Raw genomic sequence first — 252,059 nt, 5'->3', positions numbered from 1 at the left:
CGCCGTGACAGAGTCGTGCCGAGGCCTTGGTTCCCAGTGCTGACACAGAGGGCCGATAGCATGGCAAGAATGCAGTGGAGAGGAATGTTCACACAAAGAGTAGTGAGGCTAAAGGGTTGGCACGGTCAGCTGGGAGCTTTTTTTTTTTTTTTTTTTTTGCAGAGGCAACTTGCTTGTTTACGTCTGTGAGACCCGACTGCCAGTCCAGTCGCGCTTTTTTTTTTTTTCCCCGGTCAGCGAGGTGCGAACCGGGGGAACGGCAAAACTGACCCGCGGGTGTGATCGGAAACAACGTCGCAACACCCGGCGGGCGTGAATCCGCGAGACATGCAGAGGTTGGTGTGAACTGGTCGAAGTCCAGCGCACTTGCAGGTTAAGCTGCAGAAAAAGAAAAAAAAAAAAGAGCCCCGAAGAAATGGACATCACGCGTTGTCAGCTTGTGGTGATTGTTGCATTATGGGTACTTTTACAAAATGAACACCATGAACTTGTTTGTGCATGTAAATATTTGGGATTGTACCGACTTTTTAATTTCGATTGATTGGACTGATTTGTGGTGACACACTGATGAGTTCAGGCAATTGAAAGAAATGATTTTAGTTTTTTTTTTTTTTTAACCATTACTCACTATTGCACAAGGATGACTTAACATATACATATTTTTAAAGAGCAATACATTTTTCTTGTAAAATAATCAACTTTAAAATGAGGTGTTTTGTATTTTTCATGCAGTGATACACTATATTTTACTTGAGTAGAAGTAGCAAAAGTATTGTATTCAAAATCATGCTTAGGTAAAGTATTATCATTACAATATATATATACAATAAATGGTAATAAACTGTAATATACTGATTCAGATTTTACTTAACTGCCTTTTGAACACTGAAGCTTCATTTTGGGTTTATTTTGCTGCCTGTGAAACACATCCTCAAAATGCAACCAACAACAAATAAATAAAAAAAAAAAAAGATCCCCAGAAAATGAAACTGTTTATAATTTTATTTGAAGTTTATTTTCTACAGGCTAAATATGACACTTTTTTGGGACGTTGTTTTTAAATGAGTTTAAAAAGTTCCTGGTCCGACCAGAACTCCCTTTTTCACGGACAGCTGCTGGTGACTACAGATTGGGGCAAATGGTGGTTGTTACAGAAAAATATGTATATATATATTTATTTTTTCTGATTGGGTCCTACAAGTTCCTGCCCGGCCCGAGCTCTCTATGAAGACGAGGAAAAACTCCCCTGAAACCAGATTGGAGATGGGAAGAAACCTCGGGAAAGGCAATTCAAAGAGAGATCCACCTTTCCATGGACGGCTGGGGGGGGGTTACAGGAACTGTAGGTGGGGCGTTGGGGTGTTACAGAATGGGCGGGGGGTGGGGGGTTAATTACAGGAACTGCAGTGGGTGGAGCTTGGAGTTGGCCTGTGGGGGGGGGGCTCTGTTCTTCCTGTATGAGAGAGAGCAAAGTTGGTTAGTTAGTCAGTTAGTTAAGTAGTGTGTCCTCACAACTGTGGAAAGACAAGTGTGTGTTTGGGGTGTGTTTATCTGATCCCTGGGTCCTCTTTCTATTTGGAGGGGGGGGGGGGTCTCCTCCGGTTCCTCAGGACTGGCCTAACTGTCAGTGCCACCCTGGTACTTTCTTCTGGAGATGGGAGGGCATTTATTATTATTTTTTTTTTTAATGTTTTTATCCGTTTCTTCTGTATAAGAGAGAGCACAGTTGGTTAGGTGGGTAGGTAGTTGGTTGGTTAGTTAAGACAACCAGATGACAACAATCTGTGTGTGTGTGTGTGTGTGTGTGTGTGTGTGTTTATCTGATCCACGGGTGTTGTTGGAGGTCCTCCAGCGATGGGCGATCCTTGGGGTTTTTTGCCAGGCAGGACGTCAAGAAATTGTGACAATCTAGAAGAAGAAAAATAAAGATGAGAACTTCAGCGAATCCGTCCGATCAATGAACAGATGAGTGTCTGCTGAAAAGTTGATCTTTTTCTCACTTCTGGTTATCCTCTTGGTAATTTTTATTTTGTTCGTGAGGAACATGCCGGTCTCGAACGTTTTTCCTCTGTTCAGCATTTCAAAGAGGACGATCCCCAGCTGCCACACCGTGCAGCTCCCGGAGCTGTAGGTGCCGCGTCGGCAAAACTCCGGAGTCACGTGATCGGGCGTACCTTGAAAACACGGACATGATAATAGTAATCAGAATATTGCATATTTATGGAAAGATGTTTCGGAACAGGGAAGCTCTTATTGTGAAGGCCAAAGAATTTAGTTTTTTTTGTTGGGACTACAATGTCTGTTTTCTATTTACACATTTTTGAATATATTGTGTTAGTTAACATACATTTGGACAGCCCTGTATGTGTGTGTGTATATATATATATATATATATATATGTATAGAATAGAAGGAAATGGACATTTGGCTAAAAATACAGTCAATATTTAAAACAAATGTCACAGATTAAATTAAAAAATTAAATTAAATTAAAAATGTAATAAATAAATTTTAAAAAAGCAGACATAAGCCCGATATCTTACCAAAACACCTCCGGAATTGCGTTTCCTTCCCGGTGAAGCAGCTGAGTCCGAAGTCGATGATGCGGACACGCGGGAAACTGGAGACGGTCTGGATGAGGATGTTTTCGGTTTTGATGTCCCGGTGAAAGATTTTTGTATCCTCCATCTCTTTCAACGCATTTAGGAGCTGTTGCACTATGACCTGGAAGACACAATGAAGAAACGGTTTGACATTTCTTTTTTTTACTGTCGTGATTCTGGTGACGTCCTTTCTACAGCAACTTCTCAAGCAGTATAAAATACCCCCCCAAAAAACTATTTCAGCTCAGAGTGACGGGAGTTTCTTTCTCTCTTGCAAATAAAATTGGCCCGACCTGAAGATGTGTTTACGAACTATCTGACTGCTTACGCAACTCGTGTCTTGACATATTTACCGCTGTTTTCCAACGTCTTGCTTTGCGGCAAAGAATTTCAAGAAAAACGGGAGTCCTCATGATCTTGACGTATTTTTGAAGACATTGGGAGCTTGTTTTCTCTTGAATTAAATTCCTCCGAGTTGGAGGAGCATTCAGAAACTCCTGCTGGCTAAACTGCACTAGAACACATTTAGGTATTACAACGGACTCTGAAAGAGTCACTATAAAAGGCCTGATAAAGACACAATAGCCTACCTTGGACTCCTCCTCCGGCAGCGCCCCCCCGCTGGCCTCTATGTAGTGGTACAGGTCCACGGAGGGAATCGGTCTCTCCATCACCAGGATGAGCTCCCTGCCCAGGTCGTACCAGTCCAGCAGGGCCACGGGCGCCCCCGACGTTCCAGCCTTTTCCTCGGCAAGCTTCTGCATAACGGCGATTTCCACCGAGATCTGCTTCCCATCTTCACCCTAAAATTCACGACAGTGAGGAGGACGAGTACCGAAAAGCTGCACACGTCACAATAACAAAATATTCCAGCCACAGCTGGCGTTGCGCACTTACCATTATTTTGCAGAAGACGTTTCTTTTCATAACGTGTTTGATAGCTACCTGCGAGACACAAAAAGAGCTGAGGTCAGCATTTTCACAACCGTCGCAAAACTGAAGGCAAAGAGCCACGCGAAGATATTTCAGCTGAAGTCTTCACCAGGTGCGTCTCAATTTGTTGAAGTCAGCACACAGACTGCACATGAACTTCATATTAGTTCACTTACTTTCTTATTATAACAGGGTAACGTTTTCTTTTATCACACTTACTACTGCGGTAAATTTACCGAAAATGACGACCGCCAAACTAACTGCTGCCAAAAAGTGACCAGCGTTTTTTTTTTCTTCGTTGGTTTTAAATAACAGCAGAACTTAACACATGCAATAGGTTACATATAGCACACTTTTTTTTTTAATATATATTTTTCGTCTGGCCATTATAATCTGAAATTTCAGTTGTCTTCTCCACATGCAAGAAGCCACGTGGACATTTTAGCTCGTAAACAACCACCGGTGACACTGAGCCATCAAGTACTTCTTCTCTTGATGTGTGATACTTACTGGCAAACTATCCGCCTTGCGGCAGCCGGCAAAGACAGATCCACAGCCTCCTTCGCCGAGGAGTTCCTCCTGGATGTATTTATTCCCCAGTTCAGCTTCAGCTGTAAGGGACATAAATGTTGTCTAAGTTTTGCCTGCAAAATGTATATTTCACCCCAACGTTGACCCAAAGATGAATCGCCTCCTACTTACCTCTGCGGTACTGGCTCCTCACCCTCTTCCTGCAAGGGGCTGTTCCACTGGACGTACTGCAGTCTTCTAGAGGTTTGCAACGCATCTCTGCAAAAACAATAAATGATCATCAGTTTGTCAGATCATTTTTAGTTAAAGGAGGAGTTTATACTGTGATGATTCATGGTTATTTTCTCATAGATAGGTAGAAATACGAATGCTGGCTTTGAAACGCTGCAGCACATTTGAGTTTTTGTTCGCTCCGCTGTTGTGTGCGCGTGTACAAACTTTAAGTGCATCCAAAGATTTGTTTCCTTTAGGGTCCACTTAATTTTACCCTCATTGATTAAGTCAGCTTACCATTGTCATCGAAAGGTAAAGTCTGAAGGTCTTCCTTCGTCGTCACCAGTCCGTTTTTATCTTTTCTGACTTTCCTCTTCTCTCTGACCCGCCTCCATTTGCTTTGGCAGATCTTCTCGGGGTTGGCCTTCCCGTCAGAGACGCTCACCCTGGCACCCTCTTTGGGGCTGGGAGAGGGTTCACCATCAGAGATCTTCCTCCTTTTTGTAAGGGGGGTGTCCTCCAGCACCTCAGGACAGGCCTTCCTTGCAAAGCCTCTCACCCTGGCACCCTTTGGAGATGCTGTACTGTGTACCACAGCACTGCCCCTGCGATCTACAAATGAGAATAACAGAGTGGTGAGAAACAGCGTTAAACAGCAGATCTCGGGGTACAAACTAAAATAGTACCCGCTTACTTCATATTTGGATTTTCAATAGGAGTTTGAGGTCCCTTACAGAAAAATAAAAACCACGAGTTTCCCATGTTTTCCACGTTTAACAAATGTTGCAATATATGATAACATGGGGAAAATATGTGGAAAAGTTTTCACAATAAAAGCTACATTCACAACGCCATGAAAACGTTTCCCAATGTTTCCCATGTGCAAAGCACATGTTTCACATGTGTACGTGGTCTCCTGTTAAGTTTTTACACGTGAAATTCGTGTTTTTTTTTCCCCCCCTGTAAGGAGTGTTCACTTGCATTTATCCATTACCTTGACTTGTCCTCAAGGCTGCAGAGTGAGGACGTCTAATCTCACTTGAAGGGTCTTCAGTGACGCCATCTGAAATTTTTAAAGCCTGAAAACATTTGATTAATGAGTCCATATCTGTCATACTCATATTGTTTGACTGTGTTCTGTGAAATGTTCACTGGGATACTGAATGTGGCCACTCTTCTCTCTGTAGTTTGTAACTCTGGATTGTGATGTCACAATCCAGTTCCAAAATATGCAAATGAGTTTGTTTTTAAATAATTTGAAAAATAAATAAATATGGATTATCCACTGAAAAGTGAGTTAGTCACATTTCAAATCATTTCCATTTCCTCTCAGTCACCTGGCTGATTTTCCTACCCTTTTAAAACTAGCAAAGACGACGAAACCACGTCAGGGCCGCATTTGAAGAGGCCATACTGGAACAAACTGAGATTATTGTACGGACAGAGATGGGGAAAGTTGCTGCGGAGTACGTGACTAAATCCCTGGCCTCCCCTGGCCACCGCCTTACAATGAAGCCAAGGAAAAAAAAATACTAATAAATACAAATGTCTGCTGGGAGGAAATCGCCTCTCTTTCTGACGTCCTTATCGAAAGTATTCCCAACAAAACTTCAAATAATAACAATGAAAAACATACGCGATACGAAACGATACAAAGGAGAATTTCATGGACTATTAACTTGAAATACAAAATAAAAACCTTTTTATTGTGCTGCTTTTTGATTCACTGTAACGTTCGTACACAAGACTGCCGTTCAAATCTGCCGGCTTTGTTTGGTTATTTTACCCAGAAATGAACGTGTTTTCATCATGTATGCAATAAACACGCCGGTGTCTTCTGTCCAAAGACAGCGTAGTGAAAAATAAACACTTGTGCAACTTGTATGCGTATAGTTGCACATTTCTAGGTCGCTGCACTTCGAAAATACGTCGCTTTCCGCTCTGCAACCACGAAGGGTTGAGGGTTGAAAGGTGTCCGGGATTTCGTATTCAATTTGTGGACCAGTTTGATATATGTACGTAAGCACGCAAGGACTTATGCACTCAAAATAGCAGGCGTAAATACGCAAGTTTTTGATTTGAGGCACAGCCTCTGACTCGTTTCTGTAAACGGCTCCATCCAAAAAAAAATGAGTGAACTTTTTTTTTTTTTCAGCTTCCGACTGAAATTCAGCACGCTGCAATCCATCAGCTCGCGTGTTAGTTGACCGTTGAGGCACACCTTGTGATACTGTTGAGTTTTCTGTAACTGCACTTACATCACTTCTTGTACAATAAGGCCAAACTGTACCCAATCACAGAGGACAGAGATTATCAGCGTTGACACTTAATATCCGACCCAGTTTCAAACACAATAGCAAGTCAAGTAAGATTTTAATGAAGGACACACAACAGGAACACACACACACACACACACACTCTAAGGCAGCTTCATAACAGCATATCATATGACAAAGTGAAAAGAAATGGCAGACGTTGCGGTACGTTCTCGCTCACTAAACAGTAACAAATCAAAATGTGCTACCACAAAGCAACAGAAGTATGTTTTATACGACTCGCATACGAGGTGTGATCAAAATGTTCCGAGACCGTTCCTGTTGTGCACAAACAAGTAAGCAGGAGGACGCTGTCATTTTGGCGAGTTGGTCATCAAAGTTATGTCGCTTGATCAGCACCTGTTGCACGCATGTTTTTATGACGGTGTGCATTTGCAATTTCAACGTGGACCCGAAACTAGAGCAGACAACAGATTTTGTGTTAAACTTGGGAAATCTGCTTGAAATGCTTTGAAAACTCCACAACGATGAAGTGATGGGCTCGGTAAGGTGTTTCGAGAGGCATTCGTTTTTCACTCTCCAAGGCCGAAGACACCGAAGTCAGGAGACACCAGGTGGGTTTTTCTTTGACATTCTCTGGGTTGCGTCACCGTGAATTCGTCCCCACAGGGTCGGACTGTCAACACCGAGTTCTGCTGCGAAGTTCTGAGGCGGCCGAGGGGGAAATATTTGATGCAAAAGATCTAAACTGCGGCGCAATTACGCTTCGGCTCTCCAAAAAGACAACGCTCCTGCTCGCACAGCGTTGAAAACACAAGAGTTTCTCGCCTCTCGACAACAAAATCGTCGCTCCCCACCACCGCTACCAAATTTGCCTCCCGGCAACTCCTTTGTTCCCCGAAAATGTTGACAGAATACGCGAGCCCTCCGCTCAGGTTTTAGGTCGATGGTGAAATCGCAAAATGCGCACTTACCAGAGGTCATAAAAACGCGCGTAACTCGGGTGGTTGCTGTTGATCAAGCGACATAACTTGGAATATTTTCTCACAAAGGTTATAGCTTCGCCCTCCTCCAAGCGCATTACCGGACTGCGCGCCATTCGTGCGCAACAGGAACAGTGTAAACAACAGTTTCTGTGCAAACAACAGCTTTGGCTGGTCACTCCAAACAATCTCCAAAGCGGCTGCCTGTTACTGTAACATCTTTTTGAGGAACTCCACCAGGAGGTGATGAGGGAAACCGAAATCCATCTGAATCACCACGAAGCCCTGCGAGCACGGAGAGACGGGAAGATTGTGACTGCGTGCAGACATGTAACACAAAAAAACAGCGGTAAAAAAACAAAAAAACAACGGAGGGCACTCACATCGTGAGGAAGCACTTCAGGGTTGGAGATGTCAAATAAATTTGTCCCCTGTTTGTCCAGCATCCTGGTTACCGCAACCTCAAGAACTGGAAAAACACCACAAAAGCATTTCTCAGAAGCTGTTAGAGGTTTGATTTCGTGAGGCAACTTCTTTTTTTTTTTTTTTACATGCTAAATGTTTCAACTTCTACTATTGCCAAAATAAAACAACCATAATTTGACCACTGAATTTGCCACAGCTAACGCTGAAGGTGAATGCTGGACGAATCATACGTAGGAGGAGATGTCAATATGCTGAAAACATCTGAAAGAAGCCACCAGCTTTACGGCAATCAATTGAGATAATTTGTACAAACAAAAAACAAATTCTACGTTAAAAAAATTAAGTGTTGATGCTTGTTGAACCTAAAAAAAACAAAAAACCTCTTACAATTATGGGTAAAGTTGATATCCCGTCAAAGACCTCGTTTACTACTAATAATAATAATAGTAATTTTTTGCAAGGCAGTCTGGGAGAATGCTAACGCTGGTGTCAAAGGGTTGAGGCTTCTTACTTGACAGGACTTTGGGAATGCCGAGTTTCTCCACCGCTTCTCTTACAAACTCACGTTGCGCCTCATCGAGCAGCTAGACACGAGGGGGGGGGGATTAAAAAAAAGACGAAACCAACATTAAAACATATCCCACCGCGTGTCTCCGTGGAGATCTGTGGCGTTTTACCAGACCAAGTCATCCAAACAGGATACATTTTCCCAATTTAATTTAACCTGGTGTATTTTCCGTTCACGTGTCTGTTGCAGCTCTTTGGGGTCATGGTAACGTCGCAATCTAATAATGCGATGACGCATTAATCAGGGGACGATTACGAGTTTGATTTATTCATTGGAACCGGTGAACACAGACGAGAAGCTTAATAAAATGGAAGAAAAACACTCCCCGTGTTTCGAGAGCGATCTACAGCCCGACACATCTAAACAAACCCGCATGCACGGCTGACCTACTGCCGGGTGATTAGATCAGCCAGATGGAAATCTCAAATTTGGTTTTTATTTTTTTATTTTACTCAGACTCAAACAATCTGTTCAAATGAATCATGTATAATATCATATTTTTTGGAAAGCAGGAGGGAGCTCAACTCCTCTTTTCTCTGAATTGAACTAGCGCTACAATTACACAGCAATTATCCTTTAACTATGGTATTTTTCACAGCAAGAAAACTTTTCATTGAGGTGAAGTGAGAATAACTTGCCGGTTGGTTCTGTACGGGAAGCTCAGCTCGCAGTACCGAGATCCTAGAAAGGAAACGGGATCCAAATCGCACACGAAGCATAAAACAGTAGCAATAGAAGCCAAACTGACCAAAAATTACTTTTGCAATTACATCAATTGATTGTTTAAAATAAAATAAAAATTAAAAAAATCAACAAGGAAGCTCTTACTCGTTCGGTTTACCCTGCAGGGAGACTTTCTTGTCGGCGTAGGAAGCCGTGACGTCTACGGACACGTTCTGCACATCAAAAACAAACAGAGACATCAGTCAGGTCACGCCTTCATATGGACTGTATGAGAATTACAATTTGTACCTTGTATTGCATCAGTTTTGACTATAAGATGTATTATAAGTTGTATTCAACAACAAAGCTGTCAACTGACTCAACATCGTGACTCGGCGTCATCGTGGCCTTCCATGCCGACGCAATATCAACGGTGCGTCCCAGCAAATGTCGACATTTTGGCCGCATCGAACGCTTTTAAACAATGAACTGACTAACTAACTAACCGCTTGAAAGACGAGCGTCGGCGTGCTTTGATTCCCGCAGTGAAGCTGTCCGGAGGCCCCCGCCGAGACAGTCGTGCCCGACGCGGAGGTGTTTACAAAGGGAGTGGATGAGCTCCACACTCTCAGCTCTGGAGAAGCCGGTTCCATCAGACACTGAACACACAAAATACACACAAAAGTTTTATACGTTTGTCTTTTAAAGGCGTGACGACGATCGACGCCTCCGTTCTTACCTTTCGAATAAACTCGGGCATGACGTTGGTGAGATTTGCCCCGAAAAGTGTCTGAAATCACATTTGTTATATCGCGTAAGACGGCAGTTTAAATTGAAACATCCGTCGTTTTTTTAAAATTTTTTATCAACAAGATATGTTTCGCGGGGCCACGTTGAAGGTGATGTACGTACAGCGAGCTCCTCTCCAGAGATGTTGAGTTGGAAGCGGCCATCCTGGTGAGCGGCACTAAGCATGGGGTTGAAGACCTGGTCTGGGGTTAAAAAAAAAAAAAGCTATTTCTATACCACAGAGAACTGCGTGTGCAAATTCCCCCATTTCCCCATCCCGCGACCTCCTGCACTGGCATTAAGTGTTTGTACTGGGTGTAAATCAGGTGCGTAACCCTCCAATATAAACATACCGTCTGGCATACTACACAATGTCATACCTGGAAGTCCTGTAACCAACATACAAGATCACACTTCTTCTAATGTACTTTTCTTTTATGCCATATAGCTGCACTTCTTAATTAAAAAAACAACAACAACAACAAAAAAACGCAACATCAAATGCTGACCTGAGATCCTAAAGTAGAGCATCCTGTTTTCAGTCAGCTGACTTGGATGGAAAACCGAGTCGCTGATCACGCTGGAGGTATTCTTGTAGTTGGTCAGTCCCTGAAAGGGGTTAAATAAAAAAAAGAAAAGAAAAAGTCAGAATAAAGTCTAAAAGTCTATAAAAGAGATTATTACTGTTAGGTTGTTATGGTTACAGCGCCATCTCCCATAAACTACGTTTGACGTTTTTTGTTTTTTTTTGTCGCCTTATCGCTCGTTTCATAAGACTTCTAAACTTCATTTGAAGAGAATACATCATCGTTGTGCATTTGACTGTACGTACAGGCATTATTTACCTTGTGATACGATTCGATGTAGTCAGCGGTGATGGCGGGAGCGGCAGTGACGCCGATGTCCACACGGATGTCTCCGTCGCTGAGGAACTGCTCTGTAAATACACGGAGGCGCTAATGTTCAGAGACACCCGAGATCAAATGAACGAAAAGTGGAAGTTATCGAATCATATTCAGAGGTCAAATACTGAGGGACGGGGACAGTGCTTTCTGGATTTAAAGCTGACTCGACGTTTCCGGCACGCACCTGCCGTGTCCTGGATGAAGTCCGCCAGTATGTTCGCCACTTTGTTGATCTCCTTGCAAATCTGCGTTTTGAGAGCAGACGTAGTTTGGACTCCGATCAGACACGGACACGCGTTTTTTTTTTCAACCGGCCTCGACCCTCACCTGTCCTTTGATGACCAGCTTGACGGTGAAGGTGATGAAGTCGGTGAAGAGCTTCTTCAGCCAGTTCGGCCTGACCGGGCGGCAAGAGAGACACGCGTTAGCAAGATCGTTACGCTGTGGTTTTATTTTATTGTGATTCAGTCGTTCGGGTCTCGAAGGGCAGTTGTTGTTGTTTTTGGGGAGGGACGGCGGGGGGGGGGGCAGCTTACTCTTTGTCTCCCTGCAGGTGTAGGCGCAGCTTGTAAAAATTCAGATAGCAGTCTGTTGTGTCTGCTGCTACCTTCCCTTCACCGCAATCTGACGGGGGACAAGGACGGAGGGACAACAGGGTCCGCCGCGGGACATGAGATGAGGTGAAAGATACAACAGTTCGTGGTTATCCGTTCATGGCATTCAGTGTTTATGCTGCAGCACAATTTTGGGGAAATCAGTCTCCAATCGAACTGCAACTTTAAATGGACCCCAACGAGACAGAGTTATGTCACATGTTAAAATGGTTTTTAATTAAATATTTAACAGTCTATTGCATTGTAAGTGTTTTATGTTAAATCTAAAATGTTGAAATCTTAATCTATACTGTATTATCTGAAAATGTCAAATACAGGTAGAGGAGTAACACGTCCCTCCGATATATTTATATATATATATATATATATTGAAGTTAAAAGTACAATTAACATAAAATGGAAATACTCCAGTAAAAACATGAGGTACTTACAAAGTTTGGGGTTGATTCCAAGATCGATCTGAGACTCAATCTCAAAGTCAATTGAATGCCCAACATTGACACTAGATGGAAAAGCAAAAAAAAACAAAGAATATAAATGACAATACAAATGAATCGTCAACTGTGCGCGCTGACTTTGAATCGGAATAAAGTGTCACCTGAATTAACTTCACAAAAATCCACCAACATTTTTTTTTTAATCGGCGAACGTAATGGCGAACCGATTTTAACGTTCTGTCGCGTCTACGTCGTCTAAATCTTTTATTACGAAGAGCAAAACAAAAGACAGTCGCAGTTTAATGATGAACATTAAAACTTTGTGTAACAATACCAGAAGTAGATAAGAAAAGAAAACTAATCGTATAACGACAGCTACTTTTCTTTGTTACAGTAAGGATGTGTTTGTAGCCAACTTTATTTTTTTTTTTTGGTAGTCTCACTTTATATTTTGAATAATATTTGAGCGTTTACAGAACTTCACATTCCATCAATCAAGATACGTTTTTCGTCACAAGAAGCCTGCTTTCTTTTAAGGTGTACAAATATCCTGTAAGATCGAGGCCCGTTGCGTATTGACTTCAGCTTTGTTTGAACTTTGATTCACCAATCGATGCCATTGACCAAAAAAACAACAACAACAACAACAACAACACTACCGACAAAAAAAACTTTAGAATAAACAAAACAAAACCGAGGACGGTGACACAGCTAACTATTCTGGTCGGCTTAAAATAAAACTCCCGGGTGAAATTCGTGGCGGTTGAAATGGGAAGTCGCGTGCTCTGCGTTCAAGCGGTTAAGTTGCGAGAACACGGCTGCTGGGCAACGTGAACGCCGTCTGGAAAAGATGGCGCCTCACTCTTTCAAAAGGAAAGTTTCTCGGCGACGCCACCACAAATGAAATTTGATTTTCATGTTGCCTTCAGGCGATTATTTGTTTTTTTTCCAACTCGTACTACATGCACTTTTTTAACGTTCTGGTTTTTTTTGGGGGGGGCCGAGAAATCCAATGACGACGTGATGTGATGGTGTTGCTGGTCGCGCTCGCGCACGCACACGCACACACACACACACACACACACACACACACACACACACACACACAGACTTACAGCCAGCTGCCGTATCCGTACTGGATGGTCCCTTTGAACACGGCGGACACGTTGCTTATCTCCATGGCGATGCCTTCACCGGGAAGCAGCTCAAAGGCGCTCCGACCGATCGACAGGTTGTGAATCTCCAAACTGGAGAGGACGAAACATGACATGATTTCATGACATGTGTGAGTCCGTGTGTGTGTGTGTGTGTGTGTGTGTGTGTGTGTGTGTGCGTCCACTCACTTGTCCAGGCCGTATTCCACTTTGCCGATGAAGAGCAGCGATTTCTCTCCCTTCATACTCGGGTATCGGGCGTGTTGAAACGCCGCCTCGATCACTTTGGTGGTTTTCTCGTTCACTGCAGCGACGAACGCAGAAATGGGAGTTAAAAAAAAAAAAAAAACAAAAAACACTTAAAAAGGACGCTTTGACTCGGCGGACGGGCGGAGCCCGGGGATGGAGATGCCGCGTTTTACCCGGACCGAGCCGCCCTCGGGTCTCCGAGCAGCGTCGTCGCCCAGCGGTCGATCAAATGAGCCGTTTTCGTGCTTTAAACTGCTTAAGTTGCAAAAGTAATGTGCGAGAAATGTTTATTATCACACAAGGACATTTCTCTGTTAACTGAGCGTACGTAATTAGTTTGCGGCGTCAGTTCATTTTTGGCGACTGGATAAATTTCTCAGCCTCTACATGTGTAACGGCAGCTGTGTCGGACAGCTGGCACTGTCATCATGCGTTTGTGGCTGTTAATGAATATTACAAAAGTTTATTCAGCTTAAAAATAAGTTTGATGCGTAGTTTTTTTTAATTCAAAATCCAGAAGAAAGGAAGGAAGAAAGAATTCACAAATACATGTGCAGAGTCTTTTTCATGACTTCTGGAGGCTCATAAATGATAATGATAATAATAATAATAATAATAAAAATAAAATCTGATTGTTTTATTCATATTTTTGCATGAATAAATTTCATTACCGGATGTGTTACGCCAAGTTTTTGGCAAGAAATTTGTTGAACTTTGACCTAATTTGGGCTGAGCTTTGTGGGTCAGTGAATCATTTCAAGTAGCTGTCAAATAAATGAAGGTGACGTAGAAGGTACAATATTTACTGTAAAATATCGTGGGACTATAAAGTAGCATCAAATGAAACTACTCGAGTACTTTGAAAATTGTACAATACTTGAGTACTTAACCCTCGTGTTGTCCTCGGGTCAAAATGACCCGCAGCTGTGTTCAACCGAGTTCTATTTTATTTCTATATTTTTATATTTTTTTGGGATCATCGGTCATCACTCTTTAAAGAAACCCTCACAGCCTCCTGGTCACCAATGATCCCCCAAAAAAACAGAAAATAAAACAGAACTTGGTTGAACACAGCTGCGGGTCATTTTGACCCGAGGACAACGGGAGGGTTAAAGAGTTTACTGTTAGAAAAAAAAAAACAACTGCCGAGTCATCTCTGAAAACTGACGGATTCGACTCGTGAACGAAAAACAAAAAACCATCCAGACTCACACACGACAGCGGCGGGGTAGGTGAGTCGGCACACGATTCCGGTGACTCCGTAGGCTGAAGCGGGGTCCTGCAGGCAGCCGCGGGACGTCCCGAACGCGGACAGGAACAGCAGCAGCGGGACAACGTGGCGAGGCATGATGGCGCACCGGGGGACGTTTCACCTCTCCGAGAGTCAGCCGCGGGGTTGTTTTTATTTTTTAATTTGAACCCTGCGGACTTGTTTGCGGTTCGGCAGGTATCTCTGTGTACGGTAGCTATCTGGTAAAAGAAACCCCCGTCCTTCATCCAATCACACACGGTCAAACAAGTGTGATTAACACTTGCTGGAAAGTAAACTGGTCAAAGTACAACCGCCTCCTCCGTGACGCGAGCGCGACAAAATCTTTAACGGTTCAGAAGTAAAGACAAAACAACAAACCCTTTTTTTTTTTTTTTTTTTTTTTTTTTTTAAACGGGTAAACGATTAAAAAAAAAAAAAAAAAAAAAAAAGCGCGATACTTTGTGGTATACGTACCCCACGAAGACTCCTTTAAAGTAATACACCCCCAACCCACCCCAAAAAAATCAACAATCGTGTCCAAAGCGTTTTACCAGCTGTTCCTCTGGACAGGTGAGGAACATTCGGGTGCAACGTTCTCCTGACGAAGACCGTTTCAACAAGTAAGACGCCGGCGGTGAAACGAGATACAGGAGCTGACTGTAACTATTCATCCCCCCCCCCCCCCATCCCCTCTCTCCCCCGATGCCAATGAGAGGATTTGTTCTGCTCCAGATCTCCCAGGTGAACGACTTCGGTTTGGCCTAAATTTCAGAAGGAAAGAGGGGAGTGGAGGGAAGGTACATTCGGACACAGAAAGAGAGACGGCAGATAACAACGAAAGGGGCCCACTGATTGAGTTAGGGCCTCTTTGTGTTGACTTTATTGATCACCTCTTCCTCTTGTGGTGAACCCACAGGGACGAATTCACAGGGCACGACGACATGTCAAAGAAAACCCACCCGACGCGCCTTTTTTTTTTTCGGGTTTTGGACGGCGACGTTTTCGCCCGCCGGAAACTCGAAACGTCACCTCAAAACAGTTTAACGCCTAAATTTGATGCGTGCCCTCAAGTTCACGTTCACGGAGAAATCTGGACCACTCCTCAACAAAACACGTGTAACTCCTTCAAATCCACCCTCGTATGTAGTGGAGGAAGGGAGGGTGGGGGGGGAGAAAGGGAAGGAGGGTGGGAGGGAGGAAGGAAGGAAGGGAGGAAGGAAGGGAGGGAGGAAGGGAGAAAGGGAAGGAGGGTGGGAGGGAGGAAGGAAGGAAGGGAGGGAGGAAGGAAGGAAGGGAGGGAGGGAAGAAGGAAGGGAGCAAGAAGGAAGGAAGGGAGGGAGGGAAGAAGGGAGGGAGAAAGAAAGAAAGAAAGAAAGAATTCATTAATATGTGTGCTGAGTCTTTTTCCATGACTTCTGTAACTCTTTCTAATCCACCCTCGCATGCAGTGAATCCTTTTGAAAGAATCCTTCTGTGTTCACGGCCACTCAAACGGATAAACGCTTCTGACGTGATGCCCGTCGACTACGGTACGAAACAGCCAAACTTCCGAATCGCCCCGAATCCGTCGAACACTTTGGATCACGACGTCACAATCGCGCCAGAATTTGCGATGAACTCGTACAAGTAGCGTAGTGCACGGCTGCAGAGTCACGGGTGAAACGGGATATTATCTCGTAAACAAACTCTGGTTGGACTCCTTGTACTAAAAAAAATATAAAATAAGCACAAACAGTTCTCACACACACACACACACACACACACACACACACACACACACACACACACACACACACACACACACACACACACACACAGGAAACCTTTTTTTTTAAATTTTTTTTTTTTTAGTTAAGAACGTTTATTGCATCCATTATTGCAAATTCTCCTCAACACGTCACTGTACAGCGTCCCTCGATGGGCCGTTCTCAAAAGAAGGACATTAAGAATTAAAATGTTCCCCCTCAAAGGGGGAATCAGGGGTTAATGCAGTATGTAAAATGGACCGGTGACCTTTCACCTCTTTACTAAAAAGGTGCCCATTTAACCCATTTTTCACATTTTAAAGATACTAAAACCCATTTATTCCCCGTTATTGATTTTTTTTTTTTTTTTAAAGAAAAGAAAAAGATCATGCCGTTAATAATCTCCAAACATCAGATCAGGAATCAAATAATCCAACGTCAGAATTCAAAAGTGACCAGATAACCAAAAGTTATTGTCATTTTTTTTTGTGTGCCTCCGAACGATGTTGCGTAGCTTCATTAAACCACACGTTGTTTTAAGACCTGGAATCAAACTGAATATAAAAACCAATAAAAATGAAAACAAAAGAAGCCAGCCGAGACGTAAGCTCGCCTTGATCGATTACATATTCTACAGATAGTTTCCGAGATGATAAATAATTCACTTCGATTTTAGACTTGACCTGAAATTTAAACTCCGTTCCGTCTCTGCAAAAACGACAAAAAAAACAACAAAACAAATAGTAATTTGGTACCTTCAAGGCATTATCTTAATAAAAATAATAATAATAAATCACAACTCCTCTATACGTTAAGAAGTTTGCATAAGATACATGTTGTAAAGTGCTTTGTGTACATACAATATATATTTACAAAACATGATTCATTTACTTTGGACTACTCTGTCACTATTTGACAGTTTGATTTGGCAGAGAAGTGTATTTGGTCACAATCGTTGCGCAATAATAATAAAAAAAATATTTAAAAAAATTTTTAAAAAAAAAGGAAAACTCACCTAAAACAGAAGAAAAGTCGATGTGTGATGTAAAGTTTTATTTTTAAATGTGTGAATTTGGATTTCTTTCTGCTTGTCCGGTTTTATTTATGAACTGAAGCTCCAATCAGTTTCTACTCCACTACTTCAAAATAAAAGGTCAAATGAATTAAAATAAAATCAGAACCACATCTTTTATTTTGTCGTCTTGTTTTGCCTGATAAATTTGAACCTCTTCATTTCTTTATTTAAATTTAATTATGTTTTTTTTTATTTATTTTTTTAATATTGTGAGCACTTTGTGATTCTTAAAATAACAACAAACAGAAATCAAAATAAAGTTTTTAAAAATCACCGACTGGAAACGGCAAAAGATTTTAAAACAAACCAAAAAAAAAAAAATGTTGGTGGTTGACTTTCAGATTTTTCACAATTAAGTTACTCAGCTGATCTCAAGAGTCAAATCCTTTTGTCCTTTCTTTGCTTCCACAGTCTGAAACCGACAACATCTGTAATCAAACGCAAATTACAGATTCAGGGAGCCGTAAGAAACCAGGTGTGAGAGAGAGAAAGAAAGTATAAAAACTGATTTTAAATCCAAAGGGAATCGGAGGGCGTTTGTACATGAACCTCCTCGCAGGAAGAGGAACACAAGCAACAGTCCAACAGTGTCAGATTACTTTTTTTTTTTTACCCTCAGCTGCCACCTGCTGTTGCTTCACGGATAAGAAAACCATCCACGTCTTACGACGCATTAAAAAAAAAAAAACATTAAGGGTGAAGTAAAAAAAACCCAAAAAACAGAAGGTAGTTGGTGTCTGGGATCCCGCTGGAGATTTAACGATTATTTTTTTTCAGTCCTTTGCGTCCTTTTGTTTCCGTCGTTTGGAAATCGAAGAGCTTCTTTAATTTTTTGCTGGTGTTTTTCAGTTTTCTCAAAAAAAAAAAAAAAAAAAAAAAAAAGAAAAGGTCGATGGCACGACGGGAGCTCGCGGCATCCGCGGGTCCGAGACTCTGTCGGGGGGGGGCGGGGAGGTCGTCGTTACGCAACGTCTCTGCCGTTCCAAGAGATCGCGGAAAAAAAATCGAAAATAAAAACAACAGTCCGTCCCGGGCGCTCAGTTGGCCATACCTTGAGGACCCTCGGGTATGAGGGAGGAGAAGAAGGTTTTGAAGAAGACCCAGGCCGTCCACATGGCCGACACCCTGTGAGGAGGCACTAAAACCGCCATCGGCGGCGGCGCCTCCGATCCTTCGGGTTCGTCCCTCGGTCGGTCGGCCAGCTCGTCGGCCTGAAAGGAGAGACGGATTTATAGAAGCGGTCGTCGGCGAAGTTCAACCCATATTCATTTGTATGTTCTGTAACAAGATTAGAGGTTTCCTGGTACATTTTAACATCCATGAGCCAGTTCCAGACTGAAGCCGAACACACGACATCATGTTAAAAAAAAAAAAAAAAAAAAAAGCCCAGTTCATAAAATCGAAACAACCCTCTGAACCCCACAAACCTGCTTCCAAAAAAAAATACAAAATAAATCTGTAATTGATCTATTATCTGTAATTTAACTGTAAAAGTAAAAAAAAAAAAAAAAAAAAAAACGATTGTCGGGAATTCAAATTTCCGACGGTCCCTGAAACTAACCCTCATGGTTGTGTCAGGTAAAAAAAAAACAACTAAAAACTCAACTTTATTGAAATCACTTTACTCTGCATGTCTCATTTATTAAAAAAAAAAAAAAACGTTTTCAATGATCCAGATTCTCAAAAAAACAAACTATTAAAACTAATTCTGAGCTCGTCGGTGTAACGGACCAAAATCCACAGAGAGGTTTTTAGAGATTGTAAAATTGTAAATAGTTCACCATAGACAGCACATGGAGCCTCACCTCCAACCCTTTCAATCATTTGGAAAAATGATGCATATACAGATTCCATAATTTTTTCAAATGTCTATAAAATAAAATGATCAAAGAAAATTCAATTTACTTTTCTTCTTCTATGATTAATGACATTATTACCGTGTCATACCGCACAAAAGCCACATTTTAAGTTCTCCCTACGTCAAGCCACGTTTCCACAGAGGAGCAGGACGTTTTAGCTGCAGTGAAAAAAACCCACAGAAACTATAAACTATACAGAAAAAACACTCACTGGATTCAAGTTTGGGTCCCTGTTCTCGTTCTGCTGGTTGTGCTGGACCTCAGGGGGCGGCTGGTGGTTGGGTCCTTGGACGGCCACTCGCCTTCTGAAGGGAAACCAGCCAACGGTGTGTCTGTGGACGAGGAAACCGAGAGAGGAAATACACGTTATAGAGTAAAAATAAAAATAATAAATAAAAAATAAAAGTCTCGTGAGCTCGTTCCAAGCTGTGTGCGAAGTTTTTAAAATGACCACAACGGATATAAACAAAAGCCCTCCCGAGGCAAATACTTACATTTGAAATATACGTCAAAGTAAAACGAGTCAAATCTAGATTTAGTCTTTTCAAACTCTGCAGTTTGCTGGTGCCGTTGTCACCTTAAAACATAAATAGCAGCCGGACACTAGGGGTCGCCAGAGGACCGAGTTGGTTCGTGCCAGCTTTCCAACAGGCAGTAATACGGCTCAACAGCATGACTTCATACAAAATATGACCAAATCATTCACGACCAGAACAAAAACAAAAGATCAGATTTGCGTTAAAGACGAGGCACGACGTCAACATATTACCACGTCAGAAAGCCGATCAGCATCCGTCATTTAGAGTCGATTTCTTTACATGATCCGTTTTTTTTTTTAAATTTTTTTTTATTATTGTTACGTTTCACAAACCAAAATTCGTCGGACGTGTTGAAGCGGTGATGAAATGTCCTGTTTACGTTCACGAGTCGGAGGGGAAGTAAGCAGAACTCGCGTCTAAACAGCAACCGTCCAAACTGCTGCTGCTCGGCAATCAGTCGTGTTTGCCTGTGAGTGTGTATACGTGTGTGTATACATGTGTGTATACGTGTGTGTATATGCGTGTGCGTATATGTGTGTGTTATGTAACGGCAAACAGAGGGTAAGACCGACACACGGAGAGTAAAGGAACAACCCGGCCCCGTAGCCGGTGACGCTGCAGAGCGACTCCCGGTCGAGTTATTAACGTGATCGTTTGAAGAGTTTGCAGAAACAAAAGTAATAAAAAAAAAAAAAAAAAGAGAGAGACGCCATGACACGTTAGCGAGTCGGTTTCTTACTGCTAATACGAGGTGATACCCTCAAATACCCGCGTCCAGCGGAGATATTAGTGGTATAACAACCTCTTGGTCGCCGAACTTCTCGTGGACCTCTAAACTTTTATAGTCGGTCGTAAAAGATGTTCGGTGTCCAGAGTTTCTTTCTTAAAAATCGAACAAAAACCTTAAAGCGACTGTTTTTCAAATGGAGTTTGGCATCGAGGTAAAATTAGCTGGATTTACTGAGGAGAGTCGCGCGTCTTTTCCATCAACCTCAACCATAGACAAAGATAAAACCTGTAACCGCGGTAACGCATGAAATAATCCTGACTGCTCTTTTTAGGTTTTAAATGAACGGCATAAAAAAAAAAAAAAGAAAGTTGCAGACAGATTTTAAAGGTTAATAAACGTACTCCGACGTAAACTCTCTGCGGTTCTTATTATTCTGTGAGGAAGTATCCGAGTTAAAGCCTCATGATTCCATAGATTTCCTTTCTATCCGTGTTAAATATCATATGTTTTGTCTACTGCATGGTGAAAATATCATTTGCTGTTTCGCGCCGCCTGCTTTTCATTTTTGCCTCGACACAACAAACCAGTCAGACATACGGCATCTTCTCCAACACCATAAATCCACGTTGCAGTTTCACTTCCTCTTCCTCTTTTCCACCTCTGACTTTACGATCGAACTGCACGGCCTCTCGTTTCTCACACACACACACACACACACACACACACACACACACACACACACACACACACACACACACACACACACACACACACACACACACACACACACACGCCACCAACACGTATGTTTCGGGGCTGCAGCTAATTCTTCTTCAGTTTTGTGAATATTATTCTTGATCAACCGACCAATTGTTTAGTCCGGGAAGAAAAGCCGTCGCGATTTTTCCATGAGCTCGAGGTGGCGCGTGACGGCTCAAAACCCGACACATTAAAATCGCCGACGTTAAAACGATCGTTCGGCAGTTTTGTGCCCGAAGCCGAAGAAAGAACGGCTTCTTCTGAAAAGCCACTTTCATTTTTTGGACGCAGTTCAGAGTCAGTCAAAATAGTATGGATTTGTTAAACTCCACACATTTGTTTGAAAATTTGCTGAATAAGTAAAACCCTTATTTATCTATTATTATTATTATATTTAACATTTATTTTGCCTTTTTTGTTTGTTTTGCCTTTTGTTTTGTTATATCTCGTAATTGTTGTCTTCGGTAGCAGTTGGTCACAGTTCAACTACGTCCAAAAAACAAAAAACAAACACGTGAATGAATGTTTCGTCGACGGTAGTTTTGTGTTTTTGGTTAAAAACTATTGGTAAAATAAATCAATAAAAATCAATAAAAAAGATTTTAGAAAAAGAAAACAACGATGTCAATGTTCACACAGATGTTTTGTCACTTCCCTCTAACGACTACGACGTAAAAGATCGCTCTTATTCTCAACCAAACACCAGATTTGATATATGAACATGTTAAAAATACAGCTGCTTTCCTTTATTTCTTCTATGAACTCTGCTCTAACAGGTTTTAAAAGGACACATTTCCATCGGCTATACCAGACGTGCAACTATTCCCGGTGATTTTATGATGACATTTCCACATGCTTCAGGAAACAGCAAAAAAAAAAAAAAAAAAAAAAAAAAAAAAAAAGGCCTCATTTCAGACCCAGGTGGGTTTTTTTGTTTTTTTGTGTGTGTGTTTTTTTTTTTTTTTTTTAATGATTAACGAGGCGAGTCGAGTGTTGCGGCTTCAAAGCGGGAAAAGAAAAACGGAGTGAACTCACAGGTACATGAGGAGGAGGGTGCTCATCACCAGCAGGAAGCGACTCAGGTTGGAGTTGAAGTACACGATCATGAGCAGCACGCCGAACCGGGCGGCGGAGTAGAGCCAGTCGAGCCAGTCGCGCTCCACGTCCTCCTCGTCCTCCATGACGGGCCCGCCCTGCGCGTTCATCCGCATGTTCTGGTTGGCCTCGCCGGGGTCGATGAAAGCGCCGTCCTGCGCCGGGTTCTGGTTGGCCGGCAGGTTGTCGATGGGGTTCTGATTGGCTAAGGGGGCCGGGACGGGCACCTGGTGGGCGGGGACGGGCGGGTACTGGCCGACGGTGGGAGCCGGCGTGGAGGCGACGGTGCCGGCCGCGGCCAGAGCTGCGTGGCTGTCGGTTGGGGAAAAACAAATTTAAAATAAAATCAAGCGAGTCAGGGAAAAAAATAAAAAAATAAATCGGAGGATCAATTATTTTAGCGGGTGATTTAAAACTCACTATTGCATATAATATTGTCTGGCGTAGACGTGCTGGAGCCACAGCAGCTGCTGAGGGCTGTACAGGGAGAAGGTGGGGAAGGCCGGAGGGGTGATCGGAGGAGCCTCGGTCCTGCAGGGAAGACATTATCAATCCATCTTTAACATTTTGAACCAAGCGGCCACCAACCGTGACCTCTTCCTGAAGTGACCATATTTGGACAAATCAAACATACACGGCCCGAAACCATAATGCTCTTCGAAGATTAATATCTAATTAACGATGGCAGTGTTTTCAGACGTTCTCTTTGGTCGATATACAATTAAATATGGGTTTATGCGATTTGCAAATCAACGCATTTTGTTTTTAATTTACATTTTACACAACTTGCGTCCCAACTTTTTCGCAAACGGAGTTGTACATTATTCTTCACTCGCTCTCGCAGCCTTTTGAAAAGGCGAATGTCGCTCAAACCCAGATAATTAATGCATTAAGTTTGACTGAAAAACGTGATGTGATTGGGTCGTCTACAGTTTGCATGTTAACCGTTTCAGAGCCTTGTTAATGAATATTTTTAATAGCTTTTAAAGAGTGTAAAATCGGGACACAGATACACGTTTTAAATCCGATTTGAAATATGCTTAAACATACAAGTACATTTTTATTTTTTTATTTTTTTATTATAGCTTACATTGCAGCAGCGGGCCATGTGGGAGTTTCTGATGGGGTCTGCGCGTGTGCCGGAGCGGCGGCTGAAGACGAAGAGGTCGGCCTCCTCTGCCTCAGCTCGGGGGCGTCGGGGGCCGGCGAGGCCCCCGAGCCGGAGGGACGCGTCTCTTCTGTCCTGTTAGTCTGCAGAAGCAAAACAAGAGAAGTGAGTCTCGGGACCGTTGCGAAACCGACGGCGAGTTATCTTCAGCTGCACTCCTGAGCACGAAACCGCAAAGCCGAGCTCTGGAGGACGACGGCCGAAGCGGAACGGTTCCCCTCCACGGAGCGCGGTGACGAGGGAGGAGGTGAAGCGAAGGAGACCACCTGCTGCCTGAGAGCCGATGGCCGTCTCACTCTTATCAAACAGGTAGTGTTTTCCTAAAACGTCTTTTGATTTTAGTTTTGAAAAAAAACAAAAAAAAACTCCTGTCGTTGAGTTTGCCGATTTTAATTTAAGGAGACAAAACCAGTTCATTCTGATTGAAAAGCTTAAGAAGGGCCATTAAATGTTTATAAAAGCAGATTATTTTTATATTTTTTATAAATATTATTTTATATTTACAGCCATTGAGGTTCCGTAAACAAGCGCTGCAAAAGGAAATTGGATATGTGAAACAAAACTGCATGCAAATCTAATATTTCCATGCAAATACTTAGCTGAGCCTGAAACCAGCAGATTTGCTTAAAAAATAAATAAATAAATAAAACCAGCAGGAGTTTCACTGTAGGTCACTTGGTTTTTATGTAGCCGGCAGCACTGAGGACACAAACGAAGAAAAATAAATGAGCCGGGTTTTAAAGAGCGACATTTAAATGGGATCTTTGGCCACTTTAAGATGAACAAAAGTATCTGAACTAGCCGGAAGGAAAAGCCGCTATAGTTGAAATAATCTGTCATGTGTTACTGCAGCTGGATGAAAATTTGACATGTTTGTTAGTGATGTCACCCCCCCCTCCCCCTTACTAAAGGTCACTTTGTTTTGGAGGTGCATTTTTTTCGGCAAAGAAAAATAAAAAAAACCTGAATTCTTAACAAAACTAAAATCACATCTTTTGTTCCATAAAACAGCCAAAATCCCCCACAGCATCTAAACCTTCCAGAAACCTGCAGGAAACCATGTAACATGCAATATATTTGATTTGAAAAAAAAAAAAAAAAAAAAAAAAGGAGCAAAATCAGAGCGCTGGAGAGGCTGAAACCAGAAAACGTTTGGACTCAACTCGGTTTTAAATTTTTTTTTTTTTCCAACTTCAGTGGAAGAATTTGAAAAAACAAAGTTACGTCATCCATTTTGCTTCATTTTTCTGGTGACTCTGTGGAGAAGATGTGTATAAAAACGTTCCCAGCAGAGTTCGTCACCTTGGGTCGGGCTCCCAGCGGTCCTCGAGGTGGATTCCTGAAGGAACACACCAGGTGCAGCGTGGGAACGATGTCGGTCTGAGGAAGTGGAGATAAACTTGTTAAAACACAGCGATAACCGTTACTAGAAGCAACAGAACCGTGACTTTAAAGCAACAGATGACAAACTTCACGTCGGGCTGACGCCCACGTTGTCTCAGTTTAAGTGAAAGCAGGGAGAAGTTGCCTCATATTTGACCTCTATAATGATAAATTGAATGATTTCACAACATCTATTTTCAAAGTAGACATTTTTTTTTTTTAAACAATTTGCTTTGAACCGTAAACAGAAAATCCCTTTGAAACTTGAAACTTTGATTTTAGCAAAAAAAAATTGATTTCTTTTTTTTTTTTTTTTTTTTTTACAGCAAAATCAGAATTTTAGTCTTCTACTGTCATAAATGTGAAACTGCACATGTCTGAAAGGAACATTTTTATTTCACATTCACTGGTTCAAATCATGTTAAAAATGTGGTTGCTAAATTAAGTAAAACTACAGGATCGTTTCACATCTATTGTTATTTCAGGAAATAAAAAAAATAAAAAACCCGATCGCCGATCTTTGCATTTCCTAATAAATGCGCTTCGCAAAGTGATACGTTTTTTTTTTTTTTTCACGTGAAGTAGCTTTTTCACTCACGGTCGTTACTTGTAAGGGTCCTTGTTTTCTTGTTTGTTGATCATTTGGGCTGGTTTGTGTTGGTTACATTCGTTAAATCTGCTAGCATGCATCAGTGCACATAAACAAACAAAAAAAAAAGATGCAAATACAACTGGGTTGACTGCGTTGAAGTTGAGCTACAGTCAGTTACATAGATGGTCTGCACCAGATTTAGCTACCAGCTAATTTCTATCTGCAGTCCTTAATAAGGTAAAGAAAAAAAACAACAACAAAAAAACTAATATACCGACACGAGATCCACTTAAAAAAAAACATCAGAATATTACAAATATATAAAACCAGATTGGGCAAATTTGAAATCAGTGGCTGACAAGTTGTTATGTTTTTTACTTCGCGGGAAGAAGATGGTAAAAGTCTGTGCAAGTTTTTAAGATTAAGAGGGAGTTTATTATATCTGTTAATAGATTTAAAAGTTAAGATTGCGCAAAGGCGGCGCTTCGTTTGGGGACGCTACGCGCTAGTTTTCTCTGAATATTTTATATTTAAGCGAGGATTAAAAAAAATAAATAAAAAAAAAGTCATTGATTATTGTATTTTTTTCAAAATGCCCGTCAGCGCTTTCTAAACGAAGTCGACCGGTTTACAAAACGTTCGCGGCCTCAAAACGCAGCAGCTGGACGTGCTTTCATCTCCTCTTTGTGGACTCTGGTTATCGGCGTTATCTCACAGCTGGTTAGCGTCTCATCTCCGGCAACACGAGCCTCCACCGGGATTCAAACACACACACACACAAAACAAAACAAAACAAAACCCACAAACCCAAACACGTGAAATATTACACCGCCTTGCTTTAGAAAAGCGCGAAAACCCTTTTCAGCTCCCTTTTGTTCGTTTTGTTACGGTGGTGAAAGAAAAGCAGGATAACGGTGATAATATCCGCTCGGGATCATCAGAGGTTTCGAGCTTCGCAAGTAATGAATGTGTTTAAACTTCACCTGTCTGAAGAGATCTTTGATGTAGAGATGATCGGGCAGCAGTTTGCCGGCGTAGATCAGCCGCTGGTCGCTCACGGCCTGCAGAAAACAAACAAAGCAAGTTAGTTCAAACTTTCCGGATTAAAAAAAAAAAAAAAAAAAAACTCTAAAAAAACAACAACTATGAAAAAAAAAAATTTTCTTAGCAGCTTAATTTGGGTGATTTTTCCGTTTTTATTTATATTAAACACAAAACAAACATCTCTTTATTTTATTTTTGCTCTTTTTGGTTCTCGTTTCTAAATTCCTTTTCTGTGTTTACTTCTTGTTTATTTCTGGTTAATTGGTCGCATCGAGCACGTCGTGTGCGTTAACGTGTTTCTGCATTCTCGTTGTTGTTGTTGTTGTTTTTAATCCAACTGCGTTTATAGTCTCTCGGCGGTTTACGTGGCTACTTATTCACATATATACAGACGTAGCTGTCGTTTTTTTTTAAATTTATTTTTATTTTGCTCCGCGTTGGATGTTTGTTGTTATCCTTTTCTGAAAAAAACAAAAACAAAAAAACCTTCATTTTTTTCATACTTTATTAAAAAGGTGCCACGTGTTATTGAAAACTGCTGACTCAGCGTTGTCGTCTCAGCAGGATGCGCATGCCATCATTTTTCCCAGAGAAGTGGCAGACCCGATCAGAAATCATTAACTTTACTGTGAAACTTGGCTTCGCACTCGAAACCGAGACGTTTTCCAGTCGACTGCCTTTTCATTTTTCTACCTGCAACCCCCACCACCCAACCCCACCCCGCCTCCCCTCCACCCACCTCCCCAAAGCACAGATCCTCCTCCGCTCATCTGCCTGCAGCCCGGAGGAACACTGCACCCTCTCGGGGAGGCTGAAGTCTGGCAGCCACATTTGCTTCAAATTTTTAATACTTGGCTGACTCTCTGAGTTTAGAGAAAGTCTGAATCATCAAATCGCTGCACTCCACTTGTGTTGGGAGTGTGAAGGCCTCAGATTATGAAGCAGGCTCACTGCTGGACTTAACAAAAGGAGTTAATAAACGCGATATAACCCGTACGTCACGTACTTCGTCTCCCGAGCAGGATGCGCCTTTAGATTTTAGAAACGGTTTAGATAACACGAGGCGCAACCGGTTTTCTGTTTGCGGAAGGATCAACACGCGGCTTTCGCGTCAAGAACGAAATAAGTTATTAAAAAGAGGAATCAGACATTTGTTTACGTCACATTTATTGGGGTTTCCCCCCTCCTCATTAGGTGCTTCTTCAAAACTCTTGTTTTTAATCAAAGTTATGTGATTGTCATTTGTTATGGCACACAACTAATTTATATATATTGTAATGATAATCATTCACAATTATGTGAAAATGTAAAGTCTTTAGTCCCGATAACTGGTCAAGGAGTAGTCGTGACTGTTTTGTATGTATTTCATTATTGAATATTATGGATTATGCTTGTATATTGTATGTTTGTATGTATATTATATATATAGATATATACTGTACCGTATGTATATATATATGTTGACTGTGTTTATTGGTTTGTTGTATATAATATATATAGATATTTAATGTACTGTATATATACTGTATGTACTGTGCATTTTATATTTATATTTTTTTATTTTATTGCTTTTCTATTATATTATTCTATTATTATTTTATTCTATTGTTTCTATTATTGCTCCTGTATGTATGCTGCTGTGGCGAAGAAAAATTCCCCTCGGGGATTAATAAAGTATATACCTACCTACCATACCTACCTACCTACCTACCATTATGAAGGACAACAACAACAACAACAACAACAACAAGATCCATAAATAAATAACCAAACAACAGATATCAGCAGTGTCTCTCACTACTTCCCTTTAAGTTTACGGCCCACCTGTTGGGACACCGTCACAACATCCTCTTTTCAATAGGACAATATATTTGGGGGAAGGAAATCATCGGGATCCATTTAGGACGTTTTTCCTCAAACAGTAAAACCCTGATCACGTTTTCTAACGTGAACACACACACACACAGAGAGAGAGAGAGAGACAATAACAGGGAAATGGCTGACAGCTGTCGTAACATTCCCCAACATGAGGGGCGAAGCTCGTTCCGCTAACGGCAGCCTCGTCGTTAATATCTCACCGGCTTGGTTGGGTAGACGGTCGATAAATGCGTTTTCAGGTCCTTCACGGTCCACCGCAGGCCGACGCCTTCGACGGTTTGGTCCTCCTCAGCCTGGTTGGGCGTTTTTAGGACCAGACTCATCGTCCTTTGTTGAGAATCTCCCACATCCATTTTTTTTGTTTGGTTGTTGTTGTTGTTTTGTTGTTGTTACTCCTCTTTTGTAGCTCGAAGCTGAGGATGATACTTCCTGCTCGTTAGAAAAAAAAAAAAAAAAAAACTCGTTAAGAAAAAACAAAATTATATATATATATATATAAAAAAAAAAAAATCCACAATTTTGTCAGCGGACACGTAAAAAAGAAAAAGAAAAAAGGAAGAGCAGCTCGGTGGAAGAGAAAGTTACCGACGGGAACCGAGAGGCGTCACACGGGACTTAAAGAGGAGGAATGTTGTTTCCAAACACACGGTGGCCGCTCCTGATTGGGTGACGTCCGCTCGCGCTCAGGACGTGGAGGCTCCCTCCCCCTCCCCCTCCTCCTCCTCCTCCTCCTCCTCAGTGAGCATGCGCAGTAATTAACACGTTACACAGTAAAGTAAATAAGTAACGTAAGTGAATAATATCAGCAGTTTTACTCGTCGTTAAGTTTAACTTGGACTGTTTCTGAAAAAATGGCCACAGAGTGAGAGGTCTTTTTTTTTTAAAATTTATTTATTTTTAAGGCTTTGACGAGAACAGACACTTATCAGGCAAATAAATTTGTTTATTCAGTGGAGTTGCATCAGTCATTTTATGACAGCTGGCAACTTGGGACTAATCTCACAGGAGTCACCCGGTAGCTATTAAAAACAACAAACATACTGCAAACACACTGCAGAAAAATTACAAATCATTTTCTTTACAATCAATAAAAAACTTTTAACTTTGTGATCCGTTTCCAAGAGTGATTAATTGTTGTTGTTGTTGTTGTTCTTTTAAAATGTGTTTAATATATATATTTAAAAAAAAACACAAAACATTGCATTATAAATCAGATAATGTATAATAGTCTGAAAAGGCATTGCGACGTCGGGATTATAGTTTGTTTTCTGCAACTCATGGAGACGTTTTTGTTTATTTTATTGGCAGTAGAAGGTGAGAACGTTTTCGTGGTTTCCTCTGACCAATAGGACGGGAGGTCTCAGATCACGGGACAAGAAGTCGAGCCACGCCAGGTAGAGAGCGCCGGGACACGCCCCTCTCCTCCCCACCGGCATGGTGCTGATAAAAGACACAGTGATGGAGATTCACCGGCGGAGCCGGTAACATTACGTTTATTCAAAGGCTGACATACTGTACTCACATAACAATCAGAGCGGCCTCTCTGGAGTAATCCTGCAGAACCTCGTGGAGACGGATGTGACGGAGAGACTGAGGAAAAAGTGGACGATTTTAAGAAAAAGGAAAATAGATTTTTTTGTTTTTGTTTTTGGGATCGTTTTCAAGCAGCGTGTGATCATCTCGCGTCAGACCTTGGCCTTGTTCCTCTCGAAATCCTGCTCTGTGATCATCCAGGGCTCCTCCCGCTGTTTCGGAGCCGCGGACTCGGAGTCCTGTTTAGGGTTCGTGTCCAGCCTGAAGCGGCCGACCATGTTCTCGAACTGATGGACGCTGGGATGCAATAGATGCAAGGCAGAGGTTGCTATTCTGATTACGTTAAGAAAAGTTTGGATTCATTTGTGCTATTTTTCTTTTCTTTTTTTCACATCCACAAAACCTTCTGCACAAACTTTGATTTTTGAGGATATCATAACGCAGTTACAAAGGAAATTCCCCCCAAAAAAGTCACAATATGTTATTTTTACGCTGATTAGATCTTTTTTTTTTTCTCATCAAAGACAAATGATGCATTCAGTTATGAGACTTGCTTTAAGGTAACTATTCTTGATTTGTCTCAGTGTTTCAGTGCGATAATTTAATTTCAGACGTCTTTAATTTGCATTCTGACAACACAAAAAGCAAAAAAAAAAAAAATTGAGCCTATATACTATTTTTAAGGTAAGATAAATTATTTTTGAAATGTTTTAAGAAAATATTTAACCCATTGGCAGATTTTGCTTGAAGTGAGCAAATTTCACAAGTTAACATAATATTTTGTGTTTGGGCCTCATTTCAGCAGGTAGCAGGTTTAAATCTGACACGGACTGAACAGAACTTTTTACTAGTTTCAACGCTGAAAAAAGGCATTGACAATTTTTTGGGAATAAATAGAGCTAATTTCACAAGTTAAGAGAATATTTCGTGGCGTTTCCAGTTGATGTTGAGATGTTGGGAAGCACCGATGTGGGCTTTAATCTGAGCTGCAGTTCAATTTTTGATTTCTGAAGCTGACTACTCCAGTGACTCATCCTCTTCAGCAGAGGGCGCTCCTGGACTTACAATAATGAGGGTCACCATGAATGCTGTGAATAATTAAACTTGGTTTAAAATGAGGGCAAACATATTTTGCCCCCTGACATAATCTAATATTTACATAAACTGTAAAGTAAAAATGTAAAAATTCTCTGTAGATATAATGTTAATATATAAGGCCGGTCTAACTCCCAGTGAACAGGACCTTTTGACCTTGACGGCAGCTCACTCTTTTTAGGTTAGGTTAGGTTAGGTAGTTACTTTATTAATCCCCAAGGGGACATTTTTTAATGTGACACAAAATCTGCGTATGAGTCATTTTCAAAAAAACACACTAACACGCAGTGCCAGGAATAAGCTCCGCCCCTTAAGACATTTTGAGTAATATGTGACCCCTGCTATAAAGTGTAATTAAAAATCATAAACTGTAAAACTCATGCATGACCTGTTTATTAACCTGTTACCGGGCAAAAATAAGCTATTAACCTCCCTTTTCTTTTCTTTTTTTTTTTTATTATCCCACATTGATTTGAGGAATATGCATTATAAAAGCCCAAAACTAAAATAATGAAGATTAAAACAAAGCCGTGCTACAGGGAGACTTTCCAAGATCATAAAAACAGAACCTTTATCCTGTCATCTGGTCGTTTGCTTCGGTGGTGGATATCCCGAATATACTTCAATCAGCATAAAACATCTGTGAGGTCAGTGAATTTGCCAGACAGATATTTTTCCGTCTGTTTTCCTTCTTCATTATCACTGACACAAGCTTCAGCAGTCTTACTTCTCAGATTTTGGATTCTGGTCGATGTCGGGAAGCACTTCAACGTCGTGGAAACCGAGACGAAACTTCTCGATCAGCGCCCGCACCCTGGAAAGACAACAGAGAGCTTTTGGTTTTCAACATTTTCAGACTCTCAAATTCAGAAACGACAGAAATAATATTTAAAAAAAATCACAAACAATGTTTAAAGGAAAGTTGCTCTTGCTGACCTACTGACATTTGCTTACTTAAAGGGCATAATACATATTTTTTTTTGTAATTACAAACCCACAGAGAAATACAACTCTACAGCTCTTTTCAGAGTTTTATAGCCTCTTTTAGCTCATTGTTTTGGTTTTAGGCCCCCGCTGCACTGGTTTGTCTCACTCTCGCAGCTCTCATCAGATTTGTTTCAGCAAAAAAATAAAAAAAAAAATAAACAACAACAACTCTAAAACCCCGACGACACGAGGAGCACGAAATGGATAACAGACACTGTTTTGTTGGGTTCAGACGTTTTGGCCGACAACCAAAGGAATGCGACTGATCCGATGAGACCCGCATCGCGGCGATCTAACGGCGATAAGCAAGTTATCCGGCCGCTTACTCCTCCCTCCGCTCCTCCTTTCTGTCCGCGTCTCCTCCCACGAACACTCGAACTTTACACTTGGCCCAGCGCTTCCTGCGGGTCAGCAGGTAGGGCAGCAGCAGGGTCAGACCTGGTGAACACACACACACACACACACACACACACACACACACACACACACACACACACACACACACACACACACACACACACACACACACACACACACACACACACACACACACACAATGAGGAAGAAACCTGCGGTGATATTCTGGAAATCAGAAATAAAAGAGGTGGAGATTTAATCGGACCTCCGTCGTCGTTCAGCCAGAACACGTCGATGGTTTTCTTCCCTTGTTTGTTCTGAAACACCGTGTCGGACTGAGGCTCCGGTTCAATGGAGACGGGAGCTGCAAAACAAATGAATACACAGAAAATAGTTGTTTTTTTTTTTTTTACAGTTGATTTACATCATAAATCTTGAGTATTAATGTCCAGAATCGACATAGATTTACATAAAAGAAATGAATGCCGGTGATATAATCATATTTATACGTACACGTAGCGCTTGTTCGAATGCGGGAGCGGGCGGAGACGGCGTTTATATCCTCCGGTCCTCCGTCAAAACCTGGATTAACTGAAGTAAAGACAGGAACACATTGGGTATTATGTACTTTGCTGACTGTCAGATGCTTCAACGGTGATGGATGGATGTGGACTTGCACTTCCCGCCGCGCCCGCCTCGTTACCGCCAAAACAAACCGACACCTTCGGAGCATCCGCGGCGGTTAAAGAGTTTATCGTTGGCGTGAAATTCGTTTGCTCTCCGCGCACTCTGCTCTAATGTGAATTTAAGTCCCTCACCGTGCGACGGAGACGGACGAGAGACGTCCAGTCCGCCTTTCATTCTCAGCACGCACACGCCGTACTGTAGGTCGAAGGCATCGCTGGGACACGCAAGAGAAATGAACGCACATACACAGAAACACACGTTGATTTAAAGTTGAATTTGAGGTTGTGTCAGCTTTATTGCAAACACAATATTTAAACGAAAGGAGCTTCCACTGCACTCACTGCAGTATTCCTATGTAGTTGTGTCCGGCCTGCAGCGTGTCACTGTGCCAGTCCTTCTTGAAGCCCATCAGCAGAACATTTGGCTTGATTCGGCCCAATCCTGCCCCCTGGTGGACAATCAGCAACGTGAGCAGAAGAACGTGAGAGGCCTTCCTGGAGGCACCGGGCTTCAACGAACTACATACCGAAAACATAACAGCATCAAACGGATCCAGTGAAGCATATTTAATTCAATAACAAAAATATAAATTCCCTGAGGTGATCATTGCAGCCGTAAAATAAAAAAACCAAAATTACATCAAAGTAAAAGTTAGAAAAATAAGCACAAGACAACAGGAAGACTGCTTGCTTGTAAACATGGATGTAAATGCTTAAAAACAGCTTTCCACGTCTTTATTTGGAAGAAAATGCACACTGTATATATGCACACTGTATATATGACTTGTTTGTCTAGAAGAAAATTACAATGGGCACCTTTTAAGTAGATATATATATATATATATATATATTGTTGAAATGGATTTAAAAATAGTAACACATAAGTTATGTCTTCCACCCACGGTAGCATCGGCTGTTTTTCCGCTTGTAAGCGATATTTTCTTTTTCTTTTTTCTTAACAGCTAATAGTCCTGAGTAAAACCTGCTCCTTGTTGGTTTTGAGCCACTGTGACTACATCACCAGAGCTTTCCTTCTGAGGCAGAAAACGAGGGTTCATTAGGAGTTTTCTAGCTGGACAAAACAGCTGTTTGGAACAGGACTCAGCTGGTGGGACTCTGACCTGGAGCAGCATGTTAACTCCCGATCGCAGCTCTGTAGCCTCCACTCCTCTGTAGAAGGACTTGACCTTCCTTTGGTTCAACCAGGTGACGTGACTCTCGCTGCTCGCCTTATCCTCCGCTGATGGAGAGGGACCAGCCTGACAGAACACGGCGACCAAAAGGAGTTTAGTCTTCGGCCGTAATATGGAAATTTGAAATATTCAAAACCGAGTTTGCTCCTGTTATTTTTTTTCACTGAATCAACATTGTAGCATTTATGTGTATTTATTTTGAACTGTACTCACAGGGATCACATTTCCACACATCATCAGACTGAGACTTTTTGTGAAACAGTTGGCGAGATCCACCAGAGGAGGTCGACTGCTGGGAGGACCCGTCAGCACCAAACACTGAGGCCTGGAAGAAGTTCAGTCATGGAGTACTTCAGTTCAGAGCTACTGTATTTACTCTTTTTTTTTTTTTTCTTGATAAGTCAGCTGATATGTATGTTTCTGAGAGTCCTTTATGTTCTAGATGTAATAATCTGGATCCTCCTGGTCACATGTTTTGGTCCTGTTCTTCACTGAAAAAAAAAAAAAAAACCCTACTAGAAACTAAACAAAATGTTCTGTTAGCTCAAACAAATCTACAAAAGGGGGTTAAGCAAAATGGAGTTGATTAGTTTCCTCGAAACAAACAAGGAAATATAGTCTAAAAATGAAATTTAAAAAAACAATACAGCCTCGAAATTAACTTTATATGTAAGCAGCATCAACCTTTAAATCTTGGTACAGTGCCGTTTCCAACTTCAAATAAGGCAAAATCTAAAATATTTGTTTTTTTTATTCTGCACACTTTAATATTTTTTGGTCTGCAAACAAGGACCTAAAAACCTTGAAAACACATTCAATTATAATATAACACTAAGAACAACACAAAATATTATGGTAATTTGTGGAATTTGCTCATTTCACACAAAAACGTCTGCCAGTGGAACAAAGATTTTCTTAAAACTAGTATTCAAATAACATTATATTGTGAGGGTCAATCAATTGTGAACAAAAAAAATTCTCCAGATAAAAAAAGTGAGGTGCAGAAATTTGGACATTTGACAAACCGCAGGCTGAATTTATTCTCATTAAAAGCGTTTAACTATTATGTAAACACTAAACTAAACATGTAATTCGACATCCAGCACGAGACAGCAGTATTTTTAGACCAAAGCAGATGAACCGCAGATCGTCACCGACCTGTAGTTCTTGACGTGGTCCTCCACGTGGTTGAGGCTGACGCACTGGTTCAGAGCCATGTTGTAGGAGCTCGCCTGCACCGACGACCCCCAGTTCACAGCTGGACACAGCAGAGTGGGAATGGAGCAGTTGGCGGCGCCACACTTTCTCGAGGCAGATTCAACTGTGTGTGTGTGTGTGTGTGTGTGTGTGTGTGTGTGTGTGTGTGTGTGTGTGTGTGTGTGTGTGTGTGTGTGTGTGTGTGTGTGTTAGTTCACCTGGCTTCTTGTAGAGCGTGTACCCCAAAAGGAGGAAGACAATACCGAAAGCGATGAGGGCCGCCCACCAAGTCAGCAGGAACATGATGACCACACAGCACACGGCGCCCAGCAGAGACAGCCACTTACTGTAGAACCTGAAGGACGGACGCCAACCTGCACACACACACACATGCACATGCACACGCACACACACACACACACACACACACACACACACACGAGGAGTCGACACTCGTTTTGTATCGGTCAGTTATTCTGTTGCATTATGAATCTTGTAAGTTGAATTCCTAAGTCTTTTGTCTGGCTCCAATTAGAAAAAAAAAAAAATTGGCATCGACCAGTTAGCGGTTCTTTAGGCTTCAGTTCGGCTTTACTGCAAATCATAATTTGTTACGTCCATATTTATATTCACTCTGTGGACATGAGCCAAACTAAAACAAATCAAAGTATGCCTCAAATATTCTGTCCCAACTATAGTTTATGTCATATTAAGTACTTTTTTTTCTTTCTGTCATGTGGATGTTTGTTCGTCTGAATCTATTTCATGATCAATTCATTTGCTGTTATAATCATGATAGACAACTGAACCTCTGTGATTTTTTTTCATTCGGATGTTGAAGGACTGGTCTCCTCATTAATTATGTGATTTATTCTTGTCTATTTTAAACCACAAAATGTGTCATTCAGCAATAAACTACACCGACTGATATTATGTTAAATTTGTTTTAAACCGCACAGACTCCTCCCACTTCCGTGATCTTTTTGGCTTTCACTTTTGTACAGTGGGAGGAAAGTGTCTTTTATTCTTATATGTTTTCTTGAGAGTCTCTGGTTTTCTCATATATTAGTGTTACAATATCTATCTGTCCGTTAAAAGCCACGCGCGTCACATCTGGATCCTTTACCTGGTGAGTTGGTGATGGAGGCGTGGAAGCAGCTGAAGTTGATCAAGGAGTAGGAGCAGAGGAAGAAGTTGGAGATGATGGGAGCGATGGTGTTCAACTCAGCTGGCGATGAGGTAATACAGAAGGTGAGCACTAAGAGGCTTAGAGACACGTCTTTGATAAGCAATCATGGGCAGCAATAACCTCTGTGACAAATGTTTTATGTTTCCTGGGACTGCTTTCCATGTGTTGCTAGTTGAAGGCTTTTTAATGAGAAGCAGCAGCAAGAGGAGCTCCATATAATGACCCTCGACCTTAATACAATTATATACAGCATTAGGAGAGTAAACAAGTAAACATTCAGGCTATTATTAATAACACAAGCGGGAAGGAAATTACAATTTCTGAATTTAAGTCTTTAAATTGATCTTACATGTAAATATATATAAGATAGATTTAAATGTAGCTTAATGAAATTAAATATATGAATTTCACTTCACTAAGGCAATGGCTGCAGTGTTGGCAGCTGTGATTCTGCTAAGATAGGCTATTTATCGCTTAACACTGGTGTTACTTTTTTACCTCCATTATGATTCATTTCAGCTGCTGCATTTGAAAAAACAATTTTTTTTGTGAAGATGTTAAGAGCTTAAAAATAGATTCTTAAAATGCATGAAAATCTCACCAGACAGCTGTAATATCAATCACTGCTATTTGGGTTTTTACTTGCTGTTATTTTATTTATTTATTTACATTTTGAAAATAAACACATTCTATTGCAACATAATGCTTTAAAGTAAAATGTGAAAAAAAAAAAAAAAAAATCCACGTCCCTACTTCGAAGCCTCACCGATGATGATGAAGCAGGCAGCGATGACGTACGTCAGTAGGTAGCCTCGGAGGGGTTCGTGGTTTTTACCGTAACCTTTGCCAAAGAAGCCGATGAGAGGGTAGAGCTGGTCCTTACAAAGACACTACCGAGAAGAAAAAAAATGAAACGACAGACGAAAATAATACACGTGGGAATGTTTTTTTTTAAACCGGCACAAGAAAATATCTAATGGGTGATAAGACACGACACGAACTCTTTTAATGAGTACCTGGAAGACTTTGGGAGCCGACACCAGGCAGGCCAACGCTGAGGACAGAGTAGCTCCAAATATACCAGCGGTGATGAGCGGGGCGAAGGCCGACACCATGCTCATCGACTGGAGACGCAAAATGTGTTTACTTTTTAACAGGGCAGAAAAACACTTTGTCAACCAGGCGACTTATAAAGAGAGACTGAATCATATATTCAGTGGTATTAGCACTTTTGATAATTATTCCTGCCACTGGCAGTGGAAGAACAGTCAAAGACAACTCTTTGAACAGACCAGCAGGCGAGGCAGACGTTACGCTTTGTCGCCCCCAAGTGGCAACAAGTCATAACTGAGCTTAAAGGTGTAATAGATTGTATGGTCTGCAACTCATGCGACAAGTTGTTTTCTCCTCTGGAAAGCGACATTGAAATAAAAAAAAAAAAGCAGATCCACTTCTGCCGGTAATTTCTCGTGCAACTTTTCGGCCAATAATATCTTCGAGCGTTAACAGTATTTGCGTGTCTCGCATCGTGGGAACATCTCTCTGAACAATTAATCAGATCAGGAAACAAAAGGTTTTGGGAATATGCACATGTTTTCTTCTCCAGTAAATTTACAGAAAACCAATGTCAAGCAAAAACGTACAGAAACAGAGAAATGTAAAGATAAAGGAGATTTTTTTTTTGGTCTGCATGCGTTTGTGTCGACCTGATAGTAGTTACTGATGCCGTAGGCGCACGTCTTATTGTCGATACACTCGGTGAAGTCCCATCCGTATTTGCAAGCTAATCCGACACAGTCCTCGCTGGACGAGGAGGAAGACAGGGTGTCGTTTAACAGGCCGGACGCATCGCGCACCACACAGGATCCTGGAAACAACACGAAGATTATTCAACCCCTGATCCTGAAGAAATCGATTTTTAAATTTGTATCAGTCATATTTTGTCTCATGATTACAGCAAATGTGGAAGAAGTGGAAGAAATCTAAATACGGGCTTTAATAAGGATGCAGTACCGATGGTAGCCGAGATGATGATGTAGGACACTGTGGTCCAGAATATGGCCAACAGCGTTCCTCGGGGGATGGCCACCGCTGGATTCTGGGAAGGAGACGTCATTAATGTAACATAAGGCTTTTTAAAGTGCACTACAATTTACTTCCAAATGAATGAAGATGTATGTGTATATACGTGCAGGAAGCAGGCAGGTTTTTTTTTTTTATAAATACACTGTTGTTTTATAGCATCACGATTTTGCTAGAAACAAATAAAATTAATAAAAAGAGCTGAGAATAAAAGATAGAAACCTTCAGGTCTCCGGAGATGTTAGCCCCTGCCAGGATGCCGGTGGCGGAGGGGAAGAAAATGGAGAACATGCCAAAGAAGCTGCCCTCCGGCCCCCGCCAGTCAGGCACAAAATTGGCAGCAAAGATGTCCGCTGTTGAAGGTGAAACGGTCAGCTTACTGGAGTTATGACGAGGACAGAATCATAAGCCTTCTGAATGTAGAAAAAGCATTGTTTTTCGATAAACGGTCGTGATACGCCGATGTAAATAATGCCAGACTTATTTATTTCGTTTGTTACAATTATTGATGATCACCTTTGTAGCTGAAGAAACCTTTGGCTTGTTTCTCCGGTGAAGCCGGTATGATTGTTCCAACAACGTAACTTACGAATGACACCAAGATGACCAGGAAGAACAGAATCTGAGCCTGTGGAAGGTTTAATATACCGTTATCATGCAGATTGCGGACACATGTCTGAATGCAAGAACAGCACTTGTGTATGTTGCTATAGTGATAAATAAAAACCTTCGACTCCCACGCCATGCCAGCCATCGAGATGCCGAAAAGAAACGTGACGGTGATGATGCCGATGATGCGGATGTCGTTGGTTCGGTCCACCATGACGGCTCCGTGTTCCTGAGGGAGAAAGTTTAGAGACATTTCGGGAGGTTTTTCAAAGAGAATTTAAAGATCGACTGTTTATTGTACGGTTTTGCGTGTCCGCGGAACAACGCTTGCCTACACTTCTCACCCGCATGAGGTCCGTAACGGTCTCTGCGAAGCCCACGGTGTGCATGGCCACGGCGACAGCGTTGGCGAAGGCGAAGATCAGACCGATGGAGCCGCCCAGCTCCGGACCGAGGCTGCGGCTGATCAGGAAGTACGTCCCGCCTGAGGACGAGACGGTGGAGTGAAAGTGGGCGTCGGGTGGCGCTACTCTTATGGGTTGTGTTACCGAGCGAACGAACCTCCTTTGACTTTGCCGTTGGTGGCGATGGCTGAAGTCGAGAGACCAGTGATCCCAGTTATACAAGAGGACAGAAGAATAATCACCCAAGTCAGACCTGACAGAGAGACGATGACGAAATACGTTTCATCAGCTGCCGTGGATGAAGTAGCGATAAAAGTACGTAAAAAGGTGTAAGGAGTTTTTTTTTTTGTTGGTCGTACCTATACCAGCTTGAGCGGTGATCCACGGGAGCCTCAGGAACAAAATGACTCCCCAGATGTTGAGCATGCAGCGGATCTAGAAGACAGATCAAAACATAAAGGCGACGAATGGTTGACCGATCAAATTCTCTTGGAAAATGGCGTCACCAATCATCGAAGATCTCGCGGAGGTTAAGAGGGTCTTTTGGAAACGCAAGAGGATTCAAAGAGCATCCAACAGCAGCAATCTTTGTGCATAAATTTGATCTTAACCTCTCCTAAAGTTCAATGATACCCCACAAAACCCACGCCGGTCCAAACCCTTCCTGCCTACCATGACTCCCTGCACCCAGCCAAAGCGAGTCGGTTCAGACGGCGGCTCCTTCTGCTCGTCCTCGTCCTCATTAGAGCTGTCTCCTGCTTCCATCTGTCCAGTTGTTGTCTCTTCATACATGGGAGGTCTGGAGTCATCCTAGGTCAAATCATATTCGGTCAATTTTACATCAATAGGCCAAAATCATAAATCACAACTTTGTTAAAAAAAAAAAAAAAGCTTTATAATCTGTACAGTAAACTACACTGTATGCACTCTACTACCGCCTCTTCCTTCCAGCAATATAAAACGGTGATGTATTTGTCATTTTTAGATGAATATAAGAGATAGTTCAAGAAAAGACAAGAATAAATCTCACGAAACTGGTCTAGCACAAAAATGTAGGCTTAAAACAACCGTTTGTCTCGTACAACTACCTTCATCGACAGCAGTAGCAGGTCTTTGCTTTTAGAAAATGTCGCAAATATTGTTCAGTCAAGACAAAAATAGATCAAGACATCAAACCTAAGAGACGTATCATGAACTCAAGTTGACCATTCAAAACATATTTAACACAAATTTAAGTCAAAAGAACGATTTTTGTATTTTTTTTAATTGGCCAACCAGCATTTTCGTTCCTTTTTCTTAATTTTGGTAATCGGGTATACGAGCTGATAAAACCGCAGAGATTTCCTCACCTCAGGTTTGACGTGCAGCTGGTACAGCGACGGCCTGGAGAGCCGCCGTCGGCCCCACACCTCCGTGTTGGCGTAGAAGTCGTAGTGCGGCGGGACGTCCAGGGTCTCGTGGCCCGTCGGGGCAGCGGACCCCCGGGACATTACGCTGTTCGCGTCGCCGCGAACTACACCGTCGTAGTAACCGGACTCATCGAACCCTCCAGACGTCACCTTCACATTAGATAGGGACAGAGAAGGTTTGGGTCTGTACACGCCATCGGTGGCTACCGGGAGCTCCATTCAAAAGGTCAGAATGAGGACCGGAACCACAAATAAAGTCAAGAAAGTCAGCTGATTGGCTTTTTTTTAAGAGATCTCTTCCTTCGACAGCTGTTTTATCCAACAACCAGTCAGTGAGTGAGTGAAGGTGATGGAGCCATGCTGTCGTTTCAGGTGAATGAGGGAGGCTTTATTGCGAGGGTTGGTTTTATATTTGACCTTAACCATGCAGAAAGAGCTGGAGGCTATGTAAGAAGGCTTGTTCAGTGAACAGTCAAACAAGACTCATTATAGGAACTATTAAGCCTGACATGGACAATTTCACATTGCAGGGTCAACTGAGAAATCATTTCAGACTGTGCTGCAACCAGGAAATAAGTTGTTCCATTTAACAAGGAATCTTACGTACAATGTCCTTCAAGAGACTCAAAAATGTTTTTCCCAGAAGCTCACAGTGGAGAATTACTAGAACTGAGATATTCAGGCAGTTGCATTGATTCATGATTATTTTATCATAGTTATTAATTATTAATATTCACTCCTATTTTTGGTCAGCATGCAAGTTGTAAACAGCATCATTACATGTACAGACTGACCTGTACAATAACCTTGACTGCCACAAGGTAGCCAACACAGCATGAAAGAGGTTTAAATGATACTCTTCTCCCTTTTAGTGGAATTTTAAACATCATTATAATATTGATGACTTTAGAAGCTTCCCTACGGCAGTATATTGCAGCCATAATGCCCCAAAATGATCCCTTTCTTGTTATAAAGGGAACAATATTATTTTCTAATGTGAAAAAATGAAAAACTTTTAATGATATAACCTGATTTAATAAAAGAGGATGAGATTTTCAATAGAAAAAAAATGACATAATTGGGTAACAGTAATAAGAAGAAACTGTCATAATAATGTGAAAAACACCTTGTTGTAGATGTTGTTAAAAGGAGATGGTTAAAAATCAGGAGGCTGAGATGTCTACACATTTGGTCTTTGGGAAAGGTAAAACCCTGAAAACTCCTCAAAATGTAATGACTATGAATATAGAATATGTTTATACCCTGAAAATGAATTTATCGAGCCCATTTTTCGATCTGATGTCCCATTCCATAGGTAAATATCATTCGTGTCTGCCTTTCAGATTCTGTTGAACAGGAGTAAGGCCCCCTTTGTACCTGGTGTTGTAATCTGGAGCTGTTATCCCAAACATAGCCGCTGACATTTTCTTTTAAACCAATGCCTTTATGTGTTATTTTATGTTTTATGCAAATCGAATGAATTGCTGTTTCCTATCATGTTCACTAAAACATAACCACGCCTCGCACTTCGCTGGAATCAGTAAGAACTACTTAATTGTCCGAGACCTTAGTTTAGTTATTTCCAGCAATAATTAATGAACATGAACACACACACACACACACACACACACACACGTTAACCAGAAGTCAAGGTCACTGCTATCCACGAGGTATCGTATTAGAAATGGACCATGTATAGTTTTAAACATAAGTGCTGACAATTAATGTATCAGAGCTTGCTTAACATGAAACACACACACGAGTATATCACACATGCCATATCGGTACCAAGTGTTCATTAGAGAAATTGAAATCAAGGATGATTGTTGCAAACTTAGTGGAGACGATGTGATAGAAAGTAAGAGATGTACTAAATCAAACGCATGATAACACATTAGGAATGTTATTCAAGGCCTGAACAAAACATCAAGGTGATTAATGAATATCATGCCAAACAAGAAACATTGTACATACTGTACCCAAGAGTTACAAATTAGTACAAAATATAAGAAAGTGAAGTTGTTGAAAGTGGCAACTTTGAAAAACTAAAGTGATTGTGTCTTTTGTAGAATACAGTCCTGACTTATTTTCAGGAACCATTACATAGAAAGGTCCGAAATAGAAAAAAACAGATGTCTTACTTTTTGGTGCAGCTCAAGTTTATTTCAAAAGTATTTATTTTGATTTATGGATTGGTTCATTACAAAGAGAGGAAATAAACAGACTAGCAAATACTGTACACAGTGAATTCTGTGATGGACTTCTGGTAAAGTGGTAAAACATTTCCCATTTTTCCCTTCCCCTGAGGATATATAGCATTTAGCCTTTTAGCTTAAAATACTTTGATGCCAGTTAACAGTAAGAGCACAGGCCTCCATTAAGCATCTCAAACGTACAGATTGAAAGCTATAGAAACCACAACAGCTGAGTTGGACTGTGGCATGATGATAAAACTTAGTTAAGGATGTCCGTACGGGGCCACCACACCCACTTCATGTTGCATCTCAGTATCTGTCTAACGGAAGCGCAGCCAAACCGTTATTGGAAAAAGTGGCCTTGAAGTTAACCTCTACAAAACAGGTAATGGCAGCAACCCAGCCGGTACGTAATCAAATCTTTTTAAGTGCTCGCACCTTCTCCCAGGAGACTGTCCACCAAACTGCAGGAACACCTTTGATCACTCAATCGGTTTGAACTGCATTTCTGAGATTCTGCCAGGTTACGTTGTACGCAGTGACATGACTGAAATCCCACATGTAGCACAAGCAAATTTTGACAGGTGCACAAGTTTATTTAGTTCAGCCGAAATAGATGTATTTCTTTTTGATACAAGGTTGCTGGTGAAGATCAAGACTTGAAAGGATTCTACCCAAGACTTGACTGAAGATTCAGAAACTAAAGATATTAGAGGAAAGTTAGTATTTAATAAGCCTTGAAAGAATAGTCTAACATTTGGAGGAGGGGAGGAAAACAATTTTCCCTTTCTTGCAAACATTTTAATAGGAAACTACAGCAAAAAACAAAACAACAACTTAGCAGTGGAAAATGCTAGTTTGAGTATGTGCCATCTCAACAAAAACTAAAGTGCAAAAAAAAAAAAATTGGTTTTGATTTTACTTGGCCAAGACTGCATTTTAGTCAAGTGTAATGACTTCCTGGAGACCTAGCACTGTGAAGCTGCTAGGCAACCATCAGAGACTCTAAAGTCACTGCACTTAGGCAATGACATAACACTCAACCCGCTGTGAAACAGTTTGAAAATACCCATCAGATTTTTGTACAAATGGAACAAGCATAATGGGAGCCAAAGAGTTGCTAGTAGGTGGGTTTTTGTAACCAAGAGACTCGGTATATTTTTCCTAAATGTTAAACCATTCCTTCAAACAACCTGACAGTTGAAAAGAATCAAATCACAGAATGGCGCTTGGACACTTTAATTAAGACAAATGCACAGTCGATCATCCTCTGCACTGCTTGGGTTCAGACTGCATCACCTGTAATGAAGGACATCATGTGAAAATGGCAATCACGAGTTGTCAAGAATGCATTAAAAGTTAATCTGACGAGTGTTAACGCCTGCCTGTGCAGTAGTTCCCCAGTGGCTGGTCTGCTTTCCCTTGAAAGCTGCTCTGCATGCAGACATCAGTTGATTTCTCCGATGAGATGGTAGATCCTCAGGAACTTTTTTTAAATGCACATCCTGGACCACAAGTTTTGTCTTGAGCAAGCAGCAGAATCAGTCTTCTTAGGAAAACAGGCTACCTGTGACTGGAGATTAGTAGGCTGGACAATGCACAATCCATTGGTGGTGAGCACACGAGTGTAAAAAATTAGGAGCAGGAGGATTGACAGGACTTAAAGATGGAACAGGTGTAAACAGGAGATGGTGTAAACAGCCAAGGGATCTGATGCTTTCAGTAAATAGGTATTCCCAGTAGGACAACACAGCTGTTAATGACAGGCTGTGTTAATTAGGATAAACAGTGAATGCTTGTGGTCTTGGAATTGCAACCTTTTCCATGGTTGTCACTGGTAATGGATGCTTTGAGCTGCCGAGTGATTTAGGGTAACAGAAAAGACTCATTTGGGTGCTGTAGCTGGATTTGGAAAAGTGCAGATGGAAAGTTGAACAACTTTCTAAATGATGAGCATGTTGCGTTTCCTGACCGGGATAGATACTGGATAGTTAGTATCTCGGCTGTAATGATTGAGGCCGTAAGTAGTCAACTGGTTGCCTGCAGGCAGCTGTTGTGCTGGGCCAAGAGGATTTTGTCCAGTGATGGGACTATAAACATTTGGCTTGGGGTGAAAGTGTGATTCAGCCAATAGCTGTTGCCCAAAGTTCGTTGGAAGAACGCCAGCAGTCAATCCTGCGTATAAAGAACTATGCTGTTGTGGAAAATTATAAGTCTGAATGTTTTCGGTTTCCATTTGTTTTTCAGGATTGTACACAGTGATGTAAGACTGAGGCTTTCTACTTTGGTAGTTGGAGTTAAGTGGCTTTGAGAGTTGATTTGGACTCACCGAAACCAGAGACGGAAGGTTCTCCGTGGATGGAACGGGAGTTTTAATGGGCGGTTCCATGTTCTGTCCAGTCCATGTGCCAGAGGCACCACCATAGTTTGTCGTCAGAGGCCAGGAGTTCTGCGGTCTATCAACTCCACCTGTTACAACTTCCATGTCAATATCAAATGTTGGGTCTTTGTTTTTACTGACCAGTCCGTGGGCGTCCTGTCCTGGGAGACCCATTTGATTGTCGGGTGTTGACGGAAGCCGGAAGTTTGTCAAAAAGTTAAAAGCGGTACGATGATCAGACGGGGAATTTTGCCCACTTGGACCGTCATTGTACTGGTAAGGAGATGAGGAAAAGTAATAATTTTGCCCAACATTTCCTGGTTCATGATTAGTGGTTGATGCCACTTCCCTGTTGCGAGACCCAATTGATGGAGGTTTATATTGGGGTGGAGTATTGGCAGGAGAAGGGTATAATGAAGGATATAATGGCTTTAGATGAGGTACAGGCCCAAAATTCGGTTTGAAATCCGTGGATGGTTTAAACTGGTTGTAGTTATACTGTCCTGATGCAAATATTGGTGGAGTCGCATCAGGTTGACCTGGGACGTAGCTGTTGTCACTGGGTTTGACCCGAGCTGTGTAAAGCCCACTTAGAACCCTTTCATTTTGCAACGTAGACAAAGAAAGCTGTAATTTAGTTGGGTCCGGTGAAACCGTTTGACCTTTATCATAGTCAGTCCTTGTAGGATTCATTTGGCCACTGTTATTGTATCCACTGTAAACATATGGTAGAGGATGTTTTGGACTAATCAGGGATGGAGATAGATGTTTTGATAATTCCGGGTTAGCAAACAATCTTGTCCATTTTGCAGGAACTTCATCGTTGCCGATTTGCTTAGGAAGAGTTGTATACTGGCTCGAGTACCCAGGGGTCAGTTTGCCATCAGTAGGTTTTGTGCGAGCGGTCTGATAAGTCTGCTGTTGTGTTTGTTGCTTCACAACACCGGTGGAAATTGACAAAGGCCATCCTGATCCGATCTGGGTTGAACTTGATTGCGGTTTTGCTGGCTCCATGTACTCGTTTTGAACAAAACCAATCCCTCCTGGTATTACTAGACTTGGCAAATGAGCAACTTTGCTGCTAGAAGGGTTTGGAGATGGAGTAGGAAGTGGGACAGGAATAGATAAGCTGAATTGAAAACTTGGCTTGGAAACTTCATGGGCATTTTTTATTCCCTTTGTGGAGCCTTTGCTTGAAAGATCAGAACCAGAAGGACTACTGGAACTGCTTTGGATCTGAACACTGCTCGGGCGGTATGGAGATGTTTCACCACCATCACCGTTCAAATCAGAGCCTTCAGTGGTTGAATTGGTTCCTTTGTTTTGGCCCAAGTTGAGAAAAGGAATGTTCAGGCTGAATTCAAATCCTCTGGGCCTGAATAATGGATAGTTTTGCTTTGGTGGGGACATTTTCTGAGGCCACCTGGTGGCAACGTCAGACAAGGGCTGATATGGTCTTAAGGTTTGGCGGTATGGACTGGGTATATTTTGTTGCCGAGCAGAGCTAGGAACCCTCATAAAACCTCCCGGGGCATTTTGCCAGGCGTTGGCCCCAAATCGATTACGGACAACATCAGGCGGCGCATTTCCAAGAGACTGCCTCAGAGTTTGGATGTATTGGAAAGGGCGACGATTTCCGTAGCCATATACTTGATTCTGTCTTCCACCCTGCCATGCTTTATGTGGCACAAAACTTCTGTCTATAAGAAAACATAGGAAGTTGTGTCAAAAATATAGATAACAGTGTACAAAATTACATCATATAAACAATGTTGGACAGAGTCAAAACCATTTCACTGAATTTACATCTGAATCAGTTTTGGTTGGATTTTAACACATTTTTTGGAGTTAATTGATGCTGCAAATTTTAGAACATGTGAAAACAAAAGCAACAGATTTTACTATTGGTTGCAATGACGCAAAGTTTGTTCACATGTTGCGAGAAGTCTAAGAAACAGATTGAAGCCCTCAGGTGCTTTTTAAAAAGCTCTCCGTGCAGCCCCCTTTGATCAATAGCTAAATGGGACATGACAAACACCAACTTTACATTAGTAAATTGAAATCATGTTTAGTCTTTAGCATGTAGCATACAAAGTGCTTTTGGAGCTCTTCAGTGGCACACAGCTGCCTGCTTAGTCTGGAAATAAGCATACAGGCTGAAAGACTAAAAACTTATGTATTTGTACATTTTGATTATAGCAGCTTTAAACAGTCCTCAAATCTGTTTAAAAAAATAGAAATGGAGGTTTGCTAATGGGGCCCCATTTTGACAATTGTTAAATTGCAGTGCTGTCACAAAGGCTGAAATTATTAATGAAGGTGGCAGTTATGTACCAGATATGTGCAAAGTTGACACACTTCAGTCTGAAATCATAATCCAGTGACATTCAAATATGCAAATCTGACTGTGCTGCATGTTCATAAATTATAATTTATTCCCAAAGCTGTTGTGCCCTTTATACCCATGTTACCCTACCAGAGGCCTGGTGCCAGCTAAAGCAGCAAGCTCTCAGCTTGATTGATTACAGCCTGGGTCACAGGCCTTATATTGATGTGGCAGGTTTGTTATACTGTTTTGTATCTGTGCTGTTTGTGTCACTGTGTGGACTGTGTTGACAGGTCATCATTGTAAATGAGAATTGGTTCTCAATTGATTTTACCTGGTTAAATAAAAGGTCAGAAGATTTCCAAATGTTTCATTAAACTTTGTTGTATAGCAGCAAAATATTTTAACTTGTGGTGCATTTCAACACATTTATTTTCACAAATCTACTGTAGATTCAAGAAAATAACATTCTTATTTCTCCAGACTAAAGCAAAAAATATAGTAAATTTCAAACTTACATCTTGGAAAAGCTGAGGAGAAGTTCACCACACTTAACAAGCAAAGCAGCAATATTCTGTGAAGCAAATACAAATGAAGGCCTTACTATCAGTATCAATTACAGGAGATGGAACCGTGCAACACAAAGATTTACATAAAAACAGCTCACGCGCCTCAGAAGCAAATTTAGTCTCACATTTAGATTTGTTACCTTGCAATCAAAGACCCAGCAGCCATGACTGCTGCAGCTGCACTCAACAGTTTGTCCTCAGCCTTCCAGTTACTGCTGCCGAGCACCACCGTGCATGCAGAGTCGCCCCGTCTGGTGTGGATCCAGAGAACTTCTACAAGTGAACCCACCAGTTCACTCTAACACACGTCCGCCTCAGAGTCCAGTGCAGGAATATGCTGCCGTCGCTGCGTGTCTTCCCCACCCGCAGACGCCTCTCAGGCGTTAGCAATTCTGCGTCTTAAATGGGCAGCTCAGAGGACAAAAAAACCCAACAACAACAGAAAAAAACACACACAAAAAGCCTCTCACAGGTGTGAGCACTTTGCTGTGATTGCCCTGGCAGAGATGTGCTGGTCTGCTCCCTGCGGAGGGGATGTGATCGATGAAGGTAAATGTGATTCTAACTGCAGTAATTGATTGTCTCAGTAAAGTGCTGCATTACAGCAGAACATTTTTTCTGGTCAGCTGCCCAAGTTCCTTTACTTATGCCCAGTGCTTCACTTGTAGTCGGTCGCTTTTTAAAAAAAAATTATTTTTTACTCAAAACAAAAACACTGTAGAGTTTTACTTTACATCTCTCCCATAATTGTATGTTTTTATTTTGAAGTCTGTCCCATATTTTCATCATAATCCTTTTTTTTTTTTTGGCACCGTAATGTTTCCTGCTGTTACAGAGACTTGCCCCTCTCCAAAAATCTTCCTACCTTGGCAGATTCACACTGAGGCTGCTCTACACAGTTATTATATAAGACACTGTAAGCTATATTCCATATTTGGACGAGCTTGGGAGGAGTGAGCGGTGGATTTGACTCGATCTGACTGAGGACTCAAAGACACAAAACCTGCCACCTATGCTGGAAACCTTGACTGCTCCCCGGGCATGTCAATCAAACCAGACCCCCACCCCCAAACATACCTCTCTTTCAGACATAATTATCCAATTAATGATGTTTTGTTTTTTTGACCACCAGAACACTAATCAAAAGGACTTAATACAGCGAACCACACCATAAGGACTTGTGGAAAAATAATTATTGACTTTTCTTGACAGAAGTTGACTTTTTTTTTTTTTTAACAGGAGTCCATTGGAGCCAGACATTTTTTTTAATTTTTTTAAAAAGAGCCAGCCCCTAGTGGCCCTCGGTGGTATTGCACTTTAAAGCACTTTCACATTGTCATTTTTTTTTTTTTTTTTTTTTTTAAACCTGCAAACTATATCCATGTTTATGTCGTCTGTGGACTCTCTCCTGGACACTACCTGCATTTAATAGTACAACGTGTTGACATTGATATTGGTCATTTTCCTCATGGAACACCAGGATTCCTTCATTTGAAAACGTGTGCGTAAAAGCTGATTGACACCATCTAAGAGTGTGAAAAAACACGATTCCCCCCCCGGTCGCGTCACTTCTTTTCACATCCCATTTAAAAGCGTCAGGTTTGCATTCTGAGCGACGCCTCCAGGCGTTTAAACACAAAGTCACGTCGAAGCATTCAGAAGCCACGCGGCGGCACATGTTATAAAGCTGCATTTGCACACACGCTGGTCTAACGGGTGGCGTTCGGTACACCGGTCACAACGAGGCGAGCCGGCGGAGCCATTAACATCGAACCCCCGGGCCTTCGGTCGTGCGACGAGCCGAGCCCCCGCGCCGTTCCGTCCTAACGATGATGGATCTTCACAAGGTGTTCGCTTGTTTATTTTCCACGTATTTATTTATTTATTTATCTGTCAGTTTATTTACTCCCGAAGGGCGCGGAGCTCGGTGGCAGCGCCGGCGGGCGTCTGCTCTCGACTTGATTTAACGAGATTTATTTTAACGGCCTCTTAGCCTTTTGTTTATGAACCAAAAATATCGAGACGAAGTCGTATGTTGATTAAACAATATTACATGAGAACGCATCGCTGACGTGCCGATGAACGAATTTAAAGCGCACCGTCTTGTCTAATATTGCGATTCTGCAACAAGTTACCAACTAAATAAAATATGTAATCAAAAATGTGTTTGTGTTGTCGAGCAAATCGCCCTCAAAACATAAAAACGCTTTTGTCAGTGCCATCTCTGTTTCCATGGCAACACACGGGGGGAGGGGGGTATGACTAACAACTGGAAAAACAATCAGTCGCGTCAGTAGACTCTTACTCTTGTAAAACATGCAATGTTTACCGCTCCGGGAAGAAGGCCGAGCCTTAGCGACTAGCCCAGCAACAGAGGCGATTTCTAGTATTTCTGGAGATCGTTTCTCAAACTGAATGAATATTAATTTCCAATCGTATATTCCCATCGAGAGGGCGCAGTGATATCTTCGAGTGATGACCACGGTGTGTTGTCATGGTGATTTGAGCACCTTCCACATTCTACCGTTGACCAATCAGATCGCTGGGTCGGAACTACTTGTTGGACAATCGAAGAGATCGCGCATTTATTTAGCACGTGTTAAGAGTCGCACTAAATAAGGCTTCATCGGCAACCGGTTTTTCTTTTCCGCGCCTTACTTTTTCTGCTTTTCTTCATTTTAATCTCGGCGTAATAACAGACATGCACATCTGAAACTACGAGTGGCATGCGGGCGTTCACTTCGAACCACGGCGGCGGAGACGAAGCCGAAGTGTGAATGAGCTGCAGCGTCACGTGAGGGAATGAAACGCAGCTGCGTCTAAAGCCTCCTTTTTTTTTGTAATTGTTCGCTTCATCTCACCGTCAGCGGTTGCTTTGTTTACCGACGCTCGCCAGTCATTTGTTTGGCCTTTGCTCTGCCTATATGTATTCCGCTCTCCTCCTCCTGATTGATTCCTTTTGTGCGCCGTGTCACCCCGCCGTGGATGAATGATGATGTTTGCCTCTCTGACAGCCAGTCAATACCTCATTTTGTTTCATTTTCATGTGCCTCACCCTACGTGTGTGTGTGTGTGTGTTTGCGCGCGCGCTTTTGTTTACCCTTGTTTACGTGTTTTTGTTTTGCCGAAGAAGGCGCCCGTCGACTCCCTCTGTAATCGCGCCGCTGATTAGGACCTCGTCGTCCCCGCCGCGTTCATTTAAAGCTCGTATGTGCTTTCCTGTGCGCTTGGGATGTTTTTGTATGTGCAGAGTTGATCTGAGCGGAGCCAAGTGGCTGTTACGCTGCAATAATAATGACAAAGAGCCACCTGTCAGAGCTTTGGCTCTTTCAAGAATGTCATTTCACACTGAATGGGTAATCGGGTCAGCGGCGTGCGAATTGGAAAAAAAAAAAAGAGGCTGCGCGGAACGAAGAGCTGCTCAAACTTTCTTTTAATGTCAAGTATCCTCTGGAAGAGGCGGGGAAGGTAGGACGACCCACACAGGCCGCACGGGTAACACGCTGCGCGACACCCGTCTGAGAGAGGGTCACTTACGGATTATAAAATGTAGTGCAGCACAAAGGAGGCGTGTGGTTGAATAATGAGGTGGAAACCAAGGGAGAAACCGGACGTCTATTCTTTGCAGATAAATTGTAGGGGTGCTTTCTGTGTAAGAGCTAATTGCGCATGAATTCTATACGAGGAAAGTAAACTTTTATTTTGCAGAGACGCCAGCAGGAGCTCGTTGGGAAGTGACTTTTAAAGGAATAGTTCAATATTTTTCAGCATGTCAGATCGATTTAATGACTTTTTTTCTTTTTGGCGGCAACGGTTTATTTATCAAAACATGTCAAAGTTTAGGGATCCAAACCAGTTAGATTTATGGTTTTGTGTCAGTCCAAGAGTACATATGAAATATAATGGTTTTAAAAAATATATATTACTGAAGATGTAGAAGAGATAAACGTGAAAAAAAACTAAACTGAGCAAACCCTTATCCTCCATCTCACACACACACCAACACTTTTGCATCCATCGGTTTAGATGAGCATTTTTGACACATTTTCACCTGAAAATGAAAGCTACTCCCCTGAATCTATTAAATGCTGCGATTGTCACGTATGTGCGAACAACGTTTCTTGATCTATCAGGTGATGTGAGCTGACAGCTAGACAATCGCAGAGGGAGAAGTCAGTCTGTCAATCAATCACAGAGACAGACAGCAGCCTCCACACCTACAGCGACGGCAGTACATCAAGCTGCAGGTGTTTGTAGATCTGTCGCGTGAAATAAAAAAACTAACATGCAGCAACTCCAGAAAAACACTCGGTGTGTGTGTGTGTGTGTGTGTGTGTGTGTGTGTCACTGTGTATTTACTTTTTTCTTCCTCTGTTGGCGGATCTGTGGGCTAAATTACGTACGTGGCTGAAATTCTTTCATTTCGGTGGTAACAAACAGCTCAATCCGAAGCTGCCCCGGAGGCTTCACGCTTTCCAAAAGGAGAATTCGTTTTTTTTGTTGTTGTTTTTTTGCTTTAATCCCCTCATTACATTTACACGCAGTTGCTTCATTTTGGCCGATACGCTGAAGTCGTGGCCCTGCATCCAAACGCTGTCACGAAGCTTTGTGGGAGTCGGATGACTCCAAGGATGCAGAAATGATTGGACACGAATAATAATAATAATAATAATAATAATAAAAATAATAATTGTCCCGAGTTCTGTTTAAAACAGTCTGATTTTACTTTATTTCTTGTGTCTTTTTTTGCCTTCATTGGCTGAGCTGCTGTTTCCCACCGCGGCCACCAGGAGGCAGAGGCTCCACACTGCTGAGCACCAGTTTGACGTGCAGGAGGGCCGCTGGTGCTCCTGCTTGATTTCAGCTCTTGCACTGCGTGTTTGCTGGAAGGTTTCACATTTCATTCCTCTACTGACACGTTTCGCACTTAGAGGCGGGAAAGGTAGGAGGACCCACAGAGGTGGGAAATAATAGGATGCCCGTCTGAGAGAGACACTTATGGATTATTAGATGTAGTGCAGCACAAAGGGTGTGGTTGAATAATGAGGTGGAAACAACAGAATCCCATTCTTTGCAGATAAAATATATGTGACTATCTGTGTAAAGCTGATTGTGCTTGAATTACATATGAGGAATGTCAACCTTTATTTTTGCAGAGAGACTGGGAGTGTTTAAAGTGCACAATCCTGACTAAATCCTGGCAACCGTCTAGCAGGGGCTCCTTGGAAAGTAACTTTAAAGGAATAGTTCAAAAACATTATCCTCCATTTCTTTCAGAGTTTCGGATAAAATCTGCCTTTTACTGTTAGTAAGAGGCTCTTGCATAAAACTTGTCCCTTAGAAATGACATACTTGACAACTGAATTGTGATATTGTGAAGGATGATTATTTCTGATAAGTACCAAATGTGTTGATCGTGACCTTAAAACGTACCTATTCAGCTTTACTTTTGATTACACAGGTTTACATTTCCCCTTCTCAATTTTTTTTTATTTTTATGAATTATTCTAACATTTTTTTATTTACTCTATCTAATCTTTTATTCTCGCTATTATTCGACTCTATTTTTATCATTTTTATTTCTAAATTTGCTTTCCATAATTTTTCATTGAAGCTCCTTGACTTCATTCTTCATTCATATTTTGTCTTTTTTTTTAATCTACTTTCTTTAGTTTTCTTTCTCCACTTTTACCGTCATTTTAGGTTTATGCCTTTTTCATCATATTTCTATCATCGCTCAACTTGTTGGTTTTTTTTTTACCGTTTTTCTGTGTTCGTGTTATTTTTAGAGTCGACACCTGTCTGTCTTATTATCGGCCTGTCAATCATCTGTGAAGTGCTTTGAACTGCACTAACCTGTATGAAAGGTGCCATATAAATAAAGTTTGACTGATTGATTGATGAAAAGCTGGCAGCAAACGAGGAAACGCATGTCTTTCAAAATCAAAGCATAACAGCAGAAGTTCTATAGTTTGGGACATAAACGTGTAACTTTTACTTTATCATACACTTTTGTGACCCACATTTGGGTCCCAGCCCACGAGTTGACAACCAGTGGTGTAAACAAACTTGGAAAAAAAAAATGAACGTACTTGTGATTTCTGTGCGACTTTAAACACACAAACAAATTCCACCTTTTCAGTCGATTCTCATTCAGAGCGTTTTATTAAGCGGCAACGAAATCTTTACATTCCACTTTTCAGTGATCATAAATCAAAAAGGTAGCCCGTTGGCCTGTGCGGGAATTCAAGCTCGTTTCCTCTGAATGCTCTGCCTCTTGTCACTGAGTGAAGTACGACCGGGGAGGGGGGGGGGTCAACATCTTCACTGCCTTTTCTCATTTAGCTCATCAACAATCACTTTGAGATGAAGGCAAGAACAAAAACGGTTTATTCACTCACTTTTAGCAACAGCTCAAACGCCCTTAGTGTTTTTATTCAACACCTCACCCTAATCCTCATCTTCTAAGTAGGGAGCCATTAAAGACTTGTGTCACGGCAATAACTGCATTGATAGCGGCGAAATCTCTTTAAAATCCACGTATGATTTGAAGCTAATGGTAATTATTGCTATTGTGTTTCAGGCCAATGTTTTTCTGCACAAGGGTGACGCTTGTCCCAAGAGCTGTTGTACTGAAGTGGCTCTTTTCTGAAAAGGGAAGAATATTATTGAAAGATTTGTTCAATTTAACAGTGTTTTACTCTTTGATAACGTTTTAAATTGATAGTAGTGATTGTATTGATTGTAGTGTTAGCCACAAATTTGCAGCATTTATAAAGGTTAAAAGTATTACTGTGAATTAATATTCTTTAGTTTGACAGTAAATAAATGTCTACAGCCTACAAATGACCAACCACCTGCTCGGCACCAAGCGTCAGACAAAGTTAGTAACCAGTAGCTTCGCCTTTTAAGTCAATGCAGCAAACTTAACTTCCTTTACACGTTCGCATTCATTTGAAGTTGTACTTCTGGCCACCTGGGAGATGCTAAGTCAAATATTTACTCTCCTTCAGCTATAACAACTCCTGAAGGAAATATCTGGCTCCCCAGGAGCTAAATGCTCCCGTATGTTCACCTGCTAGTTGCCTACTAGCCAGTTGCTTCTACTTTTGAAGCTGAAAAGGTTGTGCACAGTAGATTCTTAGGGCCTTTTTTTCCTCAGAAAACGGGAAACAAAACAGGAAATCTGCTGCTCAGACAGATAAACGACGAGCTAAAACTCAGTATAAAACCCGCGTGACGTTTTTGTAAAATTTTTTGCCGTAGCTTCACGAGCGACCCTTTTCAAATTGTAACATTTGCTGCGTCCAAATGGGGTCGTATTTAGCGTCCGTATGAACGCTGCCCTCTTGTGGTATTCCCGACATCAGAACTCAATCTTTTCTGTCAGAGTCTTTGCTGATGTTTACGGAAATGGCGGAGGCCACCGAAGTTCATTTTTCGTTGGATGTTAAACTCGTATATTGTAATTTTATCCATGTTGAGTTTTTCCCTCATAATTTAGATTAAAAAAAAGAAAAGAGCTTCATCGTTTCCTTTCGTGCCTTTCCATTCCCTGATTCACGTTACCCGCCTCTGAGGCTTCTAGATGCCGTCCACTTTGCTGTTGCCGAGCAACAGTGCCCTTACGACTTAACTTCTTGAACGCCAATCACGCCGTGCACACGCTTCCCATGTCGAATCACGAGTTCCATTTGAACATAGAAATTGTTTTCCGACTGTCGAAATTTATATGACCTGAACTGACAGATAGCATAAATTGAGAATTCAGTTTTTATTATGCCGGCAGACACAACGTTAGCCAGCGATGCAAACAACAAAAGATAACTCTGCATGTGCTTTTTCAGCTGAGACTCAAAATCATTTAAAAACTAAAACTTTTTCCTCCAACAAAATAACTTTGTACATAACTGACAGATAGTTTTGTCTGTGCCTTTACCCATCTCGAGTGTTGACACCATTGGCCTCACTTAGACAGTCTAAACAGCATCGCAAAGGAGTGAAATGAAATAAAAGAACAATAACCTTCTGTAAATACGCTGACAAAATATCCAGTGAAGAAAAACTGCAGAGCTTTTCCGCAAAAAAAAAAAAAAAAAAACCTCCTCCTGAGCCCTGACACGGCACGTAGTAGAAATCTGCTGCTGGTAAAAGTGCATTCAGCAGCTAAAAGTGGGGTCAAAGTGTGAAACTCCCAAAAAAACACGAGAAACTGTACATGTGGGAGATTAATGGTGGGGCAAAGCTTCGAGGTCTGGCTGAAAACAAAAAGTTATAATGCTGATTAAAGTAAGAAAACTGGAGTCACAGACAGACATAAAACCAACGGAAACCTCGTTGGAGGTTTGTGGAGTAAAAACTGTAAAGATCTAAGGAACCCTAGAAGTCCAGAAAGATTTGTTTTGTTTTTTGTTTTACAATTTGTGTACACAAGATTTGAAAAAACTAAGATTAGATAACACTTTGCTGTTCCTGAAGGGGAAATTAAAGTGTCCCAGCAGATTAAGTTTCAGATAAACAAGATAGATATACAGTAAAAAGTGAACAACGTCGGAAAATGAACTTTGATTAAGAAAAAAGATCAAGTAGACATGTATATGCAACAAAATGAAGTGTCAAATAAGACTGCATAAACAATAAAATAAGGTTAAAAGAGATATATATTTACATATTACAGACAGGCGCCCAAACATACCACTTTTTATGGCTAAATATCTAATTAATAATGGTATTATTTTCATAAGGACCAGAACACTGATCAGAAGGAGGACATTTTAACGAATTACATGATAATTAATTGTGGAAAAAAAAAAAGATTGACTTTGTATTTCATGAGAGAAGATAAATGGGAGCCTGAGGTTGTTTTTTTTGGAGCCAACCCCCTGGTGGCCATCAATGGTATTGCATTTAAAAGGCACTTTCACATTGATTCACTTTTCAGACCAGGAGACTGTGTCCAATTTTGTATTGTCTATATACAGTATATGGGTCTGAATTCTCTCTTTTTTTTCTCTACATCTTATTGATGACTCTTTTTCTTGACTGTCAAAAGCCAAGTGTTCAACAACTGTTAAATATTGTTTGTGGCGGTTTCCATCATCGGTCATCACACCTGCCGGCAGGACAATGTGGCTCCACGGTACCTTCTGGGAATCATCACTCTGGGATTTATCAGAGAAAGGTCAGTCCGGCTCTGGAGTTGCTTACCTTTTCGAACAACTTATGTAACTGCAGGTGACCAGATGATGGTGAGAAAAAACAAAAAACAAACTGAAGCCGTCAAACGATGATGACGAGAGACACTCGGCTGGGAGAGGAAGGTCAAGCTGAAAGGTTGACGAGTTCCGAGTTGACATCCGAAGGTCCTTGACAGCTGGATTGCTGAACGGGGGGAGGGGGGCTACGACATGCGGGACCGGGGCGGAGACGGAGGAACTGATGCATTTTCTACACGCGGGAGTTGAAACTGCTCTTGACGGGAGACGACGAAAAGTTTTGTCGACGGAGCGCTAAACGCAGAGAGAAAAATGTTTAGCGTGGAGCGTAGAGCGAAAGCTCCATCGAGTTAGAGCAGCGGGAGCGAGCTGTCGTCGCTGTCAGCGTTCGAGGCGTCGTCTGCCGAGTTCACACCCTCTAACCTGGAGGCGGAAGGAGGCCCCGAGGCGACGGGGAGACTGCGAGCGAGCGCGTCGGCACTTCTAAATGCGAGTTTATCTTTTGTTCTGAGCGCGTTTGCTCCAAAAGACTCCTCTGCTTCGTGTGTTTGCGGTACGACAGGCGGTCCCGGCCCAGCGGCGTCACCGGCGTACGGCACATTTGGAAACGCGCCCAAACCGCCGCGACAACACACCCTGCTCATCTCTCCGCGCCTTCTCAACGGGAATATATAATTGGAATTGAATTTCATTTAATATGCGGCATAATGTTAACGAATTCGTTTTAACACACGACACGGTGTTAAAATCTTTAAAAAAAAAATACACGACTCCATTCATATCTTTTTTCCGCTGGATATCTTTGTTACAACGAGATTGAGCCAGCCGAGCAGTTTAGCGTTTCTATGTGTTGCAGTTATTCAGTTTGAGAAACCGTCTCTGGAAAGCAATAAAACGGAGGAGATCAAATCATAAATCAGGTTGCACACGTCTCACTTCTTCCACGTGACTTTCTTTCTTTTTTTTTTCTTCGACCTTCGATAACAGACGCCGTTTCAAACGTGCTCTGACGTTTCCTTATTTCCAAAAATGTCCAGAAAAAGCCAACAATTTCCGTAATTACTTTTTTCACGCGACTTTATTATTGATCAGCAGGAAAGCACACGAGTTCACCGACGCCGCCAAGTCGTTATTGACGGACGGAGGCAAAGATCAAAGGAGAATCTGGATGCAACACGAGTTGCTGGGTTTGAAGCGGCAGATCGAAATGTACCAACATGAATACTGAGCTTATTTACGAGATGTATTTACTTTTCTCCTTAAGGCAGAACAGAATACATGATCTGAGTTCAATTGCCGCTTTGGGGATAGGAAGAAGAAGAAGACGACTACTCCCCCAGCAGAATATAAATTATGAGATCGTAAATGGCGCCGTCGTTGCAGTGACAACTAATTGTATACGCAGTTTTAAGCCGCACAAGTCAAAAATGGTAATCGCAACAATCACTCAAAGTGGGCGGAGCTAATGATCAATACGTGTTGGAAAGCGTACCTTTTGGAGGCAGTTACCTTTATAAGATTGGACAAAACTATCCCCGAGTTTCCTCTGATGAGAATTGCAAATTTAATTTGTTTTAAAAAAAAACCTGTTGATCACTCAAAAGTACTATCCATCCGTCATAAACATCTCTTTCTACCGAATGAAGTAAATATAGTCCGTGTGATGCAGCGGGACACTTTCCAACAGATTACATCCTCGTATCTGATATATTTGTAATTATCCGGTTGGATTATTCGAGTGGCTTTTGACCTCCGCGTTGTTCAAACAGATAATAACCCAATTGCAAATTTCTGTTGTGTATTTTTCCCTCCGCAGAGCAAACAAACACTACAACGTGAGTCAGGTTGTTGTTGTTGTTTTTTTCTTCCCTGTTTTAATCAGAGGTAATTACTGACAGCTGTTAATCAGAGAGGCGTCAGATGAATCAGGGCAGGAAAAGTCGTGCAGCGGAGGTTGAAAAATGAACGCGATCAATTAGCTCTGATGAATATGGCCTCGTGAAAACGCTGCGTGTGCGCTGCAAAGCAGGGACTGATGCAGCGTCCCCCCCCCCGAGGCAGCCTTCGGCGAGGCGGGATGGGTCGAAATAAATAGCGGTTACTGAACGTAACTTCAGTTCCATGAGGACGTCTGTTTTTTTTTTTTTTTTTGCGTCAAGATAATAATCGGGGGAAAAAAAGACCGCGATGGATGGCTGATGTATCGAGTGTGCATTCAGATGAGTGCGTGTCAGACTGGACGGCCTTAAATCCTGAAGATCCCCGCCGCCGAGCGACAGTCACGCTCGGCCGAGACGTCGCAGCTCATGAAACGCCAACTCTGTCCGGCCCACGAAGCGGAGGTTACCTTTTTTTTTTTTATTATTTTTTATTTTTTATTTCATCAGAAATATGTCCCTCTGTAATAAATCGCAGCGTCCCCGGTTTTAACGGGGATTTGAAGCTGCGGAGATTCGAGCACGGCGAGCGTTAAAGAGGCGGACGAGATCGGGAGGCACGAAGAACGGGAGCGAGAGAGAAAAAAAAAAAGAAAAAGATCTCGGCTCGGTAATTGAATGATTTCCGTCTCGAGCGCAGAGAAAAGGCCCGACGGGGAGAAAAGGTGAGGTGGAAGTGGAGTCGCACAGAAAGTTTTTTTTTTTTTTTTCTTCTTTCTTTTCTCCCTCTTCTCTCCGGAGCTTCACCTTCACCGACGAGCGCTTTCTTCTCGGGTGACATCTCGGAGGCGAGAATCACTCCTTTCCATCTCTTTTCCTGACTTCATTCACTTATTCCCTCTCGGTCCTGCTGCTACTTTTCAATCTCTTATCTGCAGCTTTTCGCCTCCTGCGCTTCAAACCTCGCTATTTATGGCCCATAAATGTATGTTTTTCTTTTTAATGAATAATATTATGTTATGTCTGAAATGCTAAATTCTATCAATTGCAGTAGCACTTGCCTGAGAAAAACGTCCCCATGAGGACGATAAAGATTTGGCAACCTATTGTCGCTCTGACAAAACCGCGTGCTCGCCGTCGTCCTCGCTTGCCGATGTGTTTTGCCAGAAACGGAAATGTTCGGTGACGTTAAGAGAGCAGGGGTTAATCATCTTTTCCTGTCGAGTTTATTCAGATTCGGCTAGTCTCGCTTTCATCTGTTTGTTTGTTTGTTTGTTTTTTAAACGGTACTCTCTTTACACTCTGTTACAAAGCGGAAAAACGGTGGCGGCAAAAATGAAAAGAGGTGACAAATTAAAGGAGCGAGCGTGCCGACGGGACACGAATGGAAAAAAAAAGCAAACAAACAAAGTGTTCTTCGTGCATCTCTGAGTTGTAAATGAGAGAAGTCTCGGTGTGACCTTGAAATTGTAAACAGTCGCAGAGAGAAAACACAGCTTTGATTGCCCGTTCAGAGCCTCGCATCACGCTTGCGTTCATTTATCTCCCCTGTGGATGCATCCCAATTTCCCGTCCCTGCTCCTTGCTTTAGCCCCAAAAATGATTTAAGTGCTCCACTTTATGATGGCTATCCCAAAGCAAAGAGGGATCCCCGAGGAGGTCGAGGAAAAAACACCCTTAATGGAAGTTTTTTTTTTTTTTTACTGGTCGGACAAACTCGTTTCATTAGAAAGTTTTGATTTGAACGGACGTTTTAAAACACAGTCACAACACCACTAGTTTTACACCAAAGTGGACAATTAACAGAACCAACAAGTGCGACTCGGGTGTTAACTTCACACATTTTCATATTCAACATTTCATATCTTCTGCTGCTCGTCTCGGTTTCGTTTGGAGCAGTAGGCTGTGAAAATTAATTATTGTAGTTGAATTAATCCTAATGTTGATTTACTTAGTAGCTGCCATTATAAACTGTAATATTTGTGGCTTCTCAGCCAACATCAACTGACGTATCCGAATCTTTGAGTTGTAGTTATTTATAACTACGTTTTAGTTTCGATGATGAAAGATAAAACTTAACGAGATTCGATGAGGGAACCAGAGGATTTCGATTATATGCTGCATTTTGATTTAATAAAATGGTTTTAAACCTCAATACTAGCAGGACCACAAGATTAAAATGCAGAGGTGTATATACATATATATATACAGAGAGAGAAAGATAAGTGCATGTCTTCTAAGAGCCCTATAATTTATCGGAGATCAGCTCATATGGGGGAAAAAAAAACAGTTTAATAGACGTGGAAGAAACACCATCACATACTCTTTTATATTTTCAATTTGCATTAATTCCAAATGTGAGTGGTGTCTTCTATGATACATATACGTATGATAGTTCCCAGTGAAGCTTGTATTGATGTGTATATATATTTCAGAGAATCACGTAATCCTATCCACACAAGGCTCGACACTGCTGCGTTCACTCGTTCATTGGTTAGATTTTGCTAAATTAAATCTAATGTTAATTTTTTTAAATTTTTTAAATTCTTATTTCTAATCACAATTATCTTCATTTCTATTGGCTGACACTACAGTTTTGGTCAGGCAGTTATGATATCAGTGAAGACTTGTTTCCAAATAACAAATCAATAAAAGGGTCCCTTCCCACAAATGTGATGCAGCTAATCTATCAGTTATAATGCTTTTAATGATGATAAGTTTATGAAAATGTGTAAAGACACTACAGCTAATGATTTGACTGGTCTTAATTAAAAAAAATTTGAAGGGAGGTGTCACTAGTGAACGCTGTGTTCAATGAGGCTTTGATTAATGACTCCTTTTTGGCAAAAAAAAAAAAAACCAACCGTCCGCAAAGCCTCATTGTTTCAAGAAGCCTCCAACGTACGAGCGAACGGAGAGTTAACGTGACGTTCGGACATTTAAAGCTTTATAAAACAAGGCGGCAGGATTCACTCCCTGAAAAATGATGAAACTGAAGTGAAACGGTACGAGAGGATTACTGTGAGAAGCGTCCCTCCCTCGCTGTGGTCACTGATTAAAGCTGCAAAAATAAGACGCTAACGGGGTGCAAAGTATCGCTCTCTGTTACACACAGAAACATTAATGGGGAAAAACTGCCATCCTCTAACAGAGAAAAGACTGGTTCATGTCTGAAAAGAGCTTAATTTGGGTCACTTTAGGAGTACAGGATGTGATAAATTAGTTCCATTTAAATGTCTGTTCTTGGGCTACTGTCCTCATTCTGATAAATATCACATTTTATGACATTTTAATGCATTAAAACTGTACCATTTTTCACTTGGTTCAGACCCATTGTGCATGAAGTAAACTGAAGCCACGGCTGAACCTGCGGGAAGGAAATATATGTCTGCATCTTATGAATATCAAAAAAGTGCCGAGTCATGGTTCGTCACGCTTGTTTTGACGCTGGTGCGCCCCAATAACTCGCAACGGTTTAGGTTGAGCGACCGCTCCCTCCGCTGTTAGCAGAAGACTCAAAGACATTAAACGAACATATTTAGTTGGAATATCTTTTTATTACAGTGTCTTTAATAAACGCCGATAGCTCTGCACAGTGCTTTGATAAGACCGCAGTGTTCCTCTCACTCTTCGGGGCTGGTGATGAAATGGTGCGATAGGCAAACTGAAAAAGAGAAGTTGAGAAGCTTTTTTTTTTTTTTTTTTTTTTTTTTGGAGCGTTGGTTTGACATTTTAATGCACACTTTCTTTTTGTTTAACATCCTCTTCCGCCGGCGGGAAAAGTCTGCCCTCCTATCGAGTTTAATTTCCTTCCCTTTGCTTAGAAGCCGCGCTAATCGTTATTCCTCTACTAACAATGAATTAAAATGATAATGAGGAATGTGAAAAATGTGTAGCAACGCTGGAGCTCCATGAAACATCACAGCAGTGCGATTCAACTTCAATAGCAAATGGGCTAAGTCGAAAAAAACAAAAACAAAAATCAATGGCGGCTCGTGGGCCGCGAAGAATACTTCTGAACTCTTCATAACTCTCACAGTGTGAATTTTAGAACGTCGCAATCCATTCGCTGCGATGTTAAAACACAGATTTGTTACTCGCTGCAACCGTCAAAGTAGATAAATAGCTGTCAGTCCGTTGGCTTCGGATATTTGCCTTCTTCACAGTCGACTTTCTGTCTCTTCATAGACACGTTTTAATGCTCGTTGTTAGCTTAGCTCACGTGAATTTCTCTGTTGGCCGAGTAGCCCGACGGGAGGCTTGACTGAGCTCACGGCAGGCGTTCAGCTGGTGTAATCTGTTGCAGCCGTTCACTGCACATACTGTCGCTAACGCACTTGGGGGTTTCCCCCCGATCCTCCCTGCCCTGTCGCCGAGGTTACCCACACGGATAGATAGTCTAAGACACGGGTTGCACAATCCTACATTTTTATGTGTCTCAAATTATAGCTCAGAGATATACTCCAGTTTTGCAGGCAGCTTATTGCAGGCCTTAGAAAAACTCCCCTTAACTATAGCGCTTTTTAGCTTCTTTCAGCTCATTGTTTTGTTTCTACAGACTGTGACTGAAATATGTTTTGATTGAGACTTGCTTCCAACTTGTTTTCATGTTATTATTGTTATTATTGGTTTTTAAATCAAAAGGTTGGATGTAAAGAGATTCTCTTCCCATCAAAAAAGACTAAATCTAATCCTGCTTTAACTACTGCAGAGGTGGTCGGTGAAGTGTATTTCAAGCAACATTGCAAATTTAAAGCATACATTAGTTTATAGTAAGGATGCAGAGTTAGTAGAAAGAATTTCACTGGTAGAAGTTTAAAAGCTTGTTGTGTTCTGGTGCAAAAGGACCTGTTGGGTTTCTCAGGAGAGCAGAAGTTGGAACAGACCGTGATCGGGGTGAGACGGGGGGTCGGTTTTAATTTTAACTGCCTTTTTATGATTATGGGTTTGCAAGGGTATAATTTCCGCTGAGGGGGATGGTTGAAAGACGGAGTCATATTTTCATCCTCCTTACTTTAGTTTCAGGTTGATTATTATTATTTTTTTCCCTCCGTCTCTGAACACTCTCGCTCTCTGCCCACCGCCGTCCAGATGAGAGAACGAGCGAGCTGAAAACATTCATGAGTCACCTTCGGTTATTTTCTGCACTCAATAATAAGCTTGGCTGAGAGTGCTCCGCAGAGGTATTTTGCGTTTTTTTTTTTGCCTCTCAGGAAATATACGTCACCTTATTGCCGAAGGTCATAGCGCTAAATAAGGTCGTGCAGCCTTTTTTTTTTCTTTTTTTTGGGGTAATCGTCTTATGTATTGATGATACTCCCTTCAACAGAAACTATAATTGAACATTCGTCAAAGGACAGGACGGCCAAAGGCCAGCGTTTCGTCGAAGAAAGAACCAGTCTTTGTTTGGCTTTTCTTATGATGAGGCCCAAATTAATATTCTGTATAAGTGTGCTCGGTCTACGTGAGCCAAGAAATCGAAACTCCTCCGAGTCTTTTTAATGCCAGTGACTTCATCCCAGACGTGTGCGGGAGTCCTGAGGTGGGACGCCGTGTCCAAGTCAATGATGTGGTTTTTTTCCCCCAGGGTTTCTGGACGCATCGATCCGGAGGCTGTTGTCTTTATCAATTTGGCTACTTTCCAGCAACTTCACTGATACCCGCGGTCGTGGTATCGGTAACGTCGGAACTATCCTGGGATGTTTTAAGTGCAGGGAGAGTGAGTTGAGGGTGATAAAATACAGTCTCAGGGAAGCTGGGGATGAGAAAAGAGGTTCCCCATCTAAACATCGTGTTGCTCTTACCATCGAAAACAGATTTAGTGTCTGTACATGTGAAGCGCATCACGATCTGAACTTTAAATGAAAACATAGCAGGATTTTACAACGACAAGATGTAAGAAGGCTGATTTGAGTCAAATTTCCGGTTTCATTTGTTCCCATATTTATTTCTTATGTTTGTGACTACCTGGATAAAGTTTATATTCTAATATTTTATTGAGATCTAGAGACTGGATTTCTGGGGCTGGAAAGGACGTAAATAAAAAAAATCTGTTATCGATATATTGGTCCTGATGTGGTTATCGAACAAAGATATGTAATAGAGGTAGGATATTTCACAGTAAACTTTATCGTCCAAAATAACATCAGTGAGCGGAAACATTGAACTTTATTGGGAATAACTAAATCTGGGTGCAGAATCTCCTCTTCAGGCCAACTGCCTTTTTGCGATGCTGAGAATTTTCTTCTTTTTTTTTTTTTTCTTCTTTTGTGAATAAAACAACATCACAACTGCAGAAAGAAGAAACTCCGTTGCATTCTTCACTTGCCGCCATCGTTATCTCTAATTATGACAAAACGATTGTGATAGTACCAGCGCTGTGCTACGAAAGAAACTTTTTCTTTTTCAACACATGAATGAGATTCAGACAATGAAGGAAACGCGGACGAGCATATATTCATTCTGCTCCCGTTTTCTTTTTGGTCAAATGATTTTCAGTCCGGTTATTCAAAAATGAAACCTCCATTTATTTAAAGCTGATACGGACTTCTGAAACTGTGAAGATGAATCATGAGGTTTTAACTTTATTTAACTTTAACACACACACACACACACACACACACACACACACACACACACACACACACACACACACACACACACACACACACACACAGATCAGAAATATGTAGAGCTTTGAATCGCTATGCTCTCAAAAACGGCAAAAAATGAAACAAATGCAGCCTTATAAGCGATCTCTGGGGTAGCAGATTTGTTTTTTGGGTGGGGGGGAACTTTTAAAAAAAAATTTATGATCCAAATCAATCGTCACGTACAATATAACAACGACAAAAAAAAACTTGAGCACAAACACTCATCTGCATCAACCACGGTCGAGCTAAAAAAAAAAACAAAAAAAAAAAAAAAACCTCAACCTCAGGTTTGGGGTGGAAAATGTTTTTTTTTTTTTTTTTGCCTTTGCCATCGTCGTTGCCATGGTTACCAGTGCTTCTAATGACCTGTCAGGTTGAATTTACACAAAGTAGTTTAGCGGGAGGAAGGTGTATTAGTCGCCTGGATGTAATTGTGTTTTTCGAGGTTTGGAGGGGGAAAGTGAAATGTCGGTCGGAACGGATTCGCCCGAGCGGCACGCCGACTGCACATCAGGATTGGGGGAAGCTCTGGTTGGCGACGAAGGGCGAGACGCGGGGCGGAGCGGCTGTTCCGCGGCGAACGCTCCGTGACCCACTTATGGCGGGATTGTTTTTTTGGTTTTTTTCATATCGCACTTGAAATGAAGAGATCAGGCAGGTATTTCTAGACTCTGAATCGTGTTATTGTAACTTTCAGAAGGATCAGAGGAAGAACTTTTTTTTTTTTTTTTTTTTATGGAGAAACGGCCTCAGGGAAACAATTAGGATTATTTAGATAGAAATATTACTTTCAAAGCTGCACTTTCTTTTTCTTTTCATTTTTGACACTGCTTGCGGCGTATTTTTGGGGTATCTTTCTTTAGGAAATGAAAGCATGTTTCACAATCACTTGCAGGTGCCATTTCATTTGTAAATAGAATCTCACTATAGTACACTTTTTTTAAATTTTATTTCAAAAAACGGACTTATTCGGGGAAATGAAATGTTCCTGCAGATAGCTTTTAGGAAAGGAAATATTCATATCTATTACAATAGAACAAAAAAATATGTATTTATTATGTTATTATTTATTATGTAATTGTGATTTGTGTGGCTACAAAAACAACCATAAAGTTTAGTATTCTTGTTGGCTTTGTTGCTCAGTTAGCTGCCGCTGTTAAGAATGGGTCCTGTGCTCTGGAGGCAATCAGCTTGGTTGAGCATAAAGACTGGAGGCAGGGTAAAAAAAACAAAAACTTGGCCAAACAAATCCACCTTCAAACACCTTTGAAGCTCACTAATTTGCTAATTTGTTCATTCTGTGCATAAAAATATTTTTTTTCCAACCATTTAAGGGGTCAATGGGTTCAGTACTGCTGCAACAAATAGTAAACCGTAGAACCACAAATTGTTGTTTGTCTTTTTGTGGACAAATATTTCAACTTTGGACAAAGCTAGGTCAGCTGTTTCCCACCGTTTTAAGCTTGTATGCTACGCTAATTTTCTCCTAACCGCATCTCCATACTTATGCAGTATATACGCGTGTGTGTGTGTATGTAAATATTTAAAAAAAACAACAACAACAAAAAAAAACTAGCCTATTAATTCCAGGTGCTTTCCTGGTCCTCATAGCTCAGCGCTATTCCTGGAGGCTCGAGCACGAGTTGTGTGTTTGGAACTCGATTTCTAAAAGCTTTGTTCACATTTCCAAAGAATATGGTTTCGTCATTATCTAACAACTTACATCAGCTCCTCGAATCAGCTGGCACAGCTGCTTTCTTTTTACAGACAAATCTATAGAACAGTCAAGTGTTATTTTTTTCTTGCTGTTCAAAGAGGGTCAGTGATGACGGTACCGCCTCGTCCTTGTTGCCATGTAACGTTGTTGAAGCACTTCAGGTTGAACTGTGTAGTCTTCTTATTCTTGTATAAGTGTCCTACTCAGTGAGGACACGGCCTCACGCCGCAGCAGCCTCAGTAATTCCGCCTGCGGTGTGCAGCGGCCGTGTTTTTCTAATGAATTAGCTCCTTTCAGGTAAATTAGGTTGTCAAAGTTAATATGAAGCTGGAGAATATAGAACAGCAGGGGAATCAAAAGGAAAGAGAGAGGGAGAGAGAGAAAGCTCCAGTAGACGCATGATTTCGGCCCTGAGCCCTTGAGACTGAGTGGCTCAGACGGCTCATAAACTAAGTGTAACTTTATTTTGGGAAAATCCGACACACACCGCTCAGCTCTCTGATCAGGGGAACCTCAGCCAGGGGGATCAGGGAGCAAGGAGAGCTCTGTAAAATCACTGAATCCTGCTTGTAACATTAATATTGATTCGTGGTTATATCAGAGGCGTTTATGCAATGGAAAGAAATGCTTTATGAAACCGAAAGAGCACTAAAACCTTTGTGACGGATACTAAGGACGGAGAGTCTCAGGCTTACAGATAGAATGATGAAGTGGGCTTTATTGAGGTTAACCGTGTGGAAGAAGTGGCTACAGCGAAGGAGTTGGTCCTGGTTATCTGTCCAGCTACAGTGTACGCAATCCTTGGGGTGAATTTCATTCTTCCTGATGCCAGAGTAAGGAATACATTCAGTTAGACACTGGAGACTGAGCTGTGATCAGAATGACATACACTGTGTTGTTTCGTAAGTACACTTGTTGAATGAGTGACCGAACCGCATATCGCTGGTTAGAATTGTTTTGGAGGAGTTTATGGAAGAACTTACTGAGTGACTATGAACCTAGTGGAAACCATTAACTGTATATAAAAGTGGTCTGGTCTGAAAAATAAGGGCCAATACAGAAGTGTTTTAAAGTGTAGTACCACTAAGTGGCCACTAGGCTCCAGCACCATAGACTTTATTGACTTTTGTATTTCGTGAGGGAAGTTGTTGCTTTTCTTCATGGGAGTCTATTGGAGCCAACGTTTTTTTTTTGGAACCAGCCCCTAGTGGCCGTCAGTGGCATTGCACTGTTAGGCAACTTCTAGATTAGCCTCGACCCAAAAACGACACCTGTCTGCATATAAAGTTTGTGTTAATAACACACAAGAGGGTTCAAGAGTCATGAGGGGTACAAAAAGACTGAGAGAATTTGAAAATCCACATTTTACCTTCCTTTTGTCAGACCACACAAAGCTGTTGCGGAGGGTGAGTGTGCGCTACATTAACTGGTCAAAATGTGCATATGGCCGGGGCTGCAGGATTCAAAAAGCTCATTATAAATTTCTGCTGTTCCCGGCAGTGTTAAAGATGCTATCTCGCAGCCTGTTGCCCTGTACCAGGTAATCCTCTCTATGCCTTGGTGAAATCTGTGGAGCATCGCCGTTAATCTCTCCGCTGCTGCATGGCTTTGTGTACCCAGGGCTTTTTCTTAAGCTTCCCACCGGAAGATAAATCCAGAGGAGAGAAAACTCGGTGGAATGAAAACCCATGCATGTTCTATTGTCGTATTATTTTTTTTTTTATATCACACCCTCCAGTTTTTAAATCCCAGCGCTGCTCGAGTCTTCGCTCACTGTGAAACTTCACAGCAACAGTTGGGAGGCGAGGAGGACGAGAGCTGAACTTGCTGATTAACATTGTCTCCGACAACCTGAAGCTGGTGCAGAGAGAGGCTATGAAAGTACTCGCCGTGGATTCCCTCTGCAGCAGCTGCAGCATAGCCCTGAATATATTACGACATGCCACCTACAGGTGTGCATGAAATATGTGAATGATTGCATAAGGGACAGAATAATGGGGAAATGCTCAGCCGCTGATAATCTGCCTTTTTCAGCCCGTGGAAAAGGTCGTGGTTTGGTTTAAGGTCAAACTTGAAGGTTAAATAAACAACAAACTTGAGGGGTCCCGGTCCATGCAGAAATTACGTTTCCACTCAAAACGTATTCGGTAAAACTTAACGCAACGTGTCGTCTGCTTTGCTTTTGTCACAAATTGGAGACACGGAGGGTTCAACTTCATGTAACTTGACCTGAGAATAATAAAAACAGTGAGTCACTTTGAACTGAATTAACCTGTCTGCTGTTTATTCCTCCATATTTTTTAATTTAAATTTTTTTTTTTTTTATCAGATAACACATCCCTGATTTTCCCTCTCCCAGGCCTTCTTAATACGACAGACACAACTGGTGATTAATTTCTTAAAGAGAAAGTAATTTTGAAAAAAATAGGGATTTTTTTTTCCCCTCACAAAAATGGCTAAATTGCATATAACAAAAAAATAAATAAAAAGAAATTGAGTGAATAAATAAAAAATCTTTTATGCATTTAAGTCCTTTTACACCCCAAATATGTCAGATGTGTTGTTCAGTAGTGTTGGGGTAATGGCATGATTATGGCAAAGCGGTGTATATATTGAAAAAAATTTGGGACTTTATGGATATCTTTGATTTGGGTAAGAATATTCAGTGAATTTTTGACAGCAAAAATATTACTTAAATTAACCTGAGTGGAGATCCGTATTTGTCGGTATGCCTTACCTGTATATTTCACTGAGCGTGGGTTCGTCACGTCGCGTGTGCGCCGCGATTTTCTTCAGTCCTCTTATTGATTCATTTTTAATTTGCCAAAATTGTCTGTTTTTCTTCGACCGACTTCCCGCCTGGGCCGATCTGCTCCGCTCAGCTTGCTTTGCAGTCTCCGAGCGGTTTCCGTCAAAAAATAGACTCGCGGCTTATCTTCAGTGGAGCGGCGCGTCTCAGAAGCCGGTACCAGAAGCGGGTTGCCGCGCCGCGAACGATGCAATATATGAAGCATCGACTTTAATGAGAGACCGAACTGGTGGAAAATAGCCTTGATTCGGTAAAACCGTTCAGTAGCGTGTATCAGTTATTCTTTAGAGACAGTTGGAAAGCCTCTCCCTTTTAAGGAAAGGAAGGGGAAAAAAAATCATTATAAAATTAGAAATGTGTGTGGCAACTGTAAATACTGATACTGAGAAATTTCTATAATTGATATCAACAACCCAAAGTAACAATTAAACTACATTTAACAATATTACTGATCCCACTGAGAATCAACAGGCAGCTCTTTGCATCTTTCAGTTCTCCAGTTTGAAGGCTATAAGAGTCTCACTGATGCCTCCCACACACACACACACACACACACACACACACACACACACACACACACACACACACACACACACACACACACACACACACCTTTTCAAAGAAATCCAAGAAGTTTTCAGGCACTGCAAGCTGAGATATTTCTGTGTTCTGGTCAATTTGTTCTTTGCTGTCAGGTTGACCTTAAAAACCTGGACTGAGTCTCTTTGTGTGGAGTATTTTGACATTTTGTGAACTTGTCAGTTGGACAGCCGTCATCTTCCAACCACTTATGTTTTTTTTTTTTCTGTATTCTGTATTAAAAATCCGACTGGACGCAGTCAGCGCTCGGGAAAGATCGATTGATCGATCGATCGGTAATAAAACTTGCCCTTGATAAAGTTATGAAAACCTTCACAGGAGCGTGACGTGTTCGCACGAAGCAATTTCATATGAAAGTGAGAAGTGACAGAATCATCACTTGTTATTTTACATTCCCAGCCTCAGCATGCAGTGTTATATTAAGCCTGGTGATGATTGCTTCCAATCTTAGCACCGCCAGTGACATTTTGTCAGTTCATTAATGAGGCAATGTGGTAACTGACAGCAGAATCGTCAGCGTTGACTGAACTCTGATAAAGACGAGTGTGTAAAAAAAAATAAAATAAAAAAAAAAAACAGCATCTCGGGCGACCGTACGAGTCGTCACGCTTACTCACCAGACCCCGGAGCCACATCAGCTCCGTGAGGTGTCAAACAACTTTCCAATCAACAGTCGTCAACTCGGAATAATTATCGCTGAATATCAACATGCATCAGCGTTGGAACATTGGCTGCGTGTGACATCTTATAAATATCTTCAAAATTGTAATTAAACGAGCAATGTCCTTAAAATGCTTCCTTTTCCTTTATACGAGAAGAAGGGCCGGGTTGTGGTCTCAGAACTAGTTTTGAGACAAAGTCAATATACAGTATATCTGTTGAATCTTTATCTTAATCTTTCAAAGTGACCTCACTGGAAGGCAGAGTGAACAGCTGGTGATTATTGGAGAGGACGGGCAGCACAATTTTGTTAAAAAATTAGGATAATTGCACACATTTTTGGTGCATTGCAGATTGAACTTTGGACATGAAAAGTGCCATAAAAATAGTTGAGTAACGCTTGAATAAAAAGAGAGTTGAAGAGAAGTAGGAGGTGCAGTCAAAACGCTCGGAGACGCTTCCTGTTGCACAGGATCAAATTAAAACAGTAAGTACCACTTCAAGTCATAAACTTTAGTGAGTAAATATTACTCACTTAATATTTTTATATTATAATAATGTAAGTTGCGTGGCTTGATCAACATCACTTGAGCTGCACACGTTTTTTGTGACCAGTAGTTCGGGTGCATTTGCAATTTCACCACTGAATTGAAACTCGAGCAGAAAGCACGCATCGAATTTTTTGCGGGGGAACGACTTCACGGTGACACAACGTACCGAATGTCAGAGAAAACCCCACCCGGTTGATCTTGACCGTTCTTGCCCTCTTTTAAAACGTGAACGCCATTCAGAACTTTTCCAGAATTTTTGGTTTGCGTCTCTTCTTTAAGAACTTTTGGCACCGTTACCCTGGAAGTCTTTCATACCTCATTTGTAGATGATATCCCCAAATTTGTGGACCTGTTCTTTGCATGGTGGTATTCTAGCCTCGGATTACCGACACTCACAGGTAACAGGAATGCACATAGAGCGGGAGGGAGATTTTTGCCTCTGGGCACCCCGCAGGGTTCATTTGGCCCTGTATAGGCTGTCAACAACCGAACCTGTCCAAAATCATAAAATGGAAAATAAGCTGAATTCTACATTGAAGAAAAACAAACACCTGTTTCCCGAAACAGACGTGACTGCAGATCGTACCGGACAGATGTTGAGGACCTTCGGCAGCATCAGGTTTTTCACTGGAGTCAGAAACGGCAAAGCTTTCAGAATGATCAAAACGGTTCCAAACTGAATTCTGCAGCTACCGGGTCACTGGGGTGGAGATACTAACACGGATGACGTGTTCTCTGCTTCATATCACCTCAAAAATCCCACGTTAGCAGCTGAATTTAGAAAAAACTGGAGGCGTTGGAGGCACCTTTGACTGAGGCGGAAAGAGAAAGCGGTGAGAAAATGAAATCCAGATGACCGCCGGATTAGCAAAAAAGGCTAGAAGTGTCTTAATTTTGAGATGTTTCCCGGCTAAAGGGAGGATAAGAAAGACGGATAAACCCGTTTGGCCCATCGGACAACACACCAAAAAACACTTTTGTTCCTCCTAAAACTCCCGACATCTTGTGTGGCTCAGTTTTTCAAACTTTCCGAATAACAGCATTTGTTTTTCCACTTGAATTCTTGAGAAAGTGACACCTCTTACCTCTCACCACTTCCCTCCCTGTCAGAGTAATTGAAGCATCTCTCCTGCAGTAAATGTCTGAAGCGGAGGATATATCCTGTGTGACTATGTAAATATATCCCTGTGTGCCTAAGAGGCCATTTATTAATTACAAAGCGGTCTGAAAGAGGAATTCCTGCCAAGTTCGAGATCCACAGGAGCTAATTATCAGCTCTGTCAGCCACAAAGTCAATTTCTGACCAAACAAAGGTGTCTTGTACGCCTCCTGTTGTTTTGCCAGTGTCCCATGGATTTTCTTTTTTCTCTCCACAAACTGCAATTGACAAAGGACTTCAGCACCGAAGGTTTCAGTTCTCCGTTATTGTTCCGTTTCTTCTGTTAAAAATGTCAATAGAGCTTTTCCTTCTTTGCTGCTCGGTGTTCTGCAGTGTTTTCCAAAATGCTCACACAGATTTCTATCCTCTAGCTTCTGTTTTGAGTTTGCTTTTGTAAAGTTGGCTTTAGGGAATAAGAAACTTGTTGTTCCGTGTTTTTTTTGTGACCACTGGTATGTGCACATTTGTGATTTCATCATTGGATTTGATCAAAATATATATCAAACTTGAAAGGTTTGACAAAGCCTACAACAACGAAGCAATGAGCTAGTTGAGGTATTCTGAGCGGCGTTCGAGTTGCAAGAACGGCAGAACATCACGGTCCAAGACAGAAGACGCAGTGCGTCAGGTTAGTGCGACCAATTGAATGTTTATGGTTTTCTTTGATATTTACTGGGTTGTGCACCATGAATTCATCCCCCTGCCTTTGCTCTCCCCGACTATTGCGCAATCTCAGTTTTTCTTTACTACGATCGTAGTCTGAAAACGCGGCTAGCATTAATATTCACCCTGTAGGGCGTACTAATCTGCGACCCGTGTCGGTGCATAAGATAAGCTAGAGAACACTTCATTATCCTACAACGGGGAGATTCATTTCTCACAGCAGCTTAAAGATACAGGTAAAAAATAAGTATAATTCAATTCAAAGAATTGTTTTTATATGATATGAAAATGGGAAAAAGAACTACGTACAAATAAATACACACACAAGCTTTACACATTGCATAGACCGAAGTACGATGACGTTGAAGTTAGCTGTAGACGGTGGTAGAAGCTCGGTTTACACCGATTGGTCAAAGCTGCTGCATTTAAGTCCCAGTAGGATGCAACATCTGGAAACGGCTGTCCATGCAGTGTCCCCAGACTCCAATATACACCCACACAGTGACTACGGAAACCCTCCCCCAGAGTTCAACTGGGACGTTCTGACATTTGGTGCAAATGACCTAAACTGTGGGAATTGGGTCCTCCGACATTACAACGTGTCTTTGCTACCTACCGAACCTCTTCGCTGGATTCGGCTCGCTGCAACTTCATTCTATTCCCAAACATTTTTTTATTTCATGTGCGCTCCCTGCTCAGGTTTTCGGTTCCATTTGATGACGCTTAATACAGATGTTGGAGAAAATTATGCCTTGACACGTATCTTAATGTCTGATACACCAGCTCTGCTTTTCCCCCCCTGAAACTTAATGTAATATAATCACGTCATATGACTTTAGTATTACTGAACCAGCTGATGCTATCAAATTAAAAGGACAAATCAGCACTTTGTACCTTTTCATTACTTAATTTGTGTGCATGAATTAGTAATGGGAGCTTTTTAAAGGACTACGCCAGGGCACACAATGTTGAAATCTTTCATTGCAGTGACTGCAGGCAGGAAAGGCTGCTATCGTATTGCAGTTACGGAGGCTTAAAGATATGAACTCAAAGTTAGGACTGGCACTCATATTACATTTATTAGAAATGGTCTCAAAGTGTATTTTATTCCTTGGATGTATGGTAGAGGTTTACTGCATGCGGTAGTATAACGTAGACAGGTTAAACCTTTATTGTTGAATCCTGGACGTTAGCTTTTAACTGTGGTCTTTTTTTGTGTGTGGTTTCAGTCCATTACGCTGATCATTGCAAGTGAAGTGGCCATTTCAGTGAGATAGTTGAGATCCATTATCTCTGCAGCAGGGAATGATAGATAAACACTCAACTGCAGCTCATGCTACAGCCTGTTCTCTTTCTGTACTGCTCATAGTCCTCTCTCAGTCATAAAATCATTGTTCACTCCACCATTAAGTTCTCATTGAGACAGACAGCAATGTTTTCCATTTATACATTTTTAAAATATAAATGATTATCAGGATTTATACTTAGTGACAGTTTTTTGTAGCAACCGCCAGTCTCTAAAGTAGGGAAGAGAAAAATATGATTTGAATTCAGAAGGAACTATTTGACTATTATTTTGAATATTCCACCTTCCATCACCGTCGCAAGCCCTCGCCTGTGCGTCTGATGACGAAGCATGTCCTTGACTTCATTTTTGAGATGAGGGACGTTGTTTGTGCTGCACTTCCAACATCAAACTTAATTTGTCTGGCCAGTGATTGTTGATCTGTGGATGGACGGTCTGCTCGATGCTTCACTCTGCACAGTTGCGGTAGACTTATTTGCGAGCTCCACCTGCAGAGTTTGCACCAAGCGACAACTGGCAGTGACGTCACCCGTCGGTTTGTGAACGGCCGTTATGAGCCCTCGAGTTCGGATATTGGCCGTCGCCTTCTTGTTTCTTCGGAACGGTTTGGAGCAGGAAGTGACCATATTTGGACGAGCTGGGGTGGGCGGGGGGGATTGTTTTGACTCAATCTGATTGGCAACCCGCCAACTACGTGCCATCCACCGATAGCTGTAACCTAACTGCACCACAGGCCTGTCAATCAAACAGACACGCCCCCAAAAACACTGCATTTTGAGGCTTATTTTCGAATTAGAAGATGGACCGTCAGAAAACTAATAAGAAGGGGCGACTTTAACTAGCAAAACCAGGATAACTTGTGGAAAAACTTTAATAGACTTACAATTTCTTGAGAGAAATTGAATGGGATTCTATGAAACCGGAGGCTTTTGGGAGCCAACCTCTAGTGGCTGTTAGTGGTACTGCAGTTAAAGGCACTTTCACACAGGCCTCACTTTTCAGAAGCTTTTCTGAACAGTCGACGGTTTACACTGCACCTCAGATTCATTTGTATTTTGAAGGCGTTCCACACGTAACTTTTTGACAGCTGGTTTGACGCCTGGTGTTCTTCTTCTCCTTGTGTTGTTTCAAGACTATTGGCAAACAGCTTTTAGGTGCGGTGACGGAAGAAATCCATTACTTAATCCTGTGGCGGTAAAATGGGGAATTTAAGGGGAAGTAAGGACAGACGATAGTCACATATACTATTCGACTTTTTATATCTTAATGACCATTCGAATATTTACAAAATCATGACCCATGCCTCCTTTCAAATATTCGTTATTTATTAAATTTCCCTTATGTGCACACAATGGCAGTAGAGTGGGGGACTGTTGTTTTGCTGCTGTCTCCTTAGGATCAACTTTTGAAGAAGGAAATATCAAAACTACCGACCTTTTGAACAGAAGACACGTTGACATGTCACAGAGGGAACAGCACAGGTGAAAATAATGAAATGAACGAGGGTCCTGTGCAAGTCTGGCTCACTGTCACACTGCTATGGCTGACAGGGACATCAAAATAGTATGGAGCTTTTGTTAATGTTAGAAGTAAGTATAAAAATAAGTATACACTCGTAACTAACTGTGTATGAATCAAGACACAAATATACATGCCTAGTTCAGTGTTGTAAATCTCAGTCGTTGTGAAACTGTGCCTTTTATCCTTCAGTTCACCAGTCATAGAAATAGAAATGCCCTTGAACATTTGTTTCAGATTTTCATCACTCATTAGAGCGGTCGGTGAGGAGAACGGTAATGAAGAAGTGATTCATTTGGAATTTATGATTCATTCATAGCGTTCATATTGATACAGACTTTCAAAATTCAACTACTTACTGCTGACAATGAAATCAAAAGATTGCAGGCAAACAATGGCTGTAATAAAAAAGAGTGAATGACTTCATCCCTTATAAATAGTACTTTAATTAAATTAAGCCTATAAAGCCCCTCGATCTTTTATTTAATTTCCTCCTTACCATTTCACTCATACTCACATGAATTCACCACTAACCAGAGTGTAAAGGAGAAAGGTGAACAGAGGAAGAGCAGCTTGACTCGTTTCTGGTAGCTCTACTTTGAATGTTAGTGAAGTGAGTTGAACTGCTTTTGAACCTGATGCTGTTGTCCAGTGAGACCGACTCTTCGACCGACACCACTTGACATGGGGTTGAGTGTGAGGCTTTTGAAAGTAGTCTAAATGGGAAGTGGCTATGAATAATACAAAGTATTTCTCATAAATTGTGCTAAAGAATAAAAACACCAATACTAATGTATTTACAGAAAACAACAAAAGGTAAAGAAAAACAACGTAAGCATGTGAAAAGTGAAATACAGAAGTCCAGAGTCTTAACCCAAACCAAAACCTAAAATGTTTTGAGAATAAACTGACGACATGGGGTCCTAGAAAGTTCTGATTTGGGTAAAGTTTAAGTGGCAACCCACCGTGACATCAACGATGGGTTTTTGAACTGACGCTTTGAAGCGTTAATGTCTGGCATTTTGTACCCAGAAGTGACCATATTTGGACGAGTTGGGGATGAGCTTGGGGTGGGATATGACTGAGAACCTGAGGACACTATGCCCCGCCCACTTACACTGAAAACCTGACTGCCCCTCAGGCTTGTCAATCAAACACCACCCAAACAACATCGATTAGATATTGGACCTCAAAAAGCGGTATGTTTGGGGGGGGCGTGTCTTTTTCGATGGGCGGGTCGTTGTGTCTGTGGGTTCCCAATCAGATCAGGTCGTCCACAGCTCGTCCAAATGTGGTCATTTCTGGCTCCAAAAAAATGAAACGCCCCCAAACACAACCTCTATTCAATGCCTAATATCTCATTAATTATGTGATTATTTTCAGAAGAACCACCAGAACACTGATCAGAAGGAGTGAATTTAGGAAAATGACTCCATAATGACTTGCGGAAATTTTTTTTTATGGCTGTGTATTTCATGAGAAGTTGATACTTTTCTTAATGGGAGTCTATTGGAGCCGGAGGTTTTCTGGCACTAGAAAAAGATCAGACCAAACAGTGGGTAAGAAAAAACTAAAAAAAGTCAACAACAACAACAACAAATCCTCTTGAAATCTATTCCCTGATAGTCCTACATTTGAAACATCATCCCACGCACTGTGCGAGTGGCAATCATAAGTCAGAAATCAAGTCAGTGGAGGTTATACTTGCCTCTCCTCTTAGGCTTGGTGTTTCCGTCGAGGGAGTTCAGTCAAGGTCAGATCAGAGTTGCCGAACAAAAGGCAGTGTATAACGTAGAGCGCTGATGCTCTGCACTCTACATTATACGCTGCCTTTTATAAAAACACTTTACAACAAAGGGAATTGACTTCTTCTTTCAAGTATAATTAACTTTTTTTTAAAAAGCAGTTTTTGGTCTGTAAACATTAAGTTTGTTTAGAGTTACTTGACCGATAAGAGGAATTTACTTTAGTTTTTCTCTTTTCAGGTGGAAGCTAAACCTCTAAATTGTGGCACCTAATTGTGCGAGACACCAATTAAAGATTACGACGTAATGATTTTGCGACAAAACGGGGAGTGAGTTTTATACCGCAGTTATCTCTGCACTTGCAAAGCGAAACTCTTTCCCCGGCTGGAACGTAGAGATTTTGTGAAAGGGGGTTTATGCGCATTCGGTCGACTGCGACGTCAATGCATGTGCAGATTTTACCGACTCCCGGCTGAAAAGGATGAATGGAAAACAATAAACAGCTCCCAGGGGACCAAACTTTTACAGCACTTTTTTTGTCGAGGTTTGTCGATTGCCCTAAAAAAAAATTCCCGAAGACCTTGCACCGTGCTGCTGAAACACAATGGAGCTTTAACTCGGGGGGGGGGGGGTCGGTTATCTTTTATCCCATTTATTCTTTCGAACGCAGCACCTGTCTTTGTGCGGCTGCAAAAACCTAAATTATATTTCTGACACGTAACACCCAGAGGTCCGGATGGATTCAAACGGAGCGCCGCCCTTCGTCCTCAGGATCCCGTCCCGGCGATAAAGCCCAGCTCCGAGTCGAGGACGGCAGCTGTAATTACCTCAAAGGTTTTGGGAAGCGTGCGAGGGGTGAGGTTTAGGGGGGGGGGAAGAGAGACGGCGTGCTCGCGCGTGTGCTCATTGCTTTCAAAGTAAGAAGTGGCACATAAATACTCGGCGAGGATGAATGCATTGTCGTAAAAATGTGACGTATGAAGGAAAAAAAACACGCTCCTCGGTGCCAGAGGTTCGGCTGGAAATCCTTCACGCTGGTTTATAGTGTTTTGTTCTGCGGGGATAATTCACGACATATTGTCATCATTTCTGAAACTCGTCGGCTCGTGTGTGTTTACCGAGCATCATCCCCGCAGCTATTAGAATTAAGAGAGTGATGTCCTGTCGGGGGGAAAAATAGGGAGCAGAAAGAAAAAGAAAATAAAACGAGGCAGCGATGTCCTTAACATGGGGTCGGTCTGCCTTGAGAAATAAAGGGCAGAGTCTTTGCCAGGCTGCATCAGCTTCAATATTTCATTTTTTGTTGTTGTTCTTTATTTTTTTTAGGGATGTCAGTGTTAAGGCAGGCCAACAGGGACTGAGTGAATGGCTCCGACCCTGCCTGTTAAATCAGCAGCGAAGGATATTACAATTTTTACTAATAGTGATATTATTCTTGGTACACACTGGCTGAGGATTCAGTGTGATCCTGAATGCACGATGCGAAACATACGGATCAATACAGAGTTTTCACTTGCTTTCTGGAGGGCTTGAGCGCTGCGGTTGCAGATGGAAGTTCGAATAGATTAATGTTCTTTTCATTTCATTTTTTCAATTTGGACCCGGTGAACTTTGTCACTTTCTCGTGGAAATTTGTGACCTTTCGACCCTCTTTGCTTCTTCTTGTTTTTGTTTTGTTTAAAAAAAAAAAAAAAAAAGCACCAAGTTACTTTTTGGGCCGACCGCTTCCCTTTTAAGAGTCTTTGGGTGACTGCGGCTCAGATTAGTCTTTTGCCCACTAATCGTGAAATTGGCGGTTCAATTCCCAGGTCTGCCGGAGTGTCCCGAGTTGCTCCCGGCGACCACGCGAGGCAATTTGTAAAGCTCTTTGAGACCACTGAGGTAAAAACAATTTAAGTGGAAACCAATTGCCTTTTATAAAGCAGCAACAGTGACGTTTACGACAGCAAAGTCTATAAACCAAATTTTTAAATGTCAACAAAATAATTGTAATGGAACATCAAAGTACTGAAGGCGGTTTAGAGCGTCAGTCATTCCTCCTGTGGTGCAGCGGGGGGGGGGGGGGGGAGGAGTGGCTGGTTTCGGGTGGGACGGGAGGAGGAGGGGGGGGGGGGGTGCTGTCTCGGCTAGCAAGCGAGATTTACAAGAATTTGACAGGTTTTAGTAGACGTCATAAAAAAGCCTGGTGGAAAAACTCTGTCAATATATACTTCATATTGCACTCAAACGGTTTCTACTCTCTCTGTTCAGAGAGAATATCGAATGTAATGAAGACGTAAACGTGTAGGTAATGTGTGTAATACATCCCCTTTCTTTTACTATCTATATCACGTAATAGCAAGAAAAAGTATAATTTTTTTAGGCCTTCATTAAATCTGAGCAGTGAAATGTGATTTTAGCTGCTTTTACTTTCTTCTCGTTGAAGTTGAGTGAAGAAACCCTGAGGACGTGCTGGAGACTCTGAATCGTGTTGGGAATGATGGTGGTGTAGAGAAAAGTGTACAACTTACCAGGCAGCGATTAATAATGAACTCATTTGAAATATTTAGGACTTAAGTATTTATAATGAGGCAGAGGGTATTGCATTTATCGCTGTCGGTGGAAAAATGGCCAAAGGCGGGCTTAAAGTTTCTTGACAGGGGGTCAACCAGATGACATCGTATCACACTGAGCAACTCTGCCTGCAGAGCTCATTCTATTGATATTGTATGTAAATGCCTGCATTTAGCTGACTTAATATAAAAAAAAATTATTATCCTGTTTCATTTGCTACTGACTTTTTAAACACATACACAGCAAAACTAGTTTTTCGCATTTGTAGTCAGTGACAGAGGGACGGAGACAAGAACAAAATCTGAGAGTTGTTTCGGGCCTCGCAGCCAGATTCACCGTAAAGTTGTCGTCATTTACATATTTCCCTGTTAGTTGTTGGAACTGAATAAAAAGGCTGCCGTGCATTATCTTTTTATGTGCTGCATGTAATGTTATGATCTCATTACCACAAAACAAAACTGCATTGCATGAAAAGGCTGTTTAATGAAAGTAACTTTTCTGTGAGATCTGATTGGCCATACAGACATTTACAATCAGCGATGATGATAAAGGATCGTAATATTCCAGTAGGCTAGAGCCACAAAGCTTCGACACCAGCTGCCTTCAGTTTTCGGTGGTTGTAAAACACGGAAAATGACGGTAAAACAAGTCTGAGCTGTGATAGAAATGTGGCCGCCGAAGAACAGACGCTCTGCTTCGGCGGCACACTGGCACAGAGGCGCCTTCAGCAAAAATCTTTATCATGTTCATCATCTTAGCAGTTTTAGAATTTTAATGTTTGCTAATTGGCACAAAATGCAAACTACATCTGAGGCTGATGGGATAAGAATTAGTTTAGCAGGTTTTGTCAGAGGGTCACCAAACAGATGACACTTCCTTCATGAGGGAAATATGAATGCCGGATGTTGGCAAACCGTCCAATAGTTGTCGAGACGTTTAACTCCCTCATCAACGCTGCGGGGGAAGTCGGGGTATTGTCTAAGTCAGGGCTGCGTACTTTAGTAGCATGTAGACCAAACAGGAAACTCACTGGGGGCTCACGGGCCACACCGAATACTTTGTCAATTAGTAGCTACGAGCAACTCTTACGGTATAATGTATAATGAAATTTCATAAATATCCATCTGGTACTTGTGATGTTTTGTTTTTGGACTAAAGTGGTGAAATGGAGGTAAAATGTAAAACTATCTGATCTAGGGTTAAATAATATGTAAAGTTTGAGTTTCTGCAGAGTAGCCCCACGCTGGGCCGATGCTCGTGGCCACGATCCAAATAAATTAGGCAGGCTTATGCCCCCGGTGAGGTGGTATGGCCTATGTTTTGATGCCCCAATTCGTTACAAGTCTGTCTGATGTGTTTCAATTTTGTCTGAAGTGGAGCAGCAGTTTGCTCGACTTATAAATAAACTGATAACATTGAAAATCTACGTTACAGAGATTGTTAACTGTGAAATTTTCTTTGCTCTGGATTATGTCGTTAATAACAATAGCATAGACTTTAACACAACTTCACTGCATGTACTGCGTTACTGTACATCTCTGTGTGATCTCCGTCTTTCTGCTAATGTCAACTCAAATGTCAGATTATTTAAACTCAGAGAAAACGCAGAAGGTGTTTGATATTAGTTTCAATGTGATATGAATAAAAATATCCTACACTCCAGCTACCGTGGAAATTTACAACCTCACTAATATTTAAGGGGAATTTCACAGAATTTGCTCATGTTGAAGATCCTTGACTGTGTCTTAGCTTTTGAATTGGAGATGTTGAAGCCTGTTGTTGCTTCACATTTCATCAATCTCTCCTGGTCCCCCTTCGCTGCTCTGAATCACAACACCGGGTGGGATCGCTGGCTCGTTCTACTGAAAAAGATTTCTTCTCCTGCTATATTCTGTCAAAGAAAAAGGCCCTTAAGCAAAATAATTTAACACCAAAAATCAATATTTTATCAAGCATTTTTTTTTTTTACACTTATGAGCCCCATTACATGTTTCTGCTGGCTTCCCACTAGCATCTGATACCTCTTTTTTGTAAATTGGGGCTGTTCCTCGTGGAAAAACCTTTGATCTCTCTAATAGTTTTTGGTTTTGTGCTGCCGATGCTTTCCGATTTTTTTTAAACACCTGATTCCGCTTGGACATTTTTTTTTTTTTTTTTTTCCACATTCAGGGATGTTTGCTGCTGAACTATAAGTCACAATACCAACATTTTGGTAGTCGGTACCAACGGCAATTAAAATCCACCACTCTCGGTAGCAATTTCGATACCCGGTCAAAAAACGTAACAAATGAAATTAGTGTATTTCAAATCACAATTAAAACGGTTGGCTATTTGGTGTCATTTCTTACCTTAGCTTTTGAGGCAGTTGCTTTATCGTGGCCATGTTTGCTAAGCAGCTTTAGCACCTGCATACTTTGGGATTTGCTGTATATCTGTATCATAGCTGAAGCAAAATGTTTTTATAGACTTCCCAAAATGTACAGTAAGTACATTTTACAACAACTTGGCATCCCTACATACATACATGATTAAAAACAGTAAAAGGCTGTATTTCAGAAAAAGTCCTGCAAAACAGAAAGATTACGTCCCAAAAAGAAACGGCGTTCATAATTTGCAAACAGTTTCTGCCGTATTGGACAATATACCGTAACTTTTTCAATCACAAATCTAATTAAAAAATTAAAACCAGGAAACTAACAGGAATTTCAAAAGCACATTACGGGAATTTCACCCGTTTCAACCTTAACGTCAAATCCCGGACCCTCCGACTTGCAGCTCCCGCAGAGCGATAAACAAGTGTGACTCGAACTCTGTGGTTCCTGCCATGCTCTGAGCCCCTTGAACCAATCAAGGCACCCCCCCCCCCCCCCCTACGCTCGAACACACCGACCCCCTGCAGTGAGTTCGTCCTTGTAACGCTCAGAATTGCCCTCGCAGCGTGTACAGTGTTTGTGTCGGCCCCCGGGAGCCGACTGTACACCGCGGACAGCTGATGGTAAGATTGTGTATGACAAGCGGTCGAGGCGTCCGGCTGAGTCCCCGCGCTGGTTTGTTTTGTTCCCCCGGGGACCCGCTTTAATCCACCGGCTGTAACTTTGTGTTTACAGTAGAAAGGACACGACGCTGACGCGCTGGCGACACGAGTTAGAGGAATCGCCAATTTGAAGAAAGTCTGTCGGCCGTTTAGATCAGCTGAACTGAAGCCAGAAGAAAACGGCAGAAGAAAATGGTTTACTCTTTTTTTTTTTTACTCTTTCCTTTCTTATACTTTGCTTCCCTTTTGAGGTTGAAGATATTTAGTTGCTCACAGAAAAATGGACCTAAAACTGCACTTAAAATTGCCTCGGTCGTAAAGGAAGCGGAATTTTCTTTTGCTCCCTTTATGTAAAATCTTTAAAAAAAAATAAAAAAAATCACCACTTCTTCTGACTGCTCTACAGACACAGGCTTTTGTTTTTATTTTTAAAATCAAACCTTTAAAGTTGATTTTACATACTAGGCAGATTTTTTTTAATATAATGAAATTGTTGTGTCTATTATTTAAAGGATCTCTTCACGTAGTGACAGTATAAAACATTCAGATTAATCCTCAGTGATTTTCTACACAGATTTAAAAGACTGAGATGGAGGCGAGCATTTAGGTTTCTCTCAAAGCAATTTAGCGAGAAAGAAATGCAATCAATCTATGTGACAGAAATCGTGAAGTGCTTGTGGACCTCTTGGCTGATTTACATTTACATAACTTAAATGGTATTAATTATGTCAGAAGAACTACAGAGCAACTTTTGGGCAGGAGAGGTTTTCACAGCTCCACTCAGTTTTAAAGTGCCGAATCGGTCCAAATTTTTACTGTCGCTGATACGGATCTTCGGGTGTTAGTCCGATAGCCAAGTGGATCTTAAAGGGCCCGAGTGTCCCCACCGAGAAAACTGTGTTTTAATCACACACGATGTCCAGATTTAGCAAATTTCTGGAATGAAATATCCTAGATTTCAACAAAGAGTTTGATTTTGGGAGTTTATTTTCTAAGTTAGACTCCAGCTTGTGTTCAGAGTTACTCTCCGGTGGGGTAATATTTTGGGGTTCATTCGCTGAGTGTTGAGGAGCATGATTCAACACTACTCTCGGTGTTGAGCTTTGTTGCCGTATTAGCATTTCCCAGCATGCCTTAGTTATTTCTTCCTAACTTTTGAGAATAAAGCAACCAAATTAAATCAAAGTGACGGGCAGAAATTGTATTTATTTCAATGAAGACATAATGATAAATAAAATGGGGCTATTATACAAAACAATAAGTGTACAAGGTAGGAATGTAACATATATACCAATCACAGTCTTATTAATACATTGGTTAGTTTGCACCTTGTTACACAAAGTTTTCATGCAGCATTAATTGTTGCACGCTGCATATAATCACGCTGCATATTATCGTTAAATATAAATTTGTAATGAAAATGTTGTTGTCAGTCTTACATAAAACCTTTATAGTGTGATGAAACTTTAACTCCATGAATGTCAAACAATACACACTTTTAAGTGTTGACTGTTAACACTGAAAAAGTTCATATTCAAACAACTGAAAGTTAAAGTAAAAATGTACTGTTCACAGGATTCGAGTTTTAACTCCCAAAGAGTTCAACTCCTGAAAAAGTGTTAAAAATCAACTCCAAGAAACGAGTTACTTTCACTCTGCTTGAGAGTGAATTCGATGGTGTCACACGTACAAGCAAAAAGAGTTTTGAACTCAGGGAGAGTTTATTCCAAAGATGTGAATTTGCTGTGTGGCTTACTGCGCGCACACCTCTAAAAGTCGATAACATCAGTGACCTCGAAGTGTGTGTGTGTGTGTGTGTGTGTGTGTGTGTGTGTGTGTGTGTGTGTGTGTGTGTGTGTGTGTGTGTGTGTGTGTGTGAGATCTAATAGATTCAGGATCCGGTGCCAGAATGAAACAGTCAATATGTTCCCAGTCAGACGATGAAGTACCGGTGTCTCCCAGTCTCCCTCTGACTCTGCAGGGTCATGAAATAGTTTATGTACTACATTCGTTTTTCTGGCGGTCCATCTGAAAATGATCCCGTCATTAATGCATTACAACCAGGTGCCGGTAAAAAAAAAACTTGGGGAAATAAGGAAGGACGACGGTCACGTGTACAAGTCGAATTTAACATTTTAATGACTATTCGATTATTTATTCACATAATCTTTACCTTATTTTTCCACTGGACAGTTTATGTTGAGAATATTTACTGTGATTTTCACTTTGAATTCATATCAGAAACATTTCGAAACACCTTTCTTAAACCCAGTTGGGTTTATTTGGTGTCCGGTGTCACCGCGGCAGATGTAAACAGAAGTAAAACGTTAAAAGTGCGGCCGACACGGAGCACAACACTTGATGATAATAGTGACGCGTTTGAAAACTGAATTACGATCTAAAAGTAAACAGCCATCGAGGTAATCCGGAGGATAATTCAGATTATCAGTATCTCACAGGTTATGACAATTGAGTTACATCACATTTCTACATCGACTCACTCCATCCTGCCGGCGCTCTCAGATTCATTTAGACCCCGCTTTCTTTTCTTTTCATTTCGAGTGTCATTTGCTAAATCAAATATGCCGTCTTCTCCGTCTTTTCTTTCATATTTCTCTTCCCTGATTGATTGTCTGACTCGCCGTTGCAACATCCACTCTCGCTTCGAGTTTCCGACAAGATGGGGGACTGGATTTTTTTTTTTTTTCCTTCCCTTTCCACTTTGGCAGCGCCAATTTTCCTCTCCGATGAGATGATGTGAAAGTAATTGCACATTTTCTCCCTCTCAGTGTGTGAATGTAATGCTTGGCTGGAATAGCCAATAGGTAGCAGGAAGGGCTGATTGCCTTGAAGCTCTTAAAACAAGCTTTATAGAAGTTCTCCTGATCAACATTCAGAGAAAAACTAAATTTCGGCTGCACCTCGTGACAGACGAATTCTCGAGGCGCGACAATAACAAAACAATCATTTCTTTCCCGGGGTTTTATGGGCTGTTAACTATATATCCTGTGTTCTTGAAGTGATTGGTGACCAGATTGAGGTGGGAAATGGGTTATTTTTGCATCCTCCACATTTGTCACCTTTTCTTTTGTTATTGTTCAGCTTTTTACATTTTCATTCGTAGCGAGGGAAAAACTCCGTTGCTGTCGGTGAGACATCTCAGATTGAAGTTTTAACTACAATTTCTCACAGAAAAATGCACTCTGTGTTAAAGTTGTTTTTTTGTTGTTGTTTTTTTTTAGATATTTCTCTTCTCGGTCGTTTCAGGTTGTGATTTCATTTTTGTATTGTGCCTGTTCAACAAAGTTTCATGAAATGGATTGTTGGTTTTGCGACTGTCCTCCAAAACTGTCCTTTTTATTCGAGCGGTTACAAAAGTCTACAATCTGTTGTTGCCGAGATGAGACCCGGTTGAGATGACGCCAATGCAATGTGAATTTTCTTCCTCGTCAATTTATATCAAAGTCAAAAATACAATATATGATATGCTGTTAATTAAAGGAATAATCCAGCAATTTACTATTACACACCCATAAAGTTGTTAGACCAAAACAAAAGTACGTTCATAGTGTGTTTTATGATGTAATCTCCAAATCCTCTTTAAAAAAAAAACTTTTTAGAAGTGCATCCATACTTTGTAGAAATCGGTTTGTCATGCAGTATTTCGGACTTTACACCAAATATTATTTTCAATAATGCGGGTTGAAAAAGAATAAAGTGGTCACAAAAATTGCAAACGACTTGCCATGGCTGGAGGAAAGAGGGTTTATATAGCTGCTAATGGTAACGAATTATAATAATACATTTTATAGTCCCGGGTAGGCAAGACACACGGCTATTTGGACATTTTATGAGATACTTTGGCCACTTGTGCTGAACTTCTCGTCAACGCTTCCTTCTTGTAACAAGCCCTTTTTCTTTTTACTCTGTAATGACATAATTGAACATTTTAAACAAACACTTCAGAGGAAAGCATCTCGAAGATGGTTACTTTGGCTGTTGCGTCGTTAACTGACTCCATCCGCCGTCTCGAAAGGAAAATCGACGCGCCGCATGCTTGTTTCGGCACCCGTCTGGTTGTTTTGGGGTCTGCCAAGTGCTCCACTTCATTCGCCAGCTGCACACTTGGAGATAACGCTGCCGGGGCTTTGTTGCTCAAAGCGACACCTTTCACATTACGCATAAAGGTTTCATCCTCACCTCGTTTCAAAAATAATGAAGCTTTACTGATTCCTAACCCTTCGTGAGAATTTTCTAAATATTTTCTGAACGGTATGAAATCCATGTGACGGTCCTCAACCTGCTGGTTTATACACAAAATAAATCATCATCATTTGCTTTTTAATTGCTGGAGGTTGTTTTTTTTGGTCTTAATGTAAATAGTTCTATGTTTCGAAAGGAGCTTTTTAAAAAAAAATAAGATTCATGAAAGAAACAACAACAAAAAACGGCAATAAAAGAGACAAAGAGGATTTTTTCCGGAAGTCAGACAGAGACAGATGGTACGAGAGAGGGTTTTATGGTTAACTCAGTCAACCTCGTCTATTCGGCTCTAAAGTGCATCTCCTCCGACTCGGCGGCTGCCGGTGCCGGAGCCGAGGGAGCCGAACAAAGGGACTCTCAGGTGTTTGGCTGAGAATGAAGATGGAGAAAACAGAAGAAAAAAAAAAAGACTTGTGCATTCATGTGTGTGAGATGAGATAGCGGGAGAAAGAAAGGATCCCCGGGCGTAGCGTTTCTCACGAAGCGTGCGGGCCGCTGGGAGGACGGCCGAGTCCGGACGAGACGGTCGGCCCGCGGGGGAGAGCGAGAGGAGAAGGAAAACGGAGGAGTCAGCCGGTTGTGACTCGTTCAGAGTGAAACTCATTAATGCTGAAATACCGTCATGCAAATGAAGGACGGGTCAGCCGGGGCTCCCGGCTGACGTTTTGAGATCCCTGCGCTCCAGAGACGGGACGCCGCTCTGGGCATAATTTGTCGGTGTGTGTTAACACAAGGAGTTGAAGACCAGGTTTGGGGGGGGGTGGGGGGGTCGGAGTCAAGCGCCGACCAGCTGTGACGTCACCCGTTGGCCTCGAGTTCGGATTTTGTGCCGGCGCCATCTTTGCTAGTTCGGAGCAGGAAGTGACCATATTTGGACGAGCTGGAGGGGAGGAGGGGGGGGGGGGGTCTGACTCCATGTGATTGAAAACCCGACGATGTCTGACATACAGTGGAAAGAGGTGTTAAATCATGGCTTATCCTGACTGTGGGAATTAAGCTGTACTGTAACACAAGCCTCCGTTGCTTCACTGAATTATTATTTTCTTTTGCCTCCGTGTTTTGACAGCTGAATGGAGAACAAGATCCAAAAAAAAATCCCCAACAATATATCTTAAATTCTCTCTTTTTTGCCGCAGATTTGTGTGCACACGGAGATCCACCTTCAATAGCAGTCACCACCGTATTTCGGGATGCACAAAGGCTTCTCCGAATCAGAGGATGACTTATTTTAATCTGACAAGTGAGAAAAATAACAATTGTGAAGGAAATACAGGTACATAGAAATCAGTGGACAAAGGACAGGCAGAGAGTCACTTAGACAGGAAACAGCAACATGGAGATTGCGTCATATAGTATGTAACAATATTTCAATGTAAAAGCAGGACTACTCATTTCCTTATTAGCTTTGAAACAACAACATTGTAAGATATAAGGAGTATGGACAGGGTTCCTTAGACATTATAAATATTGGGGGGGAAAAGCTGAGCCAAAAACACATAAATAAGAAAAAATAAAGTGGATGGACCAGCAGGAATCCGGCAGTTTATGGGTTTCCCGTAAATCCCCAGTGGACGGGTGGTGTCAGAGTCTCCGTAGGACGACTGGCAAAGGTTGACGGCTCCTGGGAGGAAGGAGATTATGGTCCTGTAGCATCTCCCAGAGGGACAACAGGTTTCTTCGGCGTGCCGGGAGTGACAGCAAACCCGCCAGTCGTCGGCTTCACGCGGCTTCTTCGTGGAAGCCATTTGACAGCCAATCACCCGCCCACCGGTGCAGGCGACATGCCGTGGCGTTAGCCGGGCCTCGGCGAAGAAGCAGAGAAACGAGCCTTTGATGGAAGACGCTGCCGCTTTCATCGACACATCGTCAGGAGTCGCACCGTTCGAGAGATTTCCGCTTTGGATGCCCCGGGGGTAAAGATGCTTTCCTGGGAAAGTCTCGATTAGAACGGGATGATCTTCACACAACAAATGGCGTTGGTAGAAAATAACACTACAGATACGTCCCGGTCTGAAGGACAACATTTCCAATCAGTCCTCTTAAATTTTAAATGAGTGCATATTCTAATTTTACCAATATGACTAAAACAAAAATACTTTCTATAGAGGTGTTTTTATTACCCTCCAAACTTACGGTAACCGGTCAACCCCTTTCGGCAAGCTGCTAGTTTCCCATGTAAACCAATTGCAGACGCCAGAGTCCACACACCAGGGAACACTGCCGGAAGGACTTGAATTTAAGTTTGATTAAGTTGAGTCGGACGTGTAATTATCACGCAATTTTGCAGTTTCTTTTCCGGTTTAAGGCAGCGGATTAGCACCTTTCAGCTTGTTGTTTTGGTTTTATGATCAGCACTGTTACCGTTTCCGTTCCCTGTCATCGCTCTCATAGTTTTCAGTTTCATTTCCTTTAAACAGCAAAAAGCTCTTTTTAGAAATAAAGCTCTGATTCTGCATCTTTGATATTCCCACTCTATCGGTTTAAACTATATCCGAACCAATCTTTGTCTTTATTGATAATATCCTGTTCTCAGGTTTCCATCCCGATTCAGGCATGCCACAAGGCTCTTACTTAGGTCAGTCTTTTTTTTTTTTTTTTTTTTTCCAATGCTTCAAATGCTTCCAGTTGAGGACATTACGTGAAGATATAATGGAAATCTTCACTTTTATGCCAAGCACACATAATTGCACCTGACAGAAGCAATCTAAGTTACTTCATGAATTGCCTTCATCCAGCGGGAAGAAACTCAAACTTAACACGGTGAGACATTTTGTTGAGACACCAAGAAGAACAAAATCTTAAACCTAAACAGGTTTTGCGCTGTGGTCACGTTACATCCGCCAGCACATCGTGGGCAGATTCAAAGGCAAGGATGAAGAATGCCACGGGACGGTACGCGGGTAAGAAGGCTGAAGCTTTTAGTCGGGGGAAGCATGAAGGGATGACACACACACACACACACACATACTAATGCACATTCAGAGAGCTATAATGCCCTACTCCCTCCACGGCATCACACACACACACACACACACACACACACACACACACACACACACACACATGTGTACACGTACACGTTCGTGGTATGACAGGCGTGAAAGCCAGCTCTCTGCCTCTAACGGGTTCCAGTGGAATAAAACCTTTCTTGTGCAACAGCGCCAGAAAGGGGGAAATGGAAAGTCCAGACATCGGGAACGATAGGGAAGAGAGCGAGGAACGATAGGGAAGAGAGCGAGGAACGATAGGGAAGAGAGCGAGGAACGTAGCGGCGGGAGGGTAAAACCTTGGTTTGTTTTTTTGGGGAATTCGCAGGTATTTACTGGGATTTATTCCGCTTTATGGAAGGAAAAAAAAAAAAAAACACCCGACAGCCGAGCTTTTTTTTTTTTTTTTTATCCACGGTAGCAGCAGGACTTTAAGGGATGGCAACCTCCATCCGTTTGGTCCAATATTTTTTTTTATAATTACTGAACTGATCGCAAGATAGTTTGGTACCGACGTTCATTGTTCCTCACAGGATGAATCCTAAAGACTTTAGAGATACTACAAATTTGACAGAAATATAAAGAACAGTTGTTGTAAATAGTACGATTCTCCTGTCGAGCTTATTAAATTAAAGTGATTAAGATATCTTCGCTGCAATATTGATTATTTTACGTCAACTTTTTTGTTTAGAAGTGAACAAGTGTTCAAACTCCTATTTAAGCCGTTTGTTCTTGGCAATGATAAACTATATTATTTAGGAGACGTCACCTCTTTTCATTACGCTTTTCTTTGTGCTCATTTTGCATAATTTTGCTTGACTTTCAAACAAGAAATATTAACAGTCACTTGAAACTAATGTTCGTATACTAACAAACTAACTACTCGTCACTTTCTCAGGCCCAGGCCACCAATTGAAAAATTAGGTTCGATGTGATGAAGACGAATATCATGTATATCATTTTCTTTTGCAAATACAGAATAATCAGCCGATTAATTTGGCTTGTTAGAAAGAAACTTTCATGATTTAATGAAATAAGTACCAAATAAAAAACTCTCATCACATCTCACTGCTGCTATAATGTGTCTCTGCCAGGAAGTCAAATATAGCAGAACAGCAACATGATTCAGCTCCAATATAAATCAAGAGCTCTCATTTCATTAGACCCCTCGACTGACTGTGGGACTCTCGGCTCCACAAATTACTCCGACGTGTCTGGCAGCCTCTCGGCTCTTATAAAACAAAGTTCCCTGCAATTCCCCAGGGTCCAATTTTGAGAAAAGGCCCGCGCGTGAACAAAAGTACAGCTGTCATCACTTTTGATAAAAAGCCCCTTGACAAAACTCTTCAATTAATCAAACGATATTTCAAGTCTAAATTGTAAAAAAAACAAAAAAAAACATGCAGATTATTTCAGACCTAAATTTAATTTGAGAGTCGTTAATCACTCAAACAGGAGTCCGAACGTGTTGTTCGATGAATTTAACATCAAGCAGTGACCGTTTGAGAGATTAATGGAAGCACCGGCCCGTGTCTCTTAATGTGTGGAGATGAAGACGAAGAGACTGATTAATTATTAACAATAAACCTCGTGGACTCGTGGCCCCCGTGCTCTCTGACTAAATGACTCTCATTAGTGCAGGTCAACATGTCTACTCCAGTTAATGAGGGTTAAAAGCTTGTCTGTTTGCTCCGCTGTGTATTTATTAAAGAACAATGAGCCACCCTCCATCAGTCGTACAGTATGCACGGCAGGCTGGTCAAAAAGATGACGCTGGCTGGAGCCGTCCAACGGCGAGTAGCCGTCTCTCGCCGGCACCTTTTGAACTCTTCTGCGGGATCTTGAACTCCGATGTTTTAGAGTAATGGAAATTTACTCCCCAAATCAAATAAGACACTTTTATAAACACAAAGACTGGTTTGTTTTAAGCCTAATAAAGTTCTGAACTAAAGCCCTATTGACACGCTTTGGTTGTAACAATAACCGAATGAAGTAACGGTCAATTTATTCATGGAAAGAACCAATGATTTCACATATAGTTTGAGGTATCGACAAACACTGAACATAAAAATGTCAGAAAAGACACAAGTATACCTCGAAGTATACCCGGTAATACCAAAGTTTACCCGAAGTTGAAAAATGTTTATCTCTCGGTGACCAGAAAACAAAACGGCAAACGTTTGGCGCTCACCGCAGAATAAACAAACAGGCGTTAAAAAAAAAAAAAAACACAAAAAACGCAACGCTTGCACATAAAGAAATATGATGGGCTCAGGAAAAAAAAAAAGCGCTTTGGTGGACACAGGTCCTAAGACCTGTGTTTCCGTGGTAACAAACATCTATATCTGCTACTCATCGTGTTAGTGGTATCATTCGAAAAATATTCGACAAAGTTTAATGGAACCATAAAATAAGTCTTTAATTTAAACCTTTATGTTGTTCAGAGCCGTTTCAGAGAGACACACCTGGAAGCTTCCCAGTAAAATCACCGTCTGACCTGCTGGCCAGCGGGGCAGCTCGGGTTAAGAGCTTTTTCTCTTTTTCCGCCCCGGTTTTTGTTCCTTTTTTATCCAAAGAATCGAACCTTCGCTGACCTTTAAGTCATCTCTTCCTCTGTCTCCGTCACTGCCAATAGCAGCCTCACTGTTGAGCCCACAAAAACTGCCTTCCTGTCCACAGTTTATCCCCAATATAGAGGCAACTGCCCAAAGTACAACTTCAGCACCATTTCATTAACGTGTTATTCGGCTCCTCCGTGTGTTTTTTCACCGTTTTTTTTCTTTTGAATACATGATTTATATTTATATCTTTTTTTATATCTTTTTCATCCATCATGCTCCTGTTTGGCCTTGGAAATACGATTTACTGAGGTTAAAATTGTGCCCTCAATCTTTTTTTTCTTTTTTTTTTTTCCTTTTTTTTTCTGTGTTGCTGCACTTCAAGCAATTTCAAGCAAAAATAAAATTCCTTATAACTGTGAAATTATTTTAGAAGACGAGTTTTCTGCAAAGGTGAACGGAGCCGAGTGGATCGTGACAACGCGGTCGGTTTAATGTCTTTTAGTTTGAATCAAGACCGAGGTTTCCGAGAAGTGAAAACCAAATCTGTCCCACGTGTCCTAAGATAGCGCGAAACAAATTAGTGCAACAGATACGTTTTTGAGTCTAACTTTGCGAAACCGGCCGCAGATCTTACCAAAGTAGTGGCTTAACTCCATGGAGCTATCGATCGTATTTATAAAATATGAAAAAAAAATTCTTATCTTTGGACTTGAACAAACAACGTTAATCCTGCATTTTTAATAAGATGTTGGACTACATTGAGCCTCCAGACCAGCTATAATGTTCACATCGCAGATTCCTTTAGATTCTTCTGGACCGAAGACATTTCCCTCCTTTAGTGTTTGGATGATGCTCAGTTTTCTTGAGTTGAGGTCTTTTCGAAAGTCTTGCCATCGGATTCAAATCATTTCACATTCATCAAACAATTTGGTGAGTACAGATTCAAAACCCCTAATAAAGCTGCGAAAAGTCCCACGTTTTCCTTAAACTCAATCCAGAAACAACAGTTTTCATTGTGTTCACTTTAACTGTGTTCCCGAACCGATCTGCTAAATATGGTGTGGCACCGAGGCCGCGGGTGCTCTTATTTATATTTACCGTATTCGGAGGAAAATTCCTTTTGACGGGGAGGATTGCTTCGAATGTCAGCTACAGCGTAACGATCTCATTAACCTCTAACACCGCCCGACGACCGGATCCGGTCGACCCGGCCGCCTTCAGCGATCGGATTTGGACTTCTGTCAGCTATTTTTAAACAGCCCGGTTGTTCCTGTTGGCAGCCCCGTTTTTGTTTTTTTCCTTCGCCCCCAGCTGAACAATCTGTGTCAGAAAAAATAATAGTGCTGCCGTCTCATTTAGGAGAAAAGGCTAAAAAAAACAACAACAAAAAAACAAGGGAAGCTGAAATAATACGGCCGACGGTTTTAGGTTTGTCGGATGGAGAAAAGTTGACTTAAAATTTAAGCGAAGGAGCGTTCGACCACTGAACTTGACTCGTCTGTGCGTCATCTCGTCATTAGTGATGAGTAATGATGAACCCGCCCTTGATTATTCACACCACATTTACAAAGAAAGGTGCTCGGGGCCAAACATCTAATTTGTTTGTTCGTTCTTGTTTTATCCAAGCCAGGTTTCTGACTTGTTTGTATCCGTCTCATAGATCTGTTCTCACGTTTCTTCTGAAGAGGACTTTTTTGTTTCGCTGTGCGAACAGAAGTCGATATTTGAAACTCAAGCGTGAATCTATGATCACAGCCTCGGTTCACCTTGAACTTTTCACAGATATCGACGCAAGAGGGCTGTTTCCATCTCCCTTACTGCCTAAGACATGCTCGGTACTACCCTTCTCATGGCTCAGTAAACAGACAGGACTCTACTGCACAACTCGGAGACGGACCGAAAGCTCACACGGTTGAATCTTATTGAACACCACGCAGGTATAAACAAACAAAAGGGAATGGCCAGAGGAAAAGTCAGCAAGTGGGCTTTTGAGAAGTGACTATAGATGGCTAATAAGTGAATGGTGAACAGGTGGGTGAGTGGGTGTCGGGGGACTGACAGGCAGGTGAGGGCGGGGCTACTGCACAGCGGGTGGGCAAATAATGATTGAATGACTGAACATTTTATCGAGCTTCAACTTAAAGTGCAGCAGACTGCGAAGAAAAACGTCTTGTTAATTTATTCCGCCTGGTGTCACGGTTCCAGCTCCGACACGGCCGATCGTAACCTTTCTTGCCCCGCCCACCGATAGCAGAAACCTGACTGCTCCACAGGCCTGTCAATCAAACAGACAAACCCTCCACCGAAGCAAACACGGCTTTTGAGGCTTATTTTCTAATTAATGGCAGGATTCATTTCAGATGGATCGCGGGAAAACTAATGAGAAGGCGCGACTTAAACTGACAACGTCATGATAACTTGTAATACAAATGTACTGACTTTGTATCTCATGATAGAAGTTGAATTGGAGTCTATGGAGCTGGAGGTTTTTTGGAGACGACCCCCTAGTGGCCCTCGGTTGTATTGCACCTTATGGCACTTGAAAGAAGCTACGTCGAGCTGCACAAAGCGGGAAGTCAAACACAGAAATGACATTGAGTATCCGATGGATTTTCACAATAAAACAAAATGTGCTGACTCAGGATTTGTAAATCACATCGTTGCATCGATGTCTATCCCACTGGTCTGTCGAGTAGCAAAAGAAATGTGCTCCACTGCTAACAGGCACTGTATGTGAAATATGCTGTAGATACTATAAATGATTATGAGGATGGACTCGTTTTTTTTTTTTTGTTGCAAAGACTAAAACACAGCCAACTGTATTACCTTTATCTGTAGGCCAGAGCACAATAAAGTGCGAAAATAACAACTTTAGACACAATTAAAACGGAAAAAAAGGGTTTAACAATGTTTACCTACGCTAAAAGCAAAAAAACCCCCAAAAAACACAATTTTAAATCAAGAAAAATGACCGAAAACAAAATCAGGCAGAAAAGCTCCTGGTGAGTTATGAAGTGCAAACAGGCCTTCTGGTTAGGATAAAAAAATTAAAAAAACTGCTTAATTAAAGAACACAGACAAAACAGGGCCGTCTGAAGCATTCCCGTCTTTGATTAAACTTGTTTTCCACGACAGGTCTTCAGAGATCATCCAAATGAAACGAACAAAGCAAAAGTCAAATGATGAGAATAAGTATTGGCATTTGGGGCTGGTTGTACGACGGTTCTCCTTGACCATTCATGTGAGTCGATTGTGGTATTAGCTGGGCGGGAGGGCCGCGGCTCTCATCCTTTTCTGTCAGAGCAAACACTTGTCAACGCAGAGGGCTTTTCAACTGATCCTCCCACAAACTGATTTAATTAAGCCCCTGTTGCAGCCGGGCATGGCCCCACATAATCAGCTCCGCATTGTCGGAAGGACTCGGAGAGAGACGCCGTCCGCCGTTATCGAGACGTCGCGCTCGGGAATGGGAAAAAGGCTATTTTCCAACGTTTTTGTTGGCGTGATCTCCGTTTCCGTGGCAACACACGGGGTGGAAAACAATCAGTGGAGTCGGTGGACTCCCGTGCGACGCGCAAACACGCAGCGTTTGCCGCTCCGGTAAGTAGGCCGACCCTTAGCGACGACGCCTAGCAACGGAGGCGAGAGATCTAGTCCGTTCTGTTGAGAACGTTTCTCAAACTGAACAAACGCAGCGAGCAGAAACACCGAACCGCTCAGCTAGCTCAGTCTGGTTGTGAGTAAGATATCCGCTGCAAAAAAAAAAAAAAAATGTCGATACACTCGTGTATTTTTAAGGTTTTAGCACCGTGTCGCGTGTTAAAACCAAACCGCTCTAGCTAGCCGCCGCCAGGATATTTTAAGTGCGCGCCTATCCGTGGTGTCACGGTACGGCTGCTCGGGGCGACAAATGGGTCACATTTAATAGACCTATAACAGGTAAAAACAACATTATACTACATATTAAATGAAATTGAATTCTAATACATCTACACATCGCAGGCGGAGTGATATTTGTAGTGAGTCGGAACTACCTGTTGTATAATTGCAGTTTTAAAAAGTCCAAAACAAACAAATTCCTCTCTATTATTTGGGAGAATCCGCGGGACTTTTCTCAACACGCCAATTTTGAAATCGTAACTCCTGCGACTTCATTTGCATATTCCACCGACGCCGTTTCAAGGGGCGCTTGAACTCGAAGGCCTGTTGTTTAAGCATCACGCAGTTGAACTATCCGGTCCAGTTAGAGAGGTTTTCTTGTACATTTGTTTGTTTTTCAAAGATGCATTTTTTTTTTTTTTTTGGGCGGGGGGGCTTTCTGCACTTATTTGACAGTCAGCACTGAGAAAACATGGAAAGAGAAGGAGTTGGCGGCCAACGAAGGTCCCGCAGCAGTGAGTTGAACCGTGACCTTTGTTTTTGTTTTTTATGTGCTGTGCACCGTAACCTTTATGCTACTGGGGCAGTCCAAGCGATGTGTTTCCCACGCATCTGTTTTTTTTTTAGGTTTTTTTTGGTATTCAAGTCCCGCCAGCTCGGAGAAGATGCAGCACAAATAAGCTGTTCGTCAAAATCGGCTCTCCCGAATTTGTTCGTAATACATTTATGTGCATTTAGGCTTATTTCCTAATTGACGACGGGATTATTTTCAGATGGGCCGCCAGAAAACTAATGAGAAGAAGAAGGAGCGACTTTAGTGAACCACAATAAAATTACAGGAAATAAATGTACTGCCGTTGTGTTTTATAAGAGAAGCTGATTATTGAGCAGGAACCTTTTCGTAGCCGGACCCTGGTGGCGCTCGGTGGTATCGCGCTTCATTGTGCATCCGCGATCGGCCACATTTTTTTTTTTTTTAGTCCGGGAAGCCACGTCCTCGTACGTCAACTGATTTCAGTTTCAGGCTCAAGTTGTCCCTCAGGGCGAAGACAGGACTCTCACCCTGGGTTTTTTTCCCGCTTTCCACGCCAGCTAAAAGTGACAGATAAAATAGTAAAGTTCCATTTCTTTCTCTTCCAAGATTCATGCTCATGAGAGGCCAGTAAAACTACATTTTAACAACACGTGCGGTGTGTATTTCTGATAAAACCTGGAACGTCTTTCTCTGACAGCCTGTGTGATTTCCTCGAGAGCTGCCCATCGGGTTCACTTCCACGACCGTGTGCGTACGTTACGCTGCGACGACGACGACTGAGCCTCTTCAGCAAGTTTTAAAAGTGTGGTTTTTTTTTTTTTTCATCGCTCCAAGCTCCGAAAAAAATCAATGACATTTTTGCCTGCTTTTTTTTTTTTTTTTGGGGGGGGCCACAATGAGATAGAAGAAAAGATGGATGAGACGGAGACGGACTGACGGACGGCCGGTCGGACGAGATTGAAAGCAGCACAGAGCAGAGGGCCTTAATATTTCAGATCTAATGCATTATTTATACCGCGGTCTCGTCGGCTGAATCTGCCAGAGTGCTCCTGGGTGAATGGCGAGTTTTTCAATTCTGCGTGTGTACGTGTGTGTTTGTGTGTGTTTGTGTGTGTGTGTGTGTGTGTGTGTGTGTGTGTGTGTGTGTGTGTGTGTGTGCGCGTGCGGTTGGTGAAGCAGTGGATGAAAGACAAAGATGAAAGCCGCAGCCTAGAGGCCCTAACTGTGAGATCCATCTGTTAGTGGTGTGAAGCTCTGAAGTTACTTTAGTGCTCAGGTAGGCGCCCTTGGTGGCCGACGATCAGAGGCGAGAGTGTGTGTGTGTGTGTGTGTGTGTGTGTGTGTGTGTGTGTGTGTGTTTATAAAAAAGCCAAGGAGGCGGAGAAATGATGCAGTTGCGAGGCTCTTTGACGAACCACCTGCGAGCAGCAAAGTCAAGGTGTGCTTTGTATTCACTGTAGACGTGATTTAGGGGGCTGTAGGAGAATGCTTTGGATTGTGTTTCACTCTTCTAAAAGCACACTCGCCTTCATATTTTTTTTTCCGGCCACCCTTTTTGGCCTGGAAGATATTGCGACACCTTCTCCTCTCTACACTTCAAAACAAATCATCGGTAGAATTTGTGAAGTTAAGCAAACCGCCACCAACGTACCGGCCGACATGCTCTGTGCGCGTTACTGGAGGCCTCCACCGGAGGGCGCGCCAGAGAAATATCAATTCATTTATTGTAGTTACTACTGCGATGGAATTCGTCTAAAAATCCGACGTGCTGTCAATGTTTTCTTATTCCATAATCAGCTGATTTGATCATTTCAGAGTAAAAAGTAAAAATGCTCCAAACAATACTTTCACAATAAAAGAGGAGGAGGCCTGGCAGATCTACGTGTCTTAAATCAAACCTTGAGCTCTATATGTGGATTAAAATATGCCGCCTCAGTCACTCCGCGGGAACTTTTTAAACTTCCTCTGAGCTCCAAATTAGGGTTTCAAACGCGTTTAAAGTCATCTAAAACTATCCATTGAATATATTCATTATTTTCAACTACGCAGGAATCGGATCACGTTATGTGTTGTTGTCACTGTTTCTTATACAGGCTGGCAGGCTGTTCCCTGTGGGAACTTAAAGACTGAACTTAACTGATGTTTGAGAGCCCGACCAGGAATAAATAAATAGCCTGTAATTAAATCTGGCAGTAGAAGAAGTGTAGAAAACCTTTTTAATTTGAGGGAGTTTGGTGACTCTTTTTTTTTTTTTTAAGCTGGAAGGAAAAACTGAAATCAAGCCGTTGTTGGGGTGAAGAGAGGAAATCGTTTTGGTATTTTCGAACGTTATTGTACATTTTCGCAACTTTTTAGCGACTGTTTACTGTACATCTTATGTGTGGTTGTTGTTTATTATTTATATTTTCTTCTTCTTCAAGGCAATGCACATTCATTGGCGTCACTGTAAATGTGTGTAAGCCAAAAGGTTGCTTGACAACTGTTGTGCCGCCGCCAGACGTGATGAAACTTTCCATTAATAACCTTTTTTTGGATTCTGAAAAACAAAACAACGTAGTGATATTTAGTTTTTTTTCCTAAGGTAATGTCTTGGGATGTGTTGGTCGTGTGTGTGTGTGTGCGCGTGCGCGCGCCCGTCCGGTAGCCAATTAAATAGAGAGCCTACACAGACAGAGCCGCGCTCCCCTGGCAGTTTCCCTACAGTAACTCACCACGCGCGTGCATGCCACGAGCCGAACCTGTAATGCGCGTGCACAAACGCGCTCGTCCGCTCGCACGCGCACGCCCCGGGTAGTCCGCTCTTTGCTTAAACGCACCTGTTTCGTTTCAATTACCTCACCGCGCCGATCCATCAGCTGCTCGGGGGGTCGTTGCACTTGAGCTTCCTCACATTACCCTCCTCCTCCTCCTCCTCCTCCTCCTCCCCCCCACTCCTCCTCTGTGTACTCCAGCTGTGAGTAAGGCCGGCAGAGGCGAGCAGACCCCGCCTCCCTCCCCCTTCTATTGGGCCGTAGGAGGGCTTACAGGCCGGCGGGGGGAGGAGGGGGGTGTAGAGGGAGGAGGAGGAGGAGGAGGAGGAGGTTGCAGCGCTGCGTCTCACCGCTACAAAGCTGTGCAGCAGCTGAGCGCAGCTTGACACGCGGGGCTGCTCAGCGGGAGGGGGGCGGGGGGGGGGCACTCCTACCTCCTATCATCATCTGAATATTGTTATCATTATTATTAGTGTAACGGCGGAGCTTTTGAAGCCACCGGAGGATTCAGCCGTGCCTCGGCCGGCACCGGAGAGCGCAGGAGCGGACCGACGGAGAGCTGTAGTTTCCCCTTTTTTGGACACATTGCCCCCGCGTGCGTCCTCTCCTCCTCTCTCTCTCTCTCTCTCTCTCTCTCTCGAGCCAACCCGCTTCTGCGCGCGCCGTCGGGGGAATTAAAAAAAAAAAGGAAGCCCATGGAGGGATGTCGCGATGCTGTGCACACGGAGAACTAAAACTTTGGTGTCGACGTGCGTGATCCTGAGCGGCATGACCAACATCGTGTGTCTCCTGTACGTCGGCTGGATCACCAACTACGTGGCCAACAGCGGTCCCAAAGTTGCGGAGAGCGGCGGTGGAGGCGGAGGTGGAGGTGGAGGTGGAGGCGGCAGCAGCGAGGCGGAGAGAAAGTTGGAGGAGGACAGCAAAGGTGAAACGCTGAGGATTATCGAGAGGCTGGACCGGCTGGAGAGCGTCGTCAACGAGCACATCAAAGGTCAGCACAGCGTGGGGTTGTTCCTGGGGGGGTGGTGGTGGTGGTGGGGGGGGGGGGTTGAAGTCATCGCGGATCAACAGCAGCATTAGATGATGAAGTATTGTGGCGCGTGGCAGCCTCCAAAAGAGAGGAAAAAAACCCACAAAAAACGGGATCAATCTCAGTTCAGAAACACTGTAGATCATCAATATTTGAACCCTCCTGGGGGAAATATTACCTGAAACAATTAGTTAATTGCTCGGCTTGCTCGTGCACTAAAAAGATGAGTCAACACTCATTTTGATTATTGATTAAAAGCCCACAAGCAGTCTCTCATTCCCAGCTTCTTAAAGGTGAGGTTGTTGTTTTGTTTTTTTTACTGCTTTTCCGTTTTATATTATTGTAAAATGAACATTGAGACAAAACAAGCAATGTGAAGTTGTTACCAAGAGGTCTTAAATTAAAAAAAAAAAAAAAAAATTCCAGCTATTCAGGGGAAATAATTGACAGGTACTGAGAATATTTTCCCAGCACCTGTTGGTCCCAGGTCCTCCAATCAGTTCACAGCGTGAAGGCGACCGTCCCAACAGAACAAGATTATAAATCAAAGTCTATACGAGTTAATGAACCCTTCCGGAGACGTAAACACTCATTTCCCCCCCCTCCATTTTAAAAAGGACTTTTTCAGAAAAATCCAGAATCTATAAATATGTTAGAAGTTTATACACAAAATGTGTTTTTGTGTGCACTGGGGACCTTAAACATATTAATAAGGAACAAGTAAAAAGGATTCCTTTTTACTTGTTCCAGCACATTTTCTGTGCGGCATGTTCTTTCCCACCGGCTTGTTTTTATATCGAAGAGGACAAATCAAAACCAGCGCACGAGAAACAGGAAGTACAGAAGCAGCTTTCAAAACAACGACCCGATTTGTCCACTTTGAATCCGTTTGCAGTTCTCCAGGTAGGAAATGCAGCTCGTAAAGAATAACATGAGTTTCTCGCGGCTGTGGCGTGAGCGGTGCGAAATCTGATAAAAAAAATGTCCTCGAGGTAAAGTTGCATTGTGGGTAACGTGGCCGCCAGGTTTTGACGAAGAAGCTGAATAAGTGGAATGAAAAAAAAAAAACCCACGGTTTCTAGTGGATTGATTTTATTATTTGTCAGTGTTTCGGGAGTGCAACGCTAAAGCAAAAAAAAACCCGAAATGAACAGTTGCAGATCAATTTTCTGGCAATCGACTGGTGGATAAAGTGAAAGTGCTGACGGGGCAAAAAAAAGAGTTGTTTTCAGACCCTTTTTGAGTTCCTGTTGGACAATTGTTGGCGATTGTTTTATTGGGGCGGACCGATCGGCGGCCGACGGCGGTGGTTAAGCGCGTTTGCCCCGCCCCCTCCTTTGCTGCGATTGGACGGCTCTATAAAAAGTGACCATGACAAATGTTGAATTTTATGGAAATTAAAAAAAAAAAAATGCTGTACTCGGGTGGGGGGGGGCGCTTTGGTAGGAAGTTGCAGTGTCGGCAGGTTTCGCCACATGCTGATTGGTTAAAAAAATGAACCCGATGTCTACGCCCAGTAGGACGTAAGGACTGCCAACAATTCCCTACTGTGGCGTAGACCCACGTATCCACGCGGTAAAACGTTAATCCGTCTACGCCGATCTAGTCTCGCGCCGCTGTTGTTTGAGTTTCTACTCGCAGTTCTTTCCCGCTGCCGCTTTTTATGACTCCGAGATTTGAGTAGAGCATCAAATCCATTGACAGTTAGTGTCCCACTTTAACGGGCTATTTGTGTTTGCGTCGTCGCCCCATTTAAAGCACTCTCCGGCCAACTCTTTAGAAGGCCAACCTAAATTCAGGAATCGGATGAGGTCGAGCTGTCTAACGACGCCAATCGGGTCGTTCGTTCAACCTTTTATTTAGACTCGAGAAATCATCGAGGGTGACTTTCACAACGAGTCATTTACAGAGCAAAGAATAAATAACGACGGCAGCGGGACGAGTTGACAAGAGATGAGATTGTAACCACGGTTGAGCTTCTGGTTTAAACCATTGAACTGAAAGATGAATTCAAATCAACAAAAACATGAAATGAGGAGGTTATATAAGGAGCGTTAAAATATAAGTTATGTGGTTTGAGTAGATAAAACGGGAGTAAAGTGCAGTTTGTATAAAACGATTACAAGTTCAGGTTTGGAAATTTTCAAATCGAGCTTCGGGAAACGTGTGAATTGATTTTAAGGAGATTCTGTATTTTCGGTTCCAGGTGCATTTAAAGTTTAAAAGCAGACTTTCCCCGATCGGTCCCAAAACGTGCCGGAGCCGGACGAACGTTTCCAAACGTCACGTCTGCTGAAGTTTAGGGATTTAGTTCATTGATAAAATGTTTCTGCTCTCTCACACACACACACACACACACACACACACACACACACACACACACACACACACACACACACACACACACACACACACACACACATAATTACCCTCCTCCGGAGCTGTACGTCAGCGAGTCAACACAAATTAAGAAGTAGGACAAACTCCTTCCTGGTTCCTCCGCTAAATGGGACAGAACATGATCCACTGAAGGGAAAACGCGGGATTTAGGAAGGAATACGCCGAGACGATTAACGCCCGACAGGCCGGGGCGAGCGAAACGCCGTTCCTTTCTGGAAAGATAAGGGGCCCTGTGATTTATCAAACATCTCAGAGAGGGAAGAAAAAAAAAACGACGGTTGATCCGGGATTAATTTTCTGTTTCAGATGAGCTCGTTGAGAACGCGCTTCTAGCTTCCCTAATCAGAGAGGCTGAATTAATACCGTTGAGAAGCGCGGGGGGGTGGGGGAGGGGGAGAGGGGAAACCCACATCATTTCACATGCAGAGATGCATCACCGCCGACACTTTCGGGGGAGAAGATAGCGAAACGATCGCGTTCACCGCGCCGGAGATTCTGTTCATTTGTGCGGCGCGAGATAAGACTCGAAAGACGCCTTTTTAGGCTATTGTTGTCCTTTTGCGTCTTGTGTTTGCGACTTGTACATACGAAATGTAAATAATGGAGGTTAATCCAGTTTCAAATGGCGTTCAGACTTCGGACACGAGCATCGCTGACAAAGGCGATCTGCAGAATTCAAGAAGTGATACTTAAGCAGGAATTTTATTCAAATATGCAAATGAGGCGACATTTATCAAACAGACATTTGATATATTATTTATATTAATATTGATAGCTAAGAGGACTGGTTGGGGATGTGTGACCAACCAGAATTCAACAATGTTATTCCAGTCTTCTTTATTCATGCGATATTAATGTAATATTGCGATTATGCAACAAGTAACCGTCTAAAATAAAATATGTAATCAAAATGTATTATTTCATATTGTGGGGCAATTCGCCCTCAAAATGCAAAACTTTTTCGTGAGGCGGGATCTCCGTTTCCGCGGCAACACGTGGGGGGGTGTGACTAACAACTGGAAAAACTATCAGTTGCGTCAGTAGAAGCGAATGTTAACGTATGCAGCGTTTACCGGGAGTAGTCCGACCCTTAGCAACGACCCCTAGCAACGGAGACGAGATCTAGTCCGTTTTGTTACTTTCTAGAAATCGTTTCTCAAACTGAATAAATACAGCACGCAGAAACACTAAACTGCTCAGCTAGCTCAGTCTGGTTGTAAGTGAGATATCTGAGGATTTAAAAAATAAAAAAATGCTTTATAAACGTTAGCATTCGGCTAGCGGACTTTATGCTAACTCAGCTCGATTTTTAACCAAACACGTTTAACTCACAAACACACACTTGAGCACAGAACTACGTATCATAATAAAATACAGCCTGTGATTTACTTATCAAACCTCATAATTGACATGCGTTTCAGCAGATTTCCAAGATGGAAAATAATTTCACTCCAAATTAAATTTTGTTCCCAAAGAGTAGTCGAGAAAAACGGCAGCTTCATTGTTTTTTTTTATTGTTTTTTTTAATTTATTGTTGTATCAGTTGCTCGGGGTGATAATAATGCAAGGTCTTATCACAACTGCAAACGTGAGCGAAGCATTCGCTTGTTCACTGTCGATGTATATTTAGGAGATGCAAACTTCTCTACTCGCTTCCTGTGTGTTCTGTTTTTTTTTTTTTTATTTTTTTTCCCAGTACCTAACGCAGCTCTCCCGAACTCTTTCAAAGCGCGGCTCCTCTTTTGTTGCCGTGATGTGATAAAAGACACCTTATTTAACGTGGAGAACGGCCGGCCGACGGCGCACCGAGCTGTTCAGAAGCGCTAATAGAATCTGCATAGGCTTCGGGGGTGAGAGGGGTGGGAGGTGGGGAGGGGGGGGGGATGAAGGGGGGTTGGGGGAGGAAGCGGGTGAGTAAATTTAGCCTCCGGAGTGCTTGGCACAGTACTCTCCGCCGCTCCGGCTCGGTCCTTGGAGCCAGTGCCAGATTACATTATCAGCCGGCGGGGTGGGGGGGCTGATGTGTTTATGTGTTTACGCTTTGTCACCGATACAAAAAAGAAGCAGAATGCGAAGCCGACATGCGGGTTTTGAATCGGGGCGATACAATGGCCGGTGTGGAGCAGAAAGAATGGGCTTCGCTGACATTACCTCCACCGGCTTTCAACTGGAGCCTGACTCAGAGGGTTGTTTGTTTGTTTTTTGTTTTTTTTAAGGTTTCAATGAGCGTTACGTGAACATCCCCGGACTTCTGAAAATGCAACGGTGAGAACACGACTCCCGAGTATCGGCTCCGTTGTCGTGTCGCCTCGCGACCTCTTGACCCGGCTCATTTTAAATCTGAACCGAGTACGGAACCACGACGGGTTCAATATTAAATAAAAAGAAAAATAACATTTGTAAAATACCAAACAGAATAAAATATATTCTAACATATAAATATATATATTTTTATTGTAATTTTTTTTTTTTTTTTTTTAAAAAAATGTCCTTCTACAGAAGGCGGTTATTATTTGCTAATGTGACTTTTCATGTGAGTTGATGTCTCTTCAGACAGTCGCAAAATCTTCGCTTCTTTTAGCGAGCTCAAAAACGTCAACTCGTATGTTCTCTTAAGACGAGGCTAAAACAAGAGGATGACCTTGTTTGTACCGTGTTGTTTTGCAGCGGTTTAGCTTGTTGGTCGCTTCAGAATTGGCCTCAATACATGTTTTTGGAAGAAAGTCTTTCTGAATATGCAAAACAGCTTCAGTTCAAAGGAAAATGTCCCAAAAGTTACTTTTTGTTTTGCTCATGTTTGGAAAAGTACGGTACTTTGGCATCATTGTTGTTTACAATCAAATTTGGTGGCATTTGTAGACGTGCTGAAATAGAAATAAAATAATGAAATTAAAGTGTTATTTGACATATTTTGATTCCGTATCTAATAATGTCACGTTTCATTCGTTTAACTTTGGACCTTTTGTGGCTCCGTATGGAATTGCGCGTTTTTAGGTTTTGGGGTGGATTTTCTGAAGCGGTTAGCCGAGCAGAAATGAGATACGGTGGCTCTGCTGGGGGAGGATCGGGTGGCCCTTTTGAGGCTGGTGCCCTGTTACACCGCTGACTTTGCTGAGGCTCAGCGAGGAAGAGATTCGGGTCATGAAACGGTGCGTATTTGTATTCATTTGTTTGCAGCCTGCGGTTCGGGAACGTGCGTCACCGGTAAAACCACGTTTTAATTAGTTTGTTTTTGAATCAGGAGAAAAAAAAACACTGAATTTGAAGTTGAGGAGAAGCAATCGAGTGCAGAGTCACAGAACTCCTTTTCAGATTTTGCGCCATCATGTTGAAGCATGTTTTTGATTCACATTTTTAAATAAATAAATCTATAATATGCCGAACTTAAGAAGAAGCTTCACGTTAACGACTGCTGCCATAACTTTTAGATGTTAGATCTTCGTTGATGTGGCGTAGAATTTAGTCAATACAATAAGGCTTCGCTAAAAATGTATATTGACACCTTAATTTTAAACAATTTACACAATTTCCCATAAATCTTCCAGAACTCCTCACGTTAATTTCGGCTCTGCGAGGCTGTCGGATGCGAGAGATTTATTTTCTAAGACACAAAATGGATTCTGATCCTCTATTCTTACATTCTTTCAGTCTCACGTCTCCTCGCATGTGTTCTTGTTTTTTTGATCCGTGCTCTGCATTGTTTGTTTCTGTCCTGCCAAACGCGAGTCTTATTTTTAGTCGTCTCTTTACGATCGGTGTTGACAGTCTGCTGAAAAGAAGAAGAAGAAGAAGAAGAAGAAGAAGGAGGAGGAGGAGGAGGAGGAGGGTGGACTTCTGAGGCTGTGTTTGTGTTTGTGTGTACGTTGTGTTTCTGCTGATTCATCAAAGACGCATGGCGGTAGCGTGCGATCTGACAATTACTTGAGCATGAATTTTTTTTTTTTTTGCCCTCCTCTCTTTCTGGCCTGCAGATTTCTAGCGTCGGTCAGAAGCCTTCATCAACACGGATGTTGACGGATTTCACTCGGATGACGCTCGTGCTCGTTTTCAGCCGAGCGCTCGTCTCATCCCTAGAAATGACCGCATTTTCCGCAGTCACGCTTTTAAGTTGCCATAGTAACCGCGTAATTACGTATACGAGGTGAACCTGAAGGACGGCGTTCGAGAGTCGTCCAATCACGCGAGATATATATATTAAAAAAAAAAAAAAAAAAACGCAAAGCGATACTGATTCGCTGCCGATAAAAGAGGGAGGGTCTGAAAATCTGAAACGACCAATAGAATAAGCAGCCTCGGGTCACGTGGTTGCCAAAAGTTGAAGGACTCCATTCGCTCTCATTTGTATGCATGCGTTTACACAAAAAATTAAGCAAATACAATTTGTAAACAGTTTTTATTGAATGCTCACAGGCGCTGACAGACAGCTGCATTTTACCAACAAACTATTGTTATATAATTAATTTACAATTTACATGTTAAAGCAGTTATTGTTTTATTTACAGTACATTGATGTAGACGGACGACTGGGGCTCATGTATTAAATCACGAACGACTTCCGTCCTTCCGTCTCGCTTGCATCTGCGTTCCCATCGCCGACATTCGAAGGAAAGGTCGATAAGGGAAAAAAAAAAAAAGGTGTAATAATTTCACACTGAATCCGCCTTTGTGTTCGTCAGAAGTGTCACTTTCTACAGATTGATGCCAAAGATGACTTTGTGGCACCTCCTCCGTGTACTTTGCATCCCTCTGATCCCCGACAGCAGCGGGCAGATTGTTATGAAGTTGAGTTTCCGGGGGAGTTTGTGCAAAGCGGGCGGGAGGAAATATTTTACTTCTGTATATCACTTGTTCAAAACTGTTGACCTAGAAAGAGTCTTTTTTTTTTTTTTTTTTTTTACTGGACAAAATGTGTTGAAATCTGTCACCCGAACGGTTTCATAACTTTAAGCTCGAGGTGTTAAAAGAGCCTCGGAGGAGCCAAAGGTCCTTTTTTTGTGGTTTTCTTTAAGTTCTATAGTTTTATGATTCTGATGTTTACGACATTAACTTTGTGTTCAGGTAAAAAAAAAAATTAAAAAACATACCCGTGTTGCTCATCCTAATACTGATTTTAGTGACTAACCAGAGTTGGTTAGTGCGCGAATGAAGCAAGTTGAGTTCCCCTTTGCCAATTCCACACCAATTCTCAGCAATTGGAAAATACCACTGTTTAAAAAAAAAAAAAAAGAGCTAAATTTACTGTAGATTTTTCCTCTGATCAAAATCAGTCACTCTTGATTTTCTGCAAAAGTTCCTGCAGTTGAATTTGGTTATTGCTGTAAATCTGTTAGAGGTTAGGTGCATTACATACAAGTATATCACTGGATATCTGCATCGAGCTTTACAGTGTCTGTTGACATGGGGAAATTTGTTTTGGATTCCCCCCCCCCAAAAAAAGTCACATCATTCCTGACTAAAAGATAACAACACAATCCGACAGCCTAAAAAACATTTAAAAACATTAATATTTAAAAAAACAAAACGCGTTTATCTGCTGCACACAAACCTGTGAAGTCGACACAGAGCCACACAAAAACAAAATCCCCAAAAAACAAACCGACTCGCACAATAACGTAACGTACTGAGTTATTGAAAATGAAATCTGATTAACAAACAATGAAACGCTGAATGATACTCTCGTATCAGATCAAACTACAAAACGATTATTTTTTTTTGCCTTCGAGGTGTGAAAAGATCTGAGCGGGTTTAAAAAAAAAAAAAAACGCCACCACAGCAAGATTTTTTTTTTTATACTTTGATTTCCATAAACGTTGCGCAATCGTTGTTGTCACGCGGTCGGAACCTCTTTTATTCGAGGCTCGTTCATGTTGGGCTTCATAAAACAAACGGCGGCGTCGGCCTCTACTAATGTCGTTAATTAAACTCGCGGTTTAGAATCTATAATATCGTCTCGAATTAAGGATTTGACGGAAGAATACGTTTTGAAATTCATCTGATCTGCTGCTCTCTCCTCTCCGTCTCGTCTCATGAATGCGTCATCATGTCTGAATGAAGGAACGTCAACATGTCCGACTCCCACGTCTGACTGACGGAAAGCCAACAGCTCGGTGAATGATGGAAGGTTACGTATCCCAAGCTGTTTGAACGCGTCGGCTTTTCGCTCCGGGAACGAGGAGGCTTTCTAATATCCTGTATTATTTCAGAGAAAATGATTGGCAGATTGATTTAAATGAAAATAAAGGTTAACCTTCAGCCTTAAAACACACACACACGCATCGCGTCGAGGCCTCGATGAACGCCCGTCTCCTCCAGGTCGCAATTATTTTATACGTTGTTTTTTTTTTTTTTCTTCTTTCTACTTTCCAGCTTCCGTCTTTCCCCGCCGACTATCCGTAAGTGCACCTTGCGAGGGATCCTTTGTTGCAGGTCTTTGTGGCGTTAGCGCTGCTCCACCCGTCCACGGTCTGGAGTGTTTGATTAAAGCTTTTACCGGCCGGTCCACCGGGGAGGAGAGTGTGCTGCACGGCTCAGTTCTCACGCTTCGATTTTATTGACTCGGCGTACTGCATGTGTGGCGGTTAAAAAAAGAAAAGGAAAAGAAAAAAAAGGGACATTGTAAACAAGCAAAAGGTGCAATGCCCGATGTAATGGAAGACCTTTACTGGGTTTTTTGTTGTTGTTGTTGTTGTTGTTTTTTTACATCTGCAGTTTGACACAGTTTAGTGCCATTCCATGCTTGGTTGCAGCTTCAGTCCAAGCTGACGGCAAAAGTCTGCGGTTGATTTACTGCAAACACAAGTGGAGAAGTAAACGGACAGGTTTGCACATTTTGAAATTACCCCGACTGAATAATTTAATGGTTCACGGGAAAAAAAAAAATCTGCAGAGACGCACGTTAGCGGGTGGATCGACCTCGTCATCATATCGGTATCACCGGCGTCAGCCAGAAAGCTCAAACATTTGTGACAAATTCCCTCAAGAGGTGCTTGGAAAAATTGCATTCACGGGCACGGGTTCATGTCGGGTGACGGTGAGCTTGACCTTTTGACCTTTTTAAACACCGAAGTTCCCTCAGGTCGTCGACGGCACCGAGTGAATGTTTGTGCCCAATTTGAACACAAATTCTCTCAAAGGGGTTCTCGATATGTCGCGTTCACGAGAACGGGACGGACGGACGAAGGGGAGCGCAAGGTCACGGTGACCTTGACCTTCGACCTTTTGACCGACAAACTCGAATGAGCTCATCCTTGCGGCCAAGTGAACGATTGTGCCATATTCGAAAGGAATTCCAATCCAGGGCGTCCCCGAGGTGTAGTGTACGCGTGAACGTGTGTCAAATTGGGGTCGCGTTGACCTTTTGACCTCTCCCTCCCAAAGACGGGCCTTTGTGGCTCATTAGAAAGCAGCTGCGTTGACGTTGTGCCGGTCGGTTCTCCAAGGACAGGCCTCTGAACAGTTCGCACCTTGAAATGAAAGTCATTTGGCTGAAGGGACGTGTGGGAGGACGAAGTCGGAGCTGAATGTTCTTCTAAAAAGAACATTTTTTGGTCTCAACCCGTCACAGAAGGAAGTTCGCACAAAGGGTCGGAGACGCAATAAGAAGGACATTAGAGCAGAAAACTCAAAGGAAACTTCCCGCCTATTTGTTCCTTCGGCTGAAACTGTCCTTTGTGCTTACGAGTGTCATTTTTAATTTGTCTTTAATTCAATTGTATTTATGTACAGACACCAATCGATGGAAAATAATCTGCAACTTATCAGTAGGAGCCACACTATCAGCCTCCTGGTGTTTTGGCTCTGTGGACACACTCTGTACCCCTGCAGGTATTATTTTTGTAAAATATACATTTATGTTTGCCCCCCCCCCTCCAAAGAAAAAAAAAAAAAAAGGCTTTGTGGGTTCAGATGACGCACCGCTGATATGAAACAAACTTACCCCGAGTCTCATTTGCTGCCATTTTTTAGGTTTTTAGTTCACGTTTGTGTCAAAGCGTCATTTCAGGCAACAGATGTCCGGGCGGATTCTCTGGGATCGAAGGTCTTTAAAAGTGAATTTTACTCCTCCGGCTCTGTCATCATCATCATCATCATCATCATCATCTGGGGTTTGTCAGAAGCTGTCAAAATCCACGTTCATCTTCCCGCCTGGCTGATCACACCTGCTCAAACGTTTCATGCTCATCGGGAAGATGGTCTGTCTGCAATTAAGGTGCGTTTCCGTGCGCGTGGTCTCGGTTAAGCGACGGCCCCTTTTGAAAGTAAAAGCCTTCATTTCAAATGAATAGGCCCTTCGCGTTTGATACAAGGTCTCGCCAAAAGGTGTGATAGGTTTTGACCTCCTGTATTATCTTGTGTCTGGATGAGACAGACTTAAAGACTGAAGCACGCAGAGACTTTCGCTAACTTTAACATAACATTATTAACCTTCATTTTTTTTTCTCAAATTGCTGAGTCATGGTGTCCCACAAAGATAGTTCAGATATTGCCAGATTCTAGACAATCTCTTGTACAAAATTATAAAAAAAAAAAAAAAGAAAGATATCTCTACTGCCAGCAGTCAATGGTGAGATACATGAAAAAAAAACATAATGTTCTAGTCTAGCATGTTCTGAAAAAAAAATAAGAGCTGGCATGAATGGGTAGCCTCTATAATGACAAATATATGAGCTTAATTAAAAGTGAAGGCAGCGAAAGTACCCTGAAGATCCCCATGCTAACTGTGTTAGCAGAGTGCACAGTCTTGGTTTGTAAAAATAAATAAATAAATAATAAAAATGTGCTTCCCGTTACCTCGTCCACGTGAGTCCATAAGTGCTGGTGCTTCAAGTTACAAATGCAAAGCAGGCTCGCGAGCTCTTCGATGGTCCTGTGAGAGCAGCGAACACAGAGGTTCATTAAAGTAGAAGGGAGGAGGGGGGGGGTGCTTACGGCGGTCAATATCCACACTGTCATTTTACACACACACACACACACACACACACACACACACACACACACACACACACACACACACACACACACACACACACACACACACACACACACACACACATACACACACACACACAGCCGCTGGAGATTCATAATGGACTTAACCCTCACCACTGAGACTCTGGGGTTTGACCAGACACACACACACACACACATGACATGACATGACAAAACACACACACACACACACACACACACACACACACACACACACACACACACACACACACACACACACACACACACACACACACACACCTCCTTCAAATCCCTAATGCAGTACAGTGGAAGCTGCTAATTCAGCCACTCCTGCATGCACTTGTCTTATCCCATAAGCGGGAACTGTGTGTGTGCTTTTTGTGTGAAATGGTGTACTTTTAGATGTGTGTGTTTCCACACACACACACACACACACACACACACACACACACACACACACACACACACACACACACACACACACACACACACACACACTCTCTCACACTCTTTGCCTACCTACACACATCATAATTTGCAGGAGTGCCTCTTTTCTTTTTTTCCACGGCCTGCATGATGGAGCCTGTTCACATTTCACACGCCGACACAGAGTCTAACAACTGAGTGAAGTTGCCACTGTCACTCACTGTCTTCCAAATCCCGTGGTGCACCCCCCGCCCTCCCTTACCCCCCGCCCTCCCTTGCCCCCCACCCTTTCTTGCCCCCCACCCCATCCCCAGAGGCTGCATCACGACACCACGGGAGGAGGGGGGGGGGGATTGGCTGGCTTTTCCTCTGCGCTCCCCCACATCTAAATTCCACCAGCGAGGCTTTGGGAACACTATCGCAGGCTGTAAGCCTCGTAAAATTGTTGTGGGGGGTGGTGGTTGTGGGGGGGTGGGGGTCTGTTTTCCTGCTGCTTTTAGTCTTGACTCATGGATGGGAGTTGCACTTCTTTTTTTCTTTATTTTTTTGTTTTCTTTATAATTGCACCTAACCTCGCCAATATGGACCCTGACAGCCCAAATGGATTAAACGCTCTTTCGGCCCTGATTTGAGGTCGACGTCTGTCCAATTATTATTGGACATTGGCTTTTGTTGCACACGCAGTTTTTGTCACATGCGCAAACATTATCGTCATTTCACCTGTCACTCCTCTGCTCCGCTCCTCGTGGCTGAGCAACTGCCAATGATGGCAAAACGCAGCAAAGACTCGCACAGCGAGCTGGAAAGGAATTGGTGCGTGTTAGTTCGGTAAATAAATAAATCAATCCGCAACTATTTTTTATCAGTAAAATTTTAAACATTGTGAACTTCTTGCTTCTTCTTGCATAATGAGGATTCCATTCCTGTCTTTGCTATATATTTAAATAGACTTTAATAAGGTTGGTCAGCAAAAAAAATTAAAATAAATTTAGCACCTATGAAAGGACACGCATTTTAAAATGACTCGTACTCGAGTCTCGAGCAAAGATTCTGCCGAGTTTGTCAGACGTGGAAGAGCAACTTTTTTTAACTGCAGTTGTCCAAGTTGTAGTGATGGAAACGTGGTGAAGTGCACCCAGAGGCTTCTTTTTTAAAGCTCTCTGTGGGAGAGTTATTATTTTTTTTATGCAATTATTTAATGACTTTTCTCCTTCTGAAGGATTTTTTTTATTTTTATTATTTTATTTTGTATTTTTTATAGCGTTTATAAAAATTCATGCAGCAAAAATGAAATCACTGTAATGGAATTGCTGCAAACCATTAACTTTAGACATCTTAACCGTGCTGAACTTTTGAGGGATTCATAGAGGCTCCAAGGCCAAACTGGAGGGAGTTATTGTATCTTCTATGCCGAGTCGTACCATCCGGTTTTATTAAACGCAAAGTTTTTGCTCACCACACATCTCGATGACAGCTGAAGAACCAGAAACTCTCAAAAGGTTTTTAAACTATCCATCAACTGGATAATGTTCAATTCAATTGTATTCAATTTCAAGGCACTTATTATAGTAAAGTCCTTGTAACAAAACCTTAAAATCAATATAGAAAGGAACTCAACAATCCCCGCGTTAACTGGGAGGAAAAAAACTTCAGAAAACTCCTTTTTAACGTGATTTAAAAACCTCCGACTTTGACCTTTCAGCATTCAAATTCATTCAATCTTTTGTAATTTTGTCTCGTAGTTTTCTCTGTTGTCTTTCTTGCACCATTTTCCTTCATATGATAATCATAATGGAGGACCGCATTTGGCTAATTGTGGCGTTTCTTTCACATCGTGCTACATTATGCGCGTGGCTTTGGGATAATGTTTTCTTTTCACAAGAATCCTCTGGCACGCGTAAACAGATTTCCGTATAATATTTGCAGGATCTTACTTTTTTTATTTATTTTTTGTAGTGTAAAGTCCTCCACGGTCACAACTTCCCGTTACTTTTTGTTTTGTTTTCGTGGCTCCTGCCGGAGTGATACGATCGCTTCCCGGTGGGGACGAGGTCATCGTCGAGGTCACGGGGACGAGCCACCTTAAAATCAATAACATAAACTATGAAACTACGATGAGGGCTGCCAGAATAACATTTACTAAAATCAGACTTGTCCTTTTTAATACCCGTCGCCAATAAAAAATTAAATACCAGAGCACATTGTCATCAAATTTATGAGCCACATCAAGAGGAAACGACGACTTCTCCGAAGAGACCTGGAAACCTTTTAGAAACTACTTGAACTATGCTGCAATCCAACTGGATTAACACCTCCGCCCCCCTTTTTTTAATTTATTAGTTTAGTTTTGTTTTATTTTGTTTTTGGGGTCTCTGCTCTCCGTTTGAACCGATTTCTACACCACATCTCTCCAGAGTGACTTGTTTGTTTGCACGTTTTATTATGTTTGTAATTTCTGTATCCAGTGGCAGTTGTTGTCACAGTTACACCGCGACCTCCCAAGCGACAACGCACGGTTGAATGTAATGTTTTGTATATCCAGACTTCCTGGGGGGGGATCTGTATAAAATATTTGCTTAACCCCCCCCCCCAAAAAAAAAATTTGAGATAGAAACCGGGGGAAATATCTGAAGAGGCACCTGAGCTCCGGTCTGTGTGGGATAATCTCCGTCGCAGAGCAGCGCTGCGAGATTCGGGAGCTCGGCGCCACATGGCACCGACGCGGAAAGCATTTTTTTCAGACTGCAGACACTTTGACTTTCTTTTTTTTTTTTTTTTTTTTTGCTGTGGAAAGATTATCTAAGATGAAGTGAGTTTGCCACCCACTGCCCTTGTTCCTGCCATCTGAGGACTGCTGCGGCAACCCCCCACCCACCCGCCCCCTCCTAATCCCCCCCCCCCCAGATCCTCCTCTCTGAACTGTCAACTTTCAAACAAGTGTTTGATTGTCGAATGCCTTTGGCCTGAAGGATATCCTACCACGCAGCACTCGTGTATATCTTTTTAGTGTCTCGCTGCTGGGACCCGCTGTTGGAAGGACGAGGGTTTATTTCTTTATTTTTTTTTGGTGGGGGGGGGGGGGCAGAGCAGGATGACACTCGCGGATATTCGAATATTTAAAATATATTTATATTTTAATATTTAGCTACTTTCTATTTGATCAAAACAGCTCTGTCCTATAAAATCAAACTACTGTCAAGTAAAAAAAACAACCTTTTCTTTCTTATTAACACTTGAATGATAATACACTGTTGAGAAGAAGGGGTTTATTCATTATGTCCTTGTGTTTAATGTCTGAGACTTAAAGCTGTCCTCCAAACTCAAAGCAATTTGTACGCATAAATATTAGCGGCCTCGTGCGCGGCTAGTTTTTTTAAAAAATGTATTTATTTATTTTTTAAGATAACTTCATGTTTTTCTAGCAATAAGAAACCCCCCGCGAAAAACCACGCAGCCACCCTCTAAGGCTGTACTTTGCCACAGCGGTGCCTGAAGCAAATAGTCCGGGGAATGACAAATCATTAGGGTTCATCCTCCGGGGAGCGTGAATGCACAAGATTTTCACGGCAAATCCGTCTTGATAGTTCCTGAGATATTATAATTTGGACCAAAGCGGTGGACGTATCGATCGAGATACCGTCAATACCACTCGTTAACTGATTTCTATACTGAAAAAAAAAGGACACATGTACGATTACTTAATCTTTACACATCGACAGGTCTGATTCTTTTCCAATTGGTATCAGGTTTTTCTGTTTTTACTTATATTGAAGTCCCAGATGAATGAGAAATGAATTTCTGCATCTTTCATTTACTTTTAACCTGCAGAAATAACATGATTTGTTTGTTAAAACCAGAATTTACCACTGATGATTGTAATTGAAAGTTTTGAGACTCTCTAGAGAAGCATTTACCCTGAATGTTTTCTGACCATGTCTGAAAGTGTGTTATTGTATTTAAAAACCTTTTTTTAAAAAAAATTTTTTAAATTTTTTTTACCCACAAGGACTCTGTTTGCATTCTCCACCAGATTTTAATGAGGAAACACTCATTTCCATGAAAACCGCAGTTACTCCTCAGTATTTAAGGTTATGGAGCTCATCTAAATACCGCCAATGAGTTATGTGCAGAAGACATTTTCTAATTAGTGCATTAATTAGCCAAATGAATGACTTCGTCAGCATGGCTGGGTTATGTTCAATATTTCACGGTGATTATAACGGCATGTTAGACGGCTCCAGTGCTTCTGGGTTCAGACAGAAGACGGTGGAGCTTTCGCGGAGAATTTACACATTTTACAAATCAACGTACGAAATGTGACATATGTTAAGGAAAACTCACGAGAGTTTGAAAGTTATGTGTGAAACGGCACGCTCCCTTGGCTCCGCCTCCCTCGGCTCCGCCTCCCAACGCCGAAACGGTGACGGAAAGTTGAAACTTAAAAACCAAAATTGAAAAAGCTGATGGCGTTAAAAAAAAAAAAAAAAAAAAATAGACACAAAGTAAAAGAAAAACCCTGAAAACTGACATTGAGAAGCAGAATTAAAATCATAATGCAAAAAAAATTATATCACGTTGTAAATTGTGTTTTATTTTTCACAAAAATGTTTTTTTTTTTTCAGTGCCAACGCTTGTTTTGGCGCCAACGCAACTTTTTCCTACGCAACTGTTTCCAAGCCGATGTTTTTTTTTTTTTTTTTTTTTTAAGTGTCAGGTTTTCGTTTTAACTGCCAAATTTAATCTCCCACTTTTAATGTCGCCGTTCTTGTCTCCGTATCCAAAACGGCAATACAGTCCTTTTTCAAAGCAAACAAGACCGGCTGCAAGATTCACCCCCCCCCCCCCCACCACCCCTCACCTCCACCACCTCTCCCTTTTACCGGCCCGCCCGGTGGTACGAGGTGGCGCCTCGTAGCGAGCGGCAAATTGAATCGGGAGTTGAAGAGAAATTTAATTTCTCCTGAAGGTGAATGGCGCAGAATAAATCACGGCACAGCTCCCTCCCTCCCCCCACCCTCCTACACACACACACACACACACACACACACACACACACACACACACACACACACACACACACACACACACACACACACAGCCGATCGGCCACTTTGCAAAGTAGAATTTGCCGTATGAAAAGAGTCATTCGGAGATTGGCAAATGATATCGGGAGATTGCACAATTATTTCAGTGATGGAAAAATTCTCGGCAGCAAATCGCCGTGGAGACGACGGCGCCTGTTTTCAGGTAGGATGATGAAAGCGAGAAGAGGGGAGGTGGAAGTTGGGAGATGGAGAGACTCGAGGGACGCAAGAGAGCAGTCGAGAGGGTGAACCGACGAAGACGGGAGGCAGTTTAGACAAGTGTGTGTGTGTGTGTGTGTGTGTGTGTGTGTGTGTGTGTGTGTGTGTGTGTGTGTGTGTGTGTGTGTGTGTGTGTGTGTGTGTGTGTGTGTGTGATTGAGATTGAGATTGAGAAAAGAGATAAAAAAAGGGGGGCAATGAAGGAGGGAGATTGGGGGGTTGGTGGTGGTGGTGGTGGGGGGGTTCAATGTGTCTCTGGAGATTTACCTTTCTTGTTGATGCTCAGGCTCGGAGATAATCAGGTGTTGCAATTCCACTTCCCCGAGGATCCCGAGAGCAGATTACAGAACAATAAGCCTCTCGCCCAACGCGCACACACACACACACACACACACACACACACACACACACACACACGCACGCACGCACACACACACACACACACACACACACACACACACACACACTTACTTCAAAAATCGGAGTAAACACTGTTGTTTTCCATCTTTTTGTCCACATTCATGTCTCAAAATCCTGTGGGAAATATTTGACAGGGTTGTGTGTGTGTGTGTGTGTGTGTGTGTGTGTGTGTGTGTGTGTGTGTGTGTGTGTGTGTGTGTGTGTGTGTGTGTGTGTGTGTGTGTGTGTGTGTGTGTGTGTGTGTGTGTGTGTGTGTGTGTCTGAAGCAGCAAGAGGAGAAAAGGAGTCAATCAGCGATGTTTGTGAATTCGAGGAGGAAAAAAAAAAAAATCACGTCTGCTCAGCTGAGACTAACACACACACACACACACACACACACACACACACACACACACACACACACACACACACACACACACACACACACACACACACACACACACACACACACACACACACACACACATATGTATACATACACCTTGTTATGCCCACACACTTCTATGCTTCCTCCCTGGTTGCCTCAGAGAAGTCCACATGAAGTAATGCTACGTGTGTGTGTGTGTGTGTGTGTGTGTGTGTGTGTGTGTGTGTGTGTGTGTGTGTGTGTGTGTGTGTGTGCGTGTGCGTGCGCGGTTCATCATGAAAGCCGTAATATTCCCTGAACTCCTTCGGCTTCACGCTGCGTTTTATTCCATGTTCGAAAGCTGCATTGCTTTAAGTTTAGTAATGAACGGCGGTTGCTTTAATGTTGCTGCCTGCACGCTTCAGGAAACGCTCCTCTGCATCTTCTTTTGTTCGTCTTACTGCCTTTAATAAGCCGAATAAACATTACACCATTTCCTGAATCCTCTTTGAAGCAATTATTTTTTTTTTGTTTTAAAAAAAACTTGCAATTCAAGCCACACTTTTGTAGCTTCAGAAAAAGTTTTTCTTTCTTCCTTCGTCTTTGGAAGATGCAGGTTTAGATTTTTCTGTATTTGTAGCTCTCAGCTCAACTCGCTTTTCAAATGTAACAAGTAACATTCCCGTCCTTGAATTTACAGATAATTAGAAGTGTTTTTTTTTTTTTTGTAAAATTATTATTATTTCAAGTTCGGGGTTTCCTGGGAGGTGAAAACAGCCGAGGTTACAGAGCGAGCAGAGAGCGCCTGAGCGAACCGATCCACCGTGACGCACTCTAACTGGATAGAGGATTTTTTTTTTTTTGGGCGGGGGGGGGCTTAACTTGGATTTCACCTCATGATGTTTCCAGCTCTGCGGGGCCTCGCCGCATATATCAGCCAGACTCCTCGACAGATATTCAAATGTGCTGAAGATGAGAGAAACGGAGGTTGATGCACAGCTCAACTAATCGACGCTTTTATCAAACAGTCGGTCACCCGACTCTGCGGCTCTGCTTCGCCTTTTAGCCTCATTTCAGCTTGTTTTGGTCCCGGCGCAAATTTCACCAAAAAAAAACGTCTCGCAAAATTTGATGCGCGCTCTCGGCTCACAGTACCGCGAGTAAATATTGGGACTTTCATTCATCGGGCCGATGGAGGCGCACCTCCCAAGTAAATGCAGATGTGTAATCGGGTAATTGTTACAGCTGTTAGCTGTAATAACAATGCAGCATTAACAACTGTGCTTAATGAGAGTTTTGACTTTTAAAGTCCAGGTGAACTTGTTCTCATGCTTTTTTTATTTTGTTTATTTTTTTAAGATTACAGGAAGTGACTAGATTTTTCCCACAATTACTTAAAGGCCACGTCTTTCATCCCCCCCCCCCCCCAAATAAGCGGGAAAACATTCGCCGAAAACATTGCAGTCTCTGGAAGTTATTCCAAAGCATTTGTGAAGTCATCTCTTGTCGGTGGGCACCTGTTCATTAAAAAAAAAAAAAAAAAAGAGCAACGGCAAAGTCATCGTCTCAATCATCTCCGCAGATGGCGCCCCCCCCCCCCCCATCCACCCACCTCCCCCCATCCCCTAAAAGAGATCTTCATCTTTCTAAGACCGAGATCGATGCGAGGAGACCATCCATCGCTCCATCTTTTCAATCTGCCGCGCCTGCTGCTAAGGTCAAAGCTCCCGATGCTAATCTGTCCGCCCACATAGCTGCCCGTCCGGCTGCCCGTCGTCGGCCCGGGTCCTCTTTATGTCCTCCACCTGACAGGCGGCAGATTTGTGCGGTCGCCGCGGCGGGTTTTCTACGCGTGTGAAATTGGTCCCGTTATGGTCGGGAATGTGATTTTAAAAGGGGGCATTTTAGGCCCCCCCCCCCCTTACGTTCGCATTGAGGGTCGACGGCTTGTAAGGAATGAAGTCTCGGTACCTCACGACAGGTTGATTAATCTGCCATTGTTATTCTCAATTAATCCGTTAATTACTTGGTGTGTATGCGGTATATTTCAGAAAATTAAAAAGCCTTTCAAAATGCAAAACATCTTTTTTAGTTTTTGTACCCAAAACTCAAGTCGCTCATTCACGGTTTTATTCGTTGATATGAAAACAACTTAATTGCTCGATATTTTTGAGGTCGGGTTTTTTTTTCTTCCAAATAGCCTCCATGTGGTTTGATTCTTGAGGGGGGTGGAGGGGGGATGAGGAGCTAAATCCTGCTCGCAGACACATTTCCTTTTGTGAAGGAAACAGGATCTCCCGTATGAAATTCTCCCCGGAAATATGAATCCTCTTAATGCTCTTTTTATATCTCATGGGCTCTTTTTCACTCTGGTATCACTTTTTTATATATATATATATATATATATATATACATCACATATAAATCACCTCAGGAAACCTTAGCAGGCAGTATAATTGAGAGACTTTGATTTTCTCAATGTCTTATTCGGAGGTTGTGAAAGTTTGTATTCCTTTATAATGGAGGTACGTTGGCGTACCATTAAAAATGCAACAAGACCTTTTTTTTTTTTTTTTTCCCAAAAGGGGTAATTCAATTTCGCCCCGTTGATCATTCGTCACGGACTCGTGCGTTTTGTATCCCGCGGTTTATAACGCGCCGTCGCGGGTCGCCGCTCGAGCTCGTCTCCTCGTCTCCGACGGATTCCTCGCTGTGAAAGACGCCGGCGCGACGCACGACTTTGAGGACGCTAATGTTGTTTGATCTGTTGAAGTGCGTCTTTTGCGCCGCAGCTTGTTTCCATACAAATTAATAGCCGTGCCGGTTAACGGTTTATTGCTTTGTCAGCGACCGGCTTTGGATTTCACGCATGGGTGAAATTCACGCTTTAATATGTTTTTCTCTTTCTCTCATCAAAACAAAAGAGGTGTACGACGGCTTTAACCGGCGGCCGTCCTTGTAGTCGCCTGATTGCTTTGACACCGTTGTGATGGTATAATTAGTTTTCAGAAGGTCTGAAAGTCAGAAAGTGACACTCGAACAGGAGGTTGCTTCTCTGATTTTTTGTTTTTTTTTGTAACACACTGTTTGGAGACCCGACAAACCCGACATGGAAAGACTGGTTGATTTTTCTACGCGTTTTGTACTTTTCCCATAACATTATTAATTCTTACGCTCGGCCCCGAGGTCAAGGGAGATATCTGCAATCAGTTAGAGTGAAAGAAGGCGGAGGAAGAGAGGCGCTGTTGTCAACGCTGAGCCTGGAATAAAACCAAGGCTGGTAGCTGCAGAACAAATAGTGTAAAACACTGGAAAAAAAAATACACACCGAGAGATTAGAATATCAGCGATATCTTTAAAGTCTTTAAAGTACGACTTTATTTAAAGGATTAATTTTTTTATATATACCCCTAAAGTCAAGCTATGAGAAAAATGAAATCAATTAATTCAATGTTATTCATTAAAAAAAAACAATTATAGTACTTAATTACTAAACAGCGAAAACACATTATTTATAACACGACTTTCTGTTACCGAAAATTAATTTTTACACAAAGTTGATGGGACTTTGTGTCTGTGCAAGATTACTATTATTATTATTTTATTATTATCATTTTGTATTCGCAACATTAAAATAGCCTAAATTAGCTAAATTACTTTCAAGCGGTTTGCTAACAAGTGAAGTCGCATACAAACTGTACATAGCTCCTTTGCTAAATTGTGAGCATAAAATATCGGTTTTCAATTTGACGTAACTGGAAAGTTTTCTGTGCGTTTCTCTGAAGATTTTCTTACAACACTTTTGTTTTGTTTTCGCCGAGCAGGACGATAAACTTCGTAGCTGTCCAAATTTCCCCCAGGATCCCAAATAAAAGGTTGACGTGAACATTATTTTTTTTTCTTCCCCGCAGCTCCTCATAATGAAGTGTGTGAAATATATATAAAATAAATTTTTAAACGGCAAAAACTTCCGGTCCATTTGGTCGTTTATACTCGTATGACATTAGATTTGAGAAGTTTCTTATGACCTCAATATAAACTACGCCGATTATAACCTGCATAATAGTGTTGTCATGGCGCTAACAACAACACCCACATGTGTTTCTGTCAGATCTTAAAATATGAATGTTTTTGTTCTGAGGCGTGGATTAAGACTGAACTGTCTCTCCACTCTGTATAAAATCTAATAAAGGGCAAAAGCAGGAATAATCCTCTTTTTATTTTTTTTGAGAAAACTGTGGAGGTGACAACGAGTAATGAGTTCTACTTCTTCCCCTTGCTCAGATCTTCGTTTTAATCGATTCCATGGAGGCATTTTCAGCCCAGTTAAAAAAAATAAATAATATAAACTTCAATAAGATATTGTTGATGGATCTCTGCGGGGGTGTTTTTTTTTTTTTTAAACCGAAGCTTTTGCAGCTGCGCATGTCTCGGCCTGATAAAAGCGCAGGTCGGCATGCTGCGATTGATTTAGTGAAAATGCCATCTTACAACAGTAAAGTGGTGCACTTTAAAGTTGTAGCGGTATAGATTTTATAGAGGTGATGTAATAAATCGTTTACGGATTATTCTTATTGGCGGTGGCAGTGCTGGTCCATTGCCGGACCTTTTTTTTTTTGTTTTCCCTGTGATGTTTTCAGTTTTTAGTGAACGATCTTGACAACAAGTTGGATGGGTTGCCATGAAATTTTGGTCTGTGTGTGCGTGTTGACCCCTGAGGACGAGTTGTAATCACTTTTGGTGAGCCTGTGATTTTGATTTAACGCCATCCATCCATCCGTCCACCTGTCCACTGGCCATGTCCCGTTATCCTTGAGGCTTCATCCCAGCTGAAGCGGGAGGGGTGGGGAGAAGGAAGGATTGCCAGTCAATCACAGGGTCTGACACATGGAGACCAACAACCCCAGCTCAACCTCGCGTTCAAAGTGAGAGCAAATTTAGAGTCAACAAAATAGATGTAATCCGTATGCCTTCGGGCTGTAGGAACAAATCTGAGCACCTTGAGAAAAATAAAACTGATTAAAGGGGAACTTAATGAACGACACATTAAAACTAGTGTAATCAGCAGATTTGAAAACCTGAACCTCATCCCGAAACCCCCCCCACCCCCAAAGAAAACCACCAAAAGGTCGAATTTTTGGGTTCGTGACCTGCAAAATGAACGATTTTTGGCCTCAGGTTTACTTGTTGCTGCCTTCGAACGGATCTCGTGAGCTCGTGGGTACGATGTTGCCGTTCAAACAATATGGACGGCGTCTAGAAGCCACAGAGGCTAACGATTTAGTGAGCCAGCAGACGGGTAACGTTATGAGGAAATTGAAAGAAATGACTAACAAAAAGTCACTTCGGTAGCCTCTGCCATTTTGGAAAACGTTGGCAAACTCGTGAAGTCGAGGCTTTCAGAAAATTTAGAAAGACACTCGTAAACACGACGCCCCTTTGAACGCATCGTTAACGTTAATTAGCAAATGCTAGCGAGCCAACGCGCCAACCTAAGACGGTAAACTTTACACCTGCTAAACATCACCACACTTGTGTTTTTTTTTTTGAGGGACGTTATCATGCTGATGTCGGCAGTTAGTGGCGTTGTTTCAGCTGCTGATACCAACCGTTTTAAGGTCATTAACATTTTTGGCTCGAACAAAGAGCCATTTATTAGTTTACATCAGCCAACTTTAAAACCAAATGCTGCGATTATAGCTTACAACCCTGTTACCACTTCACCTGAAGTCTGAAGGAGTCTTATTTGATTTGTTTTTGCCTGTGGACTTTCAGTTCCAGCGATTTTTAGTCCAAAACAGACGAACGCCAAGAACAGAAGAGTTGGGGGGGTGTAAGTTTACGTGCCAACTTGGCCGGTGATGTGGCGCTGGAGAGAAGGGGAGTGGGAGTACCGAAAGATTCATTCTCACCCAATTTTTGTTAATTTTTTTTGTATCTGTTGTACATCATGTTCAAAAACAGCACCGTGATCTGCAGCAGAGAGCCCAGGCTGAAATTAAAAGATGGGACGAACAGCTGTGTGTTCTAATTGATGGAGTAACATCAAACACGAGGTCCATCACCGACTGGGAGCACTATCCGACGTGTCTTCTGAGACTTTTTCCAGAAGTCCACCCCCCCAAAAAAAAAAATAATAATCACCTGGCGAAGAACTTTCTGCAGCGTTATTGACTTGGCTTGCCCGGATTTTGATAGCCACTTCTGGCCTGCAGCTCGGAGTGGTTATTTCTTCCTCCTCTTTATTTTTTCCCCCCCAATCTCAGCCGTGCTGTGCACTGCATTGGGGGGGGGGGAGGTCCAATATCCTCCCGTTGCATAAGAGCGCAGGACTCCTTTCGCTCGTCCAAGATTTCAATTATGAGGAGAAAAACAAACATTCGGACACGAGGCTCGCGAAAAAGGAGCGCTCGCTGTGTTCTCAGATCCGGCCGTGGAAAGCTTATCTGTATGCAAATCTGCACGCGTGATGTGTCAAGTCGAGCCCAAATCTCCTGGAAAAACAATCTGCGGGCTTCAGAATGAGGTCCATCAATCTTTACGAGTTGTTACACGGACATTGATGGATCCCGCTCGTATCCTCAAACTACTCTTTTCCTTTTTTTTGATTTTGGAAATCACTCAATTCTCAGGATGGGTATAAATTTGCTTCGGGAGGAGGGGGGAGGATGTTCAGTTGCAGACGGGTTGTTGCAGCTTGTTGAATTTGATCAGTTCACAGTAAAATATCGCTGCAAATATCGGACACCCTGATGCTTATTTTGGTGTCGACCGAAAGTCCAAATTTCCACTTGTATAGCAGTTTTTAAACGTAACGGCTGAACCTCCATCGGACGATGAAAACTGAGACAAGTTTTGATAATTTCACTCACTCACTTGTTCTGGAGCTTTTAACACTATCACGTGGTCTTCATCGGCAAATTCGCACTGTTGTCACGGAACTTTAGGAAAGTGTGTTCTCCAAATAATTTTTACGACATGTCAACTGAAACGTGTCAGAAATTATAGCTGCTAGCATATGTTAGTATTTTCAATGGTGAGTAATTAACTGATACACAAAGAGCCTCAGCGTATGAATACCCGGCATAAACTGCCTCACACAGCTGTGCCAGATGTTGAGCGTGAGGGGGGAAAAAAAGAAGAGAATTGCGGACTTCCTGTGAATAAAATACCCGCATTAGCTGACTGGCATCATCTGCCTTCATTAAAGCTTCGCCATCACACGTTCGTTCATCGACTGGTTGGTGTAATATTAAGCTCCATTCACATTCGTGCAGATGTGCAATTTGACACTTCCTAGAATTGATCTGCTCATTTTACTGTGCCAGAATCATCCGCGGACACATGGTTCCTCCACGACTTTAACCAGCTGTTTTTGAGCCCAAGCGTTTGGCTTTTTTTTTTTTTTTAATTTATTTTATTCACGGATTTAACAAAGATCTAAATTTCTTGTATGTTAAAAGAGCCGCAGGTTCTTCAGTAGCTACAGATCTCCGTCAAAGACCAGAGTCATCTCCACCAAATCTATGTTTTTGCCATAAAAAGTAAATCTCTTGACGCTGATTTCTAGTTAAATTTGATCGTTCGCCACCTGCTGTGTATACTCCCATGAACGATGCTCACTTTCACGAAGCTGTGACACAGTACAGGCTTTAATAAGCCCTCAGGGAACGTGAAGAAGAGGCTGCCACCTCTATCAAAGCTGTACTATTATTAACCAAGTCACTCTGAAACATGGCCCAACATGCACGTCTATCAATTAACAGAGCTTCGATGACGCAACCAGAAACAAACGTTTTTTTTCTTTCTCATTAAACCGGCTTGCAAACACGCCGTTAAACACCGAGATGCTTTTCCGTGAACGCCTTTGATCCTGTGATTGCGGTTCCTCTGGAAAGAATAAAAAAAAAAGAAAGCGCTCTGCCTCACAATTAGCGGCCGATCAATGCGTACAGGTATATACCCTATGTGCACTTCGTATAGAAGAACCCTGTCCGTGATGAAGAGAGCTCCGCAGCTCGTACATCACTGATTGCTTTTCATTATGTCCTCCGCGCTGGAAGGGATGTTTAATTCCGTCGCAGAATATTGAACATTTTCTGCCCATCACTTATGTGATTCATGCAGTTTACCAAACACCTCCTCCTCAACTCCTCTCACTGCTGCTCTCTTCTGCAGCGCTGCTTTGTTTATTTTTTTTGATTTATTTTTGATTTTTTTTGCCCCCCACTGGCTTGAATGAGGATATCAAATTGATGTCTCCTTATGCGTCACATGGTCTTCCGCTTTTTGTTCGAGCGATAACAAAAAAATCTCCCAAGAATCAATCTTGAGATTTTGAATGAGTGTTTTTTTTTTTTTTTTTTTTAACGGGCTGCAGCTAGTAAAAAGATTCAGCGGCTTTGACCGACAACCGTCGACAACGCATGTACTGAGCTGTAGCAAAGTAAATAAATCGAAGTTTATTTGTTCTCTCGCTCTGGAGGTCGCTGGTTCAGTGGAGGAAGATTCTCTCTATTTCTATTCAATAGAATAGTTTGAATTTACACTTCGAGAAGAAAAACAAACGTCCTCACAAACCGGGAAAAACTAAACTAAACCATCGACATTCACCGGCACAACTTTCTCTCAGAACGTAAATCAATGTAAAAAATAAATAAATAAATAAAAATAAAAACGCCTCTCGGAAGAAACAAATGTCTCCGTTTTTGGTAACCTGGTAACCCCGTTTATCGGTAATCTTAATCTTAATTTAGATTTTCTGTTAGCGAATGCCGCTAAACTAACCACCAACACACACACACACACACACACACACACACACACACACACACACACACACACACACACACACACACACACACACACAAACGTACGTACGTGCAAGCGCACAAGATAATAATATCCAAGACTGACATACCATGTTTTTGTTTTTGTTTATTCCACTTGTAGTTACTATCGTTACGACACCACTTTGTTCAACTCTAGCACCCGACTTTGTCCTGTCTTAAGTAACATGTCTTATCATCACTTGTGTTGCACTAAAAAAATAATAATAATAAGAAGAAAAGGCCAGTGGGACAGGTGAAGCACATACCTCGACGTGTGCGATTGGTCATAGATAGACATATTATAGACATATAGATCCACAGGGTATAGCTCGTGTGTTGCTGTGCGAAAAACGTGTTCACAATTCATTACCGTCTCTTCCATCTCCATTTCAGAGACAACAAAAACAAAAAAACATCAACAACAACAACATCAGAAAGACAAAGAGTGGCTACAACAAAGGCTGCGCTCCCTCTGAGCTACGGGCTAATGAAAAAGACTCGGCCTCATCAAAACCGCACGCTTTCATGTCTGATCTTTTCCTCCGGAGCACACTGCTGGATATTCAATATCTGCATCACCGAGCAGGACGATGCATGATATCTGACACGAATCAATATTTTATTTGTTGTTGCCGTCGGATTGTTGTTGTGCACAAAAAGACAGATTATGAAATATTGACAAGCGGTAGAAACGACTACGGAATCATACAGCTGTGTGACGACATTCCCAAATTAAAATCATTTGGGAATTAAGATTTAAATTTTTTTTGTTTTACTTTGTCTTGGATTGACAATATCACTTTGTGTGAATATTCCAGGTGCTTTGCACGTGTTTCTCGGATGAGGAAGTCATACGGTTGCGCTACGCTGAAGCGTCCACCGAGGGTCTTAGAATAACCCATTTAAAGGAATGGATTTACAATAATCTGCTTCTTTTTTTTCTTTTTTAAATTGGGAAATGTAGCGTAATCCATTACGGTTTAATGGTTTACCTCAAAGAAAACAGATTATAGGGTTACAGCAGTGAAAGAGGCTCTTTGGTTTCGTAAACTCCTTGGAGGTAGTGACCGTGAAGGGTAACGGCGGCGGCGAAGCCTCGGGACGGTGCCGCTTGCTTTTTACAATCCACCCGTCTACCGCTTGAAGCCTGGTGTGTTTGGAAAAGCCTCTGATCTTTCCTGTAGAGCTCCCACATTGCACACGATATATATATATAAAAAAAACATCTAATGGACATGGTGCTGTGAAATGTATTGAGTACAATTATTATCTGAATTGGATGAACGCTTTCTATTTCTCGACAGCTTCTCTGGGTAAAATGAAAATTTTCTATCACACATTTATTTTTTAGTCTCGCTCGCTGGTTCAAATTCTCCACTGATCGTGTGCAATGAACACCTGCGGGGACGACTAGTAGAGCTTAAAGGTCCCATATTTTACACTTCATGGTGTTTCATTTAGTTTTGAAATCTATAAGATATTTTTTGTGGTTTTTACGTACCAACAAAACATCTCAATATAGTTTTATTTCTTCTCTCTCCAGCTTCTCGTCAAAGACTGCATTTAGAAGTGGACATAGCTTCCAGGTTTGAAAAATTGAGGTCAATACGGAAGTGCCTTAAACTGCAATACCACCGGGTGCCACCTGGGGTAGCCTCTGGCTCCATTAAATCCCGTTCAACTTCTCTCATGAAATATGAAAGTTATGGTCTCGTTGGCTGAAGTCGCTCCTTTTTATTAGTTTTCTAGCGGTCCGTCTGAAAATGGTCCGTCTGAAAATAATCCTATCGCCAATATCAAAATTAGGCCTCAAAAATCTGTATTTTTGGAGGCGTTTCTGCTTGATTGACAGGTCTCTGGTCCAGTCAGGTTTCGCCGTTGATGGGTGGGGCCTAGTGTCCTCAGGTTTCCTCCACCACCTCGTCCAAATATGGTCACTTCTGGCTCGAAACCGCTCCGACCTAGCAAAGATGCCGGCGGGCCGAAAAAGGTCAAACTCGAAGCTTCGTTGCAGCCGTTCGCGAACCAACTGGCGCCGTCGACTGCCGGTTTGCCGCTTTGAGCTCGACCGAGAACAGGCTGTTTTGCGTCCGTGTCTTTTTGAGGGGCGCTGGTATCAACGAGACACGCGACCGGCTTTAACCGCAGGTTCTCCCTTCAGTCTTGAGATGGTGCAGTGAAACGAAATAGTTTCGGGAACCCCCTGCGTTGCTGGAAGTGTCATGACTACATAAATGGGATGAAATCACAGGGGGTATGCCGTCGTGTTTGTCTATCCTCGGTTTTGAGCTGACTCGGCACATGTATCTCCTCATGAATATGTGTTTATGTGTGGGTGTTGGACCGCTCACCCATCTGTGCAGTCCCGATTATGCATCGTAATCTTAATCCCTCTGCACATAAGCAAATACTGACCCAGTATCTCCCCATCCCACCCTCTCTCTCTCTCTCTCTCTCTCTCTCTCTCTCTCTCTCTCTCTCTCTCTCTCTCTTTCTGCATCCTCCTCCTCCTCACATTTTCCCATCACTACAGTGCCGTCGCTGCCACAGACGGCTGAAAAGCTGAGTGTTGTTAGAGCAATCGCCGACTCTCAGGCAGTATCGAAACACGTCCAAGTACTCGTGAAGGAAAAACCAACGGTCTATTTTCTGTAGCAGTTTCCCAGGAATTAAATGATGTGTCATTTTCCCGTGTACTGCAAGGCGAGTGGGGAAAGTTTGCTCATGCCCCTAAAATGTGACCCAATTCAAAATTTGTGTGAAGAAAATTTTTTAAAAAAAAACCCACTTGCTTCATTAAGTGGCAGTGGGGTGATTTCGGACGAGGGAATGAGCCTCTAAAAGCCTCGGGACAGATGGGGGGAGAGGAAGACGCTGTTTTCTTCTGCTTCTTTGCTTTTTAGATGCCAAACACATACTCTCGTTAGACGGCACTCTTCTCCATACCATTATCGAAATGTGTGTTCTTCCCTTACAAAGATGTTTTTTTGTTTGTTTTTGTTTGGGTTCGTCTTTAATTTGTCACGCGTAGTTTGACTTAATCCCTCCTCGTTGTGTTAAGGCAGATCGGTGAGCGAAAAGGTAAAGCTTTCGATTTACCGGTCCATCTACCATCCGACCATCGCCTCCTCCGGTCGTGAGCTTTGGATCGTGACTGACACGGTGAGATCGCGGATACAAGCGGATAAAATAAGTTGCCTCCTTTTTAGAGATAGGCTGAGGAGGTCCGGCATCCGGAGGGAGCTCGGAGTAGGGCTGCCGCTCCTTCACGTCGAAAAAGAAGTCGGTTGAGGCGGTTCGGGCATCTGATTAGGACGCCTCCTGGGTGCCGTCCGCTGGAGGTTTTACAGGCTCGCCAAACTGGTATGAGACGCCGGGATAGACTGACAGCATGCTAATTATATGTCTTATCTGGTCTGTGAAAATCTTTTGAATCCCCAAGGAGGAGGTAGAAAAAAGATTGCAGAGGAGAGGAAAATCTAGGATAACATGATAAACCTGCTGCCACGATGGATGGATGGATGGATGGATGGATGGATGGATGGATGGATGGATGGATGGATGGATGGATGGATATGTGGATAATGGATGGATGGATATGTGGATAATGGATGGATGGATGGATGGATGGATATGTGGATGGATGGATGGATGGATGGATATGTGGATAATGGATGGATGGATGGATATGTGGATAATGGATGGATGGATGGATATGTGATGGATGGATGGATGGATGGATGGATGGATGGATATGTGGATGGATGGATGGATGGATATGTGATGGATGGATGTGGATGGATGGATGGATGAATGGATGGATATGTGGATGGATAGATGGACGGATGGATGGAAATGTGGAAGGATGGATGGATATGTGATGGATGGATGGATGATGGATGGATGGATGGATGGATGGATGGATGGATGGATGGATGGATGGATGGATGGATGGAAATGTGGAAGGATATGTGGGTGGATGGATGGAAATGTGGAAGGATGGATGGATGGATATGTGGATGGATGGATGGATGGATGGATGGATGGATGGATGGATGGATGGATGGAAATGTGGAAGGATGGATGGATATGTGATGGATGGATGGATGGATGATGGATGGATGGATGGATGGATGGATGGATGGATGGATGGATGGATGGATGGATGGATGGATGGATGGATATGTGGATGGATGGATGGATGGATGGATGTGGATGGATATGTGAATGGATGGATGAATGTATGGATATGTGGATGGATGGATGGATGGATGGATGTGGATGGATGGATGGATGGATGGATGGATGGATGGATGGATGATGGATGGATGGATGGATGATGGATGGATGGATGGCCATAGAATCACGATGACCCTGATGTGACGATCTTTGAGATAGATTGGGTCATGGTTGGTCCTTCCACCCATGAAAACTTTGAAACTACCAAATTCTACATGAAGAAATTCCCAGCAATTCTTTTTTTTTTTGCAAACTTCTGCAGTCAGAAACAAAATGACGAGCAAAGCAGGACATCGGAATTATAGTTTATTTCATTTCTAAAGCTTCCGTGTACAACATCCAAAAATCTAACACTGACACTGGGACTGGTTTTAATTCTCTAATTGTCCCAAATGCGTTGAGCGTTACAACGTTTGGCGCCGTTGACCAAAGTTTTCTCTGACAATCACAATATTTGTCCTGCCAGTAAATTAGCAGAAAAATCCTTGAACGCTAACGACGATTCGGCTAATAAATAACACAAACTTTTTCTTTTATTTATTTATTTTTTTTTTTTTATCTTGGTGACTAATGACAGAAAGCGAGAAATAATGAGCACTAATTTTATTGTTGTTCCGGGTTGCGGTGCTTCACCCTCGGAGGAGCGAAAGGGACAGATGGCTCGTGACAATTTAAGAGCATTAACGCTAATTAGCAAACAAACGACGTGGCTCGATTAGCCGTTGGGTTTAATGGCTGCCGACGGAGGAGGCTCTGATGAACCCCATTTTTCTCTCCTTTTACTACCCTTCAGAGGGTTCAGGTTTTTTTTTTTTTTTTTTTTTTTTTTATCTTTTAGAAAGAGTCACAGTTTGGCGATAAGACGGCTGAAATGTAAACGGTGAAATAACTACAGTGCGGACGTTTCACCCGCTGCCGTGCGAACACCGCATGACCTCTGACCTCTCTGGTTTTTCAATTGATAGGCTCCCGAGATGTGGGCGAAATGCTTTCCGTGCACCTCTTACGTTCACGTAGGGCTCCCGAGGTTGTTTCTGCCCGAGTAGCTCCGATGTTGCTTCATAGGTGAAATTTCTCTGGTTTTTATTTTTTTATTTTTATTTTTTATTTTTTTACCCCGAGCTTTTAGAGGCAGCCGAGAGACAAATTTGGAAGAAGACCGTGTCAGGCACAGCGAGACGAACATTTAGAAGCCACTCAGCATCCGAGGCACAACAAAAAAAAAAAAAAAAAGGAAAAACCCCAAGGTTGTGTCAGTGGGATGAAATGTCGATTTTCATTTACAGAAAATATGAATGATGTGCCCGAGCTGTCCTTTCTTCGAATAAAGTCAAGCAGCAGAGACACTCTTATAATGATTTATCGCTCTGCCCCTGATTGGGACTCTCAGAAGCCAAACCAACACTGCATTACTGTTGCCACACACACACACACACACACACACACACACACACACACACACACACACACACACACACACACACACACACACACACACACACGGCAATTACTCGCTGGATCTCAAGCATGTGTAGTGTGCGTTTTCTGCATCCCCCACGCTCCTCCTGTCTTTACTAATCTACCCACAAATACATCACACCCATCGTACGTGGAAGTGTGTGTGCAGACAAACCTAATGTGGTTTGTGACTTGGTAATAATAAGTGAATCCTCCCCACACACACACACACACACACACACACACACACACACACACACACACACACACACACACACACACACACACACACACACACACTTTTCATTGGTGGGGGAATAATGTGCTGACAAGAGTACTATTTACTTCTGCTGTCTTGTATTTCGCCTGCAGAGCCCACCTCTCCCCAAAACACACAAACACACAAACAAACAAACAAACGCACTCTGTCTGATCAAAACTGCTTCTCTGTAAAGTGAACAGTTCTTTTGCGGTCTCTTTTTAAACGCCCGCTGCTCCGGTTTAAAGTCTCCGGTCACCTCTTGTGTCCCCGTCGCGTTCCAGAAAGCGCTCGTTTCTTCAGATCCCGACAATTCTCCTCGGTGTACGCCCTCAGGTTGTTGTCTCGACTATATATAGGAGCATGTGAATCACCAGCGGTTGTGCAGCACACGGCTCCCTTTGGTTTTCAGCTGCGCTTCGTGCGGGGAAAGCAGGCCTGCCTTTAGGTACAGGAAGACGACAAATTCACACGTGGTGTATTAACGTGGACTGTACATAAAAGTGGACGTAGCTTCCCGGTCTGAAAAATGAGGCCGATGAGTCCACTGGAGGTCGGCTCCAAAAAGCCTCCGGCTCCGTAGACTCGCATTCAACTTCTCTCATCAAATTCTCAGTCAATAAAATGTCCCCATCCAGTTATCTCGGCGTTGCTGTATGAAGCCGCTCCTTCTAGTTTTCTGGTGGTTCATCTTAAAATGAACCTTGTCATCAATTAGAAAAATATGTTTCAAAAAGCTGTGTTTTTTTGGGGGGGGGTCTCTTTGATTGACTGGCCTGTGGTGCAGTCAGGTTACGGCTATCGGTGGGCGGGACTTGGTATCAGATTGAGTTAGATCCACCGCTGGCTCCTCCCCCGGCTCGTCCAAATATGGTCACTTCCTGCTCCAAACCGCTCGGCACTAACAAGGTGGCGCCGGCGAAGAATCCGAACTCGAGGCTTCATAACGGCCGTCCACAAACCAACGTGTGACATCACTACTACACTTTGTCACGTTTTGATACACCCACCTTTCCAACCTTGCCGTTACAGTGTTTATATAATGTGTTGTTATCAACTGGTTATGGCTGATGGTGTCTTTTCCAACTTGCGTGACGTCATTCACAGCTCTTGACTTCCGACTTAGGTGGAACTCAGCTTTTAAGCTCGTGCTGTCAGGCAGACATTGTTTTTTTTTAAATTTTTGATTTTATACACTTTATTAATCCCCGAGGGGAAATTTCTTCACTACAGCAGGGGGGCTCTCAGGGGGGAGCTGCTGCAGCAGGCTGCCACTAGCGCGGCGCCAGGTAACCTGACCTGAGGTGCATGTTTTTGGATGGTGGGAGGAAGCCGGAGAACCCGGAGAGAACCTACGCAAGCACAGGGAGAACATGCAAACTCCACACAGAAAGGCCCAGGACCGGATTCGAACCCGGAACCTTTTTTGCTGTGAGGTGACAGTGCTAACCACTGCACCACCGTGCCGCCCATAGTTGTTGTATAACTGACATTGCAGTCTTTTCTAAATCTGCAAAAAAAAAAAAAAAAAATTGTAAGCGCAGCGGTAACTGTTCAGCAAAAGTTAAAGTACAAAGGTTCCCTTTGGTACCAGGTGGAAGTGGAGTCAGAAGGGAAATGTGATGTGAACAAAGCTTTTCCTGTCAATGTAATATTCGACAAGTCGAAGTACTTTGTCGCATTTAAACAAAATTATTGCCAAAAAGCAGCCCTGCTTTTTCATTTGGAGAGTAGCACAATATAAACGGTATAAAAAGGCAACATGGAAAGTTCCTTCCCCTCAACACTCTTCCTTTTAAATAATAGTGAATCGTAGCCAGGAGATATTTGCGTGACCATTACCATGACATTTTTATGACGGACGCCTTTCATCAGCATCCACCATCTCTTCCTAAATACTTCTAGTGGTGCTTTTTTTTTTTTTTTTTTTCTTTTCCTCTAATCCCCATCCCTGTATCGCCCTCCCTCCCGCCATCCTACCTCGGGGCGGTGGGGGTTGTCGGTTGCCATCTGCCCGGGCCAGGTTGTTCTCTGCTGGGCCTCGCTTCCTCTACCTTCAGGGCCTCCACTCTGGAGAAAGGGGCAAAAAAAAGGTTAATTAGCCATAATAGCTACCTCCAGCGCAGATGAGATGGAGTTCAGCGCCATCCGAGGCACTCCGGAGAGTTTTTGCTTCAGATATGTTCTACGAGTTGAGAAAAAGAAACTGAAGAGTTTAATTCCATGACATTAGAATATATAAACACGAAGAGGCAAATGCCAGCAAAAGTTATTGTACACGTGGAAGTATTTATTTTATTTTTTTTTTTTTTCTTCTCCGAAAGACAGAAGGAGGGCGGAAAAAAAAAGTCGGACACGAAAGGAAAGGCGAGACGGAGGAAGAGGAGCTTTGTGTTGACGGCGAGTTGGCAGCGCGAGGTAAAGGGTACGAGAGAGAGAGAGAGAGAGAGAGAGAGCGAAGCCGGTGACACGCCGAGCAGACAGGGCTTGTCTTGAAGGCGTTACAGCTGATTGATAGAATGAGAGCTTGTCTGGCAATCCAAGGCAGGGTGTCATGTCCCTGAAGGGGAACAGAAGACTGGAGGAGGGAGGACGCAGAGGGCTTATACTGAAACACAGGAGGTGTGTGTGTCTGCCTGTCTTTCTCGTTATCCGGCAGCCTTTCACTGCATTTGTGTGTCTGGTTACTGTGCGTTCGTCAACCAATCTCTCTGACTTTGTTTGTCAGGGGTTCTGGAAGAGGATTGGTAGTGAGGGGGCTAGCGGACACTCCCGGGGCTGCGCGCGCTGGGATACGGTGACGTTGATTTTTCTCTCCGTGACTGGCGACGGCCGGGGGGGGCCGCGTTCGCCCGACGTCGTTAACGACAACTCGAGCGGCGCCCGACTCTTTTTTTTTTTTTTTTTTCCCCCCGAGGCTTTTCACTCCTTCAAATAAAACCGCCGATCGACTTCCTTTTTCTCGCAGGTCCCCGACGTTGCACCACAGAGTAGTTTTGCCAGGATGCCCCGGCCCCGGCTCGTCCGTCGAGCACGTTTGCTGCGGAATCTGGCTTCCTTTTCCTGCGCCGTCCTTTTAAAGCCAAAGAGCTCGGGGGACGGGGGAGGAGGAGGAGGGGGGGAGGAGGGAGGCCTCCGCGCCGGGGAACCGGCCAGCGTCGATTCTGAAGCCATCGCCGATGGGTGCACATTCTGTACGCCGTCCTCGGCTCTGGCACTCGGCGAACCGGCGCTGCATACTCAGTCTCTCTTCTCTTATAGAGGCTTCGTCCTTTCAGGTTTCAGATGTCAGGAACCAAGACGGTCCCGAGTGTGGTGTCTGTGACGATGTCGGAGACCTTGAGCTGCCTCGCGAGGTCACCCTTTTAGCTGCCGGTCCCGAGCGATGGCAGCAAACCAACTCGGTGTTCTTGAGGGAATCCTGACAGCACAAGTCGCTTTCCTCCCGTCAAAATCTGTGAAGATGGCATCTGTTATTGCCTTTAGCATCTGGTCGTGTCCCGACCCAAAAATAAGCTCCGGGGATCCCTTTTTCGGGCCCAGGTGGGGGGCGAGGTGGGGGGCGAGAAGAACTTGAAAGGGGCGATGCAAATCAGGAGCGTCTCGGCCTTCGAGAGATCTGACAAAGTATTTTCGCAGTCGATGGCTTCCCGTCCTACATCGCGCGTATTTCCTCACGCACCTTCTCGTAACTCTTCCTCGACCTCGCAATACCTTTTTCGTAGCAAGATCTTTTGAAAATTACTGACCAGCGGTCGTCTGAATCTGAGTCCGAGCTCTCGGTTTCTTTCGAGGTTCGAGGAGTCTCTATATCTAGTCGCAATGTAACCAACCGCGCACCTTCGAGTACCACAACTTTGTTTATAATCCCATCCCGGACCCAGCGAGATACGATGGACCGACAGTCATCGCATCGTGACGAACAAACGGTCTGCAAGCAACCGCTGAGTAGCAGCAGGAGGTAGACGTCTGCTCCGGAGCGGCGCTGATAAAGGCGTGACGGCCTGAATGTCGGCATCATCCGAAATGTCATCGCGGACGGATGAGTTAATCTCTTCTGGCAGAGTGTTTTCGGTGGCGCGTTTCGTTTTCCCGAGGATGCGACAGTCGCAGCAGGTGAAACGCGGCCGCGGCTCGATCGCGTTTTCCGCGTCATCGAAGAGTCCTTTTGTTTCGGTAGAGTTTTTTGGGGCGTCCGCACAAACCACGCAGAGGCTTTCGGGTTCGCTACGGTCGCCCGACGTCCTCGGATTTGGGCGTAAACGGGCCTCCGGCCGGAATCTCTGCCCATTTGGGCGGGATGATCGGTGATGGTATCTGACACTCCTCTGTTGTCATTTCCCCTCGAATGAACTCAACTGGGAAGTCTCTTTTGAGTGACATGTTTTCAAGTCACAAATCCCAAGAAACGAAATGCGAAAGATGGTCGTACAGATTTTGATAACAAGGGAATTATGGCAGCAGAAATCGAACGCCAAACGCGATCTGTGATAACGGTCGTTCTGGCGTAACGGTTTGGTTTCTCGTCGGCCGCTTGCTCGCTACCTTTTAGTATAAAGGACTGAGCTCTCTTAAAAAAACAAAAAAAAACAGAGTCTTCATCAAGTCAAGTTCATGTAAATGTGAAAACCTTTCCGAGTCAACAGATGTGATGAGAGGCAGAGGCTTTGTGGGTCAGCGGAGATTACGTCGAGCTTCCTCCTCGCTCGCTGCGTTATCCTCCCTCTTCCCTTCGTCTCTTATTCAGTTATTCTGCCTCTCACCGTATCTCCTTCCTTTCCTTTCCCTCTCTCCTCCCGTGGTTCCTACTTCATCCCCACCCTCCCCCCAAAACCCTCCTTTTTTTCCTGCAGTCTTCGGCACGCTGCCAACGTTCATGCCGCCGGTAGGTCACGGCCGACAGATGGCTGGATGGGGAGGGTCGAGGCCGTGGAACGCCGGGCCGAATGAAACGGGACGTGCCCCGTACATTATCCGGACTCGAGGCTGTGTCTCCCCTTTTTAACGTTTTATTTTCCCGGGGCAGGCAGACGGGGGAAACACTACCTACATAGAAGCACCGTGACATTTTGAATTCCCGAATGCGTTTCTTTGGGGGGGGGGGGCTTCAGCAGGGCACTCGTCTCGTTGCAGGAAGGTGAAGTACCATCAGAGGAACTTTGCCTGGTGGTTTTTTGTTTTTTTTCTTGTACCCTGTGGCTTGACAAGTGCCTGCTGAGGAAACAGACTCTAATTCAAAATGTCACCACATCTTATGAAACAAGATTGGTGCTGTGATGTGGCCTCTGTTCTGTAACTCGCTCTGCAACGTTTTTTTTATTCTCGTTACCGCAAGAACAACTCGAATGTCGGCACTTCTGTCAACAGAAAAACAGGAATTTCACATTGCACAATCCATTTTTTCATTTGTCTAATTCAGGAAATACTCCACAATTGGATACTCAGTATAACTCGAGCAGCAAACACTTATGACGTCACTCGTTGGTTTGTGAACGTCCGTTGTGAAGTCTCGAGTTCGGATTTTGGCCGGCGCCATCCTGCTAGTTGAGAGCGGTTCAGAGCAGGAAGTGACCATATTTGGGCGAGCTGCGGGGGAGGAGCGAGCGGTGGATCTGACTCCATCTAATTGGACTGGCTGCACCACAGGCATGTCAATCAAACAGACAAGCCCCACCTCCTCAAAACGCAACTTTTTGAAGCTTATTTTCTAATTAATGGCGGGATTGTTTTCAGATGGACCGCCAGAAAATGAATAAGAAGGAGCGACTTCAGCTAAAAACACCTAAAAAAAAACACGTGGAAAAAAATGTATCGACATAGAATTTTAGGAGACTAGTTGAATGGAAGTCCATGGAGCGGAGGCTTTTTGAAGCCAGCCCCTGGTGGCCCTGTGCGGTATTGCAGCTGAAGGACGCTTCCGAATCCCGGCAACCTTATTTTTCAGACCCGGAAGCTACGTCCACTTTTATAAAAAAGTCTGTTGGTATAACTCTTGGAGTCGACCCGATAACGTTTGGTAATTGGCTGCTTTTGGTATGCATTATTATCATGACTGTCTCCAAGCTTTGGATCCGCGCGACTCACATTTGAATCCCTAATTAGAACACACTGCTCCATGGGCCCCGCTCTACACAACAGCTCTATCTGCCATTGCCATTACCACCACCCATCAGCTACTGTCAGCTGCAGGCGAAGCAGCCCAGTCAGGCAGTCATAATCCAGTCCTCGCACCGGCTCCAGTCCCCCTCCCCCCCTCCCCCCGAATGCCAATCTGCCCGCGCCATGCACAGTAGCCTAGTTAAAGAGAGACTTTGCAACTTTGGGAGGAAAAAAAACCAACATAACGCATGCAATCCGGTACATTCAGAGTTTGTTTTTGTTTTTTTACAGCCTTATTTGACACGTAGCATCTTGTGGCTAACGTTGGCTAATGCTAACACACGTGAACAAGATCCGCTCTCAACCAGATCGACTACTGATGATGCCATTAAAGCAACTAAAGACCAGCTTTTATTCCTAATTTCCCCCTGTATTTTTTTGGTCGACTGCTAATGTGAAAACCTGCTGGTTTCAAGCAAAAACGTTGTTGAGGTGAAAAAAAGAAAAAAAAAAAAGAAAAGTGAATGATAACAGTGTTTAGCAGCAGAATGGACAATGTGACATGACTCTGCTGTTCTACTGATGGGATTAGTGCTCTAGAAATGTCCTTTATGGTCATTTTATTTTTCACACTGATGCAAGCTGCTCAAAGGTAATTCGACCTCCTTTAGTCACCAGCTGCGTTTGATATCGTATTGGAATCACTGTAATTAACGAATCCTCACATCCTCCACATCGGCACAGCCGGCCTGTAATCACAACTGAGAAAGACACGTTTTTCCTCAATCAATCTGTAATGAATCAAATTTAGAGAAAAAAAGAAATGACCACAAAAACAGGAAAATATTGAAAATTTTACGTCAGACAAACTCAGTTGAATATAATTTAATGCTTAAAAATGTAATAGATATTGCGCTGTACTGGAAAGTGCACTATTTTTAACCCTCGTGTTTAACTCTCTGCAGTAAAGAGAGTAAAAAGGCACTTAGGAGTTAATACGCTGCTAAATTTTAACTCTTAAATAGAAGCCATTCGAACTGTCGCAGTATGATGTTCTTACATTACATAAAAGTAGCACGAGAACACTGACAAGACCATTAAAAGTGCAAGCAGCTTCTTCTGAACGTGGCAGCACCCCCTAGTGGTTGTAAAGAGTACGACGGGAACAAACATGAGGTGAATTTGTTAGAGCTCCAAAGTCTGTGTAGGGAGGAGGTCGGGGTGGGCGGAAGGGTCAACAAAAACTTGAGCTATTAGCTACATACACCGCTGTACTTATTTTTTATTTTTTTTCTCTCAACCAAGACCGCTCTCTTGCCTTAATCTCGTATCAATGCAAGCGTGACGACGATCGTAAACGTAATCGAGTTGTTTTTGTGCTTAAAAAGTCGCCACCCTAAGTCTGAGCCGCAACAGACGCTACTAACTTTTGTCTTCTGGTGTTCAGAGATGTTACATTTAATGGGTTCATCAGACCTCTTCCTTGTTTCGTTTTTTTTTAATTTATTTTTTTAAGACGGCTGTAACTCGCGGCTGAAAATAGTGCAGAAGTTTGCAGAGTGAAAAACGAGAGCTAAAATGAACTAAACCATGACGGAGAAAACTGCGGAGTGAAGCGAGGTCCATTTTTTTCACATTACGTGTGGCTCTTTTAGTCGTGAATACATTGATTAATGCGGCTTTTAAAGCAGATGTGTACGAACCTTTTATAAAAAAAAAAAAAAAAAAAAAAGGGGGTGTCATAAATACTGTATACCAGCAAGCCCTACCGAGAGTGTCATTAATAAACAGACTGCTTGGTTGGGAAAGAAGGGGTGGAGGTTTTTTACCAGCAAGCCTGTCATGACTGCTTTTTTTTTTTTTTTTTTACAGATGTAGACGGTTTGGATGTCCCCCGCCTCATTTGCGATGATGTGCGGCATCACGGAGCCTGTAACGCCATCCCTCTGCTCACACGCACACACACTGTACTGTGCAGTACTTGCTGTGAGAGTTACAAATGTTAATCAAGTCAGGGAGATGTGTGTGTGTGTGTGTGTGTGTGTGTGTGGTGGTGGTGGTGGTGGTGGTGGGGGGGGGTAGCATGTCAGTGCCAGCCAATTCATAACGCTGCGTGAGTCTGATGCTCTGCAGATGGTGAGGAGCAGAAGAGATAGCGGTACAGTATGTTTCCATGCCACACTTTATTATCGTGAATCAGCCGAGCTTCTAACGCAGGTTCCTCTTAATTGGAGTCTTGAGCTTGTGGCAGTTTTTGTTGTTTTTGTTCTTTCTTCCTTTCTTTCTGACCTCAACCCCTGAACCCTGGTTTAGGTTAGGTTAGGTTAGGTTAGGTTAGGTTAGGTTAGGTAGTTACTTTATTAATCCCCGAGGGGACATTTTTTTCGCTACAGCAGCATACAGAAGCAACAAGATAATAATAGAACAATAGAAAAGCAATAAAATAGCAGTAAAATTATAAAATATAAATATAAAATGCACAGTATATACAGTGTATACAGTACAGTATATATATATCTATATATATTATATACAAACAACCAAAAAAAACACAGTCAACAGTATTATTTTGCCAGAGGTGAGTTATTGTACAGTCTTATTGCGGTCGGCAGGAATGATCTCCTGTATCTGTCACAAGGTAGGTTTACCTAAATATACGAGGGTTAAGAAGTAGCTGAGTGGATTCTCCTGGTAGTTAATGCACTGCACACAACTACAATTTAATAGCCGTTTTCTTTCATTAAATTGCTGATTTGAACCATTTTTTTTCCTCTCCAAAGTAAAAACAACAACAACAACATTCCATTCATTTAAGACTTCGAAAGCACTGGAATGATGATGCAGCGTGTTATTTGGCTGCGGCACCAAAAAGCTTATTTTTCTCCATTTAGCTGTGGTATTTAGCCACGCTTTAGATTTTTAATCGTCTCGGTACTTTCTGCCTTCACCATCGATTGAAAGTGAGCTCACTATTTTTGGCAAAGCGACATATTGGAGGGCTGAAGAAATGCATTGGTCTGTAAACAACTGTTTAAAAAAAAAAAAAAAAGCAAGACTTTTTTTTTTTTTTTTTTTAATGTGTTTCCACACTTAGAGCATACAATTATTATTACTTTAATGGTTCAAGAGTCTCCTTCAATTGAAGCCATTAATCATGTTTCTGTGATGTTCACATGAGAAGTTATTAAGTACTTTATAGAAGAAGCAATCAGACATGAATAGGCCCAAAATAATGACCGCAGGAAGAGGTGAAGGAAGTGAAATGAAGAATAAAAACAAAAAAATCATTAATACCGGATCGGACTACGGGACGACTCTATTTATAAATTTTGCAACAGGTAATACATTTTGAAGGTTATTGAAATGTGACCAAAATACACTTGTTTTATTTGACGTAATGAGCAAATATTCATCATTTATGAAAAATATCAGCAAAATGTTCAGTAGCTTTGTTTTTGTTTTTTTTGGTAGCCACATTTTTTTATGAATACAACATTTCAACATACAACAAAAATACCGAGACGGCGTCGACCAAAATACCGAACTCGAGTCTTCGGGACGGCTGTTCACGAACTGATCGGTGACGTCGGCGTCGGCCGCCTTTTGGACGAGCTCGCCTTTCGTTAACTCCTTTTAACGCCTCAAAACCCCCATCTGTATCTCCGTGACACTTGGAGCAGAGGCCTAAAACGAGCCCCACCCCACCCCACCCTCCTCCTACTGTAAGTAAACCAACCTTACCCCCTCCACCCCCCCCAGAGACGGGCACTAACTGCACCAGAAATGAATAATATATAAATCCCTGCGGAGGTGTGAGGAGGCTGCCTGATTGTACGAGCCTCTCCCTCAGATTGTAACTGTGTGTATTGACTGTCCAGTCACATCCTCTCGTCCTGCTATCGGTGCTGTTGAGGTCATCTGTGCCTGTGCCCCCCCACCCACCCACCCACCCACCCACCCCCTCCTACCCTCCTCCCGGGGGGTCAACACATTATCTAAATGATTTAATATCACTGCAGCCGCCCCGACCCTCTGCTGTCATTGTGCGGTGGAGCGGGAAGACTAAGCACTCCGGCATGAATACTTAATAGCATTTTTTTTTTTCTTTTTCTTTCACCGCAGTTGTAACAAAGTTGTTATTTATTACGCAGATCATGAACTCGTCCTTTTGCGCGATATATGTAACGCCGGGTGTTTTTGTGAAACTTAGAAATTCGGCTGAAGCGGCTCTTTTTTTTTTTTTTTTTTTTAAAGAAAATCGGGGAAATCTTCTGATGCTTCGGTACAAAACGTGATTTGTTTTTTTGGCTTTTTTTTTTTTTTTTGCCACCGGTGTCACTGCGATATATAAAGTATGTATGAACCCACACAACCCAGTCTTCAAGATCAAAAATATAAAAAAAAAAATTCTTTCACAAAATGACTTTGTGGAATAAAGCTAGCGAGCGCGTCGCCGGGGGAAACAACCATAAACGCTCTCCGTCGTCTCGTCCGTCTTTTCTTATTCGTTCAGCTTTGTATTGTTTCAACGTCGCACAGCAGCGACTGGGACGAGCGCTTTGTGTTTTGCTGCTAGTTTTTTTTTTTGGTAAGTCGTCTGCACCCTCGGGTATATATTTAAACGCGCTGTGAAACTGGGACCGATGCTGTTTAAACTCTGAAAGATTAATTAAAATGTACATGTCACATTTTTCTGCCTCGAGTCGACTGTTGCGGTCCAGATCAGCTCTGCTCCAGTGAGCTGATTTCATAGCTGTCTTGTAAACCAGGAAACAAGCGAAAACTGAAACCTTAAGTGTCTTGTTAAGCTATTTGCATTTTATCCATGTCGTCAAACAAAGTTTAAATTCGATATAATTTAACAGCGAAGGAAGTTGCCTGCTTTCCCCGGTTGGAAAATCCAAACTATAATTAGTTTGGTGTTCGGGACTTTTTTTCATTTTATATATCGAACTGAAGTCTTCGTAAAGAAATCTTTTTTTGTGTGTGTGTTGTAGCATTTCTAAAACACAAGTACACAAGTTCTTATTTTAGTTCAAACTAATTTTCCTCAATGACGTTTTGGGTTGTGTTTACTGTATTTTAATGGCCTTCAATTCATGCGGCGGTTAAGTATTTATAAGGACTTTCTCTCAATAGACCCGTTACATAGAAACAATCTTGCTGCTTTGTAGGTTTTTACATTTATTTTGCATGCAATGAAAAAAAAATGTCATTAATTGCAAATGATGTCATTATCATCCAAAGTAGAATTTAATTGAGGATCCGTTGTAAAACGTGACCTCCGTTTCCATGGCAACACATGGGGGGGGAGGGGGAGGGTGGTGACTAATAACTGGAAAACAATAGGTCGCGTCAGTAGAAGCGAAGTATGCAGCGTTTACCACTCCAGGAAGTAGTCCGACCCTTAGCAACGACCCCTAGCAACGGAGACGAGACCTGGTCCGTTATATTTCTTTTTCCAGAGATGGTTTCTCAAACTGAAACTGAAATCCTCGGTATCTGCCACGTGCGCTTAACTCTTGGGAATTAAAAAAAAGTGAACTTTCTTGCCCACTTTGGCGTCGCGTCCTGTTGCAGAATATCCCGTTAAAGTCATTTGCATACAGTTTTTAAAACCCGTCTTATCGGCGTCTTCCCGCACCAAACTTTATTATTTTGCCGTTCTCACACTTTAGCTAACAGCTCGGCGAGTGCGCCGCCGACGCTACGGGCAGGAATGATCCTTTCATTAATGTCTCAGGACTAACTTCTGAAATGGAAATGAACAGCTTATCCTCGTATGACTTCGTATTTTCTTTAAAAAAAAAAAATTTGGTCCGACTTTATGTGCATCGCCTCACAGAATACCCACCGAATTTCAGGAAATTAACTTCCTTTGCAGCAGAACTTTCAAATTAAAAATTCGTCCGCTGAACGCCGGAGTAATTATTATTTAACGGCAAACAAAGATACGGACTTTCACGTATTAAAAGACATTGCGGGGACTCGTGTAATTTAACTTTTTATTAATGGTCCAATTCAAAGTTAATTCAGCGGGAACGTGACGTCTTGTATTCTTGAGCTCTCGAGCTTTTTTGAACGAAACGCCGTCTGCTTGTTTCTGGTCGTCTCGGCCAAGGACACCGTGCTGCCTGCAGCGTTTATTTCCCCTCACCAGCCTTCTGTCACTCACACACACACACGCACACACACGCACGCACACACACACACACACACACACACACACACTGCGATGAGAACCGGTCCACTGACCCGCGGTAGCTGTCAGATATTCCCCCCGCTGTCTCTGATGCAGATGAATCAGAGCGGGAGAGGATGAGGAAAGGACGGGGACAAGTGACGGGACTATTTGAGTACACAAGACCTCGTAGGGTTTTTTCTTTTTTTGAACTGCTGAGGGAAAGACGCCGAGTCGTTGGGGAAAGAAAAAAAAATCTGCGACGAACAATGTCGAAACCGTTGACCGTGTATAAAAAAGCGGACGTAGCTGACGGCTACGACTTAACGAGGCCGATTGAGGAAGCGCCTGAAGCTGCAGTACCGCCGAGTGCCACTAGAGGTCGGCTCCAAAATAAATCGCCGGTTTCTGCCTTTTTTAAATCCAGATATTTTTATTTTTTTTGTCTGTGAAGTTGAACAAAGTATCTGTATATACATTTATTTACATCTATTAGAAGTTAAAGCTAATTAAACCAGGGCAAATGTTGGAAAAGGATTCAACTTTTAAAGCCCTCGGGGTTTTTTTTGGGGGGGGGAATGATAAATTGTACATTATTATAATTTAATAATAATAGTTAAATCCTTATTAATAATAGTTTAATAATGAACAACGTGATGCGCAATGTAGCTGCTACGTTTAACTCCAAATTAGTTTACAGCCATGAATAGATGAGGAGATGATGGGATGGAGAGGGACCACCCGGACAGATAGACACCACAAAGGGACCCTAAAGTCATTTCATGTTTTCTGTCACCTTTCAGATGCTTTCTTATGCCGAAGAGTCGATTTAACCAGAAATCTTAACGGTCACTTGCATACAGAGGCTTTAATACCAACGAGTCAGCGTCGGTATGTTCCCTCCTCTAGTATTCGAGTGTTTCGGGGGTTAACGGCTGCAAAGCGTTTCTCGGGAAAACCAGAAATTCCAGTCATTTCGAACCATCACGAATTGATCAGCCTCCTATAGATTTTAATATGATTTGTGCCGCGGGGGAAATGAGTGGCCCTGTCAAGCCTTTTTTTTTTTTTTTTATTAGCCCCCAGGAATTATAGTCTTCTAATACCTTCAATTTATGTGCTCCTACTGTGTGTGTGTGTGTGTGTGTGTGTGTGTGTGTGTGTGTGTGTGTGTGTGTGTGTGTGTGTGTGTGTGGCAGACCGAAATGAAAATGGGTGTGACTCATGGTGGCACCTTATCAGGGAGATTAGCATGACTATGAGGAGGAAGGATATTAGCTGGTGGACGCATAAACCTCCACTTTTCACTGGACGTTTACGCAAAGTCAAAGGAGAAAATATTTTAATTTACCAGCAAATGGCATGCTGTTTTTTTTTTTTTGTGGGGTTTTTTTTTTTTTTTTTTTTTTGGGGGGGGGGGGGGGTATTTATTTTGATCTCCTGGACTCAATCTCCTGATCGTGCATTTTGCCGCAGCACAATAATAACCATGAAGTGGGTGTGGAAGCCTGGAGCTGTGACTATTATTTATTAGATTTTTTGTTGTTGTTGTTGTTGCTGAATTAGTCTTGTAATGTGCAAACCAACCAGGAATCAGCCTTTTTGTGGGCTTAATAAACCAGGACGTGTGGTGTAGTTTGAAAAGACAGCTGAACCCTGAAGCGGGGAATCCATTTTGGCAGGTTCTTATAGGACGAAGGGGCAAGTTGATGAAATCCAAATGCACAAAGTGCTGCGTTGGCTTCAGTCACAACGAAGTGCAAAGGCATCCTGACCAAAGTGTATCGCAGTCATTTTAGCTGACTGGCAGCATTTCCAGAAAATTTAAACCCATCGTCACCGGTTTTAAACCATCTCTCCTTCCGAGAGGCTGAAGTTGCATTCGGCTTTTGTTTTTGTGAAACATTTCATTCGGACGCTACGTAGGCCGTTACAATCAGAGTATTTATTTAATCATTATAGGTCTAATGTTTTCTGCCGTGCTGGAGATCTATTCGGTACGCCGGCGCCTTGGTTTCGACTGAAATAAGTCCAAAACTATCGGATGGATTTTCAATGGAATTTGGAACAGAAATTGACCTCATTTCCATTTTGTGCCGTCTTAAGGTCAAAATGGTAGTTTAGTAAAACTCTTAACTGTAGCTTAGAAGAAATGATGGTAAATATCGTTCCTGCTAAATATTTCGACCTGTTTGCATCTCGCAAACTTCTCACGGTTTTTTAAAAAAACTTTTTCCAGCATCGTGTCCTTTCTTTTTTCTTTTTTAAGGGATTTCTTCAGCTTTGCGGCAGTCAGGCAGCTCCCTAAATCCTCTGATTTCACCAGAACATCTTTGGCCCTTTTTGCCTTTGTGGTTGTTGTTGTTGTTGTTGTTGTTGTTGTTGTTGTTGTCTGTCCCTGCTTTTTTTTCCCCCACTTTCCTCCAGGCTACAATTAACCTCATTAATCTTTGCGAACCTCGGCCCGGTCCGGTGGCAAAATTAGCCAGAAATACACAAAATACAACACTTATGATTGGGTTTGTATTGCCGGGTTTTAGATCCCCTCCCCTCCATCTTCCTCTCTCGGTTTTGCACCCTCCTCTTCCCCACAGCAAACCTGTTGTTTTGCCGCTGTGTGCTAATTGGCTTCCCGAAGCACCAGTAACAGATTTTTTTCCTCCCAGAGTCTCCGGGGTCTCTTTCTTTTTGGAGAGCATGGATGCCCCCTCTGTTCCTCTGATTGTGCCCCCTAGTAACTCAGGCGTTTTGTGCAGTTAGAGCAAACAGACCGCCACTAATGCAAATGTCTCGTTCAGAAGTAAAAAAACAAACAAACAAAGCAACCTTTCAATCTGTTTTGTTGAATATTTTAAACCGCAGCGTAGCCACAAATGCTGATGTATATTTCAAATGCGGGACGCCGGACAGCGTTGTTCTGGGGGAAGTAGTTCATTTGCATAAATAAGCAATTTCTCTGGATCCAATTTATTTATTCCTTTCATCCAGAAGTATTGTCGCATAAAAGGTCAGAGCAGAACGTACCACTTATTTGTTTTGGTTGCTTTGTCTCAGATTCTGATGCTGGATTCGTGACTTCTAACATATCTGTCTATTTTTTGTTTTTGTTTAAATGGATTTTACAAAGAGAATATGTTTTCACGACAAACTCTCGGTTCTCAAACCTCAGAATCACCAGCCACATCTTTTGAGTTGTTCAGCATTTCAAATAGGTCAGGCGTTGTGCTCGTTGACGGCTATTTCTGCTGACTCGGTGAAATAATAAACCAATTCGAGCGTGTAGTTTGGAGGATCTGAGAATTTAGACGCCAGCCTCCTACGAAGCTAACAAGCTAACGGGGAAAAAAACCAAACCAAAGCTCAAAGCAGCTTTACAGGGTCATCGAGTGTCAACTTACAGCACTAACAACTCTTAAACCGTGTTTTTCTTGAAATCAAACATTAAATTTGACATCCGCAAAACCAAAAAAAGCACCCTGCTGACGTGGATGCTTCACTTGATTCTGATTGATTAGGGTTAAAATACGGGGCTGCAGGTGCACCAGGCGTTAATGATCTCGTTTTAATCAGCACGGCCTTTTTCCTGCCGAGTCAGGAAAGTGTTACAGCCTATAATTGTAATCCGTTCAACAACGTAAATTGGGAAGTGAAAATCAAGGTTTTGAATAAGATGCAAACCTTCGCCAAGCTGTAAATGTTCTTGCAGTTCCTTTAATTGTGCGGATAACTAGGTCGGGCGGGACGCGTCCTTGGAGCAACTCCCACCTCTCAGTCAGCAACATTATAAATCTATATTCTGTAAAAATCAAAGAAAACATGACCTAGATGCCAAAAACAGCTGCATTTTCATTCCTTTTTTTTTTTTTTTTTTTTCAAAACAATTTTATTTTAAAGTCCAGTGGCTTGAGGCTACGTTAGACGCTACTAGCGTAGCACAAACAAAATCTCAGAGAGAAACTGCCTGCGGAGATTCTGCTGCTTTTGATTAATTCTCCTTCACGCATCAGAACATTTTTAGAGGACAACACAACATCGGTGGTATGAGCTTCATACGTGCAACAAAAGTGAAAAGTTTTTACATCAGAATACAAAGTTTTATCAGTTTTATTTGCTGGGTCCAGCAGAAAGTGGACTCTCTTTCCTCCAGATACCTTTGAAAACATGAAATGCTGGAACATGGATTAACGTAAGCAGATCTCCGAAAGCAAAGTTCTCGGCAGATAAAAAAAAAGAATAAACCTGCAACTAGAAACTGTTTGTCTTTTTTTTTTTTTTTTTTAAAAGAGGTAGCAAAAACAAATCCGTCCTTGGTTGACAGCTCTACTCAAGAGTTAGATTAATTAGGACACAGTTTTTGTTTTTTGTTTTTTAATTGAGCCGTACACCTTGTGTGTGTGTGTGTGTTTTTTATTTTTAATTTTTAATTTTTTGAAGCGGCCGACTTTCATTCATCTCACCATGAAAGAGATGCTGCAGAATGAGCAGGCTCAGCAGAACGAGGTTCAAGGAACTAATATCGTTCGTTTCCGATAAGAAAATCTCTCCTCGTTCCTTGTTTGTCATTTCCAAGAAATGGCCTTTATAGCAATTACATTGTCCTGCTCATCCGCTCGTATGAGACAATGAAACCTTATCGGTAGTGCCGGTAACGTAATTAGCGCGGCGGTGGAGCCGTCTGTTTTGCAGCCGTGTGGACTTTACAGGAAAGACCCACTCGATATCGATCCCTGAAAGTGGACGATTGGAGAATCCAGATTGCAGTTAAGCCGCGATCAAGGCATAGATTACCCTCCCGTCATGGACGCTCACCAAAGTGTGTGTGTGTGTGTGTGTGTGTGTGTGTGTGTGTGTGTGTGTGTGTGTGTGTGTGTGTGTGTGTGTGTGTGTGTGTGTGTCCTGAGCAACTCCCTATCACAGCAAAGCGTGAAATAGACACGCCCTTCCGCTACAGCAAAAAAAAAAAAGTGAATTAGCCACTCGTTGGTCTGTCTAACCGTGAAACTTGCCCGTTTTTGTAAGCGTGAAACTTGCCCGTTTTTGTAAGCGTGAAACTTGCACGTTTTTGTAAGCGTGAAACTTGCCCGTTTTTGTAAGCGTGAAACTTGCACGTTTTTGTAAGCGTGAAACTTGCACGTAAATGTCACGCGACGCGGGATCACGCGACCAAAGTCCCACGACGTGTAACTTTCACGCCGAGACACTAGCCGAGCGTGGCCATCTCACGTTTTGTTTCGCTGTAGTGGATGGGCGTGTCTATTTCCCGCTTCCCCCCCCCCCCCGATACCGGGTTGTCCGGACGATAGTGGGAGTGATTTCCTTTGTCCTCGCACACACACACACACACACACACACACACACACACACACACACACACACACACACACACACACACACACACACACACACACACACACACACACACACCGTATGGGGAGACGGACGGGCTGAAAGAAATGGCCATTTGTAGGTCATCACCCGATGAAGACAGTGAGATGGGGAGAAAATGACGGCTAATGGTCTTAAAAGGTTGCGAGCGTGGTAAAGGAGGGAAATGGCTTGATAATGGAATCTGCCTCTGAACTTTAATCTGCAGCCTGTCAGACTTTGTGTCGGAGAGACAAAGGAGAGAGAGAGAGAAACAACAAAAAAAAATCACATGGGATTATTCCGCTCGGTAAACAACAAGGTGAGGGTTATCAAAGCGAGGGAGGACAAATTTAGATAAGTCAGCTCACCGAAGGGAATTTGCAGACGGCACACCGTGAACGCTCTGGAGGATGTTCTCCTCTTTTTTCTTTCTTTCTTTTTTGTTTTTATATGCGTGTGTCTTCATTACGGCTGTTGTGAGTTTTAAAGTTTCGATGTGGATTTTGCCGACTTTCGCGTCATCGCGCGAGAGAGAAAGTTACCGCGGCACAGCGTGAAACAATTAGAGAAAAGTTTGAGCACCGATGCGGAAATATTTCATTTCTGATACACAACGTTAGTTTAATAAATGGGCATAATTAAAGTGAATGAGACGTTTCTAAGTTGTAGATTAGTTACGGGGTATTAGATCAGTCTGTAAAAACGTTCTCATACGTTTGATTAATTTGATAACATTTAACGTCGGCCTAAATGTTCTTCCAGTTTTGATTTCATAAATCTGGGTTTTTAATTAGCACATAGATGGCTACCCTTTAAGACATCGGTGCACCTAAAATGTTGATATTTTTTTTTGTCTCCGTGTCCACATGTTTTCAACACGGGGCAAAAATCTTCATATGATTAATTAGTGGAGGAAGACGGTTAATGTGAAGGGATTTTGTTCTTCTTGTTGTTCCTCTTTGTTTCCTATAATCACGCTGTAAGTACCGTCCCTGTTATTCAAGCGTGCTTCAGGTAAAGTTTATTATTTTTACCTGCGTCTCGTTTAACACGCACCATTTAAAAGTGTGCCGAATTAACTATTAGAAGTTGGTGTTTCCGGTGTGCCGATTTGAGTTTCGGGGCAACTATCACCGAACGGCTGACAAAACGTTAAAAACTTAAAAACGTGCGATTTTTCAAGCAACTTCTGCAATTATAAGAAGCTTCTTTTTTTTTTTTTTTTTTTTGGTATAAAGGGGATTTTATTGATATTTATTGAAAGTGGACATAAGTCATAGTTGGACAAACGTGCGTTTCATATATGCGTATTGAAATTGGGCTGCGTTACGACTTCCAGCTCTGCACCAGACGCGAGATTACCGCCGATCGTCTCGTGTCGCTCGAGGAAAAGAAAGCAAACAAGGTTTTTATTTTCCTCCAAGATGTTGAACCGCTCTATCTTCTTCCTGAAATCCATCAGTCTGCGCGAGAGGACAGAAAAACACTTCTCTTTCTTCGTATCGCTGTTTTCCCTTCTCACTCTGACAAACAGAAGTGAATGATATTTGAGACAGTCTCTCTAATGTTTGAACAAAGAGATTGTGGAACGCTTCCATGACGTAGAGATGTGAGTCTGAATTGCTAAAAAAAAAACACAAAAAAAACAAGTCGTGACCCAAAGTTAGATAAAAAAAAACAAAAAAACTTCACATCTTTTACATCTCGCTTCCGTTTCTACGGTTACGCACTGCAAGTACAGATTCGACTCGCCCAGGTGTGATGCGTTCGACACGTTATTCATACCTGGTGGGGGGGGGAGGGGGGGACGGATATCAGCATCTGCTCGCTGCTGGATTGAATTAATCATGTGTGAACTTTTTATACAAGCCTCCTCCCCCCCCCCTCACCTCTGTCACACTTTCTGTCACTGTGTGTCACTGTACAACACAGCACAAAAACACGCACACGCTCAGTTGGGCTTTTTACTTGGAGGGGAGGGAGGAGATGGGAGGGGGGGGTTGAGCCTTTGCAGATGGGTTCACTTGTTGTTGTTGTTGTTGCTTTTTTGCCCCCGCCGGGAGCAGCAAAGAACGTCTCGCAAAAAGACTCCGGCTCGTTGGCAAACGCAATCAAAACATTTTGGTGAGTCATCGCTCGCTTACGATATGAAACAAAGAAGTCGCCCGTGTGATGTGAACGGGGCCTCGGAGTCGGTACGAAAAGGGCCCCCCCCCCCCCCCAAAAAAAAAAAAAAATGACTCGCCTGCGTTTTCCCTTATGCCTCTTTAAAATACTGCAGCACACAAGACGATTTTCTTTTCTTTTTTTATCCCCCGGAAGGGGAGCTCGTCTTTGCGGGGCTTGGCGGAGCTAAATGAGATTTCTCTGCGCAAACAAAAAAAAACCCAACACCAAGCCTTTTCAAATCCTCGGGTGCGAGTGGGCGTGTTGTTTGAGTTGCAAAGGCTGCTGGGATGTGGGTTCCCGCCGAGCGCTTCAATGCGGTGGCTGATGAGCGACTTGACTCGCGGAGGATCTAATTGAGCGTTTTTACATCAACGGGCGCTCGTTGTTGGTTTTTCCGCAAATCGGGCTCGCGTCCCGTTTAAGGTCTTGATCTAGTTTAAGCTCTTTGTGTGCATCTTTGTTTGTCCCACACGAATCAACGGCAGCTGAATAAAAAAAACAAAAATTCTGATTTTCTTTTCTTTTCTTTATTTTTTTTTAACCCTGCAATTTGATGTCTTTTGATGTGTGATGTCTGTAAACACGCATCCACACGCTTTTTTTTTTTTTTTTTACTCCTTCAAAATAAGAGCTGATTGCTAAACGGGATGTAATCCTGAATGGTCCTGTCTCTAGGGTGGGAGCGGGGGGAGCGGGGGGCATTCATTTTCCCTGATACGCTTGAATGTGGGCGCGTTACCCGGAGTATTTGTATTTTATTTATTTTTTTCTGGTGAAACTAGCAGGATTGAGGTCAGCGTCATTACGAGGAGGTGAAAAGGTTTCTCCAAAGAATAGGTCGACGCCAGAAGCACAGATGCAGCGCTGAATCACCGTGACAACCCCGACAGCGGTAGGACTCGGTGGCAACGGGCCCGCGCGTTAATAATGGCGACATTGTCCTCAAAAGATGTCTCCTGCACTTTGTCGACAAGGTTTTTGTTTTTGTTTTTGTTTTTTAATTTAGCGTTTCTCTGGAGTTATTGGGACTCATCCAGCGGAGGAACGCTCGCGACTCAGCGTTCGGTTTGGAAGATTGACAGTCAAAAGGTTTTTATTTAGAGCTCAAAAAAATACATCCTGTACCCAGTATCCGTGGAGCTTTTATTTTTTTTTTTGTTTGCCTCCACCCCGTCCGACTCCATCTCACATCCTGCTGGAGAAGTTGTCATCGAGCGCTTCATCTCCCCGTCTGGCAGCCCGACTGTCAATCAAAAAAACTCGACTGACAAGCCCGGCCGGCGAGCTCTCGCGGAACCGAGCCGTTTACCCGTGGCGCCGTTTTTGACGGACAGCGGTGCGCTTTGGGAGGAGTGGCCGAGTTTTTAACGGCGCCAAATATTTTAATTTCTTTTTATGTGACGTCTGGATCACAATGTGATCGGCAGATGAATTCAGTCCCGTTTTACAGCAGCGACGGCGAAAGCTGCACGTTGCTTCAGGAACATTCAGGAGGTTTTGTTACTCGCGATGTCGCTGGAAAAAAAAAAAGATATCGATGTACTCGTGTATTTTTTTTTTTTAAAGATTTTAGCGCCGTGTCGTGTGTTGAAAACCAAACCGGTCGAGCTCGCCGGCGCCGCCAGGATTTTAAAGTGCGTGACTGGGTCACAATTAATAGACCTGTAACGGGTAAAAACAACATTATATTACATATTATATGAAATTAATTTCCAATCATATATTCCCATTGAGGAGGCGGGGTGATATTTTCTAGTGATGAGCAGGGTGTGTTGTCATGGTGATTTGAGCACGTTCCAGATGTTCGGTTGACCAATCAGATCGCTCGGTCCGAACCACTTGTTGTATAATAATGAATCGCAAACAATGAAATCGTTTTGCATGGAATTAAATTCTTAATTTTTTTTTTTCTAAATTCTGAAAACCGTTTTGCGCGCTGGTCTTGGATTTTCAGAGTAAAAGTCGTTTCCAGCCTCTGCTCCTGTTTAGAAAATAGATCGTATCGGGGTTTTTTTTTTCATTCATATTCATGAGTCCAAACTTGCACATGATCCTCTGCATATAATTTGCCAATTCATCACAACCTGTTGACGCCGATTCTAATCCAGAATAGTCCCGGGTCTCGAGTGGTTTTGATTTCGCTTCGATCTCAGCTCTTGACTGCGGTGTGTGTTGTTGTTTTTTTGGGTTGTTTTTTTTCGAGAGCCGCCGCTCCGCAGCGTGAAACCCGCTGAGCCAATAGCACGCCGATTCTGCATAAAGTGACTGGAGGACAAGGTGAACCACTTTGTCACCCAGCAGAGAGGCCCGTTTCTAATCCAATAGGTTGCGGGGAGTCTGGAGCCTGAAGCCTCCGAGTCCGCAGGAAGCTTGTGTGTGTGTGTGTGTGTGTGTGTGTGTGTGTGTGTGTGTGTGTGTGTGTGTGTGTGTGTGTGTGTGTGTGTGTGTGTGTGTGTGTGTGTGTGTGTGTGGACGCGGAGCTGTCTCGGTGTCTGAGCTAATAAACGAGTGTGTGTCTGCGAGCTGATGTGACTGGAGCTCAGGGTCGCCTAGTTTACTGATGCCTAGGGATGAATACCTTCTGTCACAACCCCTTTATTCTCTTGTTCTCCTCATCACTCCCTCTGTCACCCCTCCTCTTCATCACTCCCTCACTCGGCGCCCTGTCGGCACTTTTGGTTTGTCACTCTCTCCTCGGTGCTCCGGCTTCTTCTTCTTCTTCTTCTTCTTCTTCTTTTCATTCAGCTCTCTTTGCTTTTGTCGTCGCTATTTTTGTTTTGTTTTATTTATCCTCTCTTTTTGCACCCCCTTTCTCCGTCTCCCGGATTTTATTACCCGCCGAGTTCACATTTATCACATTCTACCCTTTCAAGTTTTTGTTTTGTTTTAAAAAAGCTTATTTTGTGTGTGTTTCGTTGCTTTTTTTTTTGTTTTTGGTGTTGTTGTTGTTGAAAAATTGGAAGAATTTCTTTCCAAAAATGTGTCTGCCTCGCCCTCTCTCTCCCTCTCTCTGGGAAGGGTTTTCTCGTCTGTGTTTGTGTGTTCGGGTTGTGTGTAACTACAGCTGAGCAGACATTGATGTGGAGCCAAGTCGCGCTTCCCCAACAAGGGTATGACAGGACAAAGTTGCACTGTTTACTGGCACAATGCAGTCGGGGCTGCTGCCAGGCTCAACAATGAGAAGTACTCTTTTTGTGTTGACCTCAGACACCCCAGGTACTGTGTGTGTGTGTGTGTGTGTGTGTGTGTGTGTGTGTGTGTGTGTGTGTGTGTGTGTGTGTGTGTGTGTGTGTGTGTGTGTGTGTGTGTGTGTGTGTGTGTGTGTGTGTGTGTGTGTGTGTGTGTGTGTGTGTGTGTGTGTGTGTGTGTGTGTGTGTGTGTGTGTGTGTGTGTGTTCTCGCAGATATTCAGATACAGGAAAGAGGAAAAACAACTTGGGGGCATCTGCAGGTCAATGAAACGGTGTAAGGGATTAAAAGAAATAATGTGGGAGCCGATGGCAAAAAGCGAGCTCTATTTTTTTTTTTCGTGACTTATTCGATAAAATGTTTGAAAAAAAACTTAAATGTGGAGTCAAACATCTGGAAATAAGGAAGTGGTCGAGCTGCGATACCGCCGAGCGCCACCAGAGGTCGGCTCCAAAAAGCGCCGGTTTCCGTCGACTCCCATTCAACTTCTAAGTCAGTAAAAGATTCCCGTATGTCGTTCGCTAAATTCACTCTTCCAGATTATTTTTCTGGCGGTCCATTTGAAAACAATCCCGTCATTAATTATAAACTAAACGTCAAAAAGCCGCGTTTTTGGTGGGCGTGTCTGTTTGATTGACAGGCCTACGGTGCAGTCAGGTTACAGGTTATTTGCTCATTTGCTTTGCGTAGATTTTCTCTGGCATTGCACGTTAAAGCGCAACACACGGTTAACACGCTCACCTCAAACGCCAGCGTGCCCCGAGCGTCTTGTCCCTGTTTGCTCCTCTGACAGTCGTACCAACTGTAGATGCCCGATCATCCGCCCACGCAGCCTCGGCGTCGTTCCGCTCGGTCCTCCCCGACTCCTTCTGGAGCGGCGACGTCTCCTCCAGCCGTGCTCGAAAAGGGGTTAGCCGGGTCCGTCTAAATTAATAATGAGGTTTTGTCGGACACGTCGCGGGGCAGGACACGACACGCTCCCGTGTGCTCGTCCGTTCCCGACTCCAACATTAAAACGGGCGAAGTCTCCGGAGGATTTGGCTTCCTGTCGTGCTAAAAGGCCCGACGCATTAACTAAAAAAAAAAAAAAAAGCCTCGGAGAATATAAATGGCCGGTATGGACTCAAAAAGGGAGTCCCAAGGATGAGGCGACTTGATAAAAAAAAAATTAAAAAAACTTCGCTTCACAATGCATTTGTGGCCAAGAAAAATGGAGCCAGTGAATCATCCGCAGTGCTTTTAAGGGGGTGCTTATTATGAGGGGGGGGGGGGGTGTGTGGCATTAAACTCTCGAAAGCATTAAGCGTGTTAGTACCAAAGGAGGATGTACAGCTCTCCAAACTAATAAAAAAATAAAATAAGCCCATTCGGCTCGGGAAGGAGAAGAGGCACTTCAACAGTCCTTCAACAGACGTGTTTGGAGGATGAATCGGAGTCTTAAAGTGGAACTGGAAGTGAAATTACGTTTAAATAAAATGTTTTCTTTGGCGATTTTGAAAAGTAAATTGTCGTTACCAAAAAGAAACTATTTAAGTTTTGAGTTATTTTTACGCATCAAGCCGGTTGTTTGTTTCTCAGTGACAACGTCAGATCTGTCGTTTGACACCGGGCACGTCTCCTCGTCAGCTGCTGTCATGGAAGTTTCCCACTGCGTCGAGGCTTGAAGCTCAGACATTGTTTGCATAAATGTGTCGCAAGAACTTTTTTTTTTAACCCTCGTCTGAAAAATACGAATTAACGCCCCAATTTTTGTTGTATTATTTATATTTCCTTAACTCAAAATGTTTGCTTCGGTTTGAAGCCTTCACACGCCGACCGCGAGGGAAAATAAAAAAATACTTCCAGGCGTTTAAACGTCGGCGATAGTGAAAGCACACCGGAGTCTCACGGGGTCTCGCGTTTTGTTTTTTTTATGGATTGAGAAACTTTTTGTTTGTACACTTTGTGTGAGTGTTGTTGGGTTTTTTTTTAACAACTGTGCACTCGGGTGAGGAATTCCAGCAGCTCTCAGGCCATGAATATTTCATTCTCTTGGATAATCCCCGTCTTCTAGTGACTCAGACCGCCGCGTTCGCACGCCGCAGCTTTGTGCTCCGCGTCGCGCCGCACATTGTAAACGGCTGACACGCAAGAGAATGCATTATTATTAATATTTCATCACCTGGTGGGCTTTTTGTTGTTTGCAAATGTTTTGGTTTTTGTTTCATGGAGGCCTCAAGCATGTTTTCAGCTCTTTATTGTTTCCCGCCGTGCATCGGAAAGCAGCTCGGCGCTACGCGTGTGGCACACGACGTTCAGCCGGAGCGCTGGTTTACAAAACAACAACAACAACAAAAAAAGAAAGCAAAGGAAACGTTACCTGAGGCACGTCAGCGGATTTGTGTCCACTTCTACAGAAATAGGTCGCCGTGGCTGCCAGAATGAGTTATTTGTAATGACAATAAAAAAAAAAAAAAACCTGTTACTTCCAATTGCGTTTTACTCGACGAAAATATAGAATCCGTCTGAACCCTCTTCTCCTCGTCTCTGTCCGCAGAAACTCCTCAGAAGGACGGCGAAGACGCGGCGGCTTCGTCGGACTCGGCCTCGGACCAGGCCTCCTCGCTCTTCGCCCACTGGGGTCACGACCTCGGCCCGGAGAGTCGAAGGGTCGCCCTCAAGAAGTTCCGTTACTATGGCTACAACGGTTACCTTAGCGACCGCATCTCCCTCACTCGGCCCATTCCAGATTTACGGCCAGACGGGTCAGTCGACGGTTTGATCGGTGCACTCTTTATCGATTAAAACATTCAAGATGCATCACGGTGGTATTTTTCTGTATAGATTCAGACTTTTTTTTGGTCTTTTTTTTTTTCAAAACACCATACAAAAGCTTCTCTTTCTCCATCTTTCCCTCCAGATGCAGAAACATGTCTTACTCGTCAGACCTCCCTCAGCTCAGCGTCATCTTCATCTTCGTCAACGAGGCGCTGTCGGTGTTGCTGCGCTCCGTCCACACGGCCATCCAGAGGACGCCGTCCCACCTGCTCAAAGAGATCGTACTGGTCGACGACCACAGCAACAGCGGTAAGAATCTCAAACCTTCGTCGTGCTTTCATTCGGATATACGATCACCCCGAGCCACCGGGACACCCAAAAGGCTTCTCGAATTTAAATCTTAGCCTCAAACACGGAGCGTAAATTCATTTATACATCCACAGGGAGCGATTTAAAATCAGATTAAAAGCTGTATCCCGTTTGGATATACCGTGGATTTTTTTTCTTCTTGAAAGCAACCACTTTGCGAGATAAATTTCCCAGCGTCCGTATGTATCTGCCCCCCCCCCCGATTGATTTCCACCAAATTTACCCCCCAGTGCTTTTAGATGTTCCAATGACTTCCAGAGATAACTCTTAACAACAGTGTTATAATAGGATCAGAAGACCGAGCACTTGGTATTTCTGTCCAGATTACACGAATGAAGAATGGGTTGTTCTTCCCTCTCGTTCTATTACAACCTCAAGGCCTCTAATTTCCCCGGGGTGAGCCGGCAGGAACGGCAAATAATGCCGCGGCCGGGGGGGATGTGCGGCCTTTCTGATGTGGGTGTGATGCCACTACTCCACCTTAATCATCCCCTGTTCTCCGGTGAGGATTTGGATGCGACATACACCGACTGCGTATATACGGAGCTACTGCCTTTAAGAGCGCCAACAAATCGGAGCGGCTTGTGTGACATCGTCCTCTATATGGTTTCCTGTGCTTTTACTGGCCCCCGGTGGTGATGCGTCACTACTGCCGGAGGGCGGCGGTAATGCAACTGTAAGCTGTTTGCAACAAAAGAGGAAGAAGAGCGCTAGTAGGATGTTTGTGACGTTGTGAGATTAGCTACCATATTTGGACTTGAGTGTAGGCTATTAGGTAAGGGGACTGGTATCATAGGTCATAAAAGTGAAGCCGATGGGCGGAGGTGCCTGAAAGTGCAATACCGTAGAGGGCCACTAGGGAAGAAGCCGTAAAGTTGGTAAAGTGAAAATCATTTTTACTGAAGTGTAATATTTAGCTCGTCGCCAACGTACCGTTTCCCATCCAAGCCGACAACGCGAGCAACTTGTTATTCATTCGGAATTAAAACCAGCAATTACGGCCTAATTTTTTTCTTTATGACTTTATCTCTCTGCCATGTCTCTAAAAAAAAAAAAAAAAAATCCCTTCCCATTTGTACCCGACAGACTCGCCCTGCTGTTTACCGCTGTGACAGCTTTACAGCCAGGTAATAGCCAAATAAAGACTTCATTAAATTCACCCCAGTTTGATTAAGAGTTTGTCACCACGTTATCGGGCCGGCAGAGATCCAGAGTTGAATAATTACACCGAGCGCCGGGTCCTGCAGGTGAGCCGGAGCGCCGCTTACTTTACAATCCGCTTCGAACGTGGGAACGAAAATATCACTAAATACATTCAACATTTACCTCGAATTCATCTCTCCTAATGCGTTCCAGTTGTTAACTAATTCTCCTGGAAATACGACTCGCTGCTCATTTGCGTCGTGATGGATTACGACGGCGTGGAGGTAATTCGTAATGAAGGTAGGCGACGGAAGATAAGTCGGTGGAAGTGCGAGATCGTCAACGCGGCTTATTGATCGTGCACTGTGTAATTATGATAAATGAGGGTCAACGGAGACGAGGCGAAGGCGAAACCCGTCGCCCCCCCCCCCCCACCCAGAATAGTAAATTAGCAGAGACACGAGCGGGTTTAACTCGTGTTGCCTCGAAGTGCTGATGAAAGATCGCCGAACCACGCAGACCTGCACCGGAGTCACAATGGTATTAGTTTGGATTACTTTTCTTTCCTGTCATTCAGATCTCTGTATCACATAAATCATAGCGGTTTGACAATTATTTAAAAATGAGGGCTGCAAGTAGCAATGTTTTTTTGTTTTACTGTTTTTTTCTTCTACTAAATGTTATAATTTTTTTTTTTTTAAATAAAATAAAACCCCAGTATATCAAGCCATAGGTCAAGTCCATTATTTTGGTTGAGGATTGATCTCAAAATTACAGGATGAACTGCCTTGAAAGTTTTTTTTTTTAATGTCAAATACATTTCCCCACTCAAAGTTAACCGGGTGACTTTTGGATTGCAATGAAATTGAGGGCAGAAATGAATGTTAACGACTTCCCTCTGCGAACCCTGACTTTTTCATCTCCGGGCTGTCGTCGGGTAAATTCGTCCGGTAACTTCGTTTATAAAATGCCAGCAAAAGTAAAGCATATTTCCGTCACCCAGCTCTGTTCGGCGCTAATAAGCGAATGTTATTGAGAGAAAGTCGGATGTGGAATTTCAAAGACGTCTGTTGATTTTTTTCCTTTTTCCAACAGTTTGAATCGTTATTTTCCCAACGATAAGATTATATTAGCCTCCGCTTCGTGCTTGTGCCTAAAACACGCACTGTAGTTGATTGGTGTTTGATTAATGATCAACCGAAATAAATAGTCAACAAGAACTTTGTAAATAGATCAACTGTTTAATTATTTATCAGGCAATTAATTGTAGTTAATCAAACAAACATGGCGGGCAGCTTCTTTTTGCTCCTGATCAGTCAAAACAAGCACTTTAACGTAGCTTCTCTCAGGAGTTTCCTGATATTGGAACGACCTGAATGAACACTCTGTGGTCCGATTGTATGAAAAGAAAAACACTTAAGTCGTCTGATGTGATGAGTTGAGACGGGACGGGCCCGGATTTTCAAGTTCAAATTTGAGCTGTATTTCAGGCAGTGAGGTCGCATCGGTGCACAACCTTCGAACGTATTCCTCGGTCAGACCGAACCCAGCAGCTCTCGCATCAAGTCCCGATTATTTTTAGCGGACTGACGGCAAAGCAGGGCTCCCGTTGTTTGGGCTCGATCCGCTCCGCTCGGGTAAAAACATGTTTCACAGCGTGCGGCAGACGCCTGAAAATTAATTGGCTAACAGGAGGTGCGCTTGATTTAATGACTTGATTCTTTTTTCTTTTCTTTTTTTTTTTTTTTTATGTTGAGAAGTAATCTCATACGGACGTGCGACGCCATAAAGGTGGTCTTCAGATACTCCCGGCCCCGTTTGTTTTAAAACGAGCCCCATCTCTCTTCCAGGTCAGCAGCAAAGCGTGGCTCATTAAAGGAAAACAGAGCGACTGGAGGATCCGAGACGATGGTAGTAATGAATAGAAAGAGGGAGTAGGAGGTGGGGGGGGGAGGTGGAGGTGGAGGGGGGGAGGGGAAAGGGGGGGGGGCAGCAGCCGTCGTAGCCTGCGGGCAGGATTACAGCACGGAGAAGTCACAACGAGGAAATGAAGATGTTCGCTGCTCCACTGCGAGCAGACGGTGTGTGTGTGTGTGTGTGTGTGTGTGTGTGTGTGTGTGTGTGTGTGTGTGTGTGTGTGTGTGTGTGTGTGTGCGTGCGTGCGCGTCCACCTCAATATGTGCAGAAACTATACGAGATCACTCGTAACGGAAAAGAAAGGAGCAAGAAAAAGACACGTCTAGAATTTAAACGTTTGTATTTTATGTGCGAGTTCATTATCTGACGGCTTTCAGGTTTTTATTTCCAACAGAAATTAGTTTTTGACCTCGGAGCACCCGCCGACCGCATCGATAACGAAAGCAAAGGCGACGATCGGTGTTCGGTTCCATTCATACGACGGACTGAACGTTTCAGAAAGTCTGCGGTGTTTGTTACTTCATTAAGTATTTGATTTCATCATATTCAAGTATTTTTTTATTTTGTGTGTAAATGTTTTTCCATGCCAGCATCAGAGTTTTGCTAATAACAATGTTGTTGGTGGAAGTCTGCAATTAAATGTTTTTTTTGTTTTTTTTCCTCACTTGTTGAGTGTAAAACCTCCTGTCTGTTCTGTAGACAGCTTGCGGCTGTCTTCAGGAAGTCTTTGTTGTCAGTTTTGAAAGTCTGGTTCAAAATGATCTCAAAGAAAATCTCCACATATTTACAACCCGGGCTTTTATTTTTGTGTAGATTTTCGACAATTTCTTTTCGATTATGCCGAAAATTGTATCCGTGGGAGACGAACTCTTACAACCCAGCGCAAGGAACGAAGTCGAAAGAGTGACCAGGATTTTAAACTTAAAAAAGTCCACAAATTAATCTTATGTACGCTGTATAACCAAAAGTATGTGGACACTTGAGCAGCGCACTCGTAAGTCATTTTTAAGCACCTCATTGCAAAACAGCGGCCACAAGTCGGCCTCAATATTTCTTTGAAAGCTTTACACAAAATTATCGATAATGAACCTCGCGGTTCAACCTTAATGAATAATAATACTTTTCTGCTGCAGCGCTGCTTTCTGCTCAGCAATTTAACTCCAGCCAACCCCCCCCCCCCCGGTTTTACTCTCGCATTCGTACATGTGCGGATTCAGCATGTTTGTCCATTCAGCATGGGCTTATGTTCCTTTTAATTGTTGTATTTCCCCCGGTCTGCCTCGAGCTTAATGCAATGTAAATGTGTATTACCGTCGCGGCGTATGGATAAAAGCCTAACGACAGTCCACAGCGGAAACAGTTAGTCGGCAACAGGACAGATGGTTAAATGTTGTGGGAAAAAAAACAACAGAAAACTGTGAAACACACCAACATACAGTGGTTTTGCAAACACACACACACACACACACACACACACACACACACACACACACACACACACACACACACACACACACACCGCTCTCGCTCGGACCTTTTTTTTTTTTTTTTTTCCCGTCCGTTGGGATCGAGCGAGTTTCTGCCGAGCGTTGTTGATGACATCGATGCCGCAACAGGCTTCAGTGAGTTCACTTTAACATCTGAGTGTCTCTGTTTTGTGTGTGTCGCCCCTTCACCCCCCTCCCGCCCCTCTGCCCCCCCCAGCGGAGCTCAAGGACCACCTGCAGAGCTTCGTGGACGAGACCAACGCCCAGCACGGCCCGGGGTTCGTCAAGGTGGTGCACCACGACAAGCAGGAGGGGCTGATCCGGTCCAGAGTCAGCGGCTGGAGGGCGGCTTCGGCCCCCGTGGTCGCGCTGTTCGACGCGCACGTGGAGTTCAACACGGGATGGTGAGCGGCGAGTTTCCCCCTTTTAATAAATGCGGCAGAGGATGCGGCAAAAAAAAAAAAAAAAAATACAAATCTTCCGAGCTGAGTCTGCATCATGCAGCGCCGCAACCTGCTGGGCCCAGACGGCAGCGAGTCGCTGTTTTGGAGAAAAATAAAAATAAAATAATCATAATAATACATTTGTTACCAGAAACTCCTGCGAGGTTCCCGTAGCGACAGCCGAGGAGTCAGGCATTAAAGGATGGGGCTCATTCAGGTGTTATTCACACTCTAAATACCTCATGTTTACCATTGTGCACATGAATACACTCCAGTAAAGGTTACTTTGCTCCAATATATATTACAAATTTCAAGAATTAGACTGCGGGGTACAAGAAATGCAGAATCGCAGAAGTCATTCAGGAGTTATAAAAACAGCGAAGTGTAACATTTTGTTTTCACTGGAAGTCACATGAAAGAGGAAACACAACAACGAAGCTGCTGGAGAATTACAAATAGGACGGCGGTGGGTGAACGGTTCACTGAGCAGGTGTGCAACATAATTCCAGGTCTCATCTGCTCGTTCTGTTTCGTGGCGTCTCAGCTACTTTTCCTTGGAGGGCTCAGGTGTGTGTTTTAGTTCTGTGTTCAAACCTTCAGATAATATAGCCGTGACAAAAAAAAAAAAAACCTCGGATGAAACTTATTAAAGTCCATCATTCATACCGACATGGGAGATCCATACTGCACTTCAATACGTTGCTGCTTTGTATACGACAAGTGTATACGTCGAGGAAGATGGCCGCCCACCTCTGGTTCTGTCTGTAGCTTCTTCCTGTTAAAGGGAGTTTTTCCTTCCCACCGATGTCGTTTTTTTTTCTTCCTGTTTAAAAGGAGTTTTTCCTTCTTGCCGTTGGAGGTTTTTGTTCCTGTTAAAAGGGAGTTTTTCCCTTCTTCCTGTTAAAAGGGAGTTTTTCCTTCTTACTGTCGGAGGGTTTTCTTGCTGTTAAAAAAACAATTTTCTTTCCACTGTGTAAGTTTTTCTTCCTGTTTAAAGGGAGTTTTTCCTTCTTACCGATGTCGTTTTTTTCTTCCTGTTTAAAAGGAGTTTTCCCTTCTTGCTGTTGGAGGTTTTTGCTCCTGTTAAAAGGGAGTTTTTCCTTCTTCCTGTTAAAAGGGAGTTTTTCCTTCCCACTGATGTCGTTTTTTTTTTTTCCTGTTTAAAAGGAGTTTTTCCTTCTTGCTGTTGGAGGTTTTTCCTCCTGTTAAAAGGGAGTTTTTCCTTCTTCCTGTTAAAAGGGAGTTTTCCCTTCCTACTGTTGGAGGTTTTTCTCCCCTGTATGCGTGTTATGTATGTGATGTTGGCTTCCTCCTGTACAGTGTTGTAAAGTTCTATGGAGTGAATACCTCGCTGTGCGAGTGTTGTGCCTCCTGCACTGCGTACCGGTAATAATGTCGAGAGACGGCTGCTCTCATCAAAGTGGACGTTGTGCTGAACGCTGGCGGGACAGGCTGCTCTCAGGTTTAATGAATCCATTGTTTTCCCCGTACGCCGAGGAGTAATCACCGTTTGAAAATGACAGCGGACAGTCCAATCTGCTCGACAGCGTGCCGTCGCGGCAGTGACGGCCCGTCGTGACTCGTGGTTTAATCAATCCTGTAGTCCCCGGAAGAAAGACCGAATCCGTCGAAGGATCATTTCAGAGCTTCGGGGTCTTTTTTTTTTTTTTTTTTTTTTTTTTGTCATCGCAGCAGATGTTTTCCCTCCTCGTACGTTGTTTACATATTATTAGCAGCCTTTTATCGAACACCGTTTTCACACGAGCGCCAGACGTTCGCAAGACGGCGTGTCGGGGGCTTCGGCGGACGAGGCGAGTCCCGAGGTCGCGGCTATTTGGGTCCGTAACAACGGCGGGAAGGAGAGGACCGAATGCTGCCTAAGGTTTTAGACGGCCGAGATTACATCCAGAAGGTTTTAAAATGTTGGCGCCCTCGGGGTAGTGAGTACCGCACCAACCACCGCACAAAAACGCAGCACAGGTTGTTCAGGTGCGATGCTGCTTTTAGGCCGACCGCTTTCCCCCGCTGCCGGTATTCAAGGTTAACCAGGCGAAACAAATCTTACTGATGAATGCAGATGAGCTGGTTTTACAACTTCTTAGTGTTGCGTTAAGGCTGAATATTATTTCAGGAAGTATGTCTTTACATTTTTTTTTTTTTTAAGCTTGTTCATTATTCCACCACATTCACTCGGTGGATAGTTTCGTACCCGCCTGCAGGGTTCATGCCGGGAATTTCATATTTTAACGTTTCCTCTTCCGGCAGATAATCGGATAAGAGCGTTGACCTTCTGGCTGGGAGTCATTTTTGCATGTTAATGAGTAAATGTTCAGTTTACTGGAAATTACTCTCAACGGTCACCTCGCGGGAGAGGGAGTTCAAACACCGACTACCTCGTGTCAAAAACAAAGCGTGTTGACACGCGGCGGAAATGCTTCCTAATGAATCCGCTAAGTGACGTAAATAACATGAACGGCAGTTAATTACCGCCGTTGGCGTTAATCCATCACGGCGACGAGGCGGCCGAGGCTCACGACGCGGCATTCCTTTTGGAAAGCGTTTCTGACGGAAACCAAAGCACCGTTTTATTTTACCCGCGAATTTAACGTCAATCTCTCGGAGCCGCGGACGTTCCAGCAACTCAGGGGGGGGGGGGGGGGTCTCTCGAAATCACTCGGATACGGCGGCGCTGCTTTGTACCCTTTAATCATTTTTGACAGGCCGAGAAATATCTCACGCTCGGCTGAAAGCACGCGCACGAAAACCACCAGCTCGACGCCGATTTACAGGTATCATACGCGCACACGCACGCAAACACACACACACACACACACACACACACACACACACACACACACACACACACTTTCATTCTAATATCTGGGTTTGGATCCAAAGTAGTATTTGTTGCCGCTGTGTTCCAGATTAGTGACACTTAGACTTTCTAAACCCTCCACTCCTCCGCCCTCTCCAGCCCTCCCTATTTCACCTCCTCCACCCTCCTCTCTCTCCCCCCACCCCCACACACACCTCCTACATCTTGCCACAGTGTGGGTATTGCTCTATGACTAATGCAATCACTGTTGGCAGAGATGCAAAAGAGCTCAGCTGGAGAGCAACACTTTTCATTGTTTTTACTCTCTCTACTGTAAACACACATTTTTACAAAATGTGCGTTGGCGTTTAAATGCTTTGCGATCGGGTGCTTAAGTTGCTGTCGTGTTTGTGCTCGTGCTATTAGCTGGGTGGCACATCTGATTGCACATGTAGTAGTGAATAATCCGCCTCACTCGGTTCGTGTTTTTTTTTTTTCCCCTCTCCTGTCAGTTTTCCTTTTGTCTTCCTCCCGCGAACACCTTCCTCCTAATCCTCCCTCCGCTGTGCTCCTTCCTGCGCTCCGAATCTCGCACAAACAATATTATTTCTTTTCATAGAAATTGAGAAATTGCTGTATAATTACTCTCAAAGCACTGACTGCTCAATCTACATAATTGTCTCCAGCATACGTTGCAATTAGCTGGTAACGTTGCCTAGTTTGAGTCAAACACAAGTAATTATAGGGTATTTCATATTTCCATAGATTATCACAATAGTCCCCCATCGTCTCATGTGCTGTACATGTGCTCCTCTGGTTATCTAGATGTTCATCCACGTTAAGCTAATTGCATGATCCAGTGTATGTCAGTACGTGGGCCCTGCAGCAAAAGGAGAAAATTCTGCAGACCGCTTTCTCATCTTTCACGGCGATCCTGGTCCTTTAAGCCAACGATGCAACAGCAATGTAAACAAACACAGAAGTAAACTATACCGACAGTCATTTTTGACCAAAATTACCATGTTAATATGGAGATTATTGTAAGAAGAGCCAATGCTATGTAACATTGGCAATGCTGAAGGTGGCTCTTGAGAATTTTTCCCCGACTCGACAGTTTCTCTCAACTAGTGGCTGAAGTTGAATTTGGTTAAGTTGAATGAACTCGTTCTTATTATCGCACAAAACTCAGTTTGAGTGAAACAGGTTGAAGATCTATCGGTTATCTTAATAATTATTATTTACTGAGAAATCATACTAAGCTAAAAACATCAAACACAAAACTGCCGATTGTGTCAAATCCTTTCAGTTGTCTCGTACCGTGTGAAGTTCACCGGTGAGATGAAAATCCTGTAATTTTAAAATGGTTTCAAGACATTGTTACTCCTGGGTAATAAATATTGGAATCCAATTTCAATTTCTTTGCCATGAATTGGTAGATGTATAAATTAACTGGCATTCACTGAGGCTGCGCTTCATCAAATCGGAGATCTACCGGCATGCTTTAGTGCTCGGCTGTGAGAAAAATAATGTCTTCTGGGTCTGTGTGAACGCTGGAGCCTTTTACCTTTTCTTTGATGTGGAGGTCTCGCTAATTGGCAGCCGACCCGATTTTGATTCGTCCTCCTATATCTCGATTTCGGAGCTTTCTGTATGGGCTCGCTGTATGTATTTATTGGTTTTCCTGTTAATGTGTGTAAATGCAGTACGGGACCGAAAAAGAAAAAAAAAAAAAAAAGAAGTACGCCAGAAAACGGGGGAGGTTCACCTCTTGAGGAACGATCAGCTGTGCAGGATAAAAGAGTCCCTCCTCCCGTCTGATGTTTTGGGACTTTATGATGTCATCATCGTACACCTCTGTGGGCCGAGAAGTGATGAAACGCGGACGATCGCGAGGCACGGTGCCTCGTTTGTATTTCCCATCTCTCGGGTACGACAGCCTTTGGCGGTTCGTCCCCGGAGTCTGAGAATGTGACGCTATTACTTTCCTCGTTCCAGCGAGCTGTCGTGTTTTCTCCAGATCAATAGTGTCACTGCGCAATGTTGCACGGTCTATTTTCATTTCCATTAAGCAGATAAGTGGATGCGTTTTGTACGAGAGAAGACAACGGTAACCCTGTTCAGGGAAAAAGCAGGTGTAGATAATGGATGCATGGTGTGTGTTCTAACTGACACTAAATTATAAAAGTCGCAAATTCATCAGTTGTAGTTTCACAGCTGGGATGATTCTTGTTTTTCAAAGTCCGGCATCGACGATGCGGCAAGCATTTACCGCGGTACATTGTCCTTCAGGACGTCCTGTTGTGTTCATGCCTCCATCCTCCGAGTTTGGTCTTCCGCAGGGTTCAGCTTTAGACGGAGAGTGAAAAGTGCAAAGTTAGTGTGATCCATGGAGCCACAATAACACGCATAAATGGGAAGCGCAGCAGGTTGAAATAAACCAGTGGTAAACCAAGTTTCAAAATAAATTATTCATCAAAACCTTATGACTGACTGAAGCTCTGGCAGAAAAAAAAAACCTTATAATTATGAGCAAAAGAAAATTCTCGGTGTCAGAATTCACACACAAAAAAAAACACATTTAAAAATGTGATAGGATTTTGTTATCACACATTGAGAGGTTGCCAGTTATTTTCCACAAATAAGGTCGAATTTTCCACAGTATCACTTTTTGAAAATCTTGCATGTGAAAACTTTGAATCTCCAGATCTCAAAAGAACTCAAACGAACTCCGGCTGCTGACCGAACTGCATAATTTCAAACTGACGAAATGGAAAGTATTTTTCTCAACTTTATTTGAACGGAAAATTGGCAGATGACTCGACGTGGCTCAGGTACCAAGATGATAGATGAAGTCGCTGCATAAATTTTGGACATCCCTGCAGCCGAATTTCAAACTCGTAAAAACAGCATCTGGTAACACCTGGTAACACCTCTGTATGTGACCCTGCATGAATCTTAAGAGACTTGCAAAGGGGCCACGGCCCCTCCAGCTTTGCTTTTAACATCCAATGAATCCCGTATTACCTGATCAAGGACTCTTGCTCGTCTCCTCTTCGGACGACCCCACCCGACCCCCTCGCACCCCCACCTCCTCTGCAGCCAACCTCGACCATCGACGCCGCTGAATTTTTCCAACTACTCTGTATTTCGTCCCTGATTCGGTCCCCTGGGAATGGCTTTCAAAGCTAAAGTAGGGTAGGACTCGGATCTCTCCAGGACTTCTCATTCCAAACACCGCCTTACTCCTCTCGCTGATTTCTGCTCTGCCCCCCCTCCTCCACCCTTCCTCCAACCCCTACCCCTCGAGGTGCCCTTCGCCCCGCACTACTTCAGTCCTTGATTCGGCTCCATCTTCTCTGGTCACTGGTGGATTGACCTTCCTAATCCAGTCAGGATTTCAGACCCGCTCCTCAGCGTCCGCTATGGACCAACAATTCCCCGCACTGTTTTATTACATTCACTCCTTTTTTGTTGTTGTTGTTGGTTTTTTTTCTACCTTATTTTCATTCAGATGATTCTTGATGTTGTTGTATTTCATTCTTGCTTGACTTTTTTTTTCTCTTCTTTTATTCAAATTCAAACTGAATTGAATGCCAGTGAAATACATAACGAAATGCTAAATTAAAGATGCACAGTAAACGTGTCAGTACTTACATTTTGAAATTATCTATTATTGTCAGTGAACATCAATTAACCACTCATGAGCCTAAATTATTGTAGGCTTTTTTTTTTTTACTGAATTTTCAATAACTTAATTGTTTGCTGATTGTTTACAAGAAAATAATTGCCCAGTTAGAACAGAGTACAAACTACCTACAAAACACAAATACACCCACAAGGTTCAGGCTCATGAGAGGAAAATCCTTTTAAGATTTGAAGAGAGAGACAGTCCTTCATATTTCAACGAGGCATGACGAGGTAGTGACACTGCAACACAGAGTTAAAGTGTCGTGAACCAAAACGACGTGCTGAAAGAGGCGATAAAAGGACGAACGGCTGCAGAGTTGGTGATTATTTTTTTTTTAAGAAATTCCTTGGAAATTAACGTAAAGCTTAACAATGCTTTTAGACATCAGTTAAGTTCGGGGAAAGATGGTGTCACAGCGAAACACCCACGAACTGAATTTGCTGTCATCTTTTAAACTCGTTTCAATCTGTGCTTTGTCATCCCCCCTCTCCCCCCCGCATCTCCCCTCCAACCCCTCTTCAGGGCGGAGCCTATATTGCAGCGAATAAAAGAGGACCGGACCCGGGTGGTGTCGCCCTCTTTTGACAACATCAAGTACGACACCTTCGAGATCGAGGAATACCCGCTGTCGGCTCAGGGCTTCGACTGGGAGCTGTGGTGTCGATACCTCAACCCACCAAAGTCCTGGTGGACACAACGCAACCACACCGCCCCTATCAGGTAAACACAAGATGAGCAGCAAGACTTCGCTAAACACAAATTCATCCATAATTTTTTTTTTAAATAGAAAGAAAAAGTTTCATTTCATTGAAAGAAAAATGTCTTGTTTTCATGAAAGAAGTTCGGCACCACTATGGTATTAATTATTAATAATATGACTTGAAGCACATTGAAGTAGGTTTGATAACATCACTCGCTAAGCTCATTATTTTTACATTATAATTTCTTCTACACTAATCCGCCATGAATAATTATGTATGTAAATTCTTGTAAGTGTAGTGTCAATACTCTAACCCGTATAAAACCTGGGGGATGCAGCGCAGCTACAAAGCACATTAAGTGTAACATTAAAAAAAAAAGTGTCTCATCAGAAGCGGTGGGCAGAAACACAGGAAAGGAAAGCAGGTAGATTTGTTTTGTCATTACTACTGCAGCATATTTGATGTACATCCGAGCAGGCGGCACGATAATTGCACAGACTCTGAAATGCATATAATGATCCTGATCTTCACTACAAGTGGCCAGAAAAACTCCGCCAATGTGACGGGTAAAGATTGCCCAGACACTCTGCAGAGGCTACTACAGAGAAAATAAGAGGAAAAACAGCCCCAGCAACAAGAGCAACAAAAAAAAACTGCCTGTACACCGAAAATCTGCAAGAGCATAATACATCTGTTGTTGTGGTTTATGGCAAGCAAATCAATGATGCAAAGTTTATGGATTCACACAAAGACGAGAGGACATTCTCTGCTCAATATTGTAATGGAGGAAGATAAATAGTTCCTCCTCTTGACTACTTTTTTCTCAACTTCAGTTCGCCACTGGATTCGCTCAGAAGGACCGCTGCAGTTTATTGTTAGCGCATATTGATTTTTAAAGGCAGTTTTAGCAAAGGAGTGACTAATTTCTAAAGTAAATGTGTATATTGCATTTTATTTAAAAAAAAAAAAAAGTTTCGATCTACACAATTTGATCGATTATACATTGTTTTGTTCTTCAGGCTCTCTGCTTCAGGACATTCAAATTCAAATACAATAAATAAATAATAAGTGCCAAATCTCAAGTTTTATTTAAATAGGTTTTTCTCCAATACAGAAGAAACTTTGTGGGAAATATAACTTTTTTTTTTTTTTAAACACATAGTTTTATTTGTTACATGACGTGTATGTTACGGAGCGAACGACGCGTGTTTATTTCATGACCAGGAAGCTTCCACGCGAAGCCCGCTGTCCAGCACCGTAGCTCTTTATTTCCTGCACGTACCGAACCATGAAAAAAAAAAAAAAAAAAAAAAAAACTCGGGTAGTTGAGATGAATTGTGTTGATATCTGAAGTGCCGTAGAGGGAAGAGTGTGTTCAAAGCCGGCGGTGGGAGGGCCGTGTTTTCTATTAGCATGTTTGGGTTTCAGAGTTTCTGGCTGTTTGCCAATCTGTGTATCCACGGGGAGGTGAAATTCACCCAAACAAGCTGTTTTTCCATCAGTGCTGTTTTTCATATTGATAAGAGATGCGCGGCAACTGCCAGCATGAATACTAATCTGACTTATTTTTCACTCCTGTTGATTCAGTTTGATGTCGATGAGAAATCGGTGTGCTTTTTTTTTTTTTTTTTTTTTCCCCCGCCTCCCCTCCAGATTTCCTCAAAATGTCCTGAATTTGCTGTGTGAGGTGAAGGCATCATTTTGACAGCTGGATGATTTGTGAGTGTAATGCAACGCATAGGTTTATCGCGAAAGGCTGAGCCTCAATGTTTAGCGAATCAAATGTGCAGTGTACTAGAAAAAAGCAGCGCTTCGGGACCTCGGGTGCCCAGTGTGGGGTTAATTACATGTGTGTGGGGAGTCTGGCAGAATATTTTGCCTTTTAAACTCCCGAAATTGCTATGCAGTCTGTTCAATACAACACAAGGTTGTTTTTTTTTACCTTTCTCTCTCTCTCTCTTTCTCTCTCTCGCCTCCTTTCACCTCCGATTTCAGGAGCCCTGCTCTGATTGGCTGCTTCGTGGTCGACAGGAAATACTTTGAGGAAATCGGCCTGCTCGACGAGGGCATGGAAATTTACGGCGGGGAGAACGTGGAGCTCGGCATCAGGGTGAGACGGTTTGAGAATGTGCATCTTTATTATCACGCTCACGTCACGGCCACCGCGCGCCGACCTTACACGTCACGGCACCCCGGCGTTCGGTGATTTGTGCCGCTGAAAAGTACCTGCCGCACAGCATAATTTTTGTCCTGTATTCCTCGGGGGCGTCTGCCGTTGTCACCGTCCAAATTGAAATATCCTGAATGGCGTCCACGCCCAGCATACAGAAAAAGAAGAATAACCTTTCCTTTTGACAGAATGGGGTCTTTATCAGTCATTCACATTATTCAGTCCGTCTGACTCGAGCAAAATCAGCTGATTACTAATCATGTAACAAGCTGCCAGATAACATTGTAGCTTAATGGAATAAGATCACATTCAAAATTCATTTATTTCTATAAAAATCCGACGACACTGCTTGACGCTTATTGCATTATGGCGGCTGTGATTTTCACATCGTTTCGGTTTTCTCGCAGTTTCAGGCAGAGTTTTAGCAATAACAGGTTTTTACATCATTTTCAGGGAGCTTAACGACATTATAACGTTAACAGTTACCGCAGGGATTTCATCGCTAATCGGATCTCCAGAGGCAGAGGGGGCCTCGGCGAAGGCACAGTCATCCCGACGCTGCAGATCAGTCCCGAGAGGAAAAAAAAAAAACACTGTTCGAGACTGAAGGGAATCCGGGAGACATCCCGAGAAAAACTGTTGACTCAGGCTCGGGGTGGAGTGATTTACAGTATCGTGTCAGTGGAGAGCGGGTTTGATGATGAGCCCGGGCTCGGCTGACGCTTATCCGAGCCGCTGGGGTTAAGAAGAACACGCCGCGCTCCGGAAAACGTGTAATTCTCTCAGGCTGGAGTATGTCAGGTTCAGATTGAGTGCACAACTTGTGGACAATCGATGGCAGCGGAGCATCATTGTGCTGCGTCCTCGTACTGCAATGCAGCACAGCTATCAGTAACTTTCCTCTTATTGTGTCCGATTTGTGAGGTGTTGATATCCGTGTCTGCCACACAACACCTTTCCCGCCTGCTCTACTCTACTCTTCTAACATTTTCCCGTAAAAGAAATCCACACCGGCAGCCGCCAATAAACTGTCGAAAAATAGGATGGAAAGAAACCGAGAAATAAAGCTTCCCTTGAACTCTGGTGGTACAATACAGCAACACATACTAGAGTTGGCTAATTTTGAAATGTAGACACTTGATTGTCAATGAATCATGTTCCCCAAATTAAATTTGTTATTCCTAATATCGCCATGAATAGTAATTCTACTATTGGAAACCCCATCTGATAGGAAAATATGAATTTACTTGTCAGGGGAGGAGGGGTTATCGTACCAAATCTAGCTCATGAGCATTTGAAGGCTTCAGTTTCCCGCTATTATATAAAGCAGGAAATTGAAGCTCCTTTCTATTTCAAAAGATCACAAAGCAAACACACCCAAAATGTAGTTATCTACTCTGACTGCGAAGCTTTCGCAAGACAAAAACATATTCGGTGGTTAAGGCTGAAGAAAGATCCAGGTCGTGGCAAACGAACTGTAGTCACAGTCGGCGGTGCTCTGGCCGACTCCCGGTGGGCTGCCGGATCGGTGGGTCGGTGGACCGAAAAAAGGTCCTACCCGCCCGGTCTGGTTTTTGCCGCCCGTCACTCCGGGTGTACACGCTGCGTAAGTGTTCTGGGACTCTCGAGCTCACCGGCCAATCACAACCGATACGTAATCAGCCCTCAAGTGCTTTTCGAAAGCACTGAAACAACAACACAATTTCCCTCTTCCTGTATGATCCGGGTTTAATGACTGCAGCGCATGTGCAGTGAGCTGCTGAGAGAACAGCTCGCTCCGGGGGCAGCGGTGACCGAACGGAGGTCAGGCACAGTTTGAAATGAAGGCATTAAAACAGCTGTCAGCTTAGCAACTTTATCACCAGGTTTTCCAACTTTTCATACCGCTTTAGCAATTTTTATTTATTTTTATTATTTTTTTTATAGAATCTAGTGACAAATATAGCAGCTGTGAATGTGCTCTCTCTCATGTGGCTGCGGGGAAGAGCAGCGTTGACAAATCAGTAGCCAGACAGACTTGCGAATGAGCTCTGGAATCGCGGATCCTTCTTTGTTTGTCTGGGAAACTCCTTCTATTGTGTTTTTTTTTTTATATTTATAACTCCGTGACATAACTTTGATTTCTTTTCTCAAAGCACACACAAAGAAAGAAGTTTACAAGAGTGTGTTCACTTCATTGTCTGAATCCTCTTTATTGATGATATTTCGGCTCCATACTCTACACAACGGCCTACTTTAAAAAAAATAAATAAAAAAAAAAAAAAAAAGTAGGTTCCTAAAACTAAGGCTCATTTCTTTTCGTGCCAAGACGCGACGGACACGATATCGTCTAGTGGATGGGTGTACTACACACTTTGGCGTGATATCAGGTCAAATTATGACCTTCCAACTAAACACTATCTCAACCAGCAGACCATCTGGTAACATCCGAGGTGATTGATGTAACCTACTTCATTGTTTCCCCAATAATTGAATAATGTCTTCTCATCGCCCGTATGGAGCGCAGAAGGGAGGCGGTTTGGGTCGGTGATGCTGACCACAGGTGATGACTTGGCTCAGCTTGGCCTAAAACGAGGAAATCACAACGTGGACTATGGCACACTAAATACTCCCCTTGAAACTGGCTACGACCCGTTATCATAAACATTTATGTGATTTCATGAATACAAATTGCTAAATTTGCCGAAGGCTTAAAACGTCCTGTTGTCTCGGCACAGTTTGGGCCGCTGACTGTAAATGTTCCTTTTGTTTTGACTGGTGAAAGGCTTTCTGTGCACGACTCGGCCTCGACTTTCTCCAATTGAGGCGTGAATGTCAAACCTCCGCGGTCAACTCCTATAAGTCTGATAATACCTTTTTTTTTTTTTTTCTCCCCGGCTCCTCGCAGCGCCGAGACCACGAGCGCTCTTATAACGAAGAGAGGCCGCTCTCTCTTACGGAGCTCATTTGGCATGTAATTGCTCCGCGTAAGCTCCCACCGCAGAGACAAATTGCTCAAACACCTGTTGACATTAGCGCAGAGGAAACCCGGATGGCTCATTCAGCGTAAGCATAAGCAGCGATGCCGCGAACAGCCGGTCTCTCTGCGGGGTTGGTGGTGGGGAAGGCGGGGAGGGGGAGGAGGGGGGTTTGATCTCAACCGCTTGCCGCCCTCGACCTCGGCAGCCTGTGTTTTTTTCCTGACCCGCGTCAGATGCTCCCTCCAGCTGTCGGCCCGATCTGCCCACTTTACGCCCGAGCACTGAAAAGAGCGCCGAGAGAGGGCAGCGACGACACAACAAACACCGAACTGAAATGAAGCGTTTTCGGCGGCGAGGCGACTTCAAAGCTTCCGCCGCGCTCGCGCGCGGCTGTTCGCGCGTTTAAGGGGGTTTCAGGGCGGCCTGGATCTGGAACAGGTTTTAATCTCTTATCTATCTGCATGTGCAGCATTTTGGGAAAGTTTTGAAAGGCAAGCAAAGGTCAGCAAACGCATCAGCCAGAGCGTTGACATTTCATTTCTACGGTCAAACACTTCCAACGCCTCGGGGGGGTGTTTCCGAGGTCTTGACCCGTTGAACCCGATGGATGCAAATTGCGTCCAAATTTCGACCCCCCGTGTACGACGGTGTTTTAAACTAATCGGGTTTTTAAATCACAGCTGAATCACATCGTCTCCAGCATCTGGCCGACATTACATCCCATTTTGTATGAAAGAAAAAGAAAAAAAAAACTTACATGTAGGCCTACATTACAGCCACGTTATTAGCGCGTATCACATGGGTGTTTGTCATTTACGACGTTTATTTCCGGTCAGGCCCGAAGTACATTTTGGTTTTTTTTAAATTGCAAAGTCATCCGATGTCCCACAAACATGGTTCAGATGTTGGCAGATTCCAGACAATCTCCTCCACAGAATTATGAAACGATATCTCTCCTGTCAATTGTTATTTTACATGTAAAGAAAACCTATTTCAAAGTCAAAGTTTTTCCGCTTGATATTAAGACTAATATAAGTCTTATCAAATAAAAAAAAATGGAAGATTTGGATAGCGTAGACTGTGCTGAAAAAAACAAGATATAGCATGAACGGTCAGCCCCTGTTATTACCAAGTTATGAGCTTAAAAGGGAAGGTAGTAAAATAATTACTTCGACAACAGCCGAGGGTTTATTGAGTTAACATCAAACCCCAACAAGCCCGCAAACGCATCATCATTCTTCGTTGTGTTATTCTACATATTTTATCATAAACACATTACAAGAATGACAAGAAAAGTCGCTAGGTGTTTTTTAAAAAATTTTTTTGCTGAAGTAGTGAAGCAGACTACACTGAAAAAAAACCCTCTTCAGATCACTGGTAATGTAAATCAGCAGCGCTATCCTGACAGATTCAGTTCTGCACACATGCCTCAAGGGCATTGCTCTTACTCTTACTAATTCATCATATGTTGAGTTCAACCCGAGGTTTAAATCAGAAAACAGGCAGTTTGTTCTATTTCTATCTCCTTCATACCAAACACAGGCGCCTTTTGTTATCAACGATGGGATTTATAATTTTTTTTTTCCCGCCTCCGTTTCTGCAGATGCGTTCAGTATCTCTGGCCCGCATGCTCCTATTGTGATAAAGACTGTTTTCATGAAGCTTCATCTGCGCCGCGGCGTAACATAGTGCATATTTAATACTCATTGTCTCATGCCGTCTTCTTTCTTTTTTTCTTTTTTTTTTATCACAACAGGCGGCCCCCCACGACGTGATTTATAATGCACAACTTCATTTTGTCGTCGCCTTTTCGCCTCTCATTTTCTCATTAAAACTTAAAAATAAAACACGAGTCCAAGACCGAGATTTATTCCGCGTCGAAAGCAAAGAGGACCGACTGCGAGACAATTAGCGATGTAAATGTGCTGCGTTTTGTTTTCGGGTGACGCGCGTACAAAATCAGAAGAAGCAGAAGAAGCAGCTTTTTGGAAAGGATGACTCAAGAAAATGAAGTGAACCTCTCATTCTCTCTCCACCTCTATTTTACCGTCTTCTCTCTGTGTACCTCCCACTTCGTGTCCTTTCATTTTTTTTTTACATTTTTTTTTGTATCCCTACACCTTTTATGTTTCACTCTTTTCCCGAATTTCTCCGTTTCCCTCCGTTGTTTCGCTGCTGTTGTTTTTTTTCCCGGTCTCTTATCTCTCTGCACACCCACATGCTCAGACGTAGATTGTTATACTCGAAGAATAGCTCCTCATGCTCTAACCCCATGTTGTAAATCCTGTATCGAGAGCGTTGAGGTATTTCTGACTGAAGCGTGTATTATCTCCAAATTTGGCTCGGGTTTGTGCTCCCTTGCCTGGGCGTCGGGCCAGTGCTACAGTTTTTTTTTGCCGTTGTTCTCTTTGCGGGGAAGGAGGCTGGCCGGCGGGAGGGATTACAACACGAGCGCACAAACAAAGTGCAGCGCTGAAATGGAGAGAACCGGAGTTTTTCTATTCTCCGCCGCTTCTTTCTTCCAGACACTGGACCGCTGTGATGTGCAGCTGCAGAATTTTGAGCGGTGCTTGTCATGGAAATACTTTTTTTTTTTTTTTTTTTTAAAGTTCTTTTATAATGGAAAAGGAAGTATTTTGACTGAACTTTGTACTGGCACCTGACAAAAGGCTTCATATACTGGAGAATATTTATGATGAAAAGTTTACAGTTGAAACATTCGACATGCTCAAAATTGAAGATGCAGTCGAAACACAAGTCGGGAAAGAAGCTGAAGTTTCAGTGAAAGTGTATTTAACTAAGCACTGATGTACATTGAAGATTTAGTTCAAATCAAAACACTGAAAAGTGCTGAAATGACCTAAATGTCATAATTTAAACCACGATGTAACTGAGACGGAGCGTAATCTTTGAGGGCGGCGGAAAGAGTAAGAAATGAAAGAAAGAAATTGTTGAGTACGAGTTCCACCTAAAACATTTTGGCCAGTTTCTGCTAGTTTACAGCAGTAATATTATATTCTAGATGTATTAACTCACATTAACATACCGAACTGTGAATTTTGTTATTGAGATATTAATGACGTAACGGTACGTCTATTCGACCCTAACGAATAGACGTTATTTTGTTACATATTTTTAAAGGGGCACCGCTGACTTTAATCATTAATATAAGTTAATTATAAATATATTGCACTTGTCGAAATGGATGTTTTTAATTTGATTCATTTTCAATTTGAGAGTAAACAGGTCTTGGTTAAACGCAGCGTTTCAGTGCTTCAACGGGCGCTCTGAGAGTTATGGTAAAAAAAAAAATATATATGCACTTCTGAATATTTTCACTTTTTGAATATAATTGAAAAAAAAAAAACTGTTCTGCCTTTGTGATTTTCTCAAGAGTTTTTTTGTACCTCTAACGGGTACAACTGTCAAAGTGTGCCGGAGGGCTGCACACTCTTGGTTGCTTTCATGGTGAACCGAAATCTGAAACGTTCATTTCAATGTTTCATGGGCCTGTCGTACCGCTAGCGAGGCCTGCGTAGATGTACTTGACAGCTTTCACTGTCGACAAACTGCAGAATGGTTAAAAATAGGAAGCACCTGGGTGGGCATCCTCGGTGTGATACCTTTTCTATTCATACTAATTCTATCAAGCAGGCTGAATTGCAGCGAGAATTTAATCTTCTATTTGGAGGATGCAGGTTTAACTGGCAGGAATCTGGCAGGTGCTGAAAATATCTGTACCTTTTATTTTGAAAGTACTTACAGTCACTAACCTGCGAGCATTTGTGTGTGCGTGCGTTGAGTAGGATGTCGGGTACTTGTGTGTATATATATATATATATATATTATATGTTATATAATATATATATATATTATATGTAATATAATTTCTAATAGAATGTTTGTTTACAACTTACACCTCATACATTTTATATACGTTTCTTTGGTACATTTATACCATACTATACTGTATATTATATATTTATATAGCCTACGTCCATCACTCATAAAGCAATCTATATCACCGACGTGCAATATCTGTACAACATACAATATGTCCTGAGAAATTTACAATATCTTTTTATAATTTCAATAATAACAAAAACGTCTGTACTTTTCACTGTATAGTTCCAGGTGTATTTATTTATTTTGTGTATACAGCTCGCTTGCGTGTGTGTATTCATACATAGCTGTTTTTTTTGTGTTTTTTTTACATTTGTCTAAAACGTGTTTTGTTTTTTTAAAGCAACATTAATATAGTCTTGTGTTATCTCATGTTCAAAGGTGTGGCAGTGTGGCGGCAGCGTGGAGGTCCTGCCCTGCTCTCGCATCGCCCACATCGAGCGCGCCCACAAACCCTACACGGAGAACCTGACGGCCCACGTGCGTCGAAACGCCCTCCGGGTGGCCGAGGTCTGGATGGACCAGTACAAGAGTCACGTCTACATGGCCTGGAACGTTCCTCTGCAGGTAAAACGCACCACTTGTGTGCTTCGGAGAGTGATGCCGTGTGTGTGTGTGTGTGTGTGTGTGTGTGTGTGTGTGTGTGTGTGTGTGTGTGTGTGTGTGTGTGTGTGTGTGTGTGTGTGTGTGTGTGGGCGTAATAGTGCAACGTATTTATTTTGTGTTCAGAGGCTGTGTTACAAATCTCCTAGCAACCACGACTACTCGTGCCATCAGGGAGGTCCGCTGGAGAATCAGTTGTGCATGAATACCATTTGAATGCGCAGCAGGATGATTGATGTATTCTGTGTACAAGTCGCCGTGTGTCAAAGTGATTACTTTAGGTAGATTTATATTTTAAAGGTCCCATGTTTTCTTTTGTTTTCTGTGCAGTCTTTTTTTTTTTTTTTTTTTTTTATCCATAAGAAGATATTTTTCCAGTTTCAAATACCAAAAAAAAAAACATCTCAATATAGTTTTAAATCGCTCTCGCTTCTCTCGAGAACAATTTTGTGTTTAAGACACATTGATATCAATGACCCTCTCTTTTGATTGGCTGTCTCTTTTCTGAGTGACGCACGGCCTGGCCGATCGCAGGCTGTCTTTGGTCACGTGACCTTTTGCAGCTTTCTTAGCTCAGTGATTGAATGACCGTTCAGTATTTTCTTCAACAGAAAAAGCTTTCGACAGTACGCCGTGCTGTGGGCCGACGTGTAACATGAGCGCGAGTTTGTGACATCACAAGCTTACAGAAGTACAAACGCCTCGTTCAAATGCAGTTTTTGACTCTTTGACAGTATTTCTATAGCCCCTGGACTTGCTTTATAATAAAAAAAAAAAAAGAAAGAAAGAATGGGACATTTAAATTTTGAATTACACTGAAACTTTAAGATGTATGACGTCTATTTCAACCAGGTTTTCCAGGTCCAGCAGAAGTGTCTCGACCGCAGTCTTCTGTGCTGCACATTACAACATACTATAACCGTGTTTTCTTTTAGGACTGGTGCCCTACAAGGATCATCAGTCTGCCCTTACCCGTCTCCTCTTCATTAATAACTCTCTTTGCGTCTGCCGCTTTCCTTTGTACTTAATTGCCGCTCTTCCTCCACCGGTCCTGCTTTCAAACCGTCTTTAATTTTTCTCTATTAGCCTTGTCGTTCTGATGAGTCATCTCAGTTATACCTTTTAGAGACGGCGCTCGGAGCTACCGTTACAGAAAATGGGGTTTCCACCGACGACTATTTCCATTATTCATGAGTCCGTCGATTATTCTTATCTGCGAACAGGGTCGAGTTCCCCTCCACAATTTCCTCATGCTCGTCCTCGGGGTGATTTGTTTTCTAATATTGTCAGACAACGGTAAAACTGCATTTACAGTGTTTTTAAAACGGAGAAAACCAGCAGATTTTCAAGATTTTACACACAGGAAGTGGTTCTCTCTGACTTAAATACAGTGATTATCGAAGCAGCCTCTCTCTTCGCTGGATTACGTTTCTCTGTGATCGCTCTTTATCGTGCCGTCTTTCTGCTCAGTTGTCATTTCGAGCTCGCCCATCGCCGCTCTCGGGATGCTGCATCTGCTGAAAAATACCCCCCACCTCCCGAGGCCCCCCACTTGTTATTTTCGAATCACCGCAACGTCGGAGATGAGAAAAGTTCAAATCTTTATCGTACTTATTGTTGTCGAGTGTTGGTGAAAATGTAAACTGAGACTTGTTCGCGTTTTACTTCCCCCCTCGCCAGAACTCGGGAATAGACATCGGGGACATCTCTTCGAGGAAGGCCCTGCGCTCCAGACTCCAGTGTCGACCGTTCAGCTGGTTCCTCTCCAACATCTACCCCGAGCTCCGATCCTACGGCGACACGGTCGCTTACGGAGTGGTGAGTATCCTGCGAGGTCAAACTTTGATTTCCGTAAATGAATTTTGTCACTGTCCAGAAACGGAGGCTTCGGTCAAATTAAAACGCACCGCTGCTGCTTCATTTGAAATGGGAAAGCCCACGGGGACGAGTTCAACGCACAGCCTGGATCCCGGCCCGTCGTTTTGGAAACACGACACCGCACACTTCCTCCTTCCCTCTCGGCCCCCGCTGGTTGCTACACAGCTCCTCAAAGCAGAACATGAAGTATTCAAGGGCATTTTGAATTCATTATGAAACGGTGACACTCGTTTAGCTTTATCAATAATTAATGTGGCTTTGTTGTGCCAGTGCAGCGAAAAAAGGTGTTTTAAAAACGTGTGAGCACATTTTGATGTGTCGGTTCTCTTGTCACATTACAATCAAACTCTTAAAAGCAGGCGCCCTAAAACGAATGCCTTGTGTTTTTGTTAAAAGAACAAAAGCGTTACATTTTCCTAATTTTCTGAAGTTTTTTTTTTCTTTCTTTCTTTCTGGCTGCCACTATATTTTTGAGTACATTTTTTTTATTTTGGTTTTTAAAAGTTGTATAAATTTGTGATTTATTTGCCACTTCAGGGCAGAAGAATAAGCACCAAACACCGACACATCATATAAAGCTATTACCGAGCAGGTAGTAATAAAAAGCACAATGAAAGTGCTTCAATGTGCAGCCATTTCCAGATGTCCACAGTTTCCCACTAAAAACAGAATTATATAGACAGCAATCAAAAAAGCTCTCTCTTCTAGTCTTATCAGAAGCATTGAAATTGCATGTAATTCCATAATCGCCTTCTCATCACTAAACAGTTTCCTCCAAACTTTACCTTCCAAACTGCAAAACTGCAAAACTTTCCCATTAACGCCGAGTCTACTCGCACACACGCGCGCACACACACGCACACACACACACGCACACACACACACACACACACGTGATATATGCGTCCGCGCTCACTTCAAATCACAGCAGCGGGGTATTGAAAGGGCGAACCTTTTTAATGCCACTTAATTTCTGCACGGCCGTTCCTTCACTTCGGCTAACGGCTGCGGGAGGATTTTGCATAATTGAAAAATGACAGTAATCTGTTCAAAGCTGAGCAGAATCATCCCGCCGCTCCGACTGCTCCTGCTGATAGAGGAGTGGCTACCTCCGGGCCGAGTCCCACGTGCTCACAATTTAATGTCATTTCTTTGATTGGAGATTTTTGATGGTCATCTTTTTAACCTTTTTGACTCACTACTTGGATCAGATATAGTTTTAAGTCATGTGTCTTCTGTGAGCATGAATGCAGTTTGAAAATAGGATCTTCTACTTCCAGAAAAAAGTCTTCTTCTTTTTTTTTTTAAGCTTTATTAAATCTCTGCATTACTTCCAAGTCTGTTAGTGAAGAAGAAGAAGAAGAAAAACTATGAAAGCAAAGAGTTGGGGGGGGGGGAGGCAGGCGTGCCTTTTACTCCGGCATTAGCAGCTGCAGCCGAAGTGTGTAGCTCTGAAAACAGCCTCCTCATCACCTCTTGAGTTTTTTTTTTTTTTTTTATAAAACACTTCAATCACGACGTGAGCTTGGATGGAGTTATGCGTTGACGCCACTGAGCATGTGCGGGGGCTTCGGCTTTGAGCGAGCGAGGTGAAAAGCGCTGCCGCAGTGGCATCTGAGAGATGTAGATATGAAGTTTACATATTTGACAAAAAACAACGTCTCGCAGGAGATGGCGGTTGGAGAGAGTGCAACAAGTGTTCTGATGTGATACCATCTGTGGATGCTGTTTATACACTCATCTGTTATTTAGCGCGAATGAAAAGCTTGGGTGTAATGCACCGCTCGCAGAAGGTAAATACTGAACAAAGCAGAGGTGTTATATTACGATCTGTCGAGCATTTGAAACACAATCAATTTTGGAACTCCGAGATAAAGTGTAAAAATGACATTTCAGTCATTTTGACACTTCATCTTGAAGGATGTAAATGTAGTCAGCTTTACTTTGGTCCACACGGATTTATCTCAACAACTATTGGATGGATTTCCTTTTAAATTTGGTGCAAATATTCATGGTTCCCAGAGGATGAGTCTTTGTGACTTTGGTGATTGTCAGTTGTTATTTGTGGTTTTGCCTGGAATGCCAGTATCTACGCAACTCAACACAAAGACGTCTTTCTTCGCATGCTGTTGATAATTTCAGATCATTTTTGAGTGTTTGAAACACGTCGTTTCCGCACACATTCACCTGCTGTTGTTCCCTTGAGCGAGACACTGAATCGCCACCAGATCCCGGAGCTGTAGCTATGTGGGTAAGCCTGACCTCTGACCTCTCCGCGAGACGAGGCGGCAGGGAAAAATAAATCCCCTCACGGAGGATCAATACAATATCAGATTATTAAACGGCTGAAATATCTGTGACAGCGGTGTGAGATATTGTGAAATAGAAAGCTCGGCTGAGTCCTCAATAATGGATCGAGAACTCTGCTGAAACCCCCACAGGACCGTGTGTGATGTGACTGCAGACGAGAAGCGGTGGGGCGCGGTAAGAAAAGTGAGGGGATGTAGGCGGTGCGCTCTCCAAACGGCAAGCGGGTCGGATGAGACCGACCGTTTTTGAGGACGGAGACATTTGTTTCTCGATCTGTATGTAAGAGAGAACTATAAAATGAAGGTCTTCCCTCCCGTCCAAATATTGCACCTGTGGGACTCGGTTTTCGTACGAGTCCGGACCCGGCAGCGATACGCCCAATCGGGCCCTTTTAATTCAGCTCTAAAAAAAAAAAAATGTATGTTCGTATTTTGCTAACGTTAATGAGGAATAAACATAGAGCCAAACCAAAAAAACCTGAATAGATTTAAAAAAAAAAAAAAAAAGAAAAGAAAAGATTTCTATTAAAATCACGTCTTTGTTTAAAGGTTACTTAAAAGGCAGACCGGAGATGTGCAGCCTCTGAATGTTTACAATGCCGCGGAGGTAGAGGTGGAGAGTGTGAGAGTCAGCGGGGCAAACCTTTTGCCACAGTAGAGTTTTACTAAAGAAGCTGTAACCTTCAAGCAACTGCTGAAATAAAGTATCCGCTATTAAAGCTAAAACATATTTTACCTCGGAATTAAAGACAAATGAGTAGTTGTGCCGTAAAAGGAGTCAACAGCAGCGGGGGGGGGGAAATCGACAGAAGATTTGCACATTTGGTTACACACAAATCCAGCAGAAATGCCCATGTGTCTTGGTTTAGAGGGGAAATTGCTGTGATTTGACCAAAGTGGTCCCATTTTCCACCATTCTGACTGCATCATCATTTTTTTCCATAGCGGGCTTCTTCTTATTCAGCTCAAGCGGCGCTTAGTGACATCTGACCCTCTCTTCAAACTGTCTGACACAACTTGCAGACAGAGGCAGTGATGGAAAGGACCCTGACGTCGGCAAGACAGAAACAACATTATTGTGTGCCACGGCATTCCTGAGTCAGATTCTTTTTTTTTTTTTTTTTCCAAGAGCTTGATTTATGTGAAAGTAAAAAGGTTTCTCTCAAGTATTTATTTTTTTATTTACTTCATGGCACTCTTTGTTTTGTATACATATGTATCTACTACATATATTGTCTTAGCACGTGAAAACGTGAAATAGCCACGCTTTTGGCCTGTCTAGGCGTGACAGTTACACGAAACCGACTGCATGCGTAGAGCCGTGTGATTTACAGGAAAATGAAACTTATAATTAAAACACATGGTTGGGGGTAAATAAGACAGGCCAAAGCGTGACTATTTCACGTTTTGCTGTAGTGGACCGCTGTGTCTATTTCACACTTTGCCGTGATACTGGATTGTGTCTGCAGTTCACGTCAGGCCTCATCACACATCATAACACTGTACTCACTAATTGAACTGCTAAGAGCTGGAAACAAGGCAGCTTCACTAAAATGAAGCAGACGAGGGACTTAATATGCCTTCATTACCCGGCCTCATAAATGCCACAGGTTCAAGGACAACCTGAAAGTGTTGATTTTCCCGCAATTGAATTGACTTATTTTGTACAATTAGTTTCTAATCCTCTGTGGAATTTAGCCAAACTAAAGAAACATCCTGCCATGCAAAAAGTGGACACTGTGATTTTCCTCTTTTGAAGTTATTATTGCTCTGCAGATGCCAAAGAGAGGTGAAGGTTAGTCTAAAGTGTTTGCATGACTTTCTCCTGGCAAGCAGTAATTAGCCCGCAGTGGTTCCATTTGTCTTCACTTTAGCCACACAACTCGAGCCGTGCAGTGCACCACTCTGTCATAATGGAGTAATTAATAATGTAGAGACGGAGAGAGAGGAGGAACGAGGGGAAGAGAGACCGTTCTGCCTTTTATCTGAAATAAAGAAATTCACATTTCCAACTGACAGCAGATACATGTATACAAATACTTTATCAAACGTTTTTTTTTTTATCAGTGAAATTCTTCTCTTTTTTGTGTGTTATTTTTCTTTCTGTATTTTTATCAATATGTATACACAAAAAAAAATGCACTTTTCAATAACAAATTCCCCATGAAAGTTGTAGACGATTCATTTTGTGGATTATCTGTTCAATTCCATTCTTGAAAAGAAATATTGAATTTAAAAAGCGTTTAAACGCATCGCGCATCACAAACGAAATAACAGTCATCTACAAACCTACCAAACAAATCTACATCTGGACCAAAAAAAAATCCCAACTATGTGGATGGATATATCTCTGTAGGATATATGACCTATGAACAGAGAAGTGTATAATTCGTATTTAATATAAATAATTAATTTACCACCTCAGACATACTGTTTGTGTTACAGACAACATCTTTATATTGTTAAAATGTACAACTTTCTAAACCCGGAAATTCTTGTTGATACAATTTACATCCACATATACAGTAAAATGCTTTGAATTACATCCTCTTGCCATATTTTGTTATTTACTTTAATAAAAGGAACAGGCTCCATCCTGCGCTAGCTATAGGAACAAATCCACGTGCAAAAAATATGCTACTGCTGTGAATCCGGTGAGAATTTTAGCTTCAAAACAAAACAAAAAAAACTCAAATGAAATCCCAGTAATAATGAACTTAACATTTACAGAGCAAAGTAAAAAAATCAAGATGTCCTGACAGCTCTGACGGAGCTCCGGGCCGTAATCCGAGGACGGCCGCAAACAAACAAACCGTGTCGTATCCTGACCGTTCCCGTCCTTTCAGACATGATTCAATAATTAATGAACTTAACTGTTGTTGTGCCGTGTGCGTAGATGCACGCGGCAACTCTTTCGCTTTGGAAACGTGTGGATCCTGCTGCTGCTGCCGCTGCTGTATTAAAAAAAAAAAAAAAAAAAGCTGCGGGTGTCGAACAGCTGGAAGCAACAACACCAAAAAAAATGTATACAGACAACATATATTTATACATATTTTGGAATATGTGCGAAATTGTAAAGCGAAGTGAAAGAGGATTAGTGTTCGGTTATTGGAGGTAAAGTGTTCAGACTGTGCAGCGTGTGCAGAGAAAGCCCGTTTGACCCACATAAAACCTTGTGACTAGTAGCTTATATTTTTCTGGTAAAGGTGTTGCTTTGAGGGTTGCACTTGTTTGGAGGGAGATTTGTTTGCGCGGCGTGAGACCGAGCCTCGGCGCCTAAAGCGAGAGAGTTGGCAGCCCCGCTGCTGCCGTGAGTGCAGAGCTGGAGACGCGATGTGTTTAGCCTAGCAAAAAGGCTCGAAGAAAACAAGAGGAATACCCGACTCTGAATAATAAAGCTAACTTCTCACTGCCCTTAAAAGTTGTTTATGTAGCAAATCGGACACAACGCGCAACTCAAGCTGCTTTCAAATGAACAGGTGTTTTTTGACTGTATGTCAAATTTAATAATAGAAGTGCCTTAAACCGCAATACCACAGAGGTCCACTAGGGGACTCAATTTTCCACAAGTCAATATGTTCCCACTCTCTAAATTCCCCTCCGTCAGATCGGTTTTCTAGCGGGTCATCTTAAAATAATTCCCTAAGTATTTCGATATTTGGCCTCAAAGAGACGTTTTGTTTTTGTTTTGTTTTTCTAATATGTTGAGGCGTCCTTCAAAAGAAATCTGAATAAAGGTTTTATTGAGGTCTTCCACAAGAGACAAACAAAACCAGAACTGGATATTAGCTGCATTTTTTTTTTTTTTTTTTTTTAACCCCCTCAATGTTTGGTAATAAAAATAAATGCTGCCAAACTCTTAACAGCCTGAAATTGTGTTCAGCAAATGTGACCGCTAAACGTGTGCCCGAAAAAAGGTTTCAGACTCTTGTTTCATTGACTCGTAAACACGCACGTTGAAGCCAATCTCGGTGGTTGTATCGTAACTTAAGTTGGGTCGCTTTTTCGTATTAACATCTTTTCCTCTCCCTCTTTTTTTGTTGTTGTTTTCTTTTCCCTCCAGTTTAAGAACAGTCTGAGGGACGACCTGTGTCTGGACCAGGGACCCGACACGGACAACGTTCCCATCATGTACCTCTGCCACGGCATGACACCTCAGGTTAGTGGGGTTTTCTTTCCATCAACGTCTGATCGCTTCAAACCCCCCCCCCCCCCCCGAAACACCAACAACCGGCGAGAGATCTTAGGAGAGGGTTGTCGGCAGTCGATAATTGGACTCCTTCACAATCTTTGTTATTTTAAATGAGGGATTTAGAGGGAGCAAGCATTGCATAAAGTTGCATTATAGCAGCGGCTATGGATGAGGGATATCTCTTTATTCTCCTCACAACAAAAGAGGACTTTGTACAGAGTACAATCGGTATGTTGGCGCGTTTCTAAACCTACGTTTGCGAGGATATTATGACTCCGTGAACGCTATTATGAAAGCAGCTATGATGGATTTTTTTTTTTTTTCGCTGTTGTTGATTGTTGATGGCCTCGTCAAGGCCACCCTAACAAACTGGAAAACATCACGATCACATATTACCGTTGTGTTTTTGCGGCTCTTCAGCTATTAAATGCTCGATTGTGTTCACCAGCGAGTCTGTTGATTGGTCCGCACAGTCTGTTCATCAGAACTTTTTTTTGTTGGTTACTGCCAAAAAAAAAAAAAAAAAAAAACATTTGATGAGAGCAGAGTTGTGGAACAGAAAACCAAAAACAACGAGCTAAAAGATGGCAAAATGCCGTGTGGAGTTATATCGGCTGCTTTCCCGTCACACATTGTAATTTGATCCCTCGACCGTATAGAATCTTGATTACAGCTCCTTTAAACACCGTAAAGCCGAGAGGAAATTACACTGTTTGTTAGAGTTAATAAAGTGGAGCAGTTTTATGACCGCGGTGACGCTGCATATAGGGGCCATCGGTAATTCTGAGCTACGAAGGCCTGTATTTGCATAATGGTTAGGTTGCTTAATTAGAGCGTAGATCTAGAGCGAAATGGTCGCAAAAAGGCTAATATATCACCACGCTATAATACGGCTGCTTTGTCACTTTAATCGGAGAGGGGAAGTTTTTTTTTGTTTTTTTTTTGCCTTTAGCAGCTGAAATATCTGAAAAGCTCAATGCATGAGTCACCGCCGGCCAATCAACAACTCTATCAGCTCGCTGCAGATTTAAGGTCATTTAACTCTAAGGGCCAGTAAAAGCTGCACTTATTGCCCTCCTAATGGGAGATTGGAGAAAAACAATTTAAAAACCAGAGAGTGTGACTGTGTATTTCCAGTTTTGAAAAAAAAAAATTTGCCGCTTTGAAGTGCTCTGGAGCTTGACAAAATTAAAAATTCATATTCAGCTGTCAGCGTTATATAAAGAGGCTGGCATAATCAGAACTAGATTCTTCTATGTAGTGGGGCCCCGGCATCCAGAGGAGGGTTTTTTCTTATTTTTTTTTTTTTTACGACGCTCCGAGCCGAGCCTCCATTGTCTGTAAAGTTAATAGCTTTGACCGGCGCCTCGGCGTCGGAAACATCCAACTTTCCTTCTGGGTCATGTTCGGTAATACGGCATCAGCTGCTACAAACTGCTGTGTTTGCATTTCTCCGTCTCTCCTGTCTTTTTGCTTTCCATATATTCTCCCTCCTGGAGACGGGCATAATCAGCAGGTGCTGGTAAAGGAGAAAAAAAGGAAAAAAAAAAAAAAAAGAACTGGGTTGCGTTAGTGCCTTCCTATCTCCCTTCCTGTCTGTAATAAAGATGGGCGAGGCTGCCGCGAAGGGCTCCCGAGCTTATTCTCTTCACAACGAAAAGCTCAACGCTGCTAGTTTTGCTCAAATTTTGGGCGTGAAGCTCGACAGCTTGAGACTTTTTTTTTTTAAGAAGTTCCCCCCCCCCCAATCGTAACGTGTATTTTGCCTCCGACAAAACCGAGGCCAGATGACAGGGAAATGTATTCGGCCTCCGGCAGCGCAGACCGTCCCTCGAGTCCCAGTCTGCGCTGCCCAAAGTGAAGCCCGGAGGCCGATATTCATTCCCCTCCTCTGGGGATGCATCTGGCCGACGGTGTATATGATGTTAGCGCGTTCAAATCTTAGTGGCTGGTTTTTTTTTATTATTATTTTTTTACACCACTTCACATTTTCAGGACATAAGCATCCTCTGAGCCTGCGCTTCTCCAGTTAGTCGTTACCGAGCTGATATTTCGCGTATTTTCGGGCGCTCGAGGCAGAGCGAGTCCGAAGACGATCTGTTCGCACGAATCTCTGGAGGAATTTCAGCTCGCCCCAAACATAAAATGACACACAGCGAAGCCATAATTTACCCACTGCGCTGCAGCACGTCTTCAGATAACAGGAGTATTTAGGGGCTTTGCTTGGAGAAGTCAAGATAGCAGCAGAATATCATTACATTTTTCCACAGTGAAAGGAAAATCAGCAAAGAACTAATCACTTCATAGACTCCAGACATTTTAAATCACAGGTGCATATACATACATCGGGCTGCACGTAAAAATGAAATGGAAGTCATTACCTATCCGCTACCTGCAGCAGTAATCGCAGAGGGATTAGAGAATGTTATTTTATAATGGATAAATCCACAATCTTTCATGTTAATGGATATTTTCAGACACTTCCATGCATAGGCTGCCACTCCTCGCGTTCACCTAATGAAATTCCAGGCCTCGGTGACTTAACCCCAGCTCCGGCTGACGCCGATCCGACCCCCATGTTCGCTCAAAAGGCTTCTGTGTTGATCTCTTAATGCCGAAAAGATGCCCGAGGACGCCGAGCGGAAAAGCAGCAGGTGGGGTTTTATAGACTCAGATTTTCCTCTGGTCTTCCGTCATCACGCTTTTAACACTTTGTTCATTCTTTATCCTTTATTCATATGAAATGCTTTTTTTTTTTTTTCTTCTTCTTCTTCTTCTTCTTTTTTTTTTGGTCTTTTGAAGTCCGGAAGGAGCGCACACACCTCACGACTGAGGAAATAAATACGCGAGGCGACACACTCGAACGACCGATGGGTAACAGCTGGAGTTCTGACGGCTCATAAATCTACAGATCCTTTGAGCGCGCCTTCCGGGCCGTTCCCAGGCCAGATGAGATGTACAACCCCTCCAGATACTCTGGGTTGGCCCGGGGGGGTCCTCCTACCGGTTGGACATTATCAGAAACCCTTTAGTGGAAGGGCACCCGGGAGACATCCTTCAGATGTTGGAGCTCCTTCCCTTACCTCTAAAGCCGAGCCCGGCAACCCTTTAGAGGAAACTCCTTTCAGCTACTTGCATCTCGCTCTTTCAGTCGCTACCCAAAGCTTATGACCACAGATGAGGGTCGACACGGAGCTCAAACGAATGGAAATGGAAAACTTTTTTCCCTTTCAGTTCGGCTCCCTCGTCACCAAAGCGGCCCGGTGCGTCACCGTCCGCTCCGTCCAACACTCTCCGACGAACCCAAAATGCGCTTCTCTGTCGACATTTCCTTTCCCTTACCTGAAACCAAAAATGATCCCTTAACCCCAATCAGCGACCTTCAGAGACACTCAACTTGTCCGTAGACAAATGTTGCGACCCGCAAACAGGAAACCTCAAAGGGGTGGAAACATTATTCAAATGACTAAACGTTCCCCCTCCAGCAAAATACGCACGAGGTCATCAGTCTACCGTGTTTTAGAAAAAACAAACTCTCCTGTTTATGACTCGTCGTTTCCTCAGCAGCTGTAACGTTTGTCCCTGACTCTGCACGGGCACGGCCCGATCTCCAACTTCAGCAAACACCTCGGGTCAAGTGTGAACATCATTTTATTCGAAGCGTGTCCTGTGTCCGTGCTATCAGATATTAAGCTGTACCGCGCTTCGAGCTTATTATCTCGCTTTAGTGGCCGGTTTTTCAAAAACAGAGCGGACTTTTGTGGTACAGTTTAGCAGCATTATTCTTACTAACCGTCATGTCTCATAGCTGTCAATATGCAGCATGTCATCAACAAGTAGAAAACACAATATCCTACACAAAATCTACATTCAGCGTGTCTGTTCCCAGCAAATAGTGGTAATTCTGAATGTGGAAAATGGGTCGGAAAGAGGTTCTGAACCGTTTCAGACCACGTGCCAAACAAAATTTCCCAAAGTACCGCTTCCCACCGCAGATAGCGACAATTTAAAAAAAATTTAACAATGCAACAGCCTCAGAAAGACTAAATAACAACAACATAAGGCTGGCTTTGTACAATCAAAGAATATATTTGTTCATCAGAGACACAAAAAAAATCACTCAAAGTTAGCAGGAAGAGGAGTTTCTAAATGAAACCCACTGTTATCGCCATCGAGTCCGACTGCGTCGAGCTAATTTTAGGTTTATGCCACGTTGGATGTGATGCAACTTAAATGACCAAGCACATTCAAATCAGATTTTTTTTATATATATATATTTAGATGATTAACAACTAATTCTTACATCACTCTAATGTAATGTGGGTATGAAATAACTGTTTTTCTGCAATAAAAAGAAGATTAAAATGCCTTTTTTTTTTTTTTTTTTTTTTGCCGTGTAACACTGCTGGTACGCACACCACGGTTTGGTAATCACCTGTCTAGAGGAAACTTTCATTTGTTGTTTTGTTTGTTTGTTTTTTTGCCTCGTGGCTGCACGAACATCGATTGTTTCCGAGCGGGAAACCGGTCTCTTCATCACATTCGGAAAAACGTAGACGGTTAATGTGGCCGTTCTATCGGAGGCTAATTCAGGGAAAACGGCGGCGGTGCAGGTGACAATATTCATTCGACGGAATAGTTAGAAATTAAGCGGTTGATAGAAATCTGATCTGCGCCTCTGTTGTTGTGGCCTTGCTGAGAAGATTGGTTTGCGGCTGGATCAATAAAGTCTGAAAATTAGACCTTTTGAGGCTGTTTAGCAGGGCAGCATTCAGGTGTGTGTGTGTGTGTCTTGAATTCCTATTGTTGTGGGGACACCGACCGCTCTTCACCTTTTTCGTGAGGACTTGACTTTGCTGTTGAGATGTTTCACGCTGATATGCCGCTACAGCCTTGGAATAAATGTTTGTGAAGGGGAGTGCTCGTAAGAATAGCAAGTGCGTTTACTTGGGTGGGGGCGGGGGGTGGAGAGAGGATGGGGAGGGGGTGTCCACGCAGTGAAAATAAACCAGGATATTGAACTTGTAAGTTCAGGCGGAAGTGAACGAGCTGCGGGAAGTCTTGTAGCAGAAATTGATGATTGTAAAGGACGGGGGGGGAAAAAATAAAACAGCCACTTATGAAGAGAAACCCGAGTCGCCGCTCAGTATTAAATCAAAGTTTACACTTTCGAAACACACTTAGGAAAGAGAAAAATCTTTACTCCAACAGTGACTCGCTTTTACTTTAAAGGGACTTTAGAAGAAACCGATTTATGATTTCTGGAATGTTCGGTTGTGTATTCATGATTTAAGATCGAGTTATTTCACCAGGGAGTCTCTGTTTGGTACAAAGAAAACTCAAACTAATTACCCGACCCTCAAAACTTTTGACAAACTGTGTGTGCGTGTGTGTGTGCGTCAGAGAAACCCAATTACTGGACTTTGAAAACTTTTAACCTTTGCCAAAATTGATGTGCGAGAGTGCGTTTTGTCTGCGTCTCCATCAGCAGGGAGGCGGAAAAAAAACCAAAACAGTCATTCACAACCTCCCAGTGGGGCTCGAGCACCAACCTTCCTTCACACAACAATCTCAATCCAAAGAGGGAATTTCCACTCAGCTCTTGCCTTTTTAAAATCATTTTTTTTTTGTCTTAATAATGCAGAAGGCGTCACGAGCAGCGGAAAATAGAGAAAGCCCGGCGCTTAATTTTTTTTTTTTTGGGGGGGGGTCATTAACAGGCGGTGGTTATAAAATGGAGATATTGTAATGGTTGTCGTTGCGCTGAAGTAATCCATTTTCAAAATGACTGTGTCTGTAAGCCTATTAAAACTGCTCACCAGTGATCGGTGTACGATACCGAAATGAGCTTTCCCCGCCTGCGTGTGTGTGTGTGTGTGTGCGCGTGTGTGTGTGTGCTTTCCAGTGGTAGAAACAAGAACGTCAATTTGTTATCTGCATCTATGAATGACAGCTTTTCTATAGTTAACCTCATCGTCTGCTCCCCCCTCCATCTTTCTGCTCCACTCGTCCAGATAAACCTCTTCATTATGTTCTGAGACAACTTTGCAGCTGTTGTTGTGTGTGTGTGTTGTTGTTGTTGTGTGTGTGTGTGTGTTTTGTCTCCTCAGCACCGCAGCAGATGGCTGAGAGAAACACCAGTGATTAGGCTGTCCAACCGCATCTCTCTCTGTTGGTAATAAGCTCAACAGGAGCCTCAGATAGAAGAAAAGTCGCTCTCGCTCGGAGAGAAGACGCTCGGTTGGTAAATATCTCGGCCGTGTCAACTGTGTCATCATCTCCGGGAGACCAAATTATAAGACGGACGGAAGAGAGTTCATTTTGCGTGTGACGCTTTTTAGTTTAATGGTGATTTTTTTTTTTTATTATTTTTACAATGGTTTATCATGTTATGAATTATTTTTAACCCTCCTGTTGTCCTCGGCAGCTGTGTTCAACCGAGTTCTATTTTATTTCTATATTTTTATATTTTTTTTGGGGGATCATCGGTCATCACTCTTTAAAGAAACCCTCACAGCCTCCTCGTCACCAATGATCCCCCCCCCAAAAAATATGAAAATAAAACAGAACTTGGTTGAACACAGCTGCGGGTCATTTTGACCCGAGGACAACGGGAGGGTTAAAGAGGAGTTAGTTTACGGTTGAATAATAAATAAATAATAAAAGTGGTGTTACCTCAAACAAACTTTGGGAACATCCGGTTTTGGCTACGATCCGTGCGGTGGGGAGAGGGGGGAGGGGGGTCATTTCTCGGCGTTTCATTCGTAGTCTTCGCGGTTAAATTGACCACTATTGGAGGTTGCCTTTAACCAATCAGCAAAACTGGCAAAATGGAGCCCCTCCCCTCGATGTAAGTGTAATGCAACGCCGTTGCCGGCTTTTTTTTTTTTTTAAATGTTAGACGTTGCTGGTGCTTCGGCTTTGATGAATTGATATTTTCTAACTCCACTACTTACACCATCGTTGGAACTTTGTCGTGGCGCTCAGCCACGCCCACCGGTCCGCCGATTGGTCCGCCGTGCGAAACCTTCAAGCAAACGGGGGTTTCCAGACTCTAATCGCAGCCAAAAACTGAGCCGGTGTGGAATAAAAATGCAGTAGAAAGTTAGAATAAATGCTTCACTATCTTAAGTGATGCATTGCAAACCAAACCCGGGGGGATTAGATCAACATAATATTGGTGCCCTTTTTTTTTTTTTCTCTCTCTCTCTTCTTTATACGCCTCCGTTTCCGAGGCCGAAAACTGACAGTTGCAAATTGTGTAACCTCGATTGTGAATGCGGCAGGGTTACATAACCGACCTCTGAATCGGAGAGGGGGGGGGAGAGGGATGAATAACATCTCTACCAGGACAAACGGGTCCAAAAAGACCCGTCGTCTCAAGAGAGTGATTTCTAATGTTTTTTAATATCCTCTTAATGTCCTCTGAGATCCCTATCGGCTGGACAGCGTGACAGCCGAGTGGCAACATACCGCGACGTCCCATTAGTTTGTTTTCGAAGCCTCCGGTCTGGCATTTCGGCCGTCGTCGCCTTGACGACACTAATGCTCCGCCCACCCACGTCGGAAACCTCTCTTTGAAGTTGAATATCTAATTAATGATGGATTTAATTTTTAGAGGGACCACCGGGAAACTGATGAGAACGAGGGAATTTAGCAAAGGACAAAAAAAAAAATCGACTTCATGAGAGAAGTTGACGCTTCACGAACGGGAGTCAACTGGAGCCCCGGTTTTTTATTGAGCCAGCCCCGGAGTGGCCATAGGCGGTACTGCACGAAACGTTTTGAGGCATTCGCGAGGAAAAACAACAACCGCCTGATTTTCTGCGTTATTATTTTACTGTTTTGGTGAAACCTGAACTGACCTTTTTAACAAAACACCACCCTCAGGCCAAATTTTGCGCAGAATAAATATCCAAATGCCATTTCAACCTCCTGCCGCACATTCACGTGGGTTTATAAACACCCGACTTGTCCATACGTCGTCCTTAAGATGTGTCGGAGGCCTCTCGGGGTCTTTTGAACTCGGGGAAACTCTTTGAATCCGACATAAAAGCGGCGGCTCAAAGTCCCCCGTGGCCCTCCGGTGAAACACTCCTCTCGACATGTGGCACAATTCATACACTTGTCTGCCTGGTTCGGTACAACGCGTTCACTGTGAACGAGTTTTGCCTGCGAGGATTAGATCCGATTTTTGATAACGCTGCACAAAGATTTTCGCCCAGATCGCAATGTCTTCTGCTAAAAAAAAAAAAAAAAAAAAAAAAGAAAAAGGGGTGGACATTAAAACACCAGAAAATCCACCTAGCTCTACGAGCTTTTTCCTTCCGTCCGCGCTCGTCAATACGTACGTCTGTCAGGAGAGAGATCGTTACCTGTCGACCGCGGCGCCGTGCTAATCCTTCTATTAGTGTTTTTTAAGTAGCCGCGACGGGAGAGGAGACGGCATTAAGCCCTCTGTTGGAAGATGAGCGTCAATCTATTGACGGATGCAGGTTTAATCGCTCTTCTTTCTTTTTTCTTTTTGGAGCGTGTATGTGCACGGAGGAACAAATCAGTTTTGTTGTTGTTGTTGTTGTTGTTGTTGTTTTTAACGGCAACTTAAGATCTCTGTGGCTGGTTCAGTGTTAATAATGACTCCTATCTAGAAAATGTCCTGTTCCTGCAAGGCGGTCATCATCCCCATCAATTACCTGCTCGCAGCTCTCGCGCGCACACACACACACACACACACACACACACACACACACACACACACACACACACACACACACACACACACACACACACACACACACACACACACACACACACTCGGAGTCGAAGCACTCAGCCGGAGTTTTTCCGTTTGTTCCGAGTTTCTGTGCTTTACTCTGCCGTCGTTCCTTGATCTCAACTTTTTCTTCTTTTTTTTTTTCCTGGCTTGTTTGGTTTTCATGTTTCACCTTGATCCTTCTCATTTGCTTTGCTCACGTCAGGTAGTCTGTGATTCCCCCCCCCCCCCGTCTCATCTTTTTCTGTTCTGTCAAAACTCAGAATAAAACGCATGTCTCACTTGATGGTGTGAAGTTCTTCAAGCTACTTAAAGGTGTGTTTTGCAGGCTTCAAAACTGGGCCAACATTTGCATTCATTACCATGTCCTTATGTTTTTTTTTTTTACTTTTCTCCAGGTATGCAAAATTTGCGCCGTTAGTAATTTTTTTTGCCATTATGGACTTTTTTTTTGGTTTGTTTTCCTCACTGACCTCTCTTCTGCCTCCTTAATGTCTTTCCGCTGAACATTTCCTCTTCGTTTCTTCTTTTCTTTTCTTCTTAATTAGAACATTAACAAGTGGCCTCTTTTATTTCTCGCAACATTAAAAGAAGAAATGTTGTTTAAAGACCTGGCAAATTTTGCAGGTGAGGAAAAAAAAAAAACCCACAAGAAACAATACATTTAGCATTCAAAAATTAGCCTACTTACAGGACTCCCTGCAGCTAATTGCTAATCATAGAAACCCTCTGTGAATATACACTTGAAGCAGAACTGCATTATTACCGCTGCAGTCTTAGTTTTAGTGCCGTATATTTTGAAGAGAGGACAGAACTCTGCTAATCAGGAAAAAAAAGATGTCTGTTTCCCCGAGATACTCGTTGGAGATTGTTTAAAGAAAACAGTTTGGATGTTGAAATTGAGCAATCAGCACTTTAAAGTGAGACGATATAACTTCAGAAAGTCTGAGTGTTGTTGCCCGACCGAGTGGATCCCCGTGTGGCCGCAGTTTACCGTCTTCTGAAGGCTCGAAAGCAAAATGATAACGGCTCAAAGTGGTTTCGTGAACAGGACAGTGAGTTCAGGGGGCTTGAGTTTGAAAGTTACACGTTTTGAAAGCGTGAAACTAACACGCGCGTAACTGTCATGTGACCTGGATCACGTTACCGGGGACCCCACAAGAGGACGCAGTGACGCCAGGTGCAAAGGCCATTCGGGAAGACGAGGTTTGAATCCAGAAGGTGACCATGTTTGTCTTGAGTTGTGTTTTTTTTTGGGGGTTTCCAAAACGGAACCGCAATTATTTCTCCTCGCCTAAAAACCGCGTGTAACCGCAAACACTACACAGAAGCGTGTAACTGTCACGCCTAAACAGCGCAAAGCGTGACTATCTCGCATGTTTCCGCGGCGGGCCGGCGTGTCTATTTCGCGACTTTGCCGTGATACCGGGTCCATACTGTATACATTTCCTAATTAAAGTGCTCAGCAAGTATCTGACAGTATATGCATTGTTTTGTTCTTGGGTCTCTCCTGAAAAATATATCTGTAACTTAATGAAGGTTCATTTGCTGGTCAGAAGCACTCTGACTTACGACCAGATGCGCCGCAGGACGTCATTCCCGCCGGCGGCCATCAAACTTTTTAGCACTTCCTTCAGAACATCTGATGTGCACACGATGAAGCAACAGATAGACCGGCTTTAAAATAACGTTTTAGGTTTTTAAGGATTTGCACACTTTCACAATTTGTCCTTATTTAACTATGGTATTTATTATACATGCTGGTAACTGTATATTTAGTATATTTATCATGTAAAATTATTATCAGTTTTTGTGGAAGCTTTTTTTTTTTTGTCCTCGAGGTGTTGAACTTCATACGAATCGGTTTTTCTATTCTCTCCTCGTGGATATAAATGGGAAGGACGACACGTATTAAACACTGACGGCAATGTCGAGGCCGCACAGGAAAAGATGCGTCTGTGTTACAAATGTTGGAAATTACAAGCTTATAGAAACATAAAGCGTGAGCGGAAAATACTTTTCTTTTTTTCAAAACACGCTCCATTAACCGAATGACGGGGTGCTTCATGCTTCATACTGCAAGTGGAAAATGGGATAAAGTGAATTGCGTGCGAGGTAGCTGATAGTTATACATTTATTGTAATATTACAATAACTGAGTGGATAAATCGGGCGTCCTTTTGAATGCTTGATGTTGTTGAGACGCAACCGGGTAGAAATATATATTAAAGGAAAATAACATTGCAGAGAAATCCGTATGTGAACCTTGATTCTTGGTCCTTTTAAAAGCCTTGTCCGTCCACCACCCCACCACCCCACCTCCCCTTCTCCCTCCCCTCGCAGAACGTCTACTACACCAGCTCCCAGCAGCTTCACCTGGGGGTGCTGAGCCCGACGATCGACGACGACGACAACAAGTGTCTGGTGGACGTGAACAGCCGACCGCGGCTGCTGGAGTGCAGCTACGCGGCCACCAAGCACATGAAGCTCACCTGGACGTTCAGCCAGGTGAGTTTCAGACGCACACAAAATAAAAGAAGCCGAGTTGCACATTTTACGACTGCAGCCAGACGTTAGAAACTTACCAGCCGTGCACGTGTTTTCAAATCCTCTGTTGATGTTTGCAGCCTTTGATATCATCCGTTTGCTCGTTTGTATTCCGTATGTACCTTCAGTTTCCTGCTGGTTTTGTCTGCCGGACTATAAAAACTTTGTCTTTTTTTTTTTTTTTACCTCCACTCCACTTTGTTTTGAGTCTTAAAGGATTCCCTCTCCTGGTTCGGTCATAGCACAGATCATTCTTCCAGTATTTCCTTTAAAAAAATTTTTTTATAAAAAAGCACATCCACGCCGCTCGTTTAACGAGCTTTCGCACATTCACAGTTTCTACCTTTTTAACAAGCCTACTAACAAGCTTTTTTCTTAATCGTCACACTTTTGAATGTTGTCTTAAAATGTGACAGATAAGTAGAGGGAGCTGGATAATTAGTATAAAGACGAAACTGCTGGTGTTCGAGCCCGAGGCGTCTCTGGTCTCTGTGTGTGCATTTGGAAGCTTTTTTTGTGTGTGTGTGTGTGCGTGTACTGTTTTTTTGTTGTTTTTTTGTCCCAAATATCAGACCGAATAAGAGGCTTACTGAAGCATCATTCGGGCCCTTCCTCGTCCCAGAGTCCTCAGAGAACAATAACCGTCTCTCCATCCCTTCAGCTCCCCAGTTGCCTCCGTATCTGTAGCTACTGGGCACACTGGCAGGGGAATCCGCTTCTAATTAGCATCAGCCAGATTCAGAAAATCTCACTTCCGACTTATGTCAGAAGTCAAAGAGAGGAAACCCATTAGGCACATCCCCAGGGGTGGGGGGGGGGGGAGCAGGAAGCGTCTCCATTTTCTTCGTTAAAAGTTTAACGGAGAAGTCAAATAAGGCCCCGAGATTGAACCCCTACGAGCTTTCTGGCAGAGCAGATGAAATGTTAGATGTACGAAAGGTTAAAAAAAAAAAAAAAAAAAAAAAAAGGAAGGAGAAAGATTGAAATGAAAAACGTTAAATTCAACGTTTCCTTCACTCGTGATGAGTCAAATCAGTATTTTGCGCCAGTAGTTACCTCATTAAGATAAGAGGTAAGAGATAAAACAGTATATTTGCCGGATGCGATTGAAATTCAATTTCTCAGTCGCAGAATGTTTTAAATTTCCATAACAATAAAATAAAGACATTACTGGATAATGAATGTCTCTATTGAAACTTCCTTTTTGATCTGTTCCAATTACAGAAATGATCCCATCTAATGTTTTGAGGGTAAAACACAGATTCATTTATGATGAAAAACCAAAAAACTATATCGGATGTATTTGCTGCGTTGGGAGAGTGCGTCCCTGAATGCAATTATTGTGTATGTACATCATTAAAAACAGTGTCTTTAACTGAAGCCAAAATAAGGACGCAAAACTATTTATCAAAGCTGTATGTTGGGATATTTGTTGACTACTCGGCGCTAGAAAAACAAGCTCACAACTTGGTCCACTCGCTTGCAAACGTTTGTTAATTTGCACATTCAGCGGTCACAGATCTTGTTCCCATGATGAATATAAGCCTGCTATTCTGTGTCCTTGTAGCTCTTAAGATGAAAAAGGATTTTTGTTTTGTTTTGTTTTGTTTTTTTATATTCAGTCTGTCGACCTTTTGATGCTGACAGGTTTTGTTTTTAAAGCCTTTTCAAGAAAAGCAGCTGGAAATGAAGTTAACGATCAACCAAGAGTCGAACCACGGCGTGTAATACGCCCATGAGTCCACCAGAGGGTGTCGTGTTATCTTGGCTTCAGATGACCAAAAACGACACGGTTCGGTTTCGGAAAAGATCGTGGATTAGCTTAAATGCGCCACAGTTACAGTTTGATTAGGTTTAAGCACAAAAACGACTTCATTGGGGCGACAACGAGATAATGGATCGGATTTAAATTAAGTCATTTTACAGAAGTAACGTTTTGTACATTGCAAAAGTTACTTAATGTGCATTACTCGCATTAAATATCTTACGTAAGCAGTTTATTCACGTGATTTTTGCTCCCTCACGACCTCAAACTTCGATCTTCCGGGTAAGAAAATAAACTCCTGTGTTTGTTCCATCCAACCACCTTAAATTTCCTTCTTCTATCCCGGTCACACATGCGTAACTTTTCATTACCCGGGCGAGGCAAAACGTAACCCTGACACGGTACCCTCTAGTGGACTGACACGTGTATCACACGCTTTGACTGTAATGACAGCTCAGAAGAAAAAAAACTAAACTTTGAGCTACAACAGGGAAAAAAGAAAAAAAAAAAACCTCCATTGAGCTCAGCGATACTACAAAGTGTGATGAAAGCTCTCTTTGGGTTCGTAACCCGGAGCGACACCTTTCACATACACGGTTACTTAATCAGTCGTTTCATAGAAAGTACTTCATGCAGACAGTGTTTTACATTCTGCAGATGAACAGAGTTTAGTGAAAGATTATTTAACAAACCAAATCATTTAAAGATCGCCAATTCCTCTCGTCCACGATTTACGAGATCCGTCGTAGAAACGCCGTCCCGCCACGTGCGTCGCCACACGACCGCGTATCGCGTCATTTCCACGCCCAGCGGCCGGTAGCCCGTTACCGTCAACCCTGCGCTCGCCCCGGGGCGGACGCTGATACAGATTAGCTCCCGCACTGACCCCGACAATTATGTTTCTGATTTAATCAAGAATCTGGTTTCAGAATTGATTTAATGCCAAAGAAGTAATTGTGTTTATGCCACTCGTACGGCAGCAGAAATAGAGACTCTGTGGTTTGGTCCTCGGACACCGTTGTTAGCCAGACAACCAACATAAATAGTCCAAAAAAACAGAACTGAATTATGAAGAGAGATTAATTATTGACTACGTAACCGCACATGCACGTGTTTTGGGGGGTTTTGGGTTTCTGATCTTTAGACTGCAAAGTAGTGCACATTGAAGATCTCTATGGATTCTTTTTTTTTCTTTTAAAGTTAGAAGTCTTCCCTGCTTAGCAATAGACGGAGAGGGAGCAGGAGGAGGCGTAAAGAACATACAGGTGGAGTCATGTCGAAAAATGTAGGCAGAGGAGGAGAGAAGAAAGAAACAGACGAGCAGGGAAAGATGAGAGGACAAAAAGGAAAGAACGGAGGCGGTTGGGAGGGCTGGAAAAAAAAGAAAAAAGAAAAGAGGAGCGGTGGAGAAGAGGGAGGGGGCGGCGTTTCATGAGCGTCGGGCAGTCAGTATTTGTGAATTATTAAGTAGATCTTTCACAATATTGCACTGTGCTTGACCCCGAGGAAACAGCATTCAATAAAGAAAAGACAGAGTGCAAGACGGACCGAGGGAAAGAAAAGAAACCCGCCCGACAGTGACGGCATCTTTTTTTTTTTTTTTTTTTTTCCTTCCGTACAGCGAGGCTATTGTTTGTGGCAAAAGTTGAATTTTCTTTTGTCAGCTTTTTATTTTGTTGCACTTACCTCAAGGTATTAAAAAAAAATTTTTAAATAAAAAGTTTCATTTTGTAAAAACGACGGCTGCAATTGTCACCGTTCATTAGATTCTCCGGCACAATAGAAGAGCGAAGCTGGGAGCTTATCTGGAGGCGCCCCCCCTCCTCCTCCTCCCTCCCTCCTCCCTCCGTCCCCCCCCCGAGAGCTTCCTGAGCGAGAACGGTTCGCTTTCAGATGCAATCAAAGCCGACGCATCAAAAGAAACAGCGGCTCTTAGTATTGATCACCGCGTACTATATGAATCCAAACCGAGAAGTGAATGCAGCTCTAAAAATACCCCCCCGCCCCCCCCCACACACACACACACACACACACACACACACACACAAACACACACACACACACACAAAATGGAGCCGTCACGGTTATTCGATGTAGCGTGCACTGCTCCATATTTGAAATTATTTTTTTTTTTGCCGTATATCTTTCAGATAATCTTGGATTTCGAGTGCAGGATTCCTGCTATTCACTCAACGCCGTTTCTAAAAGATCTTCGTGAAGTCTCACTGATGTCGGATCGCGTTCAATTCATTACAATCAGTAATTTATAACTTCTCCCAGATGAGCAGCTTCTTTTCCAAGAGACTGTGAACCCTGCAAACAGCGGCTCGTGTTTTTCTTTGCACCCCACAACAAATACAGCTGCGGCTTCAGTCAATAGCGTTTCAGAAACTTTTAATTAGAAAGCTGTTTTTGACATGTTTGCAGACTGCAAATATTACTTCGTGCTCGTGCACTGTTACATGAAAGAACCTTTCTGTGTTTAAATACCGTTTTTTGTTTTTTTCTTCTTTTACTGCTTTGCGAGTTGCTTTGTTTGTTTAAATCTTTGAAGTTAAAATTCTTACTACTGCATTTTCTGCAGAATAAACCTACACATTTCCAACTCGAGAATCTCTTCAACCTTGTGAGTTACCGTTTGTCAGAGCTCAACAGTACGCAACTCGTAGTGTGTCTTCGCTGTGTATCTTTAAAGTCAATAAGAGAAATATAACAACAATTACACAATTTGCATTTTATTTTATATTTATTTGTTTTGTTTAATTTGTTTTATTTTGACGCAGTTCTTTTTCAAATTCCCCATACTGTGAAATTCAGATGATGAACCAACTGAGGGAGGTTTGGGTGGGTGGATGAACCGACAAAGCGTTGGACTTCAACACAGGAACTTTAACCATGTTGTTTATCAATGTAACCGTGACAACGAAGGTCCTCTATTTCAACCACAGACTGTACATAAAAGTGGACCTAATTTCCGGGTCTGAAAGATGAGGCCGATGCAAAATTGCCTTAAAGTGCAATACCACCGAAGGCCACTAGGGGCGGCCTCCAAATAAATAGGCTCTGGAGGCCTCAAGTAGCAATAGTTTTGGGGGGCGTGTCTGTTTGATTGACAGGCCTGTGGTGCTGTCAGGTTACGGCTGCCGGTGGGCGGGACGTAGTATCGTCGGGTTTCCAATCACATCGAGTCAGATCTCTAAATCCTTTGAGCTTTCAGCTACTCGTAAGCTTTATCGAGAATATATGTTTTAAGCTTTGTCTTTAAGATAGAGAGGATATCTGCCTCCTGAGCCGAGGCTGGGAGCTGGTTCAACACAATGGGGGGAGGAGGGGCGGGCCTCTTTCTTCTTTTTTTTTTCCTTTAAGATTATAAAACTTTTAATAATAAAGTTGATAATAAAGGCTACAGAGTACTTTGAAGCTTGTGAACTCGGCTTTAATCCCAGTGAATATCAGTAGGGGGGTTGTGTGCTTCTTTTGTAGTTATCTGTTGATGCAAAACTGTAGATGTGTCACCCAGAATTTAATTATGGCAAACAGAGGAAATCCATGATGGCCCAGTTTAGGAAGGGAAAGGATTATTTGCTTTGTGAAAAGAAACAGGTTTTTATTTCAGCATGAAAAGAATCTGAGGTTTGGGGTGTTGTTGTTGTTGTTGTTGTTTTTTTTGGGGGGTTTTTGAACGAATGAATGAATGAACTACAGAAGCGCTTCACGCTCGGCTCTCTATCATTTTCCGCTCTTTGTCTTTCGCGAGGGTGCTTTTTACTCACCACATCCTTCGAGGTGAACGACTCCATGATTGAGCGTCTCGGCTGACAGATCGCTTGACTCGCCTGCACCCGGCCGCCCGCCCCGACTCGACTGTCTGACGGCTTTCTGGCCGGCTGGCTGTCTGACCGACTGATTAACTAGTGTTCCCGCCTTAATAGCAGGGAATCAATAGTGCGGCCCAACTCTGCACTCTGCAGAATGACAAGCGCGGGGGAGGACGGGGGGGGGGCTCGCTTGCAAGATTGAGGACAAGGTGTTGGAGAATTGCCAAATATTTGCCTGCGTTTATATGTATGCGTTTAAATGATTACGGGAGTGACGGTGTGCATTTCTGGGTAAACACCGACTCAGCCACTGCACACTTAGTCCGAGGCGCGTTTCTCTGGGACGTCCGCAGGTAGAGCTCAGGCCCCGTAAGCACATTTGTCGGAAGTCACTCAGAAGGTCGCCGCAGGTCTTTGAGAAAGCCAATTGACCGGTTTTCAGCCGCAGGAAAGGATCAGTGCGATCGCTGTAATGGATCCGAGGTCTGCCAACGCAGCACCGTGTACAGCAAGAGCTATCAAGACCCACTCTCGCTGGTATAATGTCCCATTAGCAGCTCAACTGCAGCGGGCGAGGTAAAAGTTGGAAATGTCACACCCAGTATTGCAGAGCGCAAACAGGTTTCTGACGGCCCCCCAAAAAAAAAAAAAAAACAACAACCAGCGGAGGGTCAGCGTATTTTACGCAGTGCGGTAAAATACGAGCCTGGTGCGAAACCAGACTCTCAATTCGTCATGTGAAAATTTGCGTTTGCAGTCGTTTCATCCTTCTGGGCGTACATGAAGGTATTTTTGTCTTTTATTATGCAAGCAAAAAAAAAAAAAAAAAATACAGCAGCAGACGAGCCTAAGGGCCAATGTTCGATTAAAAATCAGATAGTTTTGAGGGAATTTCGAGTAGTAGACCTGTTTGAAATGCCCATCCTTATTCCCTAATGCCTTATTTAGGATCTAACATTCAACTTGTCAAAACAGAAAGGATTCATCAGCGAATAAGCCGTAACGCAATCACACTTTAGAGATCACAAGCTCACGAAAAATATCTCATTCAAGAGCATCCTTTATCTTTTCATTGGATTTTTTTTTTTTTTTTAAAGTATCGTGTACTTGCTGCCTCAAATGAAACTGCTCCCTTAAAAAGTGTTGAACTTTAAAAAAAAAAAAAAAACAGGTTCAACCGGTCCATCATTAAAAATCCAATAGGATTTAACTCGTGGTCCGGTATTACAGCGATTAGCCTGGGATCAGTGTCCCGTAAAGCGAGGTGAACTGCTGTAAATCCAGCGCGTGACTCTCGGAGATACTTTCCCTCCCCGTCTCGGCGTAGCCTTGCGACCGCGCACGTGCACGGCAGATTGCGCGTATTACTCCCACGTCTCGACGGTCCGCCTCCACATCGGCAGGTGATACGTGGGCAAACTGTACTCTCCGCGGCAGCGGCCGTGCTCGCAGACGAGGGAATCGATATCTTCTTCGGCGAGCTGAAAGCTTTGAGGAGAAACGTGACTGCTCTCCACTGCTGCTGTGCACCGGTCCGCTTCTTTTCTCTTTTTTTATTTTTATTTTTTTATTGTTTGTAATGTAGTCAAACCCTCTTGAGAACAGAATACAGGGTTAGCGGGGAGGTTCAGCGGGCTTAGAAACGGCAAAACGCTGTCGTGTTCTCCTCTCGGTGTGTGTGTGTGTGTGTGTGTGTGTGTGTGTGTGTGTGTGTGTGTGTGTGTGTGTGTGTGTGTGTGTGTGTGTGTGTGTGTGTGTGTGTGTGTGTGTGTGTGTGTGTGTGTGTGTGTGTGATTTGTGGAAGATGTAAAGCATATTGATTTTAAAGCAAAGCAGCCATCCTAAAGCACGCAGCATGTTTGACACAAATGGGTTTAGTCTCCTCTCTCACGGGGCTCAGGCTCATTAAAACATATTACTGTTCTTGCCAAATAACTAAGGACCTACTTTGGGTGCCAGCCTGTTGTTCTAGAAACTAAGATACACACAAACGCACATGCAGAAACGGGGCAGAGGTAGAAGCTTCACATTCAATGATAGGAAAGCAAGCCTCTTATTCAGAGTGACGTTGTTGGGAACAGTCTGCGCACATACAGTGGACACCATAGATACCGTACAAATGTATTCCTGCATTTCAGTCTTTCCTCTGTCTCCTTTTATCAGTTCACTTCAGTTTTCTGCTTTATTGGCACAACTATTGCGTCAGCGGTCCTGCCAAAACATCTAAATACCAGCGAATTAAATAATACAATACCCATTGAGTAATGAACATCAAACGTGTTCCGAATCCGAGCGAGCAGGAATCAGATAAGTAGGGCAGAATTCATTCAAACTCAAGAAATGCTTCTTTCTTAATTTGTTGTGACACCAAAGAATAAATACAGAAAATCTCATTAGCTGTCTGTTCGCAGACATTTCAAGATGGCCAAGCAACATTATACAACCGATAAACCAGCACAATGAAGACGCGTTCCATCATCAGGGGAACAACCAGCAGTTGTTGTCATTATCAATTTATGTGCTTGTTATTATTTCAGTCGATAGATCAATCACAAATAGAAAATACTACTGAATAAGCTCCAACGTAATTTATCGGAACCCATTTTTACATCTTTTTTAGATTACTAGTCCTGGCGGACCAGCAGTGCAAAGATTTTCAGTTTACAATGATACAAAATAGAAAGAAAAAAAAAAGCAGCAAATGCTTAAAACAGTGAGGGTTTATAGGAATGCTTCAAAAAAAAAAAAATGTATGAAACTACCGATGGATTACCAACTGGAATTACCGCCTGGTTTACATGCAATTCATGAACATGTGTGTTTGTGCAACATTTGTGCAGATTTCCTCGCGGCGCAGCTGAGATAACGGTGGGAAACAGATGTGAACGCATAGTGACCTTGAACTTTGACCTTTGACCACCAAAATGTCATCAGTTCATCGTTGAGTTAAATTGAACATTTGTGACAGACGTTCCCGGACGTAACGCATTCACGAGCACAGGCCAATGTGACGGGACAGTGACTTTGACCTCTGACCACCAAGTTCATGAGTTACACCAAGTGGGTGTTTTTTTTGCCGAGTTCAAAGACATTTCCTCAATGCACTCTTGAGGCATTGCGTCTACGAGAACGGGACAGACGGATGAGAGGGACACGAGGTCACGGTGAACTCTAATCAGTTCATTGAGGCCAAGTGAATGATAGTTTCATATTTAAAGAAATTCCGACTCTAAACTCTGGGAGGTGATCTTTGAGATCTTAAATGTTGTCGACCGATCTTATCACATCGCAAAAATTATGCATTTCACCCACATAGGAACTATTACGTTAAAAAAAAACAGCACACAGAAGCCAAACGTGTTTTTTTTTTTTTTTTAAGTCTACTCGAATCATGAATGACTCCTGACCTGAATAAATTATACTTTTTTTCCCCCCACTAAATGTATTAATTGGTGTAGTTGATGAGAAATGCGCTTCACCCGAGTTGAACCCGAGGAGCTGCTGCCGTCTGGACTCTCGCTCTTCGACCTGAAGCAATAAACTGGTTTTAATTTGTGATTACAGGCTGTGAAATTCCAAACACAAGGTCAAATATCTACTGGCTGTGCCCGACAGCTATGCTGTAAACCGGCTCATAATCTTTTACAGCACACATCCACCAGCTGGTGGGCTGCATGTTGTTAAAACATCCAGAAACACAAAGTTTAGGTAAAAAGGTGACTGGGAGTTAATGGAAAATGCTGACTTGCTGGCTTGCCATTGAAATTGAAGGTGTGCTTTTGAGTATGGTGCACTTATGAGGACTTCTGCTTCTTTTTATGGTTGCATTTACGTTCAAATGAAGTCATTTACTCTTTGAGCAAGCTGACGTTTTTATGTTTAAGTCTGCATTTCATGTCAGGACTCTGTAGCCGACAGTGTTTCAACTAAACTGAGGGTTGTTGGGTTTTTTTTTGGTCACTGAGGTCTGAAACCGTGTTTATGTAACACTGCAAAAGATTCAAAATTGAACTGAATTCTGGGACACCTCAAACATAAATCTTTCATAAAACATTTTCAGTGTTAACTTGAAAACCAGCCTGAAGAGTATTTTATGACCTCTTCTGGTTAAAAGTCCCATAGACTGATGCAATACCACTGAGGACCACCGGGGGCTGGCTCCAATAAATCTGTGGCTCCAATAGACTCCTATTGAGAGAGGTACGTTTGTGGGTGTGCCTGGTTTGACTGTTGCAGTAACCGCTCTGTTTTAGTAGGTTTGTAACGGTACGTGTATTCATCACCGAACCGTTCGGTATGGGAAGTTTTATTGTCAGATGTACTTCATACATTAGATGAAAACAGCTTGTTGCCTCTTTTAACTTTGTCGTTTCTCTCTGCAGGGTGGATTCATCCAGAACATCGATTCTCAGCGCTGTCTGGAGCTGGTTGAGAGCAGACAATCAGAGTTCAGCTTCCAGTTGGCCATTCAGGACTGCACCGGTCAGAAATGGACCATCACTAACATACTGACTGTCCTGCCGCAGTGAGCTCAATAACACCGGTCAGGCAAATCTGAACACCTTTTTTTTTTTTTTTTTTTTTTGTGACGGACTAGCCTGGTAAGCGAGGTTAAGTTCAAGCGAGTAACTCTGTCCGAAAAAAACGACCCAGATCCAGGACGGACCGTCGCAGAGTTCCGGTACACGAAAGAGGAATTAAGAGTCCGGTTAGACATAATGACCCAAGCAGCAAACTTAAGTGTCCAACGAAATGAGTTTCAATACTGCAGAGAATATCGCACAGGAAACAATGTGCTTCAGTAAGACACGGATCACCGGTAACCTAATAACCGTTTTATACCAACGACGCGGGACGAGAGACACTCGCAGATGGAGTCCGGAGCTCTTAAAAACGTCCCACTCTGCAATCGAAATGAGAAATGTCGTCGCTTGGTCCAGGGGGACGGGCTCGTGAAATCGTGTGAGCAGGTTCGGTTATTGCAGGATGAGGTCCGTAATGCATTTTGGGTTCCCGTTCGCAGTTTTAAGATAACTCCCCTCGGTCTCATCGCACAATCACTATAACAAATTGAGTGACCTTGGTTCTCGTGTGCAGATACATAAGAATGACAGCGCCCATGGCAGAAAAAAATCGGGCAAAATCCATTACAAAAATGATATGAACGACAGGTTTTGAATTATTATCATCATCGCATACTGAGTGTAGGCAGGAAAGGTGCTGTAGATTTCTTTCAGTTTCACACAAAAAAAAAAAAAAAAAAAAAAAGGCAGAAAGTGCAATAGAGAGTAACCACGGAGGGATTTCAACTGGCATTGTGACAGAAAACTCTGTCCCTCAGAAGTTTCAGAGTGTGCTTTGGATTTAATTGGATCAGAACCGGAGCCGTCGATCACGCTGGCAGGCGCCATATTTGCGGGGTTCAGAGACAGTGCAGGAGATTCATCCAGAAAAGGAGATTGGAGACTTTTTTGCAATCTCTTGTAACACCTTTGCAAAAGAGCGAAAGTGATGCGGGAACTGCTGGTGCCGGAGAAGATGACGCACGCCTGAAAGATCGTTGTGATTTCAGAACTCTTGTCTGGATTTTAGAAATCCTGAGGTCACGGGTTTACCCTGTAGAACTACTTTTACTTTAGAAACTATGGATTGACCACCAAACCCATCATACCTACACCAGTCCACTTGAGGATACCATGTCCATAGACTGTACATAAAAACAAATGTTGCTTCTGGGTCTGAAAAATTAGGCTGATGTGGAAGTCCTTTAAATTGCAATACCACAGAGGACCACTAGGGGCTGGATCCAAAAAAGGCTCCATAGACTCCCATTCAACTATCATTTTTACACAAGTTATAGTGGCGGAATTGGCTAAAGTGTTTCCTTATTAGTTTTCTGGCGGTCCATCTAAAAATAATCCCGTCATTGATTAGATATTGGGGCCAAATTGGAGTCAAAGAAGGAGGTCATGTGACGAAGTACAATCGTAGGAACAATTGTAGGACTTTTACCCTGGGAAGCGGTAAGTAGTCCTGGTAAACACAAACAAGTTCCAGATTTGTCACATTTTATCCAAACCAACCCAAACACTAAACATAACCTTGTGGTTTCTCACCTAAGGCACTTTACTTTCGACACGTAGCCGCCACAGCAAAACGTGAAACCGACATGACATCCTCTAGTGGACTGACGGGTGTATTGCACTCTTTGGCATATATATTTTCAGCCCACTTCATCTCCCAAAATTGTTGTTTCAAAGCTGTCACTACACTTCCAGATGTGCAACTGCAGCGTAGGGTACTAAACTCTACTAACAGTCAAGGATCAATCTCTAAACAAAAAAAATTTATAATCCTTCAGTGTTAGCGAAGACCCAGCGAAGACTCAAAGAGTTGAGATTGAAGCAGAACGGGCAGAGATGTGAGAAATACTGCTTCAAACTCTGTTCATGAAAATCCGGTGAGAAATACTTGATTCCAGCCACTCGTGACCTCTTTTCACGCTGAGGTCAACATTAAATTGGAAGTCGGAGCTGTGGTGAGAATTAATGGGATCAAGCCCAGCAGCACATATTAGAAATAATCAAAGCTCCACTTGTCCTACTATAGCAGGTATAGATGTCACTTTACATTTAGACAGCACTCCCACACAGTCTTGAGAAGATGTCCAATCAAGCAAAAACAAAAAAAAAGAATTGTGAAAATGCCTGTGTGGGTGTAAAATGAAAGCACAGAAGCTGCAGATATTTCATAAGAACTCCTTTTGAATTTCATAAAATCTTGAGTCTCATCCACCAAGAAATGCATTCACGTACCTGAATCTGTGCTTGGTGCCACTCGTCCTTGAAAGAAGCCCGAACATCGTCACTACGGGTCGACCTCTCCGTTCAACTGCCCACAATATGATGGACAAATTTCAGATAACGGAACTGACATACAAATATACTTACTTAAAGTTAAATTGAAATACATATGCTGACAGGACAGTACGTCATGTGAGCAGGAAAAGAGAAATTTGGGGGAGATTGCACACGAGACGTGTTGAAAATGTAAGAACCAGTAAAATGTTTAAAAAAAAAATTAAATCAATCCTGCAATAGATAAAAGACATCGACAAAGTCAACAAGAGGGAATACGAGATTTCAAAACATGAATATAAGAAAAATTGATTGTGTTTATAAAATGAAGAATGTATGTAAAACCTCCAAATCTAAAGCCAGGCTGCAGTAATGAGTTTTAAAGTTACATCGAAAGATACACACACACTCTCGGCTTTTCTCTTTTCATCGGGCTGCGTAAAAAACAACAACTCTACAAATCTTTTTGTCTCATGTACTCTGGAACGAGCGATGCCAGAAGACCCGAGGAGCCGTTCTGATTCATAAATCGAAAGCACGGCAATGTCAACAAAACAAACAAAAACAAAAAAGATTGCCGAAAAAGTTGTAATGCACTGGAAATGTCCGATAAACGGCAGAACTCGTGAAAACGACCCGCACGACTGGTGTTTACTTCTCTGTTGTTGTTGTTGTTTGAGTGGAGCCTTGTGGTTGGAAAACTCAAAATGTAGGTTTTAGGACAGCTCCAATGCACCAGGGGGCGACCTCTCCGTGACACTTCGACGAATCCTCCATCATCTCGTGTGGGGTTTTTTTTTTTTACGGAGGAGGCGCAGGTTCATCCCGGACTGAGGCGGCCCCTGAAAACCACCTACGCAGCTGCAACGGGGTTTAACCTCCCTCCCCTCCCCCCCCTCCCCATACCCCATACCCCTCTGCGTGGGCTGTTTAAAGGTATTCTGGGAAATGTAGGACATCGCGACTGAATTATGCCGAATGAGATGATGAACTCGGATCATAAATTACACAAAAGCCCTGGATTAAACACGCCAGATGGATGTTATGTCATCCGTAACAGATGGAATCTGACCGCGCACGAGCATCCGAGGAGGGATGATTTTTTGTTTGTTTTTGTCTGCTAGTCCTTCCTACGGCAGTGGAACCAGTGAAATCGTGTGTGTGTGTGTGTGTGTGTGTGTGTGTGTGTGTGTGTGTGTGTGTGTGTGTGTGTGTGTGTGTGTGCGCGCGTGTGTGTGTGTGTGTCCTGTTGTTTTATTCTACACTGTAAAACGCTTTGTTCCCTTAAAGCTCTGAATCATGGGTAAGAATTCAACCAAGTGAATTGCGACCAGGTAAACTCTTTTTTTTTGGTTGTTGTTGTTGTTGTTTGGGTTTTTTTGCACCGACAAATAAACTTCTTCTTTTTTTTTTTTCCTCTTCTTCCTCGCTCAGTTCACCCTGGAAGGAATTTGGCATCCAAAGACATGCAATTAATCAATGAGACATGTGAATCTGGTTTGTGAAGTGTAATTTGTGCCTCGGTCGGAAACATGCGACGGGACAACGTCGGCACCATCGAAGAGATTTTGTCGGGAAAATACTCTCAAGAGGGAGAATAATTTCCTCGCATGAATAATTGATTATTTCTCTTTAAAAACGTCCCTTTTGCCTTCACAGAATTGTGGCACAAATGTACAGGTTGAGGGTGTGGGATATATTTATGAGTAAAACTTGTCTTTCGCCGATCGGACACTTGCGTACACTACTGCTAAATCATTTGCTCGGCATTTACAGGTCTCCAAAAGTTACCCACTGCGATCAAAGCTCTTAATTAAATAGAACCGCTTAGCAATCAATCTCCCAAATATTCAAAGCCCCAGCCTGCAACAATATCCATCAATAATTCAGTCCCCCAAAAAAAACCAGGTTGGGGTTTTAATTATTTATCCGGCTATTGTGTATTCAAAAGTGTTCATTTTCAATCAAGTAAGCTGAAGTGCCGATGACGCGGTGGAGACGGCGGTAACTTGTGGAGGACTGGGACTGTGCGTCTTTCTCTCGGCTACCGTGTAGCTGCTGTTACCGAAACCTTTCTGTTGATCTTCTCTTCTTCTTCTTTTTTTTTGCGGCTCAGGTGTGTAAACCCTGACATTTTTCAAAGTATCTCAATTTTTGGGAGGCTGTTACTATATATTCATGTCATGAAAATGTCCGAGCTATTTTATTAGTGTATTTAAACCAGATATTTATAAGTTCCGACAGTAAAAGATTATAATGTCAAAACCTCGTCCTGTGTGAACTGTGTGGTTTTTGTTTGGTGTTTGTTTTTTTTGTTGGTCTTTTTTGATCTGATATCGAGTCGCTGGTCAACGTGTGCGATGGTTACTGTGCTGAAACGACTGTGCGTTGGCAAATACAATACAGACGGCTAACGCGACAACCTGAACGAACGTACAGGGTCGTTTGTCTCTACGCCGCCGTGTACAACAACGCGGGTATTTTTCACCTTCGTTGGGTTTCCAACCGGTTAGGTTGTCATGGTTACAACCATAATATTAAAAAAACAAAAAAAAACAGCAAACAATCATGTCTTCAAGAAACTTCGACTTCCGGACAATCTCTCCCTCACTTTTTTTTTCCCCCACCGCCGGTACCGGCTGGGGTTTCGCCCGTTTTGGTTCTTTTGTTGTTTTCTTTCGTTGGGTTGAAGTCGTGGACGAGTACCCGGTACTTATTTTTGGTATCGCCTCCGCTGAGGTTCAAAGCTGGCCGAGCTGACACCGACTGGCCAGAGAGGATCGTCGCGATTTGGCGGGATCGGACCTCTTCGCACAAACGCGCCGCCGTCAACCAGCCGAGCTGCGACGGCCGCTGCAAATTTGTTTTAAGCAACTCGTTTAACGGCGACCCGGAAAACCCGCTCGGTCGAGAAGGAGCGGACGTTCCTCCGTTGGGTCGTCGGCGAAAGGATCCGGCGAGCGCCTGTGTCGCGTCGAAGATGACGTCGTCAGTTTCGGGGGAACCGAAATCAAGAAAAGTTACCCGGTACCGAAATCGAGTGGAATGAAGTCGAGTAGAGCCGGTACCAGCAGTGGGGAAAAGGGGGCTTTCATATATTTCAGTGTTATTTTTTTCATCAGTCCCAGTAACGCCGCCGTTTACTGTCCCACCGTCTCGTCAAAAGTCGCCTTTTGCACACACACACGCACACACACACGCACACGTGCAGTACGTCTCACAATTCATGTCCTCGTTCGACAACACGGAAATGAAAGACAAAGCGGATGTTCGGTGTGATTCATGATTTCCGCGGCGCTGACACAAAATGGATTCACCAGTAATCTCGTTATAAAAAGGTGGATGATGTTTCCGCACCGTGTTACAGATTAAAGTGCACATATTCAGATCGGTTCAGATAGATTTAAAGCTATTTTTACATATTCGTGGGCAACAAAAACAACGAGGCTACAAGAGGAATGTCATTTACTTGTCAGATTTGAGTGTTTTGTTTTTGTTTTTATTGGTATTGCAGGTTTTTTTTAAGAAGTACATTTAGAAACGGTTAGTTGTTGGGTTTTTTTACATATATTAAGAGGAATACTGAGATCTTTTTTAAATATTTATTTAAAAAGAAACCATTGATTGTTTTCACTGCTGGTATTGTGCAAATTTCCTCCCCAAATAGACAAACGACAAAAAAAAAAGAAAGGCTTCCATTCGATTTATTCCCTGACCCAGTTCACAGATTTCAACAGACCTTTTTGTACATTGATTTTCGCTTAAGACCTGTAGACTGCAGACTTCAGCGCAAGTCCCGCTCGTGTAGTGCTACTTTACCTCAAGCGTGATTCCATTAAGGAATTGACTTTTGGGCTCGAGTGTTCCCCCGGACAAGATGTCAAACTGGACTTTGGGAAATGACTTTTAGTTTTGCGTGGAGACCTTTTAAGAGTTAACATTCACCTGTTTCAATTCTCTTGAGACTTCACTTGAGAGTCACCTTGGACTTGTCTCACTTGACTTGAGTCTTGCTTTGACGAGAGTCCATTACCTTCAGACATGACTTGGACCTGCTCCTCAAGCTTTGTACTGAGCTCTTTTCCTCCTTCAATTTGAATTAGAGAGCAGCCCGTCCTGTAATGAGAGTTATGCTTGGCTTTGGACTTGAGACTCGCTCTGACAACACTTGAAACCGGACTTATACCCTTTCAATTTCTCAGAAAAAGTACGAAGCACTAGGAGACCTTCGATGAGACTTGTTTTCATTGACTTTCCCTGACAGTTGCCTCAGCTGCCTCTTACTGAAGACTTGTTTTATAACGATTTAAGACTTGATACTTAAAAACAGTGCTTTAAGGTCTTACCTCTGAAATTTCTCAGAATCGGTTTCAGACCGACTTTGCTTTAGAGTCGCTACAACCCCGAAAAGAAAAGAAGAAAACACGTCACCTGTCTTAAGTTTTACTGACACGTTTCAGCTTCTCGTGATGAGAAGATTTTCCAAGTTATAAAACTCTGGGGAAAACACATCAGACCAAAGGAAAAAAATAATAATAATAAACTCTCACTGGTGCAGTTTGTCCTCTGTAGTGCAGCTATACTGGGGGCAGAAGAGTGGTTCGCTGCAGCCTCTGAGGATCCGCTAATTATCACCTCCAGGCAACATCCCACTCTCTTGTTAGTCGGCTGAAGAGCCGGCCGGACTTCCTTTCTCTCCGTCCCACTCGTTCTCGCCTTCACCCTGCCATTATCCTTCTCCCTCCTCCCTCCTCGCCCAGACCTTTTCCCTTCCCTCGCTTTAATTCACTTTTCCTCCCTACTGCCTCCCCCTCTTTTATTAGACGCCATTACGGAGAGGATGCATCTTCACTAAAGAGGAATCCATCCTTTTAACGCAATGTCTTCTCGAGGCATTACAGTGACGACCCGGGCATCAAAACAAGCATTTACGCTCCGTCTCTATAAGCAATAAAGCATTTCCATGGATGGCTTGTCATAAAAGCTGAAACCGTGCGCCTGTATTGTTTGGTGAGGGGGTGGAGGAGGATGGGTGGGGGGGGGGGGGGGTTTACCGTGAACACCTCATAAACAAGTCTGAGAGCCTCTCACAACATCAAAGGCATTGTAAACCTAACACTTCCAATGAGCCGTGAGCTTGCACACTAATCAACACACACACACACGCGTTTGTGCGTTCGGCGTGGCACTAAACGGCGGCTGAGTGATTAAAGCCACTCCGAAAGGCCTCGAAGGCAGCGTTAACGACGCGGCGTCAACCTTTCGCTCGCGCCTCATTCGCTCAGGCTTCTGCCGAGTAACCGGCGAGACTTAATTGAAGGGTACACTTCGTTAACACTGTTGCCAGGTGACCACGGAGGCCTAATCGAAGGGCAACGCTTCGACGGACCTGTGCCTGTCCATCAATCTGGCGCATTAGCGAAGCTTTAGTTTAGCTTTTTCTTTTCTTTTCTTTTCTTTTTTCTTTTCTTTTTGTTGGCAGAGAAACATGGCGACAGGAAGAGAGAGGAAATGAGGGAAGGAAAACTGGGAAAAGGGTTGAAGGGAAGCGGGAAGAGGCCGAAAAAGGGCAACAGCAGGGGGAGGGCTTCAGGTCCACGGGAGACGAGAAAGGCAAGGAGGAGAAGGGGAGGTCCTTCGGGATCTGATTATCAGATTAAACAGCAAATGCTGCATCAGCAATATTTCAGCGTGGAAATGAAAGCTCTCCTGGCAGGAAGAAGGACCTAATCTACTGTTTCTAATTGGATGAAACCGATGCTCAGCAAGGGAACGATCAGACTGGAACTCCGGATGGAACGACATTGAGTTCTCCTGCGCCTTTTGGGTTTCACAGAAAGATTCTCATTTGGCTAAATAAGCTCCTGCAGGGCCGCACGGCGGGCACCGCATTATATTAACTTCTATTTTTCTTCTAATTCTGCGTGCGGAGCTTTAAAGTTTCGTTATCATTACAGTTTTAGGCAAACACGACGTCCGCTCGCCGAATCCCGAGGCAGGTGCGAAATGGACTCGAGTGGATTCCTCCAAACAAGATGAGATAATAAAAATGTGGAAATGAAGGCTTTTATTTTGTTAATCGGCCGGGAAACCGAAGAGCTTATTACCGTAAGCTCGGTATGTGGGTCAATGATAATTAGACTAACGAGCGGAAGCATTTCTTTTGTGCGGCGAAAGCCTGTTTCAAGGTGCGCGGCCTCGACGGATCCTCGCTATCGTTATGAAACACGCAGGTTTCTGTCCGTACGTCGTGACAGCCGCTCGGAGAAAGTAAAAAGAAAAAAAAAAGCATCAAACGTCACGAAAGTGAACCGTCGAGTCTGTCGCCGACTCTTTCAAAGACGATCCGAACCGGGAGAGGAAAAGCCTGAAGAAAAAAACCAGCCTGAAGCGGGCCAAAGAAGTCATCAAACTGAGAATTCCTGCACGTCGGTGCTCAGGCGGACGACTCGGAAAAGGTCGGCGGAGGAGCGCGACCGACCGACCGACCGACCGACCGACCGACCGATGGAGGCGCCGCCGGCCGTCGCTCGGTCGGTCGGTCGGTCGGTCGGTCAGTCGGGAGGAGCGGGCTCCGACGGAGAACGCGCCGCTCTTCCTCCCACTCGCGGGGTAAAAACTTAGAGGGGCATGAAGAGCATGCCGCCGCCAAACCGTGCGACGCTTTCCCGCTCGTCTCCGAGGAAAAACACAGCGGCGGGTCGGAAAGTACGACCCGCGAACAACTCTTCCAAAACTGGGACACGGAGCTTCGTGACCGCCGAGGTCTCTGACGCACCGAGGACAATTTTAAGGCGACGTTGAACGGTGAGGTTTTTTTTTTTTTTTTTTTCAGCAGCATTTGTCTCGACGGCACAGGGATTATGAGAGATCCGTCCCCCGTCCTCCCCCCTCCCCCTCCACCCCCACCACAGCCAGAAAGTTTAGCAGTTATTAGTGTTGTGACAACCCTGGCAGGGACTCGCTAACTTCCCCGCCAAGTCCGAGCTGTGTGTCGGTAAAGGGGGGGGGTGGGGGTGGGGGGGCGCTGTCACCGGGGAAGCGTGAAGGCTTTCTGGAGCGGACTCCAGAGGTCGGGGGGGGGGGGGGTGGGTTTTTGTGGGTTTTTTTTTTTGGAGGACACTGCGATCGAGGACGGTCCGCGGTTACTGTGGCGACGTCGCTGACGTCAACCCGTCGAAGGTTCACGAAGTCGTCCTCGAGTCAACGTCTCACCCAACATGTGCAAAAGCAAAAACAGTTGCATGGCCTGACGCAGAATGTCTTGCACAGGTGTCTCCGACCCCCCCCCCTCTCTCTCTCTCTCTCTCTCGTCCCCACCCCCCACCCCCACACCGAGAGCTCCTTTGATCCACCGGGTAGATCGCCATCTACTGGTTGGAGATCCCTGCCCTAAAGGTGTCCTAGAGAAGTGAAGACAGACCTGACGTTACCTCCGTCCTCTGCGACTCGGCTCTAATATCTTGGTGTCGGTTTCTTCCTTCGTCATTCTGAAAACTTGGACACTTGCTCATTACTGACTTGCCGAGTTATTTTTTTTTGGGCCACCCAGCGGTGGATTTTCAACCGCCTGCTTCTTGTCTGTTCTGTTCTCCCTAACTAACAACACCGTGGAATTTTTTTTTTATTTATTATTATTGGCTTTGTATTTCATGATGTGAATGGAAATCTATGGAGCCAGAAGTTTGTTGGTGCCCGCCCCCTAGTGGTCCTCGGTGGTAGCGCACTTCCGCCTCACCCGGAAGCTACGTCCACTTTTATTTCCAGTCTATTGTTTTCCCCGCACCGATTAGTCACCTGATTGATCACCTGTTACCGAACCTTTCCTTGGACCAACTAGTCGACGCTTCAGGAGTTCCAGTGTCGTGTCCGGATGTTCCCCAGAGTACGTCAGAAAGCCCTTTTTTGTTTGTTTTTTTTGTTCTTCGGCTCCACTGCGATCCGTCGAATAGATTTGGTAAAACTACGGGAATTCTGATCCACAGAAATAGTTAGTATTCTATTTATTTATTTTCCTGCTTTATTCTGAAGGTGACTTCTTCAGTTTCTACTTAAACATTCTATCAACCCATCAGCCCGATCGCTCAAACGTTCGCTCGATACAGCCTGGCCTGAAACAAATGTCGAACCTCTTTCGGTATTATTTCAGCCTTAACGCTCTGTCAGATATGATGGACACCTCTCATGAGTGAACAGGTCCACAGGAAAAAAAAAAAAAAAAAAAAAAGGGGCTTTTGTGCTGTTGTGTTCAAACCGTGGCTTATATTAGCAGGACTGTCGTGTACTGAGCAGTGGGATATATTACAGCTGGAAGCAGTTTTTAAAACAAGTTGGGGCCCTGCCAAGAAAGTCTCAGAGCAATATCTTCAGCCATATGGATGGGGAGATGGGTGGAGGGGGGGGTGGGGGGGGTGCTTTCTGCTCTCTGCTCTCGTTGCCACCGGGCTCTCTGTTTATATTTAATATTGTGTAGCTGTAACCTGCTGGGAAATCATGTTCGGGACATCTACGGGGTTTAAACGGCACCGGAGTACATACAGCAAAGCGTTGTAAAATTGACAAACTGTGCAGCTACATTAGTTTCTTCGACTCAATGAGATGGTATTCTGAGGAAAATTGATCACAACACTGCAGGCGGGCGGAGCTCTCATAAAACATTATATTCATTAATGGAACAAATGAATTGGAGCAGCGTAGTATCTGGTGCAGTGTAGCTGATCAAAGTAATGACATTCATATTATTTTAATGTTCTTTTTTTTAATTTTTTTTTTATAGTTTTGGTTCCAGTCCCAGATCAAATCCCACAATTGAGCTTTGCTGACCTGAGCAGTGCAACACCGCCACCACCCGGGCAAATGAGGAAACAGCCATTCTCCAAATAAAACGCAGTGACTGTGACAATAACAATCTAATAATTTATATATATCATATATTTACAATAATTAACTGTGTTAGGCGAATTAAGTTCGGTCTCGGATATTTTAATTCGTGGGTTGCTCAAGAAGTTGACAATATATATTATACTGTGCATTTTATATTTATATTTTATATTTTGTACTGCTATTTTACTGCTTTTCTATTATTCTATTATTATCTTATTGCTTCTGTATGCTGCTGGAGCGAAAAAAAAAAAGAAGTCCCCTCGGGGATTAATAAAGTAAATACCTACCTAAACAAAAGACGACGACAAGCGGAACCTTTGACAGCCGTTGTACAGGAAGTGGACCCGTATTTTTCCGTTACACGGACGTTCGTACTTCCTGTTGGAGGATTTGAGGAGCTTATGCGACGCAGCTTCTTTTTGTTGTTGTTGTTGTTGTTGTTGTTTTTTGGGTCATGTTGAAGAATGTTTTGAGCAAATTGGCGACTCTGACGGTTCGAGTTCACCGCGATGCGTTAACACAGACGCTGACCCCCGCCTCGGTGTCGGCGAGGAGCTTCGCGGCCGTGAAGAAGGACGAAGCGCGGCCGCCTTTCGACGCCTCCCTGCTGGACTTCCTCGTGTGTCCGCTGTCCAAGAAGCCGCTGAGGTAAAAACCACACGCAGCAAACTCGATGGCTTTTGGTTTTTTTTAGGAGTAAAACGTTCAATATGTCCCCTTTTTCTGCTGTCTGCGGCGTTTATTTTTACTTTTTTTTACTATCTGACGTGGAAATGTCGGATTCTTAATCTGACGTCATCCCGTTTTACGCACCAATAATAATAATAATAAACTTTATTTGTGTAGCACCTTTCGTGCAGGAAATGCAGCTCAAAGTGCTTTACAGCAAAAAAACAAAAACAAATTACATGTAGTGTTTCACAGGGAACATTTAAAAATGGTCGAAAAAGAATTGAGATGCATAAGAAACAGATAAAAATACATAAAATTAAACACCAGTAGAGTTAAAATATGCATTTTAAAGGGATTCAGAGCATCAATCCTGTGTCTCACAGAGCATATAATTAGTAATTATGTGCACACGAGACAATTCAACTGAGGTGGAAGATTAATAAAGGCTGAATTTTTTTTTTTTGTATTTCTTTTTTGGCCTATTTCTAAACGGGCTCAATCACCCCCCCCCCTCCTCCCCTCCTCTGTGCACATAATTTTTTTTAAAAAGAAAATGAATGCAATCAACTACCAGCGAGGTGTCACTCGGAGGATCCCTCACTTTTTCTTTCCCACTTTGTACTGTTGTGAAAGCGTGTCGGTCAAACCAAGACATCTGAACACGTCACTGGATTGTGGGCAAATATTAGACTCATCTTTCGCAACAACGAATAATTGGGGCGTTTTGTACAGAAAGCGATTAATCAGCGACTTTTGACAACAGTTGCTGCAATTTATGACGCACTGGATGTTATTTTATTGCAGAAATTGAACGTAGCAGACGGTGGAATATGTTGTCCATTAGACCTCACCGAGTACAGGCTGCTGCATTCAGGTGACGCGGGAAAGACGGCAACTTCGGCTCGTCTTCTTTTCTCTCAGCTTTTTAACGTAGCGAAGAGCGATATTTAGGAATACTTTTAGAATCACACGTCTTTTTTTTAATTTTTTTATTATTATTTATTTATTCCCCCCCCCCCCCCCTCCTCAGGTACGAGGCGAAGACCCACGAGCTGATCAACGACGAGCTCGGCATCGCCTATCCCATCGTCGACGGCATCCCCAACATGATCCCTCAGGAGGCCCGACTCGTCCAAACGGAGGCTTCAAGCACACCGGCGCAATAATAACAATAAAAAAAAAACTCCGCCTTCGACCCCCGAACGCTCGGTTTGCTTTCGAGTCAGACCGAAAGTACCGGATTATTACTCCCGTGAACGACGAAGTAATTTCCGACCCAAAGTAAATAACAAACGCCGCCGGATATTTGTCCGACATGTTCTCCCTGTCCGTGATGGTGGGCCTGGTCCCCATCGTGTCGCTGTTCGGCTTGTTCTACTCGGCGGCGGTGGACGAGAACTTCCCGCAGGGCTGCACCAGCAGCAGCAGCCTGTGTTTCTACAGCCTGCTGCTGCCGGTCACCATCCCCGTCTACGTCTTCTTCCACCTGTGGAGCTGGATGGGCAGCAAGCTGTTCAGACACAACTAAGAGCTGCAAAAAAAACAACAACCTGCAAACACCAAAAGCTGTATCGAAAACAGCTACTGGCTTCGTTACGAGGTCGAAATAAGGTAATCGTTCGGGTGTGTTTTTTTGTTTTTTTTTCCAGCACTTTATAGCAGAAAGTTTAACCAGCTTCTCCAAAAAGTCAACAAATTGTTATGTATTATAATCGCTGCAGAAGATTCTTCTTTTTTTTTTTTTTTTTGGACCGACAGTAGTGATCTTTGCTTTCCGAGACGATGATCGTATCTTAAAGTCCAAACAGACTCCTGCTAACAAACGGCTGCTTGATCGTTAATGTATGCGACACGTTTCCATGACGATTAAAATGAATAAAAGCTCTGTATTTAACACCGTTTTCAGAATCTGGCGCCGTGTTTTGATTCTAACGACACCCGACATGTAGAAAAGGGAAGCACTACGCCTTGATATATAATTCATAAAGACTTTAATTGACAAAAGACCGCTTTTCATACAGAACAGATGAAGTTACGACCAATTTGACGTCAAGTTTTGTGGAAATGAAATTGAACTTTTAAAGGAGGAACTCGCAAAATAAATAAAAACACCCACAAACATGACGGTAAGTAGAAAAACAAGAAATTCGTCCCGGAAGTAATTTGTTTAGTTTTTTTTTTCCCCGTCGCAGAGATTAATTTTGGATCTTCGGTCGTCATGACGTCACACCTGTCGACTTAAAAAGACTCTTTTAACAACGCAGACACATTCTGCTCTTTTCAACTCGAGCTACAGAAAAACACAGAACTAACGCTGCAGACGTTTTTATATCATTTCTGATAGAAAAAGTAGAAAAACCAGAACACCTTCCACCTCCGTCCGTCCGTCCGTCCGTCCGTCCTCAGTGGCCCTTCCTGCTCTTGACGTCTCTGCCCTGAAAGAGCTTCATCAGCGGGGACTCCGGCCTCGGCGACTGTCCCTCTCCTTTGGTCTTGAAAAAGAAACACTCGTTGAGTCTCGTCTGGACCGCTCGGACCTGAAGGCCCGACACACAAAAACAAGTTTTGGTTACTGAACAGCAGCGGGAAGCAGAAAATATTCAGATCCTTTTATCTTGCAGCTGCTGGAGGCGGAGCTAGTTTACCATTCGGTGTTCTTAGAAAAGAAATTTCAGAAAAGCAAAGAAGGATTTTTCTTTGTGTATTATTTTCCCTCCATAAACTGCAGCTGACAAAAAAGATCCAACAGAATTTTGAATTTGATTTGTCGAATAATTGTCACAAATAATGGCCCTACGCGATTTTGAATATTTTTCCGTTTATTTTATACTATTATTAAAGTATAATATTCATCATAATTTGATAATACACCTCACGAAGAAGAATAACAATTGACTGGTTGTAGTGTTTGGTTTTTGCGAACTAAATCCGCGATGTTGACGGATGCTCATCGTCAAAATGTCGTCGGTTGAATATTAGGAGCGATTGGAGAAACGGTAGGTGGCGCTAATTCTCCGCCGGTGACTTTTAAACCACAGAAGAAGAAAAAGCTGCGTCATTAAAAGCGCCGAGTCAAACCTGCAAACGGTGGAAATGCCGATTCAAAAAATTACGACATTTCTGAAACGCGCCGAACGCAAACGACTGTTCAGCGACGGATCAAAATCGTGGCGGTGATTGCGCAACAGCCTCGACGGGCCCCGGGAGTCACCTGGCTCAGGTCCAGCTTGCCGGCGCGGCTCGGCGGCTCGCTGTCCTCGCTGGAGGCCGTCGTGTCGGCGGACTTGTTGTCCGACTCCGAGCGTTGGCTGGGACTCGTGTCGCCTCGACCCGACGGCGCCTTATCCCGGCCGCCGTCCCTCTTCTTCTTCTTCTTCGCCTCTTTTTCTCCCTCGACCGCGGACGTCTTCGCCGACGAACGCCTCCCGAGGTCTTTCCTCGCCCTGCGCGGGAGGCTCAGGTCCAAAGGTTCGTCGTCGTCGTCGTGGTGGTGGCGTGCGGTCGCTCTGATTTCGTGACGGCGGCGGAGGTAGACGGAGAGCTCGGCGGTGAAGAAGTTCTCCGTCTGCGTCGAGGCGCTCGCCGTAGACGCGGGAAACGGCAACGACTCGCCGTCGCGCGAAAGGGACGAAGAGGAGCGTCGGCTCGAGGGGTTTTTCTTCGCCACGTCCGGAGACGAGTTGACGACAATCGGTTCGTCCAGGAAAAGATTCGCCACGTCGGGCTTGAAGGGGACTTTCTTCTGTCCGGCGACGTTTGACTCCTTTTTCTGAGAGGACTTTCGGTCGGGCTTTTTTAATCCTTCGCGTTCCGTCTTCGGATCCCGGAAAGGCGAGTCTCCGGGAAGACGTTTCACCTCGCCGGCTTCTCCGCTGGACGCGTCTTCGGAGGGCGACGCCCTGAACGTCTTCTGGGTGATGAACAAGTCCTGGCTGTTGACGTCGTCGCTGTTGCGCTGAGAGTCGTCGTCGTCGGGCGGTCGACTCCGAGCCGTCGCCGCGACGACGACGGCGGCTTCTTTCTCTTTAGGCGACGAGGAGACGAATTTCGGGCGCTTGACGCGGACGCAGCCGGGCGGTAAATCAAACGCCACCTTCTTGGTTCGTTTGGTTTTCTTCCCGGAGTCTGGAGTCGGACGATCCGGTTTTAGTTTCTCTTCCAGATTTGCGGTGTCGGGCTTCTCGGCCGGTTTCGGTCGCGCGCCGCTGCTCTGCGTGAACATGAAACCGTCATCGACCTCCAATCCGTTTTTCCTTTTCTTCTTCTTCTTCTTCTCCTTTTCCATCGCTTCTTTAAATTTGGCGTTTTTCTTCTTCCTCTTCTTCTGGACGCTGTCGTTTCTTTTCGGCTCTTTCTTGTCCCTTTTGGAGCCTTTTTTACTTTTTCGTTTCTCGGGTGAAGTCCAGTACGACTTCAAAAAGAAGTCGGCGTCCTCGAAGTCGCTCATGAGTCTGATGGAAAAGAAAGAGGGGAAAATAGATTAGTTATTAAAGCAATATCTATATCTCTTTTATGATGGAATAAGATAAGCAAGTTGAGTTGCGGGATATATTTGGCGTATATGGCATCATCTGGGGAATATGTGTGTGTGCTGGAAGGAAGATAAAACATCATGTGTTAGAAAACAGAATATAATGGTTCGGAGAATTACCATTACAGTTTCCCGCCTGGCGGTAAATATAGATGCTTTAAATTAATATCCCGCACGCTCAGCAGCTTCATGCTTCTTTGTCAATTACCTGTATTTGCGTGTGATTTTTGTTGTTGTGTGTGTATCAAGCTTGACGAACCGTTGTTGGCGTCTCGCTCCTAAAAGAGGTTTTTAAACAGGGCGGTTTTCTTTTTTATCATTTTTTTTTTTTTAATGCTTTTTAACGTGAAGGCACGAGGCGGCGAACGCGATGAATGTCGCACCGCAGATAAACTGGCTGAAGTAAAGACTACACGGTAGTATATGATGTCCCCGAGGACGTTGGCACAATACCCTTCACAGATCTTTTTTTGGACAACATTTACTGTCTATATAATTTAAAAAAAAAAAAAATTGACCTCATAAAGATGTGTAGCAGTTTACTTGGGTCGGAAATATTTTCCCTTTGAGAGCAATGTGATTTTTTTTTTTTTTTTTTTTTTAATCCCGCAGTCTAAAATCACGTCTTTGCGAACCGGAAACGGGAAAGTAAAAAAAAAAAGAAAAAGTCTGCAACAATGTAACTGTAACTAATTGAAGTGCTGCTCTCAGAGATGACGACATAGATTTCCCCACTTTTTTTTATTTACAGATCTAACTAGTTCACATCTTCGTAAACTTGTAGTCGTTTGAAGGAGAAAAAATATCAACGACGTCTTTTAAGAGGAAAAACCTGACGGGCTATACATTAGCATCGTTGTGACCTTTGAACTGTCCGCGTTCGCGGTTCAAAGACGAGTTTTTTTTTTGTTTTTTTTGGAAAGGTTTTAATGACCCGTGTTAGAGCCTGCAGCTTCAGATGGCATCACACAGAAACATTTTGGACATCATTTGATATTTACCTTTGAAGCCGGGTTCAACTGCGGCCGGCGAAACTCAACTTCAAAGGGACCGTCGCTGCCGCCGAGAGTTCATGTTGCGTTCAAGTGCTGCCTGGGTGAGGACGGAACTCTGAGAAGCCCTTGATTTCCGGTTAACGGTGTGTGCGCTAGATGATACACGTAAACAAATGTATAAAAGAAGCGCAAAACGTTTATTCAATTTCATTTTTTTTATTAAACAAAAATTGCCATCTTTGTTTTAAATTGATGGCCATATATGTGCAACCTGCTGCTAAATCCATCACTTCCAGGAGAAAGTCGTAGTCATATATTATCTGGAATAGCATTACATAGAAAAAGGCACACGTATATCCATACACCTACTTTTTAGTCTGTGATTTTCACCCTCTTTTTTTTCTCATAAATATCACGTCCTCTTCATGTATCACAGGCTGAGTGGCTCAGAAAACTATTTGTAAGGAGTTCACGCTGAAAATAATGTCACACGTTCACCAGTAGATGGCGCAGTTGCTGCTAAAACGCCAACGTCACTTTGAGGGGTGATTGTGACTGTCTAAATCTGGATGTCAAAAGCGTTGATTGGCTTTGAAATTGGGACTTGAACGTTGCAATCAAAGTAACCCAGATTGTCTCGAATGCATCATGTTTAAAGAAACCTCCCTGTCGTATAGCCTACCAAATTTAAAATAGTACAAAATGAAAACATTAGATTAAAAAGGAAACCTTTCAGACAACCAAACAGAAAGTGTTTTTCTATTGATTAACACCAGTTTATTTATGATATAAAAACTTTGACATAATTTTACCAAACATTGTCGAAAAACAAAGAATCTTTTTTTTTTTTTTTTTTTTTTTTTTTTACATGAACCTGATGTTTTTTAGGATTATTGTGAAGTATTTTCCTCACAGAGGCCAGATTAATTTTTTTTCCCATAATGCAGTCCGGTTGGTAATTTTTTTCCCAAGTTTAGCTGTGACCTACTTCTGTTCTGCCGGCCGTTTAGTTTGAGAAGGAAAGTTTTTACATTTGAAAATGACTTTAAAACCAATATTAAATAGTTCGAAATCATTTCTATCTCAACCAGAGACTGCCTCCCATCGTGCCATTCTGATATACATGAATGCCTTAATATAGGCCTGATTCAAAATCCAGTGATATATTACGGTATAAAAATCATTTGGGCTGAATATTTTAATTAGGTATTTAATCTTTTAAGACACTTAAAGTCTCAATTTTCTGATCACAGATAAACACTTCAGTGGAAGTTTCATGGATGTAACTCTAAAATTGTGTGAATACTACTTGTACCACTGCTGTTTACCGGGAATTACATAACTATTGCAGGATACATGTATATACTGTATATATATATATATATATATAAGCACAGATGTCAAAAAGTCAGATTTGGATTTTGTTTTTTTTACCAGATATTCAGATACTGCATTTTTCCATTGTAGAAATATCTACATCTGGTTCAAAGCTTGTCTATTAAGTCTTATTATTTTAATTTTTTTTTTAACGCATCATTTGTCCTTTTCTTCAGTTCTGATGCCCGATGCTGCGTTTGCTCCGGGACAGATTTCTGAGTGGGTGTTTGCCTGTCAGCGGTCAGACTGATGGAGGCCCGTTGTGGAGAGCAGGATCGATCGGGGAACATTAAGTCGGTGTCAGTCCGTCTTTATTTACAGTCTACGTTCGACCCACGTGGCCGTGCTGTTGAATTACACCGCGTGACTTTCAGATTTTTACCCTCTCTTAATTTAAAAACTTAATTCAAACAGGATGTTGCAGTAATTCTGCCCTGCTAAAACTGTGAATTTGGCCACCAAATCGCTTTTTTTTTCTGCTAAATTAATGTTACCCCTTTTAAAAAAAAAAAAAAAAATCGGTAGGCTACACCTTCCCCGTTGTGGGTAGTTTTCAACCAGAATTTATGACACACTCCCTTTAAGCGGATAGACAACGACTCTTTGAGAGTTCCCTTTTCCATATTTTACTCATAAAGCCCGGTTTACCTGTTTTCTCTTCTCGCTTACAGTAATTCAGACAGCTTCGGGGACATATACTATAAAATATCGCAGCCATAAAACCGTCTGTTTACATCATCAACAAAACCAAAAAAGAAAAGAAAAATCTACCGTGAAACTCTGCCGCGTACGATATTTTTGGTGTGCCTGGGAGTTTAAGGAGGAGTACGACTTTTTTGCTGCCCTGCGGCTCTACATGATACATAATACATCTGTGGGGGTTGATGGGAGATGATTAACACGCATGACTCAGGCACTACTTTGCCACTGGCTGAGATTTGTAGCCCTTTCGACTCGCTGTCAAGATACTGTTTTGGGTTTTTAATAAATTGGCAGCAACACTGGTTAGATAACAGCAACAAAACAAAACAAAAATTATTATTATTATTATTATTTTTCATGGTTTCGGTTTTTGGGGTTTGTCTCACGATAACAATCTCAAATCTGCCCATTCGAAGACCGTTAACATGCTGCAGGAATAATAAGAGTCCCTCATCTTAGTGTCCTCATTGTGCTCCCAGATTACTCGTGATGGGGCCGTTTCACTTTTATTTCATCTGTGGGGAGTTTTCTGTTGCTATGCCAACCACATGGAGCTAAGGGGCAGAAAAGGTGTAGTGTGTGTGTGTGTGTGTGTGTGTGTGTGTGTGTGTGTGTGTGTGTGTGTGTGTGTGTGTGTGTGTGTGTGTGTGTGTGTGTGTGTGTGTGTGTGTGTGTGTGTGTGTGTGTTAAATGGCTTCTCTCTTTCACCTCCTCACTTTTACGCTGACAGCTCAGCACTGTGTAAAAAGTGTGTGCGTATAATTTTTTTTTCCTTTTTGAAAGAAGCTTTTACATTTCGAGGGGCCCCACTTAAATGTTCGTTGCGGAGGATTTAGCGGAAATCTATTGGCGTAAACATCACTTGAAACTAAGAATGAATGTGTTTTCTTCACCTTCTCAATGAGTCCCTTCATAGCTAGGTAGGGAGCGGGGGTCCTCTTCCACGGGGAGGCCGCCATGTTAGACCACCATGTTTCTACAGTAGCCCAGAAGGGAGCAAACTAAACATTGGCTTTTTATAAAAAGGGCCCTTTTTGTTTTTGGATGCTTGGAAGCGGTGGACAAGGCAAAGGATTCGCATTTGGTTGCAATCTGCAACGTCACCACTAGATGTCACTAAATTTGACGCACTGCTCCTTTAAAGCCATGTTACAAAGTTGTATATATCAATTCTCCAACTTTGAAATTGCGCCTTTTAACTGACTCAAAATTTGACTTTAAAGCAGGTCGTAACATTTCCGAGAGATAATATTCTATTTTCCTGTAATGCAGCTAGCTTGGACTTTGCTTTGGGTAATTCAGCTACTCGTAGTGAGTTTACTGACTTTAAAACAAGACTATCGCCGGTATGTTTCCGAAATGTGCGAGTACACTCGTCCAACAAAAATATCAACCTGCTGGCAATACTGGAGGAGAAAATCAGTAGATCGCCAAAGTTATTATTAAATATCCTCTGAGGACCACAACCATCTGTAGACATTTTTACAGCATCCCTCGAGTCACGTCGCCAACGAAGCTTAAAAGCACAAGAAAAAACAAAAAACCTTTATGGCCCAAAATTCCTGGCAACACTTTCATAACTGCCTGTTCATGGATTCATCGCATTGACTCTTCGGATGCTGATCTTCAGCCTACAGTATCTATTAGTCACTGCTGACAACATTTCGAAGAGCATTCGTCTCAGATTTAATTCTCCTGAGAGATGCTTGTAACTGATACCAACATCTTCCCCAGGGTGGTTTGCATTTCTTCCGTCGGTTTGGTCATTTGATCATCCTCGATCAGAAAAGCTGATTGCAGCAAAACCGAACAGAATTTAACGCTCGTGAAGCAGACCGAGAGAGGCCGAGAGACTTTGTGTTATTATTGCAGTCCGGGCCGTGTGAATCTTTTCTTCATATCAAAAATAATGATGCGGTCTGTGAGACTGGAAGAACGTGCCACGTGAAAGGAAGCCCGACGGGCGGTGACGGTCCGGCGCGGCGGCAGTAAAACGATGGCGCGTTCGCCTTTCGGAGGCGGTGCGCATTTCCGGGAAAAGAGGGTCGGGCAGGAGTAACGAACTCGCCTGTGATGCACTCGCTGTTAAAGTTGACCCTTCCTCCTGACGCCGTAAACTCCTGAGCCAGTACGACTCATTGTAATATATATGCATAATGTTGAGAGAGGCTTTGGCTTTTTGTCCGAAATGTGGTTTTTAAGTGGGAAATCCAAGGTCTGATTTTTATAGCAGCAGATTGGTGATGAACATAGTTAAGTGGCAAATGACTAAAATTGGATCTAAGTTTATCAGGCAGACAGAAACACAATATATAGAAACAGCAAACCCGCCCAGTGTTTGTTTGGGTTTTTTTTGTCGTTTTTCTATGCTGTTCTTCTCTCGCTCCGCTCTCCCCTCATCATAAGTCTGAGGTTAAAATGGCCGTTTTTCCTCCGACCTGTTGCTCATGAGAGAATTGTTGAATTGTTGGCCTCTTGACTTTACCATGTTAAGTTCCCTGAGATCAGAATCAGAATCAGAATCGCTTTATTGGCCATGTATGTTGACACGCAGAAGGAATTTGACTCTGGTTATAGCTTCGCTCTCAGCGTCCAAAAAAACCCCAAAACAGACAGACATAAATAGACATATTTACAGCATAGGAATGAATGAATATATACATATATACTCATGTTGTGATTTGCAGCCACATAAAGACAATTGAATTAAGATATCATTATAAGTGGGCAAACATGTTCACCACATCAAATTTTAAAAGGCGGCAGATGTTTTTGTTTTCTCAGGTTGTTTCGCTGCATCTAAGAGGCCGAAACTGTTTTTAACAGAAGCTTTTAGTATTTAAATCTACAAATAGAGTTTTCATTTTCGCCATGGAAGTTATTTTTCTTTCAGTGCCGTTTCTTTCTTTGTTTGTTTGTCGGAGGGATTACGGCAAAACTGCGGGTCCGATTTATTTGAAATTTGGTGGAAGGGTGTAGCGTTAAATTTTGGCACCAGATTTGGAGTCATGAGGCCGATTTATTTTCCACTATCATCGACTTTGCATTTGGCCTGCTAAAAACGGCATACGTCTTCAAATCCAGGAGGAGTAAAGCTTATTATTACGGAGCATCAGAGGCGACCTGGGAAAGAAATTCCAGCCTCTGACTTGTTGGTAGGGATCGTACCGCCCACATCAGGCGCACATGCACACCCTGAATAACAGGCACACAGAGAGGGCCAGTAAAAAGTTTACGGCCCGTTGACTCAGGCAGTTTTTCTACCGGAAACAATACAATTGGTCTTCTAATTAGTTATTTTGTCCAAAATGTCTTAACATCTTTTAAACAAGCAGAAGTTGTATCTTTTTGGGGGGTAAAAATCACAACAAAATCCTTTGACTGACCTCTTCGGCTAAATATTAATCCGCGCCTACATCTGTGATGAAATCTTGTTTTCTTCAAGCGCCCTTTCAAACGACTCGAGCCGCCTCTGTGCGATGTTATTTATCTTCTCTGTCACCCGTGGACGCCCAGGACATGTCGTCACCCTCTGCAAAAACCAAAGCCCGACCTGAAATAGCAGTCCCCCCCTCATTTACTCCCCTCTAACTATCCTGAAGTCTTGGGAACCGTGCTCGCCTCGCTGATGCTGATTTGCACAGCTGTGACGCGCCCAGCAGTTTCTTTGTTTTACGGCGGCTATGTAAAAAAAAAAAAAAAAAAAATCTGTTTCAAATACTCCTGTCTCGTGTGTGGCATGTTTTTATTTGTTGCCCTTCGGGATAACGAGGGCCAGCTTTTTGAGTCGTTGTCGGCTTTCCGACTTCGACTCCGGGTCTTGAACCTTTTGCTGCCTTTGCGCGCCAAAGGCGAACGCCCCCACGCATTGATGGAGCATGAGGTAATAAGGACGACGAGGTGTTGGGTCCTAAGCTAGGGTCGGAGGTCAACGCGTTCAGCGGGTGTCATCTAAACAGGCTGCTGTCCGTAATAGCATCACAGGAAAAGCAAGCGGAGGTCAGCGTCTCTGAAGGGCCCCGCCAACGATCGCTATAAATCTTGCGAAGCTGGTATGTAAACAACTTTACTAACCGGCCACTTGAAAGCATTTGTTTATGGATCAACAGCTGCACGAGCTGTCTTCAGGGGATAACGCCGTTTCATTTAGCTTTTTTCTTTTACGACAAAATGGGTGTTTTTCTTTTGCTGGGATCCAGTTCGACATCCATTCTGGAGCTGCTTGGCATCATGTCACGCTCTGACTTCTCCGCTGATGCCGTCATTCTCTCTTCTTTTTTTTTTTTTTCTCCCAGAGGAGGTCTGATGATCAATAAACCCGTCAGAGATGATCAACCGTGTCGCAGTTCACGCAAGAGCTCCAGTTTTGTTCTCCCAAAATGACACTTTCCCCGGATCTTCTCAAAACGTGAGATAGCCTACGGACAACCTCCATAGAAGAGCCTAATCACCAAACTTTTGTCTGATCTTTGTTTCACACGGTGCGTCGTAACAGATCCATCCTCAGCTCCTGCTACATTTAGAAAAACTCATGCCTCAGTGGTTACCTAATGTGCGGCGTATGCGACCCGTGCTAAGTCGCAGGGGGGTTGCTTCTTCTCAGCTTCAGCTATTCGGTCTTGTGGATCAATCACTCTTGGGACATCTGAAGAGGGTGGGGGTAAGAAGAGGGCTTGACCCAAAATGTCCCAAATGACAGAAATAAAGGGGAGCGGGAGATATATATTTAACAAATAATTATGATTATTCAGCTTTTCTTTCAGAGAGAGCTATTAAGGATGTTTTTCCTCTGCAATATTTTATTTTTTCGAACACATTTACCCTTCAAGTGATGCGAAAAAGAACAGCTTGTGGGATTTGATCCTGACAAGTAGTGACAAATAAATCAATCAAATATATAGCTTGATTGCATGTTTCAGCAGTCGTACAGTTAGCAGCACAGGTTAAAAGGACAGAGTTGAAAACGCAGAAAGAAATTGCTTTCGAAATGCTGCAGAGAGACTAAATAAATTCACCTTCAAAATGAAGACGTGTGCTCTTAGATTACGAGTAATTAGCAGCCAGTTGGTGAAGTAACTAAAGATTTTAAATACCATCACCGTAGGTGATGCAAAAAAAAAAAAATCAAATTATGTTATTTTTGTGAAACTACTCCCCAAATGCTCCCAAATAATGACATGAATATTTATTTATAGAGCAATTAACTAAAGAAATAAAAACCTAATCTATTTAGTATTTGAAGAAAAGTTTGTGAAGATACGTGGTCGGTCGAGTCGTTCCAAGCATCACGGAGGACTTGTCAAAGCTCTACTGTGGATTTAAAACGGCACGTTTCTGTGCTTTTCTGTCTCTTTATGTGAAATCTCAAAGTGACTGGATGACGTTGAAATCGGGGTTTTTGCGTGGCACATACCATCGGTTGCAGGAACCTCTTCTTGTAACCGACGCCATAGTTGTTTATGGCTGTTTGTGTTTAAATATCTAAAGTGGCTTTATAGGAGATTACCCCATTAACTTTTTCAACAATTGTTGTAATTCAATGCAAACATAATCTGTTTATGTCTCTGCGGATTCTCCAGACGCAAGACGGTGACGTCGGCAGGCATCACCCGACGACACGCCTCGTGAACTCCCGCTTATACTCTGCGATTCAGGACGTTTCCTCTGACGTCGGGTCGGTGTAAAAGCTCCCCTTTTTTGGGGCGGGGGCAACTCATTACAACAATGTTAATTCTTGAGTAAGGAGTCTATGTAACCGGGGAGACTCCCCCCCCCGATGGCCGCAGAGTCCCATAAATCCATCCGAATGTTGGGCGCTATTGTTGGGAGGCCGGACAAAAAAGGTCACATCAGATGTGGACTAATGGATCTGGCCCGGCCGGCAGAAATGGAGAACAAATAAAAAGAGGAGCGTGTAAAATTGAAAATGTGAAGGGGAAAGTTCTGCATTTAAAAAAAAACAAAAAAACTCTTGGGAACATGTAGTTTTGAATGGATCTTATGTAAAAAAAAAATAAAAAAAAAACACAATAAAATAGTCATCCATCCAGGTATTTTTTTATTTATTTTTTTTTTATTAAAAAAACTAATATTTCAGTTTGTGTTCCTGTTTAGAAAACACTAATAATGATATAAATAAAATGGCTGAAAATCACTACATATAATCAGAAATCAACTTTTTTATTTCTTTTTATCAGGACAATACTTGAACTGTCATAAGTTTAGAATAAAAATTTGGAAAAGTTTGGAACGTGTGTGTGTGTGTGTGTGTGTGTGTGTGTGTGTGTGTGTGTGTGTGTGTGTGTGTGTGTGTGTGTGTGTGTGTGTGTGTGTGTGTGTGTGTGTGTGTGTGTGTGTGTGTGTGTGTGTGTGAGGGTATTTGGGTTCAACGTGCACAGCCGTTCATTTTGACCTGGTATGACAGTGGTGAAAAGCCCCAGAGCTCAAAGGTGTTGTCATTCCTGCTCCCCCACCCCTCACCCCCACCAGCCCCCCAGCCCTCCACCCCCTCCACCCTCCACCCATCTCGAGGAGCTGGAGGTATGACATCAACAGCAATAATAATGAAGGCAGCTCATCAATGACTGCTGGAACCCCCCCCCCATCCCACTCTCCCCCCACGGGGGGGGGGCTATAAAAAGGGGAACTTAGGTGGGGGAGTCCGGAGTGCTTATCGTAACTGATAGGAGCTAAACACCAGCAGACCAGAGGGACTCACTTTGAGAGAGGAACAACAATTTGACTTTTTTCAGACCGAGAAGCCACCAACACAGGTATGTTCAACTCGCCCATGTCATTCAACCACAGGCGTAAAGATTATCTTGTATTGTTGTTGTTTTTTAAATTGATTAATTTGTATATTTTAGGTGGAAAATGTCATATATTTTATTTTTTTCAACATGTAAGCAGGATATAGGGGATTTCGTGATCTAGATGCTAAATAAAAAACACAAGTATGAATAAGGTCAGGTGTGTTATTAAGATTGGTGTTAAAATGTTGTAAAAAAAAAAAAAAAAAAAACATGATTTTGACACTTTCTCATTTTTTTACTTTCACAGGTCATCAAGGTCAACATGCAACAAATGGACTATAAACTCCTGTTCATTTCACTCTGCGTCTTACACCTCTCCATTCACTGTAAAGGGCGCCCCATCAGGTAATTTATCCACCTCTCTCGCTCGCTCTCTCTTTCCTCTTTCAGATCAATTAAGATCACCTTTCACCGACAGAAAGCTCCATTATCACCACCGGTTACTGCAATGTCAAAGCTAACCGGTTCCTATTTATCCCCGCGTACAGAAAGAGGACGGTGAGTGAAGTCCAGCTCATGCACAACCTCGGAGAGCACAAGCAGGTGCTGGAGCGCCGGGAGTGGCTGCAGATGAGGCTGCGGGGCATCCACACGGCCGCGGCCTGGGACGGCAGCGGCGGGCCGGAGGCGGCGACGGAGGGCCGGAGCAGGAGGAGGCTGCGTCCCGAGGACCTGCCGGAGATGGGCGACCTGACCCCCGAGGAGATCCAGCACGCCTTGAACTACCTGGAAAAGCTCTTCAAGTCCAAGCAGTCCTGATTTGTACTGGGGTTTTTTTCTTAAGATTTTTCTATACTTTCCAACATCCTTTTTTTTTTTTTTTTTTTACACGATTTTAGAGCTACTTTGTGTTTTCCTATTTAGTCTGAAACGTTTTTAGACTTCTGTACGTGTTATTCATATTTTTTTCTCAGTGTACTTTTACATTTTGACTTATATTTATTGAATTTTATTTATGAATTCTTTATTTATGAAACTGTGCCTCCATGAGGCACGAGCTGTTGTATGCACTTTTAGCTGATGGGTTGTGTAAACCATTCAGAAAGCTTCTTACTTCTAAGAGCTGGCGGAGATATAAACAATCGGACCAACTGTTTTCTTTTTAATGATTTGACAATGTCCTTATTAACGGACATTCCTCGTCTTTAATTTCAAATCAGTTTAATCTAGTTTACTTCACTTAATTTGTATGTGTACTCGCTAAATATTTGACTTTTTAAAGTCAAAACAGATAGGCTTAATAATAGCTATTTTATGCACTTCGACATTAAATAAATTGTATATTTTTGTATGTATAACTAGGCCTATTCTTAGGCTAAGGAGTGTATGATACGAATGGACTAAAATAATTGAAATAAAACGTTGTTGTTTTGTTTGGTCATTTGTGAACTTGATACCTCGAAACGTAACACGGGGGGAACTGTCACTTTAAGTTAGTTAAACAACTTGAATATGACGACCTCCGAAATTGGCTTTTAAGATGAAAAAAAAGAGATGACGTAGAAACATGATTAGGAGATCTGTAACTTGGAACATTTAATTACAATATGCTAATGTAATGCACATTAAGCAGCAATAAAATTACATTAAAACGAAGGTCATTACGGTCGTTAAAACTTTAAAAACAGAACGAGTGCAATATTCTCTGTATGTGCTGTGATTCAGAAGGTCGTTCCTGTTTGCCAATATTAGATGATCTGAGATTGTAAAGATGCGTTGGGTCGCTTTGAATAAGCTTCAACGTCAACCATAAGGACACACGCGCAGGTTTATTCTTCTCCAATGGGCGGTTCGGTATATTTCAAGTTGTTTTTTGTTGTAAGCTTCCTTTCCATTATAAATCCAGTCCAGCACGTCTTTAGTCAGTTTTCTGAATGCACCTCGGGTTGTTTTTTTTCCCACCACAATAAGACAGCAGATTTTTAGTTTGTCCTCTTGAGAATAAACGTCTCATCAAATCACATCTTTTTTTCCCCTTTTTTTCTGCGCTATGGATCGCGACGGATATCACTAAAAGGCTCGACAAAGTAGTGTGTCCCAGTTGTATGTACGCTGCATGCAGAAGTGCTTTGTAGAAGTGTAGCTTCAGTACGTACTTAAAGGAAAACAAGTATGTGATTCGAAACGCCACTTGTATATAAAAGTGGACGTAGCTTCCAGGTCTACAAAAAATTAGGCCAGGCCTTAAACTGCAATACCACTGAGTGCCACAAGAGGTCGGCTCTAAAAAAATAAATTAAAAAAAAGAAAAAAAAAGCCTCCATTGACTCCCATTCACTTTCTCATGAAATACCGAAGTATTGACAATGAAGTCACTTTGGTGTCGTTTGCTAAAGTCTCGCTTTCTTATTCGTTTTCTGGTGTTGCATCTAAAAACAATCCCCTCATTGATTTATGTATTAGGCCTCAAAAAGCGGTATTTTGGGATCTGTTTGGATCGACAGGCCAGGCGCAGTCCGGTTTCTGCTATAAGTTGGCGGGGCGTTGTGTCCTCAGATTTCCAATCAGAATCGCCGCTTGCTCTTCTAAATATGGTCACTTCCGTCTCCAAAAAAAAACAGCAAGATGGCTGGATGTTTTTTTTTGCAATTGTGTGAACAGAATTTGAGTGAATGACATTTTTCAATGCCTAAAAAACAAAGTCTTGAATCTTATACCTTTTAACAATGAAAAATGGGAGCGAAAAAACAAAAATGATGTTTTTGTCAATCACCTTTTGGCAAGAAACCTGTCTAATTAGGGCCTAAAAATGGACCGGATTCATGTAGTTTGGCTATGAATTTCCGTGATAAAATGACATGTTGATGTTATATATGCATTTGAATTTGATCTTGATGTGGAAGAAGAAAAACATTTGAGAAATCAGTGATTCTCATGCCGGCCTGTGCTTTGGGAACTCAGTGCGTCTGTGAGTAGTTACAGTCACCGTTTTTGTCTTCTCTATTTAACAAACTGTCCCAGACAGTCCTGCAGAGGGCCACTCAACCAAGTGGTCTGACTTCTGGATGCTGCCTTCAAGTCATTCAGGGAAAAAAAATTATATAGTGAGTCTGGAAAAAATAAAAAGTTTATATAACAGTGGAAAACTGGCTTGCACCTTTAAAATCAAAACCAAACTAACATACACAAATTAAGAAATCAGTCAAAGTTAATGTAGCCTATATATATTATCTTCTTTTCGTACTGGTGCACAATTAAAGCAACACAAATAAGATAAGACTGGAAAAATTTCATCTGGCAATGCAGTCGAATATGTTTACAAGTTTTAGTACACAGTACACAACTATTACATTACTATTTGACTGAAACAGTATTTTACCTCGCGTTGGGAATATTTCAAAGGTTATGCACGACTGACAACATTTCCGTTTACAAGCCGGCGAAATTGACTGAATGGTGTGTTCAATGTCCGTGATATAGCCCACTGTTCAAATCGAGAATTTTTTTTTTTTTTAATTCTAACGTGATGAACACTTTTAATCGGATTTGACCTTAAATATCATCATTCATAAAAAAAAAATAATAATAATAAAAAAAAAAAATCCGTCTAATTCAACGAGCTGCGGTGGCTAAACGAACCGTTGAGCATTCCCCGGAGTGGCAGCTTTTTTTTTTCTTTTTTCCGAGGCGGTCCTTGAAGGCATCATCCCTCTGATTCAGTCAAGTAGCACGCGGCCATTCACAGTTTAAGGTCCCTCCGGTGGCTCTGGATGAATAGCCGGTGCGCGCGCGCCTCGTAGACACGGTTTCTTTTTCTTTTTTTTTTTTTTCTCCCTCCTTTGGTTTCTTCTTCACACAAAAAAAAAAAAAAAAAAAAAAAAAAGAAAGAAAGAAAGAAGCTCCGGGGCGAAGCGGCAGGATTCTACGCGGCGAGTCGGAGTCTCCCGGTCGGATGTGTGCGAGAAACGATGCCGGTGAAGTTGGAAAGTAATGAGCGAGGATGCTGAAGCTGCCGGAAAGCCCGCTTTGTTCGGAGGAGCGCAGGGCTTTTGTGCCGCCGTCATCCCGCAGCTCGTCCCTTGCTGCTTTGTCTTCACTTGGCCCTCTGATACCGACCGGTAGGTACACGCGTCCGCTTTAAAAAACAACAACAAAAAACAACAAAACACCGAGGTTCTTTCCGCTTCTTCTTTATTTATTCTTTATTTATTTTTATTAATTTTTTAGCTTTGTCATTGTATTGCACGTGCACACTTGCTAAGCTATTATTTACTGTAAATGAAAAGAAATTAAAATAGTCACCCACCCCCCGCAGCCCCGCTCAACACCCCCCCCCCCCCCCACAAAAAAAAGGAAGCAAATCCCGGGACCAGCGTCCCATCAGAGATAGTCAGTGTAGTCTTATGATATCTTCACAGTTGTCCTTCTACATTGCAGGTGATGAGAAATCACCATATCATCTCACGTTTATTATTTTAAATCACATTATTTCTCTCTGAGGGAAAGAACTATGTCCACGCTATTGGTTGTTGTTGTTTTTAAAGGGATAATTCCCTGTTTTTTTTTTTTTTTTTTAATGTTGTACGTCCTGTATTCATTTGCTGCATCTCAACCCCCGTGGCTTTGCTGCACGGAGCAGCAGGGAAAGCAGCCCCCCCCCCCCCCCTTTTTTATTTTTTTTATTTTCTCCCTCTCTCTCTCTGCCTTTTGCCCATCAGTGTGTCAGTGTCAGCAGCCCCCTAAATAATAGATTGGACCCCCCGCTCCTGGGGCTCTCACCTCGTGCTTTTAATAGACTGCCCGGGGGGGGGGGGGGCGCCTTTGCGTCCTCGTCCTGAGTTATTGTGTCTTCAGACGTGTTAGAGAACTTGACTCGTTCCCAACACGTTAAACGTGCCCCCCCCCCCACCGTCACGGTAATTGTGCTATCAGAGGAGGTGGTGCCCCAGAAACAGGAAATTGGACAAATATTGGTGCACCCCTCTACTTCCTCCTATGAGAGGATCATGCCAGCCCCCCACCCCCCCACCCCCTCCCGGGGTTGAAATATTCTTCAGTTCCTTTGTTCCCTTTGCTCTATACCTTGGCTACCGGCTGCCAGCCTGTTTTTTCTTTTTTATTATTATTCTTTTTTATTATTATTATGATGATCCTGCCAAGCATTAAAATCCCATCGGTGATTATAAAATTTAAAAAAAAAAAAAAAAACATGCTCTGATGCTGTGTCAAGCTGGCAATGGTATAAAAACATAAATAAATAAATAAAAACACTCATGTCTTGCTAGATCTTTTTAATTATGAATTTTTAAAAAGGGGTTCTCATCAGTATAATGTTCTGTGCTTTTTTTCTTTTATATGAATGGCCTTCAGTGTTGTTTTCACATTATAATCTCTAGAGTCTGTTACATGTGCAAGAGAGGGTTTTTTTTTTTGGTCCTCTGAGCGGGTCAGTCGGTTCACCTAAAGACACCGAAGCAGAGGTGTGTGTGTGTGTGTGTGTGTGTGTGTGTGTGTGTGTGTGTGTGTGTGTGTGTGTGTGTGTGTGTGTGTGTGTGTGTGTGTGTGTGCGCACACACATCTCTTCCCCTCCCTCAGCTACTACGGTGTGACCCTCATCTTCAAGGACGTCTGCAGCGATACGCGTTGTAAACAGAGAAGATCGGCTTTTTTTTTTTTTTTTTTTTCCCATTTATATGCCGAGATAAATTAAGAATTTAACTGCGCTTTGATTTTTATTAAAAAAAATATTATATTTTTTTGTGCCGTTACAAAATACCTTGTGAATCTGCTCGTTTTTTGTTTGTTTTTGTAGGAGTTTCTTCCTCGTTATGAGGCCGATGGGGGCCGATCCACCCGTGACCTTGACTGTAGGTGTTTGTTTAAATCGAAGTGATGTAAAGTCGCCAACCTGCACCTTTTTTTTTTTTTTTTTGGGATCGACAGTCTTGTCACATTAATCTGATCAGACGGTCAACCAGTTCGGAAAGTCTCGTCTCCTTCCGACCTCCTCTTCGCCTTCATTTTCCTACACGGTCATCATCATTATCATCATCATCATCATCATATTTCTCTCAGGAGAGCCGCGCTCGCTCTTCATTACCGAGACCTGGATCGCGTTTCCGCCTCAGAAGCTCGGCGCTATCGATCAGATATCCGGCTGCAGCGTCGCAGTGGAAATGAAACGGATCCGTTCAAATCAAACACAAATGCCTGGAAGTAATTCATCCTAATATAACAAAACGATGTGTTTTTTTTAATCAATACCAAAAACCTAGAATATATCACGTTATATAGAAATCCCCCCCCCCAAAAAAAAAAAAAAAAACAGTTTGTGTAACGCACTCATGTTTTATTGTTATTATCAGGTGAGACGTGTGGCTACTTATTAATTATTTTTTTTAATTTACTACCAAATATCCGGTTGCGTATGATTAGCTAGCAGCAATATTCTGCTTTTCCCAGCTTTTAAATTCAAGCTACATTAAAAAAAAAAAAAAAAAAGTCTGAACGGATCATCAGAAAATGAATTAGTAACCGTTTAAAGTCAAGTAAAAGCTGCCGAATGTTTGATGTTTCCATTTTTTTTTTTAATTTTAAACTATAAATATTCGTTTTTTTTGTTTTTTTCTAGTCGTACGTTGCTGGAAACCGACGATCTTTCGGTTTCTGTTGGACACAATGAGACGTTTGATGACCTCATCTCGGGTCCACGGAAGTTGTGGCGGGATGAAGTTCAAAGGCTAAATATTCTGTAGAAATAATAATATAGCATTAATTTAACACTTGTGACGAGGCCACATTTCCCCTAAAACCCTGCTTACTTATTGCTTAAATCAGTCGACTTATTTTAGGAAATTTTTGTTTGGAAAAATGCCGACTTTGCGGTGCAAAATACCTTCAGCAGAACTCCTACGGAGGACCGTTTGTTTCTGGGGGTTTTTGGTGGAAGTAAATGGCGGGAATTTTTCAAGCGAATCTTGCAGCGATTGCTCTAAAATTTGTGGCTTAAACAAAATCTGGGATTTTTATTCCAGTAACAGAATTTTTTGTTAATATTTCCACTTTTGTGTTTAAAAAAAAAAAAAGCGTTGGAAAGAATGAACGACTTCTTTTGAACGTTTCCTCAAAGGGTGGAGAGGCTTGTTGAGCTATCAGTCCCGACAAAAAAAAAAAATATCTCAGGAAAAACACACACACACACACACACACACACACACACACACACACACACACACACACACACACACACACACACACACACACACATCTCGTGAAGCAAAGTAAAACAGTCAAGTCCATTTTTTTGGTTTGTTGTCCTGTAGCTAAAACGAGTCGCGCTCGCTCAGCATCGTTTCACATGGATACACTCTCTAATGGATGCTGGAGCAAGTGTGTGTGTGTGTGTGTGTGTGTGTGTGTGTGTGTGTGTGTGTGTGTGTGTGTGTGTGTGTGTGTGTGTGTGTGTGTGTGTGTGTGTGTAGCTGGAGGTTGGTGGAAGCTCACAGTGCTACTATAGACCCGCTTCCTTTTGAGGCTTATTTTGTAATTAATGACAGGATTATTTTCCGATGGACCGCCGGAAAAAAAGTAAACTGTTGAGAGTTAATTGAGCTTAATGTCACGCAGGACATTTTCATGGAAGGAGTTGAATGGGAGTCAATGGAAACCGTCACTTTTTTTTTTTTTTTTTTTTAGAGCCAACCTCTAGTGGCACTCGGTGGTATTGCAGTTTAAAGGGCACTTCCGCCATCGGCCTCATTTTTCGACGACGGTTTCAATTCATTTCCAACTGCTCGAACAGGAAGTCGATGAAAACTGTTCAGTAGCTGGAAGCTCGTGCGAGTCGTGTAAGGAATCATAGTTGGAGGTTTTACACAATGTCGTTATTATAGTGTTAAAACTGCCAGAAATTGAATTTCCGTTTCTTCTTCTACTCTTAAAAACAAACTCGATCACATTTATTTTTTTGTTGTTTTTCTTCGCCAGCTCTCATTTTATGTTTATTTCTGATGTTCTCTCATCTCTACACCAGCGAGCCGTGTGGTCTGTCGGCGTTGGACCGCAACCAGCAGCAGCAGCAGCAGGTCCGGACCATGAGTCTGTACGGGTCCGGTGCCTGTGGTGGTCCCAGTGGTGGGGCGAGAGGAGGAGGAGGAGGAGGAGGAAGAGCAGGAGGAGGAGGAGGAGGAGGAGGGGACCATCACCAGCGACGGCGCTCCAGCGATCGCTCACGTGACTCCTCCCACGACAGAGGCGAGAGCCAGCTGACGCCCTGCATCAGGAACGTCACTTCCCCGACCCGGCAGCACGGTGAGGAAGCGAAACGGCGGATATATATATATATATATGTATATATATATATTATTATATTTATATGTGTAAAAAACCTCAAAGGTCAAAGCTCACCTCAAGCGTGTCCTCCTCTCACTCCTCCCCGCAGACCGCGAACGCGGCGACGGAGGCTCCTCCTCCCGCTCCTCCAGCCCTCGCCCCCCCAGGGCGTTGCTCCCTTACGCCCACGTAGAGGGAGTCCTGATCGGGGGGGGTCACGTACCTCGGCCCCTCGGCCCCCCCGGAGCCGACCGCCACGCCAAAGCCGCGGGCCAGGGAGCCTGCGACATGATCTACGTGTACGACCTCGGCAAGGAGCACCGCGGCGGGCCGAGGCTCGGCGAGCGCGTCACGCTGATCGTGGACAACACGAGATTCGTGGTGGATCCCGCCATCTTCACGGCTCAACCCAACACCATGCTGGGCAGGTAAAGACACCGGTTTAAAAAAAAACAACAAAAAAAAACAAAAACAACTTCAAAAATCAGACCACATCTCGATGTATCTTCATTTTTATTTTCCTCTTTTGAAGTTGCTTTACTTTCATACTAAAAAAAAAAAGCACAAAATACAAACATAGATGCAATAAAATATATATATAATGTTGTAAAATGTATTTAAAAAAAAGTCAGACGGCTCCATGTTTTTTTTTGTAAAAAGCCAGTGTGAACTACACTAAAAACTACGAGTCAAAAACTGTATCTTTATTTTCCAAATGCAGCAAAACTACAGGTGGAAAAAAAAAAAAACAACTCCACAGACGGTTATGGATTAGTGTTATTAAAACCAATCAAATGTAACATATTTAGTAGATCATATATCTTTTTGAGGTGATTTGATTGTTATAGAAATCTGCTGATGACCAAGAAGTTCAACAATAACTTGCATATAAAGAAATGTTGACTGTTTTCAGCATTAAAAACGGAAAACAACCCCCCCCCCCCTCCCGTCTGGGATCCGCCGTAATCGTATCATGCCCGATAATATCGGTGAAAACCTGACGATTTAAAAATTGAAATTCATGTTGTGATAATTATTAAATACTCGTGAGTGTGCGGAAATTTCGCTCTGCAACTTTGTGTCCGTGTAGAAGTAGTTTGTTATTAAAAAAAATTAAAAAATCAATAAAAAAAAATCACGGTAACCATAAGTTACATTACGCAACAAGTAGGTCCGACCCAGCGCTCTGATTGGCCGACTGTACGTTTGGAACAAATCACCACGACAACACACCCTGCTCATCACGAGACATATCACTCCGCCTCCTCAACGGGGATGTTAATTAGAGTAGAATTTCACATCCTGTAGTTTCTACTCGTTATAGGTCTATTAGGCGTGACCCATTTGGTGAAGTCCTTTTTTGTCGCTTCTTGAAACGAACACTTCAAATTGTTAGCGTTGGTATTTTGTCGTATCGCGATTGCAGAAATATCCCGATAATTGTTTTATAGTTCCTCCGACAATTTACGTGAAATTTGTGCAAAATGTTGCAACCTTGCTTTCCTATTTCTGCGTTTTAATTTGAAAACCTGTTCGATACTTTTATCGAGAGGCCGAAGAGACGTAAACAAAACATTTCTCCGAATGTCCGATACGAGTTTTCTAACCGTGCTATTTCTGTGTATAATATTACTATTATTATTATTATTATTATTATTGTTATTATTCCCCCGCTGGCTTTAGTAAAGCTGCGTGGTTCTTATTTATTTATTTTCTTGTCGACCTTTCACTGCATTAACTGCCATCTGCCATCCCAGAAGCTAAAAGCTTTAACTGGACTGAAAGAACAGCGACCTGCTCCTTTTTCTTTTTTCAGCTCAAAGCTTTTTTCCATTAGACTTCCTGTTTAAATCTCCAACAGGGAAACCACCAGTAAAGTTCTTATCAAGAGTCCCAAGACACTTCCTGCTTTTAAAAAAAAAAAAAGCACTTTAGCAACTTTTATAACAGATCAAAACATGCTGTTAAGGATTTTATTTATTTTATTTATTTTGCCAAGATTACACAAATTCTCAAGCTAAAGTTTTTTTTTCTGTTTTCTGTTTCAAGTTGTTTTTGATGTCTTTTTTTTTTTTTACATTTTTTTTTTTTTAGGATGTTCGGTTCTGGGCGGGAGAACAACTTTACTCGACCCAATGAAAAGGGAGAGTTCGAGGTGGCGGACGGCATCAGCTCCACCGTGTTCAGAGCCATCCTGGTGAGACACATCTTATTGATCTTTTACATGTATATCGCTTTCTTTGCCTCCTTTTTGTTGTTTTCTTTTCTCCAGCCCTTGGTTATATGCTGCCTCCTTCCTCTCATCTTTTTTTTTTTTATATCCTCCATCTTCTCTCCCTTCTCCTCTTCCTCCTCCCCCTCCCCCCCTCCTTCCCCTTCTGGCCGCCATGTTTTATTCACTTCCTAATTCCTCTTCCATCCCATCTCCCCTCCGCCATCCTTTCGTGTTCGTGCGGATATATCTCTCGGTGCACCTTTTCTCCGCTCTGCCCTCGAAGCCTTTAACGTCCCGCTGAGTCCGTCGTTGCTGCTCGCCTACAAGTTTTTAAGGTCTCTCTTCGCAGAATTTATATTTTATTTTGGGAGTTTGACGTTTTTGCAATGTCTAGTTGGGAATAAGTTGCATCTAATTTTTCTTTAAAAAAAAAAAAAATTAATAATGCAGCTTACTCGCCGAGGGGACCACGATCACCAAACGAGCTGACGATGTAGCTCGTAAAGCTGCAGCGTCAGCTCTTTTTTCGTTTGAAGAAACACTGCTGAGTGAGGCGTAAAGGTGGCGATCATGTATCTGGCGAGAATACGTCTCGGTAAATGACGGTGCACCGTGGTTACAAATAAGCCCCGCCCACCTACAGCTTAAAACCTGTCCAACTAGACACGCCTCCTCCCCCAAAACATACCGCTTTTTGAGGTCGTAATATATCTCATCAATCACGGGATTATTTTCAGACAGCCTGCCAGAAAACTAATAAGAATGACTCAGTTTAGTGGCACAATAATGAGCCGTGGGGGGGTAAAATTAATTTGGCTTTGTATTTCGTGAGAGAAGTTGAATGGGAGTCTATGGAGCCGGAGGCTTTCTGGAGCCGACCTCTAGTGGCCCTTGGTGGTATTGCAGCTCAAACGAACTCCCGCATCGGCTTCCCTTTTCAGACCCGGAAGCTACGTCCACGTTAAAATGCCCCAACTTTACAGCAGAAATAAAACATGTTTACAAAAACATAACAGTACAAAAGAAAAACCCGTCTCTATAGCTAATTTCCCGGTTCGTGACGACCCCACCGGATTTTTAATTTAACTTACCCATTTAAATGGTACTGAAGCTTAAGTTACCTATAATTAAGGATGGGGCTTCGTTGAGCCGATAGTGGAAACCTGACTCCACCAGAGCCTGTCAATCAAACAGATACACCCACCCCCCAAACGCCCTAAAAAAAAAGTTCCTTTTTAAGGCCTAACATCTAATTAATGGACAGGATTATTTCTATTTAAGACCGCCAGAAAAATAAGGACAAGAAGTGACTTTATTGAATGTATTGACTTTGTATTTCATAAAAAAAAAACGTAAAAAAAAAAGTTGAATGGAAGTCTATGGAGCCAGAGCCAACCCCCTAGTGGCCCTCGGTGGTATTGCAGTTTAAGGGACTTCATTTATGTTTTAATCAGACTGCCAGCTCCAAAAAAAAAAAAAAAATTTGCTGACTGCTTCTTTCACTCGTTAGGTCTTCTAGCTTACATATATATAAATATAAATAAAAACATCAACATGGACATGTTACCAAAAACAGATTCAAACTGGATCTTCTTCCTCCGGAGACGGTCTTTAACATCTGCGATCAAACCAACCAACCGTGGAAACGCCACCTGCTGGCGAAAGACGATGAGAGAGGAGAATCAAAACCTTTTTGATGAGACGGCTGCAGTTTCAAAAGTCCCCCCCCCCCCAAAAAAAAAAAAAAAAAAAACTCGTCTGAAAAATTGAATTTAAAAACTAAAGTCTTTGATGTAGCAGAGACTCGTGATTGTTTATTGATGCCGACTATAAAAAAAATATAAAAAACTGCAGCAGCTTCACGTCTCTTGCATAACGAGACGGAAACATGGCAGCGGAGGCATCGCGAGCGAGGACGGGAAGTAGTCCCGCTGAATGTCCCCACCCTCCTCCCACCCTCCCACCCTGTGACGGGCATCGGCAACGAAAGGATGCGGCTAATAAGTGCTTAGTTGTGGTGATTTTTTTTTTTTTTTTTTTGGGGGGATTAATTTCGGCATGAAAACAAACCCTCCAAAAAGAGAGCGAGGGGAAGAGATGAGCGGCCGA

The 252,059-nt window shown here is 42.8% G+C and overlaps 10 protein-coding genes across 11 annotated transcripts; 5 read left to right on the top strand and 5 right to left on the bottom strand.

The window, feature by feature from the left end:
* Nucleotides 1-1,816: 1,816 nt before the first annotated feature.
* On the bottom strand, nucleotides 1,817-5,343 carry LOC138630171 (serine/threonine-protein kinase pim-1-like). The gene is made up of 10 exons (XM_069714343.1): nucleotides 5,320-5,343; nucleotides 4,840-4,892; nucleotides 4,578-4,744; nucleotides 4,239-4,325; nucleotides 4,047-4,147; nucleotides 3,501-3,548; nucleotides 3,194-3,406; nucleotides 2,544-2,724; nucleotides 2,001-2,174; nucleotides 1,817-1,908 (listed from the first exon to the last, which is right to left on the bottom strand). Exons 1-10 carry the CDS (start codon nucleotides 5,341-5,343, stop codon nucleotides 1,817-1,819), a joined length of 1,140 nt encoding a protein of 379 aa, XP_069570444.1.
* A 1,134-nt stretch (nucleotides 5,344-6,477) lies between these two features.
* Nucleotides 6,478-15,032, bottom strand: cetp (cholesteryl ester transfer protein, plasma). Its single transcript, XM_069714316.1, has 17 exons — nucleotides 14,557-15,032; nucleotides 13,285-13,399; nucleotides 13,057-13,188; nucleotides 11,936-12,006; nucleotides 11,427-11,514; nucleotides 11,218-11,287; nucleotides 11,075-11,135; nucleotides 10,831-10,922; nucleotides 10,495-10,594; nucleotides 10,109-10,188; nucleotides 9,936-9,986; nucleotides 9,703-9,855; nucleotides 9,362-9,429; nucleotides 9,172-9,214; nucleotides 8,477-8,549; nucleotides 7,923-8,008; nucleotides 6,478-7,824 (listed from the first exon to the last, which is right to left on the bottom strand). Exons 1-17 carry the CDS (start codon nucleotides 14,690-14,692, stop codon nucleotides 7,747-7,749), a joined length of 1,497 nt encoding a protein of 498 aa, XP_069570417.1. The 5' UTR covers nucleotides 14,693-15,032; the 3' UTR covers nucleotides 6,478-7,746.
* Nucleotides 15,033-18,437: 3,405 nt separating this feature from the next.
* herpud1 (homocysteine-inducible, endoplasmic reticulum stress-inducible, ubiquitin-like domain member 1) lies at nucleotides 18,438-28,817 on the bottom strand. Its single transcript, XM_069714282.1, has 8 exons — nucleotides 28,664-28,817; nucleotides 26,525-26,602; nucleotides 24,869-24,946; nucleotides 23,489-23,649; nucleotides 22,819-22,929; nucleotides 22,339-22,710; nucleotides 19,487-19,607; nucleotides 18,438-18,627 (listed from the first exon to the last, which is right to left on the bottom strand). The coding sequence occupies exons 1-8, from the start codon at nucleotides 28,814-28,816 to the stop codon at nucleotides 18,454-18,456; spliced, it is 1,248 nt and encodes a 415-aa protein (XP_069570383.1). The 5' UTR covers nucleotide 28,817; the 3' UTR covers nucleotides 18,438-18,453.
* Nucleotides 28,818-29,761: 944 nt separating this feature from the next.
* slc12a3 (solute carrier family 12 member 3) lies at nucleotides 29,762-41,423 on the bottom strand. 2 transcript variants are annotated; one of them, XM_069714253.1, is made up of 26 exons: nucleotides 41,145-41,423; nucleotides 40,468-40,605; nucleotides 40,155-40,230; nucleotides 39,953-40,048; nucleotides 39,736-39,875; nucleotides 39,510-39,620; nucleotides 39,299-39,410; nucleotides 39,005-39,135; nucleotides 38,714-38,798; nucleotides 38,407-38,567; nucleotides 37,717-37,824; nucleotides 37,467-37,590; nucleotides 36,638-36,739; nucleotides 35,730-35,885; nucleotides 35,473-35,572; nucleotides 34,528-34,639; nucleotides 34,243-34,380; nucleotides 33,464-33,570; nucleotides 33,254-33,336; nucleotides 32,949-33,026; nucleotides 32,701-32,799; nucleotides 32,405-32,516; nucleotides 31,819-31,905; nucleotides 30,155-30,293; nucleotides 29,986-30,053; nucleotides 29,762-29,903 (listed from the first exon to the last, which is right to left on the bottom strand). In XM_069714253.1, exons 1-26 carry the CDS (start codon nucleotides 41,421-41,423, stop codon nucleotides 29,762-29,764), a joined length of 3,084 nt encoding a protein of 1,027 aa, XP_069570354.1. The 2 variants fall into 2 exon arrangements, with proteins under 2 accessions (XP_069570354.1, XP_069570355.1); XM_069714254.1 differs by having other exon boundaries at nucleotides 32,958-33,026.
* Nucleotides 41,424-102,337: 60,914 nt separating this feature from the next.
* galnt18a (UDP-N-acetyl-alpha-D-galactosamine:polypeptide N-acetylgalactosaminyltransferase 18a) lies at nucleotides 102,338-217,761 on the top strand. Its single transcript, XM_069714249.1, has 11 exons — nucleotides 102,338-102,703; nucleotides 160,935-161,142; nucleotides 161,298-161,464; nucleotides 166,289-166,475; nucleotides 173,540-173,737; nucleotides 175,714-175,828; nucleotides 183,133-183,318; nucleotides 185,035-185,172; nucleotides 191,605-191,700; nucleotides 202,849-203,013; nucleotides 213,018-217,761. The coding sequence occupies exons 1-11, from the start codon at nucleotides 102,421-102,423 to the stop codon at nucleotides 213,162-213,164; spliced, it is 1,890 nt and encodes a 629-aa protein (XP_069570350.1). The 5' UTR covers nucleotides 102,338-102,420; the 3' UTR covers nucleotides 213,165-217,761.
* A 6,974-nt stretch (nucleotides 217,762-224,735) lies between these two features.
* pyurf (PIGY upstream open reading frame) lies at nucleotides 224,736-226,213 on the top strand. Its single transcript, XM_069714332.1, has 2 exons — nucleotides 224,736-225,023; nucleotides 226,078-226,213. The coding sequence occupies exons 1-2, from the start codon at nucleotides 224,830-224,832 to the stop codon at nucleotides 226,211-226,213; spliced, it is 330 nt and encodes a 109-aa protein (XP_069570433.1). The 5' UTR covers nucleotides 224,736-224,829.
* A 148-nt stretch (nucleotides 226,214-226,361) lies between these two features.
* On the top strand, nucleotides 226,362-226,948 carry LOC138630162 (phosphatidylinositol N-acetylglucosaminyltransferase subunit Y). Its single transcript, XM_069714333.1, has one exon. The coding sequence runs from the start codon at nucleotides 226,363-226,365 to the stop codon at nucleotides 226,573-226,575; it is 213 nt and encodes a 70-aa protein (XP_069570434.1). The 5' UTR covers nucleotide 226,362; the 3' UTR covers nucleotides 226,576-226,948.
* Nucleotides 226,949-227,449: 501 nt separating this feature from the next.
* On the bottom strand, nucleotides 227,450-229,494 carry LOC138630170 (uncharacterized). The gene is made up of 2 exons (XM_069714342.1): nucleotides 228,259-229,494; nucleotides 227,450-227,584 (listed from the first exon to the last, which is right to left on the bottom strand). Exons 1-2 carry the CDS (start codon nucleotides 229,492-229,494, stop codon nucleotides 227,450-227,452), a joined length of 1,371 nt encoding a protein of 456 aa, XP_069570443.1.
* A 9,470-nt stretch (nucleotides 229,495-238,964) lies between these two features.
* Nucleotides 238,965-240,799, top strand: pth1a (parathyroid hormone 1a). The gene is given in 3 exon segments (XM_069714324.1): nucleotides 238,965-239,695; nucleotides 239,697-239,809; nucleotides 239,953-240,799. Coding segments are annotated over 3 exon segments (405 nt in total). The 5' UTR covers nucleotides 238,965-239,674; the 3' UTR covers nucleotides 240,224-240,799.
* Nucleotides 240,800-243,129: 2,330 nt separating this feature from the next.
* btbd10a (BTB (POZ) domain containing 10a) lies at nucleotides 243,130-250,251 on the top strand. Its single transcript, XM_069714298.1, has 5 exons — nucleotides 243,130-243,522; nucleotides 247,437-247,714; nucleotides 247,845-248,163; nucleotides 249,830-249,932; nucleotides 250,234-250,251. Exons 1-5 carry the CDS (start codon nucleotides 243,395-243,397, stop codon nucleotides 250,249-250,251), a joined length of 846 nt encoding a protein of 281 aa, XP_069570399.1. The 5' UTR covers nucleotides 243,130-243,394.
* Nucleotides 250,252-252,059: the final 1,808 nt, after the last annotated feature.

The sequence above is a fragment of the Brachyistius frenatus genome, unplaced genomic scaffold (genome assembly GCF_029030835.1).
Source record: "Brachyistius frenatus isolate BFR_SWC_R1_liver_20210118 unplaced genomic scaffold, ASM2903083v1 Contig_129, whole genome shotgun sequence".
Lineage (NCBI taxonomy): Eukaryota > Metazoa > Chordata > Actinopteri > Embiotocidae > Brachyistius > Brachyistius frenatus.
Note: the sequence above shows the minus strand (reverse complement) of the source record. Positions and strands in the feature narration are given on the sequence as shown.

What these genes read in the sequence shown, in the direction of transcription:
- LOC138630171 (XM_069714343.1), bottom strand. Translation starts at nt 5,343, where the DNA reads ATGGCGTCACTGAAGACCCTTCAA. An exon ending in CATCTCCAAAGGGTGCCAGG is followed by an intron (nt 4,745 to 4,839) that starts GTGAGAGGCTTT and finishes ACCCTCTCCCAG; the next exon opens with CCCCAAAGAGGGTGCCAGGG. An exon ending in TTTACCTTTCGATGACAATG is followed by an intron (nt 4,326 to 4,577) that starts GTAAGCTGACTT and finishes TTGTTTTTGCAG; the next exon opens with AGATGCGTTGCAAACCTCTA.
- cetp (XM_069714316.1), bottom strand. Translation starts at nt 14,692, where the DNA reads ATGCCTCGCCACGTTGTCCCGCTGCTGCTGTTCCTGTCCGCGTTCGGG. An exon ending in TGGAATCAACCCCAAACTTT is followed by an intron (nt 11,515 to 11,935) that starts GTAAGTACCTCA and finishes GTCCCCCGTCAG; the next exon opens with ATTGCGGTGAAGGGAAGGTA. An exon ending in CGACGCTCGTCTTTCAAGCG is followed by an intron (nt 9,430 to 9,702) that starts GTTAGTTAGTTA and finishes TTTGATGTGCAG; the next exon opens with AACGTGTCCGTAGACGTCAC.
- herpud1 (XM_069714282.1), bottom strand. Translation starts at nt 28,816, where the DNA reads ATGGATGTGGGAGATTCTCAACAAAGGACGATGAGTCTGGTCCTAAAA. An exon ending in CGCTGGGAGCCCGACCCAAG is followed by an intron (nt 23,650 to 24,868) that starts GTGACGAACTCT and finishes TTGCTTCTGCAG; the next exon opens with ACTAACAGGACAGAAGAGAC. An exon ending in ACATGGCCCGCTGCTGCAAT is followed by an intron (nt 22,930 to 23,488) that starts GTAAGCTATAAT and finishes TCTTCCCTGCAG; the next exon opens with GACCGAGGCTCCTCCGATCA.
- slc12a3 (XM_069714253.1), bottom strand. Translation starts at nt 41,423, where the DNA reads ATGGAGCTCCCGGTAGCCACCGATGGCGTGTACAGACCCAAACCTTCT. An exon ending in CCGTTACGGACCTCATGCGG is followed by an intron (nt 39,621 to 39,735) that starts GTGAGAAGTGTA and finishes TTTCTCCCTCAG; the next exon opens with GAACACGGAGCCGTCATGGT. An exon ending in CATTCGAACAAGCGCTACGT is followed by an intron (nt 32,800 to 32,948) that starts GTACGTATAAAT and finishes TTTGTTTTGCAG; the next exon opens with CTCCCGTCTCCATTGAACCG.
- galnt18a (XM_069714249.1), top strand. Translation starts at nt 102,421, where the DNA reads ATGCTGTGCACACGGAGAACTAAAACTTTGGTGTCGACGTGCGTGATC. An exon ending in AACCACACCGCCCCTATCAG is followed by an intron (nt 173,738 to 175,713) that starts GTAAACACAAGA and finishes CTCCGATTTCAG; the next exon opens with GAGCCCTGCTCTGATTGGCT. An exon ending in CCTGGAACGTTCCTCTGCAG is followed by an intron (nt 183,319 to 185,034) that starts GTAAAACGCACC and finishes CCCCCTCGCCAG; the next exon opens with AACTCGGGAATAGACATCGG.
- pyurf (XM_069714332.1), top strand. Translation starts at nt 224,830, where the DNA reads ATGTTGAAGAATGTTTTGAGCAAATTGGCGACTCTGACGGTTCGAGTT. An exon ending in CTGTCCAAGAAGCCGCTGAG is followed by an intron (nt 225,024 to 226,077) that starts GTAAAAACCACA and finishes CCCCCTCCTCAG; the next exon opens with GTACGAGGCGAAGACCCACG.
- LOC138630162 (XM_069714333.1), top strand. Translation starts at nt 226,363, where the DNA reads ATGTTCTCCCTGTCCGTGATGGTGGGCCTGGTCCCCATCGTGTCGCTG.
- LOC138630170 (XM_069714342.1), bottom strand. Translation starts at nt 229,494, where the DNA reads ATGAGCGACTTCGAGGACGCCGACTTCTTTTTGAAGTCGTACTGGACT. An exon ending in GCAAGCTGGACCTGAGCCAG is followed by an intron (nt 227,585 to 228,258) that starts GTGACTCCCGGG and finishes TCGGGCCTTCAG; the next exon opens with GTCCGAGCGGTCCAGACGAG.
- btbd10a (XM_069714298.1), top strand. Translation starts at nt 243,395, where the DNA reads ATGAGCGAGGATGCTGAAGCTGCCGGAAAGCCCGCTTTGTTCGGAGGA. An exon ending in TTCCCCGACCCGGCAGCACG is followed by an intron (nt 247,715 to 247,844) that starts GTGAGGAAGCGA and finishes TCCTCCCCGCAG; the next exon opens with ACCGCGAACGCGGCGACGGA. An exon ending in CCCAACACCATGCTGGGCAG is followed by an intron (nt 248,164 to 249,829) that starts GTAAAGACACCG and finishes TTTTTTTTTTAG; the next exon opens with GATGTTCGGTTCTGGGCGGG.